General features: G+C 40.7%; 4 protein-coding genes, 3 long non-coding RNA genes and 1 other non-coding gene across 13 annotated transcripts; 3 read left to right on the forward strand and 5 right to left on the reverse strand.

Annotated features, from left to right (window-relative positions):
- Window positions 1-10086: 10086 nt before the first annotated feature.
- On the reverse strand, window positions 10087-24098 carry LOC132395456 (uncharacterized). Of its 3 annotated transcripts, none has more exons than XR_009512616.1 (4): window positions 23969-24098; window positions 21796-21881; window positions 11112-11281; window positions 10087-10683 (listed from the first exon to the last, which is right to left on the reverse strand). It is a non-coding gene; the product is annotated as an uncharacterized LOC132395456 (long non-coding RNA). The 3 variants fall into 3 exon arrangements; XR_009512615.1 differs by lacking the exon at window positions 23969-24098 and adding an exon at window positions 22838-22976; XR_009512617.1 differs by lacking the exon at window positions 11112-11281.
- A 9943-nt stretch (window positions 24099-34041) lies between these two features.
- On the reverse strand, window positions 34042-174366 carry spag6 (sperm associated antigen 6). Its single transcript, XM_059972100.1, has 12 exons — window positions 174226-174366; window positions 172607-173091; window positions 171937-172032; window positions 103995-104161; window positions 102597-102780; window positions 64317-64522; window positions 63740-63913; window positions 61271-61423; window positions 57849-58040; window positions 54068-54184; window positions 38042-38187; window positions 34042-34606 (listed from the first exon to the last, which is right to left on the reverse strand). The coding sequence occupies exons 2-12, from the start codon at window positions 172629-172631 to the stop codon at window positions 34540-34542; spliced, it is 1527 nt and encodes a 508-aa protein (XP_059828083.1). The 5' UTR covers window positions 172632-173091; window positions 174226-174366; the 3' UTR covers window positions 34042-34539.
- On the reverse strand, window positions 164330-171704 carry LOC132394935 (peptidyl-prolyl cis-trans isomerase-like). Its single transcript, XM_059971282.1, has 2 exons — window positions 171663-171704; window positions 164330-164839 (listed from the first exon to the last, which is right to left on the reverse strand). The coding sequence occupies exons 1-2, from the start codon at window positions 171702-171704 to the stop codon at window positions 164330-164332; spliced, it is 552 nt and encodes a 183-aa protein (XP_059827265.1).
- Window positions 174367-177441: 3075 nt separating the features above from the next.
- LOC132395458 (uncharacterized) lies at window positions 177442-180874 on the forward strand. Its single transcript, XR_009512618.1, has 3 exons — window positions 177442-177679; window positions 179117-179234; window positions 180680-180874. It is a non-coding gene; the product is annotated as an uncharacterized LOC132395458 (long non-coding RNA).
- A 7818-nt stretch (window positions 180875-188692) lies between these two features.
- bmi1a (bmi1 polycomb ring finger oncogene 1a) lies at window positions 188693-199971 on the reverse strand. 4 transcript variants are annotated; one of them, XM_059972104.1, is made up of 11 exons: window positions 199839-199968; window positions 196529-196728; window positions 195121-195262; window positions 194884-194980; window positions 193582-193637; window positions 193441-193491; window positions 192687-192795; window positions 192556-192601; window positions 192252-192350; window positions 191310-191390; window positions 188693-191229 (listed from the first exon to the last, which is right to left on the reverse strand). In XM_059972104.1, exons 2-11 carry the CDS (start codon window positions 196532-196534, stop codon window positions 190903-190905), a joined length of 1014 nt encoding a protein of 337 aa, XP_059828087.1. In that variant the 5' UTR covers window positions 196535-196728; window positions 199839-199968; the 3' UTR covers window positions 188693-190902. The 4 variants fall into 4 exon arrangements, with proteins under 4 accessions (XP_059828087.1, XP_059828086.1, XP_059828088.1 ...); XM_059972103.1 differs by lacking the exon at window positions 199839-199968 and adding an exon at window positions 199441-199794; XM_059972105.1 differs by lacking the exon at window positions 196529-196728 and having other exon boundaries at window positions 199839-199971.
- Window positions 199972-201072: 1101 nt separating this feature from the next.
- Window positions 201073-205172, reverse strand: commd3 (COMM domain containing 3). The gene is made up of 8 exons (XM_059972106.1): window positions 204989-205172; window positions 204290-204401; window positions 204132-204195; window positions 203771-203805; window positions 202908-202968; window positions 202752-202808; window positions 202604-202660; window positions 201073-201439 (listed from the first exon to the last, which is right to left on the reverse strand). Exons 1-8 carry the CDS (start codon window positions 205125-205127, stop codon window positions 201380-201382), a joined length of 585 nt encoding a protein of 194 aa, XP_059828089.1. The 5' UTR covers window positions 205128-205172; the 3' UTR covers window positions 201073-201379.
- Window positions 205173-230883: 25711 nt separating this feature from the next.
- On the forward strand, window positions 230884-235739 carry LOC132395003 (uncharacterized). Its single transcript, XR_009512479.1, has 3 exons — window positions 230884-231106; window positions 234479-234602; window positions 234806-235739. It is a non-coding gene; the product is annotated as an uncharacterized LOC132395003 (long non-coding RNA).
- trnan-guu (transfer RNA asparagine (anticodon GUU)) lies at window positions 231163-231236 on the forward strand. Its single transcript has one exon. It is a non-coding gene; the product is annotated as a tRNA-Asn (tRNA).
- Window positions 235740-288358: the final 52619 nt, after the last annotated feature.

The raw sequence follows: 288358 nt of genomic DNA on the forward strand, positions 1-288358 counted from the left end.
ACACAGTCACTGCCCTACTGTGTTTTCATGTACCCTGCTACCACCTAGACTTCCTCTTGCAAGTGTCGCTTTTTCACTTCCTGTCAGAGTTAGAGTTGCCTTATGTTGAGATACTATTGCACCTAGCATTGATTTATGTACATACAATTAATCCAAGTATATAAGATAATCTTACGTATATACACCCACATTCAACAGTTACTTGTACATTTCACTCTCCTTTACACTCATGTACTGAAGAATGACAATAAACAATCTTGTATCTTGAAAATCATGTATTCCTAAGTTAGGAGAAACTAGGTCCTTGATAAGCAAGAGAATGAAAAATTACTCGGGGTAGGCCATAAGATGAACCTCAGGTTACACTCAAGTCAGCCAAGATTTTTTTTTTAAAAGCAGGTTCAAAGTGTCAGTTTACCAGCTCCTGATTCTAATTCATGTGTCTACATGTTTATATGGTCAAATGTATCAAAGTGCGGTGCAGACTCAAGGGGCCCAATGGTCTACTTCTGCACCTATTGTCTATTGTACTACTGAATACCTGAAATTATATTAGTACTGAATTGATATGAAATGGGTTAAAAGGAGGAAATATTCATTGCCGATAAATCCAAGCAATGGTTCAACACAAACGTGCCTTAGTGAAGTTAAAACGTGTGACACAAACCCTTCATGATGTATTAGCAGTCAAGATGGAATCAATAAAATATGGAACTAAATTGCCACAAGATGCCCATCCTGAGACATATTTACAGATGTTTTGCATATCTGATACCTGAAACTGAAGTTATCTTTCTACCATCAATTGGCTTGGAAGACTGTGCAGACTTAGGTCTAATTCTAAGTATGCCTACTGCTTGGGTGTGTCCTGACAGTACATTACAGTAGTTAACATGTATGCATATTTTAATCTTACTTCTATTTACAAACATATATGATGCAATTTTTAGTAAGTTTTTGGGCTCTCTTAGGAAGAATAACTCCTGAGTAATGAAAACATTGTAAGGCTCCTGGATGTTTCACAATTAAAAAATAAATATAAGAATAAAGAAAGGGAAAAAATAATCAATCTCCTCATTCAGCTCCCCTATGCTTTAAGTTTGTTTGTAGATCATTTACAACTTCCTTCTGTTTTGGGTCCAAGTATATAACCCTGATATGCACTTGATATCAGATTACTTAATATGACCAAATAGGAGTGAAATGCAGTGTGCCAGACAGCAGATTTGGCCTTAATATTCTCCAGATGTTTCCAGCATTTAAAAAAATAATTAAATCTAGTGCCTTAATATCTCCAGACACCTGTGCTTCAAAGATATGAAATAAGCATTATTATAAATTCTAATGATGTTTGACTAAGTTACGGTTACAGACTAGACAAAAGCAATGTTTAGATAGTGTTATTAACCCAAGACACAAAGATGGGAACATATCTGTCTCCACCAATACATGGCACAGTACATGGGAAGACTAAGCACTCAAATCTACAGCGTCTCCTAGAAAAACAAATGACTTTAAACTACTTATCTCTTTGAATTTATTATCCCCGAATTGTGCATATTCATGCATCTGTTTTTTGTTTCATTTCTTAAAACATTTTCTTAGTCCTGAGTTTCATGTGAACCACAAGTATCCTGTAAACAAGTCACCTTTAAATCATTTCACTGCTATTCACTTCCATTCAGCTGATTCGTTAGAACAAAACAGACACGTGGAGAAACTGAGAGCAGCTAAAGCAGAATGAGTAGAGTCATAAAGCACAGGGTCATACAGCACAGATACAGGCCATTCAGCCCACCATGACTATGCTAACTCTCAAGTACCTATCAATATCAATCCCATTCATCTATCACCCCATTATTAGAATGTTTTTAAACTTTTTGTTTAACAGTTAGGATGGATACTCCAGTGTAGTACTGGGAGCATGGTACTCCATCAGAAGTGTCACTACTCCAAAGATGCAGTCTTGCTTAAGGAAAATAAGACAGGAATTTGGAAATTGAATTGGTATTAGTTTATTATTGCCATATGTTAGTCAACATGGCTTTGTGAAGAGAAGATCATGCCTCATGAGCCTGATTGAGTTTTTTGAAGAGGTAACAAAAGAAATTGATGAGGGTAGGGCAGCAGATGTGGTCTACATGGACTTTAGCATTTGACAAGGTCCCTCATGAGAGACTCATCCAGAAAGTCATGGGGCATGGGATAAGTGGAACCTTGGTTGTTTGGATAAAAAATTGGCTTAATGGAAGAAAGCAGAGGGTAGTTGTGGAAGGAAAATATTCTGCCTGGAGGTCGGTGACTACTGGAGTGCTGCAGGGATCTGTCCTGGAACCCCTGCTATTTGTGATTTTTATAAATGACCTGGATGTAGAGGCTGAAGGATGGGTGAGTAAGTTTGCGGATGACATGAAGATTGGAGGAGTTATGGATGGAGCTGTAGGTTGTCGAAGGTTACAAGAGGATATAGACAGGCTGCGGAGTTGGGCAGAAAAGTGGCAGATGGAGTTCAATCCAGACAAGTGTGAGGTGATGCATTTTAGAAGGACAAACCAGAAGACTGAGTACAGGATTAATGGTCAGTTACTTAAGAGTGTGGATGGACAAAGGGGCCATGGGGTTCAAATCCATACATCCCTCAAGGTCGCTGCGCAGGTTGATAGGGTAGCTAAGAAGGCCTATGGGATGCTAGACTTCATTAACAGGGGGATTTAGTTCAAGAGTAGAGAGGTCATGTTGCAACTCTAAAATCTCTGGTGAGACTGCACTTAGAGTATTGTGTTCAATTCTGGTCACCTCGTTATAGGAAGGATGTGGAAGCTATGGAGAGGGTGCAGAGGAGATTTACCAGGATGTTGCCTGGTTTGGAGAACAAGTCATATGAAGCAAGGTTAACAGAGTTGGGACTTTTCTCTTTGGAGCATAGAAAAATGGGAGGGGACTTGATAGAGGTCTGCAAGATTATGAGAGGCATAGATAGGGTGGATAGTCAGTTTCACAGGGCACCAATAGCAAACACCAGAGGGTATATGTACAAAATTAAGGGAGGAACGTTTAGGGGAGTCATCAGGGGTAAGTTTTTTTACACAGAGGGTTGTGAGTGCCTGGAATGACTTGCCAGAGATGGTGGTTGAGGCTAAAACATTAGGGGTATTTAAGAGCCTCTTGGACAGGCACATGGGTGAAAGAAAAATAGAGGGTTGTGGGGTAGTGTGGGTTTAGTACTTTTTTTTAAAGGGTTATATGGGTCAGCACAGCATGGAGGGCTGAAGGGCCTGTACTGTGCTGTAATGTTCTATGGTTCTATGTTTTTGCAGATTAAATGGTCTGCCATGGACCAGGTGGGCTGAGGGGCCTGTTTCTGTGCTGTATTCTCAGTATGTTCCAAGGTACAGCGAAAAGCCCATCTTGCATCCTGTTCATAAAGATCAAACCATTACATAGTTCATTGAGGTAGAACAAGGCAAAACAATATGGAATGCAGAATAAAGTGCAACAGCTACAGAGTAAGTGCAATGCAGGTAACTCATAAGGTGCAAGATCATAATGAGGTCCAAAGTCCATTTAAATATAGCAGGGTGGAAACTGTCCTTGGAATTAACTATAGAGGGACATGCAAACATTTCCTTGGGGTCTTTTTTAATGAATTTACCATGGCGGTGGTGACAAGCCCAGCATTGATTGCCCAAACATGACTGCCTTTGAGAAGCTGGTGAGCCACTTCTTCAACTGTTGTGGTCTGTTGTAAGGGTCTCATGCAGTTTGGGTTATGAAATGCAACATCTTTTCAGAAGCAAAACCAATATATTTTCAAGCAGGGATGGCAGGGATCCAGCAGCAGATAGTATGTCCCTTCTCATTCTGGTAATAGAAGTTAGAGGGTTTGGCTATGCTATAGAAGTAGCTTCAGTTACTCTAGAACTGCAGTGCCCCAGTGAATGGGTAACATAGCAAATTGGGTGTCAAGCAAGTGGGCTGTGTTGACACCAGGGACAGTAGATGCTGGAACCTGAAGGAACAGAGTCTGCTGGAGAATCTCGGCAGGTCAAGCAGCATCTATGGGGAGAAGGGAATTGTCAACATTTCAGGTGAGAACCCTGCATCATTTCTGGTATTCTCAGAGGAACTGGGCTTCCTAAATACTGCTAGAGCTGCTCTTATTTAAGCAAGTGGCACACACTCCTGCCTTGACCCTTGTACCTGATGAGGGGCTCACTTGTTGCACAATATAAAGCTCAGGCTTATTCTCACAGCAAGCGTATTTATCAGTCTGATCCTGTTAAGTGACTGATTCCACAGCCTGTCCCTCTCCACTCCTCCAATCCCCAGGTAGTCAATGCTGGAGTACACCACAATGGTAATTCCATCAAATGTCAAATGCTATGCTCTATCTTGTTGATGAAAGCCATTACTTGGTACTCGTGTAATGGAAACATTACTTTCTACTTACCAGCCATAGTAAGCCTGTTTATATCAACCTTACTGTGTGCATGCTTCAGTTTCCCTTGAGTTGGAAATGTATTGGAATACTTATCGGTGAATATAAACATATATGATGGAAGAAAGGTCATTGATTAAGCAGCTGATCAGCTGAGGATGCTTCCCAAAGGAACTCCTGCAATTGTGTCACAGGACTGAAGTGAATGCCATATAACAACTGGAAGCATCTCTTCTTTTGTGTGAGTTACAACCAAGCATTTGGAGTGTTTCCTGTTTACTTCCATTTACACTGAGGCTGGTGAGTACTCAGAACAAACAGTCAGACGTAGTGGCTGAGGCAGGTACAATTGCAGTATTTGAGAGGCATTTGGATAGGTACATGAAGGGGAAGAGCTTGGAGGGTTATAGGACAAAAGCAGGCAACTGAGACAAGTAGGGAGGATGCTGTGGTCAGCATGGAGCAGATGGGCCCAAGGGCCTGTTTCTCATGCTGTATTACCCTATGAATATTATCCTATCAGAGTTCTTTGATGCTCACAATCAAAACTTACCTTGATATCAAGGGCATTCACTCTCACCTCGCCTTTGGACTTCACACCAATACTGTGATGTGGGTTGGAGCTGAGCGATCCCAGTGAAACCCAAACTGAGCACGTGTGAGCATGGAGCTGGTAAGTACTGTTGATGACACATATATACACGCTAGGGATAACTTACAATGGCCAGTTAATATACCAAGCCACACATCTTCAGGATGCGGGAGGAAACTGGAGCACTTGGAAGAAACACATGAAGTTACAGAGAAACTCTGTGCAGGCAGCAACGAGGTCAGCATTAAACCCAGGTCTTCGGCATTGTGACTACAGGACTCTATTAAATGGCCTACAATTGTAGTCAGAAAGCAGTTTGGGTTAGGGATTCTTTACAACTAGAATCATCTTCTCCTGTGTGAGTTATGAACCCAACCATTGGGACGTGGGGAGACGAGAAGCCACTTGAACTTCTTGAGGAGCTTGGAGGCAACAATTGTGCTTGTACCGGCCCTTTAGGAGTTTAAGTAATTCTGCAAATTACAAATTGACTGCTCTCTTCTTGTCAGTTAGCACCTCTCACACAGTTCTAGTGTGAGACCCACTCTGGCTTGATGTTAATATTACATTATTATACCAATGATGCCGGCTGGTGGCAAAGTGGTATCAGTGCTGGACTTTGGAGCGAAGGCTCCCGAGTTCGAATCCAGCCGACTCCCTTGCACGCTTTCCATCCGTGCTGGGTTGAGCGTCAAGCTAGCAACCTGGCCTCGTAAAAATAAGAAAGCCTGCTTAAAAAACGCCATCACAATGGCGTCTCGATGACTCCGCTCAGAGTTAAGGGCTTTCTTCTTCTTCGTACCAATGATACTTCAAACAGTGATTTTGACTCTTGTTTTTTAGGAAAGTTCCTTCAGAATTGCCACCGTTAATGTTACTGCAGCCATGAAAATGCTAGGTTGCTGAAGAATTAGTTGAATAATGGCAAAGAATTCTCCAGTAATTTTCCAAATATTCTTCCCTCAACATAGATCACTTACAAAATAATCTTTCATCGCATATGTTGCTGCGATGGGGCAGTCACTGAAGTCCAAACAATGCATTTTGTTACTTTCTGACAGTTACTCACTACATGGGTTTTGTGGGTATTGACAATCGGAATATTGTGCATTTATTTAGCACGGAGAAAAATGATAGGCTGCCTAACAAACTAGGAGGGGAACAAAAATTGGAAGGAGCAACTTTCTCTTAAGTGGCTTTCATTAAGTTTATAGTTTTTACTGCATAGATTTAATTTGACTGGATCACTATTTGCTTCATTGATCTTAAGTAAAACATAATAACAATTCAATTACTAGAAGGAGAAATGTGCAACATTGTTGTAAGTATTAAAAATGATGGAGAAAGTCTTCTGAAGTTGTGTGAACTTATCATTCTCCAGGAGCTTGCCTCTGGGACATGTCTTTATTTTCATTTCTTTCATTTCTGTGTCTATTCTACACACACACCTCTGCAAACACTTAAAACAAAACTACATGCAGCTGTCACAGAGGTGCATTTGGCAAATTTTCCAGCAGCCAACTACAGGCAATAGTGCTAATTCCTCTCTGCTGTGTGGATTATTCCAATTGACTATTTAAGGTCACAATTTCATGATTTTCCAACATTAATATATTTTTGGAATTGTATAGATATGTGACAATGGTTGCATGATATAGAAAAGTATTTGTAAAATCATGTTTACTGAGTTAATAAAGATTTTGCCTCAAGATTGATTTCAGTTATGCACAATTGTGAACTCACACCACTGACCTTTGCTCTTTGCCCCCAGGTTACTGCCAATCACAGAGTCAAAACTGAGGATGAAGAATGAGAATCAACAGTGTGAGTACACAAAGCACGCCTTACTGATATTGATTTTCCTCGCAAAGTTAAGCACCTTTTACACAGATTAGCTTCTTAAATTCCCACAAATGCATTACAGAGTAACAGTGTGGACTTGAGTTTTCAATTTTTGAAACTTCTTTGAAGAAAAACAAAATATATTTTACTTTGATTTTTAATGTTGAAGGACAGGATTATGAATAGAATTTTCACGCATTAGAAGGTAGAAATGCAACACCACTATTTAAGAAAATATGGAAGAGTAAACAGGAAACCAGATTGCCTGATGTACGGAGCCCGGAAGCCCACTCTTAACGTTTTAAGAATACTTTCTTCCTCTTTGCCATCAGATTTCGGAGTGGTCTATGAACCCGTGAGCACTATCTTGTTATTCATCTTTTACACTATTTGTTGATTTTGTAACTTATGGTAACGTTTATGTCTGCCTTGCACTCCTCCTGCAAAATAACAAACTTCTCAACATATGTCAGTGATAATAAACCTGGTTTTGATTCTGATCAGTGGAAGGAAATTTCCAGAATTTATTATTTAAGATGTGATAACACAGCTCTTAGAAGAGAATAATGGAGTTAGGCACAGACAATATGGATCTATGAAAGGGAAATAATTTTTGACAAGCAACACACACAAAATGCTGGTGGAACACAGCAGGCCAGGCAGCATTTATAGGGAGAAGCACTGTTGACGTTTCGGGCCGAGACCCTTCATCAGGACTAACTGAAAGGAGAGATACTAAGAGATTTGAAAGTAGAGGGGAGAGGGGGAAATGTGAAAGGATAGAAGACCGGAGGGGGTGGGATGAAGCTCAGAGCTGGAAAGGTGATTGGTGAAAGCGATACACAGCTGGAGAAGGGAAAGGATCATGGGACGGGAGGTCTCGGGAGAAAGAAAGGGGGAGGGGAGCACCAGAGGGAGATGGAGAACAGGAAGAGTGATGGGCAGAGAGAGAGAAAAAAACAAACAACTAAATATGTCAGGGATGGAGTAAGAAGAGGAGGAGGGGCATTAACGGAAGTTAGAGAAGTCAATGTTCATGCCATCAGGCTATCCAGCTGGTATATAAGGTGTTGTTCCTTCAACCTGAGTTTGGATTCATTTTGACAATAGAGGAGGCCATGGATAGACATATCAGAATGGGAATGGGACGTGGAATTAAAATGTGTGGCCACTGGGAGATCCTGCTTTCCCTGGTGGACCGAGCGCAGGTGTTCAGCGAAATGGTCTCCCAGTCTGCGTCAGGTCTCACCAATATATAAAGGGCCACACTGGGAGCACCGGATGCAGTATACCACACCAGCCGACTCACAGGTGAAGTGTTGCCTCACCTGGAAGGACTGTCTGGGGCCCTGAATGGTGGTGAGGGAGGAAGTGTAAGGGCAGGTGTAGCACTTGTTCCATTTACAAGGTTAAGTGCCAGGAGGGAGATCGGTGGGAAGGGAAGCTTTTCATTCCAGGATGCTCTCAGGATGAGGTTTTTCATTCCAGGTCAAAGGAGATGTCTTCCTTTTTTTAACAAAGGGGCTTCCCTTCTTCCACCATCAACTCTGCTCTCAAATGCACCTCTCCCATTTCCCGCACATCTGCCCACCACCCAACTCGGGTTAGGGTTCCCCTTGTCCTCACTTACCACCCCACCAGCCTCCAGGTCCAACGTATAATTCTCCATAACTTCCTCAGGGCCCCAGACAGTCCTTCCAGGTGAGGTGACACTTCACCTGTGAGTCGGCTGGTGTGGTATACTGCCTCCCGTCCCATGATCCTTTCCCTTCTCCAGCTCTGTATCACTTTCGCCAATCACCTTTCCAGCTCTGAGCTTCATCCCACCCCCTCCGGTCTTCTCCTATCATTTCGCATTTCCCCCTCCCCCCACTACTTACAAATTTCTTACTATCTTTCCTTTTGGTTAGTCCTGACGAAGGGTCTTGGCCTGAAACGTCGACAGTGCTTCTTCCTATAGATGCTGCCTGGCCTGCTGTGTTCCACCAGCATTTTGTGTGTGTTGTTTGAATTTCCAGCATCTGCAGATTTCCTCGTGGTTAATTTTTGACGAAGTTGGACAAGATGGTTTTTTTAAGATTGGAGTTAGAAGAAAAGGAGAATCAATGGATATTGTGCCTTCGGACTTCCAGAAAGATTTTGATAATGCACCACACAAGATTGTTAAACCAAATTAGAGCATATATTATTGGGGTGGGGGTTTAGTGTAAAATACCAAGATTAATTGAGCTTTGGTTAATTGAGAAGTATAAGAATAGCATCAAACAAGTCAATTTCTGGTTGTCAGGCAATGGCTACTGGGGTGCTGCAAAGATTAGTGCTGAGACCCAGCTGTTCACAACATAGCTCAATAAGTTGGATGAGGGGATCAGGCGTAACACATTCACATCTGCTCATGGTACCAAGTTAGATGGCAGTGTATGATGGGGGAAGAATGCAAAGAGGCTACATGGGATGGAAAAAATACAGGGTATTTTTTAACAGCGATAGATTGAAAGTGATTGGTGTTTAAAGGGACCTGGGTGTCCTTGTACACAAATCACTGAAGGTTTATATGCAGTTTCAGCAAGTAGGTAGACAAGCCTTTATTGCATGAGGATTTGTGTGCAAGAGCAAGACAACTTGCTCCAGTTATATAGAACTCTGGTGAGACCACATCTAGAATATTGTGAACAGATCTGGCCTTACCTTCTAAGACATTATATATTTGCAATAGAGGGAATGCAGTAAAGGTTTACCAGATTGAATACTGGGTTGGCAGGTTAGTTGTATGAGAAGAAATGAAGAGTTTAAGCAGACGCTGTCTATATTTTCTAGAGTTTCAAAGAATGAGAAATGATCATTTAATCATATAAGGTGTAGGATATTTCCTTTGGTTGTAGCTTGTAGAACCAGAGATCAGAGTTTCAAAATATAGGGCTATCCAATAAGGACAAATATGAGAAGAAATCTCTTCACCCAGAGGCCAGTGACCCTTTGGAATTCTCTTTTAAAACCGGATGTAGAGGCTCAGTCACTGAGGATATTCAAGACAGATATGAAGGCACTGAGGTAAAACCTCAGCCAGCCATGGTAATATTAAATGGCAGAGCAAGCACGGAGTGCCAAGAGCTGTATGTTAGATCCTGATGCTTTTGCAATCCAAAGATTCTTCAGAAGTCAAGAATGAGACATTAAACTTGTTGCTTATGGCCATTTATTAAATGTTGCAGGAACAAGGAATCAAAGAAAAGAGACCAAGGAAAAGGGAGTCATGGTACAATGGTACTGCAGCCCACAGTATTGGAGTTTGTAGTTCAATTCCAGCGTCCTCTGTAAGGAATTTGTATGGCCGCCCCATGAGTGTGTGAGTTTCCTCCCACAGGGTGAAGACAATTTGGTTGGTAGGTTAATTGGTCATTGCTAATCATCCTGTGATTAGGCTAGGGTTAAATAGGTGGGTTGTTGGGCAGTGCTGCTCATATGTATAAATAAATACTCAGACTAGAGATAACAAAATTCCAGTGATAAAAATTAATCTATAAATTGACTAGATTTAAGTGACACCTGCTACAGAAAACTAAGAAGCTTATAGAAAAACACAAAAGCAACTGCACTGGACTTTCGGGAAAGTTCACATGTATAGAGGTGATTACATAAAAACACAAGCAAGCATGGGGAAGTTAAAGCTACAAAGGAAGTGCAAGAAAAGTAACAATTCCACAGCCTAATCCAACGCACATTTCTTCTTCTTTTTCTTAAGTTTTGCTGGCATCAATTAGAAGATTAAGTTTTTGAAGTAATAGATATTCAAGATTGTTAGATATTAGATCTATTGGATAAAATGAAAGAAAATAGTTTGCATTAATTTTCAGAAATTATGGACCAAATGAGCTCCAGTTAATTTTTTTAACTATTGTAAAGGATAGTTGCTAGAAAGGCACTAAAAAAGACATCAATGTGGCATTTTCAGTAGTCGGAAAGGCACAGCACATCTTCAACACCGCACAAAACACTGTTGTGCTTTTTAAAAGCACAGAACATAATCACTAATCATAGCATAGCATATTTCTACACCTAATCTTATATTTATGATGTCACAGGAGGCCATGCAACCCATCATGTCTATGTTAGCCCTTGTATTAGCGAACCCCTCTCCTTATTTTCCCATAGCTATACAATTTATTCTCTCTCACACATGTCCTTCAACTGCCCTTTCATACTTGTACACTAAGGGGTAATTTACAGAAGATTGGTTACCTAGCAGAATGCCTTTGAGATGTGGGAGGAAGCCCAAGCAACTGGAGAAAACCGATGTGGTTACTGCAGGATGCTGAAAGCTTCACACAGGCAGCACCTGAGGATCAAGCCTGGCTCACTCGACCTGTGAGGGAGCAGTTCCTCTAGCTGTGCCGCTATGATGCCAAATACTGGAAATGCAACAATGGGTATTATCAAAAGATCAATTACCTTGTGTGGGTTTGTTTACAATCAGAAAATGTCATGAAACAAGAATTTATACTTCCCACATGAAATCTAATGGTGAGTCTAGTTTGAGTCTTATATTATTTTGAAGTGTTAAAGAGTTTGACATGAGGCTAGTGTCTTGACCTCCACAAGCAAAGAATATTAATTGCCATAGGTTCTCAAGCTCAACAAATTTAGTTTTTACCCTTAAAGAATTGCTCAAAAATCTTATTTATTGTTATTTTAACCCATTGTCAATTTAGTGCATTTGAATGAATCTCAGGCTTTTGTAGTTCTGTGTTAGCAGTCTGAGATCAGGAGTAAAACAGAGGAATAAAGTTTTTAAGACTGGAATTATGCTGAACGTCGCCCTTGGCTACAACTTGCACTTTGACCACCAGAAGAATGCTAACATGACCCACCCTTCTATGGTTAATTTTCATGTTAGGGGAATGAGCATTACATCCTCAAAGTTCTAAGAACCCTTAATTTGATTTGGCACAGAGCACTGCGGATTGACACCAGTTTGTACTTATATTCCATCACTGCTAAGTACAAACTGCGTGAGATAGCATTACAGGTAGAATATGTCACTACATGGCTTTAACATATTCGGGTTAAATTCAGACTAGACTCACACTGCCAGTCGTATATCAACATAAATTTAAAAGCCTTCTCATCATTTTGCAATTGGCACTCATTCTGTGGGCTGAAGTTTGAGTTGTAATTATTTCCATTCATGGGATTTAAATCACTGAGTTGCAGATATCGCTGAAAAGCCTGCATTTTACAACCATTTGAGACTGAGGAGTGGAAGACCTCCTTCTCATTATGAGTCTTTGCCAACGAATGAGACACATAGATTTCTGATCAATGGTTATAAGAAAGTGGGTGTGTACAGTGATAGAACAACCCTGATCCTATGAATAGCAGAGCAGGGGAGAGAGGCCTCCTCCTCTTCCTACTTCTTATGGTCCTAACCTAAAACACTTTGTAAAAGAGCAGAGAGATTATCCTGCCAGCCTGCCAAACATCAATCACTATTACTGAGAGAGAGCTAATATGAAAAGAGATATCGAAGAATAAAGAGATTAGCCCTACTTGTCACATGTACATCAAAACACACAATGAAATACATCAATTGCAGAGATGATCAACACAGTCCGATATGTGTAGAGGGCAGCCTGCGAGAGTCGCCATGCTTCCAGCACCAACATAACATGCCCTCACAACTTACTAACCCTTTCTAATCTGTCTAGATAGAGGATTGGAAAGCTTTTAAAAACTTGCAGAAGGAAACTAAGAAGGTCATTAAGAAGGAAAAGATGAATTATGAAAGGAAGCTGGTGACTAATATCAAAGATATGAAAAGCTTTTTTAAGTATATAAAGGGTATAAGAATGTTAAGGTTAAATATAGGACCAATAGAAAAGGACACTGGAGATATTGTAATGAGAGACACAGAGATGGCAGAGGAACTGAATGCGTATTTTGCATCAGTCTTAGTGGAAGACATCAGCAGTATACTGGATATTCAAGTGTGTCAGGGAAGTGAAGTATGTGCAGTGAAAATTACAACTCAGAAGGTGCTCAGGAATCGTAATGGTTTGAGTGTGGATAAATTTCCTGGACCTGATGAAATTCACCCTCGGGTTCTGAAGGAAGTAGCTGGAGAGATTGCGGAGGCATTATCAATGATCTTTCAAGAATCAATAGATTCTGGCATTGTACCGGGTGACTGGAAAATTGCAAATGAAACTCCGCAATTTAGGAAGGGTGGGAGGCAGCAGAAAGGAAACTATAGACCTGTTAGCCTGACATCAGTGGCAGGGAAGCTGTTGGAATCGATTGTTGGGGATGAGAGTACGGAGTACCTGGAGGCACAGGGCAAGATAGGCCAAAGCCAGCATGGTTTCCTGACAGGAAAATCCTGCCTGACTAACCTACTGCAATTTTTTGAGGAAATTACAAGCAGGGTAGATAAAAGAGATGCAGTAGATGTGGAGTACTTAGATTTTCAGAAGGACTTTGGCAAGGTGCCACACATGAACGGCTTAGCAAGGTAAGAGCCAATTGAATTACAGGGAAATTACTAGCGTGGGTGGAGCATTGGCTAATTGGCAGAAGACAGAGAGTGGGAATAAAGGGATCCTATTCTGGCTGGCGGCTGGTTACCAGTGCAGTTCCACAGGGGTCGGTGTTGGGACTGCTGCTTTTATGATGCATGCCAATGATTTGGACTATGGGATTAATGGATAAATTTGCCGATGATATAAAAAGGCGGAGCGAAGTTAAGATAGTGCTAAACAGCAACTCCTTTGTTTGCATCTTTGGAAACAGTTCTATTTCCATCTCTAATATCTTTATTTTTCTCTTTCAGGGTTCTTTTGAAGACCCTGACCTGGAGTTACATGCTGACTTCAGTTCCTTGTGGGAATGGAACCCGTTCTCGGGGTTTCAGAACCAGCTGTTGTTCAGCACGCCAAGGGTTCAGACTGAGAGTCCGGCTTGGATTTGGGAGACTAAGATCTTGGGGCTCTGAAGATGGGGGGGATCGAGGGTTGATGTCATGGCAGGAGACCCATGTGTCGTTGGGGGAGTTGGAAAATCTACTACTGTGTGCTCGATGATGTGCAGGATCTTTGTAATCTTCAGGCACAGGGCTTGAAAAAGTGACGTAATGGACTTTTAACATCATAAACCAGCGAGTTGTTTCTTATGTCTCCCTGCTTGTTGGGAAAATGGAGACACGTCCTTCTCCCGTATTAGGGAGAAGAGAACCCGTGGTATGTCGAATGCTGGGTGAAACGCGAAGTCTTTGGGGTAACTGCCAGTCCGTGTCTTTGCCATTGCTTTGGTCACACTTGAGTGCTCAGTGGCAGTGCCAATGCTTCTTTTTGCCAGTGGGGGGGGAGGGGGATTGTTGCTTGCTGCTGCTAATGCGCGGGAGGGTGGGGCGCTGGGATGGACTTCAGGGTTCTTATGTTTAACTGTCGTTCATTCTTTGGGGCACACCTCTGTTTTCGTGAATGTTTGCAAAGAAAGAGCATTTCAGGATGTATATTGTATACATTTCTCTGACATTAAATTGGACCTTTGAAGATAGATGGAGGAGCGGGTAATGTTAGGAAACAGAGAGCTTGCAGAAAGACTTAGGGGAATGGGCAAAGAAGTGGCAAATGAAATACAATGTTGGAAAGTGTATGGTCATGCACTTTGGTGGAAGAAATAAACGGCCAGACTATGATTTAGATGGGGAGAGAATTCAAAATGCAGAAATGCAAAGGGACTTGGGAGTCCTTGTGCAGGATACCCTAAAGTTTAACCTGCAGGTTGAGTCAGTGGTGAAGAAGTCAAATGTAATGTTGGCATTCATTTCTAGAGGTATAGAATATAAGAGCAGGGCTGTGATGTTGAGGCTCTATTGACCACACTTGGAGTATTGTGTGCAGTTTTGGGCTCCTTATTTTAGAAAGGATACACTGACATTGGAGAGTGTTCAGAGAAGATTCACGAGAATGATTCCAGGAATGAAAGGGTTACCGTATGAGGAACATCTGGCAGCTCTTGGGCTGTATTCCCTGGAGTTCAGGAGAATGAGGGGTGATCTCATAGAAACATTCTGAATGTTAAAAGGCCTGAACAGATTAGATATGGTAGAATTATTTCCCATGATAGGGGAGGCCAGGACAAGAGGGTACAACTTCAGGATTGAAGGATGTCCATTTAGAACAGAGATATGGAGAAATTACTCCAGTTAGAGGGTGGTAAATCTATGGAATTTTTGCCATGAGCAGCTGTGGAGGCCAAGTCATTGGGTGTATTCAAGGCAGAGATAGATAGTTTCTTGATTAGCCAGGGCACCAAAGGGTATGGGGAGAAGACAGGGGAGTGGGGATGACTGGAAGTATTAGATGAGCCCATAATTGAATGGCGGAGGAGATTCGATAGGCTGAACGGCCTACTTCTGCTCCTATATCTTACGGTCTTATGGTTTTATGGTCTTGAGAATGTGGGAGGAAGCTGGAGCACACAGAAAAAACCCTTGCAGCCACATAGAGAATGTAAAAACTCCTTACAGACACTGACAAGATTGAACCTATGTCACTGGCACTGTAAAGCATTGGGTTAACCACTACTCTACCGGCATGTATGGAGGTTATAGGCATGGTGCTGTATGTGAAAATTTACTGTGTGTAACATAACTGCCCTCTTCCCCACTACAGCAACTGCGCTCTGAAAACTCTTGAGTAAATGACTTTACATTTGGACACAAATACAACCTGTAAAATGAAACTAAGGTAGGGGGTGAAGTCATTTAGTATAAAACTAGAATCCTAAATCTAAACTAAGGAAAGTATGAAGGTATAAGGAGTGAGTCCGCTGTGGCAGTTTAGGGATTGTCATTAAAAGGCATAATGTTTAGGCATGGCTCTCATTTAAAGAACACATGCAGGGATGTGATGTTTAACTGCAATGGTCATACACACCTTTCTAGCACTGAAGCTCAAAAAGAAAAGTGACGAAACCATGGCTAACAAAGAATTCAGGATATTTTAAGATTCAAAGAGGAGTTACAGAAAGTTGCTGGATAAAGTAGAAAGCCAGCAATATAGAATTCACCAAAAGAAAACACCAAGAAGCTGATTGAGAGAGCAAAAATTGAATACGAGAGTAGACTTGCAAGGAATATAAAGGCAAACTGGAAATACTTCTACAAGTAAAAGATTAGTAATCGGAGAAATGGTCATAAGGGTCAAGCAAATGGCAGAGGAATTAAAAAAATATATTGATTGTTTTGATGGGAGAATATACAAGTGGCTCTTCAGAAGTGTGAGGGTATCAAGAGCATAATGAAGAGGAAGAATTAAAGTTCAAAGTTCAGAGTACATATATGTACTTTATATGAGATTCATTTTCTTGCAGGCATTCACAGTAAATGCAAAGAAAAGCAATAAAAAACTGCATGCAACAAAGATGGACAAAAAATGAGCAAAAGACAGCAAACTATGAAAATAAAAAAGAGAAAAACAAAATAATAATAATAATTATATATAAGCAAAAAATATCAAGAATACAAGTTGTAGAGTCCTTGAAGGAGAGTCCAGAGCATATGGAATCTGTTCAGTGATGGGGTGAGTGAAGTTGAGTGAAGTTATCCCCTCTGGTTCAAATACATGATAGTTGCAGGGTAGAAACTATGGTGTGGGACCTGAGGCTCCTGTATCTCCTTCCTGATGACAACAGTAAGAAGAGTGCAAAGGAAATTAGAATTGGGCATTAGATAAGAAATTGCTGTAGAAATTAATGGGTCTGAAAATTGAAAAGTTTCTGGGGCCTGTTAAAATGTATATCAGTGTATTAAATGAGAAACACTGGTTATCATCTTCTAAGATTCAAAAAATTATGGAATGGTTCCTGCAGATCACAGCATGGAAAATATAACTCCCTTATTAAAAAGGGAAAGAGAAAACCAGAAACTATAGAGTATTTAGCCCAATATTGGTAGTAGAGAAAATGGTGGCATCGATTATAGATCGTAGAACAGTACAACACAGGAACAGGCCCTTCATACCACAATCTTGTGCTGAACTAATTAAGTTAGTAATCAAATGGCTAACTAAACTAATCCCCTCAGTCTACACAATGCCCGTAGCCTTCCATTGCCCTCACATTCATGTCTCTTGAAAGTCTCTAATGTTTCTGCCTCTACCGTCACCCCAGACAGCGCATTCTAGGGGACCCACCGTTCCCTGTGTAAAAAAAACTTGCCTCTCACATCTCCTTTGAAATTACACCCTTTCGCCTTAAATGCATGCCCTCTGGTGTTGGACATTTCAACCCCTTGGAGAAAGAACTTGTCTGTCTACTTTATCTATGCCTCTCATAATCTTATAAACCTCTATCTGATCTCAACAGAACCTCTGCCGTTCCAGATAAACCAACCCAAGATTGTCCAACCTTTCACATACTCTCTAATCCAGGCAAAATCCCGGTAAACCTCTTCTGCACCCTTGATATCCTTCCTGTAATGGAGTGACCAAAATTGTATGCAATACTCGAGATGCAGCCTAACTACAGATTTATAAAGTTGCAACATGACTTTCTGATCTTTGATTTCAATGCCTTGACTAATAATCTGGAGAGACATAATCTGATTAGGGATAGTTAGCATGGCTTTGTTAAGGGCAGGTTGTACTTTACGAATCTGATTGAATTCTTTGTGGATATAACAAAACACAGCTTCTTCCCCTCTGCCATCTGATTCCTGAATGGACATTGAATCTTTGGACACTACCTCACTTTTTTTTAATATACAGCATTTCTGTTTTTGCACTTTTTAAATTCTATTCAATATATGTAAACTGTACTTGATTTGTTTATTTATTTTCAAAAAATTTATTTATTATTATTTTTTCTCTGCTAGATTATGTATTGCATTGAACTGCTGTTGCTAAGTTAACAAATTTCACATCACATGCTGGTGATAATAAACCTGATTCTGATGAAGGTAGAGCAGTGGATGTAGAATGGATTTCAGTAAGGCATTTGATAAGGTTCCCCATGCAAGGTTCATTCAGAATGTAAGGAGGTATAAGGTACAATGAGTCCTTGCTTTGTGGATTCAGAATTGGCTTGCCCACAGAAGGCCAAGGGTGGTTTGTATTCTGCATGGAGGTTGGTGACCAGTGGTGTTCCACAAGGATCTGTACTGGGACCCCTCCTCTTTGTGATTTTTATAAACGACCTGGATGAGGAAGTATAAGGGTGGGTTGGTAAGTTTGCTGATGACACAAAAGTTGGGGGTGTAATGGATAGTCTGGAGGGTTGTCAGATGTTACAGCGGGACATCAACAGGAGGCAGAATTGGGCTGAGAAGTGGCAGATGGAGTTCAACCCAGATAAGTGTGAAGTGGTTCGTTTTGGTAGGTCAAATTTGAAGACAAGATATAGTATTAATGGTGAGACTCTTGGCAGTGTGGAGGATTAGAGAGATCTTGGGTTCCGTGTCCTGCTGCACAGGTTGACATTGTTGCTAAGAAGGCATATGGTGTGTTGGCATTTATATACCATGGAATTGAGTTCAAGCGCCATGAGGTAATGTTACAGCTATATTAGATCTTAGTCATACCCCACTTGGAGTACTGTTTTCAGTTCTGGTCACCTCACTACAGGAAGGATGTGGGTACTGTAGAGAGAGTGCAGTGGAGATTTACATGGATGTTGCTTGGATTGGAGAGCGTGTGTTATGAGAATAGGTTGAGTGAACTGGGCCTTTTCTCGCTGGAAAATGGAGGATGAGAGGTGACCTGATAGAGGTGTATAAGATGACGAGAGGCATTGATCATGTGGATAGCCAGAGGCTTTTGTCTCGGGGCTGAAATGGCTAACACAAGGGGGCATAGTTTTAAGGTGTGTGGAAGTAGGTACTAAGGGGATGTCAGGGGTATGTTTTTCACACAGAGAGTGGTGGGTGCCTGGAATGCACTGCTGGCAACAGTGGTGGACGCAGATACGATAAAGTCTTTTAAGAGACTCTTAGATACATAGTACATGGAGCTTAGAAAAATAGAGGTCTATACAGTAGGTATTCTAGGCAATTCTAGAGTAGGTTCTAGGCAGTTTCAATGTTTGGCACAACATTGTGGGCTGAAGAGCCTGTAACGTGCTGTAGTTTTTTATGCTCTATAAAGGCAAGCATGCCATATGCCTTTGTAACCACCCTATCAAACTGTATAGCCATTTTTCAGGGAGCTGTAAACGTGGACACCAAGATCCCTCCACTCACAAACATTGTTAGGTGTACTGTCTCTTTGCATTTGACCTATCAAGGTGCAATGCTTCATATTTGGCTGGGTTAAACTTCATCTGCCCTTTCCTCACCCATGCCTGCAAATGATTTACATCTTGCAGTATTTTTTGCCAATCTTCTGTGCTATCCACAATCTTCATATCATCTGTAAATTTACTAATCCACCCACCTACATTTTCATCAAGGTTATTTATATACCTCACAAACAGCAGAGGTCTGAGGACAGATCCCTGTGGAACACCACTAATCACAGAACACCAACTAGATCGATAGATAGATACTTCATTGATCCCAAATGAAATCACAGTGTCACAGTAGCATTACCAGTACACGGATATACAATATTAGAAGAGGAATAAGAAGAATAAATAAAAATAAGTTAACTTTAAACACTCTAACAGGAGGGGGCCATCACTTCCCTGGCTACAGTTTGACTCATTATAGAGCCTAATGGCTGAGGGTAAGAATGACCTCATATAGCGCTGTTTGGAGCAGTGAAATTCTCTTAGTTTATTACTGAAAGTGCTCCTATGTTCAGCCAAGGTGGCACGAAGAGAGTAAGAAACATTGTTCAGAATTGGCAGGATTTTCTGTAGGGTCCTTTGTTCTATCACAATTCAGTGTGTCTAGTTTGTCTCCTATAACAGAGCCAGCCTTTCTAATCAGTTTATTGAGCCCCATAGCATCGCCCGTGTTGATGCCATTGCCCCAGCACACCACTGCATAGAAGATTGTACTGGTGACAACAGACTGGTAGAATGTGTGAAGGGATGGCTTGCATACTCCAAAGGACCCCAGTCTCCTCAGAAAGCAGAGGTGATTCTGGCCCTTCTTGTGTTGGTGCTCCACTCAAGTCTGTCATCCAGCTGCACCCCCAGGTACTTGTAGGTCCTCACCATCAATAATAACAAAGAGCAGTGCAGGCTTACTCTTCCTAAAGTCCATCACCACCTCCTAGAATTAGTCCCTTTGATCACCACCCCTCCCCTTCTAGGGGCAAAAGATGTGATATCAGCAAAACTAAACACATCAACCAGATTAGAACAAATCAATATGAATTTATAAAAAGGAAACCACATTTGACGTAGTATCTTTTTTAAGGACATAACTGGTAGAATAGATAAGGGAGAACCAATGGATATAGTGTATTTGCATTTTTAGAAAGCCACTGATGAATCCCATTGAAGAGATTATAGTACAAAAGTAAAACATGTGGGGTTGAGGGTGAAATTGTGTCACAGAGTGAACATTAGGCAACAGACAGGAAATGGAGAATAGGAATGAATAACTGCGGGGGTTATGGATTGATTTCAAAGATATTCCCAATAAATTTTAATGACTTTATGAGGAAACCAAACATTTTATTTTCTAAGTTTGCTGCTGACATGAAACTGGTGGGATTGTGAATTGTGAAGATGCAAAAAGATTTGAAACTGATTTTGACAGTTCAGTGAGTAGTCAAGTGCATGGCAGATGTAGTACAATGTGGAAGACATAACTGGCTCATATTCGCCATTCCTACAGGGGGGTAAAAAGGGAAAGAATCAAGCTGAGCCAATATGATACAGAGTTCAAGTTTCCTGAAGATGTTGAGTTCGGAGTGATGCAATGTGCCCATGCAGAAAATAAGGTGCTGTTCTTCAAGCTTGTGTTAGGCCTTAGTAGTTGCATTATGGGCCACATATAGATCAAAGTAGAAGTGAGGAAATCAAGTTCAAGATTACTCCATGGGTGTTCTGCATTGGCTTCTCCATTGTAGAGGAGGCCTCCTTGTGAACACCAAATGCGGTGTGCTGGATTATAACAAGTGCAAGTGAATCATTGCTTCACCTAGAAAGCCCAGGGCTGATGTGTAGTTGAAATTAGAAATGTGGTCAGCACACACATTCAGGGCTGAAGGGCCTGTTCCTGAGCTACATTGTTCTATGTTCTATGATCTACGACCGTTTTGGTCCCTGAATGGTCATTGGGGAAGCGGTGAAAGTACAGGTGATGCATTACCTACTGTTTCAGGAGAAATTGTAATGAAGGTGATGGTTGGTGGGATTGTAAGAATGCACCGGGAAATTATGAAAGGCACTGTACTGGTAAACACTGTGACGGGTAGAGACCATAGTGAGTCTACTCCTGGAGGGCTGTGTGCAGCCTGAGTTTCCTTACCTAAGGAGCGAGTATAGAGAGGGTTCGCTATTCCGATTCCTGAGATGGCGGGACTGTTGTGTGAAGAGGGGTTGGATTGACAAGGCTTTTATTCACTAGAATTTAGAAGAATGATAGGGGATCGCAATGAGATACACAAAATTCTGACAGGTGTTGAGAGAATGGGTGCAAGGAGAATATTTCCTCTGGCTGGGCGGCTTTGAATGAGGAGTCTCTTTCTCAGGGTATGGGATATGACATTTAGGGTTAAAATCAGGAGAAAGATCACTGCCATAGAAAACTGTGGAAACCCTGACACCGAATATATTGAAAGACATAGATACACTCCTGAACACAAAATACATCAAGGGATGTGGGGAGAGAAGAGCAATTTGGAGTATTGAGCTAGAGGATCAGCGGTGACAGTGTTTCAGAGGTGACACGGCCTTTATAGGTTTTCCTGTGTGCCTTTGTGTGTTAGTTGATGCAAAGGATTGCAGAGGAAAACAACAGTATCGTACTTACGGCGCACTCTGCGCTCCTGGAATGGCATTTCCACTTGTCAGTGTCATCTCCGTCTCCTCACCACATACTTGCCCTCCAAAACCACACTGTACACATGATAGACGGCAATTAAAGATCTGTTGAAGAGCTAAGATCGTTTGATTATTAATGTGGACATGACAGTTTCTCTATCTTTTCTACATTTATTTAAATATATTAGTGCCCACCACACAAAATTATGGTTTTGATCTTAAGACCTATTTTTCCATTACCTAAACCTGTTCCAGTTGTAACCGCTGAGTTCACATAATCATGAATCATTATTTTGTTAACAGTAATACTAAAATATTCCTCCATTTGAGCTGAATAAAATTCCCGAGAGTGTAATTATTCCTGCTGGATGTTCTATAATCACAGCACGAGCAGTATTATATATTGTTGAAGCATGTGCCTGTTTTAAAACGACTTTATTTCTGAACGAGGAGATTTAAAATTCCATTAACGTTGCTGCACTCGCTCATCGACATGCAGCGGGTGTTGGGAATCGAGTGACGGCGGCAGGCGCCGATTGTTCGGAGTCCTGCGGCTCCCACTGCCCTGGAATGAGGGAAGAGCAGAGAACCCCGGCATCACCAGCCCATCCGCACAACCCAGCTTGGCACAAAGACCGGCAGCCGGCTCCTCGCGCACTCTGAAAAAGTAGCAGACCCGCAAGCTCCTTCAACACAGAATCCTCCCCGCCCATCCCAAAACCCTCACGGAATCCATCTTCACCTCAACCCTCACCGAACAGTCCATCCACTCTCAACCCCCGCAAGAGTTCTTTTCAAACCTTCACCGAACCCTCCCCTCCACTGCCAACCATCACAGAATATTCCTCCGCCCCACCTTCAACCCTCGCAACAACCCCCCATCCAACCGAACCCTCCCCTCCACCTCAACGCTGACAGAACCCGCTCCTTAGTAACAAAGGGCGCATCCCCGGATCTACGGCTTGAGGTCGTCGGGCTTCGAATTTCCGAGCAGAGGGGGCAACCTGCCGGCAAGCTTCTCTCGCTCCTACCTAGTCAATGAATCGCACATAACCAGCATTCCCTTTGTTTACAGGTGAACAAGAATCGCCAGTGGGGGTTAAAATATATCCATTTGTGGGGATACGTGCACAGGCTGTGGTTTCCAAGCACAGGCGTCTTTTATGGTTGCTTCACCTCGCGCCGCTTTAATGAGACGGCGAAGTCTTATAAATGGGCTTTAACTGATCTGCATCGTTTCGACAGTGATTGTGCTGTTGAGATTTTTATATGTTTGAGGTTTTTTTTAACTCGTGGAATGGTTATTCATCAATGTGAATCATTGCATGCACAATTCTCTCCACAATAACATCCTGGGTCCTTTAATCTCTTGATCACGAGCAATTACGACCAATGGTCCATATATCTTCTTATCCCAGATGGCATGTCTTCTTTCTTTGAACAGAAGCTTCTGATTGAAATTGAGATCTGTCTACGTGAAATGATCTTCCAAAATACCATTTGTGTTAATGAGAGGCGGGCTGTATTTTTCGACCGCTTGGTTACATCTCACATCGATCTTGATGATGGGGAGGGGGGAAGGGGTTGGTTGGGGGGGGGGGCATCATAGGTTTCCACTAATAGCGTGTGATGATCTGCCACACGATGGCGCAGAATATTATAAACAAACTGATGTAACTGGCATCAGTTAAATAGATGTGCTCGCTCTTTCCATGATCACTGTAAACTGTAAATTTTGTCATTTCCATTGGTCAGTCATAATGGTACGTTGTCATTAATTCCATTTCTATCTGTCGGTACATGTATACCCAATGAAATCAACATAATCCTCACAATTCCGAGAAATTGTAGAAATATTTCAACTCCATGCTTTTCTATATCCTGTTGATAGTGTACATCGATATCGAAAATAACCTGGTCTGCTGTAAGTCGCACATCAGAATGCAGTAAAACATGTCATCTCTCTCCACTCTCGATCAAACACTGAAGTGTAAAATGTGATCCCTGACGATGTCGTGTTGTAAATTTTAAGCAGCTTTAAATTAAGACAGACGATGCTGTTCTTTGAATATTGGAGAATGTAGAGTATGGATCCTAACATTCAATGTGATTGTTACTTTTGCGATATTACTGAATTAAATTAAAGAAAAAATATACATTACGTGCGGTGTGGTTTCGGATCCCACTCGATGGACAGTTCCACTCTCATGATTTCTAGAGATTTTGGGGGCAAACGATCACATGCTCACTTCTTACCAAGTATGATGGACGGGTGCTCGAAGGCCAAACGGCGCTAATAAAAAAGAGGAGGTCGGCAGCGTCCACTCAGGGAAGTGTGAACAATTTGTTTTATTTTAATGCCTCTTCGCGCGTCGACTCACAGGTTTATAATGAACGCTATTAAACAATAATCGCACGATCGACGTGTAAAATTCGAAGTAAAATTACAATATAAAGAATGTTCAATGTAATATCAGAAATGTTATTGTTGATCTTAAACAGCGAATCAACGCATTATAAAGCATTAAGGAAAGAGTGAATTACAACTACAAATTAAAATATCAACAGAGCAATGAAAAACAACTAGCCCAGTAGACAACCAGAATGGATTACAAATTCATGCAATAAATTATTAATTAATAACCAGACGTATTAATATTTAAACGTTACCGAGCTAAAGGAGCGTACCGTATGCCCATCTCAAGGCGGGAAAAGGCGAAGGAAGATAATCAGAAAGTAACTCAAACACTGGCCGAAGGGAATTATACCCCTCAACACACATACACATACACACACACTTTTTGTTTAAATTGGAGTCAAATTTGTGAAGGTTATGTCGTACTGTATAATTCACATTTTCAAAAGAATTCCTTCAAAGATGTTGACATGAAAAGGTTATCTAACATTTTACCAATAACAAAGTTACCCGTGTTGTTCGATGCTGTCTGCCCTTTAAAATCAATGCCATTTAACTTCGACTAAATCAAAATCTGGGTACCTATTTCCATACAGTTGTCCACAAATTACACTCTGATCAAATTTTAAAGGAAGGTTGATGAGGCACCGCGGTTCCTTCTTTTTGTATTAAAACGTTGAAACGTGATATTTCATTGAGGGAATGCTAGAAGAAATGCATAATCACAAGAGCTGGAAAATGCTGGAATCTGGAGCAAAAAACAATCTGCCAGGGGAACTCAGCGAGTCGAGCAGCATCTGTGGAAAGAAAGGAATTATCAACGTTTCAGGTGAAAACCTGCATCTGATTTATGATGTATGTAAATACAGAGATTTATCATTGAAGGTCTTTAGGAATTCAAATATAGCAGAGAATATTTTGTTACTCGTGTTTTAAAGCCCTGATCATTCTATTCTGCAACATATTGCCACACTGCCCAGATCTTGAACGTTCAATTTCAGGGGCTTCCCCTACTAAGCAGAGATTATTTTGTAAATTAGTAACTGGAGTTTCATATAATTCATTGATAAGATTATTTTAACTTTATTACTGTTGGCTGACAGGAGAATCAAAAATAAACAAGATCAAAGTACTATATGGGCACTTGTGAGAAATCTGTCCAAATAATGTCCGAAGGTCATTAAACTAAAAAGACAATGACATAATGATAATGAGAGCGCGTGATAAAATGTGCATTTTTAATCAAATTTACCCGCGGAGAAATGGCTCTAAATTGTACAACGGTGTAATTAAATTTGCTAAAAAGACTGTTCGTTGTAGGCAGAATGTTAGGTCTATACATCGTACATAGAGTACACAACGAATAGCTTTATGGACAGGTTTAATTATCGGGGACACAAGGAATTCCTGACACTTGGGAATGATTAAACGCAGGAAGGAATCACGTGTATTACACAAGTAAACACAAATTGGAAGAATGGAATATTAATTGCAAAACATTCTCTTTACAATTACTGCAGTTTATAAGCATCGCTTACTTAAACAGACAGCTCGCATCCATACAAAGCATTGTTTAGGCGTGATGAATGCTTCTAGGTGTCCACAATGCAGTAATTTGTTTAAATATATCTACCAGGATAAATACACATTTTGTAGAAGGGCTCTGACTTTCTCTTTTTTAAAAAAACGAATTGATCGAAGAATGAGAAATTATATTTGACCAAACTTTCTTTGAAATCATCAGACACGAAACGATGTCTTCGAATTTTAGGGAACCGTCTGAAATTCTGCCTTCAGCTGTTTTAGCTTGGACGCTCTTCCGTTTTCCAAAAAGTTTAACAATTTTCTAAAATAAGCTCGGGATTGGGGTATGTATGTGTGTGTGTGTGTGGGGGGGGGGGGTTGATTACGAACCGTAGAAGGCGTCATTTTAACATCATTACAATTTGTATTTCAGATTACAAGCAATTTATATAACCCAATACAGCTGAAAATACACTATCAACTTACACATATTAAGGCACAGCTACATCAACTTACATAATTATGCACCGAGAAACACAAGACAACTTTGTACGGGCTCTCGATTCCGGCGTACGGGGGTGGGGGCTTTTCTGGGTTAGACGTCTCTCACAATTTAAAATTGCTGTTCCAATAATTGGAAATTGGGTGTTGGTTCCAGCTAATGGAGCTCTTAAAATTCCCTTGTTTTGGTGCAGCTCTACTCTTTTCACAAAGATCTTTTGGTGGTCGTTTGTGAAAACAATTTAGATCAGTATGTACAGAAGATGCTAGAAATCTGAAATGAAACGGAAAGATTTGGGATCCTCTGGAGGTTAGATAGCATAGGTAGCGAAAAACCGAAGTTAAACCATAGGTCGCTGATTTATCAGTTGTGCAGAAAGAAATAAAATATAGAGCGGAATTTTTAGCTTTTGATAAAAAATTAAATAATCGCGAGGAACTAAGTCGCCCACGGGACGGTTAAGTTAATACTCACGTACACAGCAAGAAACGTTTACCCATACCATAAGTGACTTTTAACTAGACATTAAAATAGGAAATTCAAAAGGGATTTTAGAAAGAGTTTTTCCACTGTTCAACCGGGGGTGCTTGCAGTCTGGAATGGACTGTGTGAATGCTGTCACAACATTTTGAGGTAGTCAGATGAACACTTGAAACGCCGTGGTATAGAAGGTTGCGAGCCAATTGGCAGTACAGATTATGTATTTGATGGCCGACACGTACACGGTGGGCCGAATGGCCTATTTGCGCTCCGCATTAATCTTTTCATACAATAACTGCTGATGGTTGATTTCATACTATATTAGTGGACACACATTAGTGTCTAGCTAAGCTTAATGCCTGCTTTTGGCAAGTAGTATAGCTAAGAATTTTGCTGCTGCATCTTACAGATAGGGAGTTGGTTCGTGTTCAAATAATGGTAAATCGACCAAATGTGGATAATGATTCATGCAGTTTATATTTATAAACTTTCGAACTATATAACTTCCAAAGTGAATTTTTAACTTTGACTTTCAAACCCGGTAAATAGTACTTTCTTCATTGTCAAATATAATTGCGCTAAATATATGGTCTTCGTATGGCGTATCCGAGTGATTGAGGTGAAAATGAGGTCGACTTGCCAAACTGAATATTTTCAGTGGTCACGCCCGTTACGATATTTATTTCAGACTGTCTGTGATGTAAACAGCATTGAATGGGGCTGATAGTTTATTCTTCCTGTGTTGTCATCCCCATTACCCGGAAAGAGTTCATTCACAGTAAAGCATTACAACCCTTTCCAACACCTCCTCGACATTAACCCCAACCCAATACTGAGGCTAAAACTTTCAAAACTACAGCATGTCTTCACGAGAACGAATCATTTCATTCACTGGTGAACGACAACAGCCATAGGTGTAAAGATGTATATTTGTATTGCATGCTTTCCCATCGTTGAAGGAGACCTAAATTTGCCGTTTTTCCCCTTCTTTTGCTTTGTCTTTATGCGTGTTCTTCCTTATTTCTTTGATGTTACGCGGTTCCTATTTCTGTTTAATGAAGAAACATTTTCCATCACTTCAAGCATAAAGGCCATCAGGGGGCGATCGAGACTTGTTTTTGCATTCAGTTGGACGGCCTCGCTGTGGAAAGATATTCATTAAATTGCTAGCAAAAAAAAAACGGTTTTAGTTTGTTGTTGATTGTCTTAAAATTAGGTTCGCCAGTTGATTTCCAGTGCTTGTATTTTTAAAAGAATACGTAAAGAATCAATAGATTCCATAATTCCCGATGTGCAACATCTTTAAATTGGTGAACTCGTTCACTTTATTCAAACAATATCATTACAATTATTGAAAAACAGAAATAACAGAAAAGCGGAAGAATTCTTGAACAGGTCAGACAACAGTCGCAGAGAGAGACACAGGAGTGACCGATCCAGGAATTTAGAGTTTTATCAGAACTCAATAATTTTACTTCTGCTACTGCATTTGGGGTAAAAATAATGCAAGAAAAAAAGCTTGCGACGAAAAGAATGCTTAAATAACTGGTCGTCTTTTAGTCGCAGGTCAATTCTAGTTGTGAGAAATTTATTAGCAAAAATATATTTTGTTAACAGCCGGTGCCAATAAAAAAAACACATTTTAAAAAGCGGAACATACGACTTGAAAAGTAATTTACTTGTCGCATAAATGCTGTAATGCGTGGTCAGAGACTGCAATCGAACTGTAGCTTAGAAGGAACATTAAAAATACCTACACGAAGTTAGGTTCATTGCCTCATTTCCTCTATTTTTCTTATAGGAAGCTAACACAATTCGGAAATAATTTGCCACAGCAACCGCTTTTATAAATGCTAAAGGCGTTTATTATCGTCAAACCGTTTCGGTCACGTGGCAAAATATAATTCTTTAGATCACCTTATAGTGAAGGGCCTCGCTTTAACTTCCGCCCAAGAACAAGCGACACGGATATTTGTTATTCTTTATTGGTTAAGCTGTGCAACCTTATCCTTGGCATTATATGTCAAAATGTGTAAATAGGCAATTGGCTTCACAGTTCAAAAACTCCGCGATTGCCCAATTAAAAACTGATTAAATTCATCTGTAAGTATAGATAATCACCTTCGTTCCATCTCGCCACCCAGGACATGATGCCTTCTTCTGAGTACTGGCATCAAGGAAGAGGTACAGGAGCCTGAAGACACTCACTCCACGCTTTAGGAACAGCTTCCTCCCCTTCGAATCAGATTTCTGAAGCATTCATAAATCCTTGAATACTACCTCACTATTTTACTTACTTTTTCCACTTCTTATTTATTTTTGTATTTCTTATTGTAACTTGGTAGTATTTGTTTGTACTATACTGCTGCTGCTAAATGACAAATCTCACAGCATAAATCATTGAAAATAAACCTGATTCCCATTCGTACTCAAGTTTCTGATCAGGGACTAAAAGGTGAACTCTACTTTATCTATTGTCCTGAAGGGGGGAGGGGGAAAGAGGGAGAGAGGGAGAGAGAGAGGGAGAGAGAGAGAGAGAGAGAGAGAGAGAGGGAGAGAGGGAGAGAGGGAGAGAGGGAGAGAGGGAGAGAGGGAGAGAGGGAGAGAGGGAGAGAGGGAGAGAGGGAGAGAGGGAGAGAGGGAGAGAGGGAGAGAGGGAGAGAGGGAGAGAGGGAGAGAGGGAGGGAGGGAGGGAGAGAGGGAGAGAGGGAGAGAGGGAGAGAGGGAGAGAGGGAGAGAGGGAGAGAGGAGAGAGGGAGAGAGGGAGAGAGGGAGAGAGGGAGAGAGGGAGAGAGGGAGAGAGGGAGAGAGGGAGAGAGGGAGAGAGGGAGAGAGGGAGAGAGGGAGAGAGGGAGAGAGGGAGAGAGGGAGAGAGGGAGAGAGGGAGAGAGGGAGAGAGGGGGAGAGGGGGAGAGGGGGAGAGGGGAGAGGGGGGAGAGGGGAGAGGGGAGAGGGAGAGGGAGAGGGAGAGGGAGAGGGAGAGGGAGAGGGAGAGGGAGAGGGAGAGGGAGAGGGAGAGGGAGAGGAGAGGGAGAGGGAGAGGGAGAGGGAGAGGGAGAGGGAGAGGGAGAGGGAGAGGGAGAGGGAGAGGGAGAGGGAGAGGGAGAGGGAGAGGGAGAGGGAGAGGGAGAGGGAGAGGGAGAGGGAGAGGGAGAGGGAGAGGGAGAGGAGAGAGAGAGAGAGAGAGAGAGAGAGAGAGAGAGAGAGAGAGAGAGAGATAGATAGATAGATACCGGTATTTTATTGAGCCCAAAATTACAGCGTCACAGTAGCATTACAAGTGCAGAGATATACAAATATTAGAAGAGAAGTAAGAAAGAATAAAAGAAAGTAACCTCAAACAGTCTAACAGGAGGGAGTCATCACTTCCCCTGCTATAGGTTGACTCATTATAGAACCTAATGGCCAAGGGTAAGAATTACTCCTATAATGCTCTTTGGAGCAGCGCAGTTGTCTTAGTCTACTATTAAAAGTGCTCCTCTGTTAAACCAAGGTGGCATGCAGAGGGTGAGAAACATTGTCCAGAATTGCCAGGATTTTCTGTAGGGTCCTTTGTTCCACCACAGCCTCCAGTGTGACTCCTGTAACAGAGCATGTTACTAATGCGATGGTATGATTTGGGCCTAACTGATCTGGAATTACGATGCATTTATTCGGCGATACAGCGCGGCATAGGCCCTTCCAGCCACGCCGCCACAGCAATCCGATTAACCTCAAATGACCAGTTAACCTACCTAGAACGTCTTTGGACTGTGGGAGGAAACAGGATTACCCGGGGAAACCCACGCATCCGACGTGGTGGACTTACAGACTGCAGTCGGTTATCTCCATTGTCAACTGCATTTATCAAGAGCTGATAGCCCGCAAGGCTGCAAAAATACAAGTCTCTGCTACCCCTCGGGAATTAAATACAGTCATTACATTTTTATACTACAGATTGAAGCAACTAAAAACAAGTGCCCAATTCGCTTCTTGGCTTTGTGCCGCACAGCATTCAGTCCCCTCTCCCACCCCCTCTCCTTAAACGGCAGAAGGTGGAGAGATTGCCCGGCTTCCATAACATTTCAACCAAGTCCTGGTCGGAACACAATGTAATCGAAGGTGGTATCTTGCTAAGATGACTCTAAGTATCGAGGAGATCACCTCCTCTCCTTGTATTGCAAAGGTTTGTCATCATATTTTTGGGATCTAGTTGTACGTAAACAGGCAACCGCATCTCCTACGCTTGCATTTCAAAAGCATTTCATTACTCCAAAAAATTCAAATTAAATTATCAAAGTACGTATGTGTTACCATATATTACCTTGATATCAATTTCCTTGCGGGCTTTTACGGGAAAAATAAGTAAATACAATAAAATTTACGAAAAACTGTGAACCGAGATTGACCAATGTGCGAAAGAAGACAAATTGTGCGAATTAAAAATAATACTGAGAACATGAATTGTAAAGAGTCCTTGAAAGTGTTAGTAGAATCGGTCCGGAGTCGTGGCGCATAGGTTCAGAAGCCTGATGGTTGTAGAATAATAAATGTTCCTGAACTTGGTGGTTTGGGATCTGAGGCTCCTGTACCTCTTGTCCGATAGTACTGATGAGAAGAGAGTATGGTCTGGATGGCGAGGGTCTTTGTAAAGCTTCCTGGGATATCGCAGGGTGCAAATTATGTTTATTTAAATAAACATAAAGGTAGTGTACACTGGAAGGAGTCGGTAAATCAGGCAGTATCGGTTGTCAAAGAAAACGAGCGAAGGTTTCAGGTCGATGACCTTTCGATCGAAGTATTTTGCTTTTGTATATAAATGCACATTGCTGTTTCTCGCACAGAGAAAAAGAATCTTCAAAATAGTGCATGATCAATTGCGAAAAATATTGATTTAGAAAATATCCCGATGAGTGTTTTGTTTAAAATGATTGTAGCTTTCTGGTCAGTAACCTGGGGATGAAGAATCTAACCTGGAACAGGATGGTGAGATAGGAGGATATCTCCAGGACCTGGCAAAAACGTTTGTTCAGCTATTCTCCATTTGCTTTTTTTCCCCCGTCAGGATCGTGCACACCTGCTTGATATGTTACCGATAATGAGGTGAACCAAGGTAAAAAAAAACGTTTGGTGGCTTTCGGTCAACTGAAAGAACAAGCAAGTACATTCGGATTTAATGCCGACACTGTCGTTGACAATTTGCAATCAGATACGATTTAAAAACCCCTTTCGCGGGTAGGTTGGTTCGTGTGGTTAGATTACTATACGAATTTGATCAAGCAGTTAAAATAACGCTTAATAATTGGGCAGTAGGGTTATAGCGTCCCATAATCCTTGTTGCCAATTGGCTAAAACTATTTTGTGGAATCTGTAAGAACATTATTGGGGTGAAGTGCGGTTGAGAACGCAATTGCCAGTTTTTGAAGAAGGCGGTCGGAAGAAACGTTTAATCTTAACAGTCGAAATTACAGCAAGACATGACGTCGGATTTGTAACAATTTGGGTCTTAGATGATAAATATCTTGGTGCGCCAGACACATTTGATTGTGTTCATAAAATCTGTATGCTCGGAAGGTTTCAAAGGAATACGCGAATGAGCTGCTGTTCCTCCCCCTCCCCCATCTCTTATTGGCGATCACTTCCAGACGAAGCCGAAATAGAGCAATCAGATTCCAAGTGTCAGACAATCCGGTAACCTGCTTACAGGAAACCACCTTTAGTCAAGGTTCAGATTCCTCCTGGCTTGTCCGTGTCAGCGCTGGGCTGTCATTTCCAGCCATTCGCCTACTACAGCAGGCAGGGGAGATCCGACAAACGAAAAGGCATCGCTTCTGGCCTCGCCCCCCTCCCCCGAAAACCAACACATTATTCCGTGACCTTAGAAGAGAGTCACCGGGGAAGGAGAAAGGAGACATTTTATTTGAGATAGATGATTGATTGGACAGCTTCGTGTTACAGTGGTCAGTCCTGAGAAAGAGCGAGAGCGAGGGGGCGAGAGCTCACATAGTTCGTTCCAGTTGCACACAAGGATGGCTTTGTTCGAAAGAGGAACCAAGCCCCTCTTCAGCTCCAATTTAACAGCGTGGCAGGCTGCAGAGCAACCTGACTGGAAACGCTTCGGTTCCAGAAGCACCTGACACAAACACACACAGTCTCTCTAAACCTACATATTTTATGCCAAAGAACCTTCCATATTCACTCGATCATTTTAATCTGATATGTTACCGGTACCGCATTTTCCCCCAAAATAACTGCAATTTACCACAATTCCGGGTTATTTGCATGAATCTTCCCGGCCGTTTGGAAAATCGGAACTGTTTAAAATATTATCTACAAAGATTTATACACCATGGCTGCCCTGTTTATTTAGAAATTAAACGCGAAGTAAACGGAGCTGCAAAAAGCAGGCATTAGCTTTGTCGGCCTACACAGGCTTTACAAGCAACAACGGACCAACCCACTCCAACCGGCATTTGCGGTATAAAAAAACACGGCTTGATTGGCGCGCTGCTCGTACTTAAACTCCACCGTCTGGTTTTTGAGCACCAGTTTCTTCCAGGCAGCTGCACAAAGCGGTTTCTTCAAAGCGTCGTTCTGCAGGTCCAGATTCGCCTTCCACGTCGTCTCCGAATTCGAGTTATATTTCAACATTACGTAAAAAGTAATTTCGCTTGAAATCGTACTCACTATTGCAAATTGGATTTTATAATAAGTAATAAGGCAGTACGCACTTAATTGTTCCCACCGATCTCACGAATAAAAATGACGTTTGGTTTTACATTCGGTTTCACATTTCAAACTGTAGTTACGCTCAAGTAGATATGATTATGGGATTGCTCGATGCATTTTTATGAAATGGAACAGGGAACACATCAAAGCACAACGCAGCAACTCTGAAATAACGCCTGACAGAGAGTGGAATGGCTAAATGAAAACTAGATTGGAAAATGCAGAAAATTATTTTCCTAACCTTGCAGAAAATTCTGTACTTTAAACAGATGCATTCATTCCATCTCACATACAAATCCTTTGAACAGTAGTGTAGTGCTGTGATCGAAGAGTGTTACATTCAGCAGGTCAGTCACTGTCACATTCTCTCGCTGTGCTAATTATAAATGTAGTTCCACAAGAACGTCAAACCAACCCGCAATACATGTAACACATCACCATTCAACAGCTCCTATACATGCAATAAATTCAAAAGTAAGGTGACATCTTGAACTTTTCCTGCCTGTATTAATATTGCTATACATTTTTTCTCGATTTGACTCAGTAAGCAATAGTGAACAAAGTTTTTAAAATAAAAATAGTCACTGTATATCAGCCAGGTTTTGATTAGTAATGATTCCACACAAACCTTTCACTTCAAACCCAAGTCACCGCATTTATTGGTGTCACACAGAGTTTCTGAGTGTCGCAAATACGAGTTTATATTTTCATATTATAGAATACAAAAGCAGCTTTTATGGCCACTGAAATTGGGCTTTAGGAAAGATCGCTGAAAATCCACAGCCTTGCCAACCACTCGCATAATTTAGACATCGTTTCGGTGAAAAATGCAATGTTTTTGGTCTGTAAGAGGCTTCGGAGTACTAACCGCTATTAAAAGAAGATAATGCACCGAAATGCAAACGAAACATGTTCATCAAAGAGGTCCTTCTGTTCCAGCAAAATTATTAACAAAATCAACTGAAATTGATCAAAGAATTTGGATGGAGACTTGGGCCATAATTTAATGCTTACTACAAAATATTTTAGAAAAGTTAGTAGAGACTTCCTGGTTTAAAACCAACAAAAACTTTGGCAAAAAAAAAGACCACCCACAATATTTCTTAAAGAGCTGGTTGGTAGTTTTCAACTCTTTCCAGCAATGCATCAGAATATCCAGGTGAGTAGTATCTGCAGAAATCAATAAAGAAACATGCGGTTAATACAATTGTGGATCAACCTGGTGAAACTACTGCAGTATAATGAAAACAATTCCTTCTGTAATCTGCCCCAGCTCTCTGCCAACCCAGGTTTTACATATTCTAGGTTTTCTTCACCCAATTAAGTGTGCTGGTTTCAGGTGTCTAGGCCCAAACCACTGGAATTTACTCCCTAAATGTTTGACCAAGGCATTGGTGATCTCTAAACTTTCCTTCTGTTATTTAAATTATATTCAATGATGTGTTGTACCTTGAAATGTTTAACTGCATTATATATACCATTTCAATGCCAAACAAAATTGAAACAATAAGAAAACAAGATGAAGCAGTTAAGTAATTGATCATATAAATAAATGTATAAAGCAGATTACTAAAACACAGCTGAAAACAGATTGGTGACATAACATGTTGAAATAATATTCAGCAGAGCCAAAGGACACAAGATCCTGTGATTCATCCTTTTCACAGTGAGGTTCCAAATTTAGATATGTTATATGCTGAATGCTCAATATGAGGCAAGAGGACAAATTTATTAATCAAGACACAGACCTGAAGACAGGAATGTTTTGCTGGCCTTAATAAAATAAAATAATCACTGTACACACATGCAAGTATTGAATATGGCAGACATGAAAATGTAACCAATCAAAACAATAAAAACACAGACAATTCTTAATCACGGTAAATCAGTTTCCAAGAAAGATATGGATCCTTAAACATCAAGTGTATTATACATGTTAATCAGGGACCATGTGCAGACAAAACAATCATACATGGGAATCTGAACAGAATTTGAAGTGAATGAATTATCTGTATTGGCACCAATGTATTCCAGGTTATTTAGCTGAATTTTCAGTACCACACTCATAAAGGGGGGAACTTTTGGATATAACTATGTGCAATTTTCAATTCTATTTGTAATTTCTCAAAAAGAAATGAGCAATGTACTGCAAAAAGGGTCTGAACACCTATTTTTAACATTCAGTTGCATTGCCTTTAGTGAGATTTCCAATATCAATATTTTGGATAACACCATTGTCAAGAAACTTCACCAAATCAGCCACATAAATTCTGTGGCTACAAGAAAATCCAAGCAACACACACAAAATGCTGGAGGAACTCAGAAGGCCAGGCAGCATCTATGGAGAAAAGTACAGTTGATATTTTGGGCCGAAACCCTTTGGCAGAAAATCAGAGAATGGGCATGTAAAACAGAGTCAAAACAATCACCATAAACCCCGAGGTACTGTCAGTGATAAGCAAGGATAAGATCCCATGGCAAGTGACAGCATAACACCAACAGAATGATGGAAGACTCCCCACTGACTTAAGTGAGCACAGGGCCAATTTTACACCAGATTCCTCAACATATTCCAGTACAAAGCATTAAGTTTGAATGGCATCTAATCCATCTGCCACCTGAATCAAAGGCTACTCTGATAGCCGTTCTATGTCCACAATCTACCAACACGAGTAACAAGTGCATAGAGCACTACTACTGAACCTGTTTCTCCAGGCTACACACCTGTCTGATCTGGAAGTACAGTCATACTGTAGAGAAACATGTCCTTCAGACTATGACGTCTAGACTTACTTCACAGTAGTTTAATTACCAGTTTGCTTAATAAATTTTGGAGAGAGTTTGATATAATTTGAGCTAACTTTCACTTCCTCCAACTCCTGTTGGTGCTATCACTTCACCCTACCAAATTATGCAGCACTCTTGTCCTTCAATTCCCTTTTTAATAAAACATTGGGTGCACAGCAGTAACTGCTCAACACTTGCCTTGAAGGTATTAGTGATATAAAATAGGAGTCATACTGTATATAAACCTTACAGTGGTAGCTCATCCCTGCCTGAAGGACATAAAACATGATGAGTTTTTACAATAATTCATCAGCTTTTTTTGTAACTTTGCTCATGCTACCAAAGTTGAGATTTTTAAAAAATTAATTTCACTATTTGCTAAAATAAGAATTGGTCTCACAACCAATGATCTTCCACTCTATACCTACTATTGTACCTTGCAATCCCCTCCCAAGGTTCAGTGTTAGAACATAGAACCACAGCACTTTATAGGCATTTGGCTCACAATGTTGTGCTGACCTAGAACTCTAGAACCAGCCTAGAAATTCCCAACGGCATAACCTTCTATTTTTCTAAGCTCCGTGTACCTATCTAAGGGTCTGTTAAAAGACCCTATTGTATCCGCCTCTTCCATGCACCCACCACTCTCTGTGTGAAAAACCTACCTCTGACATCCCCTTTGTACCTACTTCCACGCACCTTAAAACTATGTCCCCTCATGTTAGCCACTTCAGCCCTGGGAAAACGCCTCTGGCTATCCACGTGATTAATTAATGCCTCTCATCATCTTATAAACCTCTATCAGGTCATCTCTCATCCTCCGTCACTCCAAGGAGAAAAAGCCAAGTTCACTCAACCTATTCTCATGGCATGTTCCCAATCCAGGTAACATCCTTGCAAATCTTCTCTGCACTCTGTCTGTAGTATTCACATACTTCCTGTAGCAAGGTGACCAAAACTGAATACAGTACTTCAAGTCAGGTCTAAGGTCTAATATAGCTTTAACATTACCTCATGGCTTTTGAACTTAGTCCCACGGTTGATGAAGGCCATCACACCATACACCTTCTTAACACCATCGTCAACCTGCACAGCAGCTTTGAGTGGACATGGACCCCAAGATCTCTAGGATCCTCCACACTGCCAAAAGTCTTGCCATTAATATTATATTCTGTCTCTAAATTTGACCTACTGAAATGAACCACTTCTCACTTAACTGCATTGAACTCCATCTGCTACTTCTCAGTCCAGATCTGCATCCTATTGATGTTCCACTATAACCTCTGACAATCCTTCAGACTATCCACAACACCTTCAATTTTTGTGTCATCAGCAAACTTATTAACCCACCCTTCTACTTCTTCATCCAGGTCATCTATAAAAATCACAAAGAGGAAGGGTCCCAGAACAGATCCCTGTGGAACACCATTCCTCCATGCAGAATACGAACCAGCATCAACCACTCTTTGCCTTCTGTGAGCAAGCCAATTCTGGATCCACAGAGGAAGGACTCCTTGGATCCCATGCCTCCTTACCTTCTGAATGAGCCTTACACGGGGAACCTTATCAAATGCCTTACTGAAATTCATATACACTACATCTACTGCTCTATCTTCATCAATGTGTTTTGATGCTGTTGTGAATGCATGCATAGTATTTCCATTGGAGACAGGAATTCAGTTCTGCTGAGACCCATCAAAATCCAACAGCTTTCCAAAATCTGATTTCAAATCGATCAAAGTTGAAAACAATATAATCCCTATACCAATTAAACAAATTTGATGAGTGAAAGTTTAAGGAGAATAAATTCTACGTTACCTGACAATTTCTTCTGGATAACAGTTGTTAATGCCATTAATGTACTCCTGCATAACTGAACCAGGTTCAGCTTTAATCTCTTGAATCTTCTTCAGTCCACCACTTGTGACAAATAGACGACGGGCTTTAGTGTCGTGTGGTAGTACCTATTAGGTAGATTGGAAGTAAGAAAAAAAACAAATTATTTAAATTGTTAGATCATGCACAGGTTATAAACATGAGAGGTTCTGCATACAATGGAAATCTTTAACACACAAAATGCTGCAGGAACTCAGTAAGTCAGAGAGCATCTATGGAGAGGAATAAACAATCTATGCTTATGGATAGGTTCTAGTTTTATTTGAGTTTACCATTAGAGTAAAATAAACAATATTTCTAATTTATATTTTACATACATTGTTGGTGACAATTGATCTCCATGCATTAGATTAAACCACAACTGTGGCCTCATATTCAGCCTAAACCCTCTGTTCTGCATGCATTCTGGACCTCTGGCCCACCCTCCAAAATAATGAGTCAAGTATTGAACTATCAGGATTTCTGTACAATCAGATACTAGATTACTTAATTAAAATACAGCACGGAGTAGGCTTTTTGAGCTGCACTGCCCAGCAACCCTTGACAACCCCAATTTAACCATAACCTAATAAAACAGGTTGTTGTGAGAATTGAGAGAAGAGATCGCAGGAACATTAGCTATGATCTTTGAATCCTCTTTGGCTGCAGGGGAAGTGCCAGAGGACTGGAGAATGGCAAATAGCTCCCTTGTTTAAAAAAGGTAATAGGGAGAAACCTGGGAACTATAGACCGGTGAGTCTTATGTCGGTGGTCTGCAAACTACTGGAAAGGATTCTTAAGGATACGATCTATGAGCATTTGGAGAAGTACAGTCTACTCATGGATAGTCAACATGGCTTTGTGAAGGGAAGATCATGCCTCATAAGCCTGATTGAGTTTTTTGAAGAGGTAACAAAAGAAATTGATGAGGGTAGGGCAGCAGATGTGGTATACATGGACTTCAGCATTTGACAAGGTCCCTCATGAGAGACTCATCCAGTAAGTCATGGGGCATGGGGTAAGTGGAACCTTGGTTGTTTGGATAAAAAATTGGCATAAAGGAAGAAAGCAGAGGGTAGTTGTGGAAGGAAAATATTCTGCCTGGAGGTCGGTGACTACTGGAGTGCCGCAGGAATCTGTCCTCGGACCCCTGCTATTTGTGATTTTTATAAATGACCTGGATGTAGAGGCGGAAGGATGGGTGAGTAAGTTTGCAGATGACATGAAGATTGGAGGAGTTGTGGATGGAGCTGTAGGTTGTCGAAGGTTACAAGAGGATATAGACAGGCTGCAGAGTTGGGCAGAAAAATGGCAGATGGAGTTCAATCCAGACAAGTGTGTGGTGATGCATCTTGGAAGGACAAACCAGAAGACTGAGTACAGGAATAATTGTCAGTTATTTAAGAGTGTGGATTAACAAAGGGACCTTGGGGTTCAAATCCATACATTCCTCAAGGTCGCTGCACATGTTGATAGGGTAGTTAAGAAGGCCTATGGGATGCTAGACTTCATTAACAGGGGGATTTAGTTCAAGAGTAGAGAGGTCATGTTACAACTCTACAAATCTCTGGTGGGACCACACTTAAGAGTATTGTGTTCAATTCTGGTCACCTCATTATAGGAAGGATGTGGGAGCTATGGACAGGGTGCAGAGGAGATTTACCAGGATGTTGCCTGGATTGGAGAACAAGTCATATGAAGCAAGGTTAACAGAGTTGGGACTTTTCTCTTTGGAGCATAGAAAAATGGGAGGGGACTTGATAGAGGTCTACAAGATTATGAGAGGCATAGATAGGGTGGATAGTCAGTACCTGTTTCACAGGGCACCAATAGCAAACACCAGAGGGTATATGTACAAAATTAAGGGAGGAACGTTTAGGGGAGTCGTCAGGGGTAAGTTTTTTTACACAGAGGGTTGTGAGTGCACTTGAAGCATTGTGAACAGTTTTGGACCCCTTATCTATGAAACGATGTGCTGGCATTGGAGAGGGTCTGGAGGAGGTTCACAAGAATAATCCCTGGAATGAAAGGGTTAATGTATGAGGAATATTTGATGGCTGTGGGCCTAAACTCACTGGAGTTTAGAAGACGGGCAGGATCTCACTGAAACCTATCGAATACTGAAAAGCTTAGATAGCGTGAACTTGGACAGGATGTTTCCAATAGTGGGGAAGTCTAAACCACAGGGCACAGCCTCAGAATGCCCCTTTAGTACAGAGATGAGGAGGAATTTCTTCAGTCAGAGGGTAGTGAATCTGTGGAATTAATTGCTTCCAATGGCTGTGGAAGCCAAGTCATTGGATATATTTAAAGCAGTGGTTGATAAGTTCCTGATTAGTAAGGGTGTCAAAGGTTATGGGGAGAAGGCAGGAGAATAAGGTTGAGAGGGATAATAAATCAGCCATGTTTGAATGGCGGAGACTGATCAATGAACTGAATGGCCTATTTCTGCTCCTATGTCTTATGGTAAAAACCTTAAGAAAACTGTCAACATATATTTAATATGTGTTAATCAATAAAGGCTTTTCCACTGACTCAAGACGGACAAATTGGACCAGTTCCGGATTACCTTTATTATGGTGAGTGGCGCATTCAATCAATTCTGAAAATTATTATAGGAAAGCAAGATTACATAATGGCAAGAAAAAGATGCACAGACCTACAATGCACAGTGGGAATGGCACAGTCACATCTGGAACTGTAATGCAGCCTCTTAGAAACATGGACTCATCACTATTAATTAAATTATTGGTATGACTCTGATTCCTCAGGGTAAGAGCATGAATAAGTAATTGTAGCCCATGTCAATCAGTATTCTTACTGAACATGTACTTTTGTGGTCACTTCCACAGTTACCTTCATAGTGTTTTACTTGTTTGGGTGTAACAAGTATCATTTGAAATACCATCATTTAACTTTCATCCCTGACAATGCCAGAGGAAGCAGTTGCCATCAATCCTATTGGAGGCTCTGCAGTTACACATGGGCCAGACAAGCTATGAACAACAAAGTTCTTCCTTGAAGTAAGTTAGCAAACTAAAAGGGTTCTTATAGCAATCTAAGAAGTTTGTGGTTATTGTTACTGAGGTCAATATTATTTCCAAATTAATCATTTAAACTTCTCCATCACACTTACAACATAGAACATTACAGCACAGTATAGGCCCTTCAGCCTATGATGTTGTGCCAACTATTTACTGTAAGATCAATCTAACCCTTTCCTCCTCCATAGCCCTCCATTTTTCTATCATCCATGTGTGTATCTAAGAGTTTCTTAAATGCTCCCTAAGGTATCCTTTCTACTGCCACTCCTGGCAGCACATACCAAGTACTCACCACTCTGCAAAAAAAAAATTACCTCTGATAGTTCCCCCCCCCCCCCTCTACTTTTCTCCAGTCACTTTAAAATGATGCCCCTTTGTACTAGCCACTTCCGCCTTGGGAAAAAGTCTCTCACTATCCACTATATCTATGCCTCTTATCATCTTGTACACCTCTATCAAGTCACCTGTCATTCTGCTTTGCTCCAAAGAGAAAAGCCCAGCTCTCTCAACATAAGACATGCTCTACAGTCCAGACAACTTCCTGGTAAATATCCTCTGCAGCCTCTCTAAATTTTCCACATTCCTCCTATAATGAGGCAACCAGAATTGAACACAGTATTCCAATGCCAGTCTAATAAGGATTTTACAGAGCTGCAACATTACATCACGGCTTTTGAACTCAATCCTTTGACAAAAATAGGCCAACACACTATACGCCTTAACAACTCTATCAACTTGCGCTGCAACTTTGGATGTGAATTCCAACATTCTCTGTTCCTCTGCACTATTAAGAATCTTGCCATTAACCCTGTATTCTGCCTTCCAAAGTGAATCTCTTCACACTTTTTTGTGTTGAACATATGCTACCTGAGCTCACCTTTGCACTTAGCAATATCCCATTGCAACCTATAACAACTTCTACCCTATCCACAACTCCACCAGCCTTCGAGTCATCTGCAAACTTACTAACCTACTCTACCACATCACTTATAAAAATCACACAAAGCAGGGGTCTCAGAACAGGTCTCTGCCCCTCACAAAGCCATGATGACCAACTCTAATCAGACTCTGTTACCCCAAATGCTTATAATTATGGTCTCCAAGGATCTTCTCCAATAATTTGCCCAAACTGAAGTAACATCTAGGGTTACCCCTACTCCCTTTCTTGAACAAAGGAATAACATTTGCCACCCTCCAATCATCTGGTACTTACTCCTATGGCCAATGAAGTTTCAAAGATAATTGCCAAAGGTGCAGCAATCTCTTCACTCACTTGCCATAGTAACCTGGAATACATCCCATCCAACCCAGTTCCTTAAATATCTTAATATTTTTTTCAAAAGTTACAGTGCATCCTCTTTCTTAATGTCAACATGTTCTAGCATATAAGCCTATTTCACCTTGTCTTCAAAAACGTCAAGACCTCTCTCACTGGTGAATACTGAAACAAAGCATTCATTAAAGACCTACCCTACCTCCTAGACTCCAGGCACATTTCCACTACTATCCCTGATCAGCACTACCCTCACTCTACCCATCTTCCTGCTCTTCACATATATGTAGAATATCTTGGGAGTCTTCCTTAATCTTACTTGCCATGTTATTCTCATGCCCCTTCTTGCTCTCTTAAGTACATTTTTTCACTCCTTCCAGGCTACCTGTCTGAGCCTTGCTTCCAAAACCATTAAGTAAGATTCTTTCTTCCTCTTGACTTTGTTCCACATTCTTTGTCAATCATGGCTCCAGCACCCTGCCATTCATTCCAGCCTCAAAGGGATAGACTTATCCAGTGAACAAGAAAGTAAGTGAACAATATTTGACAGGAGATATAAAGGGATGATGCCAAATAAAGATCTGAATTATTATGGGAAATGCTATAGATACTGGAAATTTGAAATGAAAACTGATAATAAATATGAGAGATTCTGCAGATGCTGGAGGAACTCAGCAAGTCAGGCAGTCTCTTTGGAAATGAATAAACGGTCGATGTTTCAGGCTGAGGCCCTATTTTCAGGATTGAAAAGGAAGGGAGAAGATGCTAGAAAAAAATGGTGGGGAAGGAGGTTAGCTGAAAAGTGATAGGTGAAGCCAGGATGCTGGGAAAAGTGAAGGGCTGGAGAAGAAAGACTCTGATAGGAGAGGAGAGTGTACCATGGGAGAAAGAGTGGACCCTGGAAAATGTGTTGAATCCTGGACAACAAATGAAGAACAGGTTCACTGGATCATCTGCAAATTGCACACATACAGCTATATAGGACCCTGGCCAGACCCCACTTAGAGTATTGCACTCAGTTCTGGTCACGTCACTACAGGAAGGATGTGGAAACTATAAAAAGGGTGCAGAGGAGATTTAAGAGGATGTTGCCTGAACTGGGGAGCATACCTTATGAATAGGTTGAGTGAACTCGTTCTTCTCTCCATGGAGCAGCAGAGGATGAGAGGTGACCTGATAGAGGTGTATAAGATGATGAGAGGCATTGATCATATGGATAGTCAGAGGTTTTTTCCCAGGGCTGAAATGGCTAACACAAGAGGACACAGTTTTAAAGTGCTTGGAAGTAGGTACAGAGGAGATGGCAGGGGTAAGTTGTTTTTTTAAACACAGACACGTGGCGAGTGTGTGGAATGGGCTGCCAGCAATGGTGGTGGAGGCAGATACGATAGGGTCTTTTAAGAGGCTCCTGAATAGGTATGTGGAGCTTAGAAAAATAGAGGGCTATGGGTAACCCTAGGTAATTTCTAAAGTAAGTACAGGTTTGGCATAGCATTATGGGCTGAAGGGCCTGTATTGTGCTGCAGGTTTTCAATGTATCTATGTTCTAAAGCTGTTGCATGAAGAAACTTAGGCATTAGCAGAAATGAAGGAGTGAGCCAGGCATACAGTAAGCCACCTTCAGAATGTTGGTAGCAAAGGAAGTTGAAGAGGATAGGAAGATTTGCTGTTGGTGAAAGATTTCCTTCTTTGTTTTTGTCAGAACTGCAACTGACTCTGCTAGAAGTACTATCCAAAAGTAATTTCTGACAAATGACCAGCTTCTTTGGATCTGATTTGGACTTACTTCTGGACCGAACTGGACCCACTGTGCCTGTTTTCTTTATTGCAAAAATAGCATATAAAAGTAGTTTTGTACATGTTTTAAAGTATTAATGCCCTCCTCCTGTATAAGTTTAGCTCATTAAAACATTTGGCTAGACTCATGATGTTGTAGTTGGCACTTTACCCGTAATACTTTATTTGTGATGACGTTGTCAACTTGTGCAGCTCGTAGTAATCACTAATGAACAAAATATAAGACTGTCGACCTTTCACATGTGCACCATTATTTAATAAGATTAAGGCTGAATTTTCACTATTTCCTTAATTAACCATTTTACTTAATTAATCCTATAATACCTCGATTCCCTTAGCATCTAAAACTCTATTAAACTCTGCTTTTAATATACTCAGTGACCAAGCTTTCACAGCTACCTGGATCATGAAATCCAAATGTTCTTTATCCTTTGAGTGAAGACATTCCATCTCATCTGTGCTCTGAATTATACCCCTGGTTTTGGATATTCTAACCAGTGGGCACATCAACTCAACAACTAGCCTATCATGTCCCTTAAGAGTACTCAGTCTTAGAAATTTTGAATAATCCATACCCATTCTGTTTAATTCTCCTCATATGAAAAACCCTTGGAACTAGTCTGGTCGACACTCCCTCTGTTGTAAATGCAGTCTTCTTTGGGAAAGAAAACCACACCTACACAAAATTTTTCAGATGCAGACTCACAAGGTGTCTATATAATTGGAGTAAAACATTCTAAACCATTTTCCAATAAAGCCTACTATACTGTATGCTTTCCACATTTCTTGCCTTTCTCACATGCTAACATTCCATGTGTGTATACGGCTATTCAGGTGTTTCTGAACAGTAGCACCTTTTAATATCTCACCACTTAAAAGTACTCAAGGTTCCTACTTTCCTATTCAGAGTGTATAACCTCATATTTTTCCACAATACTCCATTTACCATGTCCTTGCCCATTCACTTCAGCCTTTATTTTTAACTCCCAATAAATCATGCAGCAAATTGTATTAAAAATAATGGGAATAACAGGATATTGTTTTATACTTGATAAATTCTATGTATCACACTCCTGCTTCTGACCCCTTCTCTTTGATATATTAAAAATTTCATTACCAAAAGCCCTGGGCATAGATTAAAACAACTGTGCACTGATATCATTAGTTCATGGAAGCATCGATCCACGATCCCGGTATTGCAGTGCCTGGCCAGTTGTGGTACAGTGTCAATTTGGTATATATGTGTCTTTATTCCCTCCTTCCTTCTCTTTCCCCATTTCTCACCCCACTTTTCCCAGCCGGTGGTTGCCATGGAGTAAGTGACTCAGTGTGCAAATGGACTGGCAGCTGAATGTTTTGAACACTTCTTAAAAGGGTAGAATTGAAATAATAATTAAGGATGTCTAATTTTATGATACTTTGGTTACAGGTGATTTGACATTAGGAAACAAATGGCTATTTAGTGCATTAAAATGAGTGAATACAATTTTGAGGCCTCTATGTCTTAATAGAACTTAAAAGCCAGAGCAGCATCTTCCATTAGCACTATATTAGCCATCAGTTGGGCATTTGGAAGAAATTCAACAAATACATTGTGCAGTGAATGAAGCTTTTAATAAAAACTTTTTTTAAAAGATTAGTTTTATTCATCACGTCTACATTGAAATATTGAAACATTGTGAAATGTGCAGTTCTATGTCAACAACCAACATCCCGCAAGTGTCAGCACGCTTCTGGCACTAACACAGAACGCCTACAACTAACTAACCCTAATGATGTGTCTTCGGAAATAATACTTGCCAAGATCATAAGACCATAAGACAAAGGAACAGAATTAGACCATTCAGCCCATCAAGTCTGCTCCGTAATTCCATCATGGCTGATCCTGGATCCCAGTCAACCTCATACACCTGCTTTCTCACCACATACTTTGATGTCCTGACTGATCAGGAAACAATCAACTTCCGCCTTAAATATATACACGGACTTGGCCTCCATTGTCATCTATGGCAAAGCATTCCACAGATTTACTACTCCTGACTAAAAAAATTCCTTCTTACATCTGTTCTAAAGGATTGTCCCTCAATTTTGAGGCAGTGTCCTCTCGTTCAGGATATCCCCTCCATAGGAAACATCCTCTCCACATACACCCTATCAGTTTGTAGGACAAGTCTGTGGTGAACTGTGGTACCTGTCTGGACATGCCCCCTGCTGACTGCTCCTGTGGCTCCTCTCACAGACCCCTGTATAAAGGCGATCAAGGCCTGAGCCCGGCCTCTCAGTCTCCAGGATGTAGTATGGTGGTCACTCACTGCTTGTTCCTTCTTCCAGTCAATAAAAGCCGATATCTCGCCTTTACGTCTCAGAGTGAGTTATTGAAGGTGCATCAAAGTCCGTGCCTATATTTAAGGCGGTGACTGTTTCCTGATCGGTCGGGACATCAAAGGAAATTACCATCAACAGATCACTTGCAATACCAGAGGAAGCAACACACTGGACTGTTGTTACATGACCATCAAGAATGCCTACCGTGCTATTCCATGCCCTCACTTCAGGAAGTCTGGTCACCTGGCTGTACTTCTGCTCCCTGAGTATAGGCAGAGACTGAAGACTGTAGCACCAGTGGTAAGGACCAAGTAGTATGGACAAGGGAAGCACAGGAGCAGTTACAGGACTGCTTTGAATCAGCGGACTGCACTGTATTTAAGGATTCATCTTCAAACCTGGATGAGTATGTTGCAGTTGTTACCGACTTCATTAAAACCTGTGTGGATAAGTGTATGCTTACTAAGACTTACTGTACATTCCCAAAGCAAAAACCGTGGATGAACCAGGAGGAACGTCATCTGCTGAAAGCGAGATCTGTGGCATTCAAGTCTGGCAATCCAGGTCTGTACCAGAAAATCACATATGAGTTGCGGAAGGCTATTTCAAGGGCAAAGAGAAAATTTCAAATGTGGTTGGAGACGACATCAGATGCACAACACATTTGGCAAGGTTTTCAAGACATTACTTCCTACAAAGCGAAACCCAGTAGCATGAATGCTTCACTACCAGATGAACTTCTATGCTCACTTTGAAAGGAAGAATACAACTACAGCTGTGAAGATCCCTGCTGCACCTAATGACCCTGTGATCTCTGTCTCAGAGGCTGAGGTTAGGCTGTCTTTAAAGAGAGTGAACCCTCTCAAGGTGGAAGGTCCCAATGGAGTACCTGGTAGGGCTCTGAAAATCTGTGCCAACCAACTAGCAGGGGTATTCAAAGGACATTTTTCAACCTCTCACTGCTATAGGCGAAAGTTCCCACTTGCTTCAAAAAGGCAACAATTATACCAGTGCCCAAGAAGAATCATGTGAGCTGCCTTGATAACTACCGCCCGGTAGCACTCACATCAACAGTGATGAAATGCTTTGAGAGGTTGGTCATGACTAGACTGAACTCCTGTCTCAGCAAGAACCCACTGCAATTTGCCTATCGCCACAATAGGTCAACAGCAGATGCAATCTCAATGGCTCTCCACATGGCTTTAGACCACCTGGACAACACAAGCACCTACATCAGGATGCTGTGCATTGACTATAGCTCAGCATTTAACACCATCGTTCCCACAATCCTGATTGAGAAGCTGCAGAACCTGGGCCTCTGTACCTTCCTCTGCAATTGGATCCTCAGCTTCCTAACCAGAAGACCACAATCTGGGTGGATTGGTGATAACATATCACCCTCACTGATGATCAACACTAGTGCACCTCTAGGGTGAGTGCTTAGCCCAGTGCTCTACTCTCTACATACACATGACTGTGTGGCTAAGCAAAGCTCAAACACCATCTATAAATTTGCTAATGATACAACCATTGTTGGTAGAATCTCAGATGGAGATGAGAGGGCATACAGGAGTGAGATATGCCAACTAGTGGAGTAGTGCCGCAGCAACAACCTGGAACTCAACATTGTAAGACGAAAGAGCTGATTGGGCTTCAGGAAGGGTAAAATGAAGGAACATATACCAATCCTCATAGAAGGATCAGAAGTGGAAAGAGAGATTGAAGATGTCCTTGAACACTTCAGCTAGTTGGTTAGCACAGGTTTTCTGTGCCTGCCAGATACACCCTCTTGAAAGATGTGCTGAAGTCAGCCTTTGAAACAGGGTTGCCAAATGCTGTGGGGATTTGCACAGCTATAGCTTTATTCTCCCTTTCAACACATGCATAAAAGGTGTTCAACTCAATACAGAGTGAAGTATCACATCTATTTATGATTTTAGGTTTCGCCTTATAAGAAGTAATGGCTTGCAAACCCTGCCGTAGCTGATATCACCAATCCTAACTCTAACTTCATTCAAAAATGCTTTTTCACCCTTAAGACAGCCTTCCGTAGCTCATACCTGGACTCTTGACAAACTTCTATAGATGTATAGTGGAGATGTCCTCTCTGGTTGCATTAAGGTCTGGTAATGGAAACATGAATGGAAAAGTCTACAAAAAGAATACAGACCAGCCCATCACAGGAAAAGCCTTCCTCACCACTAAGCATACCTACAAGAAGTGCTGCCACATCCATCATCAAGGACACACCCACCCACTGCACCATCCAGGCCCTGCTCTCTTCTCACTGCTACCATCAGGAAGGAGGTACAGGCTTAGACCCAACACCACCAGGTTCAGGGATAGTAATTACCCTTCAGTCATCAGGTTCCTGAACCAGTATGGATAACTTCACTCACCACAACACTGAACTGATTCCACAAACTGGACTCACTTTCAATGACTCTACAGCTCATGTTCTCAATATTATTTATTAATTCTTTCTTTATTATCATCATTATTATTGTTAGTTTTTTATTGTATTTACACAGTTTGCCTTCTTTTGCAGATTCGTTGTTTGTCACTGTGTAGTTTTTTTCATTAATTTTATTGTATCTACTACGAATGCTGACAAGGAAATTAATCTCAGAGTAGTATATGGTGACACATATGTACTTGATAAGAAATTTACGCTGAAGTTTGAATTTTGCAGAGTACTGGATCACCGGTCTTGAATGCCATAGATCAAGCCCTCAGCAAACTGTAAATCATCATGGCTTCTAGTTTGGGTAGTCCTGTATATTCTCAAAGGCACCACTCGTGCATGCAGGTCTTGGTAAAGTATATTCATTCATACTTTGGTATAACTGAGGTATATTCATTCAGATCCAAAGATGAATCCCTGAATATGGTCCAGTACACTGATTCAAAACAGTCCCATAACCTGGGAGGGGTTGTTGGGGTGGCTTGAGTGTCTGTAGTGCAGCTACTGTTCACCAGTGGTACAGAGAACGAAAGTTTAGAGTGATTGATGGGGTGCTAATCACATTAGCTCCTTTGTTCTGAATGGCATTGTTGAAGCTGCACTCTGTTTACCATCACACTCTAGACTTGTGCCTTTGCAGAACAGTTTTGGGATATTAGGAGGCGAGTCATTTGCTGCAAGAAACCTAGTTTCTGAGCTGTTTTTATAGCCATGGTATTTTGTGACTGCTCCAGGTACGTTTCTGATTAATGCTGACCAGCAGGATGTTGATGGCGAAGTCCCAGTAATGATAATGTCATTTAATAACAAGGGTAGTGGTTAAGCTTTGAAGATGGTCACTGCCTGGTACCCTGGTGGTGCAAATGTTACTTGCCATTTACATCAGCCTGTGCTTCAGTATTTTCCAGGATATCCTGCACATTGTCACGGATTGCTTCACTTACTGAGCAGTTGTGAGTGACATTGAACACAATGCATTAATGAGCAAACACTTTCATTTCTGATCTTATGTTGGGAGATCACCGATGGAACTACTTAAGATAGTGGACCTAGGACACTGCACTAAGGAAATGATGATAGTGAATGGAGACCTCAGGGACCCCATGTTTCACATACATCAGTTGGTAAGATTCAATGGTAGACAGAACTTAATCCTGATAAATGTGAACAACACACACAAAATGCTGGTGGAACACAGCAGGCCAGGCAGCATCTATAAAGAGAAGCACTGTTGACGTTTCGGGCTGAGACCCTTCATCCCGACGAAGGGTCTCGGCTCGAAACGTCGACAGTGCTTCTCCTTATAGATGCTGCCTGGCCTGCTGTGTTCCACCAGCATTTTGTGTGTTGTTTGAATTTCCAGCATCTGCAGATTTCCTCGTGTTTGCCCTGATAAATGTGAAATGGGAGAACTAACAAAGTTAGGATACATGCACTGAATGATAGGGCTCTTTGGAAAACTGAAGAACAGAAGGATCTTGATGTTCAAGTCCAAGGATCTCTGGAAGGATAATACAGATAGACAAGATGGTGAAAAAGGTATGTGGGATACTTGCCTTTATTAGTAAGGATACTGATTATAAGAGGAGGGAAATATGCTGCAATTTCATGAAGACTGATTGAGCTGCAGCTGAAACAACCACATTCAGTTCTGATCACCTGAAAAAGTTGCACTGTAGAGCGTGCAGAGGAGGTTCACTGAAATGTTGCCTGGGATGCTGTGCTTCAGTTTTAAGGACAGATGGATAGGCTAGGTTTGTTTACTTGAAGTGAAAAATCGTTGAGAGGGTAACTTAATAGAGATGCACAAAAAGTGGAGTCACAGGGAGACAGGAGGGTGCAGAAAGCTTCTGGCACACTGGCTTCATCAGTCAAGACACTGAGTATAAAAGTTGGGAGGTCAAGGTGTGTTTGTACAGGACACTGGCAAGGCTACACTTGGAATACTGTGCTCAGGTTTGGTCACCCTGCTATAAGGAAGATGTTATTAAACTGGAGAAAGTGCATAAAATGTTTACAATAATGTAGGGACTGAGTTATAGGGAGAGTTTGACAAGCTAGGAAGTCATTCTTTAGAGTATAAAACTCTAAGAAGTGATCTTAAAGATATGTACTTAATCACAAAGGGATAGAGAGGGTGAATGCACTCTACCTTTTTCCCCAAGGTTGGCAAGAACTAGAGGGCACAGGTTTAAGGTGGAAGGGAAAATATTTAACAGAAATATGAAGGGCAACTTCCTTTTGTAATGAAGGGTGGTATATATGTAAAACCAACTGCTGGAGTAAGTGGTTTAGTCAGGTACAATGAAAGTTGGACAGGTGCATGGATAGGAAACGTTTAAAAGGTTATAGGCCAAATGCTGACAAATGGGACTAGTTTGGATGGGCATCTGGGTCAACATGAACCATTAGTGCCAAAGGGCCTGTTTCGACGCTATAGGACTCAATGACACTACTGTTCTGCAGGTGCCTGTATGATTTTAGTAGAACAGCTTGGCTAGAGGTGCAGCTTTTCTGGAGCACAAACTTTCAGTGCTGAAGTCAGAATGTTAATTGGCCCCATAGCCTGTGCGGTAACCAATTCTCAGAAGTGTCATGATATCATGTGGAGGGAATCACATCGGCTGTAAAGGTAGGGATTTCAGAAATTCAGAATGAATGATCCATTCGGCACTTCTGGCTGAATTTGATTGTGAATTCTTCAAGGCTCATTTCTGAAGCTCACATAATTAAGGATGGGGATAGTCCTGTAGTCTCCTCCTCCTTTTAGCTGTTTAATTATCTATCACCATTCACATCTAAATGCAGTAAGACTGCAAAACTTCTAAATAACCCAATAGTTGTGAGACTGTTAAACCTATTACATACTAATGGCATCTGTGTAATCCTGTGTAGCAAGTTTTATTTGGCTGCTCCTTCAGTCCTCATAGAACAGGGCTAAATCTTTGGCTTAATAGTATTGGTGGAGTGAGGGAGATGCCAGGCCAATAAATAAAAAATAGATTTCTGATGCTTGCTGATGCACACTGTGTCTACTGGATATCTAGATTTGAACTCCCAGATGTGTTCCCAGTCAATCCCATTTCAAATTATTCTAATGCACAACACAATACTAGTGTGTCAATTGAGGGCAGATGTATCTGTCAGAGGTAAACTGATGAAGATGAGGTCCTGCAAGTTTATCCACCATGTTGGTGCACTCATTCAGGACTGATGCCTCCAAGCTTCCCTTGATAATGTTCAGTGGAGACACCAGCCATTAAGTGATAATCAGGTTTGCATGCCCAAGTTTGATTCGATGCCACGGAATATCATAGTAAATTGGATTATTAAGGTACAGTGAAAATATTTGTCCTACATACCGCTTGTACAGATCAATTCGTCACAAGTGTGCACTGAGGCAGTACAAGGTAAAACAATAAAAGAATGCAGAAAAAACTGTAACAGTTACAGGGGAAATGCAGAGAAGGTAGACAATAAGATGCAAGGTCATAAACGAGATTGTGACATCAAGAGGCCATCTTTTTGCAGTAGAGAACTTTTCAATAGTCTCATAATAGTGGAATATAAGCTGCCTTTGTACTTGGTGGTATGTGCTTTCAGGCTTTTGATTAGCATCTGCATATGACTACAAGGCCATTTCTTCTCACTCACATACAATAGCAGCACCACCTCTTTGAGGCTTTCCTACTTATGGGATGTGACATTCCCAGGGAATGTAATGTAGAACCTTGGCACAGTGTAAAGTACAACACTGAAAGCACAACTATCTCAAGTATTCCAGATGTTTATGAAAGATCGTGTGAGATTTAATTCTTTGCCATGTCAGAATTCAGTACCCAGTTTGACACAGGTGATCTATCCATTTGTTCTTTTCTAGCAGCAATAATACAAATGGGTAGCTTACTGGGCTAATTATGAGCCAACCACACAGTGTAAATCTGGAGTCAGATATAAACCAAACCAAGAAAGGAAAGTGGATTACATTAACTAATCAAAGAACCAGATGGGTCTTACTATGAGTTGTTGTTGCTGTTCAAAGCTTTTAACCAAATTTGCATTCCACAACTGCTGTTTGAACACAGGGATTTGAACTTGGGTAATATAACTGCAGCTTCACTATTGCACCATCATTCTCCCTAACTTTTGATTTTCTATGTACACCATGCATAATATTAACTTGCTGAAGCTATTATGTTTGCCTGCATTTCCTGTCAGCTTTTCCAAGTACAGTCCCTACATTTAGATTTATCACGGAAACTGCCCATGCAAGTTTGTCACTTCGTTATTACACCTTTCTGCCACTGGAGGAGCAGCAATACCAAAGCAGCAGGAGGAAATTACAAAACGTTCTGTTAGAAAGTTCATTCCTAATTCAAGTTGTGATACAGGAATTTATAATGCACATATAAAAGCAATTTATATGTTCATTATAAAAGCAGTTGCAATGTTTAAAATAAGGAGTAACTTGTTTAATAAGCGCCCTTCACCAACTATTAAAGCTATTTAATCTTACTTTGCCTAAAGATTGTAGTTACTGAATCACTGAAAACATGCTGCAATTTGCTCTTTTCAATGAGATTTTAAACAAATTCCCATCTGTCTCTCAGGTACTCATTAAGTGATAACCTTAACCAGTGACACTCACACTCATGAAATAAGTAAAACAGTCAATTAAAATAACACGTCTTGCCACTATTGTAAAAGCAGAGAAATTCTCTATGGTGTCTGATATTATTTATTCCTCAATCAACATTTTCAAAAAAAAAAATCTCCGGCTGTCTTTTGCTGTAGTGAAACCTTTGTTTTGCGAGAACTGTCACCCATATTGTCCCACATTACAGTGGTGCCAGCATTTCAAATGTAGTTTACAGGTACACCTGAGATCCCGAGTTTATGAGTTACTTTGATTTTGGACTTAAGAATGTGCAACAAATCAGACTATCAACTAATCATTGCAAAAATATTATAATTGGATGTTTTCCAATGGGCCTGTTATTTTATTTATCAAACTAATGAAGAATATAACAAAATAATTGGTGGCTTACATGCAGTGTTTTTCTTACCTTACTGTACTGCCCAACTACATGCTTAAGTACATTGGGAGGTGCATCATGCAGTAGAGGATCGAGAGCTGGCAGATAAGTGCATTTCTGCAGGATGTTCTTCAATGCCTTTTTAGCCTAATGGAAACAGCAATAATGTTATCAAGAATCTATTGAAAATAATTGGAATTTGCAATTCAGTGTGTTCTACATTCTCAGAATTAGAACATCAGACTTCCTCAGTGCTTTCTGTTGGTATTGCTATAAATTTCTGAAATGAGTACACAGTCAGATATTAAAGGCAATGGCATTTATAAAATTATGCAAGTCACACAAATTGAAAACCTAAATACATTTAAAAATTAGTATAAATATAGTAATAAATTCATTGCAATAAAATAATGACATAAATTAGCCCAACACCAAATAAAGATAAACTGGACAACTAGGATGCTGTATTATTATTCAGATGTTGATCGTTTGGCATTTTCCCCACAATTTGATATTTTTTTAAATTAAATTAACAAATTTAAACAAGTTATAGATGTTTATAGCTTGTAGAGTTACATACAAGCAACAGAGTTTTGGATGAAGCATTAACCTGAGTGTTAAAGCTTACTATGTCAATCCTTTAAATTTGCATTATTTTAGCTTTCCTTTTGGTGAACAACTAGGACAGCAAATTTTATTACATTACTTCACTCCTTTGGAAATTCACATTGTTAGACATGGGTAACATATAGCAAATCTATATCCAATTTATTTAGAAAAGTGATCATATATCACATATAATACTAGAAAAATTAACAAAAACTTAGTTGAAGACAATAATATCATAGCACAAGCTGTCCCTGTGTTAAGAACATGTGACTTGAAGAAGCCCTTACTTACAAATGAACTCCCATAATATCATTAAATTCAAAAGTTCAATCTACGAACAAGCATTTATTAACAAATGGCAGAACTACATTACCCTCTCTCGCTCTCTTCACTTTTAGTAATTTTTCTTTTGTATCAATCTTATGTGCTTTTGATGCCATTCTTTACAATACTGTAGAAGTACAGTTACCATATTGAGTGACTTCTGTGCTATTTTCTGCCTTATGGACAAAAGTGACTTGTTGACATCTTTAAAATGAGAATCTGTTCTTTAGCTGGGGACAGCCAGTATGTAATCTTGCTCTAAAAGTAATGTTTTCTGAACAATTTACAATTTTGGGTGATATTGATAATTATTTCTGAAGATATTCAGCAATACCTGTTACACATAGCCATATCAATAAAGAAAACTGTTTTGATTCCATCTCAGGTCACAAAGAATTTTTTGAAATATTCCAGATTTTACACTGTTCATACGTTTCTTCCATCTTAAAAATATAAAGTGCCTTGCAGACACTATAATTGTACAAAGACATTAAATAAAAACCTGTAAATTACTGTGTGCAAATTTATCAAATAAATCTTAGTGCTTAGTTTAAGTGGCAACAAATAACTTAACCTAATCATAAAGCTGCATATAATGCAAAGCAACATACACAAAATACTGGAGGAACTCAGCAGGTCATGCAGCATCTATGGAAATGAATAAACAGCCAACGTTTCAGGCCAAGACCATTCCTCAGGACTGAAAGGGAAGGGGGAGATGCCAGAATAAAAAAGGTGGTGGGAGAGGAAAGAGGCTAGCTAGAAGGTGATAGGCGAACCTAAGTGTGTGGGAAAGCTGAAGGGCTAGAGAATAAGGAAACTAATAGGAAGAGAGTGGACCATAGAAGAAAAAGATAGAGGAAGGGACCCAGGGGAAAGTGACTGGCAGTTGAGAAGAGGCAAAAGGCTTAAGTGGGAAATAGAAAAAGAGGAGAAGGGGAGGCGGAATGGAAAAAAAAATTACCAGAAGGAGAAATTGATATTCATGCTATTAAGTTGGAGGCTACCCAGATGAATACAAGGTGTCGTTCCTCCAGCGATCCTCCAATGAGAATCAGAATTAAAATGTTTGGCTACCAGGAGGTTCCGCTTTTAGTGGATGGAGTGTAGGTACTCGATGAAGCGGACTATGCTGTGGCATATAATGGTTAGAAACTGGAGCTGAAATTTTGTAACAAATGGAATTTCATTTTTTCTGCCATCAAAGGCATGACTTCAAATTTTTAATGTTTATTCAACTAGCAAATTATTTTGAAGAACTTAGTTAAATATTTTCTTGATGTTAGCTTTTGTTCCAATTCACAAATATATATCATACTGCTTCTCAAGAGTCAAACTGCTATCGAGTTCTTGTTGAATTAATTTCCACTAACGATATGTAGTCCATTAGTTTTCAAATTTTGGTGTAAAGAAATAAGAATTAAGATATTAACTGTGAAAATTAAAGAACAGCAGACAATTTTGCAGTGACAATCATCTTCTTTCAATTAGCTTATAATGTCATTATCTTGACTGGGAAATGGGAAAGTAACATTGTGCAGGTACCTTTTTATTATAATGAACTACTGCCTGTGCAGGCCAATAAAGTGAAGGCAGTTTCTTCAAAGTATCTGCACTTTCAGTTTGATGTGCATTCATTGGTTGTCAAATGCACAAAAGCTATCTGGGCAATCATGTAGCTGCCCTTTCATCCTGTCAGCATGAAGACATTTAGGAAAATCAACTAATGGCAGTACTAGTCTTCAATTGATTTTTAGCCATAAATCAATGGGAATTTTCTGCTTACTGTTCTGAAATGGATTAAATGCAAGAGTTAGACAGCACCTGTTGTATTTGCAAGCAGCTGCACTATGCCCATTTTAAATGTTTTCAGTTATCATACACTCTAATATCTAATTTAAAATAAATAACAACAGTTTAATCCTTATTAGTTGCTTTAAGTACACAGTATTATATTTTAATAACAGTCATATTCCAGGTAAAAAAACATTATAACTACAGTGACATATTTTTTACTACCATTGAAATAATTAGAAGGATGTCAAGAGGAAACAGGCTGGGCTCTGCACACAATATTTACACAACTGGTGGATCCCATTGAATAGCACAATAAGTGAACACATGACTGCATTTCTTGTATGTTATTGGTGTAGGTTCAATATTTTGTTTCACGGGTGGACAATACAACTTCTGTTCATGCTGTAATAAAAATATATTTTTTTCTGCACACATTAAAGCTTTAAAAAATCAGATATTCAGTAAAAATAACAGTTGGCACTGGCTGAATCTGACATGGTTAGTGCACTAGGAAGTGATACTAAAGCCTTAAATATACATGACAAGAGTAACTATATTAAACAATGCAATGTCTAGTTTAGTAAAAGTTATACTTCATCACCTGATTTTAATGCAACTGCCAAAAATTCAAAGGATTCTCATTAAATTACACTTATAACAAAGTCAATTAATCTGGTTTATATAAACCAGGTTATTTCTGGTTGTGGAATTCTGTAATCACTTGCATGGTTTATGACATCATTTGAAGTTCTTTGCTGTATGGTATTTTCGAAGATTGTTATCCCAGACACAAACGTTTTTTTTAAACAGGACATCAGGATTAATTTCTGTTACCATGCACACATTAAAATTTATTTAATAAAAGAGCACTAGTGAAATGAGTTATTTAAACACAATGTTCTCTTCATTTTTTTTTCACACAAGTAATTTTAAAAATGTACTTGCTCTAAGAGCCCGAGTAAAATAAAGTTCAAAGCTAATTTGCTCTTTATTTGGGCAACATTTTCTGAAATATTTATTTGTTAAATCTGATACACTATTTGTCTGGGATTAAAAATGACTGTCTTCAAGAATGTTTTACCTTAATCTGAAGGTCTTCAGAGCTTCCAGTCTGCATGTAGAGTGCAAGGAGCTTTGGCAGAACATTTGCCACAGCAACAGCACGAGCATGCTCTGGAGTGTGTCTTCCTATCTGCCCCAGGGCCCAAGCAGATGCTGCCTTAATGTGGTCTTCTGGTTCTTCTGACAGGCAGATAGCCAGCTGAGCCACCCCCTGCAGTGTTGATCAGAAGCACACCGACTTAGTCAGAAACATTACATGTGACGGCTTGCACTAATAGGCAATTTTAAAAGGTTAAAAAAAAGTTTTGCCCTATCCTACACATTGTTCTAGTAAGAGAGCAGATCAACACACCGAATATTAGTGTTGGCATTCTTTTGCTTTGACAAAATGTCAAGTATACTAAAAATCCATAGTTTGAAGTATTACTACTTCTATAATCACTGCTGTATCATTCTACAGTAGAAGCACACAGAAAATGAAAGATAAAATTAAAAATTATAATGCATCTTCAACCCCAAAGACATAACTAAACATTTACTTAGTCAAGAAAGTAAAAGATCAAATATATTCTTAAATGTTAATTGCACATATAAAATCTGACCAAAATTTAAAAAATAAACACCAATAAATATAACAAAAAATGTTTTTAAATGGATTTGTCATGAGTACTTAATAAAATATTCTACTGAAGAAAGATAATTTTAATACATTAATGTAAATAAGATTGAAAGAGTGCATAGAGAATTTATAAGGATGTTGTTGGAACCTGAGGACCTGAGTTTTCGGGAAAGGTTGAATACATTATGATTCTATCCCTAGAATATAGAAGACTGAGGGGAGATTTAATGGAGGTATGGAAAGTTATGAGGGGTACAGATAGGATAAATGCAAGCAGACTTTTTCCACTGAAGTTGGAGGAGGCTACAACTAGAGGTCATGGGTTAAGAGTAAAAAGTGAAATGCTTAAGGAGAACATGAGAGGGGAGCTTCTTCATTCAGAGGGTGATGAGAATGTGGAATGAGCTGCTAGCAGAAATGGTGGGTGCAGTATCAATTTCAAAATTAAGAGAATTTTGGATAGATGGTGGGCTATAGTCTGGGTGCAGGTCAATGGGATTAGGCATATTAATGGTTTGACACAGACTAGATAGGCCATAGGCCTGTTTCTGTGCTGTAGTGTTCTGTACTCTATAAATGTATGCATGGATTGAATATCTCACTAGTTCTTTACCTTTGTCTAATACACTGTGACCTTTCTATTTTGGCAGTCCTGATAGATAAAATGCCAGACTAATCAAAATAATCACTAAAGGAAAAACATTAAATCTTTTGTCTCAGATTTATATTAGAACATTTATTAAAAACAATATTAATAGCACTGATTATTTTTTATTGTAAAATCAATGACATCTTATATATGCTGTTGAGAGAATTTTAAGTTCTATGAAATGTATTTGCTCATCTTTGAATTTGGGTCAAAACATTTTAGAGACATGTAGAATTGTCTAAACATGTAATTGCAGTGCTATTTTTAATGCTATTTCAAATGTAAAAATCACATCTGATTTTTATTGGTCAATCAAAAGGCATAACTCTCTCATCTCATGCTTAGTGAAAAACCCTCAAGAACATACAGGATTCATTATGAAACTGCTTAATTTGGAGACATACTGTAATAACCATTTGATGCTGACAAAATTCATCTATTTTCCTTAGTTTTGAACTGCTGTATATTTTAAGTAACAAATTCCCTGTAATTGTATAAATACTACAGGATACATACTTTAATGCATCCCCATGGAAAACACAATTTGTGAAATTCAAATATGAATGCATTGTATCACTAGTTCTGACATCTCCACAGATTATTTAAATAAATTTTAATAAGATTTTACTGATAAATAAAACACAAATCGCAATGGAATTAGCCTTAACATTGATCATCACCATAAAATACTAATAATATGAAATTTCAAATCCATTGAAATTAAGTAAAAGGACTGCCTGACACCAGAATTTGCATGCCACTGTTTTAATTTTTTTAAGCATTCAGTTGAGGCACAAGGAAGTTTAATGCCTAACAGGGGAGTATTTTTTGATCAAATGAAATACACACTTTTACCCTGATTAAAGTATGAACAAATTTCAAATTGACTTTAATGTCTTTTCACAGACTCCAGCTTTGATTTATCTAAAATTGTATTGGCATGTCAGGTGTTTTAAAAAGTAAAAGTTTATAGGTAAATCAAATATATTTTATTAGTGGGAGACTACTGTGACAAAATGAATTTCAGCTTAGCTTTTCATTCATTAAGCTTTTTCTGAATCCAACTCTCAAACTGATGGGATAAATGTTTCCTCACTCTGACAGCTGTAAGGATCCTAAGTGAAATCACACATTTTAGTGGGTGCTGATCTACATTACAAAAACAAGCCTTACTGAGAGAGGCCTTAAGAATGCCTGGTATAGTACATAGAAAGGACTCATACTAATGCAAAAGGAAGTGTTCTCCTGAGGCCCAACATTAAAATATGTTAAAGGAGCTGTTTTTATGGATTAGCATTGCTTTAGTGCTACTGTTAACCTATTAATCACTAATAACTAATTAGCAGAGTTAATTTCAGCATTGTAATAGAATTAGTTAAAAATACTGGTTCAGTGTGTCAAAGGTGGAAAATGTAATATTTATGTTAGTGTGATCATTTCTTATCTCAAAACAAACCCTAGAAAATTAAAAGATTAAAAATATTTTAGTATTTAGTACTTAGATTTATTAAAATTACATCAGATAATAACAGATCTGTTTGTATCCTGTAAAGATTTTTAATTTTGATTGGTCTATTTAAAGAAGATAGTTAGAGACAACACAAAAACAAAGGAGAGGATGCAGGGAAGAGAAAGTAGGAAAATAAAATCACCTTTTAATTGAAAAGTTATTTATTTGAATGAGCAAACATTTATATTGTTTTTGCATCTTAATCTGGTAATAGGTACTGCATCTGTAGTCATATGGTTATATGAGGTACTAATCCTGGTTAGTTGGGGGGGTGGTTAAGGTGGGTTGTGGGTTGGGGGGGGGGAGACTAATTGAGTATCACATCATTGCATAGCAAAAGCCCTGAAGATGACTGTATCAAATTTTATTAAGAGTACAAATTACTGTAATTACAGTATTTAAATTAAAAATCATAATCAAGATTTACTTCCACACTTCCTGCATTTAACCAAAAGTAACAAACTCATTCTTACTGAAACAGAGAGAAGTGAAATAATGAGCAACAGAAAATTTACATCTGCAACCTCAATTCTTCTGGGAATACTAACCAACAAATCAATACAGCGCTGCTTTCTAGTATGCTTTGCAGCTAGATTAATTTATAGTCCTTTTTCTAGGGCTTCATTGTAATGGTAATACACAGATAATGAACCAGGCTCTAACCTTGGAGACAATCACTGCCATTGCCAGGTTCTCTGAGTGAGCAGCCACATAGCCAAGCATCATAATACCAGGCAGCCTGACATTACTTTTAGAATCACCGATATAATCAATGACAGCAGCCACACCTCCTGTATTAACAATAAGCTGAGACAGCTAGAGAGGGAAAAAAACAAGCTAGTTAGTCAGATTCTATCAAATAAGATAGCAAAATACAATTTAAACAAAAACAACTTCACTCCTAAATTGATATGATTCACAATATACTGTTATGTGTCTGTTAAACCATTTCAATTCCTAAAAATATGAACATTACAGCTGTCCTGTTCTGTGAAGTGTCTTATGTTTCCTTGTCTCTCCTCAGCAGATAGCTCAGCAGATGAAATATTGCTAACAGCTAAATAAATTATCCAACAAACACAGATTGTTTACATTAGTACGAGGAAGGAATGTAATTATATTCTATATACCAAAAAAAATCAAGTTTATTACAAGATTTATGTAATTACATCTGAGATTACTGACTAACATTAATATTCCTATGGGGAAATATCAGATTATTTGAGTTATATTTAACATTAAAAACTCTGCAACAAAATTATGCTGCTAATATCCTTTCAGTAAATAATAGTTAAAATCAGTCTTAGTCATTCAAATGCTCCTGCTTTTGCTTGAACTTGACAATTATGATCCATAATAATTTGCTTTTGCTCAATTATTTAAATTGAGAGACTTCACTATATCTTGAGAAGTATGTTTAGAGTAAAATAATGGGGATAAATTTTGTGAGATTTAAACTGAAACACCAAAAGAATGATGAAGGTTTGATTACATGCATTTATCCATTGTCCTAAATGGTATATCTTGTTTTGATTAATTGCGTATTTTCCTGAAATTGATCCATCCTATAGGTACCATTAAAAAACTGGACTTGCTATTTTATACTTTTTCTGTGATATAATTGTACATATTTAAAATGCAAATTTAGATACAGCCAGCTGAAATAAAAACTGCTGATCAACAAATAGTCAATAACATCACTGAGTCTTCTCCTGTCCAATCCTCATAATCATTGTAAAATCCCATTTACAATCATGATCAATGTACCTTTCTAACTCTTCCCTTAGGAAATTCCTAGTTTGCATTTAATTAATTAAACATTTACAGCAATGGAATCCCAGGATGTGAGATCAGCTATCTGGGGTTATACAAATATATCTGAGTACTAAAATATGAGAGAAAACATTTAATACAATAAAATTAAATCAATATTGCAACTTCCAGTATTTAACATCTTCTGCATACACATTGATCATATATCATAAAATTACAAATTTAATCCACTCATTTTACATAATCATGAAGTTTCTGTTAGTATATTTGTTTAATGATAAAACTTTTCAGATACTGCTATCCAATAATAAAGATGTTGAAATTAGCCCTTTATTTATAGCATAGGAAGACTCATGCCAGGTAAGCATGTAAGCTGCAGTATACTCGCATAGCTCAGCAGTTGAAGAAAAGTAATATCTACTCATATGTGTTGCCCTCATTTTCAAACATGCATTGTTGAATGGACGTTGGGCAGTACATATAATAATCAACAACTTAGGAAATGTGAAATCGCTTATTAGCATTAGCATTTGCATTCAAATCAGAGGTTTCAACATCAATTCCCGTGCCAAAGAATTAAGTATAAAAGTCTAACATAACGTTCCAGTGCAATACTGACAGAGTTACACTGTCAGAGATGCGGTCTTTCGATGGGACCTTTTGAAATTATTGTCCAGATCCTAGCCAATAGATTATTATCATATTGGCATTGGTGGGATGTTGCTGGACATAAGTTAACTGTTGTATTTCAGTTATTGCAACAACAATTACATAAGTACTTCATATTGTACAGCAGATAGGGCACTAAAAGATATGTGAAAAGGGCCAGGCAAGTCTTTTTCTTTTCCATAAGTTGTAAAAGGAGATCTGTTTGCAACTGCTTGCAGCCTCCACAATTTCACACCCAGCTAATTCTATACCCAGCATTTTCACTCCATCTGACATCACAGGGCCAACTTCAGATTCTAAATAGCATGTTTCCCAGTCTCTTCAGTATTAAGCTCCCATCACTCATTGCTCCTGAATTCAGTGCTGAGTTTCTTGTATTAGATAGACTTAGCTACCCAGAAAATACCAATTTACTTTTCCAGTCATCAAACTAGATGTCTGCTCCCCATACACAATCTCACAAGAGTCTAACTATTATATAAATAAGGAACAAAGCTGAAAGAATGTTTTCATCAAAAGCAGATTGCCATAGATAAAATGTTATCAACAGCTTTATTATATATATATTTTAGCATTTCAGAACAAACATTACTTAAAATAGTTCAAAGTTTCTCACAATGTTCTAACTTTGCAATATTCACCACACACTTTCATCTGCTTCTCTGCAGTTTTAATATCAAATACATTTACCTCAGGAGTGTGTTTGGCAATTTCCCGCATTAGTGTTGCAACATTTTTTTTCACAAATTCATCTGGGTCCTTTAGACATGTTAGAACAGATGGAAAAATTTCGGCTTCCACAACCATTTCTGCCAAATCTACAGAATGCTTTGAAATCTGACCAAGAGCTGAAAACACCTGACGCTATAGAACACAGAAAAATACTGCAAGTTCAAATTTGTGAGCAGTATTGTTGGAATAAAACAATTAAATTTACATTATTAAACATTAGGCTACTTCAACCCTAAGTTTTTTAAACAGAATTAATAAATGTAGCATTGAAAAACTGGAAACATAACATAAACTGATAAAATATTATTAATAAAATATTTGTCAAATCTTGTACGAACAGGTAAGCAATCATCCTGATAAATCAAAGTAGAATTGTATACACACGAGAAAACCATCTTACTTCAGTAGCAAAAAGAATACATTACTTCAACAATGAATATTTAATTCAATTAAACTTCCGTGTACATAATGCATTGGATTAATGCATTTGCTTTCACAAAAGCAATAGTATAATGGATGCAATACAAACACTTACCTTCAGTTTGGCATCAGGGTTCAGGATCATCTGAGCTAGATGAGCAATAGACCCTGCATCCACCACAGTTTGAGCCAGCTCTGGTGATTGTTTTGCGATATCACTAAGTGCAGAAGCTGCAATCCTTTTCAGTGGCACCTCTGGCTCCTGGATACAAAGAACCAGGAGAGGAACAGCTCCAGCGTCCACTACTGCCTGCGACAGTTCTGTGGGTCCAAGAAAAATAATTAAGTGTGTATGGATAGATGACCCTTGAGCCAGCCATTTTTCACACTGACAGATACAGCAAGAATAAAAAGGGGCACATCCCCATCCCCACTGCATCTGCATTTCAAATCAGCCTGCCTGGCTTCATAGAGCATGTGGACTGATCCATAGCTAAAAGGACACAGGTCAAAGGATAGGCCCCATTTACATGTGGCATGTTTTAGGCAGATTGGGTTGAAATGGTTTGTTATTCTGTTATAAAGGAGACAAACAGACCTCAGCTGTTTAAATTATGACCTTACTGAATTTTCAATAGGCACATGTTTTACACATGGAATAGAGCAAACAGTAGCGGCAAAATTAACTGCAATGCAATTTGGTAACATTTACTTAAGCAAAACATCTCCCAGAATATTTCTTATATTTATTAACCTGACAATAAAAAAGTACTGGAAAAGTTCCTCAAGATATTCTTAAACTTTTTTTGCTGACAACGTTTTAGGTCATTTTCTTTCTCATGGTTCAGTCAGTAAATCTATGAAACTGAAATTACATTCTTGCAATCGTCCTCCTACAATTTGATATTGTCTCTTTCTTGTAAATGAAAATGAATTATGTTAAAACATTAATATTAGGTAACAAATCTACAAATGTCAAGCAATTTGATGTTTTATCTTTATTTAACATAGTTTGCAGATCATTTAAAAATGGCAAAGACTGTTCTGGAATGTTTCTGCTTCTGATATTGAGTATTAGTATCAAAAACTAGATTTGAAGCATGCTGGGTTTTTTAAAAGAATATCTATATTCTAGATAACTCTTTAAAGACTAAAAAATGCAATAAAATGCTCCTACAATCATGGGGTTTTATATAACTACCTGCTCTGAAATCATAATTCATCTCCTTTCTGCATAACATAATATAAAGAGCTTCAAATAAAGAAGTTCTAAATCTTAACTAAAATGCTTTTGACAGAGAAATGCAGAAGACATTCATGGACACAGACTGCTTCAAATATTTAGTGCTATATTTAAAGGAAATATAAATCAACACTTTGCTGTATGGATAGTCATACAAAACACAAATCTAGAGCAGTCAAATGGAAAATACAAACACAACAACATCATTTAATAGTCCTTGGTCCCTTTTACTTCAAATGGATTTATGATATTAGCTACATCAAGTTAATTTTTGGGAATATAAATTATCATTCAGTATTAAATGACATTCATAAAATGCTTCAGGAGTTATAAATCATAATCACATAACTAATGTGAAGACTTATCCAACAAAAGAGGCGCGACTCCAGGTTTTGGAATCACAAAGGAACTCAAACTGGACAGCTGCCAATAAAGGTCTCAGGGATCGTGCTAAGTGATTAACCTTTGCTGGTTGTTTCTGAGGTTGGCAACATGCCAGTTTCATAATCAGTATCAGGTTTATTATCACTGACATACTGTTTGCGGCAACAATACAGTGCAAGACATAAAATTTCTGTAAGTTACAAATATAACTAAATAATGCAAAGGATGATTAGCTAGGTAATGCTCATGGGTTTATGGATAGTTCAGAAATCTGATGGTGGGGTAAGAAGTTACTCCTAAAACACTGCCTGTGGGGCTTCAGGCACCAGCACCTCCTGCCCAGTGGTAGTTATAAGAAGAGGGCATGTCAAAGATGGTGAGGGTCCTCAATAATGGATGCTACCATCTTCTGCCACCACCTTTTGAATACGACATCGAAGATGGGGAGGCTTGTTGCCGTGATGGAAATGGCTGACTTTATATTAATCTGCAGCTTCCTTCCATTCTGCACATTGGAGCTTCCATATCAAGTGGTAATGCAACTAGTCAGAATGCTCTTCACAGTACATCTGCAGAAATTTGCTAGAGTCTTTGTTGACATATCAAAGCTCCTCAAACTCTGAATGAAGTAAAGCAGCTGGCATGCCTTCTTTGTGACTCCAGCAGTATGCTGGAGTCAGCATAGATCCTCTGAGATGTCAATATCCAGGATCTTGAAGCTGTTCACTCTTTCCATTGTTGACTTCCCAATTAAGACTAGTGTGTGTTCTCCAAGTATCCCCTTCTCGAAGTCCACAATCAATTCCTTGGACTTGCTGACTTTGAATGCAAGCTTGCTGTTGTGACACCACTTGACTAGTTGATCTATCTAGCCTCCTCATTTCCATCTGAGATTCTGTCAACATTAGTGTCATCAGCAAATTAATAGATGATGTTGGAGCTATCCCTAGCTACACAGTGATGAGTGTAGAGTGAATAGAGCAGTGGGCTAAGCACACATCCTTGATGTGCACCTGTGTTGATTGTCAGCAAGATGTTTTTACTGATCTGCACCAACTATGGTCTCCTCATGACAAAATCAGAGATCCATTTGCAAAGGCAGACTTCAGTTATCAGATTGTTGAAAGATTGTATACATTAAAAAGGAACTAAAAATTTAAAGCTCTTACAACTAACCTGCACGATTGAACTTCCTAAAGGCTAGCAATGTTAAGGCAACTAGGTACTAGCGGGCCTACTGGAACCCATTCTGATCCAGGCAAAATTGAAGAATGCTGAAGTACAGAAGAGAATACACTCCAAGATTTTGTGTAAAAGATGAAGAGATTGTAGAATTATTACAATATAGAAGGCAGCCATTTAGCCTGTCTGGAACCCAATAATGCAAAGCCTATCTAGAACCCAGGAACACAATCTTGTCAATGCTATTTGCCACTCTTTCTCAAAACTTTGCAGGTTATCTCTCCTCTCTGAAAACTCTGATTGATTCTATTTCCATTATATCAACAGCAAATAATTTCCAGATAATAACTATTTAAAGAATTTCCATCAGTTTCCCTTTGCATTCTTTTGTCCCAAGTCTGTACTGTCTGATTCTTGAAATATCTACTGATGGGAACAGATTTCAAATTTATCTTATCTAAATCTGTTATAATTTTGTACATCTATGCAAACACTTGTTCACAATGTCTTTCCTCTAATGAGAAGAACCCCAACTTCTATCATCTAACCTCACATTCAGAATAAATCAACTTTAGTAACATTCTATTTGCAGGACTCCAGGAACAGTTGACATGACACCTGGTCACTGAATCCTGTAGGATGTAACCACCGAGTTCTAAAGGTGCTGTTCCTCGAGTTCATGTAGACCTTTGATGGAACAACCTAGGGAGTCAAAGGCAAAGAGAATAGAGGAGAAGGATGGAGAATTACGCTGAAATGCATCTGGAAGCTCACAGTTACTCATGCCAGTTCAATTTTCATTTTCTGTAAAACAGTAACCTGATTTGTATTTTGAATCTACAGTAGAGCAGAGACCAGAGCAATGAAAGTAACATTCTAAATTGGATGTAGAAAAAAAAAAGTTACTGTTTCATTTGGAAAGGATAAAGTATAAAAGCAGGAGTTGCCTCATGCAGTTGTTTAAGTGATACTGAGGAAAGAAGCCTACAGTGCTGGTAGAAAGTTTGTGAACTCTGTAGAACTTTCTCTACTTCTGCATAAATATGACCTAAAATGTGATCAGACCTTCACACAAATCCTAAAACAACATAAAGAGAACTCAATTAAATAAATAACACAAAACATTATACTTGTTCACTGATTTATTGAAAAATGACTCAACATTACAGGTATTTGTTGGAAAAAGTATGTGAACTTCCAGGGTAATGCCTTCTATAAAAGCTATTTGGAGCCAGGTGTTCCAATCAATGAGATAAGATTAGAGGTGTGTGTTGTAGAGGTGCCCTGCCCTATAAAAAGACACACACAAAATCAAGTTACTGACAGAACCTGCTCTTCTCAAGAAAGATCTGTTTACATGCGCCATGCCTCAAGCTGGAAAAGGCTACAAAAGCATTTCTAAAGACCTGAGTGTTCATCAGTCCACAATAAGAGAAATTGTCTACAAATGGAGTAAACTTGGTACTGTTGCTACTCCCTTAAGAGTGGGCATCCTGCAAAGAACACACTGGGCACAACAAGCAATGGTGAAGTAGGTGAACAGCCAAAGATCTGCAGAAATCTCTAGAACTTGCTTCATGTGTCCACTCTAAGAAACTCACTAAACTAGAATGGTGTTCATGCTCTCCAAAAAACAAAACATTACTGCACATCTCAAATTTGCAAAAACATTACTGCACATCTCAAATTTGCAAAAACATTACTGCACATCTCAAATTTGCAAAAGATCACATGGATGCTAAACAATGCTTCTGGGACAATGTTCTGTGGGCAGATGAGACAAAAGTTGAACTTTTGGCAGAAATGCACTTGTTACATTTGGAGGCAAAAGGGCACTGCACCAAAACCTCATCCCAACTGTGAAGCATGGTGGAAGAAGCATCTTTGTTTAGGGCTGCTTTGCTGCCTCAGGGCCTGGACAGCTTGCAATTGTTGAAGGAATAATGAATTCAAAATCGTATCGAGATAGTTTACAGAAAAATGTCAGGATAGCAATTTATCCATTGAAGCTTAATATAAGTTGGATAATGCAAAAGGCAATGATCTGAAAGACAAGAGTAAATCAACAACAGAATGGTTTAAAAAGAAGAAAATTGGTGTTTTGGAATGGCTGAATCAAAATTCTGACCTTAATCCTAAAGAAATGTTGTTGAAGGACCTGAAGCAAGCAGTTCACACAAGGAAGCCCTCCAACATCCCAGGAGTGAAGCAGTTTTGTAAGGAGGAATGGCCTAAAATTCCTCCAACCCAACGTGCAGGACTGATCGACAATTACCAGAACCATTTGGTTGAATTTCTTGCTGTACAAGGGGGTCACACCAGTTACTGAAAGCAAAGGGTCACGTACTTTTTCCAATAAATACATGTAACATTGGATCATTTTTCTCAATATGTAAATGAACAAGTATAAAGATTTTTTTGTGCTATTTATTCAATTTGGTTCTCTTTACTTAGTTTTAGGATTTACTTGAAGATCTGATCACATTTTGGGTCATATTTATGCAAAAATGGACAAAACTTCTAGCACTGAATGTTTGGAGATGGAAGTGTGAATTAGTGTGCTATGATGAAATTGTAAACGGAAAGGTGAGAGTAAGGTCTGCTGATCAAGGCAGGTATGTCTGAAATAAAAGAGGAAAATCCATTAAATGCAAAGACTTTAGAAAGCAGAGGACAAGGTGACAACTCTGCTTTTTCTCCTTGGAGCAAGGGAAGATGAGAGGTGACCTGATAGAGGTGTATAAAATGATGAGAGGCATTGATCGTGTGGATAGTCAGAGGCTTTTTCCCAAGGTTGAAATGGCTGCCACAAGAGGGCACAGGTTAAAGGTACTTGGGAGTAGGTACAGAGGGGATGACAGGGGTAAGTTTGTGTTTTTTTTTACACAGAGTGGTGAGTGTGTGAAATGGGATGTTGGCAACGGTGGTGGAGACAGATACAATAGGGTCTTTTAAGAGACTTTTGGACAAGTAAATGAAGCTTAGAAAATAGAGAGCTATGGGTAACCCTAGTAATTTCTAAGGTATGGACATGTTCAGCACAACTTTGTGGGCTGAAGGGCCTGTATTGTGCTGTAGGTTTTCTATGTTTCTACGACCCCTATCCTTCATCTGGGTGGGAGAATTGTGGACAGAACAGAAATATGAAATGGAACAAATACAGCTGACTGTTCCCACTATAGTGCAGGGGAAACCAGGATTATGAAAATAATAGGCAAATACAAGGAAATCTGCCGGTGCTGGAAATTCAAGCAACACACACAAAATGCTGGTGGAATGCAGCAGGCCAGGCAGCATCTATAGGGAGAAGCACTGTCAACGTTTCAGGCTGAGACCCTTCATCCTGACAGGACGAAAATAATAGACTATATTGGAAGAATTGATGTGGCATTATCAGAAAAGATTGAGGACCTAACTGGGAGCATGGACTGGAGTGCTTACAAGAAGCAGAGTCAAAGGTACAGTGTTGTGCAAAATACTTAGGGACAATTACAGTATAAAGCCAGTGTGCTAAGGCTTTTGCACAATACTGTATTTGGCAATGTGGAGCAGACAGCAAATTTGTAAATTAGGCAGGAACAAACGAGAGCTGTATAACTCATCTCCTTCTACGTTAGGCCATGAACCCCTGCTGTGGACCACCTGGAGGTCCAAGATGCTCTCGTTACATGTACATGCAGTTCAACTTTTTGAGTGATAATGCAGAAAGTTTGAAGTTAATAACTCATCTCCTTCCACCTTAGGCCACAAACTTATCAATCACCCCTGCCGTGGACCACTTCTACAAAGAAGGGATCCGTTTGCTCCACGACCGCAGGACTAAGTGTGTACATGTAGGAAGGGACTATGTTGGAAAATAAATGTGCTAGCTTTTCTAAAATTGACTCCTTCTACCTTAGGCCACAAACTTATCAATCACTCCTTGTAGATTATCATTCTGATCTTCCAGAGGACCAACTTTGTTCCTTACTCTCCTTTTGCTCTTAACATATCCAGAGAAGCCCTTAGGACTCTCCTTCACTGTCTGCTGGAGCAACTTTATGCCTTCATTTAGCATCCTGATTTCTTTCTTAGTTGTTCTCCTGCATTTCTTATACTCCTCCAGTACCTCATTTATTGCTGCCTTCCTGTACCTGCTATGCACCTCCCTTTCTCCTTAATCAGGGCCTCAATATCTCTCAAAAACCAAGGTTCCTGAAACACGTTATTCTTGCCTTTTATTCTGACAGGCATACACAATATTTGTACTCTCAAACTTTCACTTTTGAAAGTCTCCTACTTACCAAGTACTCCTTTGCCGGTAAACAGCCTGTCCAAATCCACACTTGTCAGATCTTTTCTTCAACTTGAAACCTTAGCCCGAAGACCATACCTATTCTTTTCCATGATTACCTTGAAACTAATGGCATTATGATCACTAGATGTAAAGTGTTCTCCTACAAAAACTTCCCACTAATTTTTGCTCTATTATACGCCCTCTCATTTGCTTTTATGTCGTTCTTGACTTGACTGGCCAGCCACAATTGTGTCGTCCTGCCTTTAGAATATTACTTCTTTGGGATGTAGTATGACCCACTTGGTGGTGCAATAATATCAGCACCGGACTTCGGAGTGAAGGTTCCCGAGTTCGAATCCAACTCAGCCTCATAAAGACAAGAATAGCTTGCTACGAAAGCACCGTCATGACAGTGCCTCAATAACTCAACTGCCAAGCTAAGGGCTATTCTTCCTCGAGATGTAGTATGTGGTATGCACAAGTCAGGTATAACAGGAATTGAATCCGATTCAGATTATATCTAACACATCAAAACATGTGGTGAAATGTAATATTTGCGTTAACAAACAACACATCCCAGGATTTGCTGGGGATAGCTTTCAAGTGTCACCACACATTCTGGGACCAGAACAACACAGAATATACCTAGGAACAAAGCAACAAAGGCAAAACACGCCCCGTTTCCCCCTCCCATCCACCAAGCACATACACAGTCCTCTAACTCCAGGACAGACCATCTTTGGCCTCTAGTGGACTCATGGATTTGCAGACAATGGGCTCCAACTTGTCCGGTGGGCTTGCAAAGATTCTCAAATCTATCCTCTACAGAATAACTGGCTCTAGTTAGGCCTCGATTTGGACCTCTGATCTACCTTTGGGCTTTGATCTTGACCTAAGACTTCCATATGATGATGAATAAGAAACCTGGATGAGGGCTTGAACTTCAGGCCTCGAATGTTGGACTTGCTGATGATAGAACATCTGAGTCCAGGCCTCAAATTCCAGTCTCTCTGATGACTGGACCCTGAACGTTCTTGTTGGTCTATCAACCTGACATCCGCTCATGTCCATGCTGCTGGGCTTCAAAAGTGGAGTGAAGACTTAGAATCCAGCTTGTCCAATTCCCCTACATTCCTGCCCCTAAACCCTAATCTGACTCCTAAATCCCCCCTCAATCCCCAAATCCATCCTTATGAACTAAAGAAACTAAAAAAAAAACTTAGTCTGAACCATGACCTCAACGAAGCCACAGCTCAGTGCCAACTTGATCATAACTGCAGAGCTGTGGAGGCCTAGTCTTCATGTATATCTAGGGCAGAGGTTGATAGATTCTTGAATGGTCAGGGCACAAAAGGATATGGGGAGAAGGCAGGAGATTAGAGTTGAGAGGAAAATTGGATCAGCCGTGGAAAATTGGAGCAGATTCGATGGGCAATAATGAAAGAGAAGAGCAGACTCGATAGGCCAAAATGCCTAATTCTGCTCCTATATCTTATGGTCTGAATGGAATAAATAATTCCAGGCTATCAATTTACCCTTATAGCCATGCTAATGGATCTACAGTCAGAATTATTTCAAAATTGCTCAGAAAACTAGAGCTATGAAAACTAGAGAATAAGAAATAAGCTCAAGAAAGCCAAATCTGATGATGGTAAATACCTGAGGTCTTTGCAATGGATTGGCTGTAGTGGGGCACAGGGGCAATGCTTCTTTTGGCAAAGAGGAAAGGGTGAGCTGCTTCAAGTTCCTGGGTGTCAAGATCTCTCAGGATCTATCCTGGGCCCAACACATTGATGCAAGCATGAAGAAAGCTCACCAGCAGCTATACTTCATAAGGAATTTGTGGAGATTTGGTATGTTACCAAAATCTCTTTATAATTTCTACAGATTTATGGTGGAGAGCATTCTGATAGGTTGCATCACAACCTGATATCAAGGCTTCAGTGCACAGGATCTAAAGAGGCTGCGAGGGTTGTAGATGCAGTCAGCTCCATCTTAGGCATAAACTTCCCCACCACCGAGGACATGTTCAAATGGTGGTTTCTCAGAAGATGCCTCGTTAAGAACCCTCACCATCCAAGACATGCCCTCTTCTAATTACTTCCATCAGGAGAGCCTGAATACTTACACTCAATGTTTTAGGACAACTTCTTCCTCTCCATCATCAAATTTCTGAATAATCCATGAATCCATGAACACTACTTCACTATTCCCTTTTTGCATTACTTATTTATTGTAACTTACAGTAATTTATGTCTTACACTGTACTGCTGTCCAAAATAACAAACTTCACGCCATATATCAGTGATTGTAAACATGATTCTGATTGCAGAATCAGATAATTGAAAGTTTGAAAAAAAAACTGAAGGACTTTAAAGACCTATTCCTTTTCCTCTGTTGATGTAGTACTGTAGAAATAGGAATAATATTCTAAGTTGTAAAGCATCTGGTTCAACTAGACGCAGTGATCACAGAGGGAAGTTGACCTTATGGCAAGGAAAGTGAACCTCTACCAGGGATCAAAGGGATGTCTCTTAGTGGTGGTAAGGGCAGCTGGTGTGTGATTGGGCAGAGAATCTCACCTAGATATACTGTGCAAAAGTCTTAGCCACCCTAGATTTTTAAGTATAAATTTTGTTTTAGATGGTTTTTTTTGTCTTCTGCAATAGTGTCAGTAGAAAAGAGCAAATTTTAGATTTCCAAACATTTATTTTCCAAAAATTTATGTTATAGAGAAATTTTTGTATTTCATTGAAGTAACATATTAAGTAATAGAACACTTGATTACTTTGAAGATATATAACCCAGTGTACGATTAAACAAGATGACAAATAGATCTAATGATCAATGGCATTATGAGTTGAATGAACTAAACTGATTAACTGAAACAGAGATGGGTGTAGAAGGAAGAGCTTTGACCAGCAACCAATCTGGAAATCAGAAGGAGGGGGTTTCACTCAGGTCACTGTACAAGTAGAAAAGCCAGCAGCAGGTCACCACATGAAAAAGAGATCTCACCAGTGACCAATCAGCATTTGGGATTGATTAGCAAGAGCAAATTAAAGGAAGGCAGGGGCAAGCACAGCAGTGGACTGAGTCAGAGTGGTGATTTTGAGGCTTTAGCTCTTTGAGGCTTCCATAAAGAGAGGCTTCAGTCAGAGAAAGCAAAGAAAAGCAAAGCTCAAGGTTAGGTATTAGGTTTTCCCTTCCCTTCCTTATACTGCTCAGTTGGGACAGTAGAGATGCCAGGCAGGATAGTGGAATGCTCCCCTCGAGGGATGTCGTAAGGCAGGGAGACCTCCAGTGTCCCTGACACTATAACTGCAAGAAGTGCATCCAGCAGTAGCATCTAACAATCTGTGCTAAGGCTTGGAGCTGGAACTGGATGAACACCAGATCATTCGGGAGGACGAGAGAGTAACAGATAGGACATGTAGAGAGGTAGTTACATTTAAGCTGCAGGACACAGGAGACTGGGTGACAGGAAGGGGAAAGGGGTTAAGGAGCCAGTGAAGATCACCCATGTGGCCATCCTTTCAGCAGCAGGGATATCACTTTGGATAATGTGGGGTGGTTGGCCTAACAGAGGAATGTCACAGTGGTTGAGTCTCTGGCACTGAGTTTGGATCTGTGACTCAGAAGAGATGGGGGGGGGAGCGGGGGAAGAGACACACTGTGGTGATATGGGATTCATTAATTAAGAGAATGGACAGGAGGTTCTGTGAGCGAAAAAGATTCCCAGATGGTATGCTGTCTCCCAGGTGCCAGGTCTGGGATATCTCGGATCGAGTCCTCACCATTCTTAAGTGGAAGGGTGATCAGCCAGATCTGTGGTCCATGTAGGTACCAATGACATGGGTAGGATGAATGATGAGGTTCGGCATTAGGAGTTCATGGAGTTAGGTGCTAAGTTAAAGGGCAGGACCTCCAGGGTTCTGATATTATGGCTGCTATTCATGCCATTCATGAGGCTAAAACTAGGAAGATTAGACAGTTTAATACATGGTTAAGGAGTTGGTGTAGGAGAGAGATATATAGGATTTCTGGATCATTGGGCTCTCTTCCAGAGAAGATGGGACCTGTATAGACATGATGGTTCATACCTGAACTGGAGGGGGACTAATATCCTGGTGGGAAGATTTGTTAATGTGGCATGGTGGAATTTAAACTAGAGTTGCAGAGGGATGGGAACCAGAGTGCCAGAACAATTAATGTAGAGCAGATTGGTTGTAGAGCAGATGTTGGTAAGGCCTTAGACAAAGTTAGGAATCAAAAGGTTGAGCATGGTGAGACTAGTGTCCTGAGCCATGTATATTTCAATGCATGAAGTAGGAAAATCGAATGCTGGTGATGAAAATGAGGTAGCCGGTTTACAAACTGAGACAATGTAGTGAGGAGAGGCTGTTGATAGAACAAAAACACAGTCAACAGGACGAGTTGCAATATAAAAGGTGGACAAAATCGAAAAGGGTGAATACAGGACTGAAGGTGTTATATTTGAATGCACACAGTATATGGAATAAGGTTGATTAACTTGTAGCAAAGTTGCAGATTGACACGTATGATGTTGCAGGCATTACTGAATCATGGCTGAAAGAAGATTATAGCTGGGAGCTTTATATCCAAGGATGCACTTTGTGTTGAAAGGACAGGCAGGAAGACAGAAAGAGTAGAGTTGCTCTGTTGATAAGATATGAAATTAAATCATTAGAAAGAGGTGACCTAGGGTCAAAAGGTGTTAAATCATTGTGGATAGAGCTAAGGAATTGAAAGGGTTAAAGGGCCTTAATGGAAGTTGTATACAGATCCCCAAACTGTAGTAAAGTGGTCTATCAATTACAATGGAAAATAGAAAATGCATGCCAAAACGGCTATGTTCCAATATTCAAGGCAATTTCAATATGGAGGCAGATTGGGAAAATACAGAAGTTTGGGTACCCCTGGTCAAAATTTCTGTTACTGTGAATAGTTAAGTGAGTAGAAGATGAACTGATCTCCAAAAGTAATAAAGTTAAAGGTGAAACATTCTTTTCAACATTTTAAGCAAGATTAGTGTATTATTTTTGTTTTGTACAATTTTAGAGTGAAAAAAAGCAAAGGAGCACCATGCAAAAGTTGGTGCACCTCAAGAGATTTGAGCTCTCAGATAACTTTTACCAAGGTGTCAGACCTTCATTAGCTTGTTAAGGCTATGGCTTGTTCGCAGTCATCGTTAGGAAAGGCCAGGTGATGCAAATTTCAAAACTTTATAAATACCCTGACTCCTCAAACCCTGTCCCAACAATCAGCTGCCATGGGCTCCTCTAAGCAGTGGACTAGCACTCTGAAAGTTAAAATAAATGGTGCCCACAAAGCAGGAGAAGGCGATAAGAAGATAGCAAAGCGTTTTCAGGTAGCTGTTTCCTCAGTTCTTAATGTAATTAAGAAATGGCAGTTAACAGGAACGGTGGAGATCAAGTTAAGGTCTGGAAGACCAAGAAAACTTTCCGAGAGAACTGCTCATAGGAGTGCTAGAAAGGCAAATCAAAACCCCTGTTTGAATGTAAAAGACCTTCAGGAAGATTCAGCAGACTCTGGAGTGGCGGTCCACTGTTCTACTGTGTAGCAACACCTGCACAAATATGACCTTCATGGAAGAGTCATCAGAAGGAAACCTTTCCTGCGTTCTCACCACAAAATTCAGCATCAGAAGTTTGCACAGGAACAACTAAACAAGCCTGATGCATTTTGGAAGCAAGTCCTGTGGACTGATTAAGTTAAAGTAGAACTTTTTGGCCACAATGAGCAAAGGTATGCTTGGAGAAAAAATGGTGGAGAATTTCATGAAAAGAACACCTCTCCAACTGTTATGCACGGGGGTGGATTGATCATGCTTTGGGCTTGTATTGCAGCCACTGGCATGTGGAACATTTCATTGGTAGAGGGAAGAATGAATTCAATTAAATACCAGCAAATTCTGGAAGCAGATATCACACCATCTGAAAAAAAAGCTGAAGATGAAAAGAGGATGGCTTCTACAACAGGATAAAACAGGTTAATGATCCTAAACACACCTCAAAATCCACAATGGACTACAAGAGGCACAAGCTGAAGGTTTTGCCATGGCCCTCACTGTCCCAACCTAAATATCATTGAAAATCTGTGGATAGACCTCAAAAGAGCAGTGCATGCAAGACGGCCCAAGAATTTCACAGAACGAGAAGCCTTTTGCGTGGGCAAAAGGGCAAAATGGGCAAAATGGCAAATGGGCAATTTTGAATGGGCAAAAATCCCCCAAACAAGAATTGAAAGACTCATAGCTAGCTACAGAAAGGATTTACAAGCTGTGATACTTGCTAAAGGGGGTGTTACTAAGTACTGACCATGCAGGGTGCCCAAACTTTTGCTTCCGGCCCTTTTTTTTGTTATTTTGAAACTGTGAAGGATGTAAATAAAAAAGTAATCTTGCTTAAAATATTAAAGAAATGTGTCATCTTTAACTTTATGCCTTTTGGAAATCAGGTCATCTTTTACTCGCTTAGCTATTCACAGTAACAGACAATTTTGACCGGGGTGCCCAAACTTTTGCATGCTACTGTAAGGTTGGTGCTGGATTCCAGGAGGCGGAAATTCTAGTGTGTACAAGATGGTGTTTTAGAGCAGCTCATGGTTGAGCCAATTAGGGGATCAACTATTCTGGATTAGCTGCTGAGCAATGAACTGAAATTTATTAAGAGAGCTTAAGGTAAAAGAACTCTTAGGGGAAAGTGATCATAATATTATCAAATTCACCCTGAAATTTGAAAATGAGAAACTGAAGTCAGATGTATCAGTATTATGCTGGGTAAAGAGAACACAGAAGCATGAGAGGAGCTAGCTAGAATTGATTGGAAAAGAACACTGGCAGGGATGATGGCAGAGCAGCAATGACTGGAATTTCTGGAAGCAATTCAGAAAACACAGTACATATAAATCCCAAAGAGGAAGAAGTGTTCTAAAGGCAATATGACACAACTGTAGCTAACAAGAAAAGTCAAGGCCCACATAAAAGCCACAAAGAGGGTGTACAATAGAGCAAAAATTCATTGGAAGTTAGAGGATTGGAACACTTTTAAAAACCAACAGGAGGCAACTAAAAAAGTAATTAAGAGGTACAGATGGAATACAAAAGAAAGCTAGCCAGTAATATTAAAGAGGATATCGAAACTTTCTTCAGATGCTTAAAATGTAAAAAAGAGGTGAGAGTGGTATCAGACCACTGGAAAATTATGTTTGAGAGGTAGTGATGGTGGACAAGGAAATGGCAGACAAACTGAATAAGTATTTTGCATCAATCGTTACTATGGAATACACTAGCAGTATGATGGAAGTTCCAGATGTCAGGGGTCATGAAGTTACCACTACTAGAGCGAAGGTTCTTGGGAAACCTAAAGGTCTGAAGGTAAACAAGTCACCTGGACCAGATAGCGTACACCCCAGGGCCCTGAAAGAGGCAGCTGAAGAGATCGTGGAGGCATTAGCAAAACCTTTCAAGAATCACTAGATTCTGGAATCATTCCAGAAGACTGGAGAATTGTAAATGTCAGTCCACTCTTCAAGAGGGGAGAGAGGCAGAAAAAAGGAAACTATAGGCCAGTTAGCCTGACCTCAGTCATTGGGAAGATGTTGGAGTTGATTATTAAGGATGAGATCTCAGGGTACTTAGAGGCACATGATAAAATAGGTCATAGTCAGCATGGTTTCTTCAAGGGAAAATCTTGCCTGACAAATCTGTTGGAATTCTTTGAAGAAATATCAAGCAGCATAGACAAAGGGGAAATCGGTTGATGTGTGTACTTTGATTTTCAGAAGGCTTTTGAAAAGGTGCCACACATATGGCTGCTATGAACCCATGGTATTACAGGAAAAACTGTAGCATGGATAAAGCAGTGGCTGATTGGGTAGGAGGCAAAGAGTAGGAAAAAAATGGAACTTTTCCTAATCGGCTGCCAGTGACTAGTGGTGTTCTTCAGGGGTCCGTGTTGGGACAGGTTCTTTTTATGTTATGTGTCAATAATTTAGATGACAGAATTGATGGTCTTATTGCAAAGTTTGCTGATGAAATGAAAATAGGTGGAGGGGCAGGTTGTTTTGAGGAAGTAGAGATGCTGCAGAAGGACTTAGGCCAATTACGAAAATGGGCAAAGAAATGGCAGATGGAATACAGTGTTGGTAAGTGTACAGTATTGTATTTTCGTACAAGAAATGAAAGGGTTGACTATTTTCTGAATGGAGAGTTAATGCAATAAACTGAGGCACAAAGGGACTTGGGCATCCTTGTGCAGGATTCCCTAAAGGTTAATTTGCAGTTTGATGAGGAATGCAAATACAATGTTAACGTTCAGTTTGAGAGAAGTAGGAAATAAAAGCAAGAATGTATTGTTGAGATTTTATAAAGCCCTGGTGAGGCTTCACTTGAAGTATTGTGAGCAGTTTTGGGCCACTTGTCTTAAAAAGGATATGCTGAAAGAAGAGAAGGTTCAAAGGAGGTTCACGAAAATGATTCCAGGATTGAATGGCTTATCGTATGAAGAGCATTTGATGGTTCTGTGCCTGTATTCACTGGAATTCAGAAGAATGAGAGGTGACCTCATAGAAACCTATTGAGTGGTGAAAGGCCTTGATAGAGTGGACGTGGAGATTATCTTTCCTATGGAAGGAGAGTCTAAGACCACAGGACAGTGCCTCAGAATAGAGGGGTATCCTTTTAGAACAGAGATGAGGAGGAATTTCTTTAGCCAAAGAGTGGTGAATCTGTAGAATTCTTTGCCACAGGCAGAAATTAAGGCCAAGTCTTTATGTATATTTAAGACGGAGGTTGATAAATTCTTGATTGGTCAGGGCATGAAAGAATATGGGGGAAAGCAGGATATTGGGGCTGAGATGAAAAACTGGATCAGCCATGATGAAATGGCGGAGCAGACTCAATGAGCCAAATGGCCTAATTCTGCTCCCATATCTTATGAAATCAAATTGTACAAAGGACAACTAAATTAAACTAAAATAAAGACTAAGAGTTTGGTAGATGTGACAGTTTAAACTTCAAATAATCAATTCTTACACCATGGCAAGAGTGAGCATAGCAAAGTCTCCCTGAAGTAGCAATTTTGTGGCAGACAGGAAATTCAAAATGTGCTGTCCAAGCTCTTCTGAAGATGCACAAAGAAATGGACAAGGTTGAGGGCCAGAAGCACAGAAGCCAGCTACACAAGCTGAGTGCAGCAGATGAGAGATGCATCAAACTGACATCCCTTCTAAATTGGAAGTCCAGCAATGTTATCAGTTCCAAAATCACAGAAACCACTGGCATCCAAATACACCCCATCTTGACAGCAGTGGTCTTCATGGAAAAGTTGCTGCCAAAAAGCTATTCTTCCAAAGTGAAAACAAGGTCAAGAGACTCGCCTAGGCACAAAAAACACAAGGACTGGAGTGCTGAATAATGGCAACAAGTGCTCTGGACTGATGTGTCCAAAAGTGAAATTTTTCTCTCAAACAGGAGGTTTGTCCGTAGAAAAGCTGGATAGTACTACATGGATAAGTGTCTGCAGCCAACATTGAAGCACAGCAGAGGTTCCTTGCAGGTTGGGACTGCATTTCTGCATTGGTGGTCTGATCAAAATTAATGGAATCATCAATGCTGGAAAGTACAAGCAGATTCTCATTCATCACACAATACCATCAGGGAGGTGTCTGATTGATCCTGACCGGAGTGGACCGGAGTGCTGCGGAGTGCAGCAGGACAATGATCTCAAACACACGGCCAAAATCATAAAGAAATATCTTAAGCAAAAAGAACAAGGAGTTCTGAAACAGATGGAATGGCCTCCAAAGAGCCCTGATCTCAACATCATCAAGGCTCTCAGGGATTACCTGGATTTCTTTCAAGCAAGACAGCCAATGTATGTAGAAGAGTTGTGGCATATTCTCTAAGATGCTTGGAACAACCTACCAGTCGAAAACTCCACAACAGTATATTTAAGAGAACTGATGCAGTTTTAAAGGCAAAGGGTGATCACACCAAATATCGTTGATTTAAATTTTTTTTTACTGTTTACTGCTCTTTATAGTAATTTCTTGATATTTAGAAACTTCTTTCATTGCATTACTTTTGAAAACATTTTCATTTATAGAACTTTTTTTACATGTCCCTAAGACTTTTGCACAATGTTGTATGTAACCAAGCATATCAGTAATGTATGGCACATGACCAGATCTAAAAAGTACTTTAGATCATTGGGAATACTTCAGATTATCTATTTGGCCTTCCCCATAAAAAATAATCTGTGAATCACTATTCCAGCCTCTTGTCCTGCTTTGCATGCATTCTACTGTTCCTCCCAGTCACCGCTGAATGCTTGATTGAGAGAAAGTAATTTAGCAAAAGCTTTGAAGTCAGAAGAAAATACTTCAGCATATGCCACACCAATCCCTGCATGTGTAGGCAATTTAAAGAACTCCTGAAATGAGTAAATTGCAACAAAAGCAAAGATAAATTAATTGGCAATCTATCTGAAAATTAGTTGATTTAAAACAAATCCTGCTTGGTTTTCCTGCTGCTGAACACATGTCCAAAATGTGCAGAGAGCTTTGAGTTACAAAGTGGCAAAGCTGGCATCAAATCAACTTTGAACACTGACTGCTGTCTTGATCTGTATACTTCATGCATTTCTAGAAGCCAATTGCTACACACATGCCAACTCTCTTTCCAATTACAGCATTTAGTGCCAGTCACCACAATGCATGCATGCACATTAATGCCAATTTAGTTTTGATTCAGCACCCATAGAGCCAAATAATACTCACTAAATTGAACCTCTCCTCTCCGAGTCCAAACAATTAGTTCTGTTTGCCAGGCAGGGAATGCAGTCTATACTGATTTTCGGAAGATGTTTGACTAAGTCTCATGTAAATGATAAATTGGCAAAACGGAATTCCCCTGAAATAAAAATGACACTGGTGATATGGAAAAGAGTGTAGAACAAAGAGAACTTGGAGAAATGGTTTTATTTCCAGAGTAGAAGAAGGCAGAGCTTCCTAAAGTCAGTGCATTTTTAAAATCCGTAACATTACTTGGAAATATATGCAGCTGACATCAAACCTTGTGGTGTGGTAAACAATAAGCAGGATAGTTCTAGGTTGATTGATAGGTTGGCACAGAAAAAGTTAAATGGCAGAGAAATTTAATTCAGACAAATGTGAAGTGATACAAATTGGCAAAGATAAACCAAATGGCACTGTTTTAAAGGGCATACAGGAACAAACAGACCTGGGTACAAATGTGCTATTTGGAAGTGGAAGAAAATGTTGAAAAAGAAGTTAACAAAACATATGGGATTCTGAACAGAAGCACAAATACAAAGGCAGAAAAGTTATGTTGAACCCATAATAAAGACTGATTAGGCCACAACTGGAATATTTTGTCCATTTCAGATCCTAAGGTTAAATTCCTAGACGAGGGACTGAAAATATTTATTGGTTCCATCATGTGGGATTTCCACCAGAAAATTCAAATGGAAAAGTTGGGTTTGTTCTCTTTGGAGTAATGAAGATTGACATGAGATTATAAAGATCAGCAGTTTAGATAAGATGGGCACGTAATTAGCAGAGAAATTCCAATTAGAGGATGTTCCAAGGACCAAAGGAGACACCTTGAAAATTTTGGGAACTAGGTTCAAGGGGAATAAACTTTTATTTTATGCAAAGGGTAGTTATGATTTAGATCAGTTTAAAAGGATAATCTTTAAAGAACCTAGCATGAAATGGGATAGGCAGAAGTAGCCAAATAATTTACAGAGATTGTTGGAAAAGGGACTTAAAACGATTAGTGTACAGAGAATCAAAACAGTATTGAATGATTTCCTCTGAACCATGACAATTCGACTTTCTAAAAGTAGAGGCTTCAGCTTCAACTCTCACATTCCACCACACTGAATTTTAACCTCAAAAGTGGCATTGATTTCTTCTTCTACAGCTTTCACCTCTGTGCCATTTTCTTGGCTAGGAATCTTCATTCGGCACTGTCTCATCTTCAGAATTCATGGTATAGCTGTAACCTTCAACCAGCCTCTTATTCTCTCAGATACAACTGAATTCTTCGCTTCCTCATCAGAAGACCACAATCAGTGAGGACTAGAAATAACATCTTCTTGCTGACAAGCAACACAGGTGCAAATCAATGATGTGTGCTTAGCCCACAGCTATACTCTCTCTACACCCACGGCAGCATGGCTAGGCATAGTGCAAACACCATTTATAAATTTGCCAATGACACTACTTTGGTATATCTCCAAAGGCTCTAGCAAATTTCAACAGAAGTGCCATTGAGAGCATTCTGACTGCTTGTATCAACCACTGGTATGGAGGGGCCATTGCAAAGGATCAGAAAAAGCTGCAGAGGGTTGTAAACTCAGCCAGCTCCAACAAGGACATCTTCTGAAGCCAATGCCTCAAGAAGGTGGTATCCATCATTAAGGACCCCCACCACACAAGACATGCCCTCTTATCAGTGAGGAAATGCAACAACTGAAGACACACACATTTTAGCTTCTTCCCCTCGCCCATTAGAATTCAAAAGGACAATGAACCCAGGATCACTACCTCACTATTTTTGCAATTCTTGCTTATTTTTAATATATTTCTTGTTATAATTTATAATATATTTTATGTATTGCACTGTACTGCTTCTGCAAAACATAAATTTCATGTCATATTTCAGTGATAATAAATCTGACTGAGATTTTTCTTCATCAATAACTGCTGCTTTCTTTGCCCCTACACCAAGTACAGAATTCAGTACAGAAAGTTTTTTGAAACAATTTACAATATCTTGCAAAATAACTTCACCAGTTATCAAAAGGAAAGGCAGAAAGAAAAATGGAAATCAGTTTTCAATTATTAATTAGCAAGGTAATAGTTCATCTCAATTTGTTCAGAACCGGACGAAGTCTACCCCTCAGAGTAGTCTGAAGCAAATTACTTTCAATTCTTGACTAACTAAAGACACAATCTAACAGCTGATAATAGTAATGATGTGCTCATTGTTTCTTTGGCCTTAATTGCACCTGATATTCCTGTGGCTTTTTGTTACTCGTTCACCATATTGTAACCAAATTGCTATTTACTTTAAAATTCACTCTGTTAGATTACAATTTGTCCTCTCAATTGAAAACTTAAGCCTTCCATGCTATTATAGAATATTAATATATTGAAGTTGTATTCATAACTTCTTATATTTTGAGAGTAAATATGACCACAATTCCAAATTGTTAGTTCTTATATTATAACATAGTCCAATTGATAACATACTTTAGCCTCCTGTTTGTAAATTTTTTAACATCTCAATTGGTCCCCTTTTCAAGGAAGTTATTTTAACAGTGAACTGATTTATGTTAATGACACACACAATCTTACAGTACCAAAATGAATCAATTCAACATAAATTAATCCAATTTTATTTCAGAATCAGATTTATCATCACCAACATGTGATGTGCAATTTGTTAACTTAGCACCAGCAGTTCAATGCAATACATAATCTAGCAGAGAAAATAATAAAATAACAAATAAACAAATGAATAAATTACATACTTTGAATAGATTTTTAAAAAAACATGCAAAAACAGAAATACTGTATTTTTAAAAAGTGAGGTAGTGTCCAAAGATTCAATGTCTTTGATTTAGGAATCGGATGGCAGAGGGGAAGAAGCTGTTCCTGAGTCATTGAGTGTCTGCCTTCAGGCTTCTATACCTCCTACCTAATGGTAACAGTGAGAAAAGTGCATGTCCTGGCTGCCAGGTGTCCTTAATAATAGACACTACCTTTCTGAGACACCACTCCCTAAGTCCTGGGCACTTTGTAGGCTAGTACCCAAGATGGAGCTGACTAGATTTACAACCTTCTGCAGTTTGTTTCGGTCCTGTGCAGTAGCCCCTCCATACCAGACAGTGAAGCAGCCTGTCAGAATGCTCTCCACGGTACCACTATAAAAGTTTTTGACTACATTTGTTGACATGCCAAATCTCTTCAAACTGCTAATAAAATATAGCCGCTGTCTTGCCTTCTTTATAACTACATCAATATGTTGGGACCAGGTTAGATCCTCAGAGATCTTGACACCCAGGAACTTGAAGCTGCTCACTCTCTCCACTTCTGATCCCTCTAAGAGGATTGGTATGTGTTCCTTTATCTTACCCTTCCTGAAGTCCACAATCAGCTCTTTCGTCTTTCTGACGTTGAGTGCTAGGTTGCTGCTGCGACACCATTCCACTAGTTGGCATATCTCACTCCTGTACGCCCTTTCATCACCACCTGAGATTCTACCAATAATGGTTGTATCATCAGCATATTTACAGATGGTATTTGAGCTATGCCTAGCCACGGAGTCATGTGTACATAGAGAGTAGAGCGGTGGGCTAAGCACTCACCCCTGAGGTGTGCCAGTGTTGATAGTCAGTGAGGAGGATATGTTATCACCAATCCTCTTAGACTGAGGTCTTCTGGTTAGGAAGTCGAGGATCCAATTGCAGAGGGAGGTACAGAGGCTCAGGGTTCTACAACTTCTCAATCAGGATTGTGGGAATGATGGTATTAAATGCTGAGCTATAGTCGATGAACAGCATCCTGACATAGGCATAGGTGTTTGTGTTGTCCTGTGTGTTCCATTCACTTTGCTCCCAAGAAATAAGTTATTTATCTTTGCCGCATATAGCAATTATTACTCCTTATTCATTTTATTCTCAAAGACCTTCCTTTAATTTTTCACTAATTTTCTTAATCAATAAACAGTATTTGCCCATTAATGTATCAATCAGGTTTCGTGGAGAACGTGCAGGAGTTAAATTAGGTAGTACTGGAAAATTGACTCTAGTATTGCAATACACAACTAACTCATATTTATTCGACCTGATGCAGCACACATAGAAAATATACAATGCAATTTCATTAACATTATTCCAGCAACTAGAAGGAACCAATCATACTAATGCAAATACATGGCTTCATTTCAAAAGTTGCGAGGTGTCTGTTGAAGCCAGCTTATGCTGAAAAAAGAAATCAGAGGAATTTATTTTAAAAAGAGGCAGATTTGATAAGACTGGTGGTAGAAACCATTTCAGGGGGTCATTGCAAGCTTCTTGAAGCAATGGCATATTATAAGCAACAGTAAAGCTTTGTAGGTCCCAGTGTTCATAGTGCAGAGTAAGAGAAAGCAGAAAAATGGGAGGTGTGAGGGATCACAGAAAGTGTTTCAGATTTGGTGACACGGCACTGAGAAGAGGTGGTAACTTAAGTGAACAACATGAGGAGTTAGGTCAAGGACAAAGGCTTCCACAAGCATGGCAAAGATCAGTAAATATATAATCAGATATCAACACACGGCAAGGAAATATTTAGGTTCTTCCACTGATCAAGGCAATGATGCTAGTGCTTAATATTAAAAACACAAAATGCTGCCGAAACGTCGTCACTACCTCCTCCCATAGATACTGTCTGGCCTGCTGAGTTCTGCCAGCATTTTGTGTTTTTATTTATTTCCAGCATTTGCAGATTCACTCATCTAGCACTTAATATTTTCAGTTTTCAACAAAAATACATCCCCGAAATGCTATTTTGAAAAAAAAAATCCGCCATTCTGATGCCCACAAATAAAAGTCATGCCAGCAGTTAAGCAATGATGAAAAATCTACATTATGGTTTTAGAGTGTTGAACTTAGCTTTCAAACTATGTAATCACTAACAAGCGAAAATCTGTAGATGCTGGAAAATAAAAGCAATGCACACAAAATGCTGGAGGAACTCAGCAGGCCAGGCAGCATCCTGTGGAAAAGAGTACAGTCGCTGTTTCAGGCTAAGACCCTTCATCAGGACTTGTCCTGATGAAGGGTCTTGGCCCAAAACATCAACTGTTTTGATATAAACAGTTTTATGATATGATGGTGATATACAAAAATCAGTTGAAGTATAAACAGAAATATGGTAAAAAAAAATCAAAAGGTCCAGAGATTTATTTCCAAGAACAGGATGGTGTGAGACTTGGAGGGGAGCATCCAGTTTATGATGTTTTCACACACCTACAGCCTTTGCCTTCTTGGTGGTGAAGATCAAGGGTTTGGGAAGTACTGTTGGAGCACCCTAGTGAATAAATGCAGTATGTTTTGTAGATGATACATATAAATGCCAGTGTTTGAGAACATTTAAGGTGTGTGATTGGGTGCAAATCAAATAAGCTATTTTTTCTTGATGGTGTCTAGCTTCTTAAGAGTGGTTTATACTGCATCCATCCAGGGATGTGAAGTCCATTTTCAAAATTCACACCTTCACATACTTGGCATGGCAAGTCTCACTTACTCTTCATGGCAGACACATCAATTTACAAGACATACACAAATCTCTTCTCTCTTACTTGCAGTGTAAGACACACAGCATCTGTTCTAGCAAAAGGCAACTATTAGGGGATAGGAAAAGCTCTTGTACTTCATCGTTCTCTGGAGCCATCACAGTCAATATCCATTGGCAGTGAATTACACTGAGCAAATCATGAGGTAATGTACTTAACATGATATCAGATTTAATAATATATTCAACAACCTAGCCATAATCGAAGTGAATAATCATTTGCAGTCCTGCATCTACATTCTTGGTGTTTGATTCCTTGAATGCAATAGCAATCAAGACCACAGAAGATGTCAGTCCATGCACAGGACTTGTAGGGAATGTGAAGCCCATCCTTTCCCTTATGGAAGTAATGTCCAACTTTATTTCAAGATTTGAGATTCAGTGCTGTACAAACTCAGACTTCTCTCAAGCAACCTTGGTCTGTTGCTACACAAACTCAGCCTAAAGTCATCAAAGATTAAGATAGCTGCTTTCAAAATGAGCTTGAGGTTGTCGTCCAACATTTAACTAGCATTGCTACAGCAAGATCCAGGGAAGTGGGAGTAGTTTTGTAAAGCATTCTGTCATCTCAGAGAATTCCTAATTCCACCACTGTCATTGTGCCAGCACACCTGCTGTTTCCTGGCACCTAGCCAGCGCATACTCTTGACACTCATGGTGAGATAGTGCACCCCGAAGAGAGCATTCCTGCGCCAAGAGCTGATCGAGGTTATGTATGAAGATCAACTACAGCCTCTTATATTTTAGCACCTTCCACCAGCAATGCTACAGCCATAGTGCGAAAAAGACAAAAATGCGAGGCACTGAAGGAATGTACAATTGTCTGTTTATATATTGTTATTGGTAATATTTTATTGTATTTCTTTTTTTTTCTTTCCTGTTTATGCTACAAGGAAATGAATCTAAAATAGTATATGGTAACATATACATACTTTGATAATGAAGTTACTTTGAACTTCGATCAGTTGATATCTGAATAGTTTGCATCATAATTATAACCATATAACAATTACAGCATGGAAACAGGCCATCTTGGTCCTTCTAGTCCATGCTGAACACTTACTCTCACCTAGTCCCACTGACCCGCATAACCCTCCATTCCCTTCCTGTCCATATACCTATCCAATTTTACTTAAAATGACAATACCGAACCTGCCTCTACCACTTCTACTGGAAGCTCATTCCACACAGCTACCACTCTGAGTAAAGAAATTCCCCTTCATGTTACCCTTAAACTTTTGCCCCCTAACACTCATGTCCTCTAGTTTGAATCTCCCCTACTCTCAATGGAAAAAGCCCATCCACGTCAACTCTATCTATCCCCCTCATAATTTTAAATACCTTTATCAAGTCCCCCCTCAACCTTCTACGCTCCAAGGAATATAGGCCTAACTTGCTCAACCTTTCCCTGTAACTTAGGTGCTGGTTATACAAATACAACTTGGAACAGTTAAAGTATTTAAAACTGTGATCAATCAAGCCTAAGAAAATTATATTTAAAAAAGTTGAGGTGGGTCTTGGCCCAAAACATCAACTGTTTATTCCTCTCCATAGATGCTGCCTGACCTGCTGAGTTCCTCCAGCATTTTGTGCGTTGCTGAGGTGGGAACTGTAGTTGAACTTGTAGAACTGGGATGTTGTTATAGAAACTGTTGTCCTGTTATCCTCAACATTTCCTGCTATACAGGAAATCCTGAAATTATCTTTCCCTTTTTAAAACTTCCTTGCCTTACAGTTGGTAGCAAGAACTCAGGTCATATTACTGTTGGTGTACAACACAATAAGACCCTGTTTGCAATACATCACAAGATGCCTCCTGAGCTGTACAACCAGTAGAATTGTTCATTTTGAGCATGGAAGATCAAACTGCCAGTGGCAGGATCATTGTATTTTTCTTGAACATGAGCTTTGAAGCTGAGGTTGGAGTCAGGTGGTCACAGTATAACCATTATTCCCAGAAGCCACCCTTAAAGACACCAAAGTTATATTTTAAGACCTCAAGACATTGGAGCAGAATTAGGCCATTCAGCCCATCAAGTTTGCTTCGCCTTTCCATCATGGCTAATCCCAGATCCCACTCAACCTCATACACCTGCCTTCTTGTCATATCCTTTGATACCCTGACCAATTAGGAAACAATCAACTTCCACCTTAAATGTACCCACAGACTTGGCCTTGACCACGGTCTATGGCTGAGCATTCCACGGATTCACTACTCTCAAAATAAAAAAAATTCCCCTGACCCATTCTAAAAGGTCACCCTTCAATTTTGAGGCTGTGCCCTCTAGTTCTGGATACCCACTCCACAAGAAATGTCTTTTCCACATCCACCCCATCTAGTCCTTTCAACATTCAGTAGGTTTCAATGAGATCACCCCCACATTTTCTAAATTCCAGTGAGTACAGGCTCAAAGCTACCAAACACTCCTCATATACAGCATGATGTAGTCACACCAGAGCCCTATATCTGTCAAGCTATTACCTCTCTACTTTTGTATTCAATTGCCCTCTTAATAAACAACATTCTGTCAACTTTCCAAATTAATCCTTGTCCTGCATCCTTCCGAAATATGCACTTTTATTTTTCCACTTCTACTCTATTTGCCATATTTTTGCCCCACAATCTATGTTCCTTCTTAGCCTCCTTTTTCTTCTTCACTATTTAATTTTAGGGTAAGAGTGAGACTTTGAGGCATTTGCTCAAGAAGTTGAGAGAGGCAGCTTCAGAGAAGACCAGGTAAGACCCTTAACCCTTCCTCAAACAGACTAATTGCTTAGTAGGCTTGTAGCTGAGACTTAAATAAGCTTACTGAAAACATAGTAATCAAATGACAACTAGTTAAAAAAGTAGGGATGTAGGATCAGGTGATGATTTGCAGCTACATGATGTGGGAGCTGGTGGACCCCAATGTGGTTCCTAGTGACCACATGTGCAGGCTCAAAGTTGATGACCTGCAATCTGAGCTTCAAACTCTGTGGTAAATCAAGGAGAGTGAGAGTCACCTGGATGCTGTGCTTCAGGAGGCAGTGCCACTCATTAGATTAAACCACTTCAGCTTTGTCTCTGCTAATGGACACAAAGGTACGACTGCCAGTCAAACAGGCAAGATGATCAAAAGGTAGTGCTAGAGGAGTTTCAGCCCTTCAACTTATCCAACAGATCTGTGCTTCTGATGGTGTGGGCTGGCAGAGGGTGAGCAACCAACATTAAGAGTAATGTAATTAGGCATAATATGGTCAGGGGAATGGACACAATTCTCAGTTGCAAGGATTAATTACTCTCTGAATGGAGAGAGAATTTAGAAATCCAAAGGTGTAGAGGTGGTTTATTTTAATGACATTTGGGTTGAGAGTTAATGTCTGAGAAGCGTTTGATGGCTTGTTGGTACATACAAGCCTAGAGCTATCAAACAATTTTCATATGTTCCAGTAATGGGAGACTCTAGGACCAGAGGGCATGGACCCAGAATAAAAGGACATCCCTTTAGAAAAGAGATGAGAAGGAATTTCTTTCACCAGTGAATCTGTGGAACTTATTGCCACAGAAGGTTGTGGAGGCCGAGTGATTGGGCATATTTAAAGCAGAGGTTGATAGATTCTCGATTAATAAAAGTGTCAAAGGTTATGGGGAGAAGTTAGGAGAAAAGAATTTACAAGGAAAAATAAATCAGCCATGGACAGACTTAGGAGTAGATTTAGACCATTCTGCCTATGTCTCATAGTCTATCACTTTATACCTTTCCTTGTGTCTTCAGTAAATTTAGCAACCCACCTATGATCCACTCATCCAAATCATTTAAGTAAATTGTGTAAAGCCAAGGCTCCCAACATCAATCCCTGCAGTATACTATTCATTATATCTTGCCAATTAGAAAAAAATCTAATTTATGCCTACTCTATATGCTGTCATCCTGTCATTCTTGTAGCTATGCCAGCACGTTACCTTGTACGCCATCAGAATTAATTTCACACAATAACTTTTATGTAGCTTCTTATCCAAGCCTTTCTGAGAATCTAAGCACTGTGCATCCAACAGTTCCAGCTTACTCACAGCAATATGTTACTTCTTCAAAGAATTCCAGTTGGTTAAACATGATTTTCTTTTCACAAGGTTCTGCTGACTTTGCCTGATTCTCTTAAATTTGTTATAATGGTTTTAATAATTGTTTCTACTTTCTCCCACTAACAGATAATAAACTAACTAATATGTAGCTGCTCCCTTTCTGTCTCCTTCCATTTTCTATGAAAAAGAGTTTCCCCTAAACTTACTGAATTTTAGAAAATTAAAACAACTTATAAATTAGGGGTTCCCAACCTAGAGTCAGCAGACCCCTTGCTTAAGGGCATGACATAAAAACGGTTGTGAAACCCTGCTGTGAATCAATATCCACTTCTTTATAACATCCGAGGCTGATGTGGTAATGGATGTGGCAGACTGCAGTACCAGCAATTTGTTCTGTACCACTTCCTTAGCGATTGTAATTTACTGTGTTTTCCCCCCTCTTCTTTCCAGTTCGCAATTTATAGTTATTTCTGGGATCTAGTTTGTATGCTCTATAGTGAAATTAGATCCTGTTTATTTTTGAGCCGTGAGTCAGTCATACAATACAGCAACATGTTTTTCAGCCCATGATGAACATGTAAGCCATCAATTACCTATCAACACTAATGCCATTTACCAGAACTTGGTTCTTCAGTTATTGAGAGATTTTTCTTTTACAACATTTTATCCACACACACACACACACACACACACATACACACACACACACACACACACATACACACACACACACACATACACAGTGCCTATAAAGAAGTACTCACCTCCCCCCCCCAAAGTTTTCATGTTTTATCATTTTACAACACTGAATCACAGTAGATTTAATTTGGCTTTGTTTGGTACTGATCAACACAAAAATTCTTTTGTGTCAAAGTGAAAACAGATCTTTACAAAGTGAACTAAATTAATTACAAACATTAAACACTAAATAATTAACATGACACACTAGATCATCACTGGTGCAGCCAATTGGTTTTAATAGCCATGTAATTAAATGAAGATCTGTTTTTGGAGACCTACGTGTAGTCAAGGTGTCTCAATTACTTGTAGTAAAAATACACAGGTATCTGGAAGGACCAACTTCTGAGTCAGCATCCTAGCAAAAACTATACCATGAAGACAAAAAAAAAACACTCCAAGCAACTCCATAAAAAAGGTTATTGAAAAGCACAAGTCAGAGATGGATACAAGAATATTTCCAAGTCACTGAATATCCCTTGTAGTACAGTTAAGTCAATCAAGAAATTGAAAGAATATGGCAAGCTTCAGTGGCTGAGATGGGATAGACTGCACATACAACTGTTGCCTGGGAGCTTCACCAGTGGCAGTTTACGGGAGAGTGGCAAAGAGAAAGACACTGTTGTAAAAAAAACTCACATGAAATTTTGGCTAGTTTGCTAGAAGGCATGTGGGAGACTCTGATGTCAGCTGGAAGAAGTTTCTACAGTCTGATGAAACCAGAATTTTATGGCCATCAGACTAAACGCTAAGTTTGGCATAAGCCAACACTACACAGCGTCAATGTCACACCATCCCTACCATGAAGCATTATGGTGGCTGCATCATGCTGTGGGGATGCTTCACTGCAGCAGGCCCTGGAAAGCTTGTGAAGGTAGTGGGTAAAATAAATACAGCAAGATACAGAGAAATCCTGGAGGAAAACCTGATGCAGTCTGCAAGAGAACTGAGACTTGGGTGAAGGTATGTTTTCTAGCAAGGCAATAACCCCAAACATAAAGCCAAAGTTACACAGAAATGACTTAAGAACAACAAACTTAATTTCCTGGAGTGGTCAAGTCAGAGTCCAGACTTCAATCCAATTGAGATTTGTGTCTGGTCTTGAAAAGGGTTGTTCACTCATGACCCTCATGCAATCTGACAGAGCATGAGCAGTTTTGTAAAGAAAAAAAATTGGGAAAAATTGCAGTTCCAGATGTGCAAAGCTGATAGAGACCTATCCACATAGATTCAATGCTGTAATGGCTGCTAAAGCTGCATTTACTAAATACTGACTTCAAGAGGGTGAATACTTATGCAATTATTACTTGGCATTTTATATTTATGATTAATTTAAGTCATTTGTAGGGATGTTTTCACTTTAAGACAAAAGAGTATTTTTCTATTGATCAGTGTCAGAAAGACAAATTAAATTCACTGTGATTCAATTTTGTAAAACAATAAAACATGAAATCTTCCAAAATGTTGAATACATTTTATAGGCCTGCATACAAATGGAATTTTAACTTGCTATGGGTAAAATAAATGCAGCAACTAACGAGCTAATGATATGGCCTGTCCTGGGATTGACTGTGTGCACAATGGGGAGAATAGGATTTTTACTCTGTTGCTGTTATCCTGCTGCTGATGTTGTTCTGCAAACATGGCGGGCATGCTATGTCAGCAACAGAATGTGTGGGGATAGCTGCAAGCTACCCCCACCTATTATTAGATTGTATTGGCTGTTAACACAAATGATGCATTTCATTCTGTTTCAATGTACATGATAAATAAATCAGAATTTCACTCATTTAAGTTTTAACATTTACTGTATTTTATGAGGTCCATAGAAACATGAGTATTCATTTTGCTTTTGTTGTCCCAATAAAATATCTCTCAGGATATCCAAATTCTGCAAGCAACAAGTCTTCTTCTAATGCTGGAGATTGGTCTCCAAAGAACTTAACTTTTATTCTCCTCCAATGGTCATCTACCATTTTTTGCCACGATTAACAACAGTACAGAGGATCTTTCAGAATTCATTCTGAAGAGACAAAAGCCTCTGCAAAGACACATGATTTATGGTTAACAAAATAATAGTTTCAGATAGTTTTTTTTTAAATGTAATGCAAGTGATTGCAAGGCACAAGATCAAACAATGCATAAATAAAGCAAATAATGATCAACAGAAGAAAAAAATTAGAGCATGAGCAAAGCTAGCCAAAAAAAATAGCATACAAGCTGATTCAAACTTTGTTTTAAAAAATTAAACTTTTTCAATGTTTCAGAGTACATTTATTATCAAAGAATGCATAAATCATACAGCCTTGAGATTTGTTTGCTTATAGGTAGCCTCAAAGCAAAAAAACCCGAAGGAACCCAATAAAAAATATAAAAGACCAATATCCATTATGCAAGTGAAAGGGAAAAAAAAACACAAATCATGCAAACAACTGAAGCAAGCAACAACATTCCAACCAAATTGAGTCCTCAAATCCAAACTCCGAACAGCCCAGGGTAGGCCCAAAAGCCTTGGTATCAGTTCATCATATTAGCAGGCACTGAGCACAGTAGCCAAAGCAGTCTCATAGCCCCAGCGCCATTGACAGAGGAGTGACCATCGCAGAGAGGAAGCAAAATTCGCTCTTGCCTCTGATCCTGACACCCTGACTTTCCAGTCTATCTGGACTGGCATTTAAATCATCCAAACAATGGATCATATCTTGCATTAGGACCCAGTGACCACTGCAGTACAAGGCTCCGGTGCCATGGAGAGCAGAGTGAACATCGCGGAGGGCAAGCAAAATTGACTCATGCCTCCAATCTGGGCCCGTGTTTAAATTGTCTAAATAGCAGATTATAGTTTACATTAGAATCCAGGAACCACTGCTGAGAAGGGCTCAGGGCCTAGGCCATGCTGCCCAGCAACCTGGTCTGGGCCCAGATTTCACTGTCCAGCCCAAAATTCTCTCTAAACTTCTTCAAATCAGCTGGGCACACAGAGTGAACAAACCTCGCAACCAAGCCAGTTGTACAGGCATCGGAACCCTTCTGTCCCAACTCCTCTTCAAATGGCTCACTCCATCTGCATCAATTCTGTAACGCACCAGCATGGCTTGTCCCCCAAACTTGCTTTGCCATCGCTTGTCTCTTCATTGTTTGCATTGATAATTTAACATAACTTACTTCAGAAAAGATGTTGCGAGTAATAATTTTGGTTGAATTTCTTGCCTTTTGAACTACCAGTGAGCTGTCACACGCATTTGGTAGCTCCATCTTAAGCAGAAGTTTGACACCATCACTTTATTTAAATGCTTTAATAAAATTTTAGTCTTTCTTTTTTAAAGGATTTTGGGGAATCAATAAGAGAATAGGAGCAAGTAGAGTAACTGAACAGGTGTTTTACATCAGTCTTCATTGGGAACTGGAATGGAGGAACTTGGAAAAATCACTTGGAAAGTGGTACTGAGCAAACTATTAGAGTCATGATCTGAGAAGTCTCTGAATCCTGATGGCTTTCATCCAAGGGCTACAAAAGAAGTGGCTAAAGAGAAGTTAATGCATTTAATTTTTCCAAAATTCTCTACATTCAGAAAAGGTTATATTAGATTGGAAAATAGAGAATGTAATTTAGTTCAAAAAGACAGAAAGCAGAAATACACAGACCAGTTGGATTAACCTCAGTCATAATGTATATATTAACATTATATTAAGACACTTAGAAAAATTCAAGTTAAACAAGCAGAGCGAATATAGTCCTGTGAAAAGGAAAACATGTTTAACCAATTTATTGAAATTCTTTTAAGCAGTAACCGGTGCCATGAATATAACGGGACAAATGCATGCCCCATAATTAAATTTCCAAAAAGTATCTGGTGGGGAGCTGCCGCAAAGGTTATTGCAGAATATAAAAGCTCCTGGCACAGGTTGTAACATATTAACATAGATACAAGTTTGGCTGGCCAAGAGGACACGGAGTATGCATCATATTTTCTTTTTGGCAACATGGAATAGGTAATGCGCCATAGGGATCAGCACTGACACTCCATTTTACATCAATGACTTACTCTACATTAATGACTTTAAATGAAGGGAACCAAAATCACAGTTGCTAAAAGTTGCTAATGACACAAAGAAAGGCAGGGAAGTAAATTATGAAGGGGTAAAGGAGGATACAAGGGCTGTAAATGTTAAGTGAGTGGACCATGTTCTGACAAATGGATTATTATATGGGAAAATGTGAAATCGTCAATTTTGACAAGCAAAAATAATTTTAAAACATATTAGCAAACTGATGGGAAATTGAAGAGCTCCAAGATATAGAAAAGTCTGGGTGTCCTGGTGTACAATTTGAGCAAGGCTAGTGTTCTGGACTCTGGAGGCACAATTTGTTTTGTATGTTCAGTACTTCCTATATGTAAACTGCTTGAAACGTCATTTCCTGCATGGATTAATTTGGATTTCAACTTGAAAGATATCAACTAGAAAGATATCATCTCCATCCTCTCTTCATTTGCTATTGAAACAGCAACATCTTTTCACAAGTAAGTTCTCATTAAAAACCCTGTAGGAAGCTACTGGCTCTGGTGATTTTTAAGAAGGGTTTTAACTCCCTGCCTAGATTTGTGCACATACACCGTGAGGGCACTAGAGCTACTATACAGGTACTGCCAGAAATCTGAAAAGCTTATAGATGCCCAACATTTATTCCTGCAAAACTGAACAGAGAAGTATGGAGGTTTTGCATCAGTTACACAGAACATTGGTAAGACTGTATCTGGAGTAATGTATATACAATTGGTATCCTTACTTAAGGAAGGAAATTAATATGTTAGTAACTTAGAGATGGTCTATTTGCCCCAAACCTGGAAAAAGCAGTTTGCCTTATGGGAAGAGATTGATTGAGCTAGCCATGTGTCTATTGGAGTGAAGAATAAGAGGAGACAAATGAAATACAGAAGGTTCTGTAGAATCTTGACAAGGTAGATATAGAGGATATTTATTCCTGTGGAAGAAGTTATTTAAGATTCAGTAAAATCTTTTTCTGTCTAAGGGTCATAAGTCTTGGGAACTTTCTTCCACAAAAGGCATTGGAAACAGATTCTCTCTAAATATATTTAAGCATAAACAGGTAGATTCTTGATCAGGGTGGAGAGGAGTGAGTGTTGGGAAATTTATGGGATGCAGATAGGAATGCAAAGTTTAAAATAAAAATTAGAAGTAATACATATTATCTGAAACAAAAGTGGTTGCAGAGTTCCAAGATGCAGAAAAATCTGATGCATCTTACATAAGGCTAGCATGCAGGTATAACTTAGATTTGAAATTAGGAGGCATGAAACTTGATGTTGCTATTGATAAAACAGTTTTCCAAGTCTATGGCAGGGTAGAGATCAGATGAAAAGTTAAGTGGAGCATTGGCAGATAGAATTTAAACCAAGCACAAGGTGATGTATTTTGTAAAGATAAATAGAAGGACATGCATAACAAATATATGTTTGCTACATATATGTTTGGCACCAAGGAATGTCCATGTCTATATTTCCCTGAAAGTACCAATACTGATCAATAGGGTGGTGAAGATTGTAGTGCTTGCACATGTACGTTGAGGCATAGCAAATACATTATGGGACACAAATTTACAAAACACTGGTTTGGCCACATTTGGAGTACTGTGTGCATTTCTGGTTATCACACTCTCGGAAAGATATGACTGCTGGAGAGAGTGCAGAGGAGATTTACTATAATGCTGCTTGGACTGGAAGACTTTAGCTTCATGGAGAGAACAGATCAAATGGAGGCTTAAGGGTAAACAGGTAAGATTATGAGAAGCATAAATAAGAAAAATATCAATGTTTTTCCATGTTACAGGTATGAAAAACAAGAGGGCATAGGTTTAAGATGAAAGGAATAAGTTTATCCCTCATATTCCCTTTTAGTTCTTCTCTCTCTCTCTCTCTCTTTTTTAATACACAGAGCATCATTGACATCTGGAATGTGCTGCCAAAGGAGGTGGTAGAATCAGTTAAAATTACTAAATTTGAGAGGCATTTAGAGACAATTAAATAGGGAAGACTTAGAAGGATATGGTCCTAATACTGGCAAATGGGATTAGTATAGATGGGCATAAAAGTGGACGTGGTGGACAGTTTCAGTAGCACATCTGTGTGACTATGGCTCCAATGCTAGGGCAGGCACTGTGGCATTGCCCTGCTCCAAATACTTATGTTCATACATATGCAAGCATGAACATAAGAAACAAAAACATTAGATAACAAACAGAAGAAAATTTGCTGATGCTGAAAATCCAAGCAACACAAGAGGTCCTGATGAAGTTTCTCAGCCTGCAATGTTAACTCTACTCTTTCCCATAGATGCTATCTGGCCTGCTAAGTTCCTCCAGCATTTTGTGTGTGTGTTGACAGGAGTAGACCACATGGCCATAGTAAATCAGCCTTGAAAGCTGCACACATACTTACCTCACAACCATTTCCAAAAGTTCTCTCCTACTCTTTAGCCAACACAAGTGAATCAGGTAAAGCTGCCTGGTTCAAATTTTTGGCACTGTGGAGCCTTGATTTTAAAATAGATCTATACATAAAAGCAAGCATATGTTAAAAAGAAACAGCATATTTTTTTTGCAGAGCACAGAATTTGGTTAGGTAAAACTTAGAATAGAAAGCTAAATAACACCTGGCAACATAATGGTTCTATCTTAAACACAAGAGACACTGCAGATGCTGTAAATCCAGAGCAGCACACACAAAATGCTGGAGTAACTCAGCTGGTCAGGAAGTATACAAAGAGAAGAGAAAACAATCAACATTTTGAGCAGAGACCCTTCATCAGGGTCGGAAAGGAAGTGGTAGAAGCCAGAATAAGAAGTTGGGGAGATGGGGAGGAAAGAGTACAAGCTGGCAAAGTGACAGATGAAACCAGGTGAGGTGGAATGAACTGAGAAGCTGAGAGGTAATAATTGGAAAAGGAAAATGGACCATGGAAGAAGGGGAAGGAGCAGGGGCACCAGACAGAGGTGACGGCAGGTGAGAAGAGGCAAGAGGGGAGCCAGAATGGAGAATGGAAAAAGAAAGAAAGGGGAAAGGGGAGAAATTATCAGAAGCTAGAGAAATCTCTGTTCATGTTCTTCATGTTGGAGGCCATCCAGAAGGAATATTATCTGTTGCTCCTCCAACCTGAGGGTGGCCTCATTGTGGCAATAGAGGTGGCCAAAAACGAACACGTCAGAATTGGAATGGTAAGTAGAACTAAAATGGGTGAAAAAGCTGAAGCTGTCTTTGTGGTGGACAGAGCAAAGGTGTTCAACAAAGCTGTCCCCAATCTTTGTCGAATCTCACCAATGTAGAGGAGGCCACCACGGAGCACTAAATGCAGTAGATGACCCCAACAGATTTGTAGATGAAATGTGACCTCACCTGAAAGTACTGTTTGGGGCCTGAAAGGTGCTGAGAAGGTGTTGGATAGGTATAGCACATGTCCTGCTTGCAAGGATAAGTGCCAGGAGCGAGATGGGGGAGGGATAAGGTGTTTTAAGAGGTAGGATCCCGTTGAAAATGGCAGAAGTTTCAGAGAATGCTGTGCTGGATGCAGATGCTTAGGTAAGCAAGGACAAGGGGAACTCTTCCTGTTATGATGCTGGGGAGGTGGGGTGAAAGCAGATGTGCAGAAAATGTTTGTGAAGGCAGCATCAATGGTACAGAAGTGAAATCCTTTTCTTTGAAGGAGGGCATCTCAAATGTTCTGGAATGGAAAGCTTCATCCTGGGAATAGAAACAGTGGAATAGTATTTTTACAAGTGACAGGGTGGGAAGAGGTATAAACAAGACAGCTGTGAGAGTCCGTAGGTTAATAAAAGTTATTAGTATACAACCTGTCTCCAGAGATGGAGACAGTAAGATTGAAAAGGGGAGAGAGGTGTCAGAGATGGACCAACTAATTTTGAGGGCAGGATGGAAGCTGCAGGCAAATTTGATGAAATTGACAAGCACAGCATGAATGCAAGAACCAGTCATAGATATAGCACAGAAAGAGTTGGGGACCATACCCGTTGTAGGCTTGGAATATGGACTGTTCCACATAGCCAACAAGAAGGCAGGCATAGCTGGGCACCATGTATGAACCCATGGCTACATCTTGTGTTTGGAGAAAGTAGGAACTGACTGTCAAATTGTTGAAGGTATAGACCAGTTCTGTCAGACAGAGGAAAGAGGAGGTGGAGGGGAAATGGGAAGGTCTGTTGTCTAGAAAGAATCGGAGAGCTTTAAGGCCTTTCTGATAGGGGACAGAAGTGTATAGAGACTGGACATCAGTTGTGAAAATGAGACTATCAGAGCCAGGGAACTTGTAGAAATTGAGAGCGTATTAAGTGTCACAGATGTAAGAGGGTGGCGGGGAGAGAACTGAACCAAGAGGATAAAATTGAATTGACTTAATTTCTTACACCCTTCACATACATGAGTAAAAATCTTTACGTTACAACTCCAATCTAAATGTACAATATATAGCAATTATGAAATAAATAGTATGTACAACAGGACAGTCAATCCTGTTGGTCCTGGTTTTAATGCTGTGGTACTGGATGGTAGCAGCAGGAACTGTTTGTGGTTGGGGTGACTCAGGTCCCCAGTGATCCCTCAAACCCTTTTTATGCTCCTGTCTCTGCAAATGTCCAAAATGAAATCGGGTATGTGGACACAAGTGAGGCAGAAAGATTCAGAAATAATGGACTGAACTGGGGAGTCAGGTTTGTGGATCTTGAGTAGGAGGTAGAAATGAGCAGTGCATGCTAAGGGAACTATGATGTTGGTTGCAGTGGATGGAAGGTCTCCAGAGTCAATCAGGTTGGTTATGGTGCAGGAGATAATGGCTTTTTGTTTCTGAGTGGAGTCCTTTTCAAGGGGTATATAAAAGGTGTCTGGGGGTTGCCACCTGGCCTCACCAAGGCAAAGGTCAGTTCACCAGACTACAACAGCTATCCCCCACACTTTCTACAGGTTTGATGATGATGAGGTTGGGATTGACATGGAGAGAGTGGATGGCACGAGGTTTGAACAGGAATGTGGAGTGCAGAAGTCAAAATGGTTGATGTCTTGTCAGTAGTTATAGACAAAAAGATCCAGAGTGGGGTGTCCAAGAGGAGGAGAGTTAAACATGAGAGAAGAGGTCGTCAGTGGGGGTGTGGAGAATCCTTGTCAAAAAAATAGGGTTGGAGTTGGAGCCAATGGACGAATTTGACATCGTGACTAGTGCGGAAGTCACAGAGGTGCAGATGCACGGGACAAAGGTAAGGCCCTTAATGATGATTAAACATTCCACCTCAGAGAGAGGAAGGACTGAGGAGATAGTAAAGACATGGCAGGAAATAGAGCTAAGGGTCAGAGGGGATTAGAGAGTTGGAGGGAGTCAGTGAAGAGTTGAGGTGTTGAGGGCAAGTTGGGTGGGAAGAAGATGGGGGCTTAGAGGAATGGAGAGAGGACAAAGGGTAGAGGGGAGTATGAGAGACCCGGGGTTTGGTGGGGAGTAATAATAGGAGAAGAGTCACAGAACCCGGCAGTAGTGAGAAAGGTCTTGGCCTGGAGGTGGAAGCAGTCGAGGTCAGAGCTGAGCTTATCTGCCTATAGCTTACCACACAACATTTAAGTATCATGGGCAGCCTGAAACCCACATGAAGTTAATTCAGCACTGAAAATATGTGCAATTTGTACTGTCAACTGGAGATCCTATTTTAGTAGGCTTTGAGCTTGGATGGGCATATAAAGGGCATATGTACTTCAAATATGTAGTCAGATTACCAGTGAATTTAATGCATGACATATTTTAGAATGTTTCTTGCTCTCAGATTAACAAAGGCAACATTGTCAGGTTTTTAATAAGCAAAAGTAACAATAGGCTTAGTTTAAATCAAGACAAAATTTGAGACACATTCTCTGCCTCTAACCTGCAACATTTCAGAAGATCATTTTATTTGCATTTGTGAAGTGCTGCTTAGCTGGCTCCCCTTTTCATTGCGTTGCCATGGAAACTGAAGATATCTGTTCACAAGAGTTAAGTGCTTTAAAAAAGAAAACCCAGTGTACAGACAAGCCCAAGTGCTTCTTACCTGCATTGTGGCGTGCAACATATCCCAGTGCCCAAGCTGCTGCTTCCTTCACTCCAGGATCAAACTCTTCCAAACAGATCACCAGGGCATCCACTGCCCCACAATCCACCACAGCCTGGGCTAATTGAGGAGAATGTTTGGCCACGGCCCTCAACACAAAAGCTGCAGCTTTCTTGTAAAAACGCTTTATAAAAATAGAAGTAGTTGGTAAATGGTTTACCCAAATAGTACTTAATTTATAAATTTTAAATCCATTTTTGTTAGGAAGAACCCAAATAACTACAGTGCATCATAAGTGCATGTTAAATATTGTACATATAATAAAACATCTAAATTTTTTCTACCAATTGACAATTTTCTTAAAAAAATTCACAAATGGCAGTTCAACCAAGTTGGTATATGAATATGCATTGCCATAACAGTTGATACAATTCCATCATGTCTAACAATCATTTTCACTTGGTTAAAAGAATAGCATACTATACCACAAATGAATAATACATTACAAAAGCTTATATTACAGTTTGCAGATTGTTGGGTGCTGCAAAGATCTGCAAGGTAAATGTGGTGGTTCTGAAGAAGGGGTTTGCGCATGCTGATCTGTGATAATCATTTTCATTAAATCTACTCAAAATGGTTTCCTTGCAGAATAGCATTCATATAGCATATGACAAGTGAAGTGATTGAAGTTTTCAAAATGTATCAGAAACTACAATGAGCAGCACCAAAAAGTGAATCCTTAATGTCTTTAAATTAACTAGACTGCAACATCTGTTTCAGTGATCAATGGAGACAGATATAGATTTACATAATCTTTCCCATTTGAGAAAATGTACTATAATTTTAAATTAAAAATGTATATCTGAGTTCAACAAGTGTGAATTTATTACTGTGTTTGAAATGTATGAAAATTGCAATTTAATAAGCTTCTCTTCTAAACAGGTTTGAAATAATGTGTCATCACTGTAATCATCAACCTAAGTCAGGAAGGTAGTTTTGCCCAAGGGACAAACCAATTGCTTGCATGCGCAGCTAAACTCTACATGAACTGGCTAATTAGCTTCCTTCACTTGCCCTCAGTCACTAAACTATGATAGGCCTTTTGTGACCCTGCACTAATCTGCTGGTGCCCTCAATGATCCTAGCTAACCACTGTCTCACAGCTGTCTGACAAACTAAAAGCCAATGTGCAAAGCCTTGGAACAGACAATTTATGCTGTTTTTAAACAGAGTCCCTTCAGTAGGGGAAAAATATACAAGACCATTTCATAGCTGAAATACAGCTGATCACAACACATGCTTTCTTTCCAAATTGTAGAAAACTGCTGAATTCTACCTTTATGACTAAACCAATATTATCTCATTTTATACCACAGAGAAAAAGAAATGTGATCTTACATTTTGTTCTGCTAGTGAATACACCAGCTGTGGAAGAATGTCTCCCTTAACAACAGCCTCAGCCAGATCATCATTGTAATTGGCTAGACGTCCCAGTGCCAATGCTGCTGTCTGCTGAATACTTGGAACTACATCTAGTAAGAGGGGCCTCAAAAGAGACATCACACCTAAAAGAGGGAAAAAATGTATATTTAAGTTTATCCTATAATACTGTGCCTTTAAAAGCAATTTCCAATTAATCCCATGAATTCATCAACCATTTTTTAGTATTAAATAAGTTTTGCTAGATAAATGCAAAACAGATGTTGGGAGATTTTGGAAGAAATCATGAAAAACGTAATCAAAATGTTATAATTAAGTCACTATTGTTATTGAAGTAACTTTAAGTAGTAAAATAAGAATTCCATCTTCCATGATAGCCAACTTTTGCTACACATTTAGACCACCAACACAAACTTTTCTAGTTGCAAAAGTAAAAACAGCACACATTAGTCAAACTAATCATTCCTTTCTAAAATTCATTAGATCCTTACCTAATGCCATAAAACTGCTTTGTTTAAATACAGCAGAAGGAACACCTGCTAAGTAGTGATACTGATGACTTCATCTTCACTGAAAGGACATCTCCTATCCAAAACCTCTTCAGCAATCTCGCCTATAACATGCAAATCTTACACCATATAAATAACTGTCGATATAAATTAACAGGGCAAAAGGGAGCTTGTTATTCTACCTTCATAGATATTGAGCTGCTAGAACAAAAACTAATGATACTTCAGTAACTAAGTAAAACTGTTCTTTTGTATTATAATAAGGTTAATATGTTGCAAGGCTCCCAATTATTTCTTTACCTGGGGAAAAAGGCTCAATTTTCAGAAATGTTGGTCTAATTTCTATTCGTCCAAGTAAAGATTATGGCAAAATAAAACCCACTAAGTAACATTCTACATCATAATACCATAGTCTTTAACATTAACAAATAGACAGAGGTACATCAGGTAAAATATTAATTTAAATTTTATATTTTATGTGTTCTTATTGCACATTATGTAGAAAAATTTGTACATCTTTGCTTTGTAGGGAAATTCTTGGTGCAAGAATAATATGTGGTGTGAAGTGAAGGGAAAATTCATGAAAGTTTTGGAAATTGTTTGCTAAATCAACATAGAATCATACAGCATGGAAACAGGCCATTCAGCCCAAATGGTCTATGCCAACCAATATTCTCATTAAAGCTAGTCTTATTTGCCTGCATCTGCCCCATATCCCTCTAAACACTTCCTATCCATGTACCTGTCCAAGTAGCTTTTCAATGTTGTTAAACTACTTCTTCTGATAGCCCATTCTAGCCCATCCCTTGGGTGGAAAAAGTTGCCCTATAGATTCCAATTAAATTTCTTCCTTTCAGTTTAAACCTATGCCCTTGATTTTAATTAAACAAATTATAAAGAGAAAAAGACTGAGAAGACTGTGCGCATTCACACTATCTATGCCATTCACAATTGTATACACCTCCTTCTCCCACACCCCAATGAATAAAATCCCAACCTCTCTCCACAACTCATTACTTTGAATCCCAGCAACATCCTCGTAAATCTCCTCTGGACTGTTTCCAACTTAATGGCAATTTTTCTACAGCAGGGTGATCAAAACTGAATACAATATGTGGCCTCACTAACATCTCAGAAACAGGTTTATTATCACTGGCATGTGACATGAAACTTGTTAACTTAGCAGCAGTAGTTCAATGCAATACACTGTACATAACTTAGAAGAGAGAAAAAGTAATTTAAAAAATCAATTACAGTATATATATATATTGAACAGATTAGAAAACATGCATAAACCAGAAATACTGTATATTAAAAAATGTGAGGAAGTGTCGAAGGGTTCAATGTTCATTTAGGAATCGGATGGGAGAAAGGAAGAAGCATCTTGTACAACAGCAAAATATTGCAATGTTTATACTCAATTTTCTAACTGATGAAGGCCAGCATGCTAAACTTTCTTCATCACCCTGTGTGTCTGCAAAGGCATTTTCAGTGAACCATGTACTAGGTTCCTCTGTTTCCCCAGAGTCCTATTGACTGTGAAAATTCTTACCTCCCAAAGACATGTTGAGGAACTAACTAGCTGGAAGAATATTTTACATTTTTTAGATTGGGAGGGGTTGGCCAATAATCCTATTGTAAAGGAAGCTTTAGGGAGGGGTGACCATAACATGGTAGAATTCTGAGCTACATTATTTTCAAATTAAATCTAATCTGAAATGAGGGACTTAAAGGAAACTATAAGGATATGAAACGAGCTGGCTGTGGTTGGTTGGGAATAGACAATGAAAGGTTTAACATGTGTATAAGAAATAACAACCAATTAAAATAGTAAAGCACAAGTCCTTTAAAACACAAAAACCAAAAAGAAAAGTATGACTGACAGGAGAAAATACATATACAGTTTAATCCATGAAAGGAGCTTATAAAATGGTCTGAAGCAGAAGCAGGCCTAAAGATTGAGAGCATTTTGGAACTAAAAGGCCACAGGCTCAATGTTATATTTAAGTTTGCTGATGACACCATTGTTATTGTCTGAATCAAAGGTGGTGACAAATCTGCATGTCGGAGGGTGACTGAAAATCTGGCTAAGTGGTGGACAACAACAACCTCTCTTTCAGTGTCAGCAAACAAGGAGCTGGGAGGTCCATGAGCCAGTCCTCATCAGGGGATCAGAAGTGGAGAGGGTCAGCAACTTTAAATTCCTCAGCGTTATCATTTCAGAGGATGGGCCCTGGGTCCAGCACGCAAGTGCCATTACAAAGAAAGCACAGCAGCACTTTTACTTTATTAGAAGTTTGCAAGGATTCGGCACATCATCTAATACATTGACAAACTTCTATATATGTACGGTGGAGCATATACTGACAGGTTGCATCATGGCCTGGTTTGAAAACAATACACTTGACCAGAAAAGCCTACAAAAAGTAATGGATGCAGCCCAGTCTATCAGAGTAAACTCCTTCCCACCATTGAACACATCTTCAAGAAACCTTGTCACAGGAAAGCAGCATCCATCATCAAAGAACTCCACCACCCAGGCCATGGTATCTCCTCGTTACTGCCATCAGGAAGGAGGTACAGGAGCCTCATGACTTTCACCACCAGGTTCAGGAACATTTATTATTCCTCAATCATCAGGCTTGTGAACCAGAGGGGATAACTTCACTCAACCCAACACTGAACCTTTCCCACAACCTATGGACTCACTTTCAAAGTCTCTTCATCCCATGTTCTCAATACTTATTGCTTATTTATTATTTTGTTTTCTTTTTGTGTATTTGCACAGCTTGCTCTCTTCTGCACATTGCCCGTCTTGTGTGCAGGTTTTCATTGATTCTCTAATGTTTCTTTCTATTTACTGTGAATGTCAACAAGAAAATGAATCTCAGGATGGTGAATGTATGAATGTACTTTGAACTTTGAAGAATTTTTTTTAAAAAGTCAAGATAGAATACAAGAATAGATAGACAGAAAACAAAATACCTTCTGCAAATGCATACAAATGCTTTTTAAAAGGAGAAGATTAGCAAGAACAAACATATCCTGGGGAAATATGAAAATGGTGGAACAATTAAACAGCTTTCTGAAAGATTTCACCACATTGCCAGGAATATTACAGAACCAGGAATTTAATGATAATGAAGTAGTAAAAGAAATAAGAACACACTCAGCGATTCATAAACAGCTTCTTCCCCTCTGCCATTTGATTCCAAAAAGGACATTGAACCCATGAACACTAACTCATGTTTTAAAATATATATTATTTTTGTTTTTGCTTGATTTTTAATCTATTCAATACACCTATACTGTAATTGATTTCTTATTTCCTCTTCTTCTTCCATATTATGTATTGCATTGAACTGCTGCTAAGTTAATTCCATGATGCATGCAAGTGATAATAAACCTGATTCTGAATTAGTATAAAAAACTAAATAAGTTGATGGGCTTGAAAGCTCATCAATTCTGAGCAGTTAGCAATTGTTGCACTTCAAGGACTCTTATCTTGTTGATTCATACTCCTTATTTATTGCTATTCATTTCTGTTTGCAATTGCACAGTTTGTTATTCATTGATCCAGTTTACAGTTACTGTCTTATACATTTGCTAAGTATGCCTGCAGGAGAAAAAAATCTCATGATTGTATGTGCTGACATGTATGCACTCTGATAATAAATTTTACTTTGAACTTTGATCTACATTCCAGAATAATAGACATAAGCAATAGAAATAGTTGATGCTCTAAAGATGAGTGGGGGTGGGGTTATCACCTATCAAAATTCTCTAGTTTCTGGAATCATTGCTGTGGATTGAAAGATAGACTATTTAAGAAAGGAAGGAAGGAGAGAGAGAAAAATATCAAGGAACTATTGAGCTCTTAGTTCAATATCAGTGACAGAATACATAAAGGTTTTAATCAAAGAACACCCTGAAAAGAGAAAAGGATTGAGTCAGTGTGCAGTTACAAAAAGTAAATCACATTTGTTTCAATCGATTGCAGTTCTTTTAACAAAGAGATCTTGTAGAACAAATAAGGGAAAGCCAGTGCATGTGGTGTTTGGAAGGATCCCATACAGTTTATTAGTCAGCAAGGTTAGACAACATGGAATATGGGTTAATACACCAATACACAACGACAATTGGTCATGAGATAGAAATCAGAGAGTGGAAGTTCCCAGATCAGCCGGCTCTTACTAATGAGTACTGCAGGCATCATGCTTGGACACCGGCTAGTCATAAACTATATAAACAATTTGGCCAAATATACCAAAAGTTTGGTTTTGATATTAAAGTACCAGGACTTAAGAGGATGGAAGAAGATATAAAACTGAGTGAGATTGGACAAGAACATGACAGATAGAATATTAAGTGGAAAAATACCAGGTCTTGTTCAGTTAACAATACACAAAATATGAATTTTTAAATGATGTGAGACTGTAGGGATCTAAAAATAGAAAATGCTGAAATGCATATTTAAGTTTGCTGACACCACCACTGTTGTTGATGAATCAAAGGTGGTGATGAACCAGCATATAGGAGGGAGATTGAAAATCTGACTGAGTGATGCCACAACAATAACCTCTAACTCAATGTTAGTAAAAACAAAGAGCTGATTATTGATTAAAGGAGCATGAACCAGTCCTCAATAAAGGATCAGAGGTGGAGAAGATCAGTTACTTTAAATTACTTGGCAAAGGAGGATGCTTAGTGAGAATGCTGTTCTTGGACTAAAGTTCAGCATTCAACACCATAATTCCCTCCAGGTTCAAGAAGCTCAGAGACCTCAGCCTTCACCATGCCTTGTGTAGCTGGTTCCTGGACTTCCTGTCAGATTGATGGCAAGTGGCAAGAGTGGGCTCCCTCACCTTTATCCCTCTGACCCTCAACCCAGGTGCCCCTCAGGGCTGTGTTCTAAGCCCCCTCCTTTACTCTTTGCATACCCAGGACTGTGTTGCCATCCACAGCTCCAATCTGCTAATTAAATTTGCTGATGATTCTACACTGATTGGCCTAATCTCAAATAATAATGAGGCAGCCTACAGAGAAGTCATCACCCTGACACAGTGGTGTCAAGAAAACAACCCCTCCCTCAATGTTGCAAAAACAAAGGAACAGGTTGTGGACTACAGGAGGAATGGAGACATGCTAACCCCTACTGACACCAATGGATCTGGGATTGAGGGTGAACAGTTCCTCAGCATAACATCACCAAAGATCTCACGTGGTCTGTATGTACCAGCTGTGTAAAAAAGCACAACAGCGCCTCTTCACCTCAGATGGTTGAAGAAGTTTGGTATGGGTCCCCAAATCCTAAGAACTTTCTACAGGGCACAATTGAGAGCATCCTGACTGGCTTTATCATTGCCTGGTATGGGAGCTGTACTTCCCTCAATTGTAGGACTCTGTACAGGGCAGTGCAGACAGCCCAGCGCATCTGGAGATGTAAACTTCCCACTTTTCAGGGCATTTACAAAGACAGATATGTAAAAAGGGCCCAAAGTATCATGGGGACCCGAGTCACCCCAACCACAAACTGTTCCAGCTGCTACCATCTGGGAAACAGTACCGCAGCATAAAAGCCAGGACCAACAGGCCATCAGACTGCTTACTTCATGCTAATACAATTGTATTTCTACATTATACTGATTGTCCTGTTGTATTTATTACAAATTACTATAAATTGCCTTCTCCATGGATTGTCACCTTGTCGTGGTGGAGAAGCTTGTGTGGTCCTGAGATCCCGAGAACGAATCCGTCTGGAGCTATGCTCCTGGTAGGGTCACCCATGGCGGTAAGGTCGAGGGTGAGGTCCCTGACAAAGAACAATCCAACCAAGACCTCGACGGTGGAACAGGCGGGCGAAGCTACTTCAAACTCAATAGCTGTGAAGGTGGATGAAGGCTGCAACAAATCCATCAGCTCCAATCATCATGGTTTCCTTGCCATTGCAATCAGTTGGTTGATTTGTGCTTCTTGGAGTGCAACATCAAGTACACGTTAAACAAATACACGCACAGGTGTCTTCGCTCTGTGGGCTTGAACATTCAAAGCCAAGATTGGACTCATAAGCCATTTGAGAGCCCATAAATAGATCAATGGAACAAGACCATCATCCTCGACCTCAAAGGATAGCCATGATGATGGTAACTATAAATTGAACATTGCACATTTAGACAGAGATGTAATGTAAAAATTTTTACTCATGTACATGAAGGATGTAAGTAATAAAGTCAATTCAATTCAAGTACCATTACAAATGAGGCACAGCAGCACCTCTACTTTGAGAAGTTTGTTAAAGTTTGGCATGTCATCTAAAACTTTGACTAACTTCTATAGATTTGCCATGAAGAGTATACCGACTGGTTGCATCACACCTGGTATGGAAGTACTGATGCCCTTGAAAGGAAAAGCCTACAAAAGTAGATACAGCCCATTCCATCACAGGCAAAGCCCTCTTCACCATTGAGCATACCTACAAAGAGCAGTGTTGCAGCGAAGTAGCATCCATTATCAAGGATACCCACCATCAAGGCCATGCTCTCTTCTCACTGCTGCCATGAGGAACGATGTACAGAAGCCTTAGATCCCACACCACCAGGTTCAGAAACAGTTATTACTCAACAATCAGGCTCCTGAACTAGAGTGGATAACTTCAGTCACTCAAACATTGAATTGATTCCACAATCTATTAATTTAGTTTCAAGCACTCTACAACTCGTGTTCTCCATATTTATTACCCATTCAATATTTTTTCTTTTTTTTTTAAAACACAATTTGTTGTCATTTGCACATGGGTTGTTTGCATCTTTGTGTGCAGTTTTTTGTCGATCTATTAAGTTTCTTTGTATTTATTGTGAATGCCTGCAACAGAATAAATCTCAGGAATAGTATATGGTGACATAAACAGTATGCACTTTGAAAATAAATTTACTTTGAACTTTATATCACAGCCTGGTATGGAGGATCCAAACATATGATCACAAGAGATTGCAAAGGATTGTAGATTCACCCAGTTCCATCAAGGGCACAACCAACTCCACCAACAAGGATATCTTCAGAGGTACTGCTTTAAGAAGGCAGTACCAATCATTAAGAACCCTTATCCTCCAGACATACCCTTTTCTCTCTACTACCAAAGGGGAAGAAATACAGGAGCCTGAAGACCCACACAATAATTCAGAAATAGTTTCTTCCCCTCCACCATCAGATTTCAGAATGCTCCATGAATCCATGAACACTATCTGGTTGTTCCATTTTTATTTCGTATTCTATTTATTTTGCTGTTTTTACGTCGTTGTATGATATAGTTGACTAGATTCAGGTTCATTTATCTATTACATTTCCATCTAAACATCAGGAATCAGAATTAATATCACCAGTATATGTCATGAAATTTATTAAATTAGCAGCAGTACAATGCAATCATGATAAAGATAGGAAAATAAATAAACAACAGTACATATATACATATATTAAATACTTAAATTAAAAATAGTGCAAAAACCAGGGTAAAAAAGTGAACATGAGGAAATCTGCAGATGCTGGAAATTCAAACAACACACACAAAATGCTGGTGGAACACTGCAGGCCAGGCAGTATCTATAGGGAGAAGCACTGTCAACATTTCGGGCCGAGACCCTTCATCAGGACTAACCAAAAGGAAAAATAGTAAGAGATTTAAAAGTAGTGGGGGGAGGGGGAAATGCGAAATGATAGGAGAAGACCGGAAGGGGTGGGATGAAGCTCAGAGCTGGAAAGGTGATTGGCGAAGGTGATACAGAGCTGGACAGGGGAAGGATCATGGGACGGGAGGCCTCAGGAGAGAGAAAGGAGGGGGGGGGGGAACACCAGAGGGAGATGATGAACAGGCAAACAACTAAATATGTCAGGTATGGGGTAAGAAGGGGAGGAGGGTCATTAACTGAAGTTAGAGAAGTCAATGTTCATGCCATCAGGTTGGAGGCTACCTAGCCGGTATATAAGGTGTTGTTCCTCCAACCTGAGTGTGGCTTCATCTTGACAGTAGAGGAGGCCATAGATTGACATATCAGAATAGGAATGGGATGTGGAATTAATGTGTGTGGCTACTGGGAGATCCTGCTTTCTCTGGCGGACAGAGCGTAGGTGTTCAGCGAAACGGTCTCCTAGTTTGCGTCGGGTCTCAACAATATATAGAAGGCCACACTGGGAGCACCAGACGCAGTATACCACACCAGCTGACTCACAGGTGAAGTGTCGCCTCACCTGGAAGGACTGTCTGGGGCCCTGAATGGCGGTGAGGGAGGAAGTGTAAGGGCAGGTGTAGCACTTGTTCTGCTTATAAGGATAAGTGCCAAGAGGGAGATTGGTGGGAAGGGATGGGTGGGGGGAACGAATGGACAAGGGAGTCGCTTAGGGAACGATCCCTGCGTAAAGCAGAAAGGCGGGGGGGGAGGGAAAGATGTGCTTGGTAGTGGGATCCTGTTGGAGGTGGCGGAAGTTACGGAAAATTATACTTTGGACCCGGAGGCTGGTGGGGTGGTAGGTGAGGACAAGGGGAACCCTATCCCGAGTGGGGTGGCGGGCGGATGGGGTGAGGGCAGATGTGTGGGAAATGGGAGAGATGGGAAGACATCTCCTTCGTCCTGGAATGAAAAGCCTTATCCTGAGAGCAGATGCGGCGGAGACGGAGGGATTGTGAGAAGGGGACAAAGGAAATGTTTTCCTTTTGTAAACAAAGGGGCTTCCCTTCGTCCACCATCAACTCTGCTCTCAAACGCATCTCTCCCATTTCCCACACATCTGCCCTCACCCCATCCACCTGCCACCCCACTCGGGATAGGGTTCCCCTTGTCCTCATCTACCACCCCACCAGCCTCCGGGTCCAATGTATAATTCTCCGTAACTTCCGCCACCTCCAACGGGATCCCACTACCAAGCACATTTTTCCCTCCCCCCCCTTACTGCTTTTCGCAGGGATCGCTCCCTACACGACTCCCTTGTCTACTCGTTCCCCCCACCATCCCTTCCCACCGATCTCCCTCCTGGCACTTATCCTTGTAAATGGAACAAGTGCTACACATACCCTTACACTTCCTCCCTCACCACCATTCAGGGCCCCAGACAGTCCTTCCAGGTGAGGCGACACTTCACCTGTGAGTCAGCTGGTGTGGTATACTACATCTGGTGCTCACGGTGTGGCCTTTTATATATTGGTGAGACCTGACGCAGACTGGGAGACTGTTTCGCTGAACACCTACGCTCGGTCCGCCAGAAAAAGCAGGATCTCCCAGTGGCCACACATTTTAATTCCACGTCCCATTCCCATTCTGATATGTCTATCCATAACCTTCTCTATTGTCAAAATGAACCCAAACTCAGGTTGGAGGAACAACACCTTATATATCGGCTGGGTAGCCTCCAACCTGATGGCATGAACATTGACTTCTCTAACTTCTATTAATGCCCCTCCTCCCCTTCTTAACCCATCCCTGACATATTTAGTTGTTTGCCTGTTCTCTATCTCCCTCTGGTGTTCCCCCCCCCTCCTTTTTTTCTCCTGAGGCTTCCCGTCCCATGATCCTTTTCCTTCTCCAGCTCTGTATCACTTTCGCCAATCACCTTTCCAGCTCTGAGCTTCATCCCACCCCCTCCGGTCTACTCCTATCATTTCGCATTTCCCCCTCCCCCCACTACTTTCAAATCTCTTACTATCTTTCCTTTTGGTTAGTCTTGACGAAGGGTCTCGGCCCGAAACGTCGACAGCGCTTCTCCCTATAGATGCTGCCTGGCCTGCTGTGTTCCACCAGCATTTTGTGTGTGTTGTTGTAAAAAAGTGAGGAAGTGTCCATGGGTTCAATGTCCACTTAGAAATCTGATGGCAGAGGGGAAGAAGCTGTTCAATACAGTGAAGTGTGTTGTTTGCGCCCACAACTTACAAAATCTAAGGATATGATGGGGACAGCCTGCAAGTGTTGCCACACAATCTGGCACCAAAATATTACTTACGCAGGATGTCTGTCTCCAAGCCTCCAGCAGACTTGCAGGCATCGGGCCTCTGACTTCCTCAGTGGACTCGCAGAACTAGGGTTTTGGCCATTGGGCCACAATCTCCAGATTCACCAGCTTTGGTCTTCAAACTTTGGGCTTCTATGTTCAGTATTGCCTCCAGGATTTACCATCAACAGGACACCGAACTCTAGGCCTCAAATTCCATACTCACCGGCTTGTCAACCTAGGGAGTCACTGGCCTCGTATTTAGCCTGCACATATCACCAATCCTGGGAGCCAGTGTCTGGGGAATCTTGCTGACCTTGGCGGAGGGAAGGGTGTTCACTAACCTTCATCCTCATTGGTCTTCATCCACAGCACTTGGCAACATGATATCCATCCACAGGGATCACTAGTTTTAGACTACAGAGCACTCCGACCTAGATTCCAGCCTGACCTCCACCTTTTCCACATCCTTGTCCCTAAACCCTAACCTGACCCCCAACTCTCACTCTGTCACCAAAACCATTCCTACGAACCCAAAAAAAATACTACCTCTCTGAGCCATGACCTTGAAGGACATCAGAACTCAGTGCCATCTTGGCCGCCAGCTGCCAGAAAGCAACAAATTTCTAAATCATATAAGACAGTGAAAATAAACATAATTCTGATAACATACACAAAATATATTAAACAAGGTTTAAACAAGGTTGGAGGGCTGCCCCATAATATTGTGCTGTTGTGATAATAATGGACTTTTGCTTGAAAAAGTGTCAGGATTGGGTACTAAATATTCCTGGATATAAGGTCTTCAAGACAGGTAAGGAAGGAAAGAAGAATGAAGAGCAGGTATGGTGACACTATTGATTAAAAAATACCGCAATGTTTAAGTGTAATTCAATAAGTAATGGCCTTTAAGGAGATAGTTTAGGTATATTCCAATGAGGAGGAAAATTAGAGCAAGTTGAAACCACAGCTCCCCAGATAATCAAATGAAATAGAGTAAAATAAAGGGGGAAAAGACACATGGTAAATATCAGGTTGCTAAACAAAGTGGAAACAAAGCTGCTTATAGAAATTTTAAAGAAGACAAAGGAAAGGAAATAATAAGAAAGAAAGAATACAAGAAACAAAGGTTGAAATTCTTCTATTGTTATGTACACAGTAAATGTGTCATAGGAAAATGAATAAGGACCAAAAAGACAGAATAATGGTACTTCACATTGGCCTTTATTAAGGAAGCTGAAGCTCTGCATAGAAAAATAAAATTGATGTACTGATGGGGTAAAATCTGATCAAAAAAGGGTGGGGGAGGGTACTAGAAAAGCCGGTTGCACTTAGAATGGATAAATTACTTTCCTCTCTGGATGGCACATATCCAACATTGCTAACTAAGGGTAGAAATTGCAAAATATTGCTCATAAATTTGCAAACATCTGTAGATAGGGTGGTACATGAAAATGACAACCGCAAAATGACATGCTTATTCATAAAAGGATGCAAGGATAAATCCAGAAATTATAGGCCTGTCAGTTTATTCTTAGTGCTGGCAAATCTTCTAGAAATGATATTCAGCAATAAAAGTAACAGTCACTTGGTATGGGTTTGAATAGGAAATATTAACATGAAGTTGTTAAAGACAAGATGGTGTTAACTAATTTGGTAAATTAAATTGCTAAATTAGTTTGTTATAGAGGTATAAAGCATAATAACCAGATATGCAGATGGCACAACATGGAAATGTGAAAATGGTAATGGACATTAGATGTAGCACTCTAGTGGAATGGACAGATATATACCAGATGAAATTTTACCAAATTAGTCCACATTGTTCTACAGTTTCAGCAATACCAATAGCTGAGGTTATATGTGCATAACATATTTAAAATTAAGAAAGTAGATTTAAAAAGTCCAGAGGATGCTGACTTTTTAAGACTGCCATAAACTGCAAGGAAGTCAGGACAAACCTCTCTTACTGCTAGTGTAGGTACAGTACCTATTTCTGGATACTTCGGTTTATTTTAGGAAAGATATGAAGTTTTTTTTACAGACAGCACAAAATAAATTCTAATATGGTTTCAAGTATGAGAACTCATCCCAATATATTTAACTTCTACATTGGAACAAATGGGTATGATAAAGAAACTACATACTTTAGATTAGAAAGGGTTGGAGTATTCTTCTTGCTAACCTGCCTCCTGTTCAAAAGGGTCCCATTTTAAATACGTAGTAAGTTATGTGCCATCATAATGTTGAAAATATAAAGCATGCAACAGATCTAATTAACAAATCTGATAAGCACAACAGAGTTCCTACAGAGTGGATTCTAAATATCAGAAACATTATTAGATAGACTAAATTTTGTATAGTAACATGGCTTACAAAGTCTATCAATAACATTGGTATTCAAGATTTGTAGTTACCCTTTTGTTCCCCCATTATTGTGATTTATATGTTGTTGACATTGAAGACTTTTGTAACATGATAAAATCTTGACTGTACAGCTTTGTACACTCATGTATTTATATACAACATAGCAATTTTTATGAACTGCACTGTAATGCAGTCGCAAACAACAGTTCACATGATATTTATCAGCAATAATAAACCCGATTCTGATTCTCAGATACTAAGCAGGTTCTATGTTTTTCACTCTTCTGACATCTTAGTGCTAACATGCAGCTTCGACAATGCAGTACAGGCAAACTGCATGCAGTACAGGCAAGCTGCATCATGGGAAAGGATGCAATCCTTGCAAAGCTGCAGACTTGCTCCACCTGCTGATCTGTGAAAAAAAGCATTAAACTTTTTGCCTCAATAGAAACAATCAGTGAAGCAATAGCGATAGACAAACCAAGAGACGGCTAACAATTCATGGCTATGAACTGTTGTCACTCTAGTTTACAACTTAAGACACATTTGGAGAAAAAGCAAACTTCTGTGAGGATATCCTGATTTAAGGCTCTCTCTCCCATAAAGATTATTGTTAAGCTTCAGGTTGAAGAAATGCTTCAAGGACACTCCAGATGGATATGTATGCTGTTGAATAGCCCTCTAATATGGCCATCCTGCAACTTGCAGGTAAAAGAGCCTCAACCTATCCATTCTCCTCTTAAAACACAAGCCTCCAATCCCAGTGATATCCTTGTGAATCTTTCCTGCACCCTTGCCATCTGACTAACATCCTTCCTACAGTCTGACAACCAGAACTGCACACAATACTGAAAGTATGGTCTCACCAACTTTTCGTATAGTGGGTTGTTTTTTGCAAAATCTACTAATAGTCAAAATCAAAGGATAGAGTCAAAATTGATCTACACCTCAATTTACTTTACATCACCTACTCTATCATCTTAGTATCATAGTCATAATGCATAGAAATCAGCCCTTTACATTTATGCCAACCATCATGCCTACCTAGGCGAACACCACTTACCTGCTTCAGTTCCATATCTATCTACATTTTAGCTACTAATCCTGACAGATTAGACTAATCCTGATGGATTAGACTAATCCTGTTTCTACAACAGAAGGGACAAAAGTGGCACACTGGTGACTTTAAACCAGTCCCTTTGGACAGGTGGGGCTCATCAGCCACGGTTGGCAGCTCATCAAGGAGAAGGAAAACTGATCTCAAACCTCTGCAGCCTCACAGCTATACCCAGTCATGGGGAAGGCTTTGAGAGTAAACTCTGTGGAAAAATCTGGAGCTGGACTCCATCCTATGTTGAGTTCAATGCTGACTGGGAACTCTTGCAAAACTGTACGTCTCTGCCATTCCTTTGGGCTCTTCAGCTGCGTGGAGGTGCAGAAGCCTGCTACATGGGCAACATCCATGATTGACCCTGACCAACGGAGGCCTCACAATATTAAAATATTAAAGCAGCACAGAAACCAACCATTTAGCTCATGATGCTTGCACTGACCAGGATAACAAATCTGAACTAATCCCATTTGCCTGCACAAAGCCATATCTCTCTGTTCTTGACTGTTTATGTGTCTATCTAAATGTGGTATGTGGCCTCCGTTGGTCATGGTCGACCATGGGTACTGCGCCTCTGGTAGTCACTGGGAGTGGCTTCTCCAGGGCGCAAGCCAGGGCAGAGTTGATATGGAGATCCATCTGTTGCCCATGCAGTGGGAACCCCCCCCCCCCGCCCCGCAGGAATTGCTGTGCCGGTACTGGGTACAGCAGTCAGCCACTTTCAGGACGAGGATTTTTCCTTGGGGTTTACTCCCAAAGCTTTTCCCGTGAGCAGGTATAGCCTCAAGGCAGCGGAGGTTTGAAATCAGAATTTCCCCTCTCCTGGATGAGCTACCATCTGTGGTTAACGAGTCCCATCTGCCCGGAGCAACTGGTTTTAAGGAGCCAGCGGTCTGCCTTTGCCCCTTCTCCTGTCAGTGAGTTTAGCTCCACCAGGCATAAGAACTACGCCACACATGAAAGCCAGGAGTTGGACTTGGTTGTCAGAGGCTGTTTGAGATGCACGCCATGAAGGGCATTTGTTTAGCAGTGGGAGCTCATCCCCACTACCACCCTTCGACTATCACTATTATGTGTCTAAATGCTTCTCAAGTATTGCTGTTTTAGCTGTTTCTTCAACTTCTCAAGGCAGTATGCTCCAGGCACCTACCACCCTGTGTGGAAAAAAATTTACTTTAAACTTTCTTCCTCTTATATTAAAACTGTAGTAACTGACATTTCTATCCTGGGAAGAAAGACTAACCATATATCTCTCAGAATTTTTGATACTTTGATCAGGTCTCCCCTCATCCTCCGTTTTCCGCTGAAAACAATACAAGTTTGTTCATCTTCTTCTTCAATCCAGGAAAATTCCTGGTGAACAAAACTCCACATTCCTGCTGCAATGCAGTGACAAGTACTGTACACAGTACTTTATGGCCTAAACAACAAATGGAAGAGGTTACTGGAGAATATTAAGATAAGCTAAATAAAATAAATTGGACTTGTAACAAGTTATAAAGGCACAAGAAATAAATGTTATGTGCAGTTTCTCTCTCATTAAAGTGGACAGCAATATTCAGTCTGTAATCACCACTCCTCACTGTTGAAAGAAATTAATTCTATCTACTGCTACAAATAAAATGTGAATAATTTTTCTTCTTTTCAATGAAGGGTCAAAGATTCAAAAATTATGCTATATGAGGGAGAGCTATTACATCCACACTGGGAAAATCCCTCACTATAATTCCACTTCACAGCTTTAAGTAGTTCAGCTGCTCAGCAGCTTTTTGGTGCTCAGTCCAGAACTTTATAAATATGCTGAGGCCTGAGGACTTCAACTTTCAAGGCAAAAAAAACACAGAATAATTTTTTTTTTTTGCTTTCAGTACTTGTGGGACAAAGTAATTTTCTCTCAAGAACTCCTCTACAAATTCTCATTTGCTTAAATCTATGCGCTTAATTACTGATCACACTGCCAAGGACACAAATCCTTTCATTTAATCTTTAAATTTCATCATTTTATTTTACATATACATCTTGATTTAATCTTTCCTGAAATCTCCTTTGATCTTAGCAGAGAGTTTCTCATTAAGATAATTTTTCAGCTCTGCAAATATCTCAAATCTCCTTGGCATCCTACAGCAAAGTGACTTCACTAGAACCATACCAGCCTACTTGAGCCACACTACAATGGCCACAAGCAATAAAGGGTTGTTGCAAAATTGTGACATACTTCCCATAAATTCTATGCAATTTAAGCACAAGTGCTTGGGGTCAGCAGCAAGTACATTGGTGACATCCATTTTTCTTAATGTTCTACTGGAGTTCAATCACAAAATTCTACTGTAAATGCATATTTAATCCACATCATGAAGCACCCACAGGAATCTATGTTTCAAAACCGTCTTCCTGCCCTGAATCTAAACTATTTAACTGAAGAATCAACCACCTGCAATTCTTTTGGTTATCATGTAGTGATCATCTCAGTTTAGTCCAAAGCCAGAAATGTGGTACAAGTTAGCTGTACAAGTCCTGTGTAATAGTCCTACTTAATTTGCCCATGGCCATAGGTAGTTATGCGGTTGTGCCACAAGACTTGCAACACCAACAGCACAGGGATGATGCAGTAGTCAATTTATAGGACAAGAGCTAGCCCTATAAGATTTATAATAAATCTGAATTACACATCACTAATAATTCAAAGACACAGTTTACACTCCCCTGTGGCAATTGTGAAGCTTGAAATTGAAAAATTTCTTCAGTGAATGAAGTCTGCTATTCTTATTGGCCTGAATTATATGCAACTTAATCTGCAACTGACACTTAACATCACTCTTTTTAAAAAAAGGCCAGCAAATCAGTGAATAATGACAAACTGCCTTTGCTTTTTTTTTTGAGAATGTGGTGAGCCACCTTTTTAAACCCGTGCATCATTATGGTGAACCCATAATGCTGTTAGCTCAGGAGTACCAGATGTTAGGTTTAACAAATCTGAAGCAAAAGTGATATACTAGATTTGATTATGTACAAGAAATTCTGCAGATGCTTCAGCATTTGTGTGTGTTGTATTAGATTAGATTAGCTTTATTTGTCATATGTACATCATAAACATAGTGAAATGTGTCATGTGTCAATAAGCAACACAGTCCAAGGATGCACTGTGTATTACTCTGCTCTTACACCAACATGGCACACCTACAACTTACTAACCACTATGTCTTTGGAATAATAAACACAAAGTGCACTGCAGATGCTGTTGTCAAATCTGTTACAAAAATGCTGGATGAACTCAGCAGGTCGGGCAGCATCCGCTGAAAGAAGCAGTCAACGTTTCTGGTCGAAACCCTTCGTCAGGACTAAAGAAGGAGGGGGCAGGGGCCCTATAAAGAAGGTGGGGAGAGGGTGGAAAACCAATCAGAGGAAAGATCAAGGGGTGGGGGAGGGGAAGCAGGGAGGGTATAGGCAGGAGACGTGAAGAAGGAATCAATGTACGACTGTAACCTTTGATAGCCCTCCACATTACCCACAACACCCCCAACGTTGGTGTCATCAGCAAATTTACTAACTCATCCCTCCACTTCCTCATCCAGGTCATTTATAAAAATCACAAAGAGAAGGGGTCCCAGAATAGATCCCTGAGGCACACCACTGGTCACCAACCTCCATGCAGCATATGACTGGTTTACAACCACTCTTTGCTTTCTGTGGGCAAACCAGTTCTGGATCCACAAAACAATGCCCCCTTGGATCCCATCCCTCCTTTCTTTCTCAATCAGCCTTTCATGGGGTACCTTGTCAAATGCCTTGCTGAAATCCATACACACTACATCTAGTGCTCTACCTTCATTGTGTTTCGCTAAATCCTCAAAAAATTCAATCAGGCTCATAAGGCACGATCTGCCTTTCACAAAGCCATGCTGACTATTCCTAATCATTTCATGCCTCTCTAAATGTTCATAAATCCTGCCTCTCAGGATCTTCTCCATCAACTCCAGTAACTGCTAGCCTTATAATCTTCTAGATCTCTATGTATGTCATATATTTGGGATGAACACATTGATATTCCCACTACAAAGCAATTTTTGTGTATATTAAGAGGAAAAGAATTTTTAAGAGTTAACGTTCATTTTTTCTTAGATTTGAGTTTACTAAGATTCCTTTTTAATCTGTGAAGTATCTCGTATTCATTCATAAAAGTTGCAAAAATTAACATAAGACTGCATAAAAACATTTTTCATTGTTCTCTGGTCTCTACAATTATCTTGTAAAATATAAATAATGGAACACACCCGTTCATTCAGAAGTTCCATTGTAACATTGTTATGTTTACTTATCTCTATAGCTCTCCATTTGCCAAGAAACACATTGAGATCCTTACTCACGCTCAAACCTCTTCTCTGCTTTATTATATACTAGCTCAATGATATCCATCCATATTGAAACTTGCAAATTTTCCTTACAGTTTCCCACTTGTAAACCACTTCCACAAGCCCTTTTTGAAAAATGCTCTCATCATACATCCTATACTCACCAAGACTAGCAACTTCCAACAAATTCATTTATTGAAAATGAATTAAATTGACAAGGTCATATGTTATTTTGATGAAGAGGTATGTATAGGGAAATGTAAAAATGAGTTCACTTAGAATTAGGTCAAATAAAAAAACATTTTGAATAGCATGTCAAGTGAAAGAAAACTAAAACAAATTAAAAAAAAGCTCTTCTTTTAAATGCCAACTCAAACACAAATATCTAATAATTATACAAGCTATTATAAAAGCTAGAGAGGCATGCATTGTTTTAGGTCAGTACAGTCAGCCTGTAATTTTGTGCATAAAAGTTAATTTTTACTGTAAATGCAAACAAAAGTATCTATTTACCACACCTATTAAAATGAATATATAGTAAAAAGGTTAAAAACTTAATTAAGACAAAGCATTGCACAATTTAATGTCAAGTATGTGCACAAGCACTAGTCACCAGAGAAGCCATGTTCAGCTGAATAGTTTATAGAGGAACAGAAAGGCGTTCTCCATTCATGCTGAAGCCGGCCCCTGATTTTTGGCTGTTAAAATTTACCCTCCAGACACAGTGAAAGCTCTATAAGTGGCTGGCTCTAAAGATGCATACAACAAGGGACAATGCTTTATTTATAGTGCAAGTGTACCAACAACTTCAGCAATTAACTCCACAGTATGTTTGTGTTGTAAATAAACGAGCATTAAGGCACTGAAATTCCTCTAACCCAAATCCCAGTGATGTCATTTGGACTCACTCATTATTTAAATACAAAGCCTGTTATAGAGTACATTGTGTAGGACACAATCCTGTTGGGGAATGCCACAATCCAGCTGTAAACTGCTGAATATACCTGCATTAATGGTTTGAGACTTGGATGCATGTATCTCAGATTCAATGAAACATTCAAAATTTTCATGGGGCTTGATGGCGCAGATGCAGGGATAACATTTCCCTGGTTAGGATGTCTAAAAATCAGAAGTGAGTTTGATTTTAGATACTAAATAAGATGTTAGCAACCAAGGACAGATGGGAAAAAAGTTCTTCACCTAACGGGATGCAAATCTTTCAAATACTCTAACCAAGACACCAAAGACCACAGTTTGGTGTGCATTTCTGGTCACCACAGTATAGAAGGATGCAGCTGCAACGAGGAATTTGTAAAGAAGATTCAACAGGTTATTGCCTGGAATAGAGGAAATTAGTTATGGAGAGAGTTTGGATAGGTTGGGGCAAGAAAAGACTGAAGCACGACCTGATGTGTATAAAATAATGTGAGGCAATGATAGTACAGATTGAAACTTTTTCCCCACAGAAAGTATTAAAAACAAGAGCATGTAGATCTAAGATGAGATGCAGTTTTAAACGAGATTTGATTGGGAAGTTACTTTTTGTCAGTGGTTGATATCTGGAACTCAGTTCCATATGCTTCAGTGACATTCATAAGAAATAGAAAGATACACAATTAGTGTGGGCAAATAGGATTAAAGATGATGAACAAAATAAGTCATGTTTTTGTCCTGTACAATCTTTATTACTTTAAAGGTTTTGGAGGTTTAATTACTGAATAACAGGTCGATATATGTTTGAATCTTACTGATTGGTCATGCTGAAAGAAGGGGCCAAATGGCCCACACCTGCTTTCCTTTCATAAGCTATTAACTTGCCAATTCGATGGATAGACCAGTAGGTGTTTCTCACCCTCTCTCTCTTGCTCTCGTCCACCCCCTAAGGATTTTTGAACTTCCCAGCCAATCACCATGATATTCCAAGTATCCAAAGAATTTGTAATTCTTTCCAAAAAATCAGATGATGGTAGATGCTATTTTCAATACAGAGGCTTGATCATAAAAATTTACAAGGACACTTCAGAGCAGGTCTGAGGGAGTACAGTTCATGAAGCTGTCATGTTTCACACAAGATGACAAACCAAGGTCGTACCTCAACTCCAAGAGGAGTGATCACCAGTGTCCTGTTACATATTTATATCCTAAACAACCTAAAAAAAACAAGGTTATCTGCTCTTTAACTCATTGCTCTTAGTGAGAGCTTGTTTATAAACTGTCCAGTGTAGTTCCTACACTAAAGCGGCACAAAATACACAAACCAATGATACTGTAATACACACTTGCTCCTGATAAAAACCAATGATCTCACTTTAAAGGATTCTTTATTTTGTTATTTTATGCTCTCATTATTTATGGCTATTTATTTATATTTGCATTTGTACAGCTTGTTATCTTCTATGCTCTACTTGATCTTTCAGTGACATAGAAACATAGAAAACCTACAGCACAATACAGGCCATTTGGCCCACAAAGCCATGCTGAACATGTCCTTACTTGAGAAATTACCTATGGATACCTATAGCCATCTATTTTTCTGAGCTCCGTGTACCTGTCCAGGAGTCTCTTAAAAAACCCTATTGTATCTGCCTCCACTACTGTCGCCGGCAGCCCATTCCATGCACTTACCACTCTCCGTAAAAAACTTACCCCTGATATCTCCTCTGTACCTACTTCCAAACACCTTAAAACTGTGCCCTCTCGTGTTAGCCATTTCAGCCCTTGGAAAAAGCCTCTGACTATCCACATGATCAATGCCTCTCATCATCTTATACACCTCTATCAGGTCACCTCTCATCCTCTGTCGCTCCATGGAAAAAAAGGCCAAGATCACTCAATCTATTCTCATAAGGCATGCTCCCCAATCCAGTCAACATCCTTGTAAATCTCCTCTACACCCTTTCTATGGTTTCCACATCCTTCCTGTACTGAGGCGACCAGAACTAAGCACAGTACTTCAAGTGGGGTCTGACCAAGGTCCAAGGTACTGCAACAGTACCACTCGGCTCCTAAACTCAAATCCATGATTGAGGAAGTCCAATGCACCGTATGCCTTCTTAAACACAGAGTCAACCTGCACAGCAGCTTTGAGTGTCCTATGGACTCTGACCCCAAGATCCCTCTGATCCTCCACACTACCAAGGGTTTTACCATTAATACTATATTCTTGCATCATATTTGACCTTCCAAAATGAACCACCTCACACTTATCTAGGTTCCAAGCACCTTAAAACTGTGCCCTCTCATGCTAGCCATTTCAGCCCGATCAATGCCTCTCATTATCTTGTACACCTCTATCAGGTCACCTCTCATCCTCTGCCGCTCAAAAGAGAAAAAGCCAAGTTCACTCAACCTATTCCATTAAGGCATGCTCCCCAATCCAGGCAACATCCTCATAAATCTCCTCTGCACCCTTTCTATGGTTTCCACATCCTTCCTGTAGTGAGGAGACCAGAACTGCACACAATACTCCAAGTGGGGTCTGACCAGGGTCCTATATAGCTGCCACATTACCTCTCGCCTTCTAAACTCAATCCCACAATTGATGAAGGCCAATGCGCCGTATGCTTTGGCAGAGTCAACCTACGCAGCAGCTTTGAGTATCCTATGGACTCTGACCCCAAGATCCCTCTGATTCTCCACACTGCCAAGAGTCTTACCATTTATACTATATCCTGTAATCATATCTGACCTACCAAAATGAACCACCTTATACTTACCTGGGTTGAATTCCATCTGCCACTTCTCAGCCAAGTTTTGCATCATATCAATGTACCACTGTAACTTCTGACAGCCCTGCACACTATCCACAACACCCCCAACCTTGGTGTCATCAGCAAATTTACTAACCCATCCTTCCACTTCCTCATCCAGGTCATTTATAAAAATCATGAAGAGTCAGGATCCCAGAACAGAGTTCCCTGAGGCACACCCTGAGGTACATCCTCCATGTAGAATATGGCCCATTTACAACCACTCTTTGCCTTCAGTGGGCAAGCCAGTTCTGGATCCACAAAGCAATGCGCCCTTGGATCCCATGCCTCCTTACTTTCTCAATAAGCCTTACATGGGATACCTTGTCCTATACCTTGCTGAAATCCCAGCACCTACATCTACTGCTCTACCATCAATGTATTTAGTCACATCTTCAAAAAATTCAATCAGGCTCATAAGGCATGACATGCCTTTCACAAAGCCATGCTAACTATTCCTAACCATATTATGCCTCTCCAAATGTTCATAATTCCTGCCTCTCAGTTATATTTACTATTATAGTTATAGACCCCACTATAGTTACTATTTTATAGATTTGCTGTGTATGCCTGCAAGATAAAGAATCTCAGAGTTGTATGTGGTGACATCCATGTACTCTGATAATAATATTTATTTTGAACTTTAGAAAACTAGTGAGATGAAATACAGTTTTAAACAGAACATCGTGATCTTCTAGATGAGAGAGTAGCAGTATGTTGCTAGCTTATGGAAGCCACATCTCATGATCTGAAGATTGCATAGTCTCTTTGTTGTGGATTCAAAGGCAGGGTTTTGCAACTGAAGGTCTCCTTGTATCAATTGCAACTAAGTCTGATTGGCCAGGAGCAATACTGTGATTTATACAACATCTTAAAAAAAAACACACACACAACTCTGGGAAATAATTAAGAGACAGAAATTAACAATTAGCAAGTGTATACAACTTGTTTACTTCTCATAATAGTAAAGGAAAAGCTCACTTTTACTTTCCCCTGAAAACGACTCTGCTGTTTTATAGACCTTGATAGCACTGACTACAAACGTGATTGTTAATCACAAATATACTAGTCTTTCCAGCAGCACTTTCAAACTCGCAAATTTTGTTCCTCTCCTTGAAAAATTTATAAATGGAAAAGGAAATTAAAACAATGATAACACTATGATCACAGTGGTTTTGTACATAATATTCACAACAGCTCAAGCTATCATTCAAAATCTATGATATCAAAGTCAAGAGTTTATGTATAATGTTAGTTTTATTAACATTAAAATTTAAGTACATCCAGAAAGGTACCAGCAGTGTGTATTCTTCAAATAAGGAATACAAATAAATAGCAGGAGTTGGCATCAGGCCCTTCACGCCTGTCCCACCATTTAATATGATATGGTTAATCTATACTGGCCTCAACTCCTCCTCTGTGCCATTTTTCCACACACATTTATTCCTCAATTATCAAGTATTTATCCAGTTCCAGCTTAAATAATTCCACTATAGATCTAGCTCCCACCACCCAGAAGAGTAGAGAATTCCAAACATTCACTGCCACTGCAAAAAGAAATTTCTACCTTCGGTTTAAGGACAAATTTCTCTTCTGAACCACTTTTGAGAAGGTCCAAAAGAGTATATGGATGTTTTGCTTCAATTTTACACATACTCAAGCACATCAAAATGATTTCTCATTCCGCAACATCCCCAAATGCTTAAATGGGATTGCAAACCCACACCAACAAATTCTTAGCCTGATGGTTATTATCTCCAATAATGGTTTACGGCATTCATAACACTTGCCACTAAATACTATTTTTGCAGAGTTATTAATCCTTTCAAAATAAGGTTAAATATTCTCTGGAGACAAGAGGAATGTAATTTGAACATTTAAAATAGCGCCTCCAACAGCAACCTCACTCCAAATCTCAAACCATACAGACATTCCATCAAATTAAGTGTAATGAATTTGAGGTTTTATCCATCCAAAATATTCTAATAAATACCACTTTAAGCAACAGTTACAAAATCAAAAGAGCATTTTAAATTTTAGAAGAGGTCTAAATCTAATACTCCACTACGCTTCAATTTACCTTCTGGGGAAGAGTTCCTGCAATGATGAATCACATATGGAACTGCTCAAGTGTATTTAACTCTACAAATACAACTTCTTGACCATTTCACTGCTGGACCATTAAGCAGTGATCACAGCCTAACATGCAAAGAAAACACTTTAAACATAGTCAAAGAAACACAATCCATTAAGGAAACCTTCCAACAGGGTGCAGGTAAAAATATATAAAAATATATATTAAGTTGACATGAAGATTGGTGGTTTTGTAAATAATGGGGAGGGTAGTGTTTGGCTACAGAACAATAGTGATCAGCTAGAAAGATGGGCAGAGCAATAGCAGAAAAAATGTAATCCTGAAAAATGTGAAATGTTACATTTTGGGAGAAATATCACGGCCAGACTAGGGTGTGAACAATGAATTGTAGTCCCCTGGGAAGTCAGTGGATTGTATGGTCCTTGGTATATACGCATGTCTAGGAATCCCTCAAGGTTTAGGAATACTTGCCTATGTTAGATGGGATTGAGAATATAATAGCAAGGAGATTATGGTACAACATTGGTTAGGCCAAAACTAGACTACTGTGTGAAACTCTGGTTGACACACTGTAGGAAAAATATGGTAGAAATACTGAGTATGCAGTAGATTCACTAGGATGTTATCTGGAATGGAAAACTGTACTTGTAAGGATAATTGAATTGGCTGGTTTTATTTTCACAGAAATTGCAAAGGGCTGACAGGTGTTCATTGAGAATTTTATAAAATTATGAGGGCCAGAGATAGGACAGAGAGTCAGAATCTTTTTTCCGTGGAGTGGAAATCTAGAATTGGAGGGAACAGGTTTATGGTGAAGGAGAGAAATTTAAAGGGAATCAGAAGGGTAGGTTCCACCTCATCACACCATTGCTCCTTCTAAGTTGCAGAGCCACGCAGGAACTGAATGCTCCCATGCAGCTAGAATATAGACAGACAAGAAAAAGTTTACAAAACATGAAAGATTTTCTTTGTTGTCCTGCATTTCATTATATCCTTTGATTAATAATAAAATCAAAAGTATGTGACTTTTCACTTTTCACACTATTAGTATTCATAGTATGCATATTATAAAACAATATTTTAAATGCAACTCAGTTTTCAGGCCATGTAAAAATTTCATACTCAGATCAATGGTTGGTCCACACAGCTGTAAAAAAGTATTGGAAGGAATGTTTTTTTCATTAATCAAAATATACTTTTTTCAAAAATAAAATTATATACAATAAACCATTCAATGACTCTCAGTCCTTTACAAATGTTTCCATTACAGTCTTTACATTCCCACACTTTAGCCACCCAGGTGGCACTCTGTTACTTCATATTTACATACACTTGTTGAGGGGTATACACCCCACCCCCTACCCCTCAACTCCCACGGGAGAAGAACCCTAGACTGTGGTCCTTCCCCACCAGGCCCTTGTGGTGGCTGCACCAAGTTTGAGTGCGTCCCTCAGCATGTACTTCTGCAGCCCAGAATGTGCCAGTCGGCAGCATTCTCCCACGGACACCTCCATGGAAGACCATCAAGTTTCGGGCCAACCAAAGAGCGTCTTTCACCGAGTTGATGATCTGCCAGCAGCACTGGATGTTGGTCTCAGTGTGCATCCCTGGGAACAGCCCGTAGATTAGAGAGTCCTCTGTCACGCAGTTGCTGGGGATGAACCTCGACACTGTCCCTTCCATCCTCCTCCACACCTTCTCCGTGAACCCACAGTGTGCAAAGAGGTGGGTCACCGACTCCTCCTCACTGCAGTCCTCCCGTGAGCAGCAGGATGTGGAGTCGATGTTCCAAGCGTACAGGAGCGATCTGACTGGGAGGGCCCCTCTCACCGCCAGCCAGGCAAGGTCTTGGTGCCTGTTGGTGAGGTCTGGCGATGAGGCATTTTGCCAGATGAACTGGATGGTCTGCTCAGGGAATCACCCCACTGTGTCCATCATGTCCTTCTCCTGCAGTGCCTGCAGGACCTTATGTGCTGACCACTACCTGATGGCCCTGTGGTCAAAGGTGTTGGCCTGAAAGAACTTCTCTACGAAGGACATGTATGGCGGCAACGACCAGCTGACAGGGGTGTTGCGCGGGAAAGGGGCCAGACCCATCCTTCGTAGCCAGGATGACAGGTAGAACCTGGGCACATGGTGGCACTTGGTGCACACATACCTGGGATCCACACACAACCTGATGCAGCCATACATGAAGCTGGCCATCAGGGTGAGGACGACATTGGGAATGTTTTTGCCCCCATTGTCCAGCGACTTGTGCATTGTGGCCCGTCTGACCCGCTCCATCTTGGATCTCCAGACGAATCTAAAGATGGCTCGGGTGATTTCCGAGCTGAAGGAGCGAGGGACTGGCCATACCTGCACCAAGTACAGAAGCCCTGACAGCACCTCACACCTGATGACCAGGTTCTTGCCCGTTATCGATAGGGAGCATCCTCCCACAGTCCCAGTTTCTTTTTGACCTTGGCAGTCCACTCCTACCAGTTCTTGTTGCACGCCTTAGCCCCTCTGAACCAGATCCCCAACACCTTCACATGATCAGACCTGATGGTGAAGGGGATGCTGGGTCGGTCAGGCCAGTTGCTGAAGAGCATGGCTTCGCTCTTCGTGCGGTTGACCCTGGCCCCCAATGCCTGCTCCAACTGTTTGCAGATGCTGATCAGCCTGCGAACTGACCTCGGATCAGAGCAGAAGACGGTGATGTCATCAATGTACAGGGAGGTTTTGACTTGGGTCCCTCCACTGCCTGGCAGCATCACCCCCCTTATGCCCTCATCCCTTCTGATGGCTTCGGCAAAGGGTTCTGTGCAGCACACAAACAAGACGGGAGAGAGGGCAGCCCTGCCTGACTCCAGACCTGATGGGGAAGCTGTCTGTTTCCCACCTGTTGACCTGGACTGCACTACAGATGTCTGTGTAGAGCAGTTTGATCCAATTCTGGATTCCCTCCCATTTTGGAGAGTACATCCACCATGTACGTGTGTGATATCCTGTCGAAGGCTTTCTCCTGGTCCAAGCTGACCAGGCAGGCGTCCACCCCACTGTCCTGCACGTAGGCGATGGTGTCCCTCAGCAGCGCGAGGCTGTCCGAGATCTTCCTGCCCGGTACAGCACAGGTTTGGCCTGGATGGATCACCTGCTCCAGTGCAGACTTGACCCTGTTGGCGATAGCCCTGGACAGGGTCTTATAGTCCACATTCAGGAGTGAGATGGGCCTCCAATTTCTAATGTCTTCCCTCTCCCCCTTCTGCTTGTAGATGAGTGGGTACTTGGAGCAAGTTGTCAGAGCTGATGGTAAAAGCATACACAGGAACAGACCCTTTTAGGCCACAGTATCTGTAGCAGCAATATTATTTAAAATTACTTCTGTTTGTTCATATCATATATATCAAATGCTTAAAACTTGCTATTGTATCTGGCAAGTGGTAAGTGAAATCAGGTGAGGGGTAGGGGTTGAAATGAGAAACTGGGAGGTGATAGGTGGAGAAGGTAAAGATCTAAAGAAGAAGGAATCTGATAGGAGAGTGGACCATGAGAGAAAGGGAAGGATGAGGGGGACCAGAGGGAAGTTATGGCAAGAAAGGAGAAATGAAGGGGTAAGAGGAGAACCAGAATGAGGAATGGAAAAGAAAGAGGAGGGAGAAATTACTGCAAGTTAGAAAAAACGATGTTCATGATATTAGGTCAGAGGATACCCAGGCAGAATATGAGGTTTTGTTCTGCCAGTCTGAGAGTAGCCTCATTCTAGCAGTAAAGAAGGCCATAGACTGACATGTTGTAATGGGAATGGGAGGCAGAATTAAAATGGGTGGCCACCGTGAAAATCCACATATTATGGTGAACGGAGTGAAGGTGCTTGACAAAGCGGTCCCTCAATCTACATCTGATCCCACCGATATAGAAGAGGTCAGACTGGGAGCACCGGATACAGATTACCCCGACAGACTCGCAGGTGAAGTGTCGCTTCACCTGGAAGAACTGTCGGGGGCCCTGAATGATACTGAGGGTGGAAGTGTAGGGGCAGATGTAGCAGGGACAAGTGCCAGGAGGGAGATCAGTGGGGAGGGACATGCAAGTTCCAATCCTTGCAGAAAACAGGGACTGGAGAGGAAGGAAAGGTGTGTTTATTGAGATACACCACGAAATAGGCCCTTCCAGCCATGCCACACAGCAACCCAACAATTTAACCCCAGCCTAATCATGGAACAATTTACAATGACAAATTAACCTACAAACCAGTACATCTCTGTACTGTGGGAGGAAACCAGAGCACCCAGAGAAAGCGCATGCGGTCAGGGAGAACGTACAAACTCTTTACAGGCATAGTCAGAAACTGAACCCTATAATACAAAGCATTGTGCTAACTATTATGCTATAGTGGTAGGATCCCATTGAAGATGGCAAAAGTTACAAAGAGGCTTTTAGGATAGCAAGTAAAGACAAGGGGAACACTATGGCGGCATTGAAATGAGATGGGGGGGTAATGTCAGGAAATAAACAGATGCTGCTGAGGGCAGCATCAATGGTAGAGGAAGGGAAGCCTTGTTCTTTGAAGAGCTGAAGTTGAACAAGTTTCTTCAGGAATATAAAGGGAGCAGAAAAAAAGACAAACAAGGAATTAGGAAGGCTAAAGGGGGTCATGAAACATCCTCGACAAGCAGGATTTTTAAAAATCTGAATACAAGTTATTTATATATTAAAAACAAAAAGGTAGCTAGGAAAAGGGTAGGGTAGGTACATGCATTAATGTACCTACATGCGTCATGCATTAATAACCAATACACCAAAGGATGTACTGGGGACAAGCACGTGTCACCACACATTCCGGCACCAACATTACATGCCCTTAATGTTCAGCAGAACAAGACAAGCAGCAACAATATAAACAAGAATAACAAAACAAGCCTCTTTCCTCACCCATGCACATACAGACAGGCCACCTCTGAAGCTCCTCTCCTTGTCCCCAGCCTCTCAGACATCAGGCCTCCAGTCTCTAGTCTCTGCTCCAAACTTGCAGACATCAGGCATCTGACTTCTGGACATGTTGACCCAAGGGCTTCAACTCTCAGGCTTCTACCAATGGACTCACCGTTCTCAGGTATTTATTTCACGTTAGTATTCACCAAGAAAAAGAGCAGGGAAGATAGTGAAATCAAGGAGGGACTTGCTAATATTTTATGCGATGTTAATATAAGGAAGAAGAAATTTTGAATCTTTAAAAACAATATTGTGGGTAAAAATCCAGGTGCGAGTACATTAAAATAATATGGTAAGGGGATGGTAACCGGAATGATAGGGCTGAGGATGGGTTAGGTTAGGTCAGGGGTCAGCAACCTTTACCACTGAAAGAGCCACTTGGACCCGTTTCCCACAGAAAAGAAAACACTGGGAGCCGCAAAACCCGTTTGACATTTAAAATGAAATAACACTGCATACAACGTTTTTTTTGCCTTTATGCTATGTATAAACAAACTATAATGTGTTGCATTTATGAAATTGATGAACTCCTGCAGAGAAAACGAAATTACATTTCTGCATGCAACAAAAACATTTTGAACTCCGAAAAAAAGACATTGGGTTGAAGGTTACTTTTAAGTAAAATACTCAACGTCTATTTGAGTCCTTCTTGTATTTATGAAAAACGCCAAACTTAAATTTGCCGCCAGCAGCAAACCAAAAATAACATCAGCCAGCTGTCAGCCTGAAAAATAAAAGGACTATTTCACTGAACAATGAAAAAATATGAATATACATAAAATAATAGGCAATTAAAATATTTATCATACTTGGTTAATGGGATTTCTGCTCCTGGACCTCAGCGCACAGCGTCTGCACATCAGGGCTGTATGACGTCACCTTCATCTTTACACAGGATCGCAAGCTGTCATCTGTGAGGCGTGCGCGATGTTTGTTTTTAATAAAGTTCATGTTGGAGAACACCTGCTCACATACATATGTGGATCCAAAGATCGACAGGACTCCAAGCGCATACTTTTTCATGTTTACATAAATGTCGGGCATAGCATTCCATGTTTCGAACACAAGTTTGTCCGGTTTTGGAAGGTTTTCAATATCACTCCATTTGTGATTCTGAGCAAGAACGGCCTTCTGACGGGCAACATCTTCAAGGTCTGCTGTCAAGCGTCTAAACTTGGACACCCATATGTCTTTGTCGGCTATGTCGGCCAGTTCCATCTCAAGATCAGGTTGACTCACACCTGCCAATGCAGTCGTATTCAGTAGGGAAGGATCGATGCTTAAGGGAGTGACCGGGAAGGATAATGTGTTTTTTTCCTCTCTGAACTCACAGAAGCGTTTCCCAAACGATGTTTGCATTGCGATGATTGCAGAATGTAAATACTCCGAAATTATCATGTCGTGACCTTGTTTGAACTCTCTCAAATTGGGGAAGTGAGACAAAGTGCCTTTCTGTAAATCTCTGGCAAGCACTGTCAACTTGCGCTCGAATGCCAAAACATCCTCCAACATGTGCAGGGCTGTGCGTCCTTTCCCCTGAAGAGCTGTGTTCAGCGTGTTCAGGTGCGCTGTCATGTCTACCATGAAGTGTAGCTTTTCCAGCCACTCTGGCTGTTCCAGCTCAGGAAAGGTGAGCCCTTTGCTGCCCAGGAAAGTTTTCACTTCTTCCAGACACGCGACAAAGCGTTTCAGCACCTCCCCTTTGGACAGCCACCGGACTTTGTTGTGCAGCAGGAGATCAGAATATGCGCTTTCCATCTCGTCCAGTAACAAACGGAATTGACGGTGATTTAAACTTTTTGCCATTATTTTATTGACAATCTGAATGACAACATCCATTACTTCTGTGCATTCCGGAGGAAATGTTTGAGCGCACAGTGCCTCTTGGTGCAAGATGCAGTGAAAAGTCAGCAGCTTTCTGTCCAGCGACTTCTGCAGTAAAGCCACAAATCCCTTGTGCGTTCCCGTCATATTCGGAGCCCCATCAGTAGCTACTGACACCAGATGGGTGGTCTTTATTCCTTTGGCTCTTAAACAATTCAAGACAGCCTCACAGATGTCCTCCCCCCATGTTTGGTCTTTTAGAGGTATCAACTCAATCAGTTCTTCCTGTGGCCCGGCAGAGTTTACATACCGGCAGAACAACGCTATTTGTTCAATATCACCTTTGTCTTTAGACTCGTCACAGGCAATCGAGTAGGCCACAGCTGAATTGATGTCTTTAATTTGCTGTCTTGTGATGTCTTCTGCCATTTTTATGGTTCTGTCTTTGACAGTCTTTGCAGAGAGGGGCATATCCCTGATTTTCTGCACAATTTCACTCTTGTTTTTAAAGTCCGTGAATAGATGTTCTGAAATCTTAATGAAAGATTCTTTTATATATTCACCATCTGTAAACTGCTTCCCGTGCCTGACTATTTCCTGAGCGGCAATATAACTGGCGTATGTCGTTGATTTTCCAGACTTCATCCATTTCTGGAAATGATTTTTGCTCAGATCAACCTTCCGCATCAGTTCCGAAACGGCTTTTTTTCTCTCATCTCCATCCGGATATTTTTGAGCAAAGGCTGCGTGTTTACTCTGGAAATGCCTTGCGACATTTGACTTTTTGTTGTTTGCTAGTTTCTCATTGCATATTAAGCATACCGGTAAACCAGTCTCGTCAACAGTGAAAGCAAATGAATCTGTCCACGTATCATTAAACGTTCTGTTTTCTTCAGTCACTTTTCTTTTTTTAGAATTCTCCATAGTTGGCTTACCTTGGATCGAAAAATTAAAGAAATCGCTCACTGGCGGGTGTCAGGTATTGGCAGTGGTGACATATATTAATAGCGATAAAAACACGTTGTAGCGGTGTGCTCACGCAGTCAGTAAACTGCAGTCGAATAACTTTATTCGAACTAAACAGCCTTGCTTTTAAGCCTCCCTCAACCCAGCCCCCATGGACGCAGATGCTGCAAAAGACGCGTACTCACAAACCCCCGTAGGCTATCTCCCTTAGCCGGAATGCTGGCTAATTGTGAGCCGTTTCGGATGTGCCAGGAAATGTGTCGCCACACTTAGATTGTACAAGATCACCATAATCTTCAAATTTAGAATTACATTTCAAAAGCTAACAAACTAACATACTAACATAAAATACATTTTAATTAAATACTGACCAATTATTTCCCAAAGCCACAGGGAGCCGCAGCACAGAGGTGAAAGAGCCACAAATGGCTCGGGAGCCGCAGGTTGCCGACCCCCGGGTTAGGTGTATACAAGTAAATGCAGTGTGTAATGAGACTGTGATGAAGAACAGGCAGATTATAGGGTGAAACTTCAGTGGGATGAATTGAAATGTAACACGGGAAAAACTGAAACGGGTGATGAATACAGCACTGAAGGTGTTGTATTGAATTGCATACAGAGTAGGGTAGATGATCTTGGAGATCATCTAGTCAGAGATTGGCAAGTATGTCATTGTGGGCATCACTGAGTTGTGGCTGAAAGAAAATCATAATTAGGAGTTTAACATCCAAGGATACAAATTGTATCAAAAGGACAGGTAGGTAGGCAGAAGGGGAAGAGGTGACATACGATCAGAAGATGTAGAATCCTTGTGAGTAGAGCTAAGAAACTGCAAGAGTAAATAGACCTTGATGGAAGTATATATACAGGCCTCCGTTCTGTAGCCAGGAGGTCGGATATAAATTACAACGGGGGATAGAAAAAGAGTGTAAAAAGGACAAGTTACAATAGACATGAGGGATTTCAATATGCAGATAAATTGGGAAAATCAGGTTGGTGCTGAATTCCAAAAGAGAAAATTTATAAAATGTCTGTGAGTTGGCTTTTTAACAGCAAGCTTGTAGTTGAGCCCACTAGGGGAAAGGCCATTTTAGACTGGGTGCTGCGTAATGTACCAGATTTGATTAGGGAGCTTAAGGTAAAGGAATAATTCACTGCCAGTGATCATAATGCAGTTTTAAAGAGAGAGAAGATAAAAATCAGATATATCAGTATTGCAACGTAATAAAGGGAGTTACAGAGGTAAGAGAGAAGAGCTGGCCATAGCTGATTGGAAAGGGACACTATCAGGGAAGAAAGCAGAAATACAAAGGCTGGAGTTTCTAGTGGGGGATTTGGAAGGTGCAGGGTAGATACATCCCAAAGATGAAGTAGTGTTCTAAAGGGATGATGAGCTCACCGTGGCTGACAAACCAAAAATAGTATAAAAGGAAAAGAGAGGGCATGTAAAAATCAGAAAAATTAGCAGGGAAGCCAAAGAACATAATTTAAAAAAAACCATTAAGGAGAGAAAAGATGAAATATGAAGGTAGGCAGGTAGGCTAGTCAATAATATAAAAAGACGATACAAAAAGTTTTTTTTTCAGACACACCAAGAGTGAAAGAGAGGTGACAGTGTATATTGGACTGCTGGAAAGGTTGTAATGGGGGGGCGGGGTGGGGGCGGCACAAAGAAATTGTAGACAAACTTGATTAGTATTTTGCTTCCAACTTCTCTGTGGAAGAAATTCAAGTATGCCAGAAATTCAAAGAGTGCCTGGAGACAGAAGTGAGAACACTTGCTATTACTTAGGAGTAGGTGCTTGAGAAGTTGGAAGGTCTGGAGGTAGATAAAATCACCTAGACCAGATGGACCACAGGGTTCTGAAATATGTAGCTGAAGACATAGACTATTTACTAAATGGAGAAAAAGTTCAGAAATCAGAGATTTTTGTCCTTGTGCAGGATTCCCTAAAGATTGTGGTAAGGATTCATTGAGAGGACTATAATATAAATACAAGAATAAAATGCTGAGGCTTTACATTGATCAGACTGCATTTGCAGTTTTGAGGCCCTTAGAAAAGATGTGCTGCCACTGGAGAGGGTCTAGAGGAGGTTCACGAGAATAATTCCAGGTACATAAGGGTTCACATATGAGGAGCATTTAATGGTCCTGGGCTTGCTGTTGCTGGATTTTAGAAAAATGGGGGGTGGATCTCATCGAATATTGAAAGGCCTTAATAGACTGGATGTTGAGAGAGTATTTCCTACAGTGGGTGAGTTTAAGACCAGAGGGTGCAGCTTCAGAATAGAGGGGCATTCATTTAGAACAGAAATAATGAGGAACTCCTTTAGCCAGAGGGTGGTGAATCTGTGGAATTCATTGTCAATAACAGCTCTGGAGGCCAAGTCATTGTGTATATTTAAAGCAAAGGCTCATAGGTTCCTGTTCAGTTAGGGTGTCGAAGTCAAGTCGTCACTTTTTATTGTCATTTCGACCATAACTGCTGGTACAGTACACAGTAAAAATGAGACAACGTTTTTCAGGACCATGGTGCTACATGAAACAGTACAAAAACTACACTGAACTACATAAAAACATCACAGAAAAAAAACTACACTAGACTACAGACCTGCCCAGGTCTGCATAAAGTGCACAAAACAGTACAATAGACAATAGGTGCAGAAGTAGACCATTTGGCCCCTCGAGTCTGCACTGCCATTCTGAGATCATGGCTGATCATTCACTATCAATACCCAGTCCCTGCCTTGTCCCCATATCCCTTGATTCCCCTATCCATCAGATATCTATCTAGCTCCTTCTTGAAAGTATCCAGAGAATTGGCCTCCACCGTCTTCCGAGGCAGTGCATTCCACACCTCCACAACTCTCTGGGAGAAGAAGTTCTTCCTCAACTCTGTTTTAAATAACTGACCTCTTATTCTCAATCCATGCCCTCTGGTACTGGACTCTCCCAACATCTGGAACATATTTCCTGCCTCAATCCTATCAAATCCTTTAATTATCTTAAACGTTTCAATCAGATCCCCTCTCAATCTCCTCAATTCCAGTGTGTACAAGCCCAATCTCTCCAATCTCTCTGCGTAAGACAGCCCTGCCATCCCAGGAATCAACCTAGTGAATCTACGCTGCACTTCCTCAATTGCCAGAATGTCCTTCCTTAAACCTGGAGACCAAAACTGTACACAATATTCCAGGTGTGGTCTCACCAGGGCCCTGTACAAATGCAAAAGGACATCCTTGCTCTTGTACTCAATTCCCCTTGTAATAAAGGCCAACATTCTATTTGCCCTCTTCACTGCCTGTTGCACTTGCTCATTCACCTTCATTGACTGATGAACTAGGACTCTTTGCATTTCTCCCTTACCTAACTCTACACCGTTCAGACAATACTCTGCCCTCTTGTTCCTGCTTCCAAAGTGGATAACTTCACATTTATTCACATTGAATGACATCTGCCAAGTATCTGCCTACTCACCCAGCCTATCCAAGTCCCCCGTATTCTCCTAAAGTCCTCTTCGCATGTCACACTGCCACCCAGTTTAGTATCATCAGCAAACTTGCTGATATAGTTTTCAATGCCCTCATCTAAATCATTGACATAAATCGTAAAGAGCTGTAGTCCCAATACGGAGCCCTGTGGTACCCCACTAGTCACCTCCAGCCAGTCTGAGAAACACCCATTCACTGCTACCCTTTGCTTTCTATCTGCCAACCAGTTTTCTATCCATGTTGAAACCCTGCCCCCAATGCCATGAGCTCTGATTTTACTCACCAATCTCCTATGTGGCACCTTATCGAATGCCTTCTGAAAATCTAGGTACACAACATCCACTGGCATACCCTCGTCTAACATCCTTGTTATACCCTCAAAAAACTCCAACAGATTAGTCAAGCATGATTTGCCCTTGGTAAATCCATGCTGGCTCGGCCTAATCCTATTACTGCCATCAAGATGTGCCACTATTTCGTCCTTAATAATGGACTCAAGCATCTTCCCCACGACTGACGTTAGGCTAACAGGGCAATAGTTCTCCGTTTTCTCCTTCCCTCCCTTCTGGAAAAGTGGGATAACATTAGCCACTCTCCAATCTTCAGGAACTGATCCTGAATCTAAGGAACATTGGAAAATGATTACCAATGCATCCGCAATTTCCTGAGCCACCTCTTTTAGAGCCCTCGGATGCAGACCATCTGGACCCGGGGATTTATTAGCCTTCAGTCCTACCAGTCTACTCATCACAGTTTCTTTCCTAATGTCAATCTGTCTCAATTCCTCTGATATCTTATGACCCTGATATCTTAGTACAGGCATTACAATAAATAAGCAAGACAATAGACACAGAGGGCAGTAAGTTGGTGTCAGTCCAGGCTCTGGGTATTGAAGAGTCTGATGGTTTGGGGGAAGAAACTGTTACATAGTCTGGTCGTAAGAGACCAAATGTTTCAGTACCTTTTCCCAGATGGCAGGAGGGAGAAGAGTTTGTATGAGGGGTGCATGGGGTCCTTCATAATGCTGTTTGCTTTGAGGATGCAGCGTGTAATGTAAATGTCTGTAATGGCGGGAAGAGAGATCCCGATGATCTTCTCAGCTGACCTCACTATCCGCTGCAGGGTTTTGCGATCCAAGATGGTGCAATTTCCAAACCAGGCAGTGATGCAGCTGCTCAGGATGCTCTCAATACAACCTCTGTAGAATGTGGTGAGGATGGGGGGGTGGGAGATGGACTTTCCTCAGCCTTTGCAGAAAGTAAAGACGCTGCTGGGCTTTCTTTGCTATGGAGCTAGTGTTGAGGGACCAGGTGAGATTCTCCGCCAGGTGAACACCAAGAAATCTGGTGCTCTTAAAGATCTCTACCAAAGTGCCGTTGATGTTCAGCAGAGAGTGGTCACTCCATGCCCTCCTGAAGTCAGCAACCATCTCTTTTGCTTTGTTCACATTCAGAGACAGGTTGTTGGCTCTGCACCAGTCCGTTCGCCGCTGCTCAGTGTGATGGTGTTGGAGATGCTGCCTCCGATCCAGACCGACTGAGGTCTCCCAATCAGAAAGTCTAGTATCCAGTTGTAGAGGGAGGTGTTCAGGCCCAGTTGGCTCAGCTTTCCAATCAGTTTCTGAGGAATTATTGTGTTGAATGCTGAACTAAAGTCTATGAACAGCATCCGAACATCTGTGTCTTTTTTGTCCAAGTGGGTTAGGGCCAGGTGAAGGGTGATGGCAATGGTGTTGTCTGTTGATCGGTTGGGACAGTACGCGAACTGCAGGGGGTCCAGTGAGGGGGACAACAGGGTCTTGATGTGCCTCATATCAAGCCTCTCGAAACACTTCATGATGATGGATGTGACAGCAATGAGACGGTAGTCATTGAGGCAGGACACTGAAGATTTCTTCGGCACGGGAACGATGGTGGCAGCCTTGAAGCACGTTGGAACGATGGCACTGCTCAGGGAGATGTTGAAGACGTCAGTGAGAACATCTGCTAGCTGGTCTGCACATCCTCTGAGCACTCTACCAGGGATGTTGTCTGGTCCAGCAGCCTTCCGTGGGTTGACCCTGCACAGGGTTTTTCTCACATTGGCCACGGTGAGACACAGTACCTGGTCATTTGGACTTCCTCGCCGCCATGTCATTTTCTGCCTCAAAATGAGCACAGAAGTTGTCCAGCACATCTGGGAGGGAGGCATCACCCTCATAGTCAGGTGATGTTGTCCTGTAGTTGGTGATGTCCTGGATGCCCTTCCACATGTGCCGCCATCCTGGAAGTGGCTGTGGATTCGCTGGGTGTATGCACACTTTGCCTCTGATGGCCCGGGACAGTTTGGCCCTTGCTGTTGTTAGGGCTGCCTTGTCGCCGGCTCTGAAGGTGGAGTCACAGGTCCTCAGCAGCGCACGCACCTCCGCGGTCATCTATGACTTCTGGTTAGCACCAGTAGTGATGGTCTTGGACACAGTGACATCATCAATGCACTTGCTGATGTAGCCTGTCACTGATGCCATGTACTCTGTTGGTAGAGTCACCATCATTTGCAGCCTCCCTAAACATGTGCCAGTCAGTGTGCTGAAAGCAGTTTTGAAGAGCAGAGATGGCTCCTGCTGGCCAGGTTTTCACCTGCTTCTGAACTGGTCTGGAGGTTACACGGAGAAGGCAGAAGAGTGGAGTAAGAGGGATAATATATCAGCAATGATGGAACGTTGGAGTTCTTTGAAGAAATAACAAGCAGGATAGACAAAGGAGAATTGGATGATGTTATGTCTTGGATTTTCAGGCCTTTGACAAGGTGCCTCACATGAGGCTGCCTAGCAAGCCATGAGCCAATGGTATTACAGGAAAGATACTAGCACAGATGAAGCAGTGGCTGATTTACAGGAGGCAAAGAGTCAAAATAAAGGAAGCCTTTTTTGGTTGGCTGCTACTGACTAGTGGCCTTCCACAGGTGTCTGTGCTGCAACCCATTCTTTTTATGTTATATATCAATCGCTTGGATGATGGCTTTGTTGCAAAGTTTGCAGACAATACTAAAATACATGGCAGGGCAGGTAGTTTTGAGGAAGTAGAGAGGCTACAGGAGGACTTGGTTTAGGAGAATGGTCAAAGAAATAGCAGATGGAATACAATGTTGGGAAGTGTATGGTCATGCACTTTGGTAGAAGAAATGAAAGGTTGACTATTTTCTAAATGGAGAGAAAATACAAAAAACTGAGACACAAAAGGACTTGGGAGTCCTTGTGCAGGATGAGTCTCTGGTGAGGTAGGCAAATGCAATGTTAGCATTCATTTCAAGAGGATTAGATTATAAAACCAAGGATGTAATGCAATGGTGAGGCCTCACTTGGAGTATTGTGAGCAGTTTCAGGCCCTTATCTTGGAAAGGATGTGCTGAAACTGGAGAGAGTTCAAAGCAGGTTCACAAAAATGATTTCAGGATTGAATGCCTTGTTTTATGAAGGCTATATGATGACTCTGGGCCCATACTCACTAGAATTCAGAAGAATGGGGGGTGACCTCATTGAAACCTATCAAATGCTGAAAGGCTTTAATAGGAAATATCTTGTCAACTTCAACTCTATGCTGGGAAAGTCCATGACCAAAGGACACAGCCTCAGAATAGAGGGACGTCCTTTTAGAACTGAGATGAGGAGGAATTTCTTTAGCCAGAGAGGGGTGAATCTGTGGAATTCTTTGTCCCAGGCATCTGTAGAGGCTAAGTCTTTATGTTTATTTAAGGCAAAGGTTGGTAGATTCTTGTATGGTCAGTGCATAAAGGGTTATGTGGAGAAGGTAGGAGATTGGAGCTGAGAGGGAAATTGGATTAGCCATGATGAGATGGCAGAGCAGACTCAATGGGCCAAATGGTCTAATTCTGCTCCTATATCTTATGGTCTAAAGTGCGAGTAACGCTTATAATTATAACAACCTTTGTCTTTACAAATTTAAAAACATCTACATTTTTTTTTACTCATTTATTTCTTATTTTTGCCCCATATACCCCTCTCTCAAAGAGAATGCCTCTCTTGCCACAGCACAACTGCTGGTTTTCCCTTTGATGTCTTGGGCAGCACTAGTATTACAGAGCCAAGCACTTCTCCATGGCTCCATATCTTGGACACAAAGTGGCTCAGAACAATGGGCTACATTGCATCTGCTTCGACCTGCCTCTTGCTTAGTCCTAATGAAAGATATTAGACCCAAAATGTAAAGTTTCTCTTTTCAAAGATGGCGAATTTTCCCAACAATGTTCTATTTTAATATTTTATTTTATTTAGAGATACAGCTTAGAACAGGCCTTCCAGCCCAATGAGCCATGCTGCCCAACTATTTTACCCTATCCTAATCACAGGACATTTTACAAAGACTAACGAACCTACTAATTGGTATGTCTTTGGAATGTGGGAGGAAACTGGAGCTCCTGGAAGAAACCCACGCAGTCATGGGGAGAATGTACAAGCTCCTTACAGATGACACCGAAATTGATCCCCAAACTCCAATGCCCCGAGCTGTAATAGCATCACAGTAACTGCTACGCTACTGTGACAACACAAGCTGCTAAATTATAGTAGTGGTCCATTTGTCATCACTGAAAAACAGAAAGTGGGATGATATGATACAAATAAATATAGTGGTGAAATACATGTAGAGTATGTCTAACTATTTAAAACTTGTATTGTCTTGCGATCTTTTTTAAAATTTTAGAACTGGTGTAGGAACACAATTTCCATTTATCTGAATAGGAAGGGATTTAATATAATGTTTTGATTATCAGTCTAATCTGCTTACTATCTTACAGATTAACTCACTCCTATACTCACTCCATTATTCCAGAAAGCAATCTGGCAAATCTTCATTGTTTAAAAACATATCTGTGATTGAGGGAATGAACTTAAAAGTTCGTTTAATTCATTTTGTTCTTTTCAATAATTTTAAAATGTTCAATAGTTTGAACATTTTTCAATAGATTGTATTTCCCCCCCATTTTCCTTAATATCAGAAATATGTGGTATTTCAACAGCTGGGTTGAAATTAAACTGTGCATTAAAAATTTTCAAGCATCATTGTGGGCAGAGTTTGTTCTGCACCCCTATCAACACTCACTTCCATAGCCTAGAAGGCTATCATGTAGGACCTCATTACTGAGAATGAATCTGTCTTTGTGCAGGAAACTGGTTTCAGGACATCAAAGTTCAGGAAATAGTTTCATTGGTTAGCCAATAGAATACTTGCTGACCACCAAATCCAGACCATTGTCTTCTTGAAATAAAGGAAATTGTTTCATTAGACTTACCTTTTTTTTCCTATCTTCATATTTTCCAATTTCTAAATTTGTTTTTAGTACATACAGTGGCATACAAAAGTTTGGGCACCCCGGTCAAAATTTCTGTTACTGTGAATAGTTAAATGAGTAGAAGAACTGATCTCCAAAAGTCATAAAGTTAAAGATGAAACATTCTTTTCAACATTTTAAGCAAGATTAGTGTATTATTTTTGTTTTGTGCAATTTTAGAGTGAAAAAAAGGAAGGGAGCACCATGCAAAAGTTTAGGCACCCCAAGAGATTTGATCTCCCAGATGACTTTTACCAAGGTCTCAGACCTTCATTAGCTTGTTAGGGCTACGGCTTGTTCACAGCCATCATTAGGAAAGGCCAGGTGATGGAAGTTTCGAAGTTTTATAAATACCATGACTCCTCAAACCTTGTCCCAACAGTCAGCAAGCAGCTACCTAGCACTCTGAAAATTAAAATAAATAATGTCCACAAAGCAGGAGAAAGCTATAAGAAGATAGCAAAGCGTTTTCATCAGGTAGCCATTTCCTCAGTTCGTAATGTAATTAAGAAATGGCAGTTAACAGGAACAGTGGAGGTCAAGTTGAGGTCTGGAAGACCAAGAAAACTTTCCGAGAGGACTGCTCGTAGGATTGCTAGAAAGGCAAATCAAAACCCCCGTTTGACTGCAAAAGACCTTCAGGAAGATTTAGCAGACTCTGGAGTGGTGGTGCACCATTCTACTGTGCAGCAACACCTGCACAAATATGACCTTCATGGAAGAGTCATCTGAAGAAAACCTGTCCTGCATCCTCACCTCAAAATTCAGCGTCAGAAGTTTGCAAAGGAACATCTAAACAAGCCTGATGCATTTTGGAAACAAGTCCTGTAGACTGATAAAGTTAAAATAGAACTCTTTGGCCGCAATGAGCAAAGGTATATTTGGAGAAAAAAGGGTGCCGAATTTCATGAAAAGAACACCTCTCTAACCATTAAGCATGGGGGTGGATGCTTTAAGCATGCTTTGGACTTGTGTTGCAGCCAGTGGCACGGGGAACATTTCACTGGTAGAGGGAAGAATGAATTTAATTAAATACCAGCAAATTCTGGAAGCAGACATCACACCGTTTGTAAAAAAAAAAAGCTGAAGATGAAAAGATGATGGCTTCTACAACAGGATAATGATCCTAAACACACCTCAAAAATCCACAATGGACTACCTCAAGAGCTGCAAGCTGAAGGTTCTGCCATGGCCCTCACAGTACCCCGACCTAAACATCATCAAAAATCTGTGGATAGACCTCAAAAGAGCAGTGCATGCAAGACGGCCCAAGAATCTCACAGAACTAGAAGCCTTTTGCAAGGAAGAATGGGCGAAAATCCCCCAAACAAGAATTGAAAGACTCTTAGCTGACTACAGAAAGCATTTACAAGCTGTGATACTTGCCAAAGTGGGCGTTACTAAGTACTGACCATGTAGGATGCCCAAACTTTTGCTTCAGGCCCTTTTCCTTTTTTGTTATTTTGAAACAGTAAAAGACGGAAATAAAAAGTAATCTTGCTTAAAATATTAAAGAAATGTGTCATCTTTAACGTTATGCCTTTTGGAAATCAGGTCATCTTTTACTCACTTAACACAGTAACAGAAATTTTGACCGAGGTGCCCAAACTTTTGCCTGCCACTGTAACTAAATCTCTCTGCTTATCTTCTGGGATGGAGCAGTTAGTTAGACTATTTTTTATCTAACTTTCCAAAAGCCAAGATAGATTATCACTCATTCTTCCCACCACAATCAACTCCATTTATCACAAATACACTCACTTGGTTAACCATTATGCAACATATCCAAGTTGCATAATCAATGCAAAATTGATTGGCAGTGCAAATTACAAGGAAGACAAGGGAAGTCAAAGCTGAAGTAAAAGCAAAAGAGAGGGCATACAACAAAGCAAAAATTAGTGGGAAGAAAGGATTGGAAAGCTTTTAAAAACCTACTGAGAGCAATTTAAAGAATCATTAGGAAGAAAAAGAACAAAAATATGAAATCAAGCTAGCAAACAATATCAAAGTGGATAGTAAATGCCTTTTTAAGTATGTAAAAAAAATCAAAAGAGAGATTAGAGTGGATATAGGACCACTGGAAAATGAGGCCGGAGAAATAATAACAGGGGACAAGAAGATGGCAAATGAACTAAAGGAATAGTTTGCAATCAGTCTTCATGATGGAAGACACCAGCAGTGTGCCAGATGTTGAAGGGTGCAAGGGAAGAGAAGTGAGTGCAGTTACTATTACAAGGGAGAAGGTGCTCAAAAAGCCAAAAGACCAAGGGTACACAAGTCACCTGGACCAGATGAACTGTGCCCTAGGGTTGTGAAAGAAGTAATGGTAGAGATTATGGAGGCAATAGTAATGATCTTTTAAAAATCATGGGACTCTGACTCTGCCAAAAGACTGGAAAATTGCAAATGTCACTCCACTTGTTAAGAAAGGAGGAAGGCAGCAGAAAGGAAATTATAGATCAGTTAGTCTGACCTCAGTGGTTGGGAAGATGTTAGAGTCAACCATTAAGGAATAGGTTATGGACCTATCACAGGACTGATAAGACAAAGTCAGCATGGTTTCCTCAAGGGAAAATCTTACCTGATGAACCTGGTGGATTTCTTTGAGGAGATTACAAGTTGGATAGATAAATGGGATGCAGTGAATGTTGTATATTTGGATTTTCAGAAAGCCTTTGACAAGGTGCTACTCACAAGGCTGCTTACCAAGAGCCTATGGTATTGCAGGAAAGTTACTAACATGGTCAGAGCATTGGCTGATTGATAGGAGGCAGCGAGTGGAAATAAGAGGATCCTTTTCTGGTGGCTGCCAGTGACTAGTGATGTTCCACAGGGGTCAATGTTGAGACCATTTCTTTTTATGCTGTACATCAATGATTTAGATGATAGAATGGATGGCTATGTCACCAAGTTTGCAGTAATGTTGAGGAGACGGATAGGCTGTAGAAAGACTTCGACACATTAGGAGAATGAGCAAGAAGGTGGCAAATGAAATATAATGTTGGAAAAAGCATGGTCATGCACTTTGGTAGAATAAATAAATGTGCAGACTATTTTCTAAATGGGAGAAAATCCAAAAATCAGAACTTGGAAGTCCTTGTGCAGAACACCCTAAAGGTTAACTTGCAGGTAGAGTCAGTGGTGAGGAAGGCAAATGCAATGTTAGCATTCTTTTCGAGAATACAAGAGCAGGGATGTGATGCTGAGGCTTTATAAGTCTCTGGTGAGGCCTCAACTTGAGGATTGATGAGCCAGATCTGTTCACAACTAAGAAAAGATGTGCTGGCATTAGAGAGGGTTCAGAGGAGATTCACAAGGATGATTCCAGGAATGAAAGGGTTATCATACAAGAGATGTTTGATACCGCTGGGTCTATACTCACAGGAATTTAGGATGGGGCAGAATCTCATTGAAAACTTTTGAATATTGAAAGCCCTAGTCAGAGTAGATGTGGAAAAGATGTTCCCCATGCTGGGAGAGTCTAGAACAAGAGGGCATGGCCTCAGGATAGAAGGGTAACCATTTAAAAAAGAGATGCAGTGAAATCTATTTAGCCAGAGGGTAGTGAATTTGTGTAAGTTGTTACTACAGTCAGCTGTGGAGGCCAGGTCATTGGGTGTATTTAAGGCAGAGCTTGATAGATTCTTGATTGGATACGGCATCAAAGGTTATGGGGAAAAGGCTGGGGAATGGGGCCAAGAAGGAGGAAAAGGAAAGGTCAGCCATGATTGAATGGTGGAGCAGGCTCAATGGGCCAAATTGTCTAATTCTACTTCTGTGTCATATGGTGTAAATTGCAGATAGGCTTCAGAGGGATACTTAACATGCTTAATAAATGGCAGATAAAAGTCAGATGAAATAAAATGTGGAATATGAATTCCTTCACTTCCAAAGGAAAATAAAACAGAAAAACAAAGTACTTTTTTAAAAAATTGTGAAATATGAAAATTGTTGGTGCTAAGTTTCTTGGCTATCTTTGTACAGGGTTCACTGAAAGCTAACATCCAAGTACAAAAAATCAATTAGGAAGACAGTTTGTACAATGCAAAAAGATTATAGATAAGAGTAATAGTCTTTTACTAAATGTATTTGTTCTTGACATGTGCATGTCGGCTGGCAAGACTGCCAACCCAGATGCTGAAAACCTAATTGCGGAATGGCAAATTTACTTTCCTCAAAGACACTAGTGAACTTGATGGGCTTTAATTCTGATACAAAGGAATGGAGAAACTAGAATTTGGAGCAATAAACAAGATGATGGAGAACCTCAATGGATTGGCATCTGTTGAGTGAAAAGGACAGTCAACGTTTCAGGTTAGGACTCTTCATCTGGACTGACCAGTATTTGTGATTAACAGACCTGTTCAGAAGAATTAGAGGTTTCATTGAAAGATAATAAAATTTTGCAGGATGTTATTTCCCTGGCGAGGTGTCAAGAACCAAGAGTCACAGTCTTAGATGGCTATTCAGGACATGTCAAGATGTTTACTGAATATTTGGAATTCTCTATACAAAAAAGGGATCTTGGAATCACTAAGTACTTTCAAGACAGAGATCTTTACATTTTCAGGCATTAAATGGAATTGAGGGGTATGAAGCTAGTACAGGAAAATGGCAGTGAAGCCAAAGATCATTCATCATCTTCTTTGGTGGAGGAATAGCCTAGAGGGATCAAATGACTTTGTCCCACTTTTGTTTGGTGTCTTAGTTGTAGGTTGATTCAGTCAAAAGCTAACTTTGCATCCTCGGCAAAACTGAGCATGCATGGTCATTTCACAAAGAAGATCAGTTTTCCAAGTGAAAATCAGATCCACATCAAAAATAATTTATTAGAATAGATTTATACTATTTCAGCAATGAACCCCAAGATGTGGTATTGCCAAAATTGGAATATTCTGTACAGTATTGATTAGTTATATCAGTATTTCTCCATACAATAATCAATTATTTGTGTAACCAGATATTTTTTCAACTTACTTTCAAAGAAACACAACCTACTTTTGATGTATTTTAATCTACATCTTATTCAGTCTGGGCTAATCTTGAGCTCTTGTCTTGCAACACCATGAATGGAAAAGAAACTGGTGGATTATTTTCTGCAATGATAAAATATCTTTCAGATCCTAAAGATGTTCCAAATGTTCAACAACCACTGCAACAACTATAAAGAGGCCAATCAGGAAAAGCAGATTTCATGCAGCATTAAACACTTAAATGTATCTGCAGTAAAGTGGTAAAATGTATGTTTAAGTCCACATTCCTCAAGCTGCAAAGTTACTGTACTCTACCATGTCACTTAAAACCTTTAGCCATTATTTCACATCTTCTGGTAATCATAAGGACAGAATACACTTGTGACAAAAACAGACAAAAAGTCATCAAATTTACAAAAAGGTTTGTTTCATCACAAAAACCAAAGTTAAGTGAATAGCAAATACGGCCTACTTGAGGGGATTCTCAGGTCAAAGGTTTTTGAACGCATGCATTCTATCATGCATAATGTGGGTTAGGTCAATTGTAATTTACTACATTCTGATTCATAAACACAATTTTTTAGGAAAGCTCCTTGTACTGAAAAATATTGCAATATAATATGTTGGCTATGCAATTTTCAAAATACCAACAACAGTGCTCCAAAGATTGAGAATTCCAGTACCACTTGACTAAATCTAATACTGTAAATTACTATATCTTCTGGCTGTTTTATCATGAGAATAAGTTAATGTAGATTCATTGCTTCACAGACATTGACAGTCCAATAAAAAACTTATTTGAAGATAGTGGCCTGAAACCCCAGCAGAGAATTAAGCAGCAGTGATTATTCAGTAATCTCTTAGTGTTGCAGATGACTGACAAGTTGAGGTAAATATCGGATTTGCAGACTCTACTACATGTAGGCTAGGAAATGCATAACAATTAAGAGAGAATAGCATAGGGGCTTCAAAATCTTTCTGCTGCTTTTGCTGGGTTTCGAAGCGTTGCTGAAGAGATTCACGGTTTCCTGTACCATTGTGGATGTTTCATCCCAATTTTGCTCAGTCACTGATCAAGAATTTCTACAAGTGAATAGGATGTTACTTTCTATGTCCATGGAACCTTTAAAACATTGTTGAAGTGGTTCTTTTATTCTTCTGCTAGCTTCTTGCTATTGTGAAGCTTGGACTGGTGTGTCCATTTTGAAAACCTTGTATTGGGTATGCAATTGATACAACCAACTCATCAGACTGAATGCAATCAAAGTTTTGGTGATCTGTAGATTTTTCAGAGACATGTCCATGATAAAACAGATAAAACGAAGGATTTTGAAGAGACACGCATAATTGTCTACTACAGGAAGTCAATGTCTCTGCAGCTTACAGGAAGACAGGAATCACTACAGCCCAATGGACTACATACTTTTTGCCAGGTTTGAGATTTTTCTTTCAAAGATCAAAGGCAACATACTGAGAGCAGTAGTAAATTTCATCACCAGTATCTGCCTTCACTGATGGGAAAAGAGCTAATCTACAGGGTGAACAGAAACATTTCACTTGGGGTATCATGTTCATTTCTGGTCGATTCTTTAGAAGAAGGAATTGGAAACTTTAGAGACAGTGCAAAGAAGATTTGCCAGAATGCTGCCTAGATTAGAGAGCATGTCTTATAAGAATAGGTCGAGTGAGCTAGGGCTTTTCTTTTTGGAGCGAAGGAAAATAAGAATTGATTTAAAAGAGTTACACAAGATGATAAGAGGCATAGATAGAGTGAACAGCCAGACATTAGCCCAGGGTGGAAATGGCTAATACAAGGTGGCATAATTTTAAGGTAATTGCAGGAATGCTTAGAGTAAAAGCAAGAGGTGGGTGTTTTTTTTTATTTTTTTTATTTTTTCATTACTTGGAAAGTGCTACTAGGAGTGGTGGTAGGGACAGATACATTAGGTACATTTAAAAGATTTCTGTATAGATGAAAGAAAAATGGAGGGCTATATGGGAAATAAAGTTTAGAATGATCTTAGAATGGGTTAAAAAAAAATCATCACAACATCATGGGCCGAAGGGCCTATACTAGGCTAAATTCTATATTAACATTTGTTTATACTCCCTCTTTCGTTTGTGACTGCCTTTTGTAAGAAGGTAGAGACTCCTAGTTCTTTCTTTATCATCAGAAAATTACTGTTACAACTGAGTGCCAGTTTTGCAAATTAATGTAAAAGAGAAGAATAGAATTAACAGAGTTTTACAATTAGAAGGCCAAATTCTGACAAAATAACTGGTAAGAAACTCCTCTAACAAGGAAAGGAGGTTGACTTTAAGGTTCCAGGAAATACAAAAATAAATTGCTGATGTATAAAAGAAAGGATACCAAAAATTTAAGAAACAATTAAAATAAATAAATGAGTCTTTCAAAAAAACCAAGTCACAGCTGAGTGATGTGTATTTGTATTCACAAGTACTTAATCAAAACTGAAGCAAGAATGAAATGAAATGATGAACAGGCTCAATACAGGAATTAGAAGTGCTCGATTAGAATGCTAAACTCATGGTGAAATAAAAGGGGTCAGGTCAAATTAAGCGAGCAAAAATGTTAGCTAGCAAATAGAAATCTTCAAAAATATGAATAAAATTCATGGATAAAGGGGCAATTGAGGACGATAAATACTTCAGAAAAAGTTAATAAATAATCTACATCTTTATAATAAGCAGATAACTGAAGTGGGAACACAGGAAAATGGTTTTCAGAATAAATTTGCATAAAAAAAGCTTAAAGGCCTGTATTCTAAATTGATAAGAGGTACAAGAATGAAGTTAACACAGGCATTTAAATCAGAACCATTTAATAGCTACAGAACAGTTGCTTTTGAATATTAGTTATAACAGGTCCAGGATGTTTCAGATCACGTCCACGATATCCTGCAGTGGGAGGGAGAACAGCCAGAGGTCATGGTACATATTGGTACCAGTGACATAGGTAGGAAAAGGGAAGAGATCCTGAAAACAAAGTACAAGGAGTTAGGAAGAAAGTTGAGAAGCAGGACCACAAAGGTAGTCATCTCGGGGTTACTGCTTGTGCCATGTTACAGTGAGTATAGGAATAGACTGAGGTGGAGGATAAATGCGTGGCTGAGGGATTGGAGCAGGAGGCAGGGATTCAGATTTCTCAATCATTGGGACCTCTTTTGGAGCAGGAGTTACCTGTACAAAAAGGACAGGTTGCACTTGAATCCCAGGGGGACCAATATCCTGGTGGAGAGGTTCGCCAAGGCTACTGGGGAGAGTTTAAACTAGAATTGTTGGGGGGGTGGGAACTGAACTAAAGAGATTGGGGAAGAGGCAAATGGCTCACAAATGGAGAAAACTTGGAGAGTGTGTGAGGGAGGATAGGCAGGTGATAGAGAACGGACATGCTCAGACTGAAAGTTTGAGATGTGTCTATTTTAATGCAAGGAGTATTGTGAACAAAGCAGATGAGCTTAGAGCATGGATCAGTACTTGGAGATATGATGTGGTGGCCATTACAGAGACATGGATTGCTCAGGGACAGGAATGGTTACTTCAAGTGCTGGGTTTTAGATGTTTCAGAAAGGACAGAGAAGGATGCAAAAGAGGTGGGGGTGTGGCACTGTTGATCAGAGATAGTGTCACGGCTGCAGAAAAGGTGGACATCATGGAGGGATTGTCTACGGAGTCTCTGTGGGTGGAGGTTAGGAATAGGAAGGGGTCAATAACGCTAATGCATGTTTTTTATAGGCCGCTCAGGGATATCGAGGAGTAGCTCCAGGATCCTGGAAAGGTGTGGAGTTGTCGTGATGGGAGATTTTAATTTCCCAAATATCGATTGGCATCTCCCTAGAGCAAGGGGTTTAGATGGGGTGGAGCTTGTTAGGTGTGTTCAGGAAGATTTCTTGACACAATATATAGATAAGCCTACAAGAGGAGAGACTGTACTTGATTTAGTATTGGTAAATGAACCTTGTCAGGTGTCAGATTTCTCTGGGGAGAGCATTTTGGAGAAAGTGATCATAATTCTATCTCCTTTACAATAGCATTGGAGAGAGATAGGAACAGACAAGTTAGAAAAGTGTTTAATTGGAGTAAGGGGAATTATAAGGCTATCAGGCAGGAACTTGGAAGCTTAAATTGGGAACAGATGTTCTCAGGGAAAGGTACGGAGAAAATGTGGCAAATGTTCAGGGGATATTTGTGTGGAGTTCTGCGTAGCTATGTTCCAATGAGACAGGGAAGTTATGGTAGGGTACAGGGACCATGGTGTACAAAGGCTGAAATGGCTAGCATGAAAGGGCAGTTTTACAGTGCTTGGAAGCAGGTACAGAGGAGATGTCGAGTAAGTTGTTGGTTTTTTTTTTAAAACACAGAGTGTGGTGAGCGCATGGAATGGGCTGTTGGAGGCGGATATGATAGGGTCTTTTAAGAGTCTTTTGGATAGGTACATGGAGCTTAGGAAAATAGTTAGAAACTGTTATTCCCTCTATTATTTCTGATGATCAAACTGGTTTTATTAAAAACCGTCTTCCTTTTTTTAATATTCGGCGTTTATTTAACATTTTATATTCACCTTCAACTGGGATTCCTGAATGTGTTATTTCCCTCGATGTGGAGAAAGCATTTGATCATATAGAGTGGAACTACCTTTTTGCAGTTTATCTCTTGGATCAAATTGCTGTATCTGTGTCCTACTGCCTCTGTTTTGACTAATTTTCAGAAATCCCAGTTATTTAACCTCAAACGTGGCACCCGTCAAGGATGCCCTTTAAGTCCCTTTCTCTTTGATTTGGCTATTTGGCGACAGCATTCCAAAGCTGTCCTGAATTGACCGGGATTTGGAGGGGGGGTGTTGAGCATAAAGTTTCTCTTTATGCTGATGACTTATTACTTTTTCTTTCAAATCCATCTACATCCTTACCTCCAATGTTCTCACTTCTTGATCAGTTTAGCCAGTTTTCTGGCTATAAACTTAATTTACATAAGAGTGAACTTTTCCCAATTAATAAAGAAGCACAAGAATTAGCATTTCGTGACCTCCCTTTTAAAGTAGTTCATAATCAATTTACTTATCTTGGGATTACAGTTACAAGGAAGTTTAAAGATTTTTTCGTGAAAATTTTGCCAATCTTTTATATACTACAAAACAGAGTCTGTCACAATGGTCACCTCTACCTATGTCCTTGGTAGGTCGTATTAATGTTGTTAAAATGTATGTTCTCCCTAAATTTTTATATTTATTTCAATCAATCCCAATTTTTATTCCTAAAACTTTTTTTGATTCCTTAGACTCTATTATTTTGTCATATCTGTGGAAGAATAAGCATTCCAGAATTAATAAAGTTTATCTTCAAAACTCTAAAAAAGAGGGTGGCATGGCTTTACCTAACTTTCGTTTATATTATTGGGCAGCCAATATACGTTGTGCTACCTTTTGGTCTTTTTTCCATGGCCAACCCGAGTGCCTTAATTGGGTGGCAATGGAGTTGAGTTCCACTGAAGATTTATCTATTTCTGCACTTCTTGGCTCTGTACTCCCTAGTAGTTTGTCTAGACTAATTGTTAATCCTCTTGTTAGACACACTTTGCGAATATGGGCTCCGTTTAGGAAATGTTATGGTTTCTATTTTTTTTTCCTTTTCTAGTCCTATCTTACATAATCACCTTTTTTTTTTTTACCTACTATGTATGATTCAACATTCCATGATTGGTATAGAAAGGGCATTAGACATTTTGAAGATCTTTTTATCGATAGTCGCTTCGCATCTTTTCAACAGCTCTCTGCTAAGTTCAATCTGCCTAATGCCCATTTTCTTTTAGATATCTCCAAATTAGACACTTTATTAATCCTCTAATTCCTAACTTCCCTGAAATGCCTGAGAAAAATGTTATGGATTTATTTCTTTCTATTAATCCACTGGGTAAAGGTTTAATATAATTTATTCATGATAAATTAGCATTCTTGCGGCGTGTCCCTGTGGATAAAAATTAGAATGGCTTGGGAGCATGATTTAAATATCTCTTTATCTGATGAGACTTGGGACTCTATTCTCAAATCGGTTAATTCAACCTCTCTTTGTGCTCGCCATTGCCTTTTACAGTTTAAGATTGTTCATAGAGCCCATATGTCTAAATCTAAATTATCTCGATTTTACCCTGATATTAGTCCTCTTTGTGATAAATGCAAAAGGGGCGAGGCCTCTCTTATTCATATGTACTGGTCCTGTCCTAGCTTAGAGAAATTTTGGAAAGATATCTTCATAACTTTATCCTTTATTCTGAATCACCACTTAGAACCTAACCCTTTAATTGCTTTGTTTGGTTTTTTGGTGAGACAGATATACATTTGAGTTCGACTAAGTGTCAAATATTATCTTTTGCTTCTCTCCTGGCTGACGTTTAATCCTCCTATGGAGAGATGTTGCCCCGCCCACACATGCTCAATGGCTTGATGATATTATGTCCTGCTTAGACTTTGAAAAAATTCATTATTCAGTTCTTAATTCAGATATAAAGTTCCATAAGGTCTGGGGACCTTTTATTGAGTACTTTCATAACCTTCCTCTTAATTAAGGTTTTTTTTTTTCGGTCCCTTGCTTTCAGCTCTTTTTTTTTGGTAGTAGGCATTATTATCTTCTGTTTTCAAGTGTATCTACAGTTTTGGGGGTTTGAATGTCCTGATTTATATTCTCTATATTGTGTTGTGGTTGGTCTGGAGTTTTTTTTGTTGTGGGGCTTGGAGAGGATACTAACTTTACATGACTTCGATTTGGGTGCTTTCTCAATGATCTTTTTTGTATTATATTATTATTGTATGTTTATTTTTGCACTGTATTAATTTTCTTCATTTTGGTTTGGGGTTTTTCCTTATCTGTAGTGCGTAGACAATGCATAAAAAAACCAATTTAAAAAAAAGGAAAATAGAGGGGTATAGGTAACCCTAGTAATTTCTAAGATAGGGACATGTTCGGCACAACTTTGTGGGTCGAAGGGCCCGTATTCTGCTGTAGGTTTTCTATGTTCTAACTTCTAGGCTCTTTAAAAAAAAAATCAGTAGCACCCTGCTTACTACTCCCCAATTTTGTGGGCTTTTATGCTACAGCAGCTGAAGGTACATTTTAGTTTGCCATTCTGGGTCCCATACCAGCAGGAAAATGATAGCAGACTGAAGTAAACACACAGCCATTCAAGAATAATGTAAAGGTTCAAATATTTATTGCATGATAACATTTCAAGACCATAAGCAGAATTAGGGCATTTGGCCCATCGAGTCTGATCCATTTTTCCTCTCAGGCCCAATCTCCTGCCTTCTCCCCATATCCCTTCATAACCTGACCAGTCAAGAATCTATCAATTTCTGCCTTAAATATACACAAAGACTTGGCCTCCACAGCTTTCTGTGGCAAAGAATTCCACAGATTCGCCATTCTCTGGCTAAAGAAATTCCTTCTCATCTCAGTTCTAAAAGGACGTCCCTCTATTCTGAGGCTGTGTCCTCTGGTTATGAACTTTCCCACCACAGAGTGGAAGTTGATAAGATATTTCCTATCAAAGCCTTTCACCATTCAATAGGTTTCAATGAGGTCACCCCTCATTCTTCTGAGGTCACCACTCATTCTTCTGAAATCTACTGAACACAGGCCCAGGGCCATCAAACACTCTTCAAATGACAAGCCATTCAGTCCTGGCTTCATTTTTGTGAACCTCCTTTGAACCCTCCCCAGTTTCAGCATATCTTTTCTAAGATAACAGGCCCAGAACTGCCCACAATATCCAAATGAGGCCTCACCAGTGTTTTATAAAGTCGCAACATTACATCCTTGCTTTTATATTCTAGTCCTCTTGAAATGAATTCTAACATTGCACTTGCCTTCCTCACCACAGACTCAACCTGCAAATTAACCTTTAGGGAATCCTGCACAAGGACTCCCAAATCCCTTTGCGCCTCAGTTTTTTGTATTTTCTCTCCACTTAGAAAATAGTCAACCCTTTCATTTCCTCAACCATACACTTCCCAACACAGTATTCCATCTATCATTTATTTGTCCATTCATCTGATCTGTCAGTCCACTCTACTTCCTCAAAACTACCTGCCCCTCCATCTACCTTTATATAGTCTGCAAACTTTGCAGCAAAGCCATCAATTCCATCATCTAGATCACTGACATAAAAAGAATTGGTCCCAACACAGACCCCTGTGGAACACCACTCGTCACCAGTAGCCAACCAGAAAAAGTTCCCTTTATTCCTATTCTTTGTCTCTTGCCAATCAGCCACTGCTTTATCCGTGCTAGAATCTGTCCTGTAATACCATGGGCTCGTAGCTTGTTAAGCATCCTCATGTGTGGCATCTTGTCGAAGGCCTTCTGAAAATCCAAGTACACAACATCAACTAATTCTCCTTTGTCTACCCTGCTTGTTATTTCTTCAAAGAAGTTATGCACTGTTATAACAGTATACATAATTAACAATACAGAAGAAGTGAAATAAAAGGGAAATGAATAAGACAATTAAAAAAGTTTTTCTTCAATCTACAATGAAAATTAAAATTTAAGGAATGGGGCTCCTATTTCTGGGAAAATGATGTTCTGAAATTTTAGAACATGATCATTAAAAAAAGAATTAGATGTGGTATCAGGATTAAGTGTGAATTAATCTCCACGGCCTGTTGAGGTTGCTCAACAGGCTGTTAAAGCAGAACATTCCTGGAGTACTTGGTATATTACTTTAAATTCTTAATGGATGAGGTTCTACAAGGCAGTGAATATAGTACTTCTATTCAAGAAGGGCAGCAGAGATAAATTAGGCACTGCAAGCCAATGAGTATGTCATCAGTGGCAGGGAAGTTATTGGAAAAATTTGGAAAAAAAAAATTTAATCCTTATTTGAAAAGACGGTTTGATTAAACTAAGTTAGGATGATTTTGGGGAGATCCTATCTGACCAATTGATTACTGTTTGAAGTAGTAACAAATTTTTAAAGATTAGAGCTGTAAAGTTGATATAGTACATATGGACTTCAATAAGACCATTGACAAAGTCACTGATGGCAGATTCTGCCAAATATTTAGATGAATTCAAGGCTGGCAAACTGAGACAAAATTGGCTTCTCGCAATAGAAAGATGTGACAATTGGGAGTTTTTTGTATTATGATTGAAAGCCTGTGACCAATGATGACTCCAACTGTTACGTGCATTAACAATTTCAATATGAATGCAAGAAGAATGACTAACATGTTCATAAATGACACAAAAGCTGTTGCTATTGTCAATAGTGAGGAGGTACTCATTGCCTACAATATGATACTCATTTAGTATGTGTGCAGAGCATGGCAGATGGAATTTAATTCTGGTAAACATGATGTGATGCATTTTGGGGAGACTAATACAGATAAGGCATACACAATTTCTGTAGGTTCCTAAAGAGTACTGAGAACCAGAGGGACCTTGGTGTTCAAGTCTAATGATCTCTGAAGGTGGTAGCACAGATGAGTAAGGTAATGAACAAGGAAAGCTGATACTTGCCTTCATTACGCAGAGCATATAATACTAGACAAAGTAGGTTATAGTATAATTTTATAAAACGTTGGTTAAAGCTAGAGTATTACCTACATATAAAGGATTTATATTGGACAGGGTGCAGGAAATTCAAAAAGGAGTTGCCTGAGATCATAAAGAGGCTGAAAAGGCTGACCTTCTTTTCCCTCACAGCAGCAGAGGTCAAGGGCATAGAAAGGATTAAAATTGAGAAACTTTTCCACATAGCTGAATGCCAGAGGGCAGAGGTTTAAAAGGTAAAAGGCAAACAGAGGGAATTTTTGAACCAATAAACTCTTCTCAGGCTTCCAGCCAGGCACAGGTATCAAGGAGAACTGATGTTTCAATGACAAACTCTGCCATCTTCATCAGGAATAATGCCTGTGCAGGTCTAGTCCAGTGATATTTATACCCCCATAGTCCATCCCTCCTGACTGATTAGTTCTCATCCAATCAAGTTTCCCATCCCACCAGGATGAGGACTATCATCCAAATTATTAACATAGAACTTGAAGGAAAGTGGCCATAACATTGACCACTGCAGAACACTACTAGTCACTAGCAGCCAACCTGAAAAGGCTCCCTTTATTCCTGCTCTTAGCCTTGTGCAAGAATGCTGGTATCGTTCCTGTAATCTTGGTGTTAGGAAGACTGTTTTTTTTCCAGGGGTGAAACTGGATTCCCTGGTGGCAGTGTCTGAGAGGAGGATACTGCAGAAGCCATGGGGCATTATGGGCAATCCCTCTCACCCCTTCCATGACATACTCAACAAAAAGAGGAGCACTTTTAGTAACCGACCTATTCCACCAAAGTGCACCACTGAACACCATAGGAGATCCTTTCTCCCAGTGGCCACAAGACTCTACAACAAATCCTCAAGTCTACAAGTATATGGTTTCATTGCACATCTGTATTTTGCACTACTACTTTGTAAGCGCATTTTGTATTCTTTCTCGTACCTCATTGCTTACATTTTGTATTTTAAAGTGTTTATTTCTGACTGAGCCACCCTGCAACAATAGCTTCCTTTGGGATAAATAAAGTTTTATCATCTTATCCACAAATTTGCTGATCCAGTTAACCACATTATTATCCTGATCGTTGATATACATGACAAACAACAGACCCAGCAACAATCCCTGCAGCACAGCACTATTCACAGGCCTCCAGTCAGAGAGGCAACCCCTCTCTAGCTTCTCCCACAAAACCAATGTCAAATTCTTCATCCTGAATACTGAGTGACTGAACCTTCCTGCCCAACTACCCTTGCTAAAGTCCATGAAGACAACATCTATTGCCTTGCCTTCATCCACTTTCCTGGTAACTTCCTCAAAAAACTCTGTAAGATTGGTTAGACCTGATGTACCATGCATGAAGCCATGCTGACTATCCTTAATCAGTCCATGTCTATTCAAATACTTAAATCAAACAAGAGAAAATCTTCAAATGCTGGAAATCCAAGCAACACACACACACACGAAGTGCTAGAGGAACTAAGCAGCCTAGGCAGCATCTATGGAACAGAGTACAATCAACGTTTCAGCCTGAAATGTTAACTGTACTCTTTTCCATATACTTCTATATCAGTTCCCTCAGAATATCTTCCAATAACTTTCCCACTAAGGCCCACTGGCCTATAATTTCCTGGTTTATTTTTACAGCCTTTCTTAAACAGTGGAACAGCATTGGCTATCCTTGAATCCTCTGGATACTTCACCTGTTGCTGAGGATGATTTAAATATCTCTGCTATGGCAATTTCTGCACCTGCCTACTGCAGGGTCTGAGGGAACACCTTGTCAGGCCCTGCGGATTTATCCACCCTAATTTGCCTCAAGACAACAAACCTCCTCCTCTGTAATCTGTATAGTGTCCATGAAGTTGACGCTGCTCTACCTCACTTCTATAGACTGTGTCATTTTCCTGAGTAAATACAGATGCTAAGAAATTAGTTAAGATCTCCCCTCATCTCTTTTGGCTCCAGACATGAATCACCAGTCTGATCTTCCAGTGAACCAATTTTAACCCTTGCAATCCTTTTACTCAACAGATTTGTAGAATCCCTTAGGATTCTCCTTCACCTTGTTTGCTTAGGCAACTTCATGCCTTCTTGACCTTCTGTCATCTCCTATCAGATTTCCCCTTCTCCAGCCCTTTATCTCTTTCACCAATCAACTTCCCAGTTCTTTACTTCACCCTTCATCCCTTCCCCCACTCAGTTTCAACTATTACTTACTACCTTGTACTTCTTCCTTCTCACTACCCACCTTCTTACTCTGACTTCCCAACTCCAATCCTGATGAAGGGTCTTGGTCCAAAACATCAACTGTTTGCCCTTTTCTATAGATGCTGTCTGGCCTGCTGAGTTCCTCCGGCATTTTGTGTGTGTTCTTTCTTTTAGCCCTCTTGATATCTTTAGTTGTTCTCATGTATTTCTTATACTCCATAAGCACCCCATTTGTTCCTACCTGCTTAACCAGGGTCTCAATATCTCTTGAAAACCAAGGTTCCCTACACCCATTATCTTTATCTTTTATTCTGACAGGCACATCCAGGTTTTGTACTCTCAAAATTTCACTTTTGAAGGCCTCCCACTTACCAAGTACATTTTTGCCAGAAAATAGCCTTCCCAAATCATTCGTTAACTCTTTCCACAAGGATCCTAAATCTTCCAATCTGTTCTTTCTATGAATTTGATTTCATTTTTCCCCAAAAGCACCACCCAACCTCCTCTGCCTACCTGCCTATTCTTTCAAGACAATGCATGTCCTTGGATGTTAAGCTCCCATCTATTATCTTTCAGCCGTCTCAGTGGTGCCCACAACGTCATACCTGCCAATCTCTAACAGAGCTACAAGATAATCTACCTTATTCCATATAGTACTGTGTTTAGTCAAGTAACACTTTCAATCCTGTATTCATCACCCTTTTCAATTTTGCTGTTACACTTCAACTCATCCCACTCACTGTAATTTTGCCCTACCATCTGCTTGTCCTTCCTCACAGCCTCACTACACACTGCATCTACTTAGATACCAATTGCCCCATCCTCAACCCTATAACTCTGGTTCCCATCTCCTTGCCATATTTTCTTGAACTATTCCAATAGCTCCAGCCAACCTGCTCACAAAGCTATTGGCCCTCCTTGGATTCAGGTGTAATCCACCTCTTTTGTACAGGTTATACCTTCCCAAGAAGAGATCTCAATGATCCAGAAATCTGAAATCCTGCCCACTACACCAATTCTTCAGCCATGTATTCATCTGCTAAATCATTCTCTTCTTACTCTCAATAACATGTGGAATAGGGAGCAATCCAAAGATTACCATCCTGGAGGTCCTGCTTTTCAGTTTTCTACCCAACTCCCTATACTATATATATTCTACCCAACTCTCCTCCCTTTTTTTTTTACTTATGCTGCTGTACCAATATGTACTACAACTTCCAGCTATTCACCCTCCCACTTTAGAATGCTGTGGACCTGATCTGAAGTATCTCTAACCCTCAAACTTAGGAGGCAACATTCCATCTGGGTCTCTCTTTCATGTCCACAGAATCCTTTCCCACTAAGGCTCACTGGCCTATAATTTCCTGGTTTATTTTTAGAGCCTTTCTTAAAAAGTGGAACAGCATTGGCTATCCTTGAATCCTCTGAGTACTTCACCTGTTGCTAAGGATGATTTAAATATCTCTGCTATGGACTCGGTAATTTCTGCACTTGCCTACTGCATGGTCTGAGGGAACACCTTGTCAGGCCCTGTGGATTTATCCACCCTAATTTGCCTCAAGACAACAAACCTCTTCCTCTGTAATCTGTATAGTGTCTATGAAGTTGATGCTGCTCTACCTTACTTCTATAGACTGTGTCCTGCTCCCTTAACTATGGAATCCCCCATCAATACAGCACTGCTCTTCTGCTCTCTTCCTTTTTGAGCCACAGTCCAACCCAGTGCCAGAGACCCAGTCTCTGCAGCTTTCCCATGATAGGTCAGTCAGCAGTATCCAAAGCAGTACACTCGTTATTGAGGAGGATGACCATGGGGTATTCTGCACTAGCTGCCTATTCCCTTTCCCTCACCTGGGTACCTGCTTCCTGTAAAATAGGGATGACCATCTCCCTGTAGTTCCTAACTTTCACCTCCCCATTCTCCCACGTGAAAAAGAACATAACACTAACTCTAGCCCCAATCTCAGTGCACTAGCTATGTGCAAATAGAGAGAAAAAAAACTCAATAGAAATTCACTTAGAACCTGCACCTGTGCTTGCCCGCGCCTGCTCTCACTGAAGCTTGTTGAACAAGACTTCTCACATTCTCTAACACCCACACTCTAACAATGGCCTATTGCAACAACGGCCACTCCACTTAACACCTCCATTTTTTTCACGGCTCAAATAAAACTCACTCACAGCAGGACTTGTTCTTTTCAGTTGGCTCGCACACTGCAATGATGTCTCTCACTGGAATTATAAGCAAGTTGTGCCCAAAATACAAAACATTAGAATTTGAGTTCATTGAGTACCTCTGTTGAACAGACGAAAACAAGGAATACAACCTACAGCTCCAATAGAATACTTCCACAAAAGCCAGAAAGAGCATACAAATGTAGAATAACTAGTGTGTAGAGACTTGAAACTCCTTACATTTCTACTGAAGTACAGAAAGCTAAGAGGGGAATTTATAGTGGTTTCATTAAACTTTCAAGAGTTTGAGGAGAGACAAAGTGAATAAAGAAAGGTGTGTTTTTTTAAAGTCACAAAGTTTTTTTTGGTGAGCAAATGTACATTTTATTTGAAAGAAGTGTTTTAGTACAAGGCTAAAATAAACAAATAATTCCATTATACCTCATGTAAAAGTTAAAGGCAAAGCACTGCCAAAGATCACTGAAAATTGATGGTTTAGGCTCCAACCTGGGCAAAAGCCTCAGGTAACTTGGAAATGTACGATTACACAAATCAACTTGAGATTTGGATTTTGCCACCTTCATTGCAATGTACCAATGGAAAAAAGACTGAGCAGCCACCGTAAGAATGTTCTCATCATGTTGTTCCACAGTGAAGAATGTGAACAGTAACACTCGTCTTTCCACTCTGTGGTCGCTTTGATTCCATTTGTTTTACAACATCCATGCCTTCTACCACACGGCCAAACACAACATGCTTTCCATCCAACCAACTAGTTTGGGCAGTACGGATAAAAAATTGTGATCCATTTGTATTGAGCCCAGCATTTGCCATTGACAGTATACCTTCTCCTTCATGTTTGAGTATGAAGTTCTCATCTGGAAATTTGTTACCATAGATGAATTTGCCCCCTGTGCCATTGCCTTTTGTGAAATCTCCACCTTGGCACATATAGCCAGGAATTATTTGGTGAAAAATTGATCCCTTAAACCCCTCACCCTCTGGTTTGGTACAAAGCACACAGAAGTTCTCTGCAGTTTTTAGAACAACATCACTCCTTAGCTCGAATACAATGCGGCCCACTGGCTGCTTATCAAAACCAATGTCGAAGAAGACGCAAGGGTTGCCATCTCTCGCCACTTGGTGCTGACCTCAAACAAGCACACTGCTAGGAGTGTTCTTAAATCAGAAAGTTAATGACTGAACTATGGTGTCTTCACTGATATACTCATGTCCACTTGTACCTTAGCCTTTGATACATTTGCCTTCCTGGCTGCTTTTTGCTCAATAACTTACAGGTTCATATAAAATAATGTCAACATCTTTCAATTTCTACAGAAGTGGAAGAGCTCATTCTCCAACATAAAATTCCTCCTACAATTTCTTGCCCATTCAATAAACTGCCTCTCCCCCGAGTCCCACTAATTAGAAAAGAATAGATGCCTGCATTTATCCTACTCACACTCGTGGCAAATGTCAGCTGTATCAACTATATTACTCTTTACCCTCTTGTTCAATAGGTAGGCCCCAGCAGTGATCATTGCTGCACCTCAGTCGTCCAAACCCACAACTTTTGCCGATAATGGAAAACAATAATAAAGTAGGCCAGGAAGATGATGCAGGGGGCTAAAGAAAGGCGCTGGTGTTCAGAAAGATCTAAGTGCCCTTTTATCTGAATCACAAAGTTAACATCCAATACAGGTCACCTCAGGAAAGGTTTACTTGCAGAAAAGATTTATTAGGTTGATACCTAGAATAGCAGGATTGTGGTAACACGAGAAGCAGCAAACATACCCTCTTCTGATCTTAAGATGGCGGGCAATTGATGAAACAATCGAGGATGGTTGTGCTTAGGAACATGTCCCAAGCAATTCCTGTCATTATGCCCTGAGGCTGAAATGATTGACTGCAACCATTGGAGTGTTTTCCTCTCAATGTATAATGTCTTCAGTGTCCCTCAATGCCATATTTAAATTAAATGCTGTTTTGAAGTCACTCTCATTTTACCTCTGGATTCACCTCCTTTGTCTATGTTTGGAAAAGTGATACAGCCAAGTGAGATGGGTGAAAGCAAAAAACTGGGCAGTGATTAACATGTTATTGCAAATTAAGTGGCAGAACACCTTACAACCGTTCACTGATGAACAAGAATAGACTGGTTGGGTGGTAACTAGCTCAATTAGTTTTGTCCTGCTTTTTGTGAAATGGACACGCTCAGACATTTTTACACTCTGGCATCCATCCACCAAACAATATGATCACTATAATAGAACAGGTTAACTGAAAGTGAGTTCTGAACTGAGAGTTTTCAGTACTTCAGTGTGTTAATCAATCCTTCAGCATTTGCTATATTTGCTTAGGGTAATGGATGAAGGGAATCAAACTGGCTGATGAGCTTCTAATTATGCTGAAGGTAACATCAGGAAGCAGAAAGGAAATCACCATTCAGCACCTCTGGATAAACCAGGTAAAAGAGCGCCAGAGGAGATTTACAAGATCACGGGAATTGGGAAAAAAAATTTAAAAAAAGGACCAAGAATCAGAGTGGATCGGTGTATTGGTTTCAAAAGAGGATCTGGAGGTGAATTAGTCAGGAACAGGATTAGGGCTATGAGATGTTGTTGGTTGAGGAAGCAATTAGCTGAGGGAGCTGCCATCATTCTGGGAGCCCAAAGATTTCAGGGCAAATAGGAGCAATTACTTAGAAAAGTACTCAAAAGAATAGCCTTCTCAGGAAAATCATAATTGCCTCTGAACCCTGCAGTGACCTATGCAAAATTGAGCTACACAATCAGCCTTCGAACCCCTAATTAAGGCTTTGCTCATGTTCAAGGCCCTATCATTTGCAAGCCTCGTGTACCTAGAGGAGTTTCTTTCATCAGCACTGATTGACATCATGACCACGCTCTACGGTTTCTGTGTATGTGCATAAGCAAGGAGGACCAAGGACACTACTCTGAGGCTCAAAGTTCTCAAACAGATAGTAGATCCAAACAGATAGGTTTGGAATTTACTGCACAGAACAGCTAGTGCAATTGGCTTACTTGCTCCTAGAAATTCTGAGCCAAAGTGGTTCACAATGGTGAGCTTTAGGTTATCCTTTCTCAGCCACTTAACATCTTATATGAGATTTTAAAAGTTATCAGTCCCCAAACAACTAAGTCTTTAACCATTTTGTCCATGATTTTAATCACTTGGCCAAATGTCTCCATCTTTCCCTGTTGTCAATTTTATCTGGTTATGTCACTGTAATATATTTTGGAACTATTACCACCTGAAGCCACTATATAACACAAATGAGCTTGGTTAAATCAACAGTTGACATAATTCCATTTAAATTTATTAAATTAGACCAGGGTGGGCACAGATAGGTCAGAGGCTGATAGACAACACAAGTAAAAGCATGATATTTATCAGCACTCTGACTTGCGTCCAAAAATCTATCAATATCACATTTATTTTGTGCATTGAATTATTGCCTGCAGTCCTGAGGTAGAGACTGCCAAAACACTTACAATTATCTGTGTAAAGATTTCTTTGCTCATTTAGGTACAAAATGTCTTCATGAATCAGATCCAAGCTCAGTGAAACAGACTCTCAGAATCTATTCTGTCAGTTCCATTCCTAATTCTGTATGTCTTACTGAGATCATATCCAATCAACTTTCATTTGGGTACAGAAACACAGTTCTTTGAATCAGGTATCATAAAATTTCTAAAACCCAAAACTGCAGATGCTGGAAACATTAAAGAAAAACAGCAAGTGTTAGAAATACTCAGCTCATCAGGCAGCACCTGCAAAGGGAATGGAAAGATATTCCTGGGCATGGCATCACATTGAAGACAACAGAAACTACAGAGGATAAGGAATGGTCAAAGATGAAAGAAGCCACGAGGTACTATTGGACAAATCGTTCCCTCTCTTCTCACCATTCTAAAGGATTATCTCAGCAAATTTCTTGTTCACTCTTCCATCTCCTACAACACATTCTCCTCACAGCATTCAGGTAGAGCAGTGCCTCATCTGTGAACACAGCAGAGTGATAGTACTCACAATATGGTTTCCTTTAGCAAAATTACAAACTGCTGGAGAATCAGTTTTTGTGGCAGAAAGGAAGTGCTGGCATTTTGGGTGAAGACTGCATCCGGACTAAGAGTGGAGAGGGAATAAAGCTGATATAAAGAGGAAAGGGAGAGGGGTTGATAGGTGTTAGGTAGACCAAGGAGGATAAAGGATGAATGGAAGATTCATATTTAATTATTACATGTATATGGAAACATACAATGTTTGCAATAAACATGCACTGTTTGCAATAACATCCAACCCATCAAAAGACGGCCTACAAGTATCGGCACATATTCTGGAGCCAACATAGCATATCCACAATGTTCAGCAAGTCAACACAGGCAACAACAGCAGAGCAAAACAAGACAATAACAGCAAAACAATGACCTTTCTCACCCTCCTCTCAAACACACAGATAGATATCAAACTCCATGCCACCTCTGCATCTCCAGACCTTGATCCCAGACTCTCAGATATTGCACCTCCAACCTCAGTCACTGGCCCAGACTCACAGACTCAGCCTTCCATCTTCTGCCTGCAGACACTGTAAGCTCTAAACCAACATTTGGCTTTGCTTATGAGAGGCACAGATAAAGGAGAGACAACACCTTTTCCTCAGGTCAGCAATGGCCAACACCAGAAGCCATCTGTTCAAGATGAGTGGAGGAAAGTTTAGGGGACATTTCATAAATAGGTTTTTCTTTTACACAGAGAGTGGCAGGTGCCTGGAATGTACTGTCAAGGATGGAGGAAGAGGCTGGCAAAAGGTGGATATTTTTAAAAATCTAGGTAGGCACATGGATGAAAAATGGAGAGTTATGGCTGTGAAAGAGGGAAGGGTTGGAATCATAGTGGAGTAAGTTCATATCAATCAGCACAACAATATAGGCCAAAGGACCATACTGTGTTGTACGGTTCTATGTTCCAAATCTAGCCAGTTCTGATGGAAATGTTATCAACCTGTAAAATTAGCATAGCTTTTCCTCTCTTGCAGACGTTGCTTAACCTTCTGGTAATTTCCAGTATTGTCTTATTATCATATTTGCAGCAATCTGTATCTCATTGTTTCAGTACCATTCCTCATCCCTGCTCTGTCCTTATTCATGGTCGGAACTGAGAAATGAGAAAGGCATGACCACATTAATGGGGCTATATTACAGACCACCCAACAGTCTGAGGGATTTAGGGGAGCAAATCAATCTGAGGAGCAAACTATTGCAAGAAACAGAAGATCGTTATAGTAGGTGATTTTAACTTTCCACATATGGACTGGGACTCCCATACCTTAACAAGATTAGACGGGATGGAGTTTGTCAAATATGTTCAGGAAAGTGTCCTTAATTAGTACATCTAAGTCCCAAAGAAAGAGTGTGTGATACTTGATCTATTTGGAATTGAGATAGGGCAGGTGATAGAAGTCTGTACAGGGGAACATTTTGCATCTAGTGATCACAATGCCATTATTTTCAAAGTAAATATGCAAAATGTTCAGTCTGGTCTGCGAGTTGAAATTCTAAATTGGAGAAAGGCCAATTTTGATGGTATCAGAAAGGATCTGACAAGTGTGGATTGGGACAGGCTGTTTTCTGGGCAGGTAAGTGGGAGGCCTTCAAATGTGAAATGTTGAGAGTACAAAGCTTGTTTGTGCTTGCCATAATAAAAGATGCAGGGATACCAAGTTCACAGAAGTGAGGAAAAACAGCATCAACATCATGGACCCTACACAGAGTACAGAGGATTTGTTTGCAGTCCTGAGACAAATCAGGACATATAAATACCCAGGGCCTGACAAGGTGTTCCCTCAGACCCTGCGGGAGGCAAGTACAGAAATTGCCGGGACCCTAGCAGAGATATTTAAATCATCCTTAGTGAAACGTGAGGTAACTGAGGAATGGAGAATCGGCAATGTTGTTGTGCTGTTTAAGGCACTAAAAATAAACCAGTAAATTTATAAGCCACTGAGCCTAAGATCATTAGTGAGAGAGTTACTGTAAAGTATTCTAAGGGACCGGACATACAAGTACTTGGATAAACATGCATTGATTAAGGATTGTCAGCTTGGCTTCACACATGGTAGGTCATGCCTAACCGATCTTATAGAGTTTTTCGAGGAGGTTACCAGAAAGGAGGATGAAGGCAAGGCAGTGAATGTTGTCTACAGCATTTGACAAGGTACCACATGGGAGGTTGGTCAAGAAGGTTCAGTCGCTTGGCATTCAGGATGAGGTATTAGACATTGGTTTTGTGGGAGAAGCCAGAGAGTGGTAGTAGATGGTTGCCTCTCTGACTGGAGGCCTGTGAATAGTGGTGTGCTGTAGGGATCAGTGCTGAGTCTGTTGATGTTTGTCATCTATCTCAATGATCTAGATGATAATGTGGTTAAGTAGATTAGATGACACGAAGACGGGTGTAGTGGACAGCAAGGAAGGCTATCATGGTTTGCAGTGAATCTGAAGCAGCTGAAAAAATTGGATTGAAAAATAGCAGATGGAATTTAATGCAGACATGTGTCAGGTGTTATACTTCAGTAGGATCAACCAAGGTAGGTCTTACAAAGTGAACAGAATGGAGCATGGTAGAACAGGTCCATAATACATTGAAAATGGTGTCACAAGAAGACAGGGTTGTAAAGAAGCTTTCGGCTCCTTTCATAAGTCAAGCAGAGTACAGGAGAAAGAATGTCATGTTGAAATTATACAAGACTTTGGTGAGGCCTAGTTTGGAAAATTGAGTGCAGTGTTGGTCGCTGATCTACAGGAAAGATTCAAACACGGTTGAAAGAAAGAGTACAGAGAAATTTTACAAGGATGTTGTCAGGTCTGCAGGACCTGAGTTACAAGGAAAGACTGAATAAGTTAGGACTTTATTCCTTGGAACATAGAAGACTGAGAGAAGATTTGATACAGGTAGACAAAATTATGAGCATAGATAGGGTAAATGCAAGCAGGCTTTTTGGGTGGGACTGCAACTAGAAGTCATGGATTAAAGGTGAAAGGTGAAAAGTTTAAGGGGAACATGAGGGAAAACTCCTTCACTCAGAGGCTCATCAGAGTGTTAAATGAGTGCCAGCAAAAGTGGTGCATAAGAGCTCAATTTCAATGTTTAAGATGAGCTTGGATAGGTACAGGCTATGGTCCTGGTGCAGGCAGTTTAAATGGTTTGGTATTGACTAGATGACTCAAAGGGCCCATTTCTGTGCTGTACTTCTCTATAACTCTATTAACAGTTTCTCTGTCCAGCTGATTCAAATTCAAGTTCAAGTCTACTGTCATCTGACTCTACAGATGAACAACCAAATGAAACAACGTTCCTCCAGAACACGGTTGAACCCACAATGCATATAATCACATGCAGTACATAAAACAAACTATTACCACAAATAAGTTAATAAAATATCATTCAAAATACACGAAGTGCAGCATAGATAAACAGCAAATTGCACAGTCATAATGACAAAACCTCAGAGATGGAAGGGTATCCATCAGTGTCACAGCCTGGGAGAAGAAACTGTTACCCAATCTGTCAGTCATAGTCCTAATGCTCTTGTACCTCCTTCCTGATGGTAGTGGGTCAATGAGATTGTGGGATGGATGGTAGGGTTCCCCAACAATGCTTCAGGACCTTTATATACAACACTCCTGATAAATGGCAAATATACAGTAGGGGTGAGGGAAACCACAGCAATCCTCGCAGCTGTTTTTACTGTCCTCTGTAGGGACTTACAGCTTCGGTACCATAAGATGATGCAGCCAGACGGGACACTCTTGATGGTGCTCCTGTTGAAAAAGAATGGGAGTGGGGAGCCTTGCATACCTCATTCTCCTCATTCCTAGGTTGTGTATTTCCAACCTCTTCCAGTTTATCTCACAAAACCTTTAACAGAAAAAGCGAGTGTGCTTTTTACCTTGCTAATGGTTTGGTGTCCAGGCGCATTTATATTCTGCATCTCATGAACGATAAACTGGAAATTGTAGGCAGAAGACCCTCGAACATTTTCTTACAATATTCTTTACCCACACAAATATGTATTTAAAGACAATATAGTTTAACCAAAGTATTGCAACCTTATACAAATCGTTAAAAGAATACAAGGTCATTTTTCATTTAAATGTTCATCAAATATTAGGTTTCCCCACAGTGTACTAGGTGTTCAAAGCTAAAACGTAAATTTTCCTTACCTGCATTTTGCAGAGTTTCAATATTTTGTGGCCTTGTGGCAAGTTCCGCAATTGTTTGTACAAAGTGTGTTCTGGCCTTCTGGTACTGCTCAAAAACTGGGGCAAAACGATAAAAAAATAAATTCCTGAAACTCAAGAAATAATGCACATAAACGACTAAACAAGGATCTTAAGAGTATCCAATACCGCCTGTTGCTAGGTTCTGGCTTCAAGGGACTTGAGCTCAAAACCTAGTCACAATCCCGATGGAGTGAAGAAAGGCACCCTTTTTATGTAAGGTGTAATCTAATGAATATAAAAGATCCCAAGGCGGAACCTGAGAGCGAAAAGATCTCTCTGAATAATATTTAACCGCAGCCAGAATAATTAAAACAGGTGTTAACATCTTTCTACCATTGTCCGTGGAGCTTTGTATACAAGTAGGTGTCCCGTTTCCTACACAACACTGACTACATTCAGTAACAGTCTTCATGATATGTTACAGCGGTGAACATTTGCCATACAAGTGCAAGCCTCTCTTTTATTGAAATAGTCGCTTGTGATTTCGTACGGTTACTTTCCGCTAAGGTGGGAAGAAGGACACAACTAAAGACAAAGGCTTCCACCTAACTCTCTTAAAGCTAGTTTTCAAAACAAATGAAAAAGGTTGTAATATCCGAAATATCATTACCTTGCAATGCCAATCTCTGGGTCATGGTGAGAGGAGCTCCCGTTTGCAGCGACGACCGCGCTCTGCCGAGTGTCCATGACAACCGGCCGCTCTGCGAATTGCCACAGCGACGAACCGGAAGAGGATTCTCACCAACTTTTTAGCGGAGGTCGTTGTTTTATGTTTGTGACGTGACGCGCGCGAGCGGGGACTCTCTTCCTCAATCAGTCGAAGGTGCTTCGGGCATGTTTTTGCAACTCAAGAGCCCGAACGGAATTTTTTTTTAATTAATTAACGTCAATAAATTCGTGATATTTGATGGCCAGGAACTCGGAGTAGGAAGCGTTCGTATTGCCCCGCCCGATTTGCAGCAGGCTTTCTTTTAGAGCTGTATCCAAGGTCTGGGTTACTCGTCTGCCCCACAACAGCACATTTTCGACTGAAAATGTGATTGGTTATGCAAATTCTCTGCAGTAAACTCCTGCAAATTTTCATCTGAGAGTAGACTAGACATAGAATTTAGAAAAACAAGTTAAGCGTTATGGGGACCAATATAATTTATATCAACGTGCAACCAAACTAACTAAATATATTTATAAATATATATAAAGCAAGCAGTTTTCTTCGACGTGAAATTCCGTTAGAATATACGCGATTAACTTTTGATTAATTGTAGCTTTGATTTTTCGACACGGTCTTTATTGTCAAATAGCAACTCATTTTTAAATTGTTGCTTTTATCCAGGTATGTTCTTCGCGTATATATGATTTTAAGAAACAGTGAAATGTACAAAGAATACTATGCACAAAAATCAGGTTCGCTGTTTTCGGACTAGTAGCGCTATCTGGTTAGAAAAAACCTATAAGACCAATTCATATAATTAAAATGTTTATAATGCCTGCAAGTTAATTTTCTAGAAGACTAACAATGTTATTTATATTCTTTTGGAGATTAACCAGCCTATTCCTGAAACTTAAGCCACAAAACGCCAGGTTAACATTAATTTTAATATACCAGTTTTTTGGAATAAATTTCATTCCGAATCGTCTATGTTCGCGTTTTGCAAAGAATATTTTAATATTTAGTTTATCAAGGTCGTCTCAATGCTCAGTTTATTTTAAAAGTAAGCACGTTTTAATTCCGTTTTTACTGCATTCGGTCACATTTACTGATGCCCGAAGGACGCCTCCACTGTCCACAATAAAGGATTTTTTCCCGGAGATTCTAACGATGCTTTGATAAATGTATTGCTGGACTAATCTCTATGCTCCCTGTTCATATCTCCTTCTATCCCATCGTTAATACTCCTAAAGACCAACGCATGAAAATTGTACTAAAACCTACTACAATTATGATTTGCAACTGCATATTCAGAGAGGCACCAGTATAGAGGACATTGCAGAGTTCAGGGGGTCGCACCTGAGTGAGGCATTGGAAAACAATTGTTAGATCTGCACTCCAGCCTACGCAGATGACGCAGGCGCAAACGCAGAGTTCGCAACGCGCAGACACTAGCTTCGCGAAAAGCCACGGTTTAGTTTTGTTCTCGTTCTGATGTTTAAATACAATTTGTCACGGTTTTCCAATCATATTAAAGTCTTTCCTTAATCATTGGTACAAAACTGTTTGAAATAACTTACCTTCAAATTAAAAGGTTTTATTTGATGAGCTACTGTGTGTGTGTGTGTGCGCGCATGTTTCCTAAGTATTGTGGGGTCAAAATAAAAGTGTATGAGTTCAATAGTTCCGGTGGTTCTGGTGCTATCTTAGCCCGCTTCTGGAGTAAGTAAGTACGCAACGACTGGCTTTTCAAGACCCACCCCTGTTATATAGACGTCACGCCATGGAGCTGCCGAAACACAACTCACTGGCCAGCCTGTCAATCAGCAGGGTTTGTCGTAATGAGATAGCTACTTAAGGAGGTCGGACGAAATGTACATCAGAGGTCTGCTGCATTCTGTAAATAGTTCGATTTAACTATTACTTGTCTGTTATTGATATCATACAACAATAACATTCTAAAGATTGAATAGTTGTAATCCACTAGATTGTGATAGTAAAAAAACAATGCGCGGCGCAGATTATAAAACTAAATTACCGACTACTGCAATTGAGAGATTTCCCTATATTTGAAAATGGAACAGCTGTATTGTATTAACTAAGCAAATTATTTATGTAGTATTCATGAAAAACAGTTCTGAAACGTTCTCATGGGCATTTAGTGAACGATTTTCCATAATATTGTAAAATAGGAAAGGTCAACTTGAGATGAATGCTTAGGGTTTGAAGAATTGCAATGTTTTCGTCTATTTAATATCTAATTTTATATTTAGTTTTATTATGTCTGTCGTTTACATTACTCTATTCATAAAAAAAGTTTTGCGGATTTCTTCTCCGTTAACTCGTATCACAGATGGAAAGAACAAAGGAATATTTTGTTAATGATTATCCATTTTGTCAGTGCTGAATGTTGGCGATTGTGGGTATTGGGTCGATAATAGTTATTAGCCATACCAAGCTCCTGATAAATTTATATACAATGAAAGCTCTCATATCCCGACCTACCGAAGAACGTTTAAAAAATCTAGGTCTCCATTCGCCTCTCCTTAATTAATTTAATTTTATTATTATAACATCCAGGTCTCCACTCAAATATGCTATCATGACACAATATAAATACCGCTGTAATAACATTCAAATAGTTATCTTCGCCTGGTAGTATCCTGAAAACTTTTTAATATAATATTGGTAAACAGATGTCAAGGTTTCAAGCAAATTTGTGGTCAAATAATAACATGTTATTATAGAAAAGTGAAACTTATTTTACACGTAATTTACGTCTGTATCTGAAACCCATGCTTTTTCACTTAGTTTGATATAAATACAAACATATAACTTGCCGGTTTTGAACAATTCGTGGTCTGGAAAATAACAAAATTATACCAAGAAATTACTGCTAAAAAATATTTTATGCTTTTATTGGCTGATAATTAAAATAGGATAAAGCACGAAGTATTGCATTTGCTTCGTGGATGTTTGTAGATTGCTGGGTTAAACTCAAAGCCATCCAGGTAGAAAGTATCAAATTGGCATGAAATGGACACGTAGGTGAATTTCCGAAGTGAAACTGTTTTGTTTAGGAATTCGATTATTCAACATACTTTGCATTCTGCCCATCAAGTTTACTCGTGAAACTCTACGGTAATGATAGGGTTCCTGGTGATAACATCCCATCCTGTTCAATGTTCACTTGTAATATTAGTGCGTTAATTGATCCGGTTTCTTCTAACACTTGTAGCTGAGGAAACAAGGCAAGAATGCTCCGATTCATTGGGCATTTTCTTTACCGGTGATGATTTCATTATAAAGATTTATTATGTCCATATACGAGGAATTTTAACTTTTAAAAGCAATTAGCTAAGTCAAAATAAATATTCAGAAAATGTAGAATATAAAGGGGAGAGGGGTGGAGAGGGGGATGTGGATGACGGTCGGGGCTGGCTGGGTTAAACAGTCAAAATGTAATCGGCAACTGGTTGTATTGAATGTAATTTGTTGGTGTTGCAATAAAAATTAGTGTAAAAAAAAGAAAATGTAGAACATAACTTGGTTTAGGAGAGGGCGAATGGGACTGGTAGGAATGGGGTGTAGAAGCTGGGAACGACATAGTTGGAGCGGCAGAGAGTGGAACAGAGCATTGTTGCGAGGCAGCATAGATAATGTAACATTTTCGTCATAATGTCATTCATTTGACTTTTTAATTAACTTGTTTTAATATTGTTTTGACTTATTTTCCTTATCAAGCAGTACCAACCAACTGAGATACTAATAGCACTTCCAGGTATATTTATGAAATGGCTGCAATATTTTAATTCCCGTAAACTCAATCGTTTAACATACGCAGAAATTCTAAACTTTACAGTTTGGGGAAAACAAAAATTAGTTTCTACTGTTACTGTACGTCATTTATTTGTGTTATCTTTGTCTTTTAAACACCTGGAACATATTTTTCAAAACAGCATAATTTACGCCTCATACACAACTGCTGAAGAAGGGTCTTGACCCGAAACGTCGACTCTTGGTTCATTTCCGTGGATATTGACTGACCTGCTGAGTTCCTCCACCATTTTGTGTATGGTGCTTTGGATTTCCACCATCGGCAGATTATCTTGTTTTTATCATCTACCCTTGGAGCTTTAAACTAGATCATAAGCATGGTTCCTAACCTATCAGTTACAGGAAGAAATCAACTTAAAACGTCAATTAAATCCTATTTCGAACAAACGGAAAACATTGGTTCATCTTTGCCGTTGAAATACATAGTTTACGTGTTACTTTAAAAACATAGTTAAGTGGTTGGAGGAAACATAAGCAAATGAATAAATTGATTAAAATTTTAAACAACATTTATTGATACTGCGCTGTCAAAAAAGTGTATTTGAGTTGGTCGATTGATACCTAAAGTATGCTTGTATAGAAATACGTTTTGGAATGGAGTAATCTCATTTCCGAAATCTAATATTATGCCGCTACATATGCAATTACCTATCTTCCTTGCAGATATCCGACTCCCAACCAGAGAAGAAAAAACACAAGGTTTGTAAATCAAATGCCAAATTTAGGTACCGAAAGTTTGATATTTGGCTGGTCCTTTCTTTAACCCTTCTTTTCTGCCTCCCACCACGCAGAGGAACAGGAAATTTAAGAATTGGGTCCCATCAGATGACCTGCATTTGGGAAATGAAACTACAGTTAAAATTAATCTTTTTTTAAAAAAGCTGTCTCACTTGGATTAAACGTGACGCTTATAGCTACGTCTTACACTGCACGTTCTTACGTATTTTTGGAGCGCCACTTTTTCTAAGTTTGTGCGCTGTTTTCTCGTTTCCTGTACGCCACTATTTTTCCAATACTATATTCGTTCTTCCTTCTATTATAAATAATGACCACACAATCAATTTAAATGCGAATAGGCGATGCAGAGTACAACCAGTCAAATCATTGTGCAGTGTTAATGAAGCGGAAAGTTTTACTGAAGCATCTTTAAGGTCTTGTGCGTGGGAGGAGACTAGTGGGCGACTGGAAGGTGAGGAGGTAATTGAATTTTATTTCTCGCTCTGTTAGGCTGTATATAAAAGCAAATAAGTGTCACAATGATACAGAATAGGTCGTACAGACGTGCTTGAATCCATCCTTATTTCTGACTAGGTAAAGAATGCCTGGTAATGTAAGTATAATCTTGAACTTGCCAGCAGCAGTAAAACGAATATATTTCTACTTCGCTTAGAAAAGATTTTTAAATTAATTCTATGTGAGTCATAAAGGTTTCATCGATAGCTTTAATCGCATGTTTTATTCACAGTGGCACAATTTATTCGCAAAATGACTAAGTTATAAACTAACAATAAATATGAAATCGGAACAACTCACGGAATGAAGAGAATCGCTGTTTTTCCCCTCAAATTTGTTAATTTTTTTCTTAGACCCACCTCGACTGAAAGTTACAATTTTACAAGATAATGTCATTTCACATGGTGGAAAAAGAAAGCAGTGTCATCATATTTATACTTGCCCGTTGGGCTGGGTTTTCCTATTGCACATCAGAAACCGCCCACGAAGCGACGTGATTATCATTCACTACATTGGATGCGTATTTTTTTTAAAAAATCCCCCGTTTGCTAGTTCGAAGTCGTGAGATTTTCCGATTTGTCAGTTCCCAACCCTATAGCTAAAATGTTTATAAAATGCAATTCTTCATGACGTGGTGCATCTTTGGAGCGGTATACACCCAATGCTAATGAAGGGAAAGTTTCTCTGTCTTTTTTTCCCCCTCTAATTTCTGAAAACAAAGAGGTCCGGTTAACAGTACCTAACTCTGTTGGTTTCCGTTCGTTCGGAACAACGCAGTTTAGTTCTCTGGAGTCGTGCTTCCAAAGGTGACAGTAGTCTCAACTGAAAGCAACCAGTTTGTATCGGCGGCAATATTCAAGAGAAACAGATTATAATATCATTTATTTGGTGCAGTATAGCTGCATATTTTGAGGCACTGTAAAGCGTTGTGCAGTTTTTACTAGCAGCGTAATGAAAATGAGATAACGATGCCTCCATAACTCAATGCCTCCATCCCTCCACGTTATGTTCAGCTACAGCCTTCAGAGAGCACGGTGAACTGCGCAACCATTGAGCACTTGGAGTGCAATTGGTGCAGAACTGTGGCCAATAATACAACCAGTGGAAATCAGAAAGAAAAAAGTGCGAACTTGCAATTCTGGATTCTGTCTGAAACTAAAGATGATGTGAACAGGACCTCCAGCCTAATCCCAGTGTTTATCACGTTTCATTCTGATCAATATTGTTTACATTACGATTAAGCTAAATTAGTCCTTGTTCATTACAGGACGGCTTGCCACACCCGCCGGTATAGCAATCATTGTATTATAAAGTAGTTCAATGGACACGAAGCATCTTGAAACTGATAATTAATGCATGATTGTAAGTCACCTGAAATGTTTGCTGTTTCTCTTTCCACAGACGCTGCTTAACTCTCTGGGTGTTTCCAACATTTTCTGTGTTTGTTCTTCAATTATTTGTTTGACTGCAATTCAACTTACATCAGTTGAGAATTTTCGAGAAAGCAGAACGCACACCAGTAAGATAATCCCAGAAACAAATCTTCTCGCTGTAATGAAGCCATGCAAACAGAAATAAAGTCATAGTAGGCAGTGGGCCGAAAGGCCTATTTCCGTGCTGAATTATTCGATGACTCAATGTACCATGCACAGATTACAAAAGCCGTAGTTTCTCATCGAGGCTTTGAATTATTTGTCCCATTCTATTTCTGGATAAATGTTGAAGGGCCAGACCGCAAAACGTAGGTTGCTCTCGGTTCTCGCGCTCTACGAAAGACACCAGTCTGGCTCCCCCATTGCTTCTACCTAACGCATATGAGCCAACTTCTTCTTGGCATTTTCTAGTAAAGGGACCTTTGCGAAATATATCATTTCAGGTCATGGTTGCATCTCGACACTTCTCGCTGCTAGGCGTCGGCAGCTGAGATGTGCATGACGCTCTCCTCATTGGTTTATTCCCTGTAACTGGACAGTCTAGGATAACGTGCACTACATGTAGTATTGAGTTGTTTTGACCTCCATCGTTTAAATATCCGGAATCCAATATACTCAACACTTTTTAAAGTCGGCCTCGTTCCGGTTTGTTGTGTTACTGCAAGAGCATTGGAGTTTGAATCCCATTAGATGCATTCTAACTGGTTAGGGTTTTCCATATTGATGCAAAGGCTGTACATCGTACTTTTTCCTCTTGGTTTTAGAGAAAATATGTCTTGCGGTAGTATTCCGCTTTAAGACATATGTGAGCGAATAACCGCGAAATGCATTTTATGGTGTTAGGAAAGACCAGAAAGGAAAGACATTTTCATTTTCTATTATTTCACGGCTAGTTGAGAGTAGGATTCGCCAGTGGTGCTTCGACCTGAGTGCACGAACCCCTATGGGTTTAATGGGGGGGGGGCTAGATATATTGAAGGGACAAAGATTAGAGGAGGTATTTAATCACAGAGGTAACTTAAAATTAGAGGTATGAAGTACTGGCCCCAACGGAGAACGTCGTAACCCTCTGGAATTTATAAAGTTGTCCCGTGGGACTCGAGTTTCAAGGTTCATTGATGAAATAAACAAAAATCTGTACTTGGCACTCGGGCTGCCTGGGTCGCACAGCTGCGTGCAGGCCCCGGAAGTTCCGCGGCAGCCTCTGTTCAAAATGCGTCACGTCATCGATTGTTTAGCCGTCTGCGCACAGAATCTGCAAAGCCTGTCCGACTGAAAATAGCCGAATATTTCTTCAAAAATCTAACTTTAAAACAGAAACTATAATCACTCCCAAATTTACGGGCTTTCTGGTGTGAATTTAAAACAGGCAACACACCTGCCTTTATTTAATTACTTTTTAAAAAATGGCAAAATGAATTCTCTTTATGAGTCACCCGTTACGAAAACCGAAGATAATCCAAATCAAAATATTTTGTTTCCGATTTTAAATTGTTCCTTTCTTCTTTTTCCCCTCCCCCTCAACTGAAAGGGCGAAGAGCCATCTGTCATCGCTTTACTGACTAACCACTGAAAAAAAGATGCGAAGTGAGAATAATTAGCGCATCAGGCAGAAAGAAGCCTTCGCCTACTGGGCTCGTGTGTCGTCCTGCATTGGGAATTCACCTTTGGTGGAACTACTATCAGAAATGCTACTATTTTAGCTACCTATAAAAATGGAAATAAAATGAACCGAATGACAAAGTCTGTATTCATTGTATCCCTTCACGCCGTAATTAAACATTGACTGTCCCAGATTGCGCAATGAACCTATCCGTTTTACTGTGAAAAGTGACAAAATCAAGTATCAGTTTTCAGGGTTCCTTCATGATTGGTTGAAGTAATTTGTCTGTGACGTGAAAGCGAGGGTGCCTGGTGTTTTACTCCAACTCCAGACACATAATATATTATTATGTATACGCGAACTATAAGATGGAAAGGGTCGGTCCAGCTGAAAGATCAAATGCATCTTTTACCTGATCGTTCATCTGAGCGATATATCGCATCACTAAAAGGCTGCTTTAATTGGTGGTAGGTTTTAAAAATGAACATTCAAGTATGTAAGGTGCCAATCACCGTCTATTTGCATGTGTGCAAACGCTTCTTGACTAATGGCTATAGACGTGGGAAGAAGAAAAACACAATATTCCTGAAGGAGGATGATATCTGACAATATAACTTCCCTGTTCTTTCTATTTGTTTGTAAGTGTTTTCAAAGTTTTCAATTTTTGTTTCATTCGTAGGGTTTTTTTTTAAAAGCTTTGCTTTTGCAGTATTTGTGTTAATACATTTAGGCAGAGGTGATCGGTCTTTTAGACAGCGCGGGTTACGAGTAGTAAAACAGAGTCAGTTTACGTAGAACGTAATAGCTAGAGGTATCATTACGAACTTTGTATTCCTGACATCTGATGGTAGGAAATGGAACGTAAGAAGTATCATGGACCAAAGCAGTTTTCTCACTAATTTAGGTGATAATGCCCTTTTGGAAGTTAAACATGGCACATCTTCTTCAAGTGAAACTTGATCTTTTTGAGAGGGCCCCAGAAGTAGAATCTCGCAGAGACTTGAAAGGCTGGAATGCTGACTCTACATTCGAGTGCTGAAGAACTACAACAAAGCTACCGATACTCTGCGGGTAACACGAAGTAAAGCGGCATCGGCCACATACCATCACAATTAGTGGCTAAAATCAAGTCTTTTAGATTATGATTAATTCATATGTATAGATCTTTCTTGACAATTTGTTGGCTAAAGTATAAAACGAGAAGGAAAATAAAGAGAAATGTAAGCTTTAAGGATTTTCCAAAAAAAAACAATTACATCCTTGGGAGAATGGGTTGGAATGTCGTCTCAAATCTGAATAATTTACTTTTAATTCCCTTATTTTAAATACAGGAATAACAAAATTTTCTGCTTGAACATTGCTTATTGACAAACGAATATATATTTGCCGTTTATAAACAAGTCAGCTACAAATCCCACGATTTGTGTCCTTTGCGCAAACTGTAAGCCACACACATATCTGAAGTTTACAGCGGGTTTAAACTACTTTACTGGACAAAAATAAATCAACAAACGACACTCAGTCACCACAGATGTTGCTACTGCTTGTTTAAGAGATTACAGTCAATTAATCGGCGACATATGAGTAAGGAACGCACGGGAACATTCTCACACTTGTAATAGTGCTGCATTGCAATTTGTAAAACTGATGTCTTACAACAGTGTGGGAAATGAAAATAGGTAAAATGCCATGTTTGGCATTCGATACTTTTTATAGACTGCAGCAAAGATACCTGTGTACATACATATCTCTATAAACGAGCCTTTGGTTTCAAGCCGTTGTCTGAAATGTGAAAGAAACTTTATTAAATATAACACCACTTCTTTTAACTGGACCCACAAAATCATAGCAATTGCGATCAAAGACAATACATGGTTTTCGCAATCTATGATTTCTGCGCTTTGTATTGTTAAAATCTCCCAGTTCACGAAGAATGCTATATTTATTTTTCGAAACTTTGATTAAAAAATCGAATCACAAGTCCATATGTGAAACTATACCGGACACTAGTACGTGACTGCTGGCTTTAGGACGTTTGTTCTGTTCAGACGCGGTTTGAGTCAATTTCTGAACTAAACAATGTCATGTCCAATTTAAGATGAATTACATTTGGTTCGTCATAGTACACATGCAAACATGCAAAAAGCTATGTTGCAAATACTTTATTCAATATTGTAAGCTTGCAGCTAATAATATATGAATTCGTCAAATCATAGGACATGCGTTTTTATGAATGTCTGGACCGTGCTGATTGAATATCTAAATATAAAGTGGCAGCGCATGTAAAACGGTGAGATGAAAATCTTTGGGGTTTGGCATTGCTTAGTGACAGATCCAACAACAATCAAACGCTTGGTAGTGATAATAAAACTTCCGTGATTTTGGTTTTGAAATTTGTTATGTGTTATTTGGGTTTCCGACTTATACTGGACATTGTTTTCATAATAGTCTAACGTAAGTTTTGCAGCATCACCAAATCATCACGTGTGTACAAGCCAAATGCGTTGATGAATCTCCAAATCAAACGGAAAGTAACGACAATGAGGGGGGTCTCGGCGACATTCCAATGCTAGTGAAGTTCGAAACACACAAAGTCATTCGCAGTCACAATCTATTTATGTTTAATAACAAGTAAGACTGCACCAGTAAATCCGAACGTTACATCTGTACAGGAATCCCCCAGCATTTCGGAACAACCGACTGCATGTCCAGTTTTGGCCATATGGGATCTTCACTAGTTAAATAGTCAGAAAAAAGAATGCTGTCTAAAGCTTGAAAATTGATCAATAAACGTTTATATGCAGTGTCGTTTTTAAAAGACAAGGTTTGTTTTATTTAAATCAATGACATTATACGATCGCAATAGTTATTTTAATAAAGATTTATTTAATTGTCTTATTTCCTATGAATATCCAAATACGTACTAAACCTGGACAAATTTATTATTTTACAGTAAGAATCTTTTTTTCTCTGAGTGCAATGCTAGACAGCTTGAAGACGGGTTAAAAGAGATAACACGCATCGATTTGCAATTCCATTTGTCACTGCCAATGCTAACTAAAGAGGAAATTGGAAATTACATTAAAATTTCATCAAGGAAACTGATTTATACTTTAGGCAAGTAAGTCCATGGCATTGGTCAGTTCCTGCAGTATACAGATGACAAGATGATCACAACTAACTTTCGGCGACCACCTGTGAACTTTTGATATTGGGTTCCAGAAAGGAAGTTAACACGCATTAGCTGTAGTTAAAACTTTCAATTTAAGCATAATAATTAGGTACAGTTGAAGCTAATTTTCTCCCCTGCACAATTTCAAATATTTCAAACAATGGTTTCGTACTGCATTTGAGTAATTACAGTCTGATATTCCGCCAGGATTAAAGCTGATACAGTATGCGACAATATTGTTCCTGTTCACGTATTAAAACCCTTAGTGCATTTAGTACGACGTCAAGCCAACCCCACCTCGTGCTAATCTAAACACCACAAATGTAACCCTGAGTGTTGCCAAATTTCAAGGTTTCCCAGTCTCTAAATTGCAGCGAGTAGAATTAACGTTGCTGCTCGAATACTTCTTTCTTTGCATTGACTTCGAAGTCATTAATGTTTTTTCTCCTGAATTCTGTAAGGGAGAAATATAGGACAAAGAAGCGCTATTTTGCTGCTGAGCTTACAAATGTGTACGTATTGTGAGGAGCTCAGCGATAATTATTGCTGAAGATGGACATTATTGCAGACATGTAATTCCTTTTTGATAGCGATATCGGACCGGGGCGCGACCAGCAGTCGCGCAGCGGCGCCTCGTGCCCGGCAGCCCCTGAGGTTTGACCGTTGCCTTCTGCGCCGCAGGCAGCCAGTGCGCAGGCGCGCTGCGGCCCTTTCCGACGCGACTCCAGCGCCCGAGCCGGCCGAGGCGCCCGCCAAAAAATATCACGTGACGAGCGAGCGGCCGCTTTGCGGGTCGTAAAGAACGACCTTCCTTTGTCATTAAAAGAGAAGGAAACGTGTAGGTGAAAAGTTAGCCCGCCTGCTGACGGATTAAATGAACAATCCTGCGGGTTTATTTCATAGAAAGATAATGCAAACAGTTTGAAGGACCCTAGAGCAACTTAAAAAAGGCGACTGGTTCTAATTATATGAACATTGCTACAGCCTATTGACTTCCTATATCGATTTTCAACATCAATTACTTGCATGGCATTTAAATCAAGTCCTTTCTACTTAAAGATGTTCAACTGGAAAGTTGCTACTAAATGCCAAGGATACAAATAGCTGCCACTACCTGAAAACGTCTCACATAAACGATGATAGGTTATTAACGACCGTTCACTGAGCTCTGTACACATCAGAAAAAGAAACAGCTTGTTTGTAAGAAAAGGAAATCCGCTCGTTGAGCAAAGAGCTAAAAAAGTGCTTGCATGAGACGAGAACGTTACCCACTACTGATAACGGAAACAGGAAGCAGCTATCTGATTAAAACACTTACTTAAAATTTTGATGAATTATGTCTAAGGTACGCATATCATGCTTTATGTTTTTTGTTAGAATCTCAATAAAAACGAACTTGTCTTTTTTTTCCAGTTTACTTATGAAACCCTAACAAAAACAAAATCTCCAGCGTTATATAAAAGAGCTCTGCTCCCAGGTCTCTTCAAATGGAAGTACAAATAATACTCGATTTTCAAGTGGAGACTCCGTATCACAATTTTTATATACGTATAACATCACTGGCCGGACATTGTCGGCTCTGAAGGCACAGCAAAGTGATTATTTTTTTCACGAACATAGATGGCAACTAAATTTTATATGTACAGCTGGTTTTGAATGGTGCTCCGTCATGTCATGAAAGGTTTCAGGATATGGCGCCGAGTTTACACTTCAACCTCTGGCTTTTCCGCTGCGGTGAGCTGAAGAACCCGTGAGATAAGAACAACCTGTTGGACCGCACCTGCCCATTTCCTACTGCGCACCTAGAAGCCCCCGATAAATATATACACGTATTTCCCAAGGAAAATGCGTATCAACTACAACATTTACAAAATACAATAAATATGTTGATCTGCAATACAGGCACAGTCCTTTCCATCATCGAAGGCATCTTCAGGAAGTGTTGTCTCCAGAAGGCGCATCCATCATTAATAACCCTCACCATCGGGGTATTCCCTCTTCTCGTTACTACCATCAGGAAGGAAGTGCTGGAATCTGAAGACCCATACTCAACGATTTAGGGACAGCCTCTTCCCCTCCGTCATCAGATTTCTTAACGGTCCGTTTCCACTACCTTGTTTTCCCATTTTGTTTATTTTTGTAATTTATAACATCTTGTTTTGGCATTGTACTGCTGCCGCAAAGCAGAAAATTCACGCCGTGCATCTGATTCTGGAAGCTGATTGGCACGGTGTCCAACTGTTATAGGTTTGAGGATGACTTTGATTAATTCTGCCCAACTTCCTTTGCTGAGAAAATCCGTGTCCTTTCGTGGCTCGCGTGCTCCTCTCCACCTTCAGATTCAGGTCCGACTATTGACCCTGTCTTCCAATTTACCCATCAATTTATACAAGAATGAACACAGTATATTAAATCCATTCAGCTATGTCAAAAGACCGTGAAGATGGAATAAACTTGATACACTGCCACAACGTTGGTAGGAATTACTTTTTTTAAAAGTAGAAAGTAAATTATTTCATAATATGTTCTAATACGTGTTGAACTTGAAAAACAAGTACAGGGAGCTCTAATTGCGATACCAATAACTTCCATACGTGAAATGTGATCTATATTCTCCTTAATATCAACTCAAATCTTATTGATTTGCGTTTGCTTGATCCTCAAGGGCCCTAATCAATCTGTAGGTAAGATACTGTTACCGCGATAATTCAAATAATTGTGATTTGTGTTTCCTTTACCGAGACATCACTCATCTTTCATTCAAATCCGACGCATTATATTCCCCCTGTGAATAAAGTTAAAGGATTTTTAGCGACTTATTGAGAAATAAATTGTAAAAGTACATGATGTATAACTTCCAATTGGCTGCTGGATACTAAAACAATTTCAACTCCAGTCGTTACATTAATTTGATTTTTGTGGACAGTTCTTCAAATTTTCTTAGTGTAAAAGAATTATGAATTGGCACAACTTATGTTTAGGAGATAGTTTTTTTTGTACTATTGTGTAATTGAAATGACCTTTGAAACGTTAAAGGTAATTCATAAAGCAACAAAAGTATTGTTTTTAAAAAAAAGTCCAGTGTGAGAGACTTCTATGCCTTTAAAATATCAGGCTGGTAATCCAAAGGCTGGATAAATTATTAATAGAAGAGTTCAGATCTCGTCGACGCCATTCAGGAATATATATGAGGCTAATTCAGGATAGTTAAAGATAATTAAAAAAAATCTTCTTTATCATGACACCACCTGGTGATAGCAACGTTCACATCTAACTCACAGATGTCTTCATAGGGAAAACATTTCTCCTTTTTACTTGATCTGGCTTACATTTGACTCCAGATGCACTTGATTCTTAAGATGAGTGATTCTTAACCTTTGAGCAAACCATTTGGCACAACTGCATTTAAGGATTAGCGTTAATTGCTGATCTTGTCGGTAAATGGGAAGAAAACCCCAAAAAAATACATTTTTGGGACAGTTATGTAATACCCGCAATAACTCAACCTCTACATTAGTAATCAATATCAAAATCGACATTAGGGTGTTTTATTCATATATTGTTCGCTCACAGATTGAACATCTTATTGACAACTGTTTTCAATTGTGGGTGTCAGAGTAATGAAAGAGATTTGATTAACCATTTAAGTATCGAATGTTAGATTATGCTATTTGTTGAATTTCTCGGGGTGAAAATTGGCATCGATAAATCTGCCTTGTACGAGCCATTTAAAAAAAATTGTTAACCAAGGAAGAAACTCCATAAGGTAAAGGATTCATGTTTATCTTATTTCACCAACTTCGGAAACACAATCATTCACATGGAGATGAAAGTAATAATGCGATCGAATTTATAATACATTCTTTTCATTAGATGACTCATACAGGATGCAGATAACATATTTTAGAAACTTTTGAAATATTTTAGAGAGGGATGTGGGTAAAATTTAAGGTTCAGAAGGTCTTTGTAGAATTTTTTTTTTCATTTTCTCTGTATTGCAATGTCAGGTAGAGTTGGTGCTTATAGTACGCCACCGGGGAGGTGGTAACAGCAGATACGACACATTGAAGAGGCACTTAGACACATAAGCAGTCAGTGAATAGGGTGAGATTGACGTCTGCAGGTAGGTAGAACCGGCATCATCGTCGGCGCACACTTGTTGGGCCACAGGGCCTGTTCTTCTGTCGTGCTGTCCAACGTTTATTTAAAAGGAAGCTTTTTGTATCATGAATGGGAAAATCCATTTGGTAGGGTGCAAGGGGAGTTGTCGGGGTTATTGAAGATATTGCTAGCTTCAGAGCTGACAGCATGTATTCCCATAGTGCAGCTCAACTTCTGAACATTTTCTTTTGGCAATCTAGACCTTGCTGATTTCGATTAGACTAAACTACCATTTTGCTGACACCTCGCCTCCCAACAAATCAACATGTGAGCGTTGTTATAAGACTATATATACCCAGAGACTGCTAAATCGGTTAGATATCAATGTATACAATTGTATCCTCACCTTATTGCATACTTTCTACGTTGTTAGAGTCAACGCTAAATTTTCATGCCTCTTCTTTCCTTTGGTAAAATTATACCATCAATATTCTTTACTACGTAATGCTAATTTGTAGAATTCACTCATTGCTTTCTGTCACTTGCACAGCATTAGAAATGCTCACATGCAGTTTCCTAAAGTATTAATTAGATGAAAGAGCGCTAAATGAGATGTTTCCGCAAACACTAGTATTTTCGGAAGAAATAGGCAAAGTAAATACTAAGAGGAAATTCAAAATCATTAACTTTAATAGACTTTTAATAAAATTAAAGCACGAGTTGCATTGTGCTTTTTTCAATTTAGGATAAAATATCCGACTTGGGTACAGCATCAACGAAAGTAGAACAACGCCAAAACACAAGACAACAACACTGTCACGTGCTTTCCACACAGAGAATTGGACCACCTTGAGGAGAAATGATCATCAAGAGTCTGGCGAGGTAAGTGTATACTGCCGACCATGATGAAAGGGAGGTTATCTTGCTCGACTATATATTGGTTGCAGGTAGACTTGGGTAGGTGAACGGATGGGCAGCATTATGCATTTAAGACAGGATTTAATTCCCCATTATTTCTTAAATACCGTTTGCTTACAGAGTTTAAAACTAAAACGTCTTTTAAATCAATGCTGTTCTTGTGGATTCAGTTCACTCATCATCTCAAATGTCTTTCTTTAAAGATGACATTTAGAAAGTCACTTTAGATGTGTTACATACAAACCTACAAAAAATGTCATGAATACAAAATCAGCTGAAGCTTTCATTTCCCATCATTAATTAATATTGTTATAACAGGCCACTCGGTCATTTGGTTTAAACATATCATGACAGAAACAATTAGAGATGAGATTTTTGCAAGAAAATTATGCAATTATAAGCAGTGTGATAGTTGTCTTACCAGCTATTGGTAACTCTATATCAGAACATTACTCTTTACATGGTTATATCTATTATGAAGGCAACCATCTTTTAAATTACCTGAAACATTATTGAAGTGCCTAGTGTTGATTGCTCTGTGATGGACCAAATTAAGTTGAGTTTTGGAGATTTAATTTTTAAAGACTTGAGAATGGAAATATTTTTAAACAATTCTATTTCTAATTTTTAATCACTATAATAAAACCAACAGTCACCATGTATTTTCAAATTGCATTATTGGAATTTAAAAAATCTTGATCTATTCTTACATTTTTAGACTCCTCCCCAGCACTGCACACTGGCATGGGTGGGATAGATACCAGGCTAATGCTGAACAATGACATTATTTATAGAGGAAAAAAAACATTGCAAACAAGTAACATTATTTTTAAAAATGTAGTTTGACGTACATTTAATTGTCAATGAACAAGATAACCTCTGTCAAATGTTAAAAAGTTGTCAATACTATTTTGGACAGGAGGTTCAATTTAAATGAAAACAATTGAAATGAACATTTCAAGCAAAACATTTCTATATACCTTAATACACGTTATTCATTTGTGGTAATATACAGGGGCAAGATATTCAGAAATGATTATCTGAATTGTCAAAGGTAGTATGTGCTAATAAAGAGTATGATGAATATATTGGATGTTTGGCAACCATATGTACATACTATACCTTTGAATTCATTCAGCATCTTTTAAGATCTGGGAAATTAATTAGTCAATAGAATCACAAAGTATAGTAAATATTATTATTCTACAGACAATTCACTTAGTCCATCCCACTTTAAGTATAAAATTATTTATAATTAAAACAATTTTATTCTGACTTGATCGATTCAGTACTTTCTTGTAGTACATATACTAAATGCTGCAGGAGAAAACATTTAACAACCAAAGATGTCAACATCTATTTTCAGTCATTTTTCACAGTGAAATGGCTACAAAGGATACATCTTTCTATGCTTCATTCCTCTTAAAATTCATTTTCAGTGTGTATCTTTGTGAAAAATCACTATCCTTCTATATTTAATCTGTACAGCCAATATCACAATGCCTATTTTTGGCAAAATTAAAAGTATGTTGATATACAGTTATAGTAAACTTCAATGTAATTAAACTATACAAATTATCTTCCAGCGCTTACATCTTTACAATAGAATCCCATCCAGTTTTCCTTCCTTCATTTTCCACTTTAAGAATATAGTCTTCTTTGCAGTTAATTAAATCCAATGCCAATGTGAGTAAATATCCTCAAAATGTGTAAAGTACATTTCAGTGACATGGATCCATTGCCAATATGCATCTCAGAATTTGGAAAGCTGTCTTGCAGAAAGGGACTGTCAAAACCATTTGTAGTAAAGCCACATATTTTTGTTCTGAACCAGATATCCACTCACTTCAAAACAGTGGTATTAATGATGGTCACAATGCTAAGCATTTCTATATATTGTTGCACGGTATGAACTGGTCTTCATTCATGTATCCTAGTTCTACCTTGTTGATGAATATTGTCAGCCTGATGATGCTGAAGAGCCATTGACAGATGATTTCCGTGGCCTGTTTTTGCTGAATGGGATTTGATGGTTGGTATTGGGATTGGAGGAGCCATTCATAGTTGTAGATATATGAGGGAAATGTGGATGTGGAGACTGCCCTGGAGTACAAGGACTGGGCAGTGATGATGATGTAGATGGTGCAGCAGATGGGCTATTAGCCTTGTCACTACCAGAGTCACTTTCTAAATCTCCACTGGTGTTATTTAATCCATCTTGTTGATGTCCAATCTTAATTCTTTTGCATGTTGGCCTCACTCGGTATTTTAAAGGAAGTGGTCCATTCTGAAATAAAATTAAAAATACATCAGCAAAGATTAAATTTCAAGGATTAAATTTTCTCTGACAATTGAATGTTGACTTACCCTCCTCCATGTGTAAATATAAGCAATATCCATAAGAGTATAATAATCCTTCAATGGTTCATCTTCATACATAACATCAATCTAAGGTGAATAGAGTAAAAATGTCTATATTAGAATTGATGCTTCTTACCAATTTCTTTCTTTGATCATTATAAAATTTGATGTCCTGGTAATTTTACACAACAGACTAACACTGTTAAGAATGAAGCAAGTACACACATTTTTCTAACAAGTATATGCATTCACATTACACCAGAATTTATAGTCTTATATGGTTAAGATGTAGGAAATCACAAAATTCTCAAAACCAAAATAGATTTTCAAAAACATTACGTAACCATGACTATACTTTGACATCTGAAAATGTTTTAAACTTGCCTTTCTGTCATGAATAATTTATTTACCAGATTCAATAAAGTGAGAAATGTATCAATTTGACAACCTCCAAATAACTACTGACCACTTGTCCATCCATCAAATCTATTATTATTACATCAAATCCTTTGTGATTGGTAAAAACTACCTCAATCAACACCATGGTTGTACTCAAGTTTATATCCATTAAAATTGGATGGTAACATTTTGAAAATATCTCCAACAACATCCTGACTTACAATTTATTCAAATAAAAACAGTTTCAGCAATGATTTCACAATACCATTTTAGATATAGAAATAAAGTTCAGCCAATTCAAAACTGTACATCTGTCTCTAAATCTCTTCATAAAGAATATTTAGGATGAAGCATTAATATTTAGTTATATTCTGTCAGAAGTTGAACCCACAGCATTTCAAACAAAGCCAGAAATAGTCTATAGGAATAAAAACTTTGAAGATTATTTTTCATGTTAAAATATAACATCCTATTTTATTTGCACTTTCAGCCCTATCTCTTAGAAATCACCATTCCTCTGTACATTTAGTGAATTATTGTTCAATGTACCTGGAAGGTATGGGGAATGTCCATTTTACTCCTTAGAAATTTCCTTAAATGCATTACAGTCATGGCTGCTGGGCAACGCAAATATCTTTTGTCATTCATCTAGTAAGAAAGGAGAAAATGAAGTTTGAGGTAGAAGGTATTGTATCTATAACAATGAAATTACTACAAAATTAAATAGCATGAACCTTCATTACATAAAAATGGCCATCTTAAAGATATTAACTTCTCTGTTTATCTTGCTTAACATAAGTCAAAATTGAAAATGTTGGTGGAAAACTAATACATTTAAACACTCCTACATTACCTCATCTTTAGTTTTCTCTTTTTCTGCAGATCCTTTTCGTTCAGTTCTGTTACACAAGAGTGTCAATTTAGTACAGAGAAATCCAAAACTATGAAAAGTAAATGATGCACTATTTCTATTACAGTACTTACTTATTTTGTTCATAGAATTCTATTGACAAACTAATGATTTCATCATCTGTTATAATCCTCTTTTCTTCTTCGGTAACTTCTCCCCTGTCTTCATTAGAGCCATTTGCTGCTGTACAATTTAGAATAATAAAGGAGTGATTTCAGACTTCAGCATGTACTTACCATCGATCAAACAATGCTTCTGTATTAATTAGAAATCATGCCTGTGGTCCATATTTCAAATATTTTCTGTTTTAAGAGTCATAGAACACTACAGCACAGAAACAGGCTCTTCAGCCCATATAATCTGCATTGAACTAATAGAAGATAGGTAGCATGTTTTTATGTTTAATGCAAATGAGTAAATGTCACATGGTAAAATAAATTACTCTATTAGTAAAAGAAAATGTTAATTTGCTCATAACAACAATTATGGTCTCAACTCTTTAGTAACAGCATACAATTAGTCCCTTATCTCTAGTTCAAAAGATGATTGAAGGATCAGCAGAATATCCATTCTAACTCTAAACATGCTGCTGTTTCATTATACATTGACTTTTGAAACTGTTGGCAATAACTATACACCAAGCTTTAAAAATAACAAAATGTTCTCATGCATCAAATGCACTGCTCTAATACCCACAGAAATCTTTAAAAAGTATAACTATTATTTTGTGAAATACAGAATATTCTGAATGATGTGTTTTGTCAAAAGTTTCTAATCTAAGTTTGATTTTTAAAAGAAGATAAATATACTTTAGCAACACATTGTTACCGTCAGCAGAGGGATGAGCTGCATAGTAGTCCCTTCTACGTTTCATTTCATCTAAAAAGACAGAAGCGATTAGTTGCCCAGCTGACAAAAACAAACTCAATTCACATGTAAAGTCACCTTATATCCAGATTTCTAACTCACCTTTGAAAAGGCCAGGAACTAATTTATACACAATATCTTGTAAAGTCTTGTCAGACCTAAAGATAATTCAAATATGATAGTTATATTGTACAATAGGACATAGATATTTTATTCAGCATATAAATTTATCCATATTGCATTGTCAATATTGTGTGCAACTGAAAAAGAACTATTGATGGCACTAATTTCTTGGAATGCCAAATATTCATCCACTTCATTTGAACATCCCAGTGTTCCACAATGTAAGTTATTTTTCATATTTTTGCTCTGTATTTGGTACATTAGAAAATATCACATAAATCGAGATACATAATCTTAAATAAAGTACATTCTGCTGATTTTAAAGATGTTCAACAAGAACTTTCAATATGGTTTTTTCATTTGGTAGTTAATTCCTAGTATAAGTACTACCCAACAGAATGAGAAACAGACCTGATATTTCAATAATTTAAATGTTTGCATTGAAAATTGCAATGGAACTTGTGCAGATCAGAAAAACATTGGTCTTGCATCTTTCTTGCTCATTTATACATAATATTATGCAGTTTGTAACAATTGAATACAACATTCTTTAAGTTTACTATAGGAACTTTCCCCACTATTTAATAAATACTGCATAATAATTTAAGTGAAATATGTTTAGCATGGTTTTGTTTAAACTTTCCAAGAACTCGCTAAATCACATGGTTCCTTGATAATATTCACAGAAACTGAAAGTTTTTTTTAAATAAAGTAATTTAAGTAAATAAATCTAGCTGGTTGTGAAATTTTAGTAGAATATGGGCACCTAACAAAATAGGCAGAAAGTTTATTCAGTTAACAATGGAAACACTTTGAACTATCAGATAAAATAGCTTACATTTCCAATTTCAGTTTATGGTAGAAACATTCCTTTATTGGTAGAAGTTACCTACAATTTCAAGTATAATACTTATTAATAGTATCAAAGATTATTGGTCTCAGTTCTTGGACCTATTTTGTTTATTTTTTACCCAAGCAGAAAATGAAAACAACACATTCATTATTCAATTATTGTCAGTTAATTTTAAATGAGTTGTTTTTAAGCACAAAAAATTACCATTTCCCTAGATTCCAGTGCACAAAATATCTATATCAAATGGGCAAAACAATCATAGAATAAACACATAAAAGGTGTTCTTTCCAACTAATAGGCAACTAATCTCTGATTTTTATCAATTTAACTGGTATGTCATATTCGTAGAGCACAATTGCTCAGTTACCCTTCTCAAACACATACATTTAACGACGTTTCATGATCAGAACAGGTACTCGAATACACACCTAATGTTAAGAAGGGGCCTCGTTTTGTGTACTTGTACATCGCAAATAGGACAGTACTTGCTCGTTTCCAAGTAACGAACAATGCAGGTTTTGCAAACTGTAATTAAAAAAGTATTTGCAATATTAGCTTAGATTACAAGAAATGTTAGGTTTGTTGAAATATACTAACTCATGCGGTACTTTTTTTCATTTCTAACGTATACAATCTTCAGTACTAGAGCACGTCAAAATACTCACATGAATGTAGACACTCAATGATGGTTGTTGCATCTATGAAGTATCCTCCACACAACACACACATCAAGTGGGGATTCAGTTCTGTTATTTTGATTCGTGTTGTACGGTGCATTTTTGGACTAAAATGGCCACGTTCTGAAAGCTGAACAGAAACATAACTCATATAAACACATTTTTAAAATAATAAAATCTCAATCCATATTAAAGATACTGTCTTGATATTATTGGATTTGAACCGCTTTCTAAGTCAAATAAAGCAGCTGCCAGACTGGATAAGAGCAATATGCAAACATTGGAAGTCACAATTGATCAGAAAATTATGATTTGTGAAATCACGTTAGCTTAAATGATAGCGAAGTATCAGAATATTCACAGTCTGGCATTTTGCTTCCTTAGGCTGACCTATTCTTAATTGGAAAAATAGTAAAAACAAAACACATTGTAGAATTATTAATACACCAAAAGCTGAAGTAGCTTTGAATGAAATACTCTCAAGCTGAAGTTCAAACCCTGCAGCACAGGCCAAGAAGGTCCCGATTAATAGGAGGAGGTCAATTGAGAAAGACCTACTGCGTCGTTCTCTTCATCAAAAAGACTTTATGATCTAATACACGCAACCATTCCGACGCCCTAACGGCGATTATTACATTAAAAACAGCCACAAAGCAACCACACGCAGGTATACAACAATGAATTATGAACAATACACTTAATCATTCTTATTGCCTTTGTTTCCTTCGTGTTTAAGGATAAACCCCCCCTCATTTTCTAGACTTTGCTATCACATTCGAGTGTACCAAAACACATTTCTTTTCATGAAATCTGCATGCCTTTGGGCTCATTTCGCGGTTTCAAGTCGTGTCGGCATCGATGAAAATTCGCAGTAAGACAAAGCAACTATTTAAGTAGCAAAACACGTTTGTATTACAGGGATCATTGCAGCTGGATTCGCAATCAGACGTTTACTGCTTGACATTAAACCAACGATACTCCAGCACCGCGTAAAGCGAAACAGGAAGAATTGTGTTCTATAAAGCCATTTCCGGCAATTACATGTTCGTTGGAAATATTTTAATGAACATCGCGGTGCTATATTAACAATGTTATGCATATTACCAAAGCCAATCCGTTACAAATGTAATAAATAAAATAATGCTCGTGTACAACACGGGGACCATTCTTGGTGATCAAAAAGGCAAATTGACGTCTGCTGGTGCCCATACTCGGCAATTCTTGCAGTTACTATAGCAACTTGGGTTATACTTGGCATTTCGCCAAAGGACCGAAAATAGAGCGAGCTTCTGCAGGGGAGACCACGGCGATCACGTGGAAATATCGCACATTTGAAACCTACAACTTAAATCGGAACCGGAGGACAATCCGAGCAATCTAAACATGCAAATCTCACCGCCATTTCAAATGAGCCCCAACACAGCGCACATCATCGGTTTTTTTTGGCTCTCCTTGAGATAGTCTCCACGTCGACACTAGCTTTAAGTAGTGGCTTTTGTGATCGCACGATTTTCTTCTGTAAACGCCTCTCTCCTTTTCAGAGCAGCTAATGGGAAGCTGCGGTTCCCAACAGAGGATCACTTTGATAGAGCACGCCTATTGATTAATAATTAATTAATGTTATCCGAAAACAAGAATTATTAAGGATTCAATGCGTCGCATAACTTTTGGAGGACATTTGGCCCTCTGCAAATGTTAAAAAAAAACAGTTCCATTTTCTTAAGAAACCAGCAAGAAACGAACAACATGCAAATAACTGTGACGCAAAATATTCAGAACCAACCAGGGCAAATAAACGCCAGACACCAGCAGACAGATGAAAAAAGTAATTAATTGTCCCACTTATTTATTATTCCTACCACACGATATGAACTTAAGATTAATACATTCATAGCAGTTTTATATATTAGATTTAATAAATTTTAACCACAGCGCCGACCCGCGACGTTTCGAAGTAATCAAACTACAACATCAGGATATAAACAATCAGCATTTCTATTTTTTGTGTATGGCATTTGGCGTTGAAATATAAACGTTATACAGATTCCAGTGGAATCCCTTTCATTATCCTACCAGACAGTCTTACACAACAAACAGAACTCAATGGCATCTCCGTTAGTTTACTGAGAATAATCGTTGTATGAAGATAGTCTGACGCCGCTCACGTTTCGAACGGCATAAAAAAATACTCGTTCTTTCAATGACTTGGAAGTCATACAGTTCCCTGCGCACGTATCTATTCGTAGCCGCAAATGAATACTTAGCGACATCTCACTACCAAGTGTCATAAGATCCTTTCGGCGAAAGAGCGAGAGAAAAACAAAATAAAAACAAACCACGTGTTTCATAACGCCCCGCTCTCAACATCAAACCCGGAATCTGTCCCTCTTATCAACGTGAGATCAATTGAACGGCTGGGGATATAGCTGATCAATAGATTAACCACTTCGTCAGTGAAAACCTCATCAAGGATAGACAACCCAAAGCATAAATATAACCATGTAAACACACGTGTTTTATATCACATACCCGTGGGCTTCCGTTTATGCCGGGTAATTCATTTCAGCTGTGGGACTTTGTGTCTCTCTGATTTATATTTTAAGCCCAACGTTTTTTTTATTAACAGCAAGGTAAACAATTAGCCTTAAGACATGTACACACACCAATTCCAAGCAACAAAGAATTCTATTTTATATCTGAGTACAATGCGAAAATAAACAATGTACATGCCATTGAGGCATGGATCTTGAAGACACGGTGTAAGAGAATCTCTCTCTCAACACTGCATACCCTCTTCTAGTATATCCAATAGAAACAATGACCAGGATGTCGAAGACCAAGATTGAGGTTTAAGCATGGAGGTACACTATAAAATCAAACGTTCTTCACAACAAACAAAAGCAGAGCAGCCGCAATCATAACACTCCCTATACAGAAACGTATTTTTGAAAGCAACAATCAAACTAAACTACAGTGCAAACAAAATTCAGGTCATTTACTGAAACAGAATTTTCTACTGCTGAAACCAAATGAACAGACACAGGGAATATTGCAATTTGGTTTTCTTCAATGATCTCCCTGAGCAACCATTCAATAAAAAAAAGAAACAAAGATTGTTTATCTAAATGGAGCTCTCAGCGGCTCTCACATTCCTGTTCTCAGCGTACTTTCTCAAGTGCATCGCAGAAATCACCATTCCTCAATTTTAGCAGAAGCATCGCGTTTGGAGACCCTATTCGGGGCGTAATTGTGCAACTTCTCATCCTTTGCAATCACTGCTTGCTCGGAATAAACCAGAAAAGATTTGGTTCCAAGGCAATCAGTGGCTCCCTGCTCAGCATACATTCAGTGTCCACACCAGCAAAGCATAACCAGATTGTATATCAGTTCTACCCAGCTACCCCCACCCCTTCCCGATACCAGCACCACCACCATCGCCATCAACAACACAAGACCAGGACTGAACACGCTGCCAACGTGTTCTCGGAAAGCACTAATAAATCTAACTGGACAAAAAGGGGAAAACACTGACTCCCACTCATTCCAGATCCAGCAGACCTCGTGCTCTCTCTGGAAATAACCGCTGTCAATCTGATACAGGTCTGATCACCAATTAAAATATAAAATGTCAATAAACACGAATGAAACGAACCGCTTGGCACCCCAATAGTCGGTCCCGACAAAACTTTAAGGGATTCACGTTTGTTTATTTGCTCCTAACACTACAAGAACTGTACGGGAATACGAGAGGGCACCGCCACCAACCGCCATGTTTACCGTCAAAATCCAAAGTACTCTTAAGAAGTTAAGTTCAGAAAACACACCACACTCTACTTGTCACCCAAACAGTCATGCAAGCACGTTCTCTATCCTGTACGGATCCCAACTCTATAAAATCGTTTCATTAGGTTGCCTGTTTGATGTCAAAACTTGCATTTATATCTGAGGTGAGTAATGACGCTTCGACGGCACAGCAGCAAATTTCCACCATGGGTAGATTTCAAAGAAATCTAAGTAAAAATCCGCCACAGTTCAAACCTCCCAACTTGCAAGGATCGAAAGTATAAATATTATTCTCTCGATACAAACGAGCAGGACAACTGTAAGCACAACCACCGCGGAGAATCGAACAAAAAAATTCCAAAAGTGCATAACGAAACTGAGAGGAAATAAGGACGGCGAATAGACGCCGAGTTGCTGTCAGCCTTAAGAGCGAGAGAGGAGGGAGCGAGAGAGAAAGAGAGAGAGGGGCAGCGCCGGGTGCACTTCCAGCTGCGAAATCGGCCTCAAACCGTGGGCAGAATGTACCTGGGAGATCTTTCTTAGACACTGCAGCCTTGGAGACACCATGCCCCGGGCACGCCGACTCCGGGCCACAGCGTGCACCCCGCAGAAAACAATGAAAGTTGTAGATCAGGAGGAAAAAATGAACAGCAGCCAAGCGGCCATCTTGCATGAACTGCAGACGCTGTCAATTGCAATCGCAGAGGCTGCAGCTTAGAGAGAGAGAGTGAGAGAGGGAGGGAGGGAGGGAGGGGGAGAGAAGGAGAGAGAGAGAGAGAGAGAGAAAGAGAGACAGGGGGAGAGAGAAGAGGGAGAGAGCGAGCGAGAAAATAACATTCGTTAAACGTCTGCCCTACAACGCTCGCAACCACACTGGCAGGGCGCAATCCGTACTCTTGCAATATTTATTCAGTCGATTCTACCTGATTCCGAGGCAGCGAGGCGGCTGGGCTGTTCCCGGTTGTAGAAGTTGGGAAAAAAATACCCCCGAAGCCCAGTGATGGGTGCCGTGAAACTGACACCGTCCCCAAAATGGCTCGAGTTCGACCGCCCCAATCCGTCACGTGGTCTCATTCCTTAAGGGTGGCCTGGGAATTAGAGTCGGTGTAATCAGAGCCGACCCCCTCCCCTCCCCCGCCTCCACGCACCGCCCTCACCACCCATCTACCCCTAAAAGAAACCACTAAATAATACACCCTTTACCGGCTTCGCACATCAGCTCCAGCTCAAGCGGCATTCGACCAATATCAACACGCTTTAAAAATCTATATATACTCCCCGGCATAGTAAAGCGATAGTGGTTTCGATGCAGGATACATACGACACCAGTGAACTTCCAACGTTAGAACACATATTATTAAAAAGATTACCCAAGCGATAAAACGCAATGCCAATATGTTTAAACTATAAACTAAGAGACTGATATATGATTAAGCATAGAAACTTCATTGAACTGGGATTAAGGCGATTTTACTTTAGCCCACATTTTGAGATTGCCTTATATCTTGCTTGGACGAACTTAATTCTTTCCGACTGATTGAAAATCTAGCCAAATTCCTTTAAAAATCATAGAACTCACCTATTTATTTAAATATACCCGTGGTCTTTAGTAAAATTTAAAATTAAAGACATAAATGTGTATTTCGCAGAGAGAAGAGCACAATATTGAAGGTAACACAGTACTATCTTTAGATACGTACAATTGAACTGTCTGATAAAAGTTTTAGTACGTTTTCCTATTTAAGCCCAATGCGAGGGGCTTAGAAAAAATCGCGCTAGGCTTTTTGAACGTGTCTTGTTTTTATTTAAACTTGCAATTATAGCCCATTCTTATCATCGGCGCAAGGAAACAGTTTTTGTAAACGCAGAAGTAAATGCATTTGAAGACAATAAATTCTATAAGTATTGGGCAATATTTTATAAATGGAATAGAGTTAATCGCTCCTTGCGAACTGCTCCCTCCCTCAGATGTATATGTTTAATTAACATCAGGACAATTTAAATAAATATATAAAAAATTCGACTGTGTCACCCATATGGAGAACGATCTACGTTCGCTCCTGTCAAGATAAATTCGAGATGTAACTAGTCAGGAAACGGCAAAGGTGCGATTTTTAAAAAAACTTAAAACGTGCAAGGAACAAAACAAATGCAATCTCAGGTCATAAGAATCTTTATTTCAGAAAAGTGTAGTATTTACAGCTGAACACAAGCTAAGGTACAAAATATTGTTTATTCTATAAATATTCAAGTCTAATACAGCAAAAGTCTTCGTCTTCAAAAGCGTTTCATTTCATATGACGTAGCCGACAGAATGTTATACGTTTCGTCAAATACAACGTTTGAACTACTTATGGCTTGTCTGTACACTTGCACACGATCTGGAAGCGCGCAGGTTTTGGCGGATTCATTTAATGCCACCCACAGCTTGGGAGTTCAATCGCGGTCCCCACAGCTCCATCAATTACATCTGACTCGCCTTCTCCATGCTTTTAGCCGCGTCCTTCAACTTCCCCAAAAGATCCTGTAAAGGGAACAGTTAAAAAAATTAAAAAGATTTGTATCTATTTCACCGATGAAAGGGTGGGGGGGGGGGGGGAGTGATCCTGAATTATTAAAGACATATTAAGTCTCTTTCCGGGAATAGATTCGAATATCAAAATGAACATTTTAATGCAAACCATGTTCACAGGTTTCGTAAGCATGTGATAGTATTTTCCGTATTGAAGCAGAAACAAGTCAAATGGTTGCGAGTTGGTGTCGTTTCTCCGCATTGTTTGTGGCTGTTGCAAAGCTGAAACAAAGTGGCAAAAATACAACTCCATATTTAAAAAACAAGCTTGCGGCTACAAAGATCAAAAAGTTTTTGTTGAGTTGTTGTTTTCCAGAGCAGATATCCTATCGGGCAAAAACAAAATTCAGTGGTTACAAAAAATCTTCACGTAATAAAGCTCCATTGCAAAAACGCCGACCGCTGAGCCGGGTTTTGTAAATTAAAAACAGGCAGCTTGTCGGGCTATCAAATGGTGGATAACCAACAGCGACGGTAATAACATGAAAATGTGTACATTTGAATTTATCAGCACGAAAATTCTACAGAATGATTAGAGTTTTCACATTTAGTTAACAGGCTGCACTCAAATGCAATCAAAGTCGCAAAGGATCAAAGGATTCTTTTACAAAACTGTAATCTGTTCCATAAAATTACACAAGATGCAAAGTGGAGAATACTAGAAAAGGTGAAAGTGTAGCGAGGTAAATTTAGTGAGCGGATAATAATCAGATCTTGGAAAATAAATCAGCAGAATTTATAAGTTTGGAGTTCTCGTTAAACTTCTCTTTTCAATCGAAGGGAATATGGAAGCGGCTCAATGTCTAACGAAAAGAATGGTGAAACAAAATCAAAATGGTTCATTTTGTATCCTTATAACTGGATATTCTATTTGTACATTACACAATCACAACTTCCTTTGACTCCTAATACACATTGGTCATTGGCATTGCTTTCCCAAAAGATATAACAATTACATTTTTTTTGCATTTGTTCAACCGACTCCAAGTCTTACTACCTCTTGTGATTTGGGCCAAACTCTAACTCTGGTACTTAGTCAAGAAACATTTCATAAAGGTATGAACAATGAAATGAACACATAATCTTATAAAACGGTGCAATGTTTTGTTAGAATACCTGCAATTGCTCCATTGTACAACTAAAAGTAACGTCCTGAGCTGGTTGGGATCCATTCTGTAAAATGATTAACGCAGTATTAAACGGTGCCGAAAAGCAGTTACTAAATACAGTATCTGAAACGGGTTCTGTTATTTTTAACCCTTACCTCTACATTTAATGTCAACAGATATGCTGGCTGATTAACTTTATGCAGATGGTTGTTCTGCAATCAAAAAAAAATTTAGTCGGAGATGAAAAATTAGAAAATTTGAAAAGTGTCCCGCTATTCGGAAAGTACACAAAGATGAAACCAGCTTATTACCCTAATGTGATATTCCAAGCGCCAAGAAGCATCAATGATGTGAGAAGGAAATCTCCCCAAGCTGTAATGTTGGTAATTAAAATCAATACATTATATGTAGAATTGTAATTATTGTACAAGATATCATCCCTACTACCCTCTTCCCCAATGCACCATACTCCACTCTACTAAAATCAAGAGAGCTTTGACAACTGGGTTTATCCAACAGACATTTTGGCACAAGTCTCTTCAATCTCTATTTAAAATTAAATTGCACAGTACCTCTGGTGGGGAGGGGTTAAGAACTATGTATAGAAGGAATGTGCTAGTGAGCACCGGACGATCCATTATCATCGAGAGCAACACAGAACAGATCATTCTCAAGGAACGTCGCATGCATCTTTTAACAACTGTAGTTTTCCTTGTACTGCCTAATTTTGAGACAATACTTGTAAGTGTATTCGAGTGAACACTTAAAAGAGATTTCAAGTACGAATATGCTAAGCTAACTTCGATTTAGAATCCCGTCGCTCGCAATATTTGCCATTTCTAAATGTGCAACCCCGTACTGTCCACATACATAGAGGGACTAAAGTTTATCACTCATATCGATTGTGGAGTGACAGCGTTCAGCCCTACTCCAAAAATCCCCAATCGCCAATTCTCTGGCGCTAAAATAATTGTTAGGTTGAGTCAAATAAGTAATTATGATTCACACGCATCGAGATCCTGAATAGATAAATAACAGAGCAGAATCTAAACTGTTTATATTAACGAGATTAGAACACTTTGAACCTAGTACCCAAGATGCAACACGGAATTACATAGAACCAGATTGACGTTTTGCATTATAGACCAGCTGTGCAACTGTAATTAACACTCACCCTCCTAGTAGGGTTTCCACTTTATCTTTGTTCTTCTAAATATCAAAAGGAAATACAGGAACTTAGCCGTAATAACAAAGCTAAAATAATAACGTCTTCGGTGACTGTGTTTAAAATATGTAGGTGCTAGCGGCATCCCTTCTTGTCAATACCTGTCATGACAGATGCACATAGAGCTAAAAGACCACAACTCAAAATAGCTTTTTAAAATCAATGATCACGCTAGGCACGAAGACGTCAACAAAATAAAACTAGCATAAACCATTTGGCAAGTCGAGTTGCTCGTGACAAATTCTTCTTAACTTGCAGAAATCCTAACAATTTTACAAAGCAAGATTATCGCATACAAGAGAGGCCAAACCTGGTAATTTGTGCAAAGTAAGTCTATTCTTTCTCCTCCAAATCCACAGTCTTCCAACAACGTGCTGAAATTAAATAATGTCAGTTACAAAACATCTCCACAACCAAAAAGAATACTTAACCGAATGCACGAAATTCATAAATCCAGGAAGTGTTAACCTTATAGTCGATATGTCGGCGTTTTGTTTTCCTGCCTCCAACACACAGGTTACGATGGCTACATGGCATTGTTTCACCAAAGTCAAGTCCAAATTTCTCAGTTCTACATGATCTGCACAACAAGGGTAGAAATGGACTTTCAATAACATTTCCACATTTTAAATAACGATTTCACCTGCTAGCGACTAACATTTGGATAGGGCAGAAATAATGTTTTGTAAAAGCAAAAAAAAATGTTCTCCTGGAAAACTAAAACCTTATATTCTTTATTTATGTCGAATTGTTTTGTCAAACCGTGGCCTTCAATACTCACACACAATTATATCTTTACTTCCACGACTTGGACTTCAAATACCTTGTTAGACAGTCTAAATTAACCAGAATACATGTCCAGTCTGAAATCCTGATGTATTAGGCCCCAGGATATTCATTTACAACAATGAAAAAAACATCCAGACTCAACATGCACTCTGCGTCATCAAGCCGTCAGCTCATAGACAAGAGCAGCAGTCAGCATAACCCCGTTTACTAAATAAACCACATTTACAGATTTAAGTTTATAACTGGATTCGGGAACATTGCGATAGCGAGCAGTTTGCAAAGGAACAGCCAACCGTGCCCTTCCTGCACTCATATCAGCAAGAAAAAGAGCAGCCCTCGCCCTGCCGCCCTACAAAATGCTCGGAAATACGTGCTTACTCAAAGTTTCTCCGTCGGTTTGCGGGTTTAGGAGGCTCGCGAAAGCCGCTTCCACTAAAATGTGGAATGTTTTGTCGGAGAAATGGCTGGGATCGGCCAGCAATTGCAACCCTTTCAGTGCATACTCTGGCAGCTCCATTGTGCTGGACTGACCTTCGACACGGAGCCACGTGATCGAGCTCAGCTGATCCACATGGATGTGACAGTGTTAGCAATGAACTGAACCGGCAGGCTGGCGGCACGCTTTATTCCGAGTGAAAAATCTGCTCGCCACTTGATTGCAGTCATTTAGCAGCCGTTGAATCAGATATTAAAAAAAAATAGAAGAGTAGAAGCGTAATATTCTAATTCATACAGTGGAAATATTTGACTCATTTCCGCAAAGCGTTATTCTAATTAACACAAGCCCAACATTACCGTATTACCGCACAGGATGCAGAAACCGGGTTCTAAATGGATACTTGACAATTTTAGTGTTAATTGAAAGAACAGATAAGTAGATATCTCCTTGAGTGTTGGTGGGTGGAGAGGATTAATCTGGAATTGATCTGTTCATATTTTTACACCAGTTAATATAGTCGTTGTGATTTAACACGATAGAAGATGTCCGAGATCCGGAGTCTGGTTGTTGTACTGAAATAAATCTTCATCAGCTCTCTATATTTTCATGGCTCACTTTTTCAGTTATTATCTTTACTAGTGAATTTCCTGCAATTCAGAGTCCAATATAAAAGCCTTTTAAAAAGACAGCAATAGATTAGGGATATCTGGTTAGGTGTATCAAGACAATGATTTAGTTATGATGAGTACTCTGTGTTTTCTCTTGCACTTTAACAATAAAATTGTTATGTCTTTGGGAGTTCCCTTTGATGAGCAGCTTCAAGCTCCTGGGCACTTATATCTTAGAGGATTTATCCTGGGCCCAACACATTGAAGCAATCACAAAGAATGTATGCCAGCAGCTCTATTTCATGAGGAGACTGAGAAGATATGGTATGTCACCAGACTCACATATATCTATAGATAAATAGTGGAGGCCATTCTGACTGGTTGCATTTCAGCCTGGTACAGTACCTCCAACATAAAGGATTATAGACTCTGCCAGCTCCATCACAGGCACAACCTTCCCCACCAGAAAGGACATCTTCAAAACGTAATGCCTCAAAAAGTCTGCATCCACCATAAATGTCCCCTCATTATATGGGGCAAGCCTTCTTCTTGTTACTCCCATCAGAGAGAGGACACCAGGGCCAGGAGACCCACATTTTAGGAACATCTTCCTCCCCTTCATCATCACATTTCTGAACTGTACACGAATTCAAAAACATGATCACCTTGTTCCTTTTGTTTGCACTAATTTTTGTAATTTATGGGGTTTTTATGTCTTTGCACTGCACTGTTGTTGCAAAACAACAAAATTCATGCCCTATGTTAATGTTTCTAAATCTGACTTTGATTCTGAAGTGGTGCTCGCCAGCTGTAGTTTAATCACAACCAGAGCAAATCTAACCTGACTACTGAATATAGTCTTATGCATGTCTAACTTGCATTGCCATAAGGAGATGCAAAGCTGACTCTACAATTAGAGGACTGCATTATGAGAAAAATTTATCAAGCTTGGTCTAATTAACCTTGAAAAGAAATTTTCATCATAGTGAAAAATGAACCATGAATTTGATCAAAACAATGGTGATGTGGGATAGAGAGAAGATGAGAGTAAAGCTTTGGACCCCTTACCTAAGGAAGGTTGTGCTGGCATTGGAAAGGGTCCAGAAAAAGGATCCCAGGAATGACAGAGTTAATGTATTCCTGTGTTTGATGGCTCTGGGCCTGTATTTATTGGAGCTCAGAAGAATGAGGGTGGATTCTCATTGAAACATACCAAATATTGAAAAGGCTAGAGAGAGTGGACGGAGAGGATGTTTCCAATAGTCTAGGACCAGAGAGCACAGTCTCAGAATAGAAGGGCATCCCTTTGGAACAGAGGTGAGGAGGAATTTCTTTAGCCAGAGGGTGGTGAATGTGGAATTAATTGCTACAAATGGCTGTGGAGGCCAAGTTGTTGGGTATATTTAAAGCAGAGCTTGTTAGGTACCTGATTAGCAAGGGCTTCAACGTTTACAGGGACAAGGCAGGAGAATGGGGTAGAAAGGGATATTAAAGGAGGAGTTTGCTGAGCCTCTGGCAATGATCTTTACATTATCCAGAGAGGTTTTGGAGGACTGGAGGGTTGCAGATGATGTTCCCTTATTCAAGAAAGGAAGGCGCAGTGGTGTGCCTCAGAGATCTGCTCTGGGACCCCTTCCCTTCGTGATTTTTATAAATGACCTGGATGAGGAAGTGGAGGGATGAGTTAGTAAATTTGCTGATGACAGAAAGGTTGGGGGTGTTGTGGATAGTGTGGAGGGCTGTTAGAGGTTACAGCGGGACATTGATAGGATGCAAAACTGGACTGAGAAGTGGCAGCTGGAGTTCAACCCAGATAAGTGTGAGGTGATTCATTTTGGTAGGTCAAATATGATGGCTGAATATAGTATTAATGGTAAGACTCTTGGCAGTGTGGAGGATCAGAGGGATCTTGGGGTCCAAGTCCATAAGAAACCCAAAGCTACTGCGCAGGTTGAATCTGTGGTTAAGAAGGCATACGGTGCATTGGTCTTCATCAATCGTGGGATTAAGTTTAGGAGCTGAGAGGTAATGTTACAGCTATATAGGACCCTGGTCAGACCCCACTTGGAGTACTGGGCTCAGTTCTGGTCACCTCACTGCAGGAAGGATGTGGAAACTATAGAAAGGGTGCAGAGAAGATTAACAAGGATATTACCTGGATTAGGAAGCATGCATTATGAGAATAGGTTGAGTGAACTTGGCCTTTATTCCCTGGAGCGATGGAGGATGACAGGTGACCTGATAGAGGTATATAAGATGATGAGAGACTTTGATCATGTGGATAGTCAGAGGCTTTTCCCCAGGGCTGGAATGGCTAACATGAGAGGGCACAGTTTTAAAGTGTTTCGAAGAAGGTACAGAGGAGATGTCAGGGGTAAGTTTTTTACGCAGAGGGTGGTGTGTGCATGGCATGGGCTACCGGCGACAGTGGTGGAGGTGGATACGATAGGGTCTTTTAAGAGATTCCTGGGGAGGTACATGGAGCTTAGAAAAATAGAGGGCTATGGGTAACCCTAGGTAATTTCTAAAGTAAGTACATGTTCAGCACAGCATTGTGGGCCGAAGGGCCTGTATTGTGCTGTAGGTTTTCTATGTTTCTAAGTTTCTAAATCAACCATGATGGAATTCATAGGACCCTAATTCTGCTCCTATGTCTTGTGGTCCAAAGCTAAGGTTTTATTATTAATCTCAGATGCAAAGAATAGAGATCTACAGAAAACAAAATTAGGCTAGGATTAAATCAGTGGGATGATGCTGGCATGGCTCAAAGGCCAGAAGGGCCTATTCCACGCTGTATCTCTAAGTAAATAAATGTTGATAAGGATGGTAATGTGTCCTATGGCTGCAAATTTCACCTTCAGTAGTTCCCAAGAAAGTACATGATGATTCCCTTGGGAGCTGCACACAGAAGGTTACCCCTCTCTGGTGGCATATTTTTACCATCTGTTGGTAAAATCTCAGATGTTGATGAGGAGGTACACAGGAGTGAGATATTTTAAGGGTGGAGGATCACAACAACCACTTTGTTCTAAAAATAAAAAGAATTGATTGTGGACTTGAGGAAGGGAAGTCGGGAGAACACACACCAGCCCTCTTTCATGGGTCAGCAGTGGAAAAGGTAAGCTGCTTCAAGATCCTGAGTGTCTGTATCTTAGAGGATCTGTCCTAGGCCCAGCACATTGATGGAATCACAAGGAAGGCATGTCAGCAGCTCTACTTCATTAGGAGTCTGAGGAGATTTGGTATGTCACCCAAGACTCTTGCAAATTCCTATAGATATAAGGTGGAGAATATTCTGTTTGGTTGCAACACAGCTTGGTATGGAGGGCCACCCCTCCCACCCCTGCCCCCAAAGCATAGCATCGCAAGAAATTGCAGACGGTTATAAAGTCAGCCAGCTCCATCACAGGCACAAGCCTCCACACTATGGAAGGGTTCTTTAAGTGGTGTTACCTCAAGAAGGTGGTAACTCTCATTAAAGATGCACACCATCTCAAACATGCAATATTGCTGTTACTTCTTGAAGGAGCCTGAAGACCTAACCTCAACAATTCAGGAACATTTCTTCCCCTCCACTATCAGATTTCTGAATGATCCAAGAACCCATGAACATGACCTTGTTATTCCTTATTTTGCAATATTAATCTACTTTTGAAATTTATATTTCATGTTTTTACACTTTACCGCTGTTGCCAAGTAACAAAGTTCATGTCATATAAGTCAGTAATAAAAAAATGTTTCTGATCCTGTTTCTACTCCAAATGAGATGTTTTCCTTTGCAAAATTTAGTTGAGTTATTACATATATCGAAGATTTCCAACCCATTCATTCTGGCTGAGTTTGCTTCATCCTGAAAAAGTCAGAGAAAAGTTGTTACATAGATGGAGGCAATTCAGCCTTTGTGTTAGTGCTGTGTTAGATCCTAGCTGACAACACTTGGTCTATATTCCTTTAAGCTACAGCTCTTCGTATATAGATTTTCTTAAATGTAATCAGGATTGCAGCCACTGCCACCATTTCGGGCAAAGATGCCCACCACTCTCACATTGAATCATTTTGTCCTGATCTCTCCCTAATCCTTTACTAATTACTTTAAACCAATGGACACTTACTTAATTTGAACCCTCTGCTGAAAGAAATAGTTCATTCCCCTTTAAACCATCCGGGCCCCTCATAATTTTATGCATCTCAATTAAGTCTTCTCTCAGTCTCTTCCATTCAATAGAAAATAATCATTGTTCAACCAGTCTTCATAGTTGTCCTGGCAATATTCTGACAAATATTTTCTTTATCATCTCTTGAAGCAATTAGGTTTCTCTTGTGCCCTGATGAGAAGAACCATACCCAGTATTTGAGCTGTGGTTTAACTACAGTTCTACCATTGCATCCCTACTTTTATATTCACTACCTCCTCTTTTTAAGAAAAAAAAATCTTTTCTGTCTTTTTCAGAATCAAAATCAAAATCAGGTTTAATATCACTGCCGTATGTCATTAAATGTGTTGTTTTGTGGTAGCAGTACAATGCAATGCATAATAAAAAACTATAAATGACAATAATATATATGTAGGTACACACATATATAATTAAATGAGTAGTGCAAAAAGACAGCAAAAAAAAAGTGAGTATACATGGATTCAATGACTGTTTATAAATCTGATGGTGGAGGGGAAGAAGCTGTTCCTAAAATGTTGAGAGTGTGTGTCTTCAGGCTCCTGTACTTCCTCCTTGATGGTAGCAATGAGAAAAGGACATGTCTTGGGTGATGGGTGTCCTTAATGATGGGTGCCACCTTTTTGAGGTATCGCCTTTTGAAGGTGTTCTTGATGCCAGGGAGGCTAGTGCCCATGATGGAGCTGGCTGAGCCTGCAACTGATCCTGTGCAGTGGTCCCTCCATACCAGATGGTGATGCAACTGGTTAGAATGCTCTCCACAGTACAGTAGTAGAAATTTGCTAATCTTTGGTGGCATACCAAACCTCCTGCTACCTTTAGATCCTTGAATGACCTAACCTTCAAGGCCCCTCTGTTTCCCCACACCACTGGGACCTTCCCATTTATTGCATCTCTCTTTGCCTTATCCAAACGTGCTGCCTCTCATTGCATTGAGTTCAATTGCCGCTAGCTCGCGCAACTGACCAGACCAATCTAAAACTTCCTCCTCACTTTGAACCACACAGATAATTTTGATAGCATTTGGAAACCTCTTGATCATACCCCTTACATTTTAGTCTAAGTCGTTCAGACTAAAAAGCAAGGGGCTGAACACTGAGCACTGTGGAAATCCAATAATCAAAATATGAATTGGGAGTAGAATAAGCCACTAGGCCTTTCAACTCTTTTAGACCATTTAATAAGCTAGTGGTCAGTCTCGTTGTTATCCTAACTTTGCAATCCTATCTACTCACAATAATCATTCACACCCTTGATTTTAAGTATTTATCTATTTGAATTGAATTGAATTGCAGTGAATTTAACTGAATTGATTTAATTTCTTACATCCTTCACATACATGAGGAGTAAAAATCTTTACATTACGTCTCCGTCTGAATGTGCAATGTGCAAATTATATTAATTTGTAATAAATGGTATGTGCAGTAAGATATACAACAGTCAATATAGCTTAGAAATACAATTGTGTCAGCGTGAACTAATCAGTCTGAAGGCCTGGTGGAAGAAGCAGTCCCAGAGCTTGTTGATTCTGGCTTTTATGCTGCAGTACTGTTTCCTGGATGGTAGCAGCTGGAACAGTTTGTGATTCGGGTGACTTGGGTCCCCAGTGATCCTTTGGGCCCTCTTTATGCACCTGTTGCTGTAAATGAGTTGAATAGTGGGAAGTTCACACTGGGTTGTCCACACCACTCTCTGCAGAGCCCTGTGATTGAGGGAAGTACAGTTCCCATACCAGGCAGTGATGCAGCCAGTCAGGATGCTCTCAATTGTGCCCCTGTTGAAAGACTTCAGGATTTGGGGACTCATGCTGAACTTCTTCAACCGTCTGAGGTGAAAGAAACGTTGTTGTGCTTTTCTCACCACATAGCCAGTATGTACATACCAAGTGAGGTCCTTGGTGATGTGTATACCGAGAAAACATAGAAATATAGAAAATCTACAGCACAATACAGGCCCTTTGACCCACAATGCTGTGCTGAACATGTACTTACTTTAGAAATTACCGTGGGTTACCATAGCCCTCTATTTTTCTAAGCTCCATGTACCTAACCAAGAGCCTCTCAAAAGACCCTATTGTATCTGCCTCCATCACAGTCACTGACAGAGCATTCCACATACACGCCACTCTCTGCGTAAAAAACTTACCCCTGACGTGCCCTCTATACCTCCTTCCAAGCACCTTAAAACTGTGCCCTCTTGTGTTAACCATTTCAGCCCTGGGGAAAAGCCTCTGACTATCCACATGATGAATGCCTCTCATCATCTTATACATCTCTGGGAAAGCTGTATACAGCTTAAAGCTGTATATCCTCTCAAACCCAGATCCATTGATGTCAATAGGGGTTAGCCAGTCTCCATTCCTCCTGTAGTTCACAACCAGCTCCTTTGTTTTTGTGACATTGAGGGAGAGGTTGTTTTCTTGACACCACTGTGTCAGGGTGATGACTTCATCTCTGTAGGCTGCCTCGTTATTATATTGTTTTTGGCTTTGAGGAAGAGAATTCAAAAATTCATCACCATTCGAGAGAGAAAAAAAATTACCCATTTTTAAACAGTGACCTCTAATTTTTCAGTTCTTCCAAAAGAGATTTAGAATCAGAATCAGAATCAGGTTTAATATAACCAGTATATGTCATGAATTTTTTTAACTTAGTGTAGCAGTACAATGCAATACACGGAAAAAAAAAGAAAAATAAATAAATAAGTAAATCGATTACAGAGAGTATGTGTATGCATATTAAACTTTTAAATTAAAAATAGTGCAGAAATAGAAATAATATATAAAAAGCGAGATAGTGAGATAAGCGAGATAAATGTCCATTAGGAATCGTACTGCAGAGAGGAAGAAGTTGCTCCTGAATTGCTGAGTGTGTGCCGTCAGGCTCACGTACCTCCATCTTGATGGTAACAATGCAAAGAAGGCACGTCCTGTGTGGTGGGGGTCCTTTCTGAGGTACTGCTCCTTGAAGATGTCTTGGATTCTCTCTTCACAAAAATAACCTCTTCACATTCACCATCTCAAAACTACTCATGATCTGATATGTTTCAAACAAATCCCCTCTCATACCCTTAAACTACAACATTTTTTAAGCTTCTCTCACTTTTCCTCATTAAGCATTCCACACATTCAAGTTATGCCCATTAATTTTCTATTAATTGTTCACAATACGGTAATATCTTTTCCTAAATATGGAACCATTACTGTACACATTACACAAGATGCATCCTCAAAATGGCTCAAAACAACTGACGTATAACTTCCTGATTTTTGTATTCAGTTCCCCTGGTGATGAGTGGTAAAACACTGTAAGTTTTCCTAATTATTTGCTGTTCCTACATAGAAGCTATTTGTAAATCATGCATTAGAGTACTGTTTTACTTTCACAAAACCATGCAGATTTTACCTTATTACATTGAATTATTCTGAATCTGTGGTAATACGTTTAATAATAGTTTTGTGCATTTTCTCTTACAACTGCTAAGCTAACTAGCATGTATACTGAGTGGCCACTTAATTAGGTACCTCCAGAGTGTATGTTTGTAGTCTTCTACTGCTGTAGCCCGACCACTTCAGGTCTCGATGTTACGGGCATTCAGAGATGCTCTTCTGTGCACCACTGTAGTAACGTGTGGTTACTTGAGTTACTGTCAGCTGGAACCAGTCTGGCCATACTCCTCTGACCTCTCTCATATACAAAACGTTTTTGCCCACAGAACTGCCACACTGGATGTGTTTTTGCACCATTCTCTGTAAACTCCAGAGACTGTTGTAGTTTGAAACCTCAGGAGTTCAGCAGATTTCGAGATACTCAGATCACTCCGTTTATCACTAACAATTATACCTCTGTCAAAGTCACTTAGTTCACAGTTATTCCCCATTCTGATGTTTGGACTGAAAAACAACAGAACCTTTTGACCATGTCCTCATTGAGTTACTGCTTCATGATTGGCTGATCATGCATTAATGAGCAGGTGTACAGGTGTATCTAATAAAGTGGCCACTGAGTGTAGTTTCTTGCTTTCTGTCTCCCTCCCTTTTTGAATAAAAAAATTATATTTGCTATTTTACAATACAATGGAACTGTTCCCAAACCTCAGTGGGATATCAAAGCCAAAGCATCAACTATATCACTAACCACCTTCTTTTAGACCCTAAGTTGAAGTCAAAGACTTACCATCCTGGAGTTTCAACAATTTGCTCAGAAAAACTCTCCAGGTTATTGTAATCTTCCTGTTTACCTCCCCTTTTCCAATAATTGATTAAAGCTGCATATTTTAGAGATGTTGGATATATCCTCTGTAATGAAGACTGATGCAACATAGCAAGTTAATTCATCTGCCTTCTTGCTTTCTTTCATTGCTTCCCCAGACTGGCATTGAACTAGTCTGATGGATAGATAGACACTTCATTGATCCCAAAGGAAATTACAGTGTCACAGTAGCATTACCAGTGCACAGATATACAAATATAGAAGTGAAGTAAGAAAGAATAAAAAATAAGTTACCTCAAACAGCCTAACAGGAGGTGATTATCATTTCCCCGACTATAGATTGGCTCATCATAGAGCGTAATGGCCGAAGATAAGAATGGCCTCATGTAGTTGTCTTAGTTTGTTATTAAAAGCGCTCGACTGTTCAGCCAAGGTGGCATGCAGAGGATGAGAAACATTGTCTAGGGTTTTCCATGAGGACCTTTGTTCTACCACAGTCTCCAGTGTGTCCAGTTTGACTGCTATAAGAGAACAAGCCTCATTTTGCAAATTATTTGCTTTTTAAGCTTTCTCCAGAACTCTTTGTATCTGTTTTTATATTTCTGGATAGATTTATTTGGTATTTGTAATCTTTTCTTCTTTATTCAGCTACTTTTTCTATTTTTTTTCTAATCTTCTGACTTGCCACCTGACTTTGAACACTGAAATGCTTTTTCTTTAAATTTGATACTATCTTTAACTATAGCAATAATTACAGATCCTTCTCTTGAAATTTCTGTTTGAATATATCTATTCTGTGTATTCTGAACAATCCTCTTAAATGTCTGCCATTTAACTGATCTCTTAAGCTACAGTTCACTATAGCTTGCTCTGTTTTCATAACCTCGTAGTTGACATTTAAGTTTAAGATACTAATTCTGAATCATTTCTTTTCTCCATGAAACTGAAAATAAAATATGATCATTGTTATTGAAGGGTGCCTTCACAATGTGGTCCTTGATTAACCCTACTAGACGCTAGTAATTCTTATAAAACACGAGAAATTCTGCAGATGCTGGAAATCCAAAGCAACACACAGAAAACGCTGGAGAAACTCAGCAGGTCAGTCAGCATCTAGGGAAGTGAATAAACTGTCGACATTTCGGGCTGAGACCCTTTATCGGGACTGGGAAGGAAGAGGGAAGAGGCCAGAATAAAAAGGTGGGCAGATGGGGAAAAGTATAACTGGACGGTGATTGGTGAAGTCAAGTCGATAGGACAAGTAAAGGACTGGAGAGAATAGAATCTGATACAGGTAGTGAGTGGACCACAGGAGAAAGGGAAGGAGGAGGGGCACCGGGGGAGGTGACAGGTAGGTGAGAAGAGTTACGAAGCTAGAGAGGGGAATAGAAAAAGAGGGGAGGAGGAGGGAATTTTTTTTACTGGAAGGAGAAAATGATGTTCGTGCCATTGGGCTGGAGGCTACCCAGACTGAATATGAGGTGTTGCTTGTCCACTCCATGGCAGGCCTTATCAAGGCCATAGGAATGGGAATTAAAATGTTTCACCACTGTGAAGTTCCACTTTTGGTGGATGGAGCAAAGGTGCTCAATGAAGTGGTCCCCTGATTCTTTAACGGGTCTCATCAATATAGAGGAGGCTGATCAGGGGCTTCAGCTATTATAGACAATGCCAGCAGATTCACCGGTGAAGTGTTCCCTTACCTGGAATGACTGTTTTGGGCCCTGAATGGAGGTAAGGGAGGAGGTGAATGGGCAGGTGTAGCACTTTGGCTGCTTGTAGGGATAAATACTGGGAGGGAGATTGGTGAGGAGGGACGAATGGACAAGGGAATCACAGGGGAAGCAATAACATTTCTTATATAGTCTGCTCTGTCTGGCTTCAGAATATGTTGATAGATAGATAGATATATTATTGATCCCAAAGGAAATTACAGTGTCACAGTAGCATTACAAGTGCACAGATACACAAATATTAGAAGAGAAGTAAGAAAGAATAAAAAAATGTTACCTCAAATATAAGCTGTACAAGATTACAAGTCAAAGATTAATACGATAGAATAAAGGAATCTACTGCAATTTGATGTAAGAATCTATAGTGAAACCACACTGTCAACTCTTCATTCAGGGTACCTTTGCTTATCTGATTTTTCTAGTCCATATGTTGAATTAAAATCTCCCATGGTTATAGCTTAAAAGAGTTTGGCAATTCTCCATGACAATTTTATAAAATAAGAACACAGAGACTTAAACCAGCTTTTTGTCCAGTTTTGAATCACAAACAAGGGAAAATCTGTAGAAGCTGAAATCAGAGTAATTCACACACAATGCTGGAGGAACTCAGCAGGTCAGGCGGCATCTGTGGAAATGAGTAAACAGCACAAAATGCTGACTATTTACTTTTTTTCGTAGATGCTGCTGGCCTGCTGAGTTCCTCCAGCATTTTCTGTTTATTACTATGTTCATTTCTGACTCTAGTTCATCTCAATGCTTGCATGTTTACCAATTCTGATATGTTAGGTTAGCCTGTGTTTCCTTTTTCCTTTTTCTTTGTATTTTCCTGTTTACCAGCATTTGTTTGCCATGGTTCCTCCATAACCTTATAGTGCTTTTGATCCAGTTTAAAACTGGTTCTGTTCTGCTAACGTAAGTGGGAATCCAGAAGTGTTTGTTTAGGCAAGTAAGTGTTAAAAGGATAGTGCATGAGGAAGTGAGGCCTATTAAGGACAATTATGGGAATTTGTACATGGATGCTGTGGGCAACGTAAAGGTGTAAAATGATTATTTTGTATGTTTCACTAGGGAAGAGAGTGCTTCCAAAGTAATAGCAAAGAAGGATTGACAGACTATATCAACATTGTTGGTGTGGAGGTATTTTAAAAATGGCTGAATCTGAAGTACGTATGTTACCTCTGCTGTTTGGGATGCACCTGGGATACAGGAGAACATGATGAGGAGCTTCTTCACTCGGAGGGTGGTGAGAGTGTGGAGTGAACTGCCAGCATAAGTGGCGGATGCGGGTTTGATTACAAGTTTAGATAAGTATGTGAAGGGAGGCATAGGAAGGGCTATGGTCCGGGTGCAGGTCGATGGGACTAGGCGGACTAATAGTTCAGCATGGATTAGATGGGCCAAAGGGCCTGCTTCTGGGCTGTGACTTTATGACTCTATCCTAGGATTCTGAGCAAAGTGCGGGAGAAGCGAGTGGGGCACTGACCATAATGTTTTTATGCTCTTTGGATACAGGTGGTACTCCAAGACTAGAGAGCAGCATATATTAGTCCAGTGTCAAAAAGGGAGTCAGGATAAGCCTGGCAAGTACAGTGTAGTCAGTTTAACTTCTGGTCTGAAGGCTTGTAGTAACACTGATCCAACACAGAATTAATAGCCACCTGGAGAAAACAGATTTATTAAGGCAAGTTAACTTAGATTTATAGAGGACAAATTTTGTTGAAACACCTTGATAGAATATTTGATGAGGTAATTGATAGTGATGATGAGAGTAATACAGTTGACGTGGCGTACTCCGGATTATAAAAGGCTTTCAACAAGGTGCTGGATAACTGGCTCATTAGCAAAGTTGAAGGACGTGGCACGGAAGTGACATCGATAGCAAGCATATGACAACAGGCGTCCTCAGTGAATGGTTATTTTTTGGACTCAAGAAGGAGTATAGTTGTGGACTGCAGGATTAATTTTTTTTTTGGTCTACGTTAATGACCTAAGCTTAGGTGTGCAAGCTGCAGTTTCCAAAACTGCAGATGACAGAAGATTTGTCAGCACTGTGAACTGTGAATAGGATAGTGATAGATTGCAACAGGATATAAACAGGTCAGTAGGATGGTCCAACACATGGCAGAAGATACCTTGTGCAGAGGAATGAAAAGGCCTAATACAGAATAAAGGAAACAGAATAAAGGGATACAGGATTAGAAGGATCTACAGGTATGTTTGCACAAATAATTTTAAGTGGAAGGGTAAGCTGAGAAAACAATTAAAATACACTCACAGTTCTGGGTTATATCAATGGAGGCCTAAAGTATAAAAGCAGAGATGTTTTGTTGGGCCATTGACCTGGTCTCAAGATAGTTATGTCTTTTCTGGTCTGATAGGAAGGATATTGTTGAGGATCCAGAAAAGATTTACAAGAATGCCTCCTGGGATGAGGGATAGATTAGACTAGGGGGACTGGGACTGCTTTTTATTTTCTGAGAAAATAAAAGCTGAAGTTAGAATGGATATTGTGAGGCTGATCCTGTTGGCAGAGAGGTTGAGGACTAGAGGTCACAGGTAAAGAGGAAGAGAATTAAGAAACACGAGGAAAGTCATTTATAAACAGCAAATGGCTGAAATCTGGAATTTATATCCAGAGATGTGGCAGAGGGATGTCCCACTGCAGCTTTCAAGAGGGAAATATATAAATATACAGGGGAGAAACATTTGCATTTCTACAGAGAAAGGGCCAGTAGCTGGAACTAGGGAATCGCACTGGGAGAGAGCCAGATCAGGGCTCCTTCTGTGCTGTGCCAATTCTCTGAACTAGATGTGGGGAGATCGTCATTAATTTTAAGGATCTGATGTGAGGGTTCACTGTCAATATTGTTTATAGTTGGTTTTTAAAGCCTGCAGAGAGATTTAGGCCAGTTATAAGAGTGGGCTAAATGATGGCAGATGGAGTTTAATGCTGATAAGTGTGAGGTGCTACATTTTGGTAGGAATAATCAAAATAGGACATACATGGTAAATGGTAGGGCATTGAAGAATGCAGTAGAACAGAGTGATCTAGGAATAATGGTGCATAGTTCCCTGAAGGTGGAATCTCATGTGGATAGGATGGTGAAGAAAGCTTTTGGTATGCTGGCCTTAAAAGATCAGAGCATTGAGTATAGGAGTTGGGATGTAATGTTAAAATTGTACAAGGCATTGGTAAGGCCAAATTTGGAGTATTGTGTACAGTTCTGGTCACTGAATTATAGGAAAGATATCAACAAAATAGAGAGAGTACAGAGAAGATTTACTAGAATGTTACCTGGGTTTCAGCACCTAAGTTATAGAGAAAGGTTGAACAAGTTAGGTCTTTATTCTTTGGAGCATAGAAGGTTGAGGGGGGACTTGATAGAGGTATTTAAAATAATGAGGGGGTTAGATCGAGTTGACGTGGATAGGCTTTTTCCAGTGAGAGTAGGGGAGATTCAAACAAGAGGACATGATTTGAGAGTTAGGGGGCAATAGTTAAAGGGTAACACGAGGGGGAATTTCTTTACTCAGAGAGTGGTAGCTGTGAGGAATGAGCTTCCAGTAGAAGTGGTAGAGGCAGGTTCGGTATTGTCATTTAAAGTAAAATTGGATAGGTAGATGGACAGGAAAGGAATGGAGGGTTATGGGCTGAGTGCGTGTCAGTGGGACTAGGTGAGGGTAAGGCATGGACTAGAAGGGCCAAGATGGCTTTCTATGCTGTATTTGTTATATGGTTACATGGTTAAAATATCCGATTGGCGATGTACCTTTTCAAGTCATAGAATATAGAGGAAAAGTTTCACTGCAATAGGTGTTAGCACTATAGTCAAATAAAACAGAATAGCACACAGGCATTTCTGAAGTCACACAAAACAATGCAATCTCATGCAAACTGAATGGACTAGTCAGTAGATAAGCGAGTTCATATCTACTGTTGTACATGAGATCTAATTATCCCTAGGTACTTTAGGTTTCAAAAGTTCAAATGAAATGACAAATGTGGATCTATGTTTGCTCTTGATAATAAAAATGTCAACAGAGAGGAACAACCTTGACTCAGGAGATTAGGCAACAGAATCTACCTGTGGGATTAGTTTTTAGGACCTCTGTTATCAGCTTTACTCTTGGGCAAAGAATTAAATAAGAATAAGAAGTTGCATTAAAGGCCACTCTTATTTCTAATGCTCTAATAACTTGAGGAGTTTTAATATTTATATAAATAAAACAAATCAAATTGGCAAAAATAGGTTTTGGGGCCATTCTTGGAAAGTATTCAAGGTGGTTTCCTGGAGCAATTCTTCATGTAATTATGTAAGGTTGGCTCATTGGCTTGAGGTGATACAACATGGGTTCAGAAAATTCCCATAATGGGGGGAACATCCTATTAGAAGAGATTGATTCAGGTGAAACTTCAATCTTCTGAACTTAGAATATAAGAGGTTAGAATGATAGAGATTACAGATATAAATTATGAGAAGATTTGACAAAATAGATGTTGAAAGGTTGCTATCTTTGTCTGATGAACCTAGAACAGTATTTCAGACCAAATAATGGGCTATTTCAGACTGAATCGGAGAAACATCTTCACTTGAGGTATCATGAAGCTTCAGAACTATTTATTCCAGAGGACTGGGTCTCTTGGCCATTGATTAAATTCAATGCTGAGACTGATTTTTGTACTCTAGGGGAATCAAGGAAAATTAAGATTGAGTACATACAGTAGGCTCAAAGGACTGTGGGGCCTACTCCTACTCTTATTCTTTTTTTCTTATACTAAGTAGATACTAACTAAATAAACTAGAAATCTTTGCATGTGTACAATGCATGCGGGGCTTCACTCATTGATAGCATGTAATTAGGAATGAAATTTTCATGCATACTTAAGAACTTAGTTTTATTAATAGATGTTTGAAATGTTAACTTTAATTATGCACAGTATTGCCATTTCATTACAATTTTTTTTAGCTTAAAATTACATGATGGATGCCAAAATAAGGACTTCCATCCTGTAAGAAGTGTACTTGGACCCAAAACATGGTAAGGACTTTACTCAGAAAGTATTAAACAGAAAAATTCACCAAGAATAAAAAAAACTAAACAATATTATCCAATGCAGAATTGAATATAAATCAGTAGTACTGAAACAAATTTAAATTCAAACTAACCTAATAATTAGAAAGTCTACTGTGCAACCATTCCATCATTACATAGTAATTCACAAGATCTATAAACCTTTAATGAAAATTAAAATGCAAGGAGTTAAATTTTATGTGCTTTCATAATGTTGGGACATTACATGAGTTTAACAGTACCTGTTTATTAAGAGCATGAAAGCAAAAGCAAAGTATCAATTTGATGTTCACCCCATCTAAAAATGGAGCATGTCATAAATTCCTAAATAAAGGGGGCTACCAAAATATTTTATTTTGAAGAGGTAGATTATAAATTGTCTCATTCAAGTCACCATAGGAATAGCATACGGGGAGCTATAGTTTGCCTCAAAACCTCAGAGCTTGGGAGGGAGAAATTCAACCAGGCTGAACATTTTGCTGCCTCTGGATTCTACCCTCCCAGACTCAATTTTTCTGGAAGGTGAGAGATGGATGAGATATTCTCTCATTCAGGTACAGATTTAGTGACAGACATTTTGAAATTTTGAAGAACTATTCAAACTTTAAAATGAACAAATTAAAATCATTGCATTGCACTTACAAGTAAATACTTTATAGTAAAATATTGTTCTTCTAGATATGTACATCTTTTCTCTCCACTCTCTGTCCTGATGCAGGGTGTTGATCTGAAAAGCAAGCAATCCCCCATCCCCCGTCCCCCTCCTGCAATGCATTCAATCCATTGAGATCTCCTAGCAGACTTTTTTTTAATCCAGATTCCAGTATCTGCAATCTCTTGTGTCTTCAAGAAAAATACCTTGCATTTGCTTTTGGCTTTTCCAAAGCATTGTCCACTCCATTCAAAAATTTCAATATACCATTCACGGGTCATTCCTCCCTGACTTCAAGCTGAAAGCAGTGCATCTGGATGTTCTCCTCCACTTGTTTCTGCGGAGTCCAGCATTCCTATGCACAGGATGGCAGAGAGTTAAAGACACAAGGCAAGTCCCATCATAAAACAAATTGACTACAAAAAGAAAAACTTCACTGGCATTTCAGCTGCTATTCATTCTAGTCTTAAAATGTAAATGTAAAGGTGAGCATCTTTAAGTTTCATGGTCTCAACATCTCTAATCCTTTCCTATATTGTCCAAGTGTCTTTTAAATGTTGTTATTATTCTTGCCCCATCCCTTTCTTTGGCAGCTTGTTTTACATAAGTACAGCACTCTGTGTTGAAAAAGTTGCTCCAGAAGTTTCTATAAAATCTTACCCCACTCACGTTAAACTTAAGTCCTGTAGTTCTTGTTTTTCTTGTTTTCCCAGCGCTGGGGGAAAATATCTATATATATTCACCCAATCCATGCCCCTCATGATTTTATTCCTCTGTAAGATCACTTCTCAGTCTCCTATGGTCTCACCTCTTAGCCTCCTATACTCCATGGAATAAGGTTCTAGCCTGCCAAACACTCCCTTTAACCCCATACTTTTAGTCCTGACAACATCCATAAATCTTTTCTACAAAGATACATTCTTTCCAGCTAACGGCAACTTTCCCACAACCAGTTAAGAAATAACAACTTATAAAGATTCCCAATTTTGATCACTAGCCTGCACTTATGGAATTGATTTTGATGAATTGGGAAACAGTAGTTTCCCTAAGCTGGACACAGGTAATTGCCAACCAACAGTCATATTTATTGTTACTTGGCTAAAGTGTGAGAAAAGTTACCAAGTTTAAGGAACTGTATCATAAAAAAGTATATTTTGGAAAGAAAAATAAGGCACAAGTAAAAAGAAAAGGAAATTGGTAAATAGAATTATGCATGAGCTGGTGGAGAGAATATCACCTCACACAGCTGATTTCAAAAGAACAAGAAATAAAATAAAAGGCTGTTTGGTCCTTATAGCCATCTTTAGTTCAGTGAAATCAAAACTGTGTTTCGCAATGTGTTATGTTCCTTGGTTCTTTTAATATTCAAATAGTTACTACTCTTGTTGAATACAAACACTGAACAGGCCACAGCCCTCTAGCATCAGAAAATTTCAAAGATTAACAGCCATTTCAGTGAAAATGTTATTTGCATCTTGGTTTGAAATGGTGATCTTTTATTCCAAAGTTGTAGGCCCAAGTTCTAGCTATAGACAATATCCTTATAACAAACACCATGTCAAACTCCTTAAAATCTATATGTTTTTAATTAGATCACTGTTCATAATTTTATATGGCAGGGAATATAGATAAAGTCTACTCACTGATGAATATCCTCATCATTATTATGCTCCCTCTTTAAGTATGGTAACCAAATCTGATGTAAGGATATTAACCTGAAATGCTGATTCAGTTTCTCACTCCATCCACATCCATTGCTTACTGAAACTAAATTTTAATGCTTCAATATTCATGTTCAAGGCCATTGAGGCCCCTCTTCAAACATTTTCCAATGTAACTTGTCTTTTAAAAAAATACGTTCACTGGCCACTTTATTAGGTATGGAGGTACCTAATGAACTAGCCATTGAGTGCATTTCTGTATGTTTATGGTCTTCTGCTGGTGTAGCCCATCCACTTAAATATTGAATAGGTTGTTTGTTCAGAGATGATTTTCTGCACACTACTGTTGTTATACATGTGCATTTGAATTAATATGGCCTTCTCGTCAGCTTGAACTAGTCTGGCCATTTTCCTCTAACTTCTCCCATAAACAAGGCAGTTTTGCCGACAGAGTTGCTGCTCACTGGGTTTTTGTTTTGATATTTGTTTTTTTTTTGCACCATTCTCTGTAAACACTAGAGACTGGGGTGTGTGAAATTCCCAGGAGATCAGCAGTTTCTTAGATGTATAAACCAACCCATTGGGCACCAGCAATCTTTCCATGGTCAAAGTCACTTTGATCACATTTCTAAGTTTTTGGTCTGAACAGCAACTCAACCTATTGATCACATCTACATGCTTTTATGTATTGAGTTGTTGCCACATGATTGGTCGATTAGATATTTGCATTAATCAGCAGGTGTACAGGTGTACCTAATATAGTGGCCACTGAGTGTATGTTTCTGTTTGTCTTATCAATTATCCCATTTTGCAAGATTCTGTTATTGATACCTTGCTTAATATAAATTTATCGTATTGCCTCACATCCCACAAATTTTGTATTATCAGAAAACTTGGATGTTTTAGTTTTAGCCACTTTATCCAAGTTATTGACATGTACTTCAATTGCATGGATAGTTGAGGCCTAATTGTTCATCCATTTTCTACCCTTAATCAATCTGAAAGCAACCTATTTTTCTATTCATTAACCAGCTAAAATATTATACCCAATCACATAAATACTAATGTAATAGATTAACAATTCTCATGTGAAACTTTATCAAATAAGTTTTTAAAATCACAAAAAACTACATTCATTGGCTTTCCTTATCATTTTTATTAGTTATATCTTCTGAGTATTCTAATAGGTTTGTTAAACACAGATTTTCTTGCATAAATCAGTCCAAAATCTTCTAATCACATTTTAATTTTCTAACTATCCTGTAACCATGTCCTTATTAGTGGATATAATATTTCTACAACTGTAATTGATTTCGGCATTTCTCTACCAGAATTTCACATCACCTTAACCAGGTACAGAATTCAAATAACTAGTGGCAGGGTAACAGCACCATTAAGAATTACCAGAAAATAGCGATCAGCAAGTAAATTACCTTTAAATAAATTGCAATTAAAAAACAATTATACCTTTAAAATGTAAAAACCCTTAGCTTTATAAACAGAAATACTTCTCAAAGACCAGAATACACAGTACTATCTTTTGATTTGATCAATAGAAGTCATTGTATCAAATTGTCAACCCATTCAAAGCCTTCCCAGTAGACTGTTCTTCTGAACTATCAGAACTAATTTTTGGCTGTCAATTATTATTTGGACCCTGATCAAAGTTTTCCAAGTTCAAATTACTCGTCAGGAAAAGTATACTTTGGACCCAAAGACTCTTGCTTGAATCTATTGGAATTGTGTAGAACAGATAAATACTTCTTTAAAATGTTGGCCAAATTACCTTCAAAGAGTGTTTGTTCAATTGGAGCGTTTATGGGCATGTATAAATCAATAATGCTATTCACAGATTTCTATAATTTTTCCACTTCAGGACTTCCCAAGGATCACTGCAGTCATCTGAAATATGATTAATATTGTAATTTAGGAAATACAGTGAAAATCTGTACAAATGTTGTCACACTGATGGCAATGTGATCACAATTACGTCATCTGCAGCTAATAGTATGGACACTTTGGATAAGTTTTCTGCTAAACATTTGATCCAGTTTCCCTAACATTTTGCAATATCTTATATTCATGTGCCATTATATTTACACTGTTTTCATAAATGTCTTAAATTGTCAGAGATATTTCAGAGATAAAAACAGCAGGGACCCATGGCTTATAATATGAGGAGAATAATACTTTGATATTAAACTGATATTAAGAGATTGTGAAAATTGATGCCGTAATTTCCAATTTGTTGATATTAATTTCTTCAAAACATAAACATATTATTCTCTAACCCAGTTCATTATTTTCAAACATCAAATCCTGGAATAACTTTTCTGCATTGTAAAGGTTTTATTAATTTTAGTTCTGACATTGAAAACATATGTGAACTGAATTAACAACTTCTCATCTAAATGTCTAAATAGGAAAATATTGATGCAAAGAAAACCAGATAAATACAGTACGCACTTTAAGATGTGTACTATCAGTCAAGTTCCTGAAAACACAGAAGTTTCTGTGACAGAAATAATATGTTTTTTATAAAGTGGCCAGAGACTGACATATACAATTGACTTGATGATGTAAATTGGAAGATGTTCTGGGATATTTGCTGTTTGTCAGTCATTTATGAAATTTTCACCTTGCTTTTAGAATTTTGCTCTAGTTTTGAATAAAACAGCCTTTTTTGTTCCATATCTATTACACATATATATATAGTTAATTCAGAAAAATGTGATTAGGTATATTTTGCAAATGATCTATTTATCAAAGGTCAGGTAAGCCAAGTGGGAAAGGATGATAAATGCATTTTATGAACCCTTTAAAGGGACAACAAGAATCTTGTGATCTTTTAACTATTTCACAAAATTTACTTAACAGTGTATATTAAATCTTAGTTATGTTAGATCAAATTTAACTTAGACTTTTTTACTACATTAAGGAAAAAATATATACTCAATTTACATGCTGAGTGAAGAATTATCTCTCTGCCAAATGAAATTCCTTCCTGCTGAATGTTGCCAAGTAACTTAAATATGGTAACTTAGAATCTTCAAAATGCTGCTGAAGTGATCTTGTATAATCCAAATTTTACCTGTATAGAAGCAGGTGATATGCTTTTCCTTAATATGTTCTACTTCTCCTTGTTCTTCAGCCCTTCTGGGCCATAGGCTGCCGACAGCAGATCACCAGTGTCCTCAATCCTGGGCCAAAGGTTCATTGGTCCCGTGGCTTCCGCTTTCAGCACATGACTTCATATGTCTTTGAGCTGAAGATCTTTCCTGTCCCAGTGATGACATCTTAGGAGCTTCTTTTGCCATTTCTGCGGCTCTGGGTTTTTCTGGGATGGGGTTACCAGCCACATGCCCAACCCTCCTCCTTTTGCACCTGAGCTTAGGATCAACCATGGCAGAATTTTAAAATGTTCTGAAGAAAACTAAATAGCTCACACACTGTTCCTTTCTGCAGCAAAAATCCACCATAAAAAGCATTTAACAATGAAAACAAATTCAATAGATGTTTACTAAAGACTCATGGCAGGAAGATAGTGTAATTCAAACATTCTAATGCAGCTGGGACAGATAGTTTGATTCTTCAGCATCTATAGGCTGTAAAAGGAAACTTTAATTGAACCATGTATCCTTTAACATGTCAAGTAACCACCTTAGCATTATCTATAAGACAATGGTCAAGTTAATAGTGTTGCAAAGTCATAATAAGTAATTGCTGTTGTATAAATTGTTATCGATCAAAATTTATTCCTAAACAGAGATAAACATTAGACAATGTCGACTTACATCCACACATTTTATTTGCTTTATCATGGGAGTTGATGGTATGAATTTGAAACAGCTTATTTTTGATAAGTTAATTTGATTACGTAATTATTTGATTCACAGTTGAAGTATCAAATATATCAGATGTTATTTGAATATGACACAAAATTGAATTTTCTCTTGTAAAAATGTTTATAATATCATATATTTTGTTATTAATTTATTTAGTGAATAAAGCCTATTCTGGCCTGGATTTGAAACTTCTTTTCTCTCTTATTTTATAAGAACATACAACATAATTTGTTCACATTCCATCCTAAAAGAGGCCTAATATGCAACTTGGCTTGATGTTACAAGAAGTTTTGTTGTTAATGTAAAAAAGGACTTTGTTAAAAAGGAAAACATGGTGTAAAAATACAAATAAAGATGAAACAGTTCAATTTTTTAAATATTTGAATTAATTGCTTCCTTCAAGATGTACTAGATCAATGTACTTTTTAAATTTTCCAGCTTTTATGACTGATTTGCAAGTTGTTATAAATTATGGTTGTACGAATGTAATAGTAAGATTATAAATAATTGAAGTAATACATTACATATTTTACAATTTATCATTCAATAACCAAGACTGACTACAAACTATATTGAATATATTTTGTATTTTTGGAAGAAAACTTGAAATTTCATATAATGTTCTGAAAAGCCCAAGAATGCTTATACCTTCTGAGTTATGTACCTTCTGAAATTTAAATGCTATGATAATTCTTAGTATTAATAGCAGATTTTACTCAGCCTTTCAAATTCTAACAAGTGTGAAGTTCTGATCGGCCTGATAGTAGATTACTGAACCAATGTAAGTAAAATACATCAGATATACACCTAAAATATGATAAACAATAAAATTGAATGCATCTTTCAAAAATGCTCGTTTTGCAAGTAATTGCTAAACTATTTCATAAAGATAATGTGCCCGTAGGTTTGAAAATATTATTTTAATTGTACAGGACACAGTAAAATCTCACTAGATTAAAGTCCTTGGAGAGACTATACAAAAGAAAGCTGACTCAAATGAGTTTCATTTTCAACATCGAGAGATTTAAAAATAGACTTAAGATTAATGAGAATTCATTATACAATATTCCCTTTTATCTCTTTATTTAGTTAACATTATGCTGTACTTTTGCAGAAACATTTTTAGTTTAAACTCTTCTTTCATAGATTAATCTTTTTATGTTACAATATGTTTTAAAACTCTGTTTTCATTAGTCAAATGTAGGCAAAACATCAAATTAGAAACTGTCTTTAAATTGCCAAGTTGACTGCAAAACACTAAACTTGGTTTCCTTTGAGTATTATTTATATAAATGGAATTGCTAATGAATGCATTTAATCAATGTCATTAGTTTCTTTATGTACATTTGAAATATTACATGTGTCTATCTCTACCATTACTAAACTACAAGTGTATTATTTTTTGTTTACTCAAATATATTACAAGAAAGAAATGCTTAATACACTTATAGCCTTTATATATTTTGTAAGCATTGCCCCTCAACATTGACATATGAGAAGTTTGTATCAGCCACATGTGGTTAATTCAAAGGAGTTCTTTGCAGTATGAAAGCAGGCCAGCTGCAATTCAACTGATTTGCATTGATTCCCAGATACTCAGCCATGTCTAAAAACTACTGTGCTTTTAGAAGAAATAATAATTGTATAAACAGGAGAGAAAGACTAAATATGTTACAGAGGAAATGTATCTTCGTATTTATTTATATGTTACAGAGGAAACGTGTCTTCATATGGCTTTCTCAACATAGCTGTTGTGATGTAGTGTTTTGATATTTTCAACATACAAGGCCTTTATTCTAAAATGCTTGATTTATTCATTTAATCATATACATAAGATGATAAGCTTATTTTTCCCAGAATGAGACACAATTCTGCCAACTTTTAAACATCTTTTAATCAGTTTTTGTTCCAGTCAGCCAGCATTGCTTTTGCAGAGCTGCTATATATTTCAAAATAGATGAAAAACTGCAGGTACCTAGGTGCTACCTTTGCTCATATACTACTAAATTTAATTTTTCATTTGTCATGTTGCTTTCGAATATACGTAATGCACTCAATCATGCAGCATTCGATGATTATTCTATATTGAATTATCCTGCCTACCATGATTATGAGGTCCAGAAAATTGTATTGTGTTGTTGATTTGCCATCTGGTCTGTAGACTATAAGACATCAGAGCAAGGGCGATAAAGACAAAATTAAATGTATTGCAGATACCTTGGTGTATATTGAATCCAAAAAAAAAACGCTTCAAAGTGTTGAAACTTGAGTCAATAATACATGAATGATATATTATTGATAAGACCTTGATAAGATTATTTTTGAAAAGGGCGGGGGTGATTGTATTTATTTTCCTTTGTCACAAATAATCCGAGTGATCAATACAGAGCGTCCCTGTTGCATGAGTCGTCACCGCAGAATAATAATGTTCCCATACAAATTATAGGTTTAAGGTAGACTCACAAGATCTGTCACTTTTTATTGATGGACAGTTGATTAGAATTTGATGGTTTAGTTTATAAGCACAACTGGTGAACACTTTAAACCTCTACCGCCTCCCGCACCAGCAACAAAACGCGCATTTCAACCTACCAAGTGACAGTCCTGGCTCTTGAATTTTCAGGTGCTGGTGCTGTCGATGGTTATTTTGAATATCGTTTTCCGATCTCAGCCTCTGTCCTACTGAGCAGCACACACAAAATGCTGGAGGAACTCAGTAAATCACACATCTGCAGAGGGAAATAAACGCCGACTGTTTTGGGCCGAGACCTTTCTTATCATAAACATAAGATTCTGCAGATGCTTGAAATCCAGAGCACAACAGCACACAAAAGAAAATGCCGGAGGAACTCAGTAGGTCAGGCACCATCAATGGAAACGAATAAATAGTCTCGACTGTTTATTCACTGAGATGCTGCCTGACCTGCTGAGTTACTCCAGCATTTTGTGTTATCCCTGTTATACTGATTTTCGGTGTGAAGTCTGTATTTTGTTAGCAGGTTTAACATCTGTCCTTAGCTTCTTTCTGATTCAAAACTCCCTATTTGTCTGTGAGAACACACACACAATTAAAGTTATTTAAATTTCTATTGCTTTGAAAAAAATATTTGATGCTGTGAAAGAACGGAAGCGTCCGTTTATATGGAAAACTATATTCACGACTGTGCTGATTAATCAATACAATGCAAAAGAGAAGTGCGGAGTAAAGCCATCTCGGAACTTTTCTAATTTCGGTAATCTCGTTTAAAATATTTTACTGATTAATCCGAGTCTCCTTTTTAACCTTTGATTCGCCAAACACAAAAATTGTTCTATATTAATACCAGCGAATGTGATTTTATTTCAAAGCGGCCCTTAATAAACTGTCAAATAGACTGGTTAAGCGTGTTGTTTAAATTGGTTAATTTCGACGTCTTCAAAAATCCTGGTGAGAAGAGCGATTGATTGTGAGTCTAACGGTGCACAATCACTCCGTGATTTTCCAGCCCGAACGCATTATTTACAGTGTTAATTGTCAATTTGCCATCCGTGCCGTCTTCGATTCTAAATAATTAAAAGCGATTGTCTTTTTTTTGCACGGAGTAAAACTGATGAATCAATGGTGATATGAGAATTCCCGAAGGAATCTGTCGGAGGATACCAGTGATCGATGGTGCTGGAGCTTTGGCCCAGCTCCAGCGTGACGGGGTAGCGCGGCCGTACGAGGCGCTGCCGACGAGATCAACGCGTGGCGGCTGAATCCGCCCTGGGACCCACTCGGTCAGCAGGTGCCGCTGTATCACCTACGGCACCCAGCAATTCAAATCAACCCGAATGGAGGCCGATGTTTCCGATTAGCGTCACTCCGAAAAGCAAACTTGTATTTCCGATATGCAATTGAACAACACCCCTCCTCAACACACACACTTTCCCCTCCCGTTCCCGTGACCCTGCCAGCAAAGCTACCCCTTGCCCAAATGTAATTAACTGCAGACACGCTGGAGATTCAGACTTCTGTATCGGTAGTCCGATGACATTGTAGAAGAAGCCGGCCCTTTTCAAACGTACATAAATCATTGTAGGAGGAATGTTTCTGGAAGATCAAGAAAAGAAAACTGAAGTGGTATTGCATTTCTACATATTATGTTATATAGTTTCCTTCTAACGATAGCACAGCGTGTCTCTGTGGCGCAATCGGTTAGCGCGTTCGGCTGTTAACCGAAAGGTTGGTGGTTCGAGCCCACCCAGGGACGACTCTTTTGTTACCAGAGATATCATCTTCCGCAATGTTATTCTGAGTAATTAAAAAAATAATTAATGATCCGTTTCTAATGGTCTGTACAATCACCGGTAAGACTGGATTATATTCTGTTTTTGCGAAGTCTCCGATATAAAACAGTTGACTACAGTTCTTAAGTAAAAATAATATAAAACGCGTTAAAGTAACTAATAGCTGAAATAAGACGTTATTTTGGTTATTTCAATAGTGATCAATTAATGAAATTAACAAGATCAATTAATGAAATTAAAATCACAATAAAATCAACTCCGGTGTCGATCACGACACAAGCAGTAGAAAGAGTAGCTGTCTTCATATAAATATTGCGTTGTTGCCTGAGAGAGAAAACAACTAACCGCCCTTCCTTGTAACTTGTCATACGTGACAAAGTACTGCACTGCCAATTATTCCCCCCATTGGTTCATTGCTGCATAAAGAGACGTAAAATGTTGCTGTGAAAATAATGCGTCTCTCGCTAATATAGAGCTTTGGAATTCTGTGTCTATTATCGGTACAACCTTGGAGTTACAATTGCTCTTCTGTAACAAACAGAATATACAGAAGTGTAACACATGTCAAGCAGCCTAGGTATATTCTGATTTTCTTACGATACAAACAAAACCACGAAGTAAAAATTGCTAAGAAATATACTTCGAGTATTTTCATCTTTGTGCTGAAAATGCATAAAGAAATCCTGATTGTGCGATGTTTAGAGCTATTTGTTTTAGAACCCTTCATTTTAAAATCTATTTATTTTACAATTTGTTAAGTTTTCAGGCAGCCATCATGAGCTCAAAATATAATAAACTAAATTAAGTTTACATTAAAAAGAAGGTATATATGAAAACAGCCAGTTACAATTTCTTAGAACCGTTTATTATATAATTAGAAGGAAAGATATTTATTTCCCCAATCCTTCCTTTGCCGAATTTAGAGTATATGTATGCAAAAAGGACATCAAGCTCGAAAATTTGCAATAAACAGAAATCCTACTAAATCCTGTCTTTCTTTCTCACCGTTTATTTGTTTACTGTTAAAATAACAAATCTGCTTTAAATAAATGCTTGGAAAATCCTTGCAAAAGTTAATCCTCTCCACTTAGCACTTGGAGTTTGTCATACTTTCTCACAAATGTCAGAATTTTTATCTTTTCATTTTTGAGTTTTACTTAAATATCATTACATTTTACAAGCCATATTGCCATAATCTTAACCAAACAATATTTATTATAAGCAGTATAATTAATCAATTACGGTAAGTACATTATACTTCCTGAACTGCAGTACATCCAGAGCTCGTGATAGATGCTAAGCGCTTGTCTTTGTGACGTATTTAATAGCACTTAAATTTTATCAGTAAACTTCAAAATCTGAAATAATGTAATACTCATTGAAAGTGGCAGTTATGACATGAAGGTGCATAGTTCAGCTCTAAATGTAGGAGCAGGACAAGTTTACATTTGTGTCTGCATTGCCTTTCTTTTTGTATACAAAGTTTATATGGGAGAAATAAAAAAATACCGAAGTAGTTGTTGCTTATTTAAATAACATTTGATCTCTGTAAGTGCAGAAGCACTTAATAATGAAAAATAAATCTGAAGTGCCTTATTAATAATGAACACAAGAGATTCTGCAGACCTTGGAAATCCAGGTTATTTTTCGCAATAGCCTTCATAGATGGACAATACCTTTCATTTAAAGGGTAATTTTTTAAAAATCTGACCTTTAAAAGGATGTAACAAATAGAAGCAAGAGCAAGCCATCAAGAGCCTCCTCTGCCATTTAGTTAGATTATCGCTGATCTGTTCTCTCAAACTCCTTCGAATGATGTCTTATGATATTGATAACTAGGGCTTTCCGGGTGGAGCAGAACCTTTGCAATACCGGTATTAGAAACAAGGGGCGCACATGTTAATATTTATTACACCCAAAACCAGTCACTCCAACTCAAACAGGTTCTTGATTTTCAAACGAAGGAGCGGCATAAAGCATCTCATACGAACACAGCAAACTTTCCAGATATATTTTCTCTAGCTACAATTGATAGTCTTTAGTGATATGTTTAATAACTCTGTAGTCTAATGCACTAAACCCTAGATTAAACCAAAATTAAATATACTGGCCTACATCACTTTAAAACGAATTGGTGGTAGAAGGAATCCTTTTCTGCTCTACCAGCATTTATCAAAAACAAGAATTTATACGAGTTATCTTCTTTATCAATATAATTCCTGTTGTAGAATTTTACTCGCAGATAATTGAAATATCAAGTCAGATATACTTACTTTACTAGAGAGGATGGATTAAAATTGCAGCATTTATTTAGGTTAGCTAAAAATGCAGTAATAATTCTAATAAATTTTAGGAAACTGATCTATTCTAGGTAAGTTTCATTTTAATCCTGTATTGCATTTGAGACGTATAACAAGCCGAAATGGAACCATTTAAATCCTTTAATCTAGTCCAAAAATATTTATTAGTTCTGGTGAGTACAGCTGAGCCCTAGGTGTGCAGTTTCGAGAGGAGGAGTTCGCATAATTAGCATAAGAATTGAAATGAAACCTTCACAATATAATCACTGTGAAATAAGTTGATCCCTTTCAACAAACTAATGCTGCAGGGAACGAGAGATTCTGGTTATGTCGGCTAACTTAGAGAACATTGCGATGTCATAAACTACACGCTGACCTGTCCATGAAATATTTGTGCAAATCGATAAAGGTAAAATCGGATGACTATCAGCAACACACACAAAATGCTGGAGGAACTCAGCAGGTCAGGCAGCATCTATGGAAGTGAATAAATCGTCGATGTTTCGGACCAGACTCTTTATCCAATCCGGATCTCAGTTCTGATAGACAACCTCGGCCCAAAACGCCGACTAGTATTTTCATTTCCATAGATGCTGCCTGACCTGCTGAGTTCCTCCAGCATTTTGTGTATGTTGCTCTGGATTTCCAGCATCATCAGATTATTTCCAGATTGTCTTCTGTTTAATACTATCAACAAACCTGCTCATCTGATAACACTGGAGTAAATAAGTGCGGGTCAGAAAGAATATATCTTCTTTAAACTGCAGTTGTTTTAAGGAAACAGCATCAACCTCACGATATTAAATTCAATGTTTATGAGAAAGTTTTCTTGAGGTATTGCAATGTGCCTGCTCTTTGGACTAGTTAATGCTTGATTGATCTCAGAATTCCTTTCTAACTTTAAGGCACAACATAAATCAAAACTGGAACTTGCCGCCCGTAGTTTGATCAGCCTTTACCACATCAGATACGCAAAACCGCGGTTTTGCAAAGTCTTGGACGAATATCATTATCATTTATATTCCACACGTGAGTACGTTTCCGACGCATTTTTTTTAAAAAAACAAAACGATACTGGCATAGAATGGAAAATGTGGGAGGACATTTAATAAATAAAAACAGATTCGAACTCATTGCATAAGTTATAACCAACGTTAAAATATTGTGACAATTTAATGCTGCGTTCTGATCAAGGACCGCATTCTAAACATTCATCTGTATTTTTGCTTCAGGTCCCGAGACTCCTGCTATGGATTTCCAAGATCTACTGGATACTTAAAAAAAGATTCCAGCATTATTGCTCTTTGTATATACATACAAACTCTATTTTAAAACAATGCTATTTCGTGTTTTCCTGCCGTTTACGATACACATTGATACATCTAATAATAAACCAGAAGAACTGGCGATAGTTAGGGTTTCAGTGATAACTTTCAATCAAGTAATTGGAGGAGACTTTAAGTGGGACTTGAGTTATTGTTGGAATGTAACGTCATTGTTTCTTGTTTTTTCATTGGATAGATGCTTCGTTTTTCAATTAGTTTTAGTGAATGCCATCTGGTATTTTAGTTAGAGACAAACATCTATGAATAATAGAGTTTCACATTCTAATGTAAATAAATACTTCTAAAATATTTTCTACAATTACGACCGCAGGTTTTGAAGTTGACTCTTTTTTTCAATCTATAAACCCATGAGATTATAAAACATAGGAGCAGAATTCAATCTATTTATTATTTGTACATTAGCCGAACTTCTCAATTCAATATTTAAGATGAACCAGTAGGATATTTAGAAATGTCCCAAGTATTCAAAAGAACAAAAGATGAAAGCCAAATTAACTTTTTTTACTCTCCCTGAATTTCTGTAGAATGCTTGTTTTTGTAGAATATTTTTGTTCCCTAAGCATTCAATTTATTTCAAATCCCATTTTAATCAACATAAACTATCAGCGAGATGTTTCTCGTCCGTGAACAAATCTTGCGTTCCCACCTTTTTCCTGAAATCTGATTTCGCATTGCTTGATTCCAAATTGCAAGTGTCCCCAGTGGCTAAAAGTATTTTATTTCGGATTGGGATAAGAAATAAAACAGTTATTGGAATAAATGATGCAATCTGGAATTTTGAGTGAAACTGTGCTTTCATTACAAAGCAGGAATCCGGAAAAGTCAGTTAATCTCTGTTCACACATAAATCTGAGGATTTCCAGTTCACTGCGTGTGTGTGTGAGAGAGAGTGGGAGAGAGGAGAAAGAGGAGGGGGGGGGGGGGAGAGAGAGAGAGAGAGAGAGGGAGGGAGGGAGAGAGAGAGCGAGAAAGCGAGATTAGAGATAGAGGCAGTGAAACAAAATTGCATATGTGTGAATGAATCAATCACGACTTTGTCTGTCCAATGATCATCAGTCTAGCTGCAGATTATAATATGGTATCTCTAAAGAGAACAGCTGTATTACGGCTGTCCCGCGTCGTGGATAGCAAAAAGAAAAAGTGAAATGCACCATGAAACGAGGTTGAGCATGCCGTACTTTTCACCTCCCAGACAGTATTTCCGGAAATGAACTCCCTTGAGACCCGGCGTCCCACATGCATATTTTATCATTCTGATAGGCGAGGAAATGAATTGGCGAAAACTCTCAGGTACAACTGAAGGGACCGTACATAATGATTACAGAGCACTCAAATCTTTCAGCGTTTTAACGACTACGACTACGAACCCTAACGTAGAGGCAAGAAAATAAAATTTAAAAAGCTTCTATTCCTTACAACGTAAATACTTAACTATTTGAGAGGAAATGCATCTTCAATGATTCAAATACGTTGAACCTACAGGGAATTAAAACACTTGTGCAGATATTTATCAAATGAAGTAGAAGTATGATATCCGATAATGATTTTTAAACTATGAATATAATTTACAATGAGAACTAATTTGATCAATCAGATGATTTGTGTGGCCGTATTTTACTTGATACACAAAGTCAGCAGTCAGATGCATTTCCGAGATTTATTGGCAACAACTGTTTGACACTGTCAGATCACAGTATCGCACAAATAGAGCCTCTAGGGCTAGCCTGAATTAGATCACGCTGAGAAATTCTATCTTTAAAGCTAACTTTATAGCAAGAACGTTCTTATTTGAGGAGTGATGGATGCGTACAAAGGACAGAGAACTTTCACATAGTATAACGCCTTTTCCCCAACAGCTTCGCAGTCAATGAATTCGGAAGTAAATCTTGAGTTATCAACCAGCAAACCTCATGATTCAGTTGACAGGTATTTGATTATCACCGACAATCGTAACTAAGGCATTTAACATCCTTGTTTTATATGTTATTGGGAAACAATACAAATCTGGCTACGCAGATTTTACACTGAGGGGCAATGGTTGTAACACTGAAAGGACAGAAAGAATCGTTGGGTAGAGAGACCCAAAATGTGTATTCTTGAGATGATCTTGCACCTTTGTTAATCGTCTACGTGAGCTTGGCAGAAGATGCGTTTTCTTTTCAGGACCGTTTTCTCCCCAACAATTGCGACTGGTGGATTTTCATTACATTTCGCTCTTTGTTGTGTGCATTCTTTGAAGCATCCATTTGAAAGGGACGAGGAAATCAAAGCAGTTCCTAGGAATTTCAAATGAAGGTTTTAACACGTCTGCCGAATTTCTATTTAAATATTCATATTAATGTATATTTGATCATTAAATAGCCCGAACCTTATGCACGATTTTCAAGACTGATGTAGTTTGATTTCGGATCCACATAGTATTTTAAGATATAACGCGGGAGTTCTCCTGCTTGTAAACTTCATCGATCAGTCGCGCCCGAGCTTTCTCGGTAAATAATTTTACAAAGCATACTTAATTTACACAGAGTATGTGGTTACCGCTTCTCCGGATCATTCTGTTTTACTGGAATAAGTTGCTGTTGCTCCAAAGGCGTTAAGTTGTTCATAGTCATTGCTTATAATTTTACCTGCAATCATCAATACTCAAAGAAAGTGAACAGCATTAAGACTATTTTATGCCAATTTGTCTAAGTCTCGGCATTTCAATCCACGCGGTATCTATAATTCTATTCGCTTTAACATGCAGCGTTTCATCGTACTTTGTATTCCCTCAATTGAAATTATACTCTGTTCATTTCCAAAGTCATTTTATCTGTCGTTATTACCTTAGCCGCATCCCGCATTTATATCATCCATGTCTAAAAGACTATTTAGTTCTGACCCATATGCCGCTTTGTAGATTAGTAGTTAGGATCAAGAAGGCATCCTTGTGATTCCACTGACAGACGGTCAGTTTTTTTTGGTGTAAGTAACATATTTGAGAGCTGTTAATTTCAGCAGAGACCACCGTGCACAGAACAGGAGGCTGCCGATGCAGTGACTGCGTTACTTAATTTCATTTCTGATCTACGCTTAAGACTGAAAAATACAGTATACATATGAACTGATGTAGCATAAATGTGTTTAGACATATTGCCCTTGAGCAACTACTTATGCCGTCTGCATAAAATGTGGATTTTAAGGTTTTTGAAAGAAAACTCTATAGTATATTTAGAATCAGTTTGATACAAACCCCCCTTTGCAGTTCAATCTTTTCAGCTATCATTGAAAAATTAAAAACATTCTTAAGTCAGCCAACATGAAAATGTATCAATTCTGTGTATTACTGAGTTCCACCACAGACACTATAGCTACCAAAAACTAATTTTTGTTAACTTTCCTATATCTTACTGATAAAGGTTTTTTTAATATTTAAATTGGGTTTAATTAGAACAGGAGAAAGTTATTTTGGAGAAATAACTTAAAATGGCTATATGGTAGGACTAAATAAATGACAATCCAATTGTGTCAAGGATTGTTATTTTAACTTTGGATTAACTCATTTTAACTCAAGATATTTTTTCATACTTGTAACACATTGCTGAGGTCATCGGCATTCACAGTCTAAACAAATATTCTTTTATCCATCGTCCCAAAGTAGCATTTCACTGCAGTGAGAATTTAATTTGTGATAGTACATGAAACATACCAATTTCCAGTGGAATGATAGAGAGCATTTATTTGCAATAAACCATTTTCAAAAAGATTCAGGTGTTACAGTAGATGTCTTCCATTTGGAAATATCCAAATCCAATGGAATTTTTAAAGTATATTAAGGGAATTAGAGAGGGAATAGGGCCCCTCAGAGGCCAAAGGGGAGACCTTTGTGTGGAGCTGCAGGAGATGGGCAAGATTGTTAATGAAATTTTCTCCCTTGGTTTTGCCATGGAATAAGGCATGAATACTTTGGCACTAATGGGGAGGTTCTTAGCAGTAGTCTGCATTACCATAGAGGAGAAGCTAGATGTCTTAAAAGGTGTGGAGGTACAGAAATCTCAAGGGCTTGACCAGGTTTATCCAAGAACAACATGGAAGGCTAAAGAAGAAATTATGGGAACCCTTGCAGAGACTTGTGCATCCTCATTAGCCACAGACTAGAGCAGACAAATGTTACTTAAGAGGCAGCAAAGAAAAACCTGGGAACTATACGTAAGTCACTGGACCAGATTCTGAGGGATAAGGTATATGTACATCTGGAAAGACAAGTGTTGATCAGGGATAGTCAGCATAGCTTTGTTTATGGGAGATCAGGTCTTACCAACTTATCTGAGCTTTTTGATGAAGGTTGATGAAGCCATGGCTCGCATTAACTTTAGTCAGGCCTTTGAAGATGCTCCACAAGAAAGTTCCAGGATGTTCAGAAAGGTGAGACTGCATGGGATCTAGGGAGAACAGGTTAATTGGATACACAGTTGGCTTGATGCAGAAGGCAGAAGGTGAACGTAGAATGTCAGTTCTCAGATTGGAGGGCTGTGGCTAGTTCTCAGATTGTTCTCGGATTGTTCTCGGCTGTGGCTAGTTCTCGAATGTCAGTACTCGGATTGAGGGCGTGCCTCAAGAGTCATTGCTAGGCCCATTGTTGTTTGTCACCTATATTAACCATTTGAATAAGAATGTACAAGGCATCTATGTTTGCAGATGATACTAAAATAAATGGTATAGTGGTCAGTAAAGAAGGTTATCAAAGATTACAGAGAAATCTTGATCATCTGAATAAGCGGGTAAATGGAGTTTAATTCAGATGAGTGTAAGGTGTTGCATTTTGTAAAGTCAAATCCAGGTATGAATTTCACAGTAAATGACAGGGCCCTAGGGTGTGTGATAGAACAGAGGGCCCATGGAGTACAAGCACATGGTTCCCTGAAAGTGGAGTCACAGGTTGACAGGGTGGTGAAGACAGCTTTTGGTACATTGGCTCTCATCAGTCAGGATACTGAGTATAAAAGTTGTGAGGTCAATGTGTGATTGTACAAGACACTGGTGAGGCTGCACTTGGAATATTGTATTCAGGTTTGGTCGACAAACTGAAAAGAATGCAGAAAAGGTTTACAAGGATGTTGCCAGGACTTTGAGGGACTGGCTTAAAGGTGGAGTTTGGATGAGCTATAGTTATTTATTACAGTACAGGAGGCAGAGAGTTGATTTTATAGAGGTGTAAAAAAATCATGAGGAGTACGAGTGAATGCACTGAGCTTTGGGGAGCTGTAGGATCAAGAAGAAGAGGGCAAAGGTTTAGGGTGAATTTGAAAAGATTTAAGGGGAAATTGAGAGACAACTTGTTTTCACAAAGTGTGGCATATGTGGAATGAACTGCCAGAGGAAGTGATCAAGGCAGATGCAATAACAAATTTCAAAAGACAGTTGGACAGGTACATGGATTGGAAAGGTTTAGACGGCTATTGATCAAATACTGGCAAAAGCTTGGACTGGGCTTTCTGGTCAGCATGGGCCATTTAGGCTAAAAATAACTATAACTATAAATATCACTCAGCAGAAAACAGCCATTAAAGCTTCTTATATTCAAAATATGAATGTTTTGCAGCGACAGTAATTTGGATTTCACATAGCTAAGAATTCACACAAATATTTATGGAAAAAAGACAATGATGTATGGAAAACAACACAATGTTTTTATGATTTTACTTGATCTTACAATCTACCTGGTTATGATCTTGCATTTTATTGTTTACTGCACTACACTTTCTGTAGCTGTTATACTTTATTCTGCATTTTTGCTGTTTATCTTGCTTTACGTCAATGCACTGTATAATTTGATATGTATGAACAGTATGCAACTCAAGCTTTTCACTGCATTTTGATACATGTGAACTAATACCAATACTATATGTGTACGTTTAGACTTTGTATAATACTTTTGCTCAAAGAATTAATTGTTCCCTTGTATCAGAGAAGAAATAAAAAGTAAATTGTAAAAATTAAGCTCTGCAAAAGGTATGATTTCAGGCAGTGCAGAACTTTCTTTCAGACTGCCGCTGATTTCATTTTTATAGAGATCCTTGTGCCACATAGTTGACATGCTGCCCTGATGGCAAGCATATTCATTCCCAGTTCACCACTGGAATTTTTGTGTTCATATTTGGCTCAGAACTTCGATGAATTCAGAAGCCAAGTGCTCTCTAAGAAACTAATACGTGCATGTGCGTGAATGCTCCTGTTACGTGTCATTCAATGAAGCTCTTCATGATTCCTGCCATCATTTCGTAATGGTTGAGAATAGTTTCAGAGGAGTAATTAGACAGATTTGATTTGGCCTTTTTTATTACCACGAGCATGGACGATTGTACACATTGCTGGGTTGATGCGCTGGATTAGAAGGTTGGAGATGTGAATAGTTATGGAGCACACAAATGAAGTAAGTTAGGGTCTCTTTATTCCTTTCCATAGATGCTGCCTAACCTGCCAAGCTCCTCCAGTACTTTTTGTGTGTTACTCTGGAATTCCAGCATCTGTAGAATTTCTTATGTTTAGAGGTTAGTGTCTATTGATTTTATCGTTCCCGTTACAATTAGCCATTTCCTGGTGTCATGTGGAATCAATCCACTTGTTTGAAGACTGTACCACATGAATGAACCTCAAGGAGAGGCCCAGAAGAATAATTATATGCCAAGCTCTGTCATCACTGTAGATCAGAGGCATTCACAGTGAAATGGGGTAGGAGTAGGTGAAAGGGGACAAACAAGGACACAGATTCCTCACGCCTACTTCCCCAGTAATTATTACTAAATTCTTGAAGATACAGTTGGGCACATTCCTTCAGATGAAGGATGGACAGTTGTGTCCCTGATAAATTTAAATACCCGTGCCTGCCAATGGTGAAGGTAATAACATGAGACAAGCCTTTTTTTCTCTCATTGTTTGTTAAATTGTCCACCAGCATCCAAAAACTGATATGGTAAGACTAAGAACTTGCCATAAGCACCCGGAGGAAACCCACGTGGTCACAGGGAGAACGTACAAACTCCTTACAGAGAGTGGCAGAGAATGACCAGGGTCGCTGGTACTGTAAAGCATTGTGCAAAGAACAGTAGAAAGTAACGATCAGTGAAATGGCACAGCTTTAAGGTGTTAAAACAGAAAATAAAGATGAAGATTAGCGGAGAAAGATTAGACATCTAAACACCAATCCTACAAGAAGTAATGGATACGGCCCAGTCCATCATGGGTAAAGCCATGACAATTTTTATCAATGCATGAAAGAAAGCATTATGTCTGGATGCATTACAGTTTGGTTTGGCAACTGCTCTGCACACAATAGCAACAAGATGCAGTGAGTTGTGGGCGCAGCTCAGCATATCACAGGAACCAGCCTCCTCTCTATGGACTCTGTCTATACATCTCACTGCCTCCATAACCCTAATGCCTCCGGGCATTCTCTCTTCTCCCCTCTCCCATCTGGCAGAAGATACAAAAGCCTGAAAACACATACCACCAGGCTGAAGGACAGCTTCTATCCCACCGTTATCAGAAACTTGAACCGATCTCTTGTCTGATAACATAAACTACACTAGACTACAGACCTGCCCAGGACTGCATAAAGTGCACAAAACAGTGCAGGCATTACAATAAATAATAAACAGGACAATAGGGCAGTAAGGTGTCAGTCCAGACTCTGGGTATTGAGTAGTCTGATGGCTTGGGGGAAGAAACTGTTACATAGTCTGGTCGTGAGAGCCCGAATGCTTCGGTGCCTTTTCCCAGGTGGCAGGAGGGAGAAGAGTTTGTATGAAGGGTGAGTGGGGTCCTCCATAATGCTGTTTGCTTTGCAGATGCAGCGTGTAGTGTAAATGTCCGTAATGGCGGGAAGAGAGACCCCGATGATCTTCTCAGCTGACCTCACTATCTGTTGTAGGGTCTTGCGATCCGAGATGGTGCAATTTCCGAACCAGGCAGTGATGCAGCTGCTCAGGATGCTCTCAATACAACCCCTGTAGAATGTGATGAGAATGGGGGCGGTGGGAGATGGACTTTCCTCTGCCTTCGCAGAAATTAGAGACAGCGCTGTGCTTTCTTTGCCTTGGAGCTGGTGTTGAGGGACCAGGTGAGATTCTCCGCCAAGTGAACACCAAGAAATATGGTGCTCTTAACGAGCTCTACTGAGAAGCTGTCGATGTTCAGCAGGGAGTGGTCACTCAGTGCCCTCCTGAAGTCAACAACCATCTCTTTTGTTTTGTTCACATTCAGAGACAGGTTGTTGTCTCTGCACCAGTCCGTTAGCCACTGTACCCCCTCTCTGTATGCTGACTTGTTCTTGCTGATGAGACCCACCACGGTTGTGTCGTCAGCCAACTTGATGATATGGTTTGAGCTGTGTGTTGCAGTACATTCATGGGTCAGCAGAGTGAACAGCAGTGGACTGAACACACAGCCCTGGGGGGCCCCCGTGCCCAGTGTGATGGTGTTGGAGATGCTGCTCCCGATCCGGACTGACTGAGGTCTCCCAGTCCGGAAGTCTAGTTTCCAGTTGCAGAGGGAGGTGTTCAGGCCCAGTAGGCTCAGCTTTCCAATCAGTTTCTACTACCATTCCTGGCAGGGTGTTCCTTGAACCCAGCATTTTCTGTGTAAAGAACTTACCTCTGACATTTTCCTACATTTATGTCCGATTACCTTAAAATTATGCCCCTTGATTTCTCCATTTCTGCCCTGGGACAAAGATCTCTAGTTATCCACTTGATCTATGCCTCTTGTCACTTTGTACAACTCTGTCAAGTCACCTTTTATCCTCCTTCACTCCAGAGAGAGAAGCCTTAGCTCACTCAACCTATCTTCATAGGACATGCCCTCTAGACAAGTCAGCGTCCTGGTAAATCTCTTCTGCACCAGTTCTAAAGCTTGCACAACCCTTCCTATAATGAGGTGACCAGAAGTGAACTCAATAATCCAAGTGTGATCTAATCAGGGTTTTATAGAGGTGCAACATTAACTCCTAAACTCATGTCGTTTCCCAAGCCTGGCTCTTCTACATTTCTTACCATACCAAGGTCAATTGGCTTGCTGATGATGACTAGCTGAGGGGTGCTCCATCAGTATAGTCATGCCTAAAATGTGGGGCTGTCCTCGAGGAATTGGAGCTCAGTTGCAACACGGCCTAAATTGTGGTTAAATCATACTGAAATTTTACTGACCGTACTCACTTACACAGATCAGTTGGCATGTTTTTTTGTTGTGGGAAAAACACCATAAATTCTTTTAAAGACTTTCTTTATTCTTGCTAGTAATGGCATCATCTTATGTCTCTGGGACAGCTTCTTCCACCAGTCCTTCAGGCTGCTTAATTCATGCTGATGCAACTTTATTTCAATATATACATTTATATCAATTTATATCAACTATCCTGTTGTACATAATATTTATTATAAATTACTATAAATTGCACGTTGAACATTTAGACGGACATGTAATGTAAAGATTTTTACTCCTCATGTATATGAAGGACGTAAGTAATAAAATCAATTCAATTGAATTTAGTATTGAGGACTAGTTGCTGTCCTTCCCCAGTCATCATTCTTCAGGATGGGACTTGGAATGGTTGTTGGATGGAAGCTGCTGAGGCATGTCATCTGCCATTGTGTTCAGCCTGATCCAGCCACAGGAGCAAATCTCACCAGCCTGCTAGCTCCCTCAGACTAGCAGGATGGACTGTCCCAGGAAGAGCCGCGTTGGCTGTCTATCACACCTGCCATTCTTCCTGCTCTCTAATTGTCACTGACCCCAGAGAAAGGCTTGTCCATGATGTCCCATTCCCCCTCCCCCAATCCCACTCTCTCCAACTGTCTCTGTGCCACTTCTTTACTTCCAATTCCAACTGGACAGAGTTAGTGTGTGCAAAAAAGCCAGTGAGTGTTGAGAGACAGAGAAGACCAGTAAAGGTGCCAGATGTCCTTCTCTGAAGAAAATCAGTAAACCAAATATCATTTTTTGACAATCTGATGTGCTTTTTTCAATCATTATCGTTATTAAGGCCAGTTACTTCACTTCACATTATGAACTGCGTTTAACAGCTGAATGGTAGGATTTGAACTCACTCTTTGGATTGCTAGTTCAGGCCTCTGGATGACTCATTTAACTCATGCACCATCACTGAACCCACGTGGTCCATTTCCTCACGATGAACATCTCCTTCACTGAACGCATTGAAGAACCAGATGGAAATTTACAGCAGTTCAACAATTTAATGAATATCACTGCTGATACATTTCACTCTTTATCCCAAATCTATTTGTTCAATTTAAACAAAGAGAACACACTGTAACTTGAAACTGAAGAAAATGTAACAAATTCTTATTACCTCTCTGCAAACTCTTGAATCCGTAAGCATTCACTGAAACGGTTCTTTGTCCTGACATTATGAAGCTAAATTATTTGTACCATGAAGCATGTCCCTAATGTAAACATGCAGAGAATGCAATGGAGGGACGTGAGATTAGGTGGAACTTCATGTGATCTTCCTCCATCCACTCAAGTATGGCCCCTGACTTCAGAAGTGAAGGGGACTTTGGAGGATAGAAAATGAGATAGAGTGGAGATTCCTCACCAGAATTGCCTTGCCTCATCTTATTATCTGTCCTGGAATTTAACAGCTGTGATGAATCCAGTGATTGCTATGGGAGAAGAGATTAAATGAAGTTATTTTCCTTGTTTGGGCAGTTTCGGTGGGTATAGATGTTCGATATTGATTTTTAAAATAAACAAAGCATAGAGTAAGCTGGGGAAGTTATCACAAGGGTCCTTCTCAACTGCCTGTGGTTGGGGAGCTCCTCCCAAACTTCTTGACCTTACAGAAGGCTTTGTCTCCTTTAGTCTAGCAGGAGTATGGAGAATCGTTGCCAACTTGCATTACTGATCAGAGCCTCATTGCTAGTAATGCTGACCTGGGAGAGGACATTGATTAGTACGTTGGAGGCCCAAGACTAAAGCATACAGGAGGTTTGCCTGTATCCATTACAAATCTGTTACACAATAACAGGCAGACAGTGACCTTGACAAGGAATCTGCTCATTGGGAATGCATCTTCACACTCACACTTGCTTTTGAAATACATAATGGTGGATAATTCCTTGGAGACTGATCAGGTGTGTCCAGGAATATGCTGGGAAGCAAGAGAGAAGCTTGCTGAGGCCCTGGCAGTGATATTTGTCTTCATTAGCCACATGTAAGGAACCAGAAGACTGCAGGATAGCTAATGTCATGCCATTATTTAAGAAGGGCGTTGGGGATAAGCCAGGGAACTATGGGCCTCTGAACCTTACATCAGCAGTGAGGAAATTACTGGGAAAGACTCTAAGAGATTAGATTTACATGCATTTTGAAAGCCCTGTACTGACTAGGAATAGTCAGCATGGCTTCGTGTGTGGGTAATCATGTCTCACAAATTCAATTCAGTTTTTTAAAGAGGTGATTAAGAGGATTGACAAGGGCAGGGGAGTAGACATTGCCTCTAAGGCTTTAGAAAGGCCTTTGACTAAGTCTCATATGGTAGGCTGGTCCGGAGGTTAGATTACATGGAATGTCGGGTGAGCCAGCCAATTGGATACAAAACTGGCTTAGTGGAAGGTCTCAGAGAGTGGTAACGGGAGGTCGGAGGTCTGTGACCAGTGGTGCACCACAGGGTCAATGCTGGATCCTCTGATGTCTGTCATCTATATCAAAGATTTGGATGAGAATGTAGGTAGCGTGGTTAATAAATTGCAGATTACATCAAAATAAGGACAGTGAAGAAGTTGTCTAAGATTACGACTGGATTTAGACATCTGGTAAAGAGGAAAAGGGAATGGTAAATGGAATTTAACTGCAACAAGAGCAAAGTGATGCACTTTGGGAAGTTAAGCTAGAGGAGGAAATACACAGTGAAGAGAGAGAGAGAGAGAGAGAGAGAGAGAGAGAGAGAGAGAGAGAGAGAGAGAGAGAGAGAGAGAGAGAGAGAGAGAGAGAGAGAGAGAGAGAGAGATCTGTTTCCCATGGCACAGGGTGGGGGGGGGGGCAGCAGGAAGTGGGGGTAAATCTAGAGACCATAAACATAAAATGAGAGGAAGGAGTTTGAAAAGAGACATAGGAGACTTCAGTTGCTAGATGCCGGATAGGCATTCTAATGGAGGAGGGTGAGCAGCCAGAAGTCCTGGCACAGACTGGCACTGATGGCAGTTAGTTAAGGTGAGGAGGTTCTGAAGAGAGATTCTAGGGAGCCTGGTAGGAAGCTGAAAAGCAGGTGCTTCAGGAAAGCCATCTCGGGATTGCTGTCTGTGCCACGAGACAGTGAGGGTAAGAACAGGATGATCTGGCAGATGAATACGTAGCTGAGGAACTGGTGCAGGAGGCAGGGTTTAGATTTCCTGATCATTGGGATCTCTTCTGGGGAAGGTACGACCTGTACAAAAGGGAGAAAGGTTCACCTGAACCTGAGGGGAACCTATATCCTAGTGGGCAGGTTTGCCAGAACTGTTCAGGAGGGATTAAACTAATTTGGCAGGGGAATGGGAACTGGAATGATAGTGCTGAGGTTGGAATAGCTGGTTTACAAACGGAGGCGGTGTGTAGTGAGATTGCTAGCAAGGACAGGCTGATGATAGGGCAACTTTTCATGTCAATGGAATGAGTTGTAATGTGAAAAGGGGACAAAATCAAAAAGGGTGAAATCGGAACTGTAGGTGTATATTTGAATACAAGCATCATATGGTATGAGGCAGATGAACTTGTAATTGAAACATAGAAACATAGAAAACCTACAGCACAATACAGGCCCTTTGGCCCACAAAGTTGTGCCGAACATGTCCCTTCCTTAGAAATTACTAGGCTAATTGTAGTACGGTACGGCATGCATGATGTTGTGGGCATCCCAGAATTGTGGTTGAAAGATGATAATTGGGAGCTTAACATCTAAAGATAGACATTGTATCAAAAGGATAGGCAGGTAGGCTGTTGGTAAAAAAAAATCAAATCATTAGAAAGAGGTGACATAGGATCAGAAGGTGTTGAGTTGTTGTGGGCAGAGCTAAGAAACTGCAAGGGTAAAATGACCCGAATGTGAGTTATATACAGATCTCCAAACAGGAGCAAAGATGTGGTCTACAAATTACAACAGGAGAGAAAATGCATATCAAAAGGCACTGTTATGATAGACATGGGGGAAACATATGGGAAAATCAGGTTGGTACTGGATCCCAAGAAGGGGAATTTCCAGAATGCCTATGAGATGGCTTTTTAAAGCAGATCATGGTTGAACCCACTAGGGAATCAGGTATTCCAGATTGGGCTGTGCAGAGAACTAGAATCGATAGAAAGCTTAAGATAAAAGAACCCTGAGGGGGAAAGTGATCATGATATGATTGAGTTCACCCTGAAATTTGAGGAGAAGCTAAAGTCAGAGGAATCAGTATTGGAGTGGAGTAAAGGGAATTACAGAGGTGTAAGAGAGGAGCTGGCCAAGCAGGGATGATGACAGAGCAGCAGTGGCTGGAATTTCTAGGAGCAATTTGGAAGGCACAGGATAGATACATCTCCAAGAAGAAGAGGTGTTATAAAGCCAGGATGATGCAACTATGGCTAACAAGAGAAGTCAAAGCCAACTTAAAAGCCAGAGAGGGCGTATAACAGAGCAAAAATTAGTGGAAAATTAGAGGATTGGGAAGCTTTTATAAAAACAGCAGAGGCAACTAAAAAATCATAAAGAAGGTAAAGATTGTATGTGAAGATATTTTAGCCAATAATATTAAAGAACAGACCAAAAGTTTCTTCAGATATATAAAGTGTAAAAGAGAGTCAAGAGTAGATACTGGACCTTTGGAAAATGATGCTGGAGAGGAAACAATGAGGGTCAAAGAAATGGCAGACAAATTGAATAAGTATTTTGCATCTGGTTTCACTGTGGAAGACATTGCCAGTATGCCGGAAGTTTGGGACTGTCAGGGACAGAAGTAAGTGAAATTGGCATTATGAGGGAGAAGGTACTTATTAAAGTGAAAGATCTGAAGGTAGATAAGTCATCTGGACCTGATAGTCTACACCCCAAGGTTCTGAAAGAGGTGGCCAAAGAGATTGTGAGGCATTTATAATGATCTTTTAGGGATCAATAGATTCAGGCATGGTTCCAGAGGACTAGAAGATTGCAAGTGTTATTCCACTCTGTAGGAAAGGAGAAAGGCAGAAGAAAGGAAATTATTGACCAATTGGTCTGACTTCAGTGGTTGGGAAAATGTTGGAGACGATTGTTAAGGATCTGGTTTTGGGGTACGTGGAGGCACACAATAAAATAGGCTGAAATCAGCATGATTTCCTTAACGGAATATCTTGCCTGTCAAACCTGTTGGAATTCTTTGCAGAAATAACAAGCAGGATAGACAAAGGAGAATCAGTAGATGTTGTGTACTTGGATTTTCAGAAGGCCTTTGATGAGGTGCCACACATGAGGCTGCTTAAGAAGTTAAGAGCCCATGATATTGCAGGACAGATACTAGCGTGGATATAGCATTGGCTGATTGGCAGGAGACAATGAGTGGGAATAAAGAGAGCCTGTTCTGATTGGCTGCCACTGACTAGAGGTGTTCCTCAGGGGTGTGTGTTGCGATTGCTTCTTTTTATGTTTTATGTCATTGATTTGGATGTTTGAGTTGATGACTCAATGGCCAAGTTTGTGGATGATATGAAGATAGGCTGAGGGGCAGGTAGTTTTGAAGAACCAGGAGAGGCTACAGAAGGACTTAGACAGATTAGAAGAATGGGAAAAGAAATGACAGATGGAATACTGTGTTGGGAAGTGTATGCACTTTGGTAGAAGAAATAAAAGCTTAGACTATTTTTTGAATGGAGAGAAATTTCAGAAATCTGAGTTCCAAAGGTTGAGTCAGTGGTGAGGAAGACAAGTGCAATGGTAGTATTCATTTTGAGAGGGTGGGAATATAAAAGCAGGGGTGTAATGTTGAGGCTTTATGAAACACTGGTGAGGCCTCACGTGGAGTATTGGGAGCAGCTTTGTGCCCCTTACCTAATATAGGATGTATTGACTTTAGAAAGGGCTCAAAGGAGTTTCACAAAAATGGTTCCAGGACTGAAAGGTTTGTCATATGAGGAGCACTTGATGGCTTTTGGCCTGTACTCACTGGAATTCAGAAGAATGAGTTGGGGATCTAATTGAAACCTATCGAATGTTGAAAGGCCTTGATAGAATGGACATGGAGTGAATGTTTCCAATGGTGGGGGGAGTCAGAGACTAGAGGAATGTCCACTTAGAACGGAGTATATATAATAAGCGTAAAATCCAATCCAAGTATAATCTTCTGCTGACATACCCAATTGAACGGCAGATGTTGAGAGGTAAAACTCAATTTTACATTCACGGGGATAGAACTGGTAGTTTATTAGCCAATCGCTTAAAATCTTTTACAGTTAATCGTCAAATCACAGAAATTTTTAAAGATAATAGAACTAAGATATCCGACCATTCTGAAATTAACAACATATTTAAAGACTTTTACCTTAAGTTGTATCAGTCTGACTCTTCTTCAGATGATACCTATATGAATGCTTTTTTCAGTAATATCAACATCCCTACATTGTCTGCTGATAGTCTAACACAGTTAGATCAGCCTATTTCCAATGAAGAAGTGGCTGAGAATATACGTGCTTTACACTCTGGTAAGACCCCAGGACCTGTTTGCTTTCCTGGGGAGTTTTATAAAACTTTCACTACGTTACTTACTCCTTATTTATCCTGTTTTATCAGAGTCCTTTAAATCAGGTAAACTCCCTCAATCTTTTTATAAAGCTTTTATTTCTCTTATTCTTCAAAAAAAAATCCAGCTGAATGTTCTTCATACAGACCGATTTCTTTATTAAATGTTGATGCAAAAATTTGATCGAAAATCTTAGCTCGAAGACTTGAAAATATCCTACCATCTATTATATCACATGACCAGACAGGATTTATTAAAAATCATTACTCACATTTTAATATACATCAGTTATTGAATGTGATATATTCACCATCCAAAAAAAAAATCAGAGTGTATATTATCCTTAGATGCAGAAAAAGCCTTTGATAGGATTGAGTGGAATTATCTTTTTAAGACCTTAGAAAAGTTTAATTTTGGGCCTAATTTTATTCGTTGGGTTAAATTAATCTACTTGTCTCCTACTGCTCAGGTTATTACTAACTCCCAAATTTCTAAGCCCTTTAAATTACAGCGGGGAACTAGACAAGGATGTCCTCTTAGTCCTTTACTTTTTGCTTTAGCTATAGAACCCTTAGCAATAGCACTTCGAGAATCTAAGGACATTTCTGGTATACTAAGGGAAGGTATGTCTCATAAAATTTCATTATACGCAGATGATATTTTACTTTTTATCTCTAACACTGAAACTTCTTTACCTTTGGTTCTTTCTTTAATCTCCCAGTTTAGTTCTTTTTCAGGATATAAGCTGAACCTTCATAAAAGTGAGCTATTTCCTTTAAATGACCTAATGTTATCAAATGCCAAATTTCCGTTCAAAGTTGTTACGTCAATTTACATATCTAGGTGTAACAATTACTAAAAACTTCAAGAATTTATTTAAAGAAAACTTAAACCCCTTATTGAATTATGTGAAAAAGACGCCTTCTAAATGGTCAACAACACACACAAAATTCTGGTAGAACACAGCAGGCTAGGCAGCATCTATAGGGAGAAGCAATGTCGACGTTTCAGGCCGAGACCTTCTAAATAGTCCCCTCTTTCTTTATCCCTAATTGGCTGAATTAATTCGATTAAAATGAAGATTCTTCCTTAATTTTTATATCTTTTCCAGGCCTTACCTATTTTTATTCCTAAGACGTACTTTGATTCTTTAGATTCAGTTTTAACCTCTTATATTTGGAATAATAAACAAGCTCGTTTAAGTAAAGTTTACTTACAAAGAAATAAAGAGATGGGTGGACTAGCCCTACCCAGTTTTAGGTTTTACTATTGGGTTGCCAATATAAGGAATATTACTTTCTGGTCCTATTATATTTATCGTAAAGATTGCCCATCATGGGTCTCCTTAGAAGTTAATTCTGTAAAAAATTCCTCTATTGTCTCTCTTCTTGGATCATACTCTTCTTTTTCAGCAAATAAAACAACAGATAACATAATTGTTAAGCAAACTTTAAGGATCTGGTCTCAATTTAGAAAATTTTTTGGTTTAGCGAATTTTTCATTATCATCTCCCATTCTCCTTAATTATTTTTTTTATCCCTTCCATGACTGATAAAGTCTTTAAAGATTGGGATGTACTAGGTATTAAGTGTTTTTGGGACCTGTTTATCTCAGGATCTCTTGCTTCATTTGACCAATTGTCAAATAAATTTGCACTCCCAAAAACACATTTTTACAGATACCTTCAAATTAGAAATTTTCTACATTTCCAATTAGCTACTTTTCCTACAGGCCCTGATAAAAATTTACTGGATGATCTTTTAAATTTAAAACCTTTTGTTAATGGTTCTATTACCAGTATCTATAACTTGTTGATTGATTCTAGACAAGACTTTTTAGATAAAATAAAAAAAGCTTGGGAGGATGACTTAAATTGTTAGATTTCTGATGATAGATGGAATAAAATTCTTAAATGGGTTAATAAATCATCTTTCTGTGCTCATCATTCTCTTCTATAATTTAGAGTGGTTCATAGAGCTTACATTTCTAAACAGAAGCTCTCCAGTTTTTACCCGAATGTTTCTCCACTTTGTAATAAATGCAACTCTGCTGATGTCTCTTTAATTCATATGTTTTGGTTTTGCCCTAAAATTGAAAAGTTTTGGCGGGAAGTATTTCATACCTTCTCTCAACTTTTCAGGGTCCAATTTGACCCAAATCCCCTTACTGCCTTGTTTGGTATTATTGCAAATGTAGATATAACTTTAAATACTCCTAATCTGCAGGTTTTAGTTTTTATCTCTGTTTTAGCAAGAAGAGCAATCTTGCTTAAATAGAAGGAGTCTACCCCTCCTACACATCTTCAATGGCTACGTGATATTATGCCTTATTTAAATTTAGAAAAGATCCGCTGCTCAGTCTTAAATTCGAAACAATCTTTTTATGATATTTGGGGACCTTTCCTAAACTACTTTTCCAATTTATAAAGTTTAACAGTGCACAGACTTTTATATATATTTTTATCTTCTCTTCTTAAGTGAATATGTTTTTTTTCTAATTATCCATTGTCATCCATCAGCTTTTTTCTTTGGTAGTTGGTAGGGGGTTGACTTTTTTTATATAAAAAAATTCTTTTATGATGTATGACTTATCTTTAAATTTTTGATTACAGAGTGGTATACCTTTATGTGTTATGCTCCGTTACAATATATGAATGTACATAAGTTATGTTGAGATGTATCTATGTGTTGCACTCTGTAAGTCTTGTTTTTTTTCTTCTGAATAAAAATATTGTAAAAAGAAAAAAAAAAGAACGGAGATGAGGAGGAATTTCTTTAGCCAGAGTGGTGAATCTGTTGTCTGAGGTGGTTGTGGAGGCCAAGTTATTGGATATATTTAAGGCAGAGGTTGATAGATTGTTGATTAGTCAGGGCATGAAGGGATACAGGGAGAAGGCAGGAGATTGGGACTGAGAGGGAGATTGATCAGCAATGATGAAATGGTGGAGCAGATTCAATGGGGCAAATGGCCTAATTCCGCTCCTATGTTTTAAGGTCTTATGTTCTTACATCTGGAGTAAAACACAAAGGAGCTGGAAGAGTTCAACAGGTCAGGAAACATCTATCTTCGGAAATGAACTGCTGAAATCTAGGGTGAAGACTCTTTTTATGTTGCTTGAGGCAAAAAAGAGAATTGAAAGGTAAAATTTTCATTCAATAATTAGTTGGTTTCTTGAATGAGCTGCCAGAGGAGATCATGGAGGTAGGAACAGTAATTGAAGTTAAGAGGCATTGGGACAGCACTGTTAATTCTCAACACAAAATGCTAAAATGTAACATTTCATTATTCTTGGAACTACAACACTTCTACAAAGGAAATCTCACTGTGCATTAACACCCCATACAAACCAAAATCTATTTTAAACAATAGATTCTGCAGATGCTGGAAATCCAGAGCAACACACACCCTGAGAGTGGCCTCATCATGTCAATACTTCACCTGAAAATCTGTTGGGTTTGTCTATTGTATCCCATACTCTTGATGAGGCCTCCTCTGCATCGGTGAGACCAGACATAAATTGGTGGACTGTTTTGTCCAGCACCACCACTCTATTGACTAAAAGTAGAATTTCTTGGAGGCCAAACATCTTAATTCCTATTCCCATTCCCGTTCCAACATGTCAGTCCATGGCCTCTTCTTTTGACATGATGAGGCCACTCTCAGGGTGCAGGAGCAACATCACATATTCCATCTGGTTAGCTTCTAACCTGGTGACAAGAACGTCGATTTCACCTTCTGGTAATCTTCTTCTCCCCTCCCCCTCCACTGTTCTTCTTTTCCCCACTCAGGGCTCTTACCACTTCTTATCCGACTATCACTTCCCTTGGTGCCCCTCCTTCTTCCATTTCTCCTAAGGTCCGCTCTCCTCTCCCATAGATTCCTTCATCTCCAGCACTTAACATTTCCCACCCACCTAGCTTCACCTATCACATTCTAGCTTGTCCTCCTTCCCTTCCCCCAGCTTTTTACTCTGGCACCTTCTCCTTTCCTTTACAGTCCTGAAGAAGGGTCTTGGCCCAAAATGTCAACTTTTTATTAATTTCTATAGACATTGCCTGACCTGCTGAACTCCTCGAGCAGCTTGTGTGTGGAAATCTATTTCATATGTTTTAGGATGACTCAGTGGGGTGTACTGCTGAGCATGGTTACCAAGGAACCTTGCCACTGAATCTCATCTGTCGACTAGATACTCCAGTGGTAATCATTCCAAAAGATATCTCAACCTGATTCACTGCAGAGGAGTATAATCTTGTGAATGATTCACGAATATTAACTGCCACTTCTGCCAACTAATCCAATGTCCAAAGTTCAGTAAATGCAATGCAGAAGTAACATTAGGGGAAGTGTAAGATAAAAAGCACAGTCTACATCTAACAGCACAGCTAAAACCAGAATTTCATGTACAGAAGTGGAAGAGCAATACTAAATCTACCCTCTATCCCACCTCCTGTTTAGTAAAGAATATTAGAACACCATAGATTCTATCCTCCATCAATAAAAGCATTCAACTTCCAACTATTTCTTGCAAAAACCAAGCTATAATACTGTATATAAACAAACAGATGTATTTAATGTCTGTACATTTTTTTCTGCTTCTCCAAGCCCTTTGCAGTGCTCAACTTGAAAAGATTCTTTCTACCTCTAGTTGGGGTTAATTTGAAAATGAAATGTTCTAGCATCGTCACATCGCCTGCTTCAATGCTCATTTTCAACACCTTGACTACTTACTGATGGTTGAGTCTCTGTCTTCTATTTTCCATTTGTTTGGTACATTTGCATTCAGTGGCCGAGGCAGTGCATATAGGAGTTGGTGCAATTCTACAAATCATGGAAGAGTCTAAAATTAGAGGACTTAGGTTTAAGGTGAGAGTAGAACTATTTAAAGGAGATCAGAGGGGCAAGTTTTTCATGAAGAGGATGGTGGGTACAAGCTGCCAGAGGAGGTGGCTGAGATGGTACAATTACAACATTAAAAAGATATTTGAATAGGTAAATGGATAGGAAATGTTCAGAGGGATATTGGCCAAATGAAAGCAAAGTCATCAGATATTTGGAAAGGAAAGTGGAAGAAAAAAAGCAAAAGAAAAGTTTTAAAAATGAATGGGAGGTTCATTCAGCCATGATAGCAAAGGAGTCTGAAACAAGTTTAGAAAATGTTGGGAACATTCAATAGGTCAAGCAACTTCTGGGAGAAAGAGACCAAAATGCAGAGCAGTGGAGATGATTTACCACTGAGTGATCACCTTAATAATAAAGTGCAAAGTAACAAGACACAAAGGGTCACAAAACAAGAGAGAATGGATGCTTAACATGGCAAGGCAACAAGATAACTGAAGGCTAGGAGCAACTGCTTGATGCTGGCTGGTTTGATGAGTGAACAAGGGCTGGGTTTAAATAGGCTGCATATGATGAGTTGGAAACAAGTGGCAGATGACTCCTGTTAGCTGGTCAGAGACCAAGAGGTACCTGCCTGTGCATTCCAGACAGGACCTCCCCTCCCAACTTCACACGGGCACAACCTGATTGGTCAGGACGATCCAGATTGGTTCAGTGGAACTCCTTGACATGCAGTAGATCCGAGATGAAATAGTTTGAAGAACGCAGTAGAACAGAGTGATCTAGGAATAATGGTGCATAGTTCCCTGAAGGTGGAATCTCATGTGGATAGGGTGGTGAAGAAAGCTTATGGTATGCTGCCCTTTATAAATCAGAGAATTGAGTATAGGAGTTGGGATGTAATGTTAAAATTGTACAAGGCATTGGTGAGGCCAAATTTAGAGTACTGTGTACAGTTCTGGTCACCAAATTATAGGAAAGATGTCAACAAAGTAGAGAGAGTACAGAGAAGATTTACTAGAATGTTACCTAGGTTTCAGCACCTAAGTTACAGTGAAAGGTTCAAGAAGTTAGGTCTTTATGCTTAGAGCGTAGAAGGTTGAGGGGCTCTTGACAGAGGTATTTAAAATTGTGAGGGGGATAGATAGAGTTGATGTGGATAGGCTTTTTCCATTAAGAGTAGGGGAGATTCAAACAAGAGGACATGAGTTGAGAGTTAGGGGGCAAAAGTTTAGGGGTAACACGAGGGGGAACTTCTTTACTCAGGGAATGGTAGCTGTGTGGAATGAGCTTCCAGTAGAAGTGGTAGAGACAGGTTCAATATTGTCATTTAAAGTAAAATTGGATAAGTATATGGACAGGAAAGGAATGGAGGGTTATGAGCTGAGTGTGTGTCAGTGGGACTAGGTGAGAGTAAGCATTTGGCACAGACTAGAAGGGCCGAGATGGCCTGTTTCCGTGCTGTAATTGTTATATGGTTATATATGGACAGCACCCAAGAGCTCTTCCCAGTTGATCAGGTACTGCAAACCTCATCCATGAAGATGTGATTCTATTGTCCAGTGAACCGAGTTCACTGGACCACATTTCACCACCTTGGTTCCGGAGGTTCAGGCTCAGGTGGGTTGAGTGATCCATGGACAACAGACTTGAGGTAGGTCACGTGCAAGGTTGGTGTGATTCTGAGGGAGAGTGGCAGCTGGAAACTGTAAGTGATGGGGCTGATGCAATGGGTGAACTGGGATGAATGCTTGCGGGAGTTAGTGTGCAGGGATAGATCTCTGGTGAACAGCCAGACACTGCCTCCAGGCCGGAGTAGTTTGGATGGGCAGCCTGGTGGTTGGTAACTAGGATGTGCCTTCTTCCAAGAATTTTGACATTTGCAAACCACGGCCTTGGCTCCTCCGTGGGGAACAATTAGGGTTGATAGCCATGAAGAACTTCGAATGGTGACATCCCTGTGGCAGGGGAGGTGTCTAGATAGTGGGTTAGTTCAGCCTAGAACAGACACTTCTTGAATGTGGAAGGGTAAAGGCATGAAGCTTCGCAGAAACTTCTCCACTGGGTGATTGGCTCTTTCTGATTGACCATTGGCAGAGGAGACACTCACTGAGGTGCAGAACAGTATAGAGTCATAGAAAAGTAGAGCACAGAAACAGGCCCTTTGTCCCATCTAGTCCATGAGAAAACCATTTAAACTGCCTGCTCCCATTGACCTGCTCTGGGACCATAGCCTTCCATTACCCTATTGTACAAGTACATATCCAAACTTCAATTAAACGTTGAGATCACGCTCCCATGTACCACTTGTGCTGTCAGCTCATTCTACACTATCACAACCTTCTGAGTGAAGAAGATTCCCCTCAAGTTCCCCTTAAATTTTTCACCTTTCACCTTTAACCCATGACCTTTGGCTGTAGTCCTACCCAGCCTCAGTGGAAAATGCCTGCTTGCATTTATTCTATCTATACCCCGCTATCTAATCTCCTCTCAATCTTCCACTTTACAAAGAATGAAGTCCTAACCTATTCAGTCTTTCCTTATAACTCAGGTCCTCCAAACCGGCAACATCCTTGTAAATTTTCTCTGTACTCTTTCAGCTTTATTTGCATCTTTCCCGTAGATCAGTGACCAAACTTGCACACAATTTTCCAAACTAGGCCTCAACAATGTCTCATATAACTTCAATATAACATCCCATCTGCTGATTTATGAAGGCAATGTGCCAAAAGCTTTCTTTCTGACCCTATTTACCTGTGATGCCACTTTCAATGAATTATGGACCTGGACTCCCAGATCCCTTTGTTCTACCACACTCCTCAGTGCCCTACCGTTCACCGTGTAAGACCTGCTGTGGTTGGTCCTATCGAAGTGCAACACTTTTCACTTGTCCCTATTAAATTCCATCTGCCATCCTTCACCCCATTTTTCCAGCTGATATAGATCCCTCTGCAAGCCATGATAGCCTTCTTTGCTGTCCACTACACCCCCAATCCTCATGTCATCTGAAAATTTGCAGATCCAGTTAACCACATTATCATCCAGAATATTGATAGAGATGACAAACAACGAAGGACTCAACACCTTGCGGAACACCATTATTAACAGGACTCCAGTCAGACAGGCAGCCATCTACTACCACTCTCTGGCTTCTCCCACAAAGCCAATGTCTAATCCAAATTACTACCTTATCTTGAATGCCGGGCGACTGAACCTTCTTGACCAACCTCCCATGCATGACTTTGTCGAATGCCTTGCTAAAGTCCATGTAGACAACATCTACTGCCTTATCTTCATTTACTTTCCTGGTAACTACCTCAAAAAACTCTATAGGATTGGTTAGACATGATCTACCAGGCATGAAACCATGCTGACTGTCATTAATCGGTCTGTGTATATCCAAATAGTTATATATCCAGTCCCTTAGAATACCTTCCTATAACTTTCCCACAACTGATGTCAGACTCACTGGCCTATAATTTCCTGGTTTATGGTTAGAGCCTTTTTTTAAACAGCAAAGAACAAAGAATAAAGAACAATACAGCACAGTACAGGCCATTCAGCCCACAATGTTGTGCTGCCCCTTAAACCCAGCCTCCCATATAACCCTCCACCTTAAATTCCTCCATATACCAATGCAGAACAGCATTGTCTATCCTCCAATCCTCTGGTACCTCTGCTGTCACTAAGAATGTTTTAAATATCACTGCAAGGCCCCAGCATTTTCTGCACTTCCCTCCTGTTAGATCCAAGGGAACACCTTGTCAGGACTTGGGGGTTTATTTACCCTGATATGCCTCAGGTCAGCAAATGCTTCCCCCTCTGTTTATGTATAAGGTCCATGAAGATGATGCTGCTTACCTCATTTCTTTAAATTCTCTGTTTCCTGAGTAAGTATAAAAGCAAAAAAATTGTTTAGGATCTCCCCCATCTGTTTTGGCTCCATTCTGATCTTCCGGAGGACCAATTGTAACCTTTGCAATCCTTTTCTTCTTAACATTATCTGTGGAATCCCTTAGGATTCTCCTTCACTTTGTCTGCCTGGGCAAATTCATGCCTCCTGATTTCTTTCTTAAGTGTTCTCTGGCATTTTTATACTCCATAAGAACCTCATTCGTTCCTCTCTCTATATCTGCTATGTACCTCCTTTTTCTCTTAACCAGAGCCTCACTATCTCTTGAAAACCAAAGTTCTCTATTCTTGTTTCTTTACCCTTTATTCAGACGGGCACATATGAGCTTTGTACTCTCACATTTTCACTTTTGCAGGCCTCCCACTTACCGAGTACACCTTTGTCAGAAAACACCCTGTCCGAATCCACATTTATCAGATCATTTTTGATACCATCACTATTGGCCTTTCTCCAATTTAGAGTCTCAACCCGCAGATCAGACCCATCTTTTTTCATTTTTACTTTGAAATTAACGGCATTGTGATCACTGGATGCAAAGTGTTCCTCTACACAAACCTCTGTCACTTGCCCTGTCTCATTTCCTATAGCAGATCGAATATTGCACACTGTCTCATTGGGACTCTGTGAACCGATTAAGAAAACTTTCCAGAATACATTTGACAAACACTATCCCATGTAGTCCTTTTACAGTATACGGTTCCCAGTCAATGTGTAGAAAGTTAAAATCACTTACTGCAACAACCTTATGTGTCTTGCAACAGTCTGTGATCTCTCTACAAATTTGACACTCTAAATCCTTGGACTGCTGGGTGGCCTGTTATATAGGCCCATTAAGGTGGACATACCTTTCTTATTTCTCAGTTCCACCCATAACCCCTCACTAGACAAGTTCTCCAGTCTGTCCTGATGGGGCATTGCTGTGACATTTTCCCTGAATGGTTACGTCACTCTTCCTCCTTAATCCCTCCAGCTCTGTCATGTCTAAAACAATGAAAGCCTGGAACTCTGAGCTGACAGTCCTGCTCTTCCTGCAAGCAAGTCTCACTAACAGCTACAATGTCATAATTCCAGGTGTTGATCCATGCCCTGAGCTCATGCACCTTTCCTATGATACTTCTTGCATTGAAATATCCGCAGGTCAGGACACAAGTCGCACCATGCTTTTGATTCCTGACTTTGTCTGAGGTCTTACCAACATCTGTCTCCACAACCTCTCCACTAACTGTTCTGGCACTCTGGTTTCCATCCCCCTGCAACTCTAGTTTAAACCTCACAGTACAGCACTTGCAAATCTTCCTGCAGCTCTGGTGCATGCTGTCTCATCTGTACAAGTCCCATCTTCTCTGGAAGAGAGCCCAATGATCCAAAAATCTTATGCCCTCCCTCCTACCCCAACTACATGTTAAAGAAGCAAGTCCATCCATTGTCTCAGTAGCTGACGGAAGGGCAATGAATTGGCCCTGTTGGAAGGTGGCCAACCTGTGATCAAATCCATGGTGATATGGGACTACTAGGGGCCACAAGAGCCCAGGGCTGCTGGGTGGAGGAATTGGATTGTGCACTTTGAGGGTAGGCCGGTAATGAACTAACATGCATCTCCGATCATGGAGGGCCACCAAAACCAGTGTCACAGAAAATCCAGTGTCTGTCATGTGCCTGGATGGCCAGAGAGGGGTGAGGAGTGGGCCCACTAGAGTGCTTCAGAGCATTTGGTCGCTGGTATGTATGTATGGTTGTCATGTGCATCGGCTGGAGGAGGCTCATGCTGTAGGGCCTGGTGTATATAGATTTCAAGATCCTAGATGATCAGGGTGAGGATTAACAAAGATGGAATGATGGGCTGAGGGGTGATCTCCATTTCAGCCGGGTCAAACTGTCATGACAGGATGTCCACCTTTGAGTTCTCGGAGCAAGGTCAGTAGGAGATGGTGAAGTTGAATTGCTCAAAGAAGAGAGCCGATGAGCCTGACGTGGGTTGAGTTGGTGAGTCTGTTGAATGGATATGAGGTTCAGTCCAGATCAGGAATGGCTCAGTGTTTCCTATCAGCCAACGCCACCATTCCTCCGAGACCCATTTAACGGTGAGAAGTTCCTGTCCCCTGCTCCATAACAGTGAAGTTGAACTTGCAGAAGAAGAAGTCCTCACTGGGAGAGGATGGCCCTGGTGCATATCAGATGCATCCACCTCTGACACAAACCATCCAGAGAGATTTGGAGGGCAGAAAATGGGAGCGGTGATGGAGCATCTCTTGACCTCCTCAAAAGTGTGGTCTGTGGCAGCAGAACAGGTTATTCGTGAGAGGTGATTTGGTGACAGAAGTGAGGGGAGCAGTGACTTAGCTGTTGACTTAGCAGTTCTTGATGAAATGGCAGTAGACACTGGAGAACCCACGAAGCTCTGTGGCTGCTTGAGGGAGCACAGTTGAGGGCCATTCAATGATAGCATGCTCTTTCTCTGGGGCCATGGTTATGCCTTGGGGTGAAAGGGTGTAACCCAGGAAGGAAATGACTGGGGTGTGGAACTGGCATTTTTCTAACTTGCAGTACGAGCAGATGTTGAACAGACATGACGGGGGTGGGGGGGGGGGGAGTCCTTGGAGAAAATGAGGATATCGTTGAGGTAGACGAACACATGACTGTGGCATGTTTCGGAGGATCTTGTTGATGAAAGCTTGGGAAATGGCTGGACTGTTGGAAGGTCTGAAAGGCATCAGCAAGTACTCATAATGGCCAGCGGGTATTATTATGCCATCTTTCACTCAGCCCTCAATGGATGTCGATCAGGTTGTACGCACTCCGGAGATCCAGTTTGATGAAGATCTGGGACCTGTAGATTTTTTCAAATGCACTATCCATCAAGAGGAGCAGGCAGTGGTTCTTAATGGAGATTTTGTTACATCCATGGTAGTTGATGCCGGGTCAAAGAACCCCATCTTTCTTTTAGAGAAGGAAGATCCCTGCACAAGCCGTGACTGTGATGGCTGAATGAAGCTGTGCTGTTGTGCTTTGCTGATGCAATCATCTGTGGCTTCGGTCTCGGAGGGGACAAGGAGAACAGGTGATGGGTGGTGCCCAGGAGGATGTGGTGTGTGAGACAGCAGGGTGCTGGCTTCCATTTGTCCAAAGGCAATGACATTCCTGTCGGAGTTTGCTGAGGCGAAGAGTTCTTCTCTGTCTCCACAGATTTATGGGGTAAAGTCAGCTAAGGTTGCAGGTAGGTCAGTCCCCAACCCAGCAGTGAGTCAGGTGACCAGGAAAAGTGAGGGTCCTGAGTAGAGAACAAGGATTACCTCAAAATAAGAGGAGAGTTGTGTGAGTCAATAAGAAGGAATTGAATGGACCTGTGGTGCTCTCCGATGCTCACACGTCTTGGCTGTTTGCACACTCTGACCATCCCCGACCCCAAGGGACATCCGTCAATGGCCAATATGCAGAAGAAGTGAGAGATAGGTTTGGTAAGGAGTCCAAGTGTGCACATAGTGTTTGGTCCACAAAGTTGCCTACTACGCTGGAATACATCAGACAGTCCTATGTGCATAGAACCATTGAGGTGCAGAGGAGGACACCAGAATCTATGGCTTTGAGGCAGGAGGTTGACTGGTGCGGTGTTGCTGCATCATGACAAAGAGTTGGTTAAGAGTGGTGAGCAGATAGTCAATGGCATCCTACCGCCTCTGAAATGTGTGCTCCTGTCATTGGACGACTTTCTTTGGGTGACCATACTCTGCTGGGTCAATTGTTGGTTAACTCGTCCTCTCGGAAAATGTAGAGGCGGCTTGATCCAAACACAGAGCAGGTGAGATCATCTAGTGGTGAGCAATCATTTTAATAATAAACTGCAAAATAACAAGCAACTAGGGGCCACAAAACAAGAGAGAATGGATGCTTAACGTAAGACTAGGAGCAACTGGTTGAGGCTGGCTGGTTTGATGAGTAAACAAGGGCCGTCGATCAGTGCTGAGTTTAAAAAGGTTGCTGGTGATGAGTTGGAATAAAGTGGCAAGTGACTCCTGTTACTGGGTGGAGCCTGGGAGGTGCCTGCCTGTTTAGGCCTGACAGGAATAGAGATGAACAAGCTGGATCACAGTTTTGTAGAACCAGTATATACTAAATGAACCAATGGCCTCCTTCAAAATCTTTAATTCTGTGAAGCAAGTGTGGTTTAAATGGAGGTCATTGTTCATAAGGAAGCACAAAGACATCGTAGCAAGCAACTAAAGTAATTGGACAGGAAATTTATTGAGCATCACGACAAAATCATTCGGAGTCTTCCCCAACCAGAAGCTTTGGATGAATCATGAGGGCACGAGAGGTCCTCTTGTAACCTGCTGAGGGCAAAATCAGAGGCAATCAAGTCTGGCAACTAATAAAGGTCACAAGAGATCTAGGTATGATCTCCAGAGAGCCATCTCTCAGGCAAAGTGGCAATTCCAGACTAAACCTGAATCAATGAAGGGTGCTCAACAGTTGTGGCAGGGCTTGAATGCTATCAGCTCTTATAAAAGTAAAATCAAGGGTAAAGGCAACAACAGGCTTTGCCTCCAGGTGAGCTCAATGCATTACTTGCTCGCTTTGACTGTCAAATCATGGAGGAACCATCTTGAACTCCTACAGCCCCGATGAAACTGAAATTTCAGTCTCTGAGGCCGACGTGCGACTATCCTTCAGGAGAGGGAACACAAAAAAAGCATCTGGCCCAGATGGGGTACCTGGCCAAATAATAAAGACATTGCTGATCAACTGGCTGGAGTGTTCACTGAGATCTTTAACCTCCTGCTTCGGCAGTCTGAGGTATGCACCTGCTTCAAGCAGCTTACACTTGTCCCGGTACCTAAGGAACGTGGTAAAACTTGGCTCAATGTCTCTCATCCAGGAGCACTTAACTCCACAGTGGTGAAGTGTTTTAAGAAGTTGATGATGTAACTCATCAATTTCTGCCTGGGAAATGACTTGGAGCCACTGTAATTTGATTACCGATGTGACAGGTCCACAGCAGATGCCATTTCATTGGCTCTTCATTCAATCCGGGACCATATGGTCAGCAAAGGGGTATATGTAAGGATGCTCTTTATTGACTACAGCTTGGCATTCAATACTAGCATACCCTCAAAACTAATCAATAAGCTTTAAGGCCTTGGCCTGAATACACACTTGTGCAATTTGATCCTCAATTTCCTCACTTGCAGACCCCAGTTAGTTCAGAATGGCAACAAAATCTCCTCCACAATTAACATCTCACCATCAGCACAGATGCACCACAAGGCTGTGTGCTTAGCCCCTTGGACTACTCATTTTACACTTATGACTGTGTGGCTAAATGCAGCTCCAATGCCATTTTCACAACTGTCATAGGCAGAGTCAAAGGTGGTGACAAATCAGCATATGGGGGGAGAATGAAAATCTGGCCACATGCAGTCATAACAACAACCTCTTACTCAGTGTCAGCAAGATCAAGGAGCTGATTATTGACTTAAGGAGGAGGAAAACAGAGGTGCACGAGCCAGTCCTCATTAGAAGATCAGAGATGGAGAGGATCGGCAACTTTAACTTCCTTGCTGTTATCATTTCAGAGGACCAGTCCTTGGCCTAGCATGTGTGTAATTACAAGAAAGCATGGCAGTACCTCTACTTCTTTAGGAGTTTGTGAAGATTCAGCCTGACGTCTAAAACTTTGATAAATTTCTATAGATGTGCACTGGAGAGTGTATTAACTGGCTGCATCACAGGTTGGCATAGGAGGACCAAAGCCCTTGAGCAGAAATTCCTACAACAAGTTGTGGATACAGTCCAGTCCGCCACCAAAGCCTTAAATATAGGAACAGAATTAGGCCATTTGGCCCAACATGTCTGCTCTGCTGGTTCATCATGCCACCAATCTCCCGCCATCTCACATAACCCTTCATGCCCTGACTAATCAAGAATCAATCAACCTCTGTCTTAAATATACTCTATGTTTTGGCCTCCACAGTCGTCTGTGACCAAAGAATTCCACAGATTCACCACTCTCTGGCTAAAGAAATTATCTCCATCTCCAATCTAAGTGGACATCCCTCTATTCTGAGGCTGTGTTCTCTAGTCCTAGACTCCCCCACCATAGGAAACATCCTCTCTCTATCTACTTTTTTGAGGACTTTCAAAATTCAACAGGTTTCAATGACATTCCCCCTCATTCCTCTGAGTTCCAGCAAGTACAGTCCCAGAGCCATCAAACGCAGTTCATATGACAAGCCTTTCAAAGCTGGAATCATTTTCGCGAACCTCCTTTGAGCTCTCTCCAATGTCAGCACATCATTTTCTTATAATGGGCCCAAAATGGCTCATAATACTCCAAGTGAGGCCTCAGCATTGCCCTGTAAAGCTTCAACAATACATCCTTCCCTTTATATTCTAGTCCTCTCAAAACAAATGCTAACATTGCATTTGCTTCCCTCACCACTGGTGCAGCCTGCAAATTAACCTTAGGGAATCCTGCACAAATCCTTTGTGTCTCAGATTTTGGAATTTTCTCTCTATTAGAAAATAATCAACCCTTTTATTTCTTCTACCGAAGTGCATGACCATACACCTCCTGACATTGTATTCCATATGACATTTCTTTGCCCATTTTCCTAATCTGTCTAATTCCTTCTGTAGCCTCTCTACTTCCTGAAAACTACCTGTCCTTCTTTTTATCATCTTTTTATTTTTTTACCTGTCCTTCTTCTTATCTTTTTATCATCTGCAGACTTTGTAACAAAGCCATCTATTCCATCAGCCAAATCATTGACATATAATGTAAAAGGAATTGCTCCCAACATAGATCTCTGTAGAACACCACTAGTCTCTGGCAGCCAACCAGAAAAGGCTCCCTTTATTCCCACTCTTTGCTTCCTGCCAATCTACCACTGCTTTATCCATGCTAGAATCTTTCCTGTAATACCATGGGCTCATAGCCTGTTAAGCAGCCTCATGTGTGGCACCTTGTCAAAGGCCTCTGAAGATCTAAGTATACAACATCAACCAATTCCCCTTTGTCTATCCTGCTTGTTATATCCTCAAATGATTCCAGAAGATATGTCAGGCAAGATTTTCCCTTGAGGAAACCATGCTGACTCTGGCCTATTTTTGCATGTGCCTCCAAAACACATAATTAACAATCAACTCCAAAATTTTCCCAATCACTGAGGTCAGACTAACTGGCCTATAGTTTTCTTTCTTCTGCCTCTCTCCCTTCTTGAAGAGTGGAGTGACATTTGCAATTTTTCCATTCTTCCAGAACCTTTCGGTAATCTAATGATTCTTGAAAAATCATTACTAATGCCTCCACAGTCTCTTCAAACATCTCTTTCAGAACCCTAGGGTGTACATCATTTGGTCCAATTGACTCATCTACCTTCAGATCTTTCAGTTTCCCAAGAACCTTCTCTATAGTAATGGTAAATTCATACACTTCACGCCCCCTGACACCTGGAACTTTCACCATACTGCTAGTGTCTTCCACAGTGAAGATTTATGCAAAATACTTATTCAGTTCATCCACTATTTCCTTATCCCCATTACTACCTGTCCAGCATAGTTTGACAGTGGTCCGATATCAACCCCAACTTCTCTTTCACACTTTATGTATATGAAGAAAGTTTTTGGTATGTTCTATAATATTACTGGCTAGCTTACTTTTGTATTCTACCTTTACCTTCTAAATGGCTTTTTTAGTTGTCTTCATTTGGTATTTATAACCTTCCTAATCCCCTAACCCCACTAATTTTTGCTCTATTGTATGCCTTCTTTTTGGCTTTTATGTTGCCTTTGACTTCCCTTGTTAGTCATGCTTCTGTCATCTTGCCTTTAGAATACTTCTTCCTCTTTGGGTTGCATATATCCTGTGCCTTCCAAATTTCTTCCAAAAATACCAGCCATTGCTGCTCTGCAGTCATCCCTGCTAGTGTCCCCTTCCAATCAATTTTGGCCAGCCCCTCTCTCATGCCTCTGTAATTCCCTTTATTCCACTGTAATGTTGATACATCTGACGTAAGCTTCTCCTTCTCAAATTGCAGGGTGAATTCTGTCATACTATGATCACTGTGTCCTAAAGGTTCCTTTACCTTAAGCTCTCTGATCAATTCCAGTTCATAGCTCAGCAGACAGTCCAGAATAGCCAATCCCCTAGTGGGCTCAACCATGAGCAACTGTAGAAAGCCATCTTGTAAGCATTCTGCAAATTGCCCCCTTGGGATCCAGCACCAACCCTGATTTTCTCAATCTAACTGGACATTGAAATCTCCCATGTCTACTGTAACATTGCCGTTTTGACATGCATTTTCTATCTCCCCTTGTAATTTGTAGCCAACATCTTTGCTATTGTTTAGAGGTCTGTATATATCGGGATCTTTTCACCCTTGCAGTTTCTTAACTCCACCCACAACAATTCTCCACCTTCTGATCCTACGTCACCTCTTTCTAATGATTTGATTTTATTTTTTTGCCAACAGAGCAACCCCATACCTTCTGCCAACTTGTCTGTCCTTTCGATACAATGTTTATCAAAACAAAAACCTTGAATTTACCAGTTAGAGAAAAGGAATTCATGCAAGCATTTAATGCTGTGATTATGATGTGCACTAACGAGACCTGTACCCTATTTTAATGTCTTATGGAGAGAGAAGCAGAGGCATGCTCTGCAGTTGTCTGTCTCATTTGGGTAATTTCAAACTTCAATTATTCTACTGAGTTTTATTATTAATAAAAAGATAGAAGCAAGTTGAACTTTGCAATAAGCTAATGAGTTCTCCATAGTATGATGCCAACTTTAGCATAGGTAGGATATATGTAGCATATAATTATTGTTATTGTATTTGTGCAATAAGATGTTACAAGAATAGCTGAGTAGTTTTCTGTACCACAATTTGCATTAAATAGAAATGTGAAGAAATTACACAGAAGCTTCCTAGACTGAGGTGACATGCAATTCCAAACAGAAACGTGAAAAGCATGTTAGGATGCATTATCTCCTCTCATATCTTTCAGAAAAAAAACACCACATTTACTCCTACAATGAGGGGTTGTAGATTAAGGAAAGATTCAGCAGAATGAGTCCTCACCCTTTGGAATTCAAAAGAATGGGAGTTCATCACAATTAAGCTTGAAATACTCTGACTTTGACAGGGTAGATGCCTAAAATGTTGCCCCAGTAAGGGGAGTTGAGAACCAGGGGTATAGGCATAGGATAAGGTGTTCTCACTTCAGAATGAGTTGAGCAAAAATTTCTTTTATGATGTTAGTGAATCTTATGTAACCTTTATAGCTTAGGTTACAGAGTCATTACATATTTTCAAGGCTGAGATAGATGGGTGGGCAACAGCCTTTTCAAGGGAAGGCATTAAAACTGAACTAAGGTCAACAAACTGATTAGCCATGAGCATACCGAGTGGCAGAATAATTCAAAGAAACAAATTGCTTGATTTCTTTTTTCTCATTTATTATGTATTAGACCAAGTATTATATAAATATATAAACAATCAATTAATCCAAGTTTGGTGATGACAGTTGGTGCAAAATTGTTACCTGCATAGGACTCCTCCTGTTTTTTAAATAGACCAATGCAATTCTACAGGCCAATCTGCATTACAGGTAAGATTTTGACAATGAACATATCCTCCAAAGATCATGCTAATAAAAATTAAATGTTTGCATAATACTGCCATATTGGGTAACTTTCACAAGCTCAAGTCTTGGCCATTTTATTTATTCATCGGTTTAGACATAATGGCAGGCCTATCAGTAATGCCTTGATGGTGGTGGTGACTCTCAACCATTGTAAGTGCTGCTGGTGAAGGTGCTCCAGGAAGCTGTTGGACAGGAGTTCCGGGACTTACAGCCAGTAGTGATGAAGACTTAATAACATATCTCTAACTCAGGATGGTGTGTGACTTGAAGAGGAATCTGAAGTCACCTTGGCGTTCTTGGATGTGTTACATGGAGGTGGCTGGAGAAACTCAAGGAGTAGACCCAAGTGTAGGACACAGGCACGGAGACTACAGATGGAGACGGACTCGGACATGACTTGGACTAGACTGGAAATAGGAGCACAGACTGGACTGGAACACACAACCCTGAACAGACTGGAACACAGAGCTCTGACTGTACTGGAACTCAGAGCCTTGACTGGACTAGAACACATTACCCTGACTGGACTGGAACACGGAGCCCTGACTGGACTGGAACACAGACACCTGACTGGACTGGAACACATTGCCCTGACTGGTCTGGAACACAGATCCCTGACTGGACTAGAACACATTGCCCTGACTGGACTGGAACACATTGCCCTGACTGGACTGGAACACAGAGCCCTGACTGGCCTGGAACTCAGAGCCCTGAATGGACTGGAACATTGAGCCCTGACTGGACTGGAACACAGAGCCCTGACTGGACTAGAACACATTGCCCTGACTGGACTGGAACACATTGCCCAGACTGGACTGGAACACAGAGCCCTGACTGGCCTGGAACTCAGAGCCTTGAATGGACTGGAACATTGAGCCCTGACTGGACTAGAAGACATTGCCCTGACTGGACTGGAATAGATTGCCCTGACTGGAATGGAACACAGAGCCATGACTGGCCTGGAATTCAGAGCCCTGACTGTACTGGAATACAGAGTCCAGACTGCACTAGGACACAGAGCTTTAACTAGACAGGAACAGAGAGCCCTGACTGTTATGGAACACGGATCCCTGACTGGACTAGAACACAAAGCTTTGACTGGACTGGAACACAGAGACCTGACTGGACTGGAACAGAGAACCCTGACTGTACTGGAATACGGAGCCCTGACTCGACTAGAACACAGAGCCCTGACTCGACTAGAACACAGAGCCTTGACTGGGCTAGAACACAGATCCCTGACTGGACTGAAACACCGAGCCCTGACTGGACTGGAACATTGAGCCCTGGCTGGACTGGAACACAGAGCCCTGACTGGACTGGAACACAGAGCCCTGACTGGACTAGAACACGGAGCCTTGACTGAACTGGAACACAGAGACCTGACTGGTCTAGAACACAGAGCCCTGACTGGACTGCAACACAGAGCCCTGACTGGACAAGAACAAAGAGCCCTGACTGGACTGGAACACAGATCCCTGACTGGACTGAAACACAGAGCCCTGACTGGACTGGAGCACGGAGCCCTGACTGGACTAGAACACAGAGACCTGACTGGACTGGAACACATTGCCCTGACTGGACTGGAACGCAGAGCCCTGACTGGACTGGAACATGGAGCCCTGACTGGACTAGAACACAGAGACCTGACTGGACTGGAACACATTGCCCTGACTGGACTAGAACACAGAGCCCTGACTGGACTAGAACACAGAGCCCTGACTGGACTGGAATACAGAGCCCTGACTGGACTGGAACACATTGCCCTGACTGGACTAGAACACATTGCCCTGACTGGACTAGAACACAGAGCCCTGACTGGACTAGAACACAGAGCCCTGACTGGACTGGAACGCAGAGCCCTGACTGGACTAGAACACAGAGCCCTGACTGGACTGGAACATGGAGCCCTGACTGGATTAGAACACAGAGCCCTGACTGGACTGGAACATGGAGTCCTGACTGGACTAGAACACAGAGCCCTGACTGGACTGGAACACAGAGCCCTGACTGGACTAGAACACAGAGCCCTGACTGGACTGGAACATGGAGCCCTGACTGGACTAGAACACAGAGCCCTGACTGGACTGGAACATGGAGCCCTGACTGGACTAGAACACAGAGCCCTGACTGGACTGGAACACGGTGCCGTGACTGGACTGGAACACGGAGCCCTGACTGGACTGGAACACAGAGCCCTGACTGGACTGGAACACAGAGCCCTGACTGGACAAGAACACAGAGCCCTGACAGGACTAGAACACAGAGCCCTGAGAGGACTGGAACACAGAGCCCTGGCTGGACTGGAACACAGAGCGCTGACTGGACTGGAACACGGAGCCCTGACTGGACTGGAACACAGAGACCTGACTGGACTGACACACGGAGCACTGACTGGACTGGAACACATTGCCCTGACTGGACTGGAACGCTGAGCACTGACTGGACTGGAACTCAGAGCCCTGACTGGACTAGAACACAGAGCCCTGACAGGACTGGAACGCTGAGCCCTGACTGGACTGGAACACAGAGCCCTGACTGGACTGGAACACAGAGCCCTGACTGGACTGGAACGCTGAGCACTGACTGGACTGGAACTCAGAGCCCTGACTGGACTAGAACACAGAGCCCTGACTGGACTGGAACGCTGAGCACTGACTGGCCTGGAACTCAGAGCCCTGAATGGACTGGAACATTGAGCCCTGACTGGACTAGAACACATTGCCCTTACTTGACTGGAATACATTGCCCTGACTGGAATGGAACACAGAGCCATGACTGGACTATAACCCAAAGATTTGACTGGACTGGAACACGGAGCCCTGAGAGGACTGGAACACAGAGACCTGACTGGACTGGAACACAGAGCCCTGAGAGGACTGGAACACAGAGACCTGACTGGACTGCAACACGGAGCCCTGACTGGACTGCAACACGGAGCCCTGACTGGACTGGAACACAGAGCCCTGGCTGGACTGGAACACGGAGCCCTGAATGGACTGGAACACGGAGCCCTGACTGGACTGGAACACAGAGACCTGACTGGACTGGAACACAGAGCCCTGAGAGGACTGGAACACAGAGCCCTGAGAGGACTGGAACACGGAGCCCTGACTGGACTGGAACACAGAGACCTGACTGGACTGGAACACAGAGCCCTGGCTGGACTGGAACACAGAGCCCTGACTGGACTGGAACACGGAGCCCTGACTGGACTGGAACACAGAGACCTGACTGGACTGGAACACAGAGCCCTGAGAGGACTGGAACACAGAGACCTGACTGGACTGGAACACAGAGCCCTGACTGGACTGGAATACAGAGCCCTGACTGGACTGGAACACAGAGCCCTGACTGGACTAGAACACAGAGCCCTGACTGGACTAGAACACAGAGCCCTGACTGGACTAGAACACAGAGCCCTGACTGGACTGGAACACAGAGCCCTGACTGGACTGGAATACAGAGCCCTGACTGGACTGGAACACAGAGCTCTGACTGGACTGGAACACAGAGACCTGACTGGACTGGAACACAGAGACCTGACTGGACTGAAACACGGAGCCCTGACTGGACTGGAACACATTGCACTGACTGGACTGGAACACAGAGCCCTGACTGGACTGGAACACAGAGCCCTGACTGGACTGGAACACGGAGCCCTGACTGGACTGGAACACAGAGCCCTGACTGGACTGGAACACAGAGCCCTGAGAGGACTGGAACACAGAGCCCTGACGGGACTGGAACACAGAGCCCTCACTGGACTGGAATACAGAGCCCTGACTGGACTGGAACACAGAGCCCTGACTGGACTAGAACACAGAGCCCTGACTGGACTGGAACACGGAGCCCTGACTGGACTGGAACACGGAGCCCTGACTGGACTGGAACACAGAGACCTGACTGGACTGGAACACAGAGCCCTGAGAGGACTGGAACACAGAGCCCTGGCTGGACTGGAACACAGAGCCCTGACTGGACTGGAAAACGGAGCCCTGACTGGACTGAAACACGGAGCCCTGACTGGACAAGAACAAAGAGCCCTGACTGGACTGGAACATGGAGCCCTGACTCGACTAGAACACAGAACCCTGACTGGACTGAAACACAGAGCCCTGACTGGACTGGAGCACGGAGCCCTGACTGGACTAGAACACAGAGACCTGACTGGACTGGAACACATTGCCCTGACTGGACTGGAACGCAGAGCCCTGACTGGACTGGAACACAGAGCCCTGACTGGACTAGAACACAGAGCCCTGACTGGACTAGAACACAGAGCCCTGACTGGACTGGAACAGGGAGTCCTAACTGGACTAGAACACAGAGCCCTGACTGGACTAGAACACAGAGCCCTGACTGGACTGGAACATGGAGCCCTGACTGGACTGGAACACAGAGACCTGACTGGACTGGAACACAGAGACCTGACTGGACTGGAACACAGAGCCCTGACTGGACTAGAACACAGAGCCCTGACTGGACTGGAACATGGAGCCCTGACTGGACTAGAACACAGAGCCCTGACTGGACTGGAACATGGAGTCCTGACTGGACTAGAACACAGAGCCCTGACTGGACTAGAACACAGAGCCCTGACTGGACTGGAACATGGAGCCCTGACTGGACTAGAACACAGAGCCCTGACTGGACTGGAACATGGAGTCTTGACTGGACTAGAACACAGAGCCCTGACTGGACTAGAACACAGAGCCCTGACTGGACTGGAACATGGAGCCCTGACTGGACTAGAACACAGAGCCCTGACTGGACTGGAACATGGAGCCCTGACTGGACTAGAACACAGAGCCCTGACTGGACTGGAACACAGAGCCCTGACTGGACTGGAACATGGAGCCCTGACTGGACTAGAACACAGAGCCCTGACTGGACTGGAACATGGAGTCCTGACTGGACTAGAACACAGAGCCCTGACTGGACTAGAACACAGAGCCCTGACTGGACTGGAACACAGAGCCCTGACTGGACTGGAACACGGAGCCCTGACTGGACTGGAACACGGAGCCCTGACTGGACTGGAACACAGAGACCTGACTGGACTGGAACATGGAGTCCTGACTGGACTAGAACACAGAGCCCTGACAGGACTAGAACACAGAGCCCTGACAGGACTAGAACACAGAGCCCTGAGAGGACTGGAACACAGAGCCCTGGCTGGACTGGAACACAGAGCCCTGACTGGACTGGAACACAGGGACCTGATTGGACTGACACACGGAGCCCTGACTGGACTGGAACACATTGCCCTGACTGGACTGGAACGCTGAGCACTGACTGGACTGGAACACAGAGCCCTGACTGGACTAGAACACAGAGCCCTGACTGGACTGGAACTCAGAGCCCTGACTGGACTGGAACTCAGAGCCCTGAATGGACTGGAACATTGAGCCCTGACTGGACTAGAACACATTGCCCTTACTGGACTGGAATACATTGCCCTGACTGGAATGGAACACAGAGCCATGAATGGCCTGGAACTCAGAGCCCTGACTGGACTAGAACACAAGGCCCTGACTGGACTGGAACACAGAGTCCAGACTGCACTAGGACACAGAGCTTTGACAAGACGGGAAAAGAGAGTCCTGACTGTACTGGAACACGGATCCCTGACTGGACTAGAACACAAAGATTTGACTGGACTGGAACACAGAGACCTGACTGGACTGGAACTCAGAGCCCTGACTGGACTGGAACACGGAGCCCTGACTGGACTGGAACACAGAGCCCTGACTGGACTGAAACACGGAGCCCTGACTGGACTGGAACACATTGCCCTGACTGGACTGGAACGCTGAGCACTGACTGGCCTGGAACTCAGAGCCCTGAATGGACTGGAACATTGAGCCCTGACTGGACTAGAACACATTGCCCTTACTGGACTGGAATACATTGCCCTGACTGGAATGGAACAGAGAGCCATGACTGGCCTGGAACACAGAGTCCAGACTGCACTAGGACACAGAGCTTTGACAAGACAGGAACAGAGAGTCCTGACTGTACTGGAACACGGATCCCTGACTGGACTAGAACACAAAGATTTGATTGGACTGGAACACAGAGAACTGACTGGACTGGAACACAGAGACCTGACTGGACTGGAACACAGAGCCCTGACTGGACTGGAACACGGAGCCCTGACTGGACTGCAACACGGAGCCCTGACTGGACTGGAACACGGAGCCCTGACTGGACTGGAACACAGAGCCCTGTCTGGACTGGAACACAGAGCCCTGACTGGACTGGAACACGGAGCCCTGACTGGACTGGAACACAGAGCCCTGAGAGAACTGGAACACGGAGCCCTGAGAGGACTGGAACACAGAGCCCTGACTGGACTGGAACACAGAGACCTGACTGGACTGGAACACAGAGCCCTGAGAGGACTGGAACACAGAGCCCTGACTGGACTGGAACACAGAGCCCTGAGAGGACTGGAACACGGAGCCCTGACTGGACTGGAACAGAGAGACCTGACTGGACAGGAACACAGAGACCTGACTGGACTGGAACACAGAGCCCTGACTGGACTGGAACACGGAGCGCTGACTGGACTGCAACACGGAGCCCTGACTGGACTGGAACACGGAGCCCTGACTGGACTGGAACACAGAGCCCTGGCTGGACTGGAACACAGAGCCCTGACTGGACTGGAACACGGAGCCCTGACTGGACTGGAACACAGTGCCCTGAGAGAACTGGAACACGGAGCCCTGAGAGGACTGGAACACAGAGCCCTGACTGGACTGGAACACAGAGCCCTGAGAGGACTGGAACACAGAGCCCTGAGAGGACTGGAACACGGAGCCCTGAGAGGACTGGAACACAGAGCCCTGACTGGACTGGAACACAGAGACCTGACTGGACTGGAACACAGAGCCCTGAGAGGACTGGAATACAGAGCCCTGAGAGCACTGGAACACGGAGCCCTGACTGGACTGGAACACAGAGCCCTGACTGGACTGGAACACAGAGCCCTGAGAGGACTGGAACACAGAGCCCTGACTGGACTGGAACACAGAGCCCTGAGAGGACTGGAACACAGAGCCCTGACTGGACTGGAACACAGAGACCTGACTGGACTGGAACACAGAGCCCTGAGAGGACTGGAACACAGAGCCCTGAGAGGACTGGAACACGGAGCCCTGACTGGACTGGAACACAGAGACCTGACTGGACTGGAACACAGAGCCCTGAGAGGACTGGAACACAGAGCCCTGAGAGGACTGGAACACAGAGCCCTGACTGGACTGGAACACAGAGACCTGACTGGACTGGAACACAGAGCCCTGAGAGGACTGGAACACAGAGCCCTGAGAGGACTGGAATACGGAGCCCTGACTGGACTGGAATACGGAGCCCTGACTGGACTGGAACACAGAGTCCAGACTGCACTAGGACACAGAGCTTTGACAAGACGGGAACAGAGAGTCCTGACTGTAGTGGAACACGGATCCCTGACTGGACTAGAACACAAAGATTTGACTGGACTGGAACACAGAGAACTGACTGGACTGGAACACAGAGACCTGACTGGACTGGAACACAGAGCCCTGAGAGGACTGGAACACAGAGACCTGACTGGACTGCAACACGGAGCCCTGACTGGACTGCAACACGGAGCCCTGACTGGACTGGAACACGGAGCCCTGACTGGACTGGAACACAGAGCCCTGGCTGGACTGGAACACAGAGCCCTGACTGGACTGGAACACGGAGCCCTGACTGGACTGGAACACAGAGACCTGACTGGACTGGAACACAGAGCCCTGAGAGGACTGGAACACAGAGCCCTGAGAGGACTGGAACACGGAGCCCTGACTGGACTGGAACACAGAGCCCTGAGAGGACTGGAACACAGAGCCCTGAGAGGACTGGAACACAGAGCCCTGAGAGGACTGGAACACAGAGCCCTGAGAGGACTGGAACACAGAGCCCTGAGAGGACTGGAACACGGAGCCCTGACTGGACTGGAACACGGAGCCCTGACTGGACTGGAACACGGAGCCCTGACTGGACTAGAACACAGAGCCCTGACTGGACTGGAACACAGAGCCCTGACTGGACTGGAACACAGAGCCCTGAGAGGACTGGAACACAGAGCCCTGACTGGACTGGAACATTGAGCCCTGACTGGACTAGAACACATTGCCCTTACTGGACTGGAATACATTGCCCTGACTGGAATGGAACACAGAGCCATGACTGGCCTGGAACACAGAGTCCAGACTGCACTAGGACACAGAGCTTTGACAAGACAGGAACAGAGCGTCCTGACTGTACTGGAACACGGATCCCTGACTGGACTAGAACACAAAGATTTGATTGGACTGGAACACAGAGACCTGACTGGACTGGAACACAGAGACCTGACTGGACTGGAACACAGAGCCCTGACTGGACTGGAACACGGAGCCCTGACTGGACTGGAACACGGAGCCCTGACTGGACTGGAACACAGAGACCTGACTGGACTGGAACACGGAGCCCTGAGAGGACTGGAACACAGAGCCCTGACTGGACTGGAACACAGAGCCCTGAGAGGACTGGAACACGGAGCCCTGACTGGACTGGAACACAGAGACCTGACTGGACTGGAACACAGAGCCCTGAGAGGACTGGAACACAGAGCCCTGACTGGACTGGAACACAGAGCCCTGAGAGGACTGGAACACGGAGCCCTGACTGGACTGGAACACAGAGCCCTGAGAGGACTGGAACACGGAGCCCTGACTGGACTGGAACACAGAGCCCTGAGAGGACTGGAACACAGAGCCCTGACTGGACTGGGACACAGAGACCTGACTGGACTGGAACACAGAGCCCTGAGAGGACTGGAACACAGAGCCCTGAGAGGACTGGGACACAGAGACCTGAGTGGACTGGAACACAGAGCCCTGAGCGGACTGGAACACAGAGCCCTGACTGGACTGGAACACAGAGCCCTGACTGGACTGGAACACAGAGCCCTGACTGGACTGGAACACGGAGCCCTGAGAGGACTGGAACACAGAGCCCTGAGAGGACTGGAACACGGAGCCCTGACTGGACTGGAACACAGAGCCCTGAGAGGACTGGAACACGGAGCCCTGACTGGACTGGAACACAGAGACCTGACTGGACTGGAACACAGAGCCCTGAGAGGACTGGAACACAGAGCCCTGAGAGGACTGGAACACAGAGCCCTGAGAGGACTGGAACACGGAGCCCTGACTGGACTGGAACACGGAGCCCTGACTGGACTGGAACACAGAGTCCAGACTGCACTAGGACACAGAGCTTTGACAAGACGGGAACAGAGAGTCCTGACTGTACTGGAACACGGATCCCTGACTGGACTGGAACACAAAGATTTGACTGGACTGGAACACAGAGAACTGACTGGACTGGAACACAGAGACCTGACTGGACTGGAACACAGAGCCCTGAGAGGACTGGAACACAGAGACCTGACTGGACTGCAACACGGAGCCCTGACTGGACTGCAACACGGAGCCCTGACTGGACTGGAACACGGAGCCCTGACTGGACTGGAACACAGAGCCCTGGCTGGACTGGAACACGGAGCCCTGACTGGACTGGAACACAGAGCCCTGAGAGAACTGGAACACGGAGCCCTGAGAGGACTGGAACACAGAGCCCTGACTGGACTGGAACACAGAGACCTGACTGGACTGGAACACAGAGCCCTGAGAGGACTGGAACACAGAGCCCTGACTGGACTGGAACACAGAGCCCTGAGAGGACTGGAACACGGAGCCCTGACTGGACTGGAACACAGAGACCTGACTGGACTGGAACACAGAGACCTGACTGGACTGGAACACAGAGCCCTGACTGGATTGGAACACGGAGCCCTGACTGGACTGCAACACGGAGCCCTGACTGGACTGGAACACGGAGCCCTGACTGGACTGGAACACAGAGCCCTGGCTGGACTGGAACACAGAGCCCTGACTGGACTGGAACACGGAGCCCTGACTGGACTGGAACACAGTGCCCTGAGAGAACTGGAACACGGAGCCCTGAGAGGACTGGAACACAGAGCCCTGACTGGACTGGAACACAGAGCCCTGAGAGGACTGGAACACAGAGCCCTGAGAGGACTGGAACACGGAGCCCTGAGAGGACTGGAACACAGAGACCTGACTGGACTGGAACACAGAGCCCTGAGAGGACTGGAATACAGAGCCCTGAGAGGACTGGAACACGGAGCCCTGACTGGACTGGAACACAGAGCCCTGACTGGACTGGAACACAGAGACCTGACTGGACTGGAACACAGAGCCCTGAGAGGACTGGAATACAGAGCCCTGAGAGGACTGGAACACAGAGCCCTGAGAGGACTGGAACACAGAGACCTGACTGGACTGGAACACAGAGCCCTGAGAGGACTGGAACACAGAGCCCTGAGAGGACTGGAATACGGAGCCCTGACTGGACTGGAATACGGAGCCCTGACTGGACTGGAACACAGAGTCCAGACTGCACTAGGACACAGAGCTTTGACAAGACGGGAACAGAGAGTCCTGACTGTAGTGGAACACGGATCCCTGACTGGACTAGAACACAAAGATTTGACTGGACTGGAACACAGAGAACTGACTGGACTGGAACACAGAGACCTGACTGGACTGGAACACAGAGCCCTGAGAGGACTGGAACACAGAGACCTGACTGGACTGCAACACGGAGCCCTGACTGGACTGCAACACGGAGCCCTGACTGGACTGGAACACGGAGCCCTGACTGGACTGGAACACAGAGCCCTGGCTGGACTGGAACACAGAGCCCTGACTGGACTGGAACACGGAGCCCTGACTGGACTGGAACACAGAGACCTGACTGGACTGGAACACAGAGCCCTGAGAGGACTGGAACACAGAGCCCTGAGAGGACTGGAACACGGAGCCCTGACTGGACTGGAACACAGAGACCTGACTGGACTGGAACACAGAGCCCTGAGAGGACTGGAACACAGAGACCTGACTGGACTGGAACACAGAGCCCTGACTGGACTGGAATACAGAGCCCTGACTGGACTGGAACACAGAGCCCTGACTGGACTGGAACTCAGAGCCCTGAATGGACTGGAACATTGAGCCCTGACTGGACTAGAACACATTGCCCTTACTGGACTGGAATACATTGCCCTGACTGGAATGGAACACAGAGCCATGACTGGCCTGGAACACAGAGTCCAGACTGCACTAGGACACAGAGCTTTGACAAGACAGGAACAGAGCGTCCTGACTGTACTGGAACACGGATCCCTGACTGGACTAGAACACAAAGATTTGATTGGACTGGAACACAGAGACCTGACTGGACTGGAACACAGAGACCTGACTGGACTGGAACACAGAGCCCTGACTGGACTGGAACACGGAGCCCTGACTGGACTGCAACACGGAGCCCTGACTGGACTGGAACACAGAGCTCTGGCTGGACTGGAACACAGAGCTCTGACTGGACTGGAACACGGAGCCCTGACTGGAATGGAACACAGAGCCCTGACTGGACTGGAACACAGAGCCCTGACTGGACTGGAACACAGAGCCCTGAGAGGACTGGAACACGGAGCCCTGACTGGACTGGAACACGGAGCCCTGACTGGACTGGAACACAGAGACCTGACTGGACTGGAACACGGAGCCCTGAGAGGACTGGAACACGGAGCCCTGACTGGACTGGAACACAGAGACCTGACTGGACTGGAACACAGAGCCCTCAGAGGACTGGAACACAGAGCCCTGACTGGACTGGAACACAGAGCCCTGAGAGGACTGGAACACAGAGCCCTGAGAGGACTGGAACACGGAGCCCTGACTGGACTGGAACACAGAGCCCTGAGAGGACTGGAACACGGAGCCCTGACTGGACTGGAACACAGAGCCCTGAGAGGACTGGAACACAGAGCGCTGACTGGACTGGGACACAGAGACCTGACTGGACTGGAACACAGAGCCCTGAGAGGACTGGAACACAGAGCCCTGAGAGGACTGGGACACAGAGACCTGACTGGACTGGAACACAGAGCCCTGACTGGACTGGAACACATTGCCCTGACTGGACTGGAACACAGAGCCCTGACTGGACTGGAACACAGAGCCCTGACTGGACTGGAACACAGAGCCCTGACTGGACTGGAACACGGAGCCCTGAGAGGACTGGAACACAGAGCCCTGAGAGGACTGGAACACGGAGCCCTGACTGGACTGGAACACAGAGCCCTGAGAGGACTGGAACACGGAGCCCTGACTGGACTGGAACACAGAGACCTGACTGGACTGGAACACAGAGCCCTGAGAGGACTGGAACACAGAGCCCTGAGAGGACTGGAACACAGAGCCCTGAGAGGACTGGAACACGGAGCCCTGACTGGACTGGAACACGGAGCCCTGACTGGACTGGAACACAGAGCCCTGACTGGACTGGAACACAGAGCACTGAGAGGACTGGAACACAGAGCCCTGAGAGGACTGGAATACGGAGCCCTGACTGGACTGGAATACGGAGCCCTGACTGGACTGGAACACAGAGTCCAGACTGCACTAGGACACAGAGCTTTGACAAGACGGGAACAGAGAGTCCTGACTGTACTGGAACACGGATCCCTGACTGGACTGGAACACAAAGATTTGACTGGACTGGAACACAGAGAACTGACTGGACTGGAACACAGAGACCTGACTGGACTGGAACACAGAGCCCTGAGAGGACTGGAACACAGAGACCTGACTGGACTGCAACACGGAGCCCTGACTGGACTGCAACACGGAGCCCTGACTGGACTGGAACACGGAGCCCTGACTGGACTGGAACACAGAGCCCTGGCTGGACTGGAACACAGAGCCCTGACTGGACTGGAACACGGAGCCATGACTGGACTGGAACACAGAGACCTGACTGGACTGGAACACAGAGCCCTGAGAGGACTGGAACACGGAGCCCTGACTGGACTGGAACACAGAGCCCTGACTGGACTGGAACACAGAGCCCTGAGAGGACTGGAACACAGAGCCCTGAGAGGACTGGAACACAGAGCCCTGAGAGGACTGGAACACGGAGCCCTGACTGGACTGGAACACAGAGCCCTGACTGGACTGGAATACAGAGCCCTGACTGGACTGGAACACAGAGCCCTGACTGGACTGGAACACGGAGCCCTGACTGGACTGGAACACAGAGCCCTGACTGGACTAGAACACAGAGCCCTGACTGGACTGGAACACGGAGCCCTGACTGGACTGGAACACAGAGCCCTGACTGGACTGGAATACAGAGCCCTGACTGGACTGGAACACAGAGCTCTGACTGGACTGGAACACAGAGACCTGACTGGACTGGAACACAGAGACCTGACTGGACTGAAACACGGAGCCCTGACTGGACTGGAACACAGAGACCTGACTGGACTGGAACACAGAGCCCTGAGTGGACTGGAACACAGAGACCTGACTGGACTGGAATACAGAGCCCTGACTGGACTGGAACACAGAGCTCTGACTGGACTGGAACACAGAGACCTGACTGGACTGGAACACAGAGACCTGACTGGACTGAAACACGGAGCACTGACTGGACTGGAACACAGAGACCTGACTGGACTGGAACACAGAGCCCTGAGTGGACTGGAACACGGAGCCCTGACTGGACTGGAACACAGAGCCCTGACTGGACTGGAACACGGAGCCCTGACTGGACTGGAACACAGAGACCTGACTGGACTGGAACACAGAGCCCTGAGTGGACTGGAACACAGAGACCTGACTGGACTGGAACACAGAGACCTGACTGGACTGGAACACAGAGCCCTGAGAGGACTGGAACATGGAGTCCTGACTGGACTGGAACGCTGAGCACTGACTGGACTGGAACACAGAGCCCTGACTGGACTGGAACACGGAGCCCTGACTGGACTGGAACACAGAGACCTGACTGGACTGGAACACAGAGCCCTGAGTGGACTGGAACACAGAGACCTGACTGGACTGGAACACAGAGCCCTGAGAGGACTGGAACACAGAGCCCTGACTGGACTGGAACACAGAGCCCTGACTGGACTGGAATACAGAGCCCTGACTGGACTGAAACACAGAGCCCTGACTGGACTAGAACACAGAGCCCTGACTGGACTGGAACACGGAGCCCTGTCTGGACTGGAACACAGAGCCCTGACTGGACTGGAACACAGAGCCCTGACTGGACTAGAACACAGAGCCCTGACTGGACTGGAACACGGAGCCCTGTCTGGACTGGAACACAGAGCCCTGAGAGGACTGGAACACAGAGCCCTGGCTGGACTGGAACACGGAGCCCTGACTGGACTGAAACTCGGAGCCCTGACTGGACTAGAACACAGAGCCCTGACTGGACTGGAATACAGAGCCCTGACTGGACTGGAACACGGAGCCCTGACTGGACTGGAACACAGAACCCTGACTGGACTGGAACACAGAGACCTGACTGGACTGAAACACGGAGCCCTGACTGGACTAGAACACGGAGCCCTGACTGGACTAGAACACAGAGCCCTGACTGGACTAGAACACAGAGCCTTGACTGGACTGGAGCGCTGAGCACTGACTGGCCTGGAACTCAGAGCCCTGACTGGACTAGAACATGGAGCCCTGGCTGAACTGGAACACGGAGCCCTGACTGGACTGGAACACAGAGCCCTGACTGGACTAGAACACGGAGCCCTGACTGGACTGCAACACAGAGCCCTGACTGGACAAGAACAAAGAGCCCTGACTGGACTGGAACACGGAGCCCTGACTGGACTGGAACACAGAGACCTGACTGGACTGACACACGGAGCATTGACTGGACTGGAACACATTGCCCTGACTGGACTGGAACGCTGAGCACTGACTGGCCTGGAACTCAGAGCCCTGAATGGACTGGAACATTGAGCACTGACTGGACTAGAACACATTGCCCTTACTGGACTGGAATACATTGCCCTTACTGGACTGGAATACATTGCCCTGACTGGAATGGAACACAGAGCCATGACTGGCCTGGAACACAGAGTCCAGACTGCACTAGGACACAGAGCTTTGACAAGACAGGAACAGAGAGTCCTGACTGTACTGGAACACGGATCCCTGACTGGACTAGAACACAAAGATTTGATTGGACTGGAACACAGAGAACTGACTGGACTGGAACACAGAGACCTGACTGGACTGGAACACAGAGCCCTGACTGGACTGGAACACGGAGCCCTGACTGGACTGCAACACGGAGCCCTGACTGGACTGGAACATGGAGCCCTGACTGGACTGGAACACAGAGCCCTGACTGGACTGGAACACAGAGCCCTGACTGGACTGGAACACAGAGCCCTGACTGGACTGGAACACAGAGCCCTGGCTGGACTGGAACACAGAGCCCTGGCTGGACTGGAACACAGAGCCCTGACTGGACTGGAACACGGAGCCCTGACTGGACTGGAACACTGAGACCTGACTGGACTGGAACACGGAGCCCTGACTGGACTGGAACACAGAGACCTGACTGGACTGGAACACAGAGCCCTGAGTGGACTGGAACACAGAGACCTGACTGGACTGGAACACAGAGACCTGACTGGACTGGAACACAGAGCCCTGAGAGGACTGGAACATGGAGTCCTGACTGGACTGGAACGCTGAGCACTGACTGGACTGGAACACAGAGCCCTGACTGGACTGGAACACGGAGCCCTGACTGGACTGGAACACAGAGACCTGACTGGACTGGAACACAGAGCCCTGAGTGGACTGGAACACAGAGACCTGACTGGACTGGAACACAGAGCCCTGAGAGGACTGGAACACAGAGCCCTGACTGGACTGGAACACAGAGCCCTGACTGGACTGGAATACAGAGCCCTGACTGGACTGAAACACAGAGCCCTGACTGGACTAGAACACAGAGCCCTGACTGGACTGGAACACGGAGCCCTGTCTGGACTGGAACACAGAGCCCTGACTGGACTGGAACACAGAGCCCTGACTGGACTAGAACACAGAGCCCTGACTGGACTGGAACACGGAGCCCTGTCTGGACTGGAACACAGAGCCCTGAGAGGACTGGAACACAGAGCCCTGGCTGGACTGGAACACGGAGCCCTGACTGGACTGAAACTCGGAGCCCTGACTGGACTAGAACACAGAGCCCTGACTGGACTGGAATACAGAGCCCTGACTGGACTGGAACACGGAGCCCTGACTGGACTGGAACACAGAACCCTGACTGGACTGGAACACAGAGACCTGACTGGACTGAAACACGGAGCCCTGACTGGACTAGAACACGGAGCCCTGACTGGACTAGAACACAGAGCCCTGACTGGACTAGAACACAGAGCCTTGACTGGACTGGAGCGCTGAGCACTGACTGGCCTGGAACTCAGAGCCCTGACTGGACTAGAACATGGAGCCCTGGCTGAACTGGAACACGGAGCCCTGACTGGACTGGAACACAGAGCCCTGACTGGACTAGAACACGGAGCCCTGACTGGACTGCAACACAGAGCCCTGACTGGACAAGAACAAAGAGCCCTGACTGGACTGGAACACGGAGCCCTGACTGGACTGGAACACAGAGACCTGACTGGACTGACACACGGAGCATTGACTGGACTGGAACACATTGCCCTGACTGGACTGGAACGCTGAGCACTGACTGGCCTGGAACTCAGAGCCCTGAATGGACTGGAACATTGAGCACTGACTGGACTAGAACACATTGCCCTTACTGGACTGGAATACATTGCCCTTACTGGACTGGAATACATTGCCCTGACTGGAATGGAACACAGAGCCATGACTGGCCTGGAACACAGAGTCCAGACTGCACTAGGACACAGAGCTTTGACAAGACAGGAACAGAGAGTCCTGACTGTACTGGAACACGGATCCCTGACTGGACTAGAACACAAAGATTTGATTGGACTGGAACACAGAGAACTGACTGGACTGGAACACAGAGACCTGACTGGACTGGAACACAGAGCCCTGACTGGACTGGAACACGGAGCCCTGACTGGACTGCAACACGGAGCCCTGACTGGACTGGAACATGGAGCCCTGACTGGACTGGAACACAGAGCCCTGACTGGACTGGAACACAGAGCCCTGACTGGACTGGAACACAGAGCCCTGACTGGACTGGAACACAGAGCCCTGGCTGGACTGGAACACAGAGCCCTGGCTGGACTGGAACACAGAGCCCTGACTGGACTGGAACACGGAGCCCTGACTGGACTGGAACACTGAGACCTGACTGGACTGGAACACGGAGCCCTGAGAGGACTGGAACACAGAGCCCTGAGAGGACTGGAACACAGAGCCCTGACTGGACTGGAACACAGAGCCCTGAGAGGACTGGAACACGGAGCCCTGACTGGACTGGAACACAGAGACCTGACTGGACTGGAACACAGAGCCCTGAGAGGACTGGAATACAGAGCCCTGAGAGGACTGGAACACGGAGCCCTGAGAGGACTGGAACACAGAGCCCTGACTGGACTGGAACACGGAGCCCTGACTGGACTGGAACACAGAGACCTGACTGGACTGGAACACAGAGCCCTGAGAGGACTGGAATACAGAGCCCTGAGAGGACTGGAACACGGAGCCCTGAGAGGACTGGAACACGGAGCCCTGACTGGACTGGAACACGGAGCCCTGACTGGACTGGAACACGGAGCCCTGACTGGACTGGAACACAGAGCCCTGAGAGGACTGGAACACGGAGCCCTGACTGGACTGGAACACAGAGACCTGACTGGACTGGAACACAGAGCCCTGAGAGGACTGGAACACGGAGCCCTGAGAGGACTGGAACACAGAGACCTGACTGGACTGGAATACAGAGCCCTGAGAGGACTGGAACACAGAGCCCTGACTGGACTGGAACACAGAGCCCTGACTGGACTGGAACACAGAGCTCTGAGAGGACTGGAACACAGAGCCCTGACTGGACTGGAACACAGAGCCATGAGAGGACTGGAACACAGAGCCCTGAGAGGACTGGAACACAGAGCCCTGACTGGACTGGAACACAGAGACCTGACTGGACTGGAACACGGAGCCCTGAGAGGACTGGAACACAGAGCCCTGACTGGACTGGAACACAGAGCCCTGAGAGGACTGGAACACAGAGCCCTGAGAGTACTGGAACACGGAGCCCTGACTGGACTGGAACACAGAGCCCTGTGAGGACTGGAACACGGAGCCCTGACTGGACTGGAACACAGAGACCTGACTGGACTGGAACACGGAGCCCTGACTGGACTGGAACACAGAGACCTGACTGGACTGGAACACAGAGCCCTGACTGGACTGGAACACAGAGACCTGACTGGACTGGAACACAGAGTCCAGACTGGACTGGAACACAGAGCCCTGAGAGGACTGGAACACAGAGCCCTGAGAGGACTGGAACACAGAGACCTGACTGGACTGGAACACAGAGACCTGAGAGGACTGGAACACAGAGACCTGACTGTACTGGAACACAGAGTCCAGACTGGACTGGAACACAGAGCCCTGACTGGACTGGAACACAGAGCCCTGAGAGGACTGGAACACAGAGCCCTGACTGGACTGGAACACGGAGCCCTAACTGGACTGGAACACAGAGTCCAGACTGCACTAGGACACAGAGCTTTGACAAGACGGGAACAGAGAGTCCTGACTGTACTGGAACACGGATCCCTGACTGGACTAGAACACAAAGAGTTGACTGGACTGGAACACAGAGACCTGACTGGACTGGAACACAGAGCCCTGAGAGGAATGGAACACAGAGACCTGACTGGACTGCAACACGGAGCCCTGACTGGACTGGAACACGGAGCCCTGGCTGAACTGGAACACGGAGCCCTGACTGGACTGGAACACAGAGCCCTGACTGGACTAGAACATGGAGCCCTGGCTGAACTGGAACACGGAGCCCTGACTGGACTGGAACACAGAGCCCTGACTGGACTAGAACACGGAGCCCTGACTGGACTGCAACACAGAGCCCTGACTGGACAAGAACAAAGAGCCCTGACTGGACTGGAACACGGAGCCCTGACTGGACTGGAACACAGAGACCTGACTGGACTGACACACGGAGCATTGACTGGACTGGAACACATTGCCCTGACTGGACTGGAACGCTGAGCACTGACTGGCCTGGAACTCAGAGCCCTGAATGGACTGGAACATTGAGCCCTGACTGGACTAGAACACATTGCCCTTACTGGACTGGAATACATTGCCCTTACTGGACTGGAATACATTGCCCTGACTGGAATGGAAC

This window comes from Hypanus sabinus, chromosome 6 (genome assembly GCF_030144855.1).
Source record: "Hypanus sabinus isolate sHypSab1 chromosome 6, sHypSab1.hap1, whole genome shotgun sequence".
Classification (NCBI taxonomy): Eukaryota; Metazoa; Chordata; class Chondrichthyes; order Myliobatiformes; family Dasyatidae; genus Hypanus; species Hypanus sabinus.

Excerpts from the sequence above, each read along its gene's own strand:
- LOC132394935 (XM_059971282.1), bottom strand. The coding sequence starts at position 171,704 with ATGCAGAATATAAATGCGCCTGGACACCAAACCATTAGCAAG. Across the intron at positions 164,840-171,662 it reads GACACCAAACCATTAGCAAG|CACCAAGTGGCGAGAGATGG; the intron begins GTAAAAAGCACA and ends GTTTGAGGTCAG.
- spag6 (XM_059972100.1), bottom strand. The coding sequence starts at position 172,631 with ATGACCCAGAGATTGGCATTGCAAG. Across the intron at positions 61,424-63,739 it reads TTGCCAAACACACTCCTGAG|CTGTCTCAGCTTATTGTTAA; the intron begins GTAAATGTATTT and ends TTCCCTCTCTAG. Across the intron at positions 34,607-38,041 it reads TATCCAGAAGAAATTGTCAG|ATACTACTCACCTGGATATT; the intron begins GTAACGTAGAAT and ends TGATTTCTGCAG.
- bmi1a (XM_059972102.1), bottom strand. The coding sequence starts at position 199,482 with ATGGTGTCTCCAAGGCTGCAGTGTCTAAGAAAGATCTCCCAG. Across the intron at positions 193,492-193,581 it reads AGTTCCTGGCCTTTTCAAAG|ATGAAATGAAACGTAGAAGG; the intron begins GTGAGTTAGAAA and ends CTGTCTTTTTAG. Across the intron at positions 192,796-193,440 it reads AGCTCATCCCTCTGCTGACG|CAGCAAATGGCTCTAATGAA; the intron begins GTAACAATGTGT and ends TAAATTGTACAG.
- commd3 (XM_059972106.1), bottom strand. The coding sequence starts at position 205,127 with ATGGAGCTGCCAGAGTATGCACTGAAAGGGTTGCAATTGCTGGCCGAT. Across the intron at positions 204,196-204,289 it reads GCCGACATATCGACTATAAG|CACGTTGTTGGAAGACTGTG; the intron begins GTTAACACTTCC and ends ATTTAATTTCAG. Across the intron at positions 203,806-204,131 it reads TACTTTGCACAAATTACCAG|AAGAACAAAGATAAAGTGGA; the intron begins GTTTGGCCTCTC and ends TTTGATATTTAG.